Source organism: Perca flavescens, chromosome 3 (genome assembly GCF_004354835.1).
Source record: "Perca flavescens isolate YP-PL-M2 chromosome 3, PFLA_1.0, whole genome shotgun sequence".
NCBI classification, from domain to species: Eukaryota; Metazoa; Chordata; class Actinopteri; order Perciformes; family Percidae; genus Perca; species Perca flavescens.
Genome location: NC_041333.1, coordinates 5,870,908 through 6,159,265, shown reverse-complemented (window position 1 = coordinate 6,159,265; position 288,358 = coordinate 5,870,908). Strand labels below are relative to the sequence as shown.

The following is a 288,358-nucleotide window of genomic DNA, read 5'->3' as shown; positions in this document are numbered from 1 at the left end:
TTTTAGGGTTAGGTGTTTTTTTTTCATATATGCAGCCGCCTAGCTGTCTTCACTCCCATCATCCTCAATCAGATGTTCTCCATCATCTTTCTCTATGAAGGACACATTTCATATTAACCTAGTATCCTAATTGTAACCTAATATAATAAAACACACTAAGATGTTAGTGTTACTTAACACCTTTCAGTCAAAATGGCTAAACATGGTTTGCTTTAATTTTGATATAAGCTCACCTTGTCTCAAATCCACAAAGGAGACTGAGGGGTCTGTTGCTCCCTGCTGTGACAGTTTCTGAAACTGAGAGCCATGTGTTTCACAATGTTAACATCTGCTTCTACTAAATCTGACATAACTATAATGTTGACATATGTATCTACCGATGAGCTACCAAGCTACCTATGACACTGATTAGCCTATTATGCTAATTATAGACATTATAGCCTATTAATTTAAAATTAAACATGTTTTAAATTAGGCTATTACAATGGTGTGTTATATGCAAACAGCATTGTTAGTGTAGTTTATTTATTTAGCCTTTACCTCAGATTACATGTATAACCAAATTATTATTTGAAAGTGTATGTTCTGCTCTTTATATGGGTTGTCTCAGTCCGTTTTTAGCACTAACAGTCACGAAGATATTCAAGCAGTTTAGTACCATGGATTTCGTTTTTTAGTTTGGGCTCACCTTTCTTTGAAAAGAAGTCAGTTACAAATTGTTTCCCCTCATTTTGTTTTCTCTCCTTCTCCTGTCTTTCCTTTCTTTTTTTTTCGTAGCATGATTTGGCTTTCTTTGAGAAAGACATTTCTACAGCAGACGTTTGCGCTCTACCAGACGCTCAACTGAACTAGCTAACGTAAACAAAATGCGTGCAGATGGACTAAACCATTTAGCGCATTAGCAAGGGGTGGGTGAGACCTTAGTCTTTTTTGTATACAAAATGTAGTCAGTCAATCAACCAAGTTATTCAGCCAATACACTAACTTTACATTTCATCTGACATGCATTATGAAATGTAATTAGGAAATGAAAATATCCAGGTGAAATAAAATATATTACAGACTTTTCAAGGGCCCTCTCTCCCCTTGGGCCCTGGTAATCAGAATCGGTTTTACCCCCAGTCAGACGCCCCTGCCGATGCGTATTTCCATCTGCAGATTTACGCCCCTCACAGGAAATATCTCAGATTTGCCTACAGAGCGGTGGTGTACGAGTACTTGGTTTTACCCTTCGGCCTGTCACTCAGCCCGTGTTTTTATCAAATGCACGGAGGCAGCGATGGGACCGCTCAGGGTGAATGGAATCCGTCTGGCAACGTACTCGGACGATGGCCTCCTGGCTGCGGGCTCGCAGCAGGAGGCAGCCGCACATACCGAACACCTAATGACACATCTGTCATTGCTGGGGTTTAAGTTCAACTTAAAGAAAAGTGTACTGACTCCTACACAATCAATACATTTTATCGGGCTGTCCCTAAACTCACAATGAGGGCTCGCATATCTCCAGACAGAACAGGGGGAATTGTGTGACATTACGGGATTGCCACAGACTTCTGGGTCTGATGGCATCAGCACTGGTCGCTCTTCCTCTGGGCAGGCTATATATGAGGGGATTTCAACGCTGGGTAAAGAAACTCTGTTTAGACCCTCGAGTTCACTCGCGCCGCCGTATCTTTATATCAGCGGACTGCGCGATGACGCTGTGTCCATGGAAACGGCCACAATTCCTGACGCAGGGGGTGCCGCTGGGCACGATATGCGCCAGGAAGGTGATTACCACAGACGCGTCTCTCTGGGGATGGGGTGCCACCCATGAAGGGAGATCTGTGAATGGCCAATGGAATGTAAACCTACGCTCAGCTCATATCAATGTCCTCGAGCTTATGGCAGTTTTTCTGGCCCTGAGACATTTTCTGCCATATGTGGAAAATACTCATGTCCTGGTCAGAACGGACAACACGACGGTAGTGGCTTACATCAACAAGCAAGGGGGCTTACGCTCCCCACAACTACACAGGCTAGCACACAAACTGATCATTTGGAGCGGTGCCAACCTTCTTTCTCTCAGGGCAACGCATGTGCCCGGAGTGATGAATCAGGGGGCGGATTTGCTATCTCGGGGTCACCCTCGCTACGGGGAATGGAAACTCCACCCGGAGACAGTGAAACAGATCTGGTCGCGCTACGGGCGCCCGTTAGTGGACCTGTTTGCCTCCAGAGAAATCACACAATGTCCTCTATATTCAACCCGGTCTCACGCCAGGTCGTTATATAGTTACGTTATTTTGATTTATTAATTTGTGTACAGGTTACGATTTTGACGTTTTTTTCGTGTACATGCAACGATTTTTGAACGTGTACAGGTCACGCTTTTCGAACCTTCTCTGGGGGACGCAACAACGGGACGGGGACGCCTACTCGGCCTACAACAACGGGGAAATGAAACGTCACAACGGGGAAATAAAACGCCACAATAACGGGACGGTTATGGGGCGCGGGACGCAATCCCTGGTCTCCCGGGTGAAAGTCCTGTGTTTAAGTGCTAAGTGGCGTGTGTTTGAAGACTGGTGCACGTCTATTGGGGAAGTGTCCTTTCAGTGTTCAGTAGGGATTGTGTTGACCAGACGCGGATTAATGCACAGGCTACGTAGGCTGCAGCCTAGGGGCCTCACGTGTGCAGGGGCCCCGGATTGGCCAGACAATTTATTATTATTATTATACTATATATATCAATTGACTCTGGGCTGGCCAAAAAAACACTTTAGTCAAAAATATCACATAGACTATTTTTTTCCATACACCCCCTACTTTCACATTGAAATGGACTAGTCCATAACGGTGCGCGGCGCGAAAGATAAACACACAGTGACAGGAGAACTCAAACAGAGACGAAGCAAGACGAGTGTAAACGCGAAAATTAAACAAAGTTACCCGAATCAAAATAAAAGAAAAAAGATGCCGATAAGTACTTGGCAACGCTGGCAAGAATGACAAACTTTCTTTACGACTACTGTTGGGGATACAGACATGATGAACAACAGTCCAAAGCGATGAACATGCCGCTACAGCAGCAGCTGTGAAGTGGCGCGAGGTGAGGATAGCGTTAACCAAGACAAGCATATCTTTAAACAGCACCCTCTTTGGGATTTCTGCCTGCATGCAGTTTCGTGTGTGCATCTGCCAGGCTAGAACAGTGATAGAGATCATGGAGAAGAAACGCAAAGGAGGTGCAAAGAAGCTGCGTGAGAAAAAGAAACGCTGCCAAATGTGTCAAATGGACAGACATGTTCTATTTCGTATAGGCTTCGCCCTCTAAGCCACGCTATGGGTTTATCCCTTCGCGCATGCGCAGTCGTGAAGATTTTCTTTCCCGCCCTTGCGTGCCGCACGGGCTTCAGCTACGTCCGCAATTACTGTATAAAAACAGGGCGGACCCGTTGCTCTGCTCCCACTTTTTCTTCAAGCAAGAGCAGTTATGAAGAAGGTAATGAAAACTACCAGCTCCAGCGGAGTCCGCCTCTGCCCCTCCTGCGAGGCCGGCTACATCTTCTCGCCGGACCTCCACCCCCGCTGCGAGACCTGCCTCGGCGCCTCTCATGCCGGCAAGGCTCTCACCTCCGACGCCTCCTGCCCGTTCTGCGCCCGCCTGCCTTCTAAAGAGCTTCAACGGCGGGCGGACGCTTTTCTTGCCTTTGAGGTCGACGGAGAGGGGGACGGCAGCTGGGCGGACCGACGCGACAGCGTCGACGCCCTGGAACCGCTGGAAGAGGGCGTCTTCGACGGGCACGAGTCCGATGACTCGTCTCCCCCGAACGACGACTCTCTCACCGGGTTTCCTTCCTCCCCACTGGGAGGACTGGATCTGGAGACAGGGATCGATGCCTTTCCGCTACGGCTCTCCCCGTCTCCAGAACGGCCAGGGGCACCGCCTCAGCGGTCTTCCCCTCTGCCGCAGGTGGCTCCACTCTCCACCACCAAGGCTCTTTTTATGGACCTGCCGGAGATCATAAAAAGGGCGGCGGACCAGAGGGGCATAGCGCTCCCAGCGGAGCCTCCAGCCCCCTCTCGCGGCCTCCTGAGTGGTGACATCTACTCTCAGGAGCCGCCGTCCAAACGGGCCCCACTCTGGCCGCGCTTCACGGAGCTTCGGCCGTTCGTGGAGGAGGCTCTCTCTCAGCCAGGGAAACTGAGGGCGCCAGTCTCGCGCTATGCCCCGTTCACACGGGTTCATGGCGACACAGAGGCAGGCTTTCCTTCGGTCCCCCCTCTGGAGCAGAGCCTGGCGTCGATCCTGCTTCCGAAGGCTACCTTCTTCGGTAACCGGAAGCCGACCCCCCCGTCCCCCCAGAACCAGGTTTGCGTCCAAGTCACTGACCGGTCTCACCAGTGTGCGGCCCAGGGCTTAGCGGCGCAAAACAACATAGCCTTGCTAGCCTCCGCTGTCTCCGCCATGGCCACCAACCCGGAGGCGCTTCCTCCGGAGCTAGCTACGGAGATCGGCAAGGCTATGACCACCATCCTCACCCTCAGCACGGCGACCACGGTGGCGTTGTCGAGGATTCAGGTGTGGCAGACTGTGGCCCAGCGAAATATCTGGCTCCACATGTCACAGTTACCCACGGAGGTCAGGCGCGAGCTTCTGTACGGTCCCATAGCTCCCGATGGACTATTCGGACCTCGTCTACAGACAGCCACATCCCACCTCCACCAGGCAGCCGAAGAGGCGGAGCGGCTACGGCGGCTTGGCTCCTGGAAGGCGGCACCTCAACAACAGCGCCACCGCTCCACCAGCCGCCATAAGAGGAAACGCCCCACAGCCTCTGCTGCGGCTGCTACCTCCCAGGCTCCGATCTCCGCCCCTCCGCCTGCCCCACCGCAGCGACAGCCGGCCCCCGACCGGCAGGCTTCACGGGGTCGACGGATCAGGAAGGCGGCCCCCACCTGGTCTAACCCGCCCCCGGAGCCACCCACCAAGCAGCGGCGACGGTGGCAATGACGGGGCGCGGGGAACGTCTGTCCCTCCACGGTTGAGAATCGGAAACACAACGGCCCTTTTAAGGGCCACTCAAGTCTTTCTAAAGAGCAGTTTCCCCTCAACCTAGCAGCCCTTGTTCCCACTGAACATTACGCTGATAATATGACAGATGTTCCCCACACAAGCACAAGCACACACCAGGTCACCGCTGCTCGCGGAGCTGCACCGCTCTCTCACTATGCAGACAGCGGGAGCAGACGCCATGCCGCTACTCTTAGCGCTGCTCAGTTCTCCTCCTCCCCCTGGCTATGCCAGCGGGATGAGGACGACTATAACCCGCCACCCTTTCTACAGGGCCCTACCATGGGCTGGGCGACACGTTCTACCCACGTCTCACCCAGCGGCGGACGGGCTCTGCGCTTCTTGCTAGCTATGTCTGTGAACAACACACAGACATGCGCGCGCCCGCTCTCAGAGCACAGCGCAGCATGGATCAGACTGACACACATGGACTCGTGGATGTCAAAACTGATATCACGGGGCTACACACTCCAGTTCGCCTCCCCCCCGCCTCGCTTTGCGGGCGTGTTGGAGACAACTGTGTCGTCCCAGGCGGAATCAGACGCCATGACGTCAGAATTACGGGAACTGCTGTCAAAGGGAGCAATTTCCCGAGTTCCTCCGGGGGAGGAGAACGAGGGCTTTTACTCCCGATACTTTCTCACGGCAAAAAAAGTCAGGCGGGTTTCGTCCCATCCTCGACCTGTCCCAGTTCAACCGGTGCGTCATGGTACGTCCATTCCACATGTTGACTACCAAACATGTGTTGGAATGCGTGCGCCACCAGGAGTGGTTTACATCCGTGGATCTGAAAGACGCTTACTTTCACATCCAAGTCATCCCCAGACACAGGAAATTCCTGCGCTTCTTTTTCCAAGGGGCTCCTTTTCAGTACAACCGACTGCCATTCGGTTACTCACTGGCCCCTCGCACTTTTTCCAAGTGCATGGAGACGGCACTTCAGCCGTTGCGGAAAAAAGGCGTCAGAGTCCTGTTTTATCTGGACGATTTGCTCATCCTGGCTCCCTCTCGGGAAACGGCGGCGCTACACACCGTGTCAGTCCTGCAGCACCTGCAGACACTCGGTTTCGCCATAAACTGGCAGAAAAGCGCATTGGTTCCCTCACAATCGATAGTTTATCTGGGCGTAGTGCTAAACTCGATTGTTATGAGGGCCAGGCTGTCAACGCCGAGGCAAGATGCGCTGCTTTCTCTCCTGTCGCGCACCACGCCCCGCGCAAAGGTGTCAGCGCTGTCTATCATGCGCCTTCTGGGCATGATGTCCGCGGGCTACATAGTAGTACCCCTGGGGCTTCTCCACATGAGGAAAATCCAGAGGTGGTTCCTTCGTCAGCACATCGACCCCATACGCCACAAGTGGCGGATGCTGACTATCCCTCCCTCTCTGCAGTCAGACCTGTCATACTGGGGAAACCTCCAGACCCTGTCAGCTGGGGTTCCCCTGGGCAGAGTGACGTCATACGTGACGGTGTACACAGATGCGTCCCTCACTGGCTGGGGAGGAATGTGCGAATCACAGGTGGTGGGAGGGGAATGGCCTCCTCCTCCCCTCCCACACATAAACTGCCTGGAGCTGTCCACGGTGCTGAAGGTCTTGAAGCACTTTGCCCCGAAGGTAGCAGGGAGACATGTTGTGGTGCAGACAGACAATGTCACAGCAGCGGCGTTCATAAATCGCCAGGGCGGGGTACGCTCGGCCCGGCTATTGGAAATAGCCAGGAGCCTCCTGCTGTGGTCGCACAGTCACCTGCTGTCCCTCAGGGCCGTCCACATCCCCGGGATACTAAACCGGGCGGCAGACCTAATGTCGAGGGGGGGACCCTCTCACAACGAGTGGAAATTGAATCCCACTATCGCTCGGAAGCTGTGGAGCAGGTTCGGGAAGCGGAGGTGGACCTGTTCGCCTCACGAGAAAACACACAGTGCGCTCTGTGGTTTTCCTTGAGCTCACGGGACAACCCACCCCTGGGCGCGGACGCTTTCTCCCACCATCCCTGGCCCAGAACCCTCCTATACGCTTTTCCCCCGGTCCCTCTGATCCCTCGCCTCCTGGAACGCATCCAGGAGGAAGGCCTGTCGGTCATCCTGGTGGCACCGGAGCGCACGAACGCATCCTGGTTCCCGACGCTGGTCCAGCTGCTGGCGGCTCCCCCCTGGCAATTGCCGTGGCACGAGGACGCCCTGTCACAGCTGGACGGCGTGATAACCCACCCCCCGGTGATAACCCAGCGACTGTGGGGCTGGCTGCTGAGCGGGAACGCTTGCAGAGGTTAGGCTTGCCACCTGCCGTGGTGCGCACCATTCAGAGCGCGAGAGCCCCCTCTACAACAGCGTGTTATGCAGCGCGTTGGTCCGCTTTCCAGCGCTGGTGCACGGAGAAGGAGTCAGACCCCATATCGTGCCCCCTACCCGTCGTACTGACTTATCTCCAAACACTGGTAGATAACGACTTGGCCCCATCCACGGTCAAAGCCTACGCGGCGGCCATTTCATCTTGCCACGAAGGCTATGGAGAGAGAACGGTTTTTGCGCACCCCCTAGTTAAACGTTTTTTGAAAGGGGCCCGACGGCAGAAACCTGCCGTGCGTTCTCTCACGCCCCAATGGGATCTGACCCTGGTACTCCGAGCTCTGGGGAAGCCCCCTTTTGAGCCCCTGGCACAAGCCCCTCTCAGGTTGCTGTCTCTAAAAACGGCGTTCCTCCTTGCACTGACATCAGCCAAGCGAGTGAGCGACTTATGTGCGCTGTCAGTCTCGCCGTCCTGTCTCTCAATCAGAGGGGACGGGAGCGCAGCCACCCTACAGCCCAACCCTTCCTTCACACCGAAAAGTTTAACAAATTCCTTTCGGTCGAGAGTTTTTTCCCTCCAGGGTTTTTTCCCCCCGCCTCATAACAACGACGCGGAGGAGGCCTCTCACAGATTGTGCCCGGTGCGTGCGTTATCACAGTATGTTTTACGCACGGCGGACATAAGGCGGACACAGCAGCTGTTTGTTCACTACAGGGAACACTCCCAAGGGGCGGCCCTGTCGAAACAACGCCTGTCCCACTGGCTGTGCGAGGCTATCACCCAGGCCTATAACGCGGAGGGGGCGGTGCCCCCCCAGGGCATTCGGGCACATTCTATACGGGCTCTGTCTACATCGACAGCTCTGTTCAGAGGCATGTCAGTGGCCGAAATCTGTGCTGCGGCCTCTTGGGCATCTCCATGCCCTTTCATCCGCTTCTATTTGCGGGATGTGTCTGAGCCCTCCCTGACTCACTCGGTCCTCCCTTCTCACAACGACGAATGAGGCCCCGTCGTATACATAATTGTATATATTATGTACATATGTATATGTTTTTGTCACTATTATACAATCACGACATGTGCTTTTATGTTTTTTCTGCCCCTCCCCTCCCCCTACTCTGGGTGTCTGGGAGGAACTTGGGCGCCCCATAATTATCAATCATGTATTCCCTCATCAATCATGCACGCCTGTATTCTCGGCTTGGGCTTTCAGACAGCTAACAGGTCGTTGCCATGGCGGCACATAAAGTGACAGTAAGGGAAAACAGTTAGTCTATGTTCCACTTGTGGGATCTGTCGCAGGTGGCATTGACTACATCAGCTTCGCCCTAACCCATAGCGTGGCTTAGAGGGCGAAGCCTATACGAAATAGAACGTTAGTTACGTTATGGTAACTTCAGATTCTATGAGTATAGGCGTAGCCCTCTAAGATTCGGGCCACCTGCTCCTATTGCATTAGCTGAAGAAAAAGCTGATGTTGGGAGCAGAGCAACGGGTCCACCCTGTTTTTATACAGTAATTGCGGACGTAGCTGAAGCCCGTGCGGCACGCAAGGGCGGGAAAGAAAATCTTCACGACTGCGCATGCGCGAAGGGATAAACCCATAGCGTGGCTTAGAGGGCTACGCCTATACTCATAGAATCTGAAGTTACCATAACGTAACTAACGTTTTCGCCAGTAGCAGGACCTCCATCAGCTCCCGTGGCAGACGATAGCGGTGCTGGTGTCGGCTACAGTGACATGTACAGTGAGGCGGAGACTCAGGAGGAGAGGGACAGAGATGAGGGAGTGGGGCTACAACCTGCGGTAAACACAACTCCCCTTTAAACACTTAACCCCTTGATAAAACTGAGCCAAAAAAAGTGGTGGACAAACTGTTGATGATAACACTACAACAATAAAAGAAATAGGCATGCTATACTGTATAATTGCATTAGTTTGGCTAAGTGCACGGGTATCTGAGTGTTGACTGATCATTTTCTCACCGTTTTATTATTAATAGGCTATATTAGCCTGCCTTTCATTCAACAAAGTAGCCTACATCTTAATAATAAGCAAAACACCACCTTAAGGTTCATCAAACTTTAAGCTTGTGCTTGTGCATTTGTACATAGAAGCTAAAAATCCCATTGACACCCCTTTACTATGAAAATCTCATATTTTGAAACTGCCGCAGGTAGTCTTCTGAATCTAGGTTGCGCAGATCTCTGCTATTCCATTACAAAATTTATATCTGAAACTTTTTTATGCGAGATATCAACTATGTAGAGGTCAAATATGGGCCGTTTTACGAAAATGTATGTCTAATTGCAATTTTTGTTCGACTGTGTGTCGGAGTTCAGCGGCCAATGCTGCCTGTGTAGCTGCCTCGCCGCCTGGCCTGCCTTCCTTCACAGACCCCGGCCTGCTGTGAGGTAGATTGAGCTCCATCAGGGCTGGCAGCCCACGGCACTCCATACCCACGCAAAGTCACCGTTTTGTGGGTTAATGGACTAACAAACGCCGCTGCCTGGATAGAGCTCCAGGGGCTGCAGCTCCCCTCTTCCTGCTAAATGCCCCATGTGTTTGAGTGAGAGTGCGGTCAGCGAGCTTGTTACGCCAGAAATCTCTTACCACAGGTTCCAGTTAATCTTAAAATGTGTGTAATTATAATGTATTGAGTTATTTAAACAAACGATCGGTGAAATAAACACCTCTTGTCTGCGAGTCTCATTGATAGAGCCTGCGGCTGGATGGAGCTAGCTCTCTCTTTAGAATTCCTCTGAAATTCACAAAAATTTATAAAATTGAAATCAGACACCATTGTTAGCTTTATAAGACCTTGGGGTAGAGGTTATATAAGTGGCGTGATGAAATTCAAACTGTAAATCATGCGCGGAGTTTGCGGGGGGGCAGGGGGAGCATGAAACGGGTAATTGCATTGTTAAAAAAAAAAAGAGTGGAATAATTAATTGCATTGTTTAAAAAATATATATATTATAACTATTTTCAATAATACAAAGCAACTAAATGGTGGTAGGTAATAAATCTGATTTCATATACTGCTTTAGTAAAAAAATATTATTTCAGGGCTTTGGGTGACAAGTGACAGGCTGACGTAAGTCCAGCGATTCTCAGCTAGCATGTAATAGCGTTGTAGCTAGTTATCTGGTCGGACTCCTTACACGAAAATATGGACAGAAGAAGATTTTTAAAACGTCGAGCTCCAAACGACACAAATAGTCCGCCATCGGGATCAAACAAGGAGGATACAACACAAACAACAGTAACCGATGATGACGATAGGCAAACGGACACCGCAGTGAACTTGGAGGGAACACCGAGCAGCTCTGGATCAGCAGCAACCGCTAGCAGTCCTGACGTTCACCACACAGATGCACTAGCCGCACTAGGTAACACCAACGCAGATGATCTTGGAGAAAAACACGGCTGTCCTAAACAACCTGCTCTGCCCCAATTCCCCTCAAAATGTTTTGGAAGTACAAAACGATCGTTTTCCACTTACTTCTACAAGAATTACCCTTGGCTTGAGTATTCCGTTAGAAAGGATTCAGTCTACTGTTTTGCTCGTCGCCATTTCCAGACTGAAAGCTGCGTTGAGGAAACATTTAGAAAGGGCATGAGTGACTGGAAAAAATTTAGCAGTAAACTAGAGAAACATGGAAAAAGCCAAGCCCATCTAAACTGTATGATTAAGTGGAATAACTTCCAAGCAGCCAGCTCATCAAATGGATCTATTGCAGCTAAACTTTCTGAAAGCCATAAAACTACAGTAGAAAAGAACAGAGGTTATCTATGCAAAGTAGTTGATGTTGTGAGGCTACTGTCTAAACTTGCATTGCCCTTTCGTGGACACAAGGAGGGAGAAGAGTCAGAATCGCGTGGCAATTTCCTGGAGGTTTGCAGTTTTTTATCGAAATATGATGCTGATTTTGAAAACATGAAATCCAATTATTTTAATGCCACAAGCCCAGATGTTCAAAATGAAATAATTGACATCTGCGCACAGATGCTTTACAACAAAGTTGCTGAAAAGGTGCAGGAAACTGGATTTTTCTCCATAATTGCGGACGAGGCTAGGTCCTCCAAAACTGAGCAGCTGTCAGTGTGCATACGATATGCCGAGGAATTGGAAATCAAGGAGCGCTTTTTGTGTTTTATGGACTGTTCAGCATCTCGTAACACGGCTGGGATTGTGGAGGCCATCTACAAAGGGCTTGATATGTGTGGTCTTAAAAACATCCCAATTGTGGCACAGAGTTACGACGGTGCGTCTGTGATGGCAGGTCATGTGTGTGGTGTGCAGCAGCGCATCAAAGAGACTCACCCGTACGCAGCCTACATACACTGCTTGGCGCACAAATTAAATTTAGTGCTTGTGGAGTGCTGTTCCGTGAACCGATGTGTGAAATCATTCCTGAGCATTATTGACAATGTGTATTCACTGTTTTCGGAACCGTCAAACCACCAGAGATTTATTGAACTCCAAAAATCCTTGAACGTGAAAGTAACTGAAGTCGTTCAGCCCAGTGACACGAGATGGGCATGCAAGTGGAGATCAGTGAAAAGTCACTACTCTGCGATTACGGAGTGTTTGAGAGAAATTAGTGAAGAGGGAGAGAAGTGGTCAGCGCAAGCCAGTGGTATCCATGACTTCATGTCGAAAATGTCATTCATTACAATAACCCCCTTCTTGTTGCAGCCGAGATGAAGCTTGTCAAAGCCTCTGCTAACGCACCAATTTCAATGGAGCATCTTAAAAAAGCTGTAAAAAAAACAACCTACCCAAATCTCTATAAACTTTTACAGCTAGCGCTCACTCTGCCGATTGGGTCATCTACCTCTGAGAGAAGCTTCTCTGCGATGAGGAGGATAAGGAGCTGGCTGCGGTTGACGATGGGAGCAGCCAGGTTTTCTTCTCTTACGGTCCTTCACATCGAAAGCGACATTACGGCCAAGCTTTCACCTGAGACCATTATCGACGCATATGCAGGACGCAAAAAAAGAAAATTACTGTTGCACTAGTCTGGACAATGTCTAGGTCTGTAAGTTTTATTTCTCTGCTAAATAACTGCTTTAAGCTGGAGAAACTCAACACACTGCTTTCAATATGCTGTTTTTTGGGGGATGGGGGACCCACTGATATAAAAATCAAAAGTGGGGAGTGTTGTTTGAGTGTGTGACTGTCAGTTGTGTTCAATGTTCCGTCTTGTCAGACTTATAAACCAAGAGAGGGCAATTCTGTATCTGTGCATACTGTAGCCTCTCACATGGCCTCTTTTTTCCGTGTCTCACAAAATGTTTTAAATGTTTCATGAATTACAACAAAATGCGAAATATTACTTGTTTTTTTAATCGCTCTCATTGCCACAAATGTGTTTAGAAAAAAGGAAAGAAAAACTTTAAAAATCTTTTCATTTTGGTTGAAGATAATATTTTAACAGTGCAAAAGTTGTCCAAATTTCATTGCCTTGATGATCCTAATTATGTCCGAAGATGCGACAAGTCAAGTGGCTTCTACCGGTTTACAAATAGAATATGATTGTATTGTTGTACTGTTTTTTCTTCTTCTTTGGGTTAAAAATAAACATATGTGTTTATTTAACAAGTTTGGTTTGTACATGTGTGCTCCTGCTGTGTTCCCCAATTGGTAGGCCTGTACTACGAAGCAGGATCAACATGTCCTGGATCTCTTTCAGTTACCCGGCTTCACCTAACCTAACAACTGCGGTCCTGCATAACCTGTATCACGACGCTGGTTATCAACTAGTTCAGTCAACCATCAGGGTTCACATAAAAGAGGCGGTGTTTGCGCACCACGACCAATCGCCGACAAATAGCCTATATGTAATTACCTCCTCTTAAGATCTATATCTTTAATAAATATAGCCATCAGTGAATGCCATCAGGGATTGTCGGTCTCTACATGTTTTAACTTTTATGAGCGCACCTCTCTCTCCCCATCTCTCTCTCTCTCTCTCTCTCTCTCTCTCGCTCTCCTTGCACCGAGCTCCGCCCGCAGTCTTCTTACGGTGACGCCTTTATCAACCGAGTATTGATCGGTCAGTAGGCGGTGCTTTTACACCGGTTGATCTCTGATCTCCAACTTAACCTGCTCCCGACAAGGTTAGGTGATAAGTATGAGTTACCACGGCGATTGAACCCAATAACAACTGATCCACCTTCGTAATACAGAAAATCCTGGGTTGAGCCTTAAGTTAGCTCGTTAACGCCAAATCCTGCTTCTTAGGACAGGCCTCAGGTCTCAGCTGCTACAATGATTTTTTTTTTTTTTTTTTTTTGCCCCCCCTGGCTCAAATGTCAAATTCCGCCTATGCTGTAAATATACTTGAATTACACCAAAAATGAAGCTAACTATCCGTGATTTGTAGCTACACATAGCTAGGATTGAAGGGACAGTCGCAGCTAACAAAACCCTTAATGTTCACAAATATTCATTAACTTGAAATCGGACACCGTTGTTAGCTTTATAAAACCTTTAGGTAGATGTTGTATAAGTGGCATGACAAAATTCAAACTGTAATTATACTTGAATTACGCCGAAAATGAAGCTAACCAGCCGCAATCTGTACACATAGGATTGAAGGGACAGTCGCAGCTAACAAAACCCCTAGCTAGTGTTCACAAAAATTCATTAATTTGAAATCTGACACCATTGTTAGCTTTGTAAGACCTTGGGATAGCTGTGATATAAATGCCGTGACGAAATTCAAACTGTAAATATTAGGGCTGTCAATCGATTAAAAAATGTAATCGAATTAATTACATACTCTGTGATTAGTTAATCGAAATTAATCGCATACATAATTAACGGTGCCTGAACCGATACTTTTTAAGAAAGTAAAAAAAGAAAAGAAAAAAGAAGGGTACTAAACAACAGTTGGTGACATTAAAGGGCTTGTTTATTGCCAAGGCCATATGGTCAAAATTAAATAATTTGATAATAATCTATAACAATAACAATAACTTATTTCACTAGTAAATTGCTGTTGAACGACAAAAACGACCACCAGATGGGAAAAGGACATTTACAATAACTTCAGTGCACCACAAGGCTATAGTTTACCAGTTTCATTGAACGCATCGTCTGTGTTGTTTTTCCGACGGCAGCTGCAGATTGTTAGTCTAGAAATCTAGACGCACCCTAGTGGCAGCTGGCTTGTCAGGCTAGCAGCTTGTTACATACCGGTGTTGAATCCTCTACAGTAAAACACAGTCAAACTTTACACCGTTTAGCGTTAGCTGTCAGCATTTTAACAGTGTTTAATCCAGCTACTAGCTAGCGGTAGGCTAACGTTAGCTGCTGTCGAGTATAGTGTTAACTAGCTTCACGTGCAGCGGTGTTTGTGTTGCCTGTATTGTCCATCTCAGAGCATCAGAGAGAAGAGCAGACATATCAGGGGCACCAGATTTTGGTAGCCAGGGTTGGCAGGAAGAAGTAACAAGTAGCTAAATGTTCCAATCTATGATCCAGGCAGCACATTCTCGTCTCCCTCCTTCATTTTACACTCGAATAGTGGCTAGAACGGCTCCTGGTCGTTTGACCCGGAGCCGTTCTAGCCAGACGTTTGTCGTTTGACGTTTGTCAATATGGAATGGATTAATCTGCGTTATTTTTTTTTATTTATTTATTTTGACAGCCCTAGTAAATATAGCTTCTATAGTTATGCCGAAAGTGTAGCTAGCTAGCAGCGATCTTTTCCCATTGTATTGAATGGGACATACAGCTAGCTAGCTAGCTAGCTGCTCCTCCTAACAAAACGAGTGACGTTAAAAAAAAGATAAAAATGCCTTACATTGAAAACGAAGACAACGTTAGCTTTGTAAGACATTGGGGTAGATGTTATATAAGTGGCGTGACGAAATTCAAACTGTAAATCTATTATAGTTATGCTGGCAGCGGGCCACGGAGCCCCGGTAGTGCAGTATCCACAAAGGATGACTTTGCCCTGGGTATGGAGCCCAGCAGGCTGCCGCTTTCTCGTCAGAATGTGTGGAGCTCCTAAAGTCCGACACGTCTTACCAAATTTGCAATTAGCCATCAATTTTCATAAAACGGCCCATATTTGAGCTTTATATAGTTGATTTCTCGCATAAAAAAAGTCTCATAATGAATTTGGTAATTAAACATTGCAGTGTTTGGAATATGAGATTCTATCGCTTCTCTAATGTGTGTGTATGGGGGATTTGCTCAACCAATCAGTGCGCGTCTCTAATGTGTGTGTATGGGGGATTCGCTCAACCAATCAGCGCGCATCTCTAATGTGTCTGTATGGGGGATTTGCTCAACTAATCAGCGCGCAGCTCATCTAAATATTCAGGACCATACCATATTTGGAAGAAAAGTTACAAACAACTTGTTACAAATAGGGCCAAAACACAGGGATGCTATTAACAAGGGCTAATAAAATATCAACCAGGGCCATTTTCAGCCCAACCAATGTTACATACCCCATTAGGAGACCATAAGGAACAGTGTGAAATACCCTATACAATCATTCTATCACCCCTTTAAACGCTTCAGATGTAAAGGTATTCGCTGTCATAGTGATGTCAAAATGAATGGCAGTCAATGGAATGCTAACAGGAGGTGATCGTTTTGTAGCATCAAAATGGCGCCATAGGAGGTTCGAGTTCTGAAGTGAAGCTTAACCCCTTGCAGATTACACGTGCTGAATCATGTACACTTCACTCATACAGTCAACTGTATGAACTTCAAACTTTGATCTTTTAAAAACTGTAAATATAACTTTTACCTTTTAAACGTTTTATTAATGTTAACCATTTTAACATATGGCATTAACTTATATTTTCCTCACCATATTTATATTTGTATTGCATTTAAATAATTTCAATAAATATGTTAATGAAATTTAGCCAAGGCTACATATTATTTAGAACAATTCTTTACTTTGCAGTTTGTATGCACAAACACTTAATATAGCTACATATTGTGAACACAAAAACCACCTTACATATATGACTAAAGAGGGACCAGTTAACTAACTTTGTAGAAAGTTCACACAGACTATGAGCAAATATCCAGAAGAGCTGCAAAACAGGTAGCCTAATGAAAAAATAAACAAGTTAGTGTAGCACTGTACACTCACTGACAGCTAGGCCCAGAGAACTCAGGAATAATAAGGACTTACTGTAATTTGAACTTCCCACTTATTTAAGAAGACGGTGGTAGTAGTATTAGACAAACTCATCAATTTGATACCAAACCACACAGACATTTAAAACACACACACACAAACACACACACACACACACAGTAATTTCACATCTTTGAGTTGTAATTATAGACTGTTAATATTAATATACAGTCTATGGTTGTAATCAGCCCCTTGTTAAATCCTTTAAAAGTACCATTAAATTCCACTGCGTGTTGAAGCAAAATACTGAAGGTTCAGTCCTCCTCCTCATCTTCATTACCCCAGCTTCGGTTGTGCAAACACCAAACGATCCTCACACTACAACTGGCCTGTTTACAGTTTTTTACAGTTGCTGGGATACATTTCTCAATACTTAGGTCACTTTTTCGAAACTCTTAACACAGTTCTCTTAACCAACTTTGAGCTCGGCACAGCAGTTCATTTCACATTCAAAATGCACTAAAACTACCAAATCACTTCATACATGTGTTAAATCAACTTCTTCTCCCATAACACTAGCAAAGGTTGACAGCCAACAAACGCACTTTGTCACCCACAAAACAATGACCTAAAATACACTAACAACAGGTATCATTATACAATGTTTTCTTATAAAACAAGGACACCTCTCTACTGTTTAGAATTCACTGCAATATATGTTACTGGAATGAATCAGACACGATGCAGTACGCTTCAATATATTGTATGTCTTTTATTTGCACTGAGTAATTCCAAAATACAAGAATTTGTATACACACCATCCACTGATACAGATACAATAGGAATGCTAATCTACTCCGTGTTCTGCATTTGGCCACAGGTTTTCATCTACATCACATCTTATAACATCTAGGGCAATACTACTAGGAAAGAATCTTCTGGCATGTCTGATTCATCCCTGGCAATCTTCTGCTGATATATCCAGGCATCCAGTATTCATTGCTTCCAGGAGGGACATTTGATTATGTGGATGGTGGTCATAAACCTTCCACCTCCCTGAGGAAAATAATTCCTTAATGGGGTTGAGGAATGGAGTATGGTGGGAGGAAAAGTGACACCATTCTGGGATGGGCTGCAAACTACTCGGTGACTGCACGGGAGTGGTGAAATGCCACATTGTCCCATACAATTATAAATGTTGGCTGATTTCTTCTCTCTGCATCCCTTTCCTCAACTAGCATAACCCTTTCATAGAGATCATGCAGGAATGCAAGGAGATGCTCAGTGTTGTATGGCTCAATTAGTGGTTTTTGTAACAGCAGTCCATCAGTGGATATTGCTGCGCACATTGTGATGTTGGCACCCCTCTGGCCCGGGACATCCACTGTGGCTCTCTTCCCAATCACATTCCTTCCTCGTCGCCGTGTTTTGGCCAAGTTGAAACCCGCCTCATCCACAAAGATGAAAATGTGGGGTGTTTGCCTGCCTTCAATCTCCATGACTCTCTAAAATAAATCCACAAGGCAACATACGAGTTAGGCTATTGCAGTAGTATACATTACCTAAAATGTACAGTGGGGGAAATAAGTATTTGACCCCTTGCTGATTTTGCAGGTTTGCCCACTTACAAAGAATGCAAAAATCTACAATTTTAATCATATGTACATTCTAACAGTGAAAGACAGAATCCCAAAGAAAATTCCAGAAAATCACATCATATGAATTTATTAAAATTGATAACCATCTGATGAGGAAAAACAAGTATTTGACCCCCTGGACAAACAGCATGTTAATATTTTGTAGAAAAGCCATTATTGGCCAGCACAGATGTCAAACGTTTTTTATAGTTGGTGACAAGGTTTGTGCACATTTCGGCAGGGATGTTGGCCCACTCCTCCCTGCAGACAGCCTCCAAATCATTCAGGTTCCGAGGTTGTTGCCTGGCAACTCGAATTTTAAGCTCCCTCCAAAGATTTTCAATCGGATTCAGGTCTGGAGACTGGCTAGGCCACTCCAGAACCTTGATGTGCTTTTTCTTCAGCCACTCTTTTGTTGCTTTGGCGGTGTGCTTAGGGTCGTTGTCGTGCTGAAACACCCATCCTCAGCTCTCTCACTGAGGGAAGGAGATGTCGGTCCAGAATTCCACGATACATGGCCCCGTCCATCCTCCCCTCAATACGATGGAGTTGTCCCGTCCCTTTGGCTGAAAAGCACCCCCAAAGCATGATGTTGCCACCACCATGCTTGACGGTGGGGATGGTGTTCTTTGGGTTGTACTCTGTGTTCTTTGCCCTCCAAACACGACGAGTTGAGTTGAGGCCAAAAAGTTCTATTTTGGTCTCATCTGACCACATCACCTTCTTCCAGGCCTCTTCTGAGTCATCCAGGTGGTGAATGGCGAACTTCATGCGGGCCTGTACATGTTTCTTCTTGAGCAGGGGGACCTTGCGTGCGCTGCAGGATTTCAATCCATGGCGTAGTGTGTTACCAACTGTTTCTTTTGTAACTGTGGTCCCAGCTGCCTTCAGTTGATTCATCAGTTCCCCCCCTTGTGGTTTTGGGATGATTCCTCACTGTTCGCATGATCAGGGACACCCCACGAGGCAAGATCTTGTGTGGAGGCCCAGACCGAGGGGAGGTTGGCGGTGGTGTGGTGCTTCTTCCATTTCCTGATAACTGCACCGACAGTTGATCTTTTTCTCCAAGTTGCTTTCCGATTCTCTTGTAGCCCATCCCAGCCTTGTGCAGATCAACAATCTTGTCCCTGATGTCCGTAGAAAGCTCTTTGGTCTTGCCCATGGTGGTGATGTTGGATGCTGGTTGTTTGGGTGTTGACAGGTGTCTTTTTATACAGGTAACGAGGTGAGGCAGGTGTATTTGATGTAGATAATTGGTTTGGATTGGGGCTGTGTCTTAAAGAAAGACTAACTGGCTTGTAGGAGCTAGAATACTTGCCGTTTGTCCAGGGGGTCAAATACTTGTTTTTCCTCATCAGATGGTTATCAATTTTAATAAATTCATATGATGTGATTTTCTGGAATTTTCTTTGGGATTCTGTCTTTCACTGTTAGAATGTACATATGATTAAAATTGTAGATTTTTGCATTCTTTGTAAGTGGGCAAACCTGCAAAATCAGCAAGGGGTCAAATACTTATTTCCCCCACTTGTATGTCTTTGTGTGTGTTTGGTTTTGTTCAAAAACAGTTCTGTATTTTACAGTATTGTGATCTTACCTGCACATATTGGTTCCTGAGTTGCTTGACACGTTCAGAGTTCCTATCAAAAGGCACAGTATACAACTGCTTCATCCTGACCTGATGTTTTTTCAGGACCTAGAAATAGTTGTTATGCTTACACTGTGAATATTTTCAAAAGTAACGTCTCATCGCGAATCTCAGTGAATTTTATGCCGTTGTTTCTGATGACCATATCAACAATGGCAGTTTCCTGCACATCAGTGAACATCCTACGTCTACCACCTGTGTGAGGTAGCCGTTGAGTCCTAAGCAGAAAGGCAAAAGCAATTACACACAAGTGGGTTTGCAGGCTTTGCTCTATTTACTTCTGTAATGTGCAGCTCAGTCAGATGCCATGCTGAATACAAGTTACCTGTTGGTTTGCCGGAAACCTCTAACAATATTCAACAATAATTCTCCATCTCTGGCTGGGTCCATGTTTACGTCACAATACAAAACTATTCTGAGGTTGTCTCCTTTTGTAATGAAATTGAAAGAGTAACACCTGTGTAGGTGTTCAGCCATAATGAGAATCAGCTGTGGTTGGTCCAATTGTCCAATTGTTTTCATAGAATTTCATTTTTTTAATTCAAAATATATTTTATTATGTTATTGCTTTAAACTTAAGTTTAACAGTTTTGAAAACAGTATGTTAGCATGTGCAAATTGGCCTGTAGGTACATAGAGTTTGGGCGGTTGTTGTGTTAAAGTGAGAAAAGAATGAATGTCATTTGAAAGATGTCAATGAATGAATTTTGTGCCAAAGCAATGATACATGATCCACAGTTTAGCCCACATATACTTCTGTTGTGCTCACTGTGAAAAGTTTTGAAAAAGTGACCCAAATATTGAGAAATGTGTCCTAGCAACTGTAAAAAACTGTAACAGTGCAATATACAAATATTTTAGTCTTAAATATTTAGAATCAAAATGAAATACTTGGAGAAATAACATCTAAATACAGGTTTAATGCTAAATTTAACGAGGATAAACTTGACAATGCATGCATGCTTCTCCATTGACTTATACAACGAAAAAACACAACGTAAAAACGTATTACAGTTTTTTTCGATTGCTAAATGACAGTGGGCACAACTGGAGTGACATGTGCAAACATCTAACTACAGTCTGCACAGCAGCATTTCATGTGGACCAAACTCTAGTTTACAGGGATTAAAGTGAAAAAAAATCTTTTGACTGAACTTTTTTCAGGACAAGTCATAAGCTGTTCTTTTCTACTGCAGCAATCATATTGTAGAAAGGCTTTACCTTACACTCTAATTACTTCAGGCCAAAAGTGTTTAAAGGGAGATTTTTTTTATTGTTAATATGCAATTCAACACCAAGTCAAATCTATAAAATCAAGTTTATATAACATATATAACTTTTCAGTGAAAGCTTTTTTTATTATTTAAATTCAAACAAAAAAATGGTTGTACAATAACAAATAAACACTTTTTTATCTATCTCAGACACGTCTGTGCCTTCTGTGGCCTAGCCAAATAGTGGTTACCATTAGACGCACACAAATCATGACGCTAATATGAGAGTTTTCCGGGGTGTTTCTCACCCCGGTGATCAGCACGTCTGGGTGACACCGTCAAATGTGCGTTAGCATGTTGGTTGCGTTTCAAACATATCCTACCAAAGGTGGAGCACTGCCGACACCGTCATCGTCTTATTCAAAACCTTCTCTCCGTTGCTAGCTGATCAGAAACCGGCAGGCGGCGCGTTTCATTAGCGCTAGACTGACTTGCACGCCAATCCGCTTGTTGTGCTAACCTCAGCCGCATTGCTCTCTGCCTCATCCGCCAACTGGTCCACATCTCTGGCCAGACTTTCAGACACTTGCCCGTTCTTACCGACGAGCTAACGTTAGCTTGTTAGTAGCACGGTGCCAGACGTTTTGTTTGCTTTCCTGACAGCTGATTGATTTGCGCACAAGCTTGGATGTTTAGGGCCAGAGCTTTCTCACCATGTCCACGGATTTAAGATAACACACCATGTTACGCCGTTATTATTGTTATAGCCTAGCTACATCCATGTGTCATGCACCCCGCGTCCGCGCACACTCCAAGAGCGTAAAGAAAAACACTGACGTAAATAGTACCTATACGCTCATATTACATCCCAGTCAGACAGAGTAAATTGTACACACACACACAGCAGTGTGTTAGCATTTGAACAAAGTGCTGTAAATCTATGGTGTGTCCCAAATCGCACACTTCTGTACTTATACTAACTATTTGAGCGCACTCAAAATTTTACTCGTCGAAGTGTGGTAAATGCAGTGCACTACAAGTACCCGGATGGTGCACTCATAACGGTGAAAAAGTTGAGTGTGGATCGATGGACACTTTCCACACTCAACTGTCGCCATCTTGGCTACGTAGCGGAAGGGGCGGAGCTAACAAAAGGTGAAAAACTTTCGATAATGGCGGCCGAATACGCGACAGCGAGACCCAAATGTAAGTTCAACATTAGTCTTTTTGCTATACTTTTTTAACATATACGCAACCTGTTTATGTATGTGTGGTTAATTTTGCAGTCAGTGATGATTTTTTTACCGCGAATTATAATGTTTATTTGCATCGTAATTTGACGTGCTATTAAGCTAGCTTTAGCTAACCTTAGCTAGCTAACAGCGGCGAAGTTACTGGTACTTCTAGCTATGCTCTTTGGTTTAACCACTGGCAAATCAGTTATAACCTAGCTAACGTTACATGTGTTGTGGTATACGGTTGTTGTTTTTAAACTATCACTGCAGACGATTTTAGCGTTAGATGTGTGATCTGGTAAATACACATTAAGCTGCCAACGTTAGTAGTAATGTTACAGTACGTTAATGTATGCTATGTTATATCGTATTAACAGTGCAGTTTCTGTCCTGATCTGGCTTATGTAATCGTTAGGGACACGGACAGTGCCTCCAACTTGAGGGAAGTCCTCCTCTGCTGGAAGGAGAACGACCTGGGGGAGGAGAGAGAGGATTTCCCTGCTGGTCTTGTGGACAGCACGGTGCAAAGGCTCTGGCTAAACCACGATCAGATGTACCGCTGGCGAGCCAAAAGAGGAAGACAAGGGCCTCGATGACGGGTCCCACGCCGCACCGAGGATGTACCGTTAAAGGATCCTGCTATAGAGTCTGAAGTCCCCCCTCAAATCACTTTCCCCATCAAAATACAGGGCCAGCAATGAATAGAACAATAGGATCTATTTAAATGTCTATTGTGTTGCCTCTGCTTTCACTCTTGTATTTTCACTGTAATTAATAGCTATTGCAATAAACACCCTTTATGTAAACATATAATATGACTATTTTCTATGTTAACGTTATATGTCAGTTGGACACAATTTTAATTGCTCCAATTTTGCTAAATAACTCAAAATGGCCATTTTTGGTTATTTTTTTTTTTTACAATGAATTAAGAGCAAAAGCATGAATATCATCATACCTAGATGTTTACGGTTGCATAAAACAGAGGGCAACAATAAAAACAATCACAATCATTTTGATGAACAAGGCAGAAATGTATGGTGACAACAGGTGGTGAGAATGCTCTGCCCTGGGTATAATTCACAATTTCACAGAAGAAGGAGGAGGACTGAGATGTTTTGATCGTCACTTCCGGTAAGTACATAAGGCAGTGCGCGATTTGAGACAATACTCCCCCGTCAAATTTTACGCACTATGCAAGTAAGTACATAGTGTACGAAGTGCACTTCCCTTTAGTGCACTACGGGAAGTGCGCGATTTGAGACACACTACTAGCGTTGTGCACGTTGTAGTTAAAGTCATGGGATTAGTGTGTTGAGTTTTGAAAACTGTGTTCAAGCAATGAAAAATGAAATTGAGTTTGGTCCACATGAACTGTAGTTAGAGTTTTGCCCATGTGACTCCAGTTGTGCCCACTGTTTAGAAATCAAAAACTGTAACTCACCAAATCCTTGTTCAAAACTTAAAAACAAATTCAAACAGTGCTGACGGAAGGTAAAAATAAAATCATATAAACCTTACATTCATAAAGTTTACATTCCTCTATCTTTTTTCTTTACCGTTACTGTTTTTTCTCTCTATTCACTCGTTTGAAACTTCTCATTCTCTTATTTCCGACAATCTGCTAATGTCATTAGATTTTGATAAAGCAACAGTTTGTACGTTAATTAATCATCTGAAGATAACAGCTTCCTATGCTGACGGTCAGGTAATAGTGTAAAAAGTTTTTGGTTTAGCTAGGAGTTTATTTTCGGTAAAGTAAAAAAAAACATCTTCTTCTTGGGTTTTATTAGCGGACTACAAACCAAGATTTAAGGTACATGCCGCCCCCTACTGTACCGGTGTGTTTTTATATATCAATACGTCCTTATGTTAACTGAAAGGATTGAAAGCTCAGCCATCTTAAAAATTGAAACTCATACGTGTCTCGAGTCTCGAGATTTTGCTGACAAATCTGTAGCAAGGGTTGAACTGTTAGCTCTGAGCAAGGTGTGACAAAAACATAAAAAGTGAAATAAATCTCCTAATCCTCTGAGACCGCAGACCCCCTTCCCCTTATTTGTAAGATGCGTGACTACATCAAATGCAGTTCGCGCAAAACTCCAGCTCAAAACTACACCTCCTGTCTTAAGTCACAGGTTAATTGAAACAGGTCTAGTGAATTCTTATGTTAAACATGAACAATATTATAAACTAGGGTAACCAAACGTCCTCTTTTGCCCAGACATGTCCACTTTTTACCTACTGTCCGGGGGGGGCACTTTGACACTTTGTTTCTCTCACTATGACTCTAGAGTTGTACTCGCTCCCCATCACTCTTCTCCCTCGCTCTATCGCCCCACACACACACACACACACACACACACACACACACACACACACACACACACGGGACTGGACAAGTGGGAGGCGGACTGCACTGTGTGCAAAGCTCACACATATGTTTCAGTGTCTATTATTTATCTTATTACATTGAAAAGGTATTAAAGAGATATTTTGTTGAAGCTGGATTTTCTAACACAGAAGAGGTCATATTTAGAACATTATTTCATCTTATTTATTTAAAAAAAGAGCTATTTTGTTACAAGTTGTTATAGATTTCATTACAGAAGTTATTTTTGCACCATTGAGGCATAATAAAGCATGTTCATAACCTCTGAGAAGCCTGTCTGAATTTGTGTTTCGAGGCCGGACCGAGTGTCCTCTTTTTTGGAAATCAAAATGTGGTCACCCTATTATAAACACCTTCAAACAATTTCTGGACTAAGCTGTGTCAAAAACAGACCAATTTAGTTTTAGACTATGAGCTGAACAGACCGTATCCCTCATGTTCTTTCAGTCTAGCTTAACTGTTAAACGTAAACTGTAAACTGACCAGCCAGCATTTATCTTTATATGACTCTTTTAGTCAGATTTGTGACTAAAAGAGTATGTGTAGATTTAGAATAGCACATCTTTAGAGACTGCTCTAACAATTTACAATGCTCTTCCAACTCCGTAATTCTTGCTTCTCTTTTTCTTCAAATTTGCCACAAAGGAAGATGTAAAATCTCTAATAATTCCTTTAGTGTCTTGCCAGATGTAGGCCGGGTCCGAAACTGATTCAGTATTGATTGTTATAAACTCTGTCAGTTTGGTTCTAAACTCTGTATCAAAATCTGTGTTTTGGAGAAGGGAATTATTAAATTCCCACCTTTTAGATCTTTCTCCTAACATATCACAATGGAATGTGGTTATCACCGCATTGTGATCAGACAGGATTGCTGGTTCTATTGCTATTGTGTGGAACATTGCCTTAAGTTCACTGGAGCACAAAAAATAATCAATGCGGGAGTGGGTGAGATGACGTGTGGAGAAAAAATAATCTATAACAACCTGTAACAAAATAGCTCTCTTTTTAAATAAATGTTTGTCATGTATTTTCAGTCTGGTTAAGTGTCCCTTTAAAGTTTAGTTACAAAACTTACATAGCGCATCCTCAGGATTCATCATGTTCCTTTTTTTCCACCCGATTAAGTGTCCTCAAAAATATAGATTGTAGATTGAGTAGCCAGCATTCATCATTCCTTACAGTCTAGTTAGATGTCCTTCCAATGGTTGGTTTCAAAACTTACACACAGCGTCCTCCAGTCAAACTCGGTACAGTGGCCCAAATACCGTCCTCCAGTGTCGCAGCCCACGTTCCCTCTCTGGTTCCTTGCGGCGGGGGATAATCCATGCATGTAGCGCGTCCTCTTCCTCCAATTCCAGCCAGAAAATACCCGGTTCCACAGCCGGAGCAAAGGTGAACCTCCCCCCCAGGGCAGCGTAGCAAATGAACGAGTCAGAGTTGCTTTCAGCGTGCAGTGCCAGCTTGTGTTGTATCTCTTCAGGCAGCCGGAGGCGCTGGAACTTGAGTGTTACACAGTCAGACTGGTCCAGCTCACATATCACGCTTTCCTGCATCTCAGATTCTGCCCCGATATGGATACCACAGAGGGACCACAGATGTAAAGGGACCACAAATGTAAATTAGCTTTATAGCTAACTCTGGTACAGGGCCTGAACTGTGCATGGTCCCTGACAAATAGACTAATAAAATAATAAATAAATTCATTTCGGCCAGCACTCCCTTCACTGCGCTGTAGATCACTGATTTAAGCACACTTAGCTTCTTCTCCAAGACCCGGTCGATTAATTCCTCCATATTAGAGAGTGTGTTCACATTAGCTGCTCCGTTAGCCACCACTCCATTAGCCGCAGACATGCTAGCAAACTTCTCAGAACGAGTAGACAGCCCAGGCAACAACGAGACCCACTCTTTTGTGCCTGCAGGTGTTTCACAGAGTCACAACAGACAGAACGATTTGGCATCGAAGAAAAAGTAATAGACCTGGTTATTTAATGAAATACGGAGGCAAGTGTAGGCAACCATAGCGGCCGCGGTTTACATTCTGCCAGTCTGACATGCCGCCACTCCGACACGCTTCTATTCAGACATGCTGCTATTCCGACATGCTGCTATTCCCTAACCCTAATGGAAACAAAAATTGGCTGAGTGGTGGGATGTTTGAAAACAATGGAAGTGCCGCAACTCCGACAATTAGACGTCAATGTCGGAGTGGGGGTATGTCGGAATGTGGCATCAACCATTAGTGTTACAATACCAACCCAAAGCAAAATTACATTTTTGGGCATCGCCATACAGGCATCCCTACAGCCAGTTGTCCAGGACCACTATGAAACTATATTAAGTAGTGTTCAAAGGGATCTGGCCAATTGGTCTGCGCTGCCGGCGTCACTACGCTTCAGGATTGCTGTTGTTAAAATGAACACAGTTTCTTGTGTGAATTTCTTAAGTACAATGATCCCCTTACCCCCACTGATCAATTTTTGGAAGAAACTTGATACCTTAATTCGTCAATATATTTGGAATAATAAACAACCTAGGCTAAAATACTCAACCCTGCCCCTACCCCTTAAAGTGTACTACAGAGCCTTTCAGCTACGGGCCCTCAGAGTGTGGATGGACCCCTCATCTACAGTCCCATGGAGAGAAATATAGCAAAACCTCACTCTAAGACTGCAAGACCTTGCCTTTGCAGGTGTGTGTCCAAAAAAAAAGTGTATGCTAGCCTATGGCCCTATTATCACCAACACATTGACTAACTTTAAACAGGTGGAGGAGCAACTATGCTACATCAACAAGTGGCATTTGAACAAACCAATCTGGCACACGTAATACACACATAATGTCTGGTGACTAGGCAAGGTGTGATAATGTTATAAATATAAAAAAAAAAAAGAAACTGGAGCATACACAAATACAAAAATAAGTTTCACAATCTCATTCTGAACTTTGATTTTTAAAATATGCCCACACATGATCTCTTCCACATTAAAAGAGCAGGGACAAAAGCCCTTAGAAAAGAGCACTCCAACCCCGCCACTGGTGGACACTTTGTGACTGAGAATAACTTCCCCAGGCCACTGCTTCTTCCACTTACTTAAACACTGAGTTTCCTGTACAAAAAACACATATAGATCATTTCTATCTGTTTAAAATGAGCAGCTTTTTTTTAATTCACTATTTGCTCCGTTAATATTTAAAGAGCCAATTTTTAAATCCCCCATGGAAAATAAATAAGCTGTCACAACAACAAAAACACACAACTAGTATGTATAGAAACATTACAGACTTAGTCATCATCTTCAATAAGTTGAGCTCTGACCTTTGTTACGAGAGTCTTGAAAGGAAAAACCTCCCGATTATTGAACCCATCATTCTCCTTCCTCAGCCATGCCACAGACCTTACCTCTCAGATCAGGGAAAAACTGCTCCATCTTAACAGCCCTGAGCCCTTTGGTGTTCTGTAGAAACTTAATTTTCTCCAGAACTTTTTCAGTGGGAGACATCAGGTGACCATAGTGCGACAGCTCTTCGGCCAAATCCTCATTCAGCCAGCAGGAGAACAGGGGTGAAAGTATCGTGACTCACTTTCTCAACCACGGTCTCAACCTTTGCCACATCATCCAGAAATTTGACCACAGCACTGTTCATACAGGAGTCAGACTTTACACTCTTAAAACCAACCACCTCTCCAACAGCATAGCTGGCCTCCTCCACTGAACAGCTGACATGCGGGGAAATCCTCACTGCATGCCTGCGTGTTAGCTTCTCTAGCTCCACATGGCCACCAACCATGGGTATAATGCCCAACCCTACTATCTGAACAAAACCCACCACCAACTAATAACTAACAACTTCACCCAAAAATAAACACATATAAAAACCCAAATAAACAATCAAAGATAGAAAGTCACTCGTTCCGTATACTCACTCAACACTCGTGTACACTCACAGAGAGAGAGAGAGAGAGGCTTGCAATTTTTGGAGCACTTTCTCCAGTTGCTGTGCCCTCAGTGAGCTTACCAACCAGTGATCTAACATGACAAGGAAATGCCGGCTTTCTGCACCATTTACTGAAAATAATGATAGTAGAGACAAAATAATATGATTCAAAAGGTCACTTCATTTTACCCAGCAGCTCCATTTATAGATCAAGATCACTTACTGAGCTGTACATAAATCCTTATTGGAAAATGTTGGCAAGGATAATGGTCATAATAAAAAAAATCATGCAGAGTATGTGCTGTGCCTTTGTTATTAAAGTGCATGAAGAGGAATATGAAAGGAAAATGAGGGGCTCAGTCTTTTAACTAAATGGAATCCAGCTCTGTCTGAAGAGGCAACAAGGCCGGGGAATGGCCATGATTGTCAGTCTGTCTACAGCACATCAACAACTTCCACGACATCTTCTGTGAATATTTATTTGTTCTCAGAGGATGACCCCTGAGCCATCTTTGATTAAACACAGGTCCATTGACTTTCATGGAAATCACCACTTTTTAAAATCATTGTAAATCCTGTGTTTGTATAGGTCTTTAAGGCTACGTTCACAGCAGGCAAACATTTGATTTAACAGCACGAAACACATGGAATCTGATCTTTTCAATTCAGATTTGGGCCACTTTAATAAGTCTACAGACCCAAAAACACTTACACATAAAGACAAACAGCATACAGGAGAATGTCAGAGACAACACACGAGGGCCGGCCAATGAGTGGACATCGTTTAGTTCAAGTTAAGAACAATGATAGAATAAATAAGACAAATGGAAGACAAGCAGTACACACCTCAGGATAGTAAAATAAGAGGTTTCTTCCAAGAGACTGTTGTCCAGGTTTAAAGTTGGATAGCAGAGGGAATGACAGACTTTAAATAGGTTGTTCCTGAGTGGAGCCATACAGCGCCGGTCTGAAGGCAGTAATGTGAACTGTGTTTACAGGACGTAGATGTGTTGCTCAATCACACACAGACCATCCAACCAGCAGATAATGACAAGGGTTAAAAGACTTTCCATAAATGACTGCTAAAACATGCATAAACTTCCTCAGTAGAGACTCTGTTGACCACGCTTAGCTATAGAAGCTGTTTGCATCCAATCTTAACGGAGTCAAACAATGTTTCCAAATATTAAGTCTCAACCTCCTAACCATGAATAGAGCTAGCTTTAGTTAAATTTTTTTTTCCTAAAATCAATGATAAGCTCCTTTGTTTTTGACATGTTGAGATCAAGGAAGTTTTCCTCCTACCAGTTAACAAAAGTAGGAATGACCCGAGGTTGGACCCAAAAGCAGACATGACACACGGGAAATACGTTTAAGTGATTAGATAGATAGATAGATAGATAGATAGAGTTAATAGTGCAAGGGGCAAGGGGGCGTTGTGTCCAGGGGATCCAGTGGTGAGTGGTGGGTGCAGTGCGCTCTCCAGAGCATACCCAGTGAATCAGTGTCTCTTGTTTGTGGCGTCGACCATGTGGTAATGACATCCTCCAGAGTCCAACAAGCAATTCCAACACGTCACAAACTTCCTTGCATCCAGAGAGAAGCAGGCAGGCAAGCAAGCAGGCAGGGGTAACAGGAAGCATGAGCACAAGCAAAGCAAGGCAGACTGCAACAGGAGAAAACACAGGTAACATTTACAACACAAGCTAGAACACCAGGAAACAGACTTACACAGGGAACCAGGAGTTACAACTGTACCACACTAGTAGACTGAACAACCTGGCGACAAGTGGATCACAGAGCCGGCCTTAAGTACTGCTGGGGGATGATTAGGGAATGAGCTTCACCTGACGTAGCCTGCAAAATAAGCGACATCCACAACTCACAGACACAGAGCAGAGGCCTGTAAGATCAACAAGCCCTGGATCTCTTTCAGTTATCCGGCTTCACCTAACCTAACAACCGCGGCCCCGCATAAGCTGTATCACGACGCTGGTTATCAACTAGTTCTGTCAACTCAGGGTTTCCCAATCCAGCGGCGCGCGCGTTCACATAAAAGAGGCGGTGTTTGCACACCATAACCAATCGCAAAAATCTACCAGAGCCGCATGTTTTATATAAGAAGAGCATTCTACATAAATATGAAGAACACAAACACGTTTTACAGGCAAAATGCAGGAAGGAAAACTGGCAAAAAAAGCCGATGCTGTTTTACGTAAATCACAACGCTTATCCTATCAATATCACTTCCAGTGGTGTAGTCTACGTGATAGTAAGCTCCAGGATTTCTATATAGGTTAACCACTTAAAAATTCCCAATGACACGTAACAACATTATATTTTTGATACATTTTGAATTGTCATCCGTGCTTTTTTCTTAACATCTATAGGCTGAATAAAGGTATTTTTTTTACCGTAAATTGGTGCATTAAAGTGTATCGGAATGCAGGCAATGAAGTTGTTGAACTTCCCTGGGGGAGGACACCAAGGCCACCCCACTATGATATGCCCCCTTCTCCCCCCAAGGCAGATTCTGGCCAATATACAGTACAGTACACCCACTATAATATCCTACGTTAGACTACACTGGTCACTTCCCCATCAGTCAGGCACAAGATCTGACCATAATTACACTTTTGCTTTCCATGAACTGTCATTGCTTTAGCTATTTATTTCAGTTGAAACCCTGGCAGTGGTAAGCGATCGTTAGAGAAAATAAAAAAGAATATCAAAACATAATTCTAACCGATGTGCATATTGGCAACACACGGCTGAAGAAGCCGACAAATAGCCTACACTGTTAAATATTTCCCTGTTAAATAACAGGAAATTACTGGCAGCAGGGTTACCATTATTTTCCTGTTATTTTAACAGTTTATTCCTGTTAATGTTTTTTTACAGTGCACTCCCCGTAATGTTTTTTAACAGGACTTTACTGTAAATCATAGAAAAAAACAGGAAATTACTGGCAGCAGTGTTACCATTATTTTCCTGTTATTTTAACAGTTTATTCCTGTTTCCAGGAAATTGATGTTAAATCACCATTTATTTTGTTTCCATTAAATATTGCTTTTTAAATGTATTTTTAATTATTTTATGTGTACCACTGATTGCAATAGACACATTCTAGCTTGAGTTAATACAAAAATAAGCATAATACATTTGTTAAGTGAAAGAAAACTATCTAGTTCCGTGTTGAAATTAACTTTTTTTATTGTAATACAAACACTGAAAGGTAAATACTTACAAATGTAGGCACACATAGATTGGATCAATCACAGAAAAATATATAATGTTCATTGCTGACATCTACAACACTGTGGGCCCTATTTTAAGGATCTAAGTGCACGGCGTGAAGCGCCTGGCGCAGGTGTGTTTAGAGCATGTCCAAATCCACTTTTGCTAGGTCGACAGGCGCATGGTTCTAAAGGGTTGTACTTAGTGTCTTCATTAATCAGAGGTGTGTTTTGGGCGTTACATGCAATAAACCAATCAGAAATCATCTCCCATTCCCTTTAAAAGCCAGACGCGTTTGGAGCATTGCTATTATGATGGAGGATTGGCACCGCAATATTTTTATTTGTAATCTTCTGCATGTTTGTGTGTGTGTGTGTGTGTGTGTGTGTGTGTGTGTGTGTGTGTGTGTGTGTGTGTGTGTGTGTGTGTGTGTGCTATGTGTCCCTGTGTGTGTAACAAGCATAGTGTGCGCGCTGTGCACGAGCCTAGGAGCATTTTACTAATGCTCTGTTAAAATAACAATGAAATGCTGCGTTATTGACTTTAGACCAGGTTTTTGTTGGTCAATGGTGAGATCACTTCCCGCTGCCTCAAGATAGCAATACTCCTAGAATGCACCTGAACACACCTCGCTGTAAGACCAGCATGCCCAGAATGCACCTGAACACACCTCCCTTTAAGAAAAAAATAAAGTTTAATGTCGAAGTGGAAAGCAAGAGAATAGTGGCAGCACCGCACCAGTTACAGAACAACATACATCTCAGTGTCAGTCCAAATTACGCATAATAAGCAGTTTGAACTCACTGATGTAAGGCCATTTATTTTATTTATTAAGTGTTAGTAGCTCAGTGAAACTGAGTCAATCGCGAGGGAGACCTGACTCAGAGGAGGAGAGGTTAGTGAGGCCAGCATCTCCACGGCAGGTGACAGTGCGCACAGATCCGCTGTGCCACGCATGGATAAAATAATGAAATAGTAAATAGGACTACAGTAACAGAAATATGTGCAGAATTAAGACAGTCAAGACGTCCCATTGTTTAGTGGACCAGGTACACCTTGTTCACTTTATAGCCTACAAATCATCCACGGGATTAATGACGCATCACATGAGTTAGTCCCCCCGACACAGCATTTGTTCCTGGGGAGATGGATCCGTGCGTCCCGCCTCCTGTGCGACTTGGATGTCTGAGCCTCAGCAACTAAAGACTTTAGACACTACTGCATTTTCCGTGTAATTTTCCGCGAGTAAGATATTTCATCTATGGGAAATACAGAGGATGACTGAAAGTATTTTCTAAGTGGATTTATCAATCATTTTCTGTCCTCATGTTTAACAGAGATTACGTAACCTGCGAATTAAACAGTTGTGTGAAAGATGTGAAACATTGTCCACATAAATGATCAAACTTTTATGGAGTATCAGCGGATATAATTTTTTTTTTTCATAGACAATGTTACAGACGTATGCCAGTAACTGTAGTGGAAACTTTATTTTGTAATGTAGTGATTTTCTGCACTTTTCAGTTAGAATTTGCCACGTTACAGAGCCAGAAAAGACTTTGCGGACGGCCCGCACATTCTCACGTCAAGTTAATTTTTTATACATCACAAAGAGTCCGTGAAAACCAGCGTACGTAAGCTTCGTGCGTATGCAATGTTTATACATGAGGCCCCTGGTCACTCAAAAATGTTACACATAGGCTCAGATTAATCACAAACAAATCTCATGTTCATGGCTTAAAAATAGTTGTAGCAAATACATTTTTAAATACATTGTTGAATATAACAAAATTCTGAACCTCAACACTTAATGTTACCCAAACCACTGAAATTCAAAATGGATGAATACATTCAAGCCAAGACTTAACTTAAATTCATGGAACTCCTGGACAATACTGTAAAGAGCAATAAACAATAAAAACACTGTCACTGCTTAGACCACTAACCATTTTGTAAAACAAAGCACACAATGAGGATCCTTTGGAAAGTCTTGGGTCTGAGAGAGAGAGAGAGAGAGAGAGAGAGAGAGAGAGAGAGAGAGATCCATGAATTTCATTTAAATCACATGGCTTTACCAAAAGCTAATTTCAGGAACAGAGCACAAAACAGACAGAATAACATAAAATAATAGAAAGTGTGATGAGTAAAAGTAATTGAAAGAACAAAAAAAATAATGACAAAAGGAGCATGGAAGAGGAGTTCAGCATTCTAACTTTGAAAGGGAGTTGAGAATGAATTTCCCCAGTCTCCTGAATCATTGCTGTTTGAACATATGTGTAATGTATACATCTAACTCACCATTTTCAAATGAAATCCCACTGAAAGTCCATGAGCCTACGCAAGAGGATGGCGACGTGTGAATTGACCGTTCTTCGTTTTTTTCCCCTTTGCAACCTTTGTCCTTTTTTCTGGGTTTATACCCACAAAGCATCTGAAAAAATTATACACTAGTTAAAAATCTAGTAATTCACACAGACTAACAACACAACAAAATCAACAAATGTACATGAACTATACTTAACATGCACTATCTTCTTGCCTCTATGAATATTGTAAGTTGCACTCAAACTTTCTAAAGCAAAGTTAATTGCTAAATCCCATCACCAGACCTGTTGAAACCATGCTTGAGCCACAGCTAGGACAGACAATATCTTACCTCTGGATGAATTCAAGCGTGCAGGCTGCCTCTTGGTACTGTAAGTTAAAGATGTAAAAACAGGAAGAAAAAAAAGACGCCAGTTCTGTCACAAAGGTGGACTGGATCCCTTCTCACACAATTTGGCCCTCAATGCTGAGCATCCAGTGCTGGAAGCGGCTTCCCATTTCTCCTGAAACAAATGTTTTAACTGTCAAATTTCTGTGTTAGTTTTCATTTTGGATACAGAGTTTAGTTTGATAACATTGAATTCACTACATACAAGATATGAGAGATCATCTTGATCAGCAGTGTGATCAGGGATGGTACCCTCCATCTGCATCTGTAATTTAAAACAAAAACATATGTACGCATTTATCTACAAGTCAATGATAATCCAAACAGCAAAAAAACACAACACAGGGTGCACTATCCCAATGCAATTAAAAGAGAATAGCTGTTCACATAGATACTGCACTAGCCCAATCAGTAGTAGCTGTTTTTGCTGGATTTAACTTATTGCTAGGCTAAAACCTGCACATAAAATAGTCACACCAGCATGTCTTGTAGCCCAAACTGCTATAATCCATCAAAGACGAGCAGCTGACATGAAATCATCAAATACAGTCTTAGACCAACTATCTAGCATCATTAACAGCTATCAGTAAATGTATTTAGCCGTTTGATTTTCAGGATGAACCTGCTTTAACCAGACGTGACAATGAATGAAAGACATGGCAAGAATGGCACACAAACTTGACCACGGGAATGCTACTTAGGCAAAACGTTAGCCTATTATTTATAGATTTAGATCGTATACATGAATGGACATTAAAATAATTGTTTTCTAAGATTAATGGACAAACTATCGAAATCTTGCTAGCTGGAATCACCTTGGCTCATTAGCAGCTAGCTAGCCAAGTTAGTTCATTCCATGTCATGCAAGTCCGTGGCATTTAGTATACATCAACATCACTGATGTTAAAACTATGCATGACTTTAAAGAAATTCTAGTTTATCTCACCTGATTATTGAGATTTTGGTCGATATTACAACCGCTATCTTCCGACATGGATCTCCGTGTGTTCGTTGCAGGTTGAAATGCCTTCTTCTAAGCTCCTTCCCAGAATGCAAAAAATACTGTATGAACATGTTATTTCAGATAGATGTGCGGTTAAATAACACAAATGAGTGTTATTTAACAATGAGATGTAAAATAACACACATTTGGTGTTATTTAACATATATTCCCTAAAAATTGACAGTAAGGCGCAGTTATTAAATATAACAGGTTAATCATGTTGAAATTTGGGTGTAAATTTACAGAAACATTTAACAGTGTATATGTAATTCACTCCTCTTAAAATCTATATCTTTCATAAGGATACCCATCAGTGAATGTTAACGGGGTTGTCGGTCTCTAAATGTTTTAACTTTTATGAGCGCACCTCTCCTCTCTCTCTCTCTCTCTCTCTCTCTCTCTCTGCACCGAACTCCACCAGATCTTCCAAGAATGGTGACGCCGTTATCCGAGTATTGTTTGGTCAGTAGGCGGTGCTTTAACACCGGTTGATCTCTAATCTCCAACTTGCTCCCGACAAGGTTAGGTGTTCAGCATGAGTTACCATGGCGATTGAACCCGATAACAAGTGATCCACCTTCGTGATACAGAAAATCCTGGGTTGAACCTGAAGTTAGCTCGCTAATGCCAAATCCTGCTTCGTAGTACAGGCCTCAGGAGTGAGAAACATGAGGAATAACAAACAGGGAAACAAACAATGCACACAAACAGGGAGAGGCAGTGCTTAATTTGTAAAGTGGGAGGTCCCAGAGCGCAGAGGGGGGGTGGATCCGGCGACTCAAAACGGGGGTTGGAGGTAACGGAACAAAAAAAAAAATTAATTACACTACCTAGCTTCTCTGACTAAAAAAACCTAAACAACGCTGTGTGTATGTAATAAAGGGGGGTGGTGGGGTATGGCGCGTATAAAAAATATTCAATATATAAAAATGGTATAAAAGGGGGCCGACAGCGCCACCTAGGTTTTGTACTTGAGGCCTAGGACCTCTTTTAGACTACAGTAATTCCAATTAAAAGTAACTATTAAAAACAGGTTCTTTGTGCCGGAGGAGAGCAGTAAATTAGTGTGTTAAAAACAATGAGTAACCAAAACAAGCTAAGGAATAACACATTTATTTTAAAAGGATAAAACAATAATAATTCCTCCTTAAAAGAGATTTAAAAAACTAAAAACACAACCACTAAAAATAAAGTTAAAACAGTCCAACGGAACAGGAGTCTTGGCTTTAAAATGTCCACAGGGCTCGGCCAGGAAGCAGCCTCCTTTTCATCTGTCACCTTCCTTGGGGCATAACGCGGGAGGGAGAGGTTTTACGTTTTTTTTTCCACTAGCGGTCGGTGTTTGTGTTTTCTTCGTTGTAGCTTCAGGGCTCTAAGGTTCTTTTTCCGTGTCTCTTCGTCCGATCTCCTGGCTGCTTCTCCGCCTGTTCGTGCTTTCAGGTCTTCCCTGGTGTGCTCGCTCTCTGCTGCTATTCTGTCCTTTTTTTATATCCAACAACCAGCCAGTCCATTCTCTGGCTCCCAGGTGTCCGATGTCGGAAGTAAACATTAAAAACACACCACACATTTCAAAAAAAGCATGCAATAAAAAGAAAAAGATAAAACCACAGCAAACAATAAAACCACAGCAAATCCAACAAAAGCATGCTCAAAATAAAAAATCCACTTCCGCCCCGTGACACGTACATCAGGGCAATGTTTTTATTTCAGAACACGCACTGCATCGGTGCGAAATGTAAAAAAATAAATAAATAAAAAATACACTGCAACAATGATTTTCACAAGCAGCAATTATCCATCGCACTATTAAATTAACCAAAAAACCCACCGCAGTCTGGACATTCTTGATCGGCAGAAACGTTTTTTGCTTGTTTGGGATCCGACTGGCCAGCGTGTTTGAAAAAGTTAAGCAAAATTTTTCCCTTGACTGAAACAAGGCCTAACAGCAATCTCAAGCAGGATTTTACAGCACTTTCAAATTACGAGGAGAATAAGCATAAGTATGTCAAAAGCCATGGTGGGCCAAAGCAAAGGCCTTCGGGCCCCAAATGGGGCAGCCTTGCAAACAGATCTGACAATATTTGTTTTCCCTTCTAAGAACATTGCCTACTTGCATGAGAGTTTATACTGTCAACATACTTCCTGAAATAGATTGTATTAACAACTAAATGTTCAGGTTCCCATTGGAATAAATGATTGTCCTGATTTGGAGCTAAGTAAGTATGCTGATATTTCTTTCAGAGTCAGCCTCAGGCCATGTTGTTTGTTGTTGATGTCGAAGGCCTGCAGACGTTTCCCATGAGAGCAAGCTGATAGATGGAGGTCAGAGGTTTTTACATTTAACGGTCAATACTTTGGCGTAATAAGCATAATTGAGAGTCTATTATTTATTTAGACAAATCTGGGATGAAGTGTCCAGTTTCAGTCAATATTGTGTGATGGACAAAGGGCTACTTTAAACTGCCATAAGGTTAAATGCTAAATCACCTTCAAGTACAATGAATTTTCTTTTTTTTTTACAGAAGTAAACATCAGCTCAAGCTTTTCAGTTCAGTTCCAGTTCACACACAGTGTACGTATGGGATCACAAGAACCAGTGGTGGCCTTATGCATCTGGGGTTGGAAATTACACCGAAAAGAGATACAACAACATTATTTATTAATTTAATGATTAAATAAGGTAGTGTCTCCAAACTTACCTCAATTATAACTTGTCTCCTGCTAGGTGTACTACAGCAATTACTTATTATTAAAAAATAAGCATATTCATAATTTTGGGGAATTCTTTTGCCTAAAAAAATGTAATATATGTCACACACACACACACACCTTGCTAGTTGTCTGAATTTCTTTTCAAAGTGCACCAGATTGATTGCATTTAAACGTTAAAATAGATATTTTCTTACAGGGGAGGGGGGCTTGTGCCCCTGTGCAGCTCTAGGTCTAGTGACGCCCCTGGGGCAGTGTCCCCGTTTTAAGTTTACAAACATTACCTGTTTTGGAGGTATTTACGCTTCTGAGCTGAAAATGTCCCCAGATTTTCTCTCATAAATCTGGTCACCTTATTTTACAGGCAGCTTTTTTCTTCTGCCATCGCTCTGCAAAAGTTAACTCAGAGTCAACTTTGGAGAACGGGCAGGGGGATCTTCTATACTAATTTTGCGGTCAAAGTCAGACTCATCTGTCATGCAGACTGACATTGAATATACATCAGAGATGTTCATAAGTCATTTTTTGCAAGTCCAAGTCAAGTCTCAAGTCTTTGAGCTCAAGTCCAAGTCAAGTCTCAAGTCTTTGAGCTCGAGTCCAAGTCAAGTCTCAAGTCTTTGAGGGGCAAGGTCAAGTCAAGTCCAAGTCAAGTCTCAAGTCTTTTAGCTCAAGTCCAAGTCAAGTCTCAAGTCTTTTGCCACAAGTCCAAGTCAAGTCTCAAGTCTCTGGCCATCTGATCTGTCCCTTACACTATATTGTTAAATTTATGAATTCAAAGCATGTCCTGTAGCTACCATCCATACAGTACAGTATGGATAACTTTATGGGGTCTACTTAAAGGGGTGATAGAATGATTATATAGAGTATTTCACACTGTTCCTTATGGTGTCCTAATGGGGTATGTAACATTGGTTGGGCTGAAAATGCCCTGGTTGATATTTTATTGGCCCTTATGCATCCCTGTGTTTTGGCCCTATTTGTAACAAGAGCTTTTCTTCTAAATATGGTATGCTCGTGAATATTTAGATGAGCTGCGCGCTGATTGGTTGAGCGAATTGCCATAGGCAGACATTAGAGATGCGCGCTGATTGGTTGAGCGAATACCCAATACACACACATTAGAGAAGCGACAGAATCTCATATTCCAGACACTGCAATGTTTCATTACCAAATTCAATTCTGAGACTTTTTTATGTGAGAAATCAACTATATAAAGCTCAAATATGGGCAGTTTTACGAAAATTGATGGCTAATTGCAAATATGGTAAGACTGTGTGTCGGACTTCAGCGGCGGTGCTGCATGCCCATGGACCCCTGTAACTCCCCTCTTCCTGCTAGCTAAATGGCCCGTTGTGTGAGAGTGAGAGCGTGGTCAGCGAGCTTGTTACACCAGCAATCTCTTACCACATGTTACACACAATGTCACGCCACTTAGCTATACAACATATACCTAAATGTCTTATAAAGCTAACAACGGTGTCCGATTTCAAGTTAATTAATATTTGTGAAGTTTAGCTAGGTGTTTCGTTAGCTGCGACTGTCCCTTCAATCCTATCTATGTGTAGCTACAAATCACGGATAGTTAGCTTCATTTTTGGTCGTAATTCGAGTATATTTACAGTTTGAATTTCGTCACGCCAGTTATACAACATCTAACTAAATGTCTTATAAAGCTAACAACGGTGTCCAATTTCAAGTTAATGAATATTTGTGAACTGTAAGGGTTTCGTTAGCTGCGACTGTCCCTACAATCCTATCTGTACAAGATTGCGGCTAGTTAGCTAGCTTCATTTTTGGTCGTAATTCAAGTATATTTACAGTTTGAATTTCATCACGCCACTTATGCAACATCTAACTAAATGTTTTATAAAGCTAACAACGCTGTCCGATTTCAAGTTAATGAATATTTGTGAGCTGTAAGGGTTTCGTTAGCTATGACTGTCCCTTCAATCCTATGTGTACAGATTGCGGCTAGTTAGCTTCATTTTTGATCATAATTAGAGTATATTTACAGTTTGAATTTCGTCACGCCACTTATACAACATCTAACTAAATGTTTTATAAAGCTAACAACGGTGTCCGATTTCAAGTTAATGAATATTTGTGAGCTGTAAGGACAGTCCCTTCAATCCTAGCTGTGTGTAGCTACAAATCACGGATAGTAAAGTCATTTTCGGCGTAATTCCGAGTATATTTACAGTTTGAATTTCGTCAAGCCAGTTATACAACATCTAACTAAATGTTAAAGCTAACAACGGTGTCCGATTTCAAGTTAATGAATTTTTGTGAATTCCAGAGGAATTCTAAGAAGAGGCTAGCTATAGCTAGCCTCCTCTAGCTATAGCTCCATCCAGCCACAGGCTCTATCAATGAGACTCGCGGACAAGAGGCGTGTATTTCACCGATCGTTTGTTTAAATAACTCAACACATTATAATTACACACATTATAAGATTAACTGGAACCTAAGAGATTGCTGGCGTAACAAGCTCTCTGACCGCGCTCTCACTCACACCAGCCAGGTCTCATGGCTTCGTGGTTTGTTATATAGTTACGTTATGTAATCTATTAAGTCGTGGACAGGACACGTAAGTGGCGTTTTTTTCGTGTGGCGATTACGAAATTTAAAGCAATGCATTTTAATGGGAAGCATATTTTGTGATCCCAGAACGCTGACGGTAGCGAGTAGTATTGATAAGGCGAAAGGCCGCGCAAGGAGGTTGGTTGGGGTGGTGGATGGGTCAGTAAACACAGGACTTTCATCGCGTCCCGCAGTTCCTTTGTCGGCGTGTCCCGCGTGTGACGGTTCCTTTCCCCGTTCTTCTTTTTTCCTAACCACAACCGTCCCGTTATTGTGGCGTTTTATTTCCCCGTTGTGGCGTTTCATTTCCCCGTTGTTGTGTGCCCCTGCGCCCGTTGTTGCGTCCCGCGAGTAGGCGGCCCCGTCCCATTGTTGTGGCCGGCGTGCGGCGCCTCATTTCCCCGTTGTTGCGTCCCGCGAGTAGGCGGCCCCGTCCCGTTGTTGTGGCCGGCGTGCGGCGCCTCATTTCCCCGTTGTTGCGTCCCCCAGAGCAGGTTCGAAAAGCGTGACCTGTACACGTTCAAAAGTCGTTGCATGTACACGAAAAAAACGTCAAAATCATAACCTGTACACAAATTAATAAATCAAAATAACGTAACTATATAACGACCTGGCGTGAGACCGGGTTGCTCACACACACCTGGCATTAGGAAGAGGGGAACTGCAGGCCCTGGAGCTCTGTCAGAGCAGCAACGTTTAGTAGTCCATTAGCCAAAAACCGGTGACTTTGCGCGGGTATGGAGTGCTGTGGGCTGCCAGTCGTAACGGAGCTCAATCGAGCTCAGAGCAGGCCGGGGTCTGTGAAGGAAGGCAGGCTGGGCGGCGAGGCAGCAACACAGGCAGCACCGGCGCTGAACTCCGACACACAGTCGGACAAAATTTGCAATTAGCCATCCATTTTTGTAAAACGGCCCATATTTGAGCTTTACATAGTTGATTTCTTGCATAAAAAAGTTTCAGAAGTGAATTTTATAATAGAATAGCAGAGATCTGCGCAACCTAGATTCAGAAGACTACCTGATCTCAGGTCAGTTGTGTAGCCTATGTAAATGTTGGGGCGTGAGCTTACGTAAGCAACTAGCTTTGTTGAGATTCGCCTGTTTTCAGCGGCAGTTTCAAAATATGAGATTTTCATAGTAAAGGGGTGTCAATGGGACTTTGAGCTTCTATGTATGTCCTATTTACCCACTGAACTGTCGTTATTCAACTATGACAGGGTAAAATCGGTTTTGCATTCTATCACCCCTTTAACACATCTAGCCCTCGGACCTGGTGAACTATTAACCTCTCTGTCACATCATATGGATACAACTATAAAGATACAATGTGCCTGTTCCCAGCATTAGCACAACACTTTGTGATGGTTAATTTGTTACCTGTGATGTTATGCTAAATACAACGTCTCTTTCACTCAAAACAATGTCTAATGTCGAAGTGGAAATCAAGAGAAAAGTGGCAGCGCCACACCGGTTACAGAACAACATGCATCTCAGTGTCAGTCTAAATTACGCACAATAAGCAGTTTGAACTCACTGATGTAATGCCATTTATTTTCTAAGAGTTAGTACGCTCAGGGAAACTGAGTCCAGCGCGAGGGAGACCCGACTCAGAGGAGAGGTTAGGCCAGCGTCTCCATGGCAGGGGACGGATCCGCTGCACCACGCATGGATGAAATTATGAAATAGTAAATACAGTAACATAATTATGTGCAGAATTAAGACAGTCAAGACACTGTTTGGTGGACTGGCAACACCTTGTTCACTTAATAGCCTATAAATCATCCACGGGATCAATTACGCATCACATGAGTTTGCCCACCCGACACAGCGTTGTTCCTGGGGAGATGGTTCCGTGCGTCCCGCCTCCTGTGCGCCATGGATTTCTTAGCCTCAGCGACTACTAACTATAAGATACTATTTGCCTGTTCCCAGCATTAGCACAATACTTTGCAATGGTTAGCTTGTTACCTGTGACGATATATGCTAAATGCAACGTCTCTTTCACATTAGCGTGTGAGTGACCGACCTATTTAGGTGCGTTTTAAGATGCCTGATGAAGTCTGACATTGTTGATCCGGCATCTTGGTGCCACACACTTTGCATGCAGCTGTTAGCTTACTGCCGCTGTTTACAAAGTTATTGAAAGCAAAACGAATGACAAAAGGCACAACTCCGGGATGACTTGGTGTCGCCATCGGCAATGCATTTTTTGATATGTGAGTGTGCGCACATAGGTGGATGCGTTACGTTGCACATTATGGCAAAGGGCAGGGGACATACAGCTCGTAATACGTTTCCCCTAATATGCGCCAATAAAAGAAAATAGAAATACATGAATACATTTAGATTTAAAAAGCAATAATTGCATGAAAACAGGTTGTTGACGAGTCTCGAAGCTCGAGTCCGAGTCAAGTCTTAAGTCTTTTGGGTCGAGTCGCAAGTCAAGTCTGAAGTCTTTTGGGTCGAGTCCGAGTCAAGTCTGAAGTCAGCTGTTTGTGCAACTTAAGTGCAACTCGAGTCCGAGTCTCAGACTCAAGTCCCCATCTCTGATATACATACATGGTTTAACTAGCTGAGCAGTGTTTATGGCTTTGTGAAAGCATGTGGGAAAGTGGACAGTTGACATGTAGCTCAGTGGAGTTCTGATAAGAGGACCTCTGGCTAACTTCTGCACAGTGCAATTACCATAGTTTCCTATGGCATATAAACACTGATCACCTATGTCAAAAATGTTCCATCTTTTAAACAATAGAATTGTTTCTTTGTTTTGTTTTGCTGTAGGTATGACCATGAACAACTTCTCCATTTACAGCAATTCCCTTGTAGTAATTTACCACAGAGTTTGTGGGGACCTCTCTCACTGTGTGGAGAGCAGCTTGATCCCAAACAGACATCAATCTTACATTTGGTGGACCAAGGGCAGTCACCTCAGTGAACTTTGCAAACTTCTTGACATTATGCTTTTCAGTTCTCATTTCATTACAGAAATCTGTAACTTCTGCAGGTGCATTTGTTAGGAATTGCTTTGCTAAACGTGGAAAAGCACGAAATAACAGCACTCGTTTGCATATTTGTTGTGGTACAGTTTGACTACTTTTTACTTGTTTCAGGTGGTATCCATTGAAATCGTCAAACATAAAGTGTGAGTGGGCCCACAAAGGACCCCGCTACACAACACTTTTGCTCAAATGCAGAAGGGAATGAAAATTAAATGTCATGTGCTCCTTCCCATACAGCGACTTCACACCCCCAACAAAGTACACTAATGCCTCTGTTATCTGTTCTGTATTTATTTCAGACCCCAACAACATGCTTATGCCCTCTATCATTAATACCCAATGACAGTGATACTTCTGAGGAAGTATGCCTTTCAGAACTGGCAAGCTATAGTACAGAAGCCAGCGTTGCCACTCGTGGGCTTTACAGAATCTGCGTTCAGTGAGAGATTGTGGAACTTGATCAACAATACCTGGAGGTTTTATAGACAAGAGGTGTCTGTCCATGATTGCTGTTTGTGTGCCAATGTACCATGGCTCAGAATATCTTTTAGAATCAATCCATACAGTCACCATTTGTCCGCACACGCCAAGCAACACACATATATGCATATATTCAGGGACCATCCCATTGACTGATCAATGGCAGATGGGCCCTTTATGCCCAGTATAGTCGTCCCTTCTCTTTTAGCAATTTGTCCTATCTCTGCTGTGGTTTTATGATTACTGTCACTTGGTTTTTCATCTGCACATGTGTAAACCCTTGAGTTTACTTTTCCTTTCCTCATTTGCAGCCCAGGGTGAAAGCAGACTCCAAAGCCATATTCACCATTAAACTGCTCAATATTCTGTAGTAATGGCCTAGCTACTGCATCACACACACAGCACAATGGGTGCAGTTTCACGTGTCTCCTTCACTGATCATTAGGATGTTGCCACTCAAAACCAGCTTGTGAAAGATCAGTACATTCCCGTGTGGGGCTAGGCTCCAGCGGAATTAATATATTTCTACCTTTAGTATCTAAATCGAGCTATTTGTGACCCAAAATATTTGACAGGCCTAAGATACATTGCACTTGATGTCGAAAGGTCAAGGGAAAGGCCGACCTAAAGACGACATAAAGACAGACTTTGAAACTCTACACAAGGATGACAGGGAAGATCAGGCAATGGTCGAGATGCTAACTCAAGAGGAGACTAGCCGCAATGAGAACCAGATCTTAACAGCCATACAATCCCTGAGGAACTTTCCCCACACAGCTACATGAAGTAGTTTCATTCAACCCAGAGATAAAAGATGCCATAGGGACATTTTCTGAAAGACTTACAGAAGCAGAAACCCGCATTAGCACAGCGGAGGACCAGCTAACTTCACTAACGACCCTAGCTGATACCACACGGAAACTGGAAAAAGTCCAGAAACTTACCTCACAGATTGAAGAGTTGGAATACCGACAACGTCGTTCCAACCTGAGACTGGTTGGACTACCCAAAGGATCGGAGAATGGAGATGCACGTGCATTCTTAATGATATGGCTACCCAAGGCCCTTGACATGGAAGCAGCAGGACAACATTTAACCATCGAGCAAGCCTACAGGCTGGGGAAAATGCCACAGCTAACACAGGCTCAGTAGGGGTCGGATGGAACACAGCCACGGATTCTCATTGTGAAATTCCTGAAATATTGAGACAAAGACCGAGTTATGAAAGCAGTGTGTCTGAAAGGTGAAATCCTATTTGAGCGTAGCCATATCACGTTTTTCCCGGATCTCTCCACTGAAGTCCAAAGACAAAGAAAACATTTTGACAGATTGAAACAAAGCCTGCACCAAATGCATAAGGAGTATAGATTTATGTTCCCAGCTAAATTGCGAATTCTACACAACAGAACCTGGCACTACTTTACTTCCGCAAACCAAGTTGAAGAATTCATCCGAAAGATTAAGAAGGCGAAAGTCAATCATAACGCACCTCAGGGTCATCAGCTGAAGAGCGGCAAGTAGGCTTATCCAAGAACTTTGACTAAGTGGCAAGATCCTATGTTGTTATCTCAGAGATTGTTATGGTAAGCTTTAAAGGTCCCATGGCATGAAAATTTCACTTTATGAGGTTTTTTAACATTAATATGAGTTCCCCCAGCCTGTCTATGGTCCCCCAGTGGCTAGAAATGGCGATAGGTGTAAACCGAGCCCTGGGTATCCTGCTCTGCCTTTGAGAAAATTAAAGCTCAGATGAGCCGTTTTGGAATCTGTTATGAGGTCATAACAAGCAAGGTTACCTCCCCTTTCTCTGCTTTGCCCGCCCAGAGAATTTGGCCCACCCATGAGAGAGAGACATCGTGGCTTTCAAACGAGAAAAGTGGCAGTTGGTCAAGGTCCACCTTGCCCCTCCCACTCTCCTCCTCAATAGCTTCAGACACAGAAATGGCACATACTAAGGAAAGCTCATAGTGGGACTGGCTCTAGTGGCTGTAGTTCTGCACCAAAGCTGAATTTCGGGATAGAGACTTCAGATACAGTATTAGGGGACCACTAAGGTCTATATAAAAGCATCCAAAGAGCACCATGTCATGGGACCTTTAACTGAGGGAGAGTTTAAATTATGGATGACAAAGTCACTCTGTCTGGGCTACTGCCCACTCCTGTAGGCTACTGTAACTAACTAAAGATTGTAATCATACAGGGGTCACAAACCAACATATTTTTCATCCGCATTTATATGCATTTGTCGGGCCGTGTCTGACCTAATGTACTATACGTTTTTTTCATAGTGTTGGTTGCTATACTGCTCCTCTAGAGGATCAGGCTTCAGTCTAATCGGGATCCGGTCAATGGGAGGGAGGGGAGATGTGCGTGTTTATCCGCACAGGGTTTAGGCTAGGCCTATTTTGTTATTATCTCATCTGGGAGAGGCCTCTGTTACCTCCTGTTCTGTTTATTTGTTCTGAAGGCACACGGTTCATTTTATTACAAGGCATGGTTAAAAAGGTTGTTGCAAATAAGATTAGTCTTCATCATGAGCGGTGACACTAAAATAAATATATTATGGAACGTTAGGGGTCTGAGGAAGATAGTAAAATTAAAACAAGTAATTGTCACGTTACGTCCCTGTGTCAAGTTTCTGTTTTTATTTTGTTTCATGTTTTCTGTTAGTGTTGTCTTGTTTTACTTCCTGCCTTGTGTTTTCCCTCCTGTCTGATTGTCTGCCCCGCCCTGATGTGTTTCACCTGTTCCTGAGCCCTTGTGTCACCAGTCCCTTGTTTCAACCTCGTTACCCTGCTGACAGCTAAACGGTGTAAAAGTGTCTGTATTTCACTGTAGAGGATTCTAACACCAGACTGAAGCTGCCGTTGTCTGAAAAACACAGACTCAGCCTGAAATAAGTTATTGTTATTACATTTTTAAGAAATCATTTAATTTTGACCCTGTGGCCTTAGCAATACACAAGCAGTTCTTTAATGTCACCTTGTGCTCCTTTTTTTTTTTTTTTTTTTAAGATCAACTTTTTGTTTTATATTTTTGAACATACAGAACAATACAATTGAACAAGGTGCTTCCTTGTCGGCGTGTCCCGTGTGTGACGGTTCCTTTCCCCGTTCTTTTTTCCTAACAATAACCGTCCCATTATTGTGGCGTTTTATTTCCCCGTTGTGGCGCCTCATTTCCCCGTTGTGTGCCGCGTGTGGCGCCTCATTTCCCCGTTGTTGCGTCCCCCAGAGCAGGTTTGAAAAGCGTGGCCTGTACCCGTTCAAAAATCGTTGCATGTACACAAAAAAAACGTCCAAATCGTAACCTGTACACAAATTAATAAATCAAGGAAGGCAGGCTGGGTGGCGAGGCAGCAACACAGGCAGCTCCGGCCGCTGAACTCCGACACACAGTCGGACAAAATTTGCAATTAGACATCAATTTTCAGCCCATATTTGACCTCTACATAGTTCTCGCATAAAAAAGTCTCAGAAGTGAATGTAATGGTAAAATAGCAGATGAACAATATATACAATTTCTGAGATCTGCACGGCCTAGATTCAGAAGCCTACCTGATCTCAGGTCAGTTGTGTAGCCTATGTAAATGTTGGGGCGTGACAAAGAGAGAGACTAGAGCCAAATGAGGCGGCTCGTTGAGATTTGCCCGTTTTCAGAGGCAGTTTCAAATTGTGAGATTTACAGAAGAAAGAGGTGTCAATGGGATTTAGAGGTTCTATGTATGTCCTAGTTACCCACTAAACTGTCATTATTCAACTTAGACAAGGTAAAATCGGTTTTGCATTCTATCTCATCTGCCCTCGGTTGAGTGTGTGGCTACTCAGCCTATGCAGCGAGCTAAACATACAGTAAAAGGAGGTGGTTCCCGGAATGACAAGACACAGTTTTTTCTTCTTAGTGCCTTTACTGAAGACCTCATTTTTCTGATTTTGTAAAACTGTGAAACATACAAACAAATTGTATTAAAAATACATTATTTAACAAACCAAGACTCATAGCTGTGAATTTAAATGCTGGAAGTGGTCAGAAATTCAAGATATAAGAATCACAAACTACATTTTTAAATAATTCAGGTTGTATCATTGCCAGTATGTGGTCGCAGAATATACTGCAACTGATTACAGTGTACACTCAGTACACAGAGTTACAGGCAGTTCAAAATACTGTTCAACATATCTGTAATCCCAACATTATTTACTGCTGCTGTAGAAGAAAAGGTGCAGATTTGTTTCTCTCTTCACTAATCTGTAAAAGTATAACAGCTCTTTCCTCTTTAGTTAGATTTAGTAGAACGTGAACTCAGCAAGCCTTAGTCAAAGCTACAATGGAAAACAAAAACTTCTCGTTTTACTTTTACAACCTGTATGTACAACCTGACTACCTGGATTGTGAGAAAAACAGTGCTAACATTGATTTATATGATAATGTGCAACCACATACTAAACAGAAGCTAGCGACATGAGCTTGACTTAGAACACAAACAACCTTTTGCTAGTAAGAGTTAAAATAACCTCTTAAGTAATCAGAACTTTAGAAAACAAAATTGACCACTAATTACTTACAGATTATGGCATATCAAAGCTTCCCAAAGATATAAGGGGTCTGAGAGGAATGTAGAATGTCAACTCCTTTGGACATTTTCTCACCGCGTGTAACAAACTTTTTGCCTGCTGCCTCCACACATCACCACCGAGCGCCGTCTCACGCACGCAATATATAATAGAAGAAGAAGAACTCCATAAAAAAACACTAAAGGAGATACTGACCCTTAGTGGGAAAATAAAGAAATGCACCAGTGAATTAATACAATACAATTGAACATAGAGGGACAGAATACTATCACCACTTTAAGTAGTTTTGAAACCAGTACTTTTACACTTTTACTTGAGTAAAAAGCTTGAGTTGATACTTCAACTTCTACAGAAGTCTTTTCAAACCCTAGTATCTATACTTTTACTTGAGTAATGAATGTGAATACTTTTGACACTGTGCGTTTCAAAATCCACTAAGTAGGCAAGGAGAGGATTTAAAAGTTTAACAAGTATTTATTTAAGTAAAATCATAAGAGCATAAACGTGTACACGGGTCCGAGTCGAGCAGGCACACAGGCTTCTCTCATCAGACTGAATTTTCTGGCTTATACGTGAATTCATATATCAGTCTCTAAGAGCATTTTGATTTGTTTATTAAAAGTTGGAGGAGTACCGTGGTTTAGACTTAGCGTCCCCTGGTTGGTGCACAGACTGGTCCCAGTCTTTTGGCACATGCCCTCTTCATCAGCTGTTAGGCAGACTTTAGCTATGCTGATGGTCAGAAAGAACAATGCGCCGCTGTTGCCTGTCACAGGTTGAGGAGTAACTTATTCTCATGGTCAAACTGATATCAAACTGATATTAACTTTGTTGCTGCACTCTTGTTGCTTTCTGAACACCGTCATACAGTGCTGCTGTACAACAGTACAACAGTATCCTTTTCTCACTTTGCATGACTAAGCTGTCACAGTGCTCTTCCACTAAACACACAACTATAATTCAACTATGATTTGTATCCTCATAAAGCATAGCCAGCTTGACTGATTATTTTTATTTCTTACAGATCCCCCTTTTCACACCTCAGGTGTGAATACTACTAAGTTTAGGATTATATGGCCCTCAAACTGGTAAATAATTGTCCGCACTAGGGGAAGAAGAAGCAAGATTAATATAGCATAGCATTACATTGGTGATTCACTTCCTTCATTGTCCGAATCAGTCTCATCACCATCCTCCATCCCCAACAGGGGCATGGAGTAGGCTGGAGGAGCATTTTTCTGGGGATCTTTTTTGGTCAGAGCCACATCAATCCATCTGTTCACCAGAGTGCGACAACAAGGGATGCAACAGCATCCACAACACACCAATATGCCCACAAACACTGCCACGGACATAAGCATGGAGAGCACAATTGCTTTGTATTTGCCAAAAATGTCCTCCAGCCAACTGGTGATGAGGTTTTCAGCCACACCCGAGTTCTCTGCTAATTCATTGGCTAGAGAGGTCAACCCCTCCAAGGCTCTAGTGATGCTACCATCCGGGGCAGTATTATTGGGAATAAATGTACAACAAGCATCTCCAAACATGTGGCACACACCCCCTTTTTCTGCCAACAAGGCAAGGCAAGGCAGCTTTATTTATATAGCACATTTCAGCAACAGGGCAATTCAAAGTGCTTTACATAAAACATTAAAGAGCAGTTAGAAAACAATTAAAAAACAATAATAAACAACTTAAAAACATTAAAAGACAAGAATAAAATTGATAGTGCAGTATAATAATAAAAGTTACAGTGCAGTATAAGAAATTAAAGTTAATAAAATAGATTATTTAAAGAAAAGCAACATCAAAAAGATAGGTCTTTAGCTTAGATTTAAAAGAACTGAGAGTTGCAGCGGACCTACAGGTTTCTGGGAGTTTGTTCCATATATGTGGAGCATAAAAACTGAACGCTGCTTCCCCCTGTTTAGTTCTGACTCTGGGGACAGCAAGTAGACCTGTCCCAGACGACCTGAGAGGTCTGGGTGGGTCATAATGTAGTAACAGATCAGAAATGTATTTTGGCCCTAAACCGTTTAGTGATTTATAAACCAGTAAAAGTATTTTGAAATCAATTCTTTGAGGCACTGGAAGCCAGTGTAGAGACTTCAGTACTGGAGTGATGTGATCCACTTTCTTGGTTTTAGTGAGGACTCGAGCAGCAGCGTTTTGAATCAGCTGCAGCTGTCTGATTGATTTTTTAGGGAGACCTGTAAAGACACCGTTACAGTAGTCAAGTCTACTGAAGATAAAAGCATGGACAAGTTTTTCCAGATCCTGCTGAGACATAAGCCCTTTAACCCTTGATATATTTTTAAGGTGATAATAGGCTGATTTTTAATTATGTTAATGTAGCTTTTTAAAATTTAGGTCTGAGTCCATGACTACACCAAGATTTCTTGCTTTGTCTGTTGTTTTTAACATTGTCGTTTGAAGCTGAGCGCTGACTTTCAATCGTTCCTCTTTTGCTCCAAAAACAACCACCTCCGTTTTTTCTTCATTTAATTTAAGAAAGTTCTGGCACATCCAATCATTAATCTGTTCAATGCACATATTTAATTGTTGTATTGGGCTATAGTTCCCTGGCGATAAGGTTATGTAAATTTGTGTGTCATCCGCATAACTATGGTAACTTATTTTGTTGTTTTCCATAATCTGAGAGAGTGGAAGCATGTAGATGTTGAACAGAAGAGAACTGAGCCTTGGGGAACTCCGCACGTCATATTTGTATGCTCAGATGTATAATTACCTTTAGACACAAAGTAGTCCCTATTCTTTAAATAGGATTCAAACCACTTTAGTACTGAGCCAGAAAGACCAACCCAGTTTTCCAATCGGTCAAGCAATATGTCATAGTCTACCGTATCAAATGCAGCACTGAGATCAAGTAATACTAAGACTGAAATTTTGCCACTATCTGTGTTTAAGTGGATGTCATTAAAGACTTTAACAAGAGCTGTCTCAGTGCTGTGGTGTGGTCGAAAACCTGACTGGAAGGCATCAAAACTGCTGTTTAGTGATAAGAAAAGGTTGAGTGGTTGAAAAACCACTTTTTCTATGATTTTACTTAAAAATGGAAGGTTTGATATTGGCCTATAGTTGCTCATTAGTGTCATGTCTAGATTGTTCTTTTTTAGGAGTGGCTTGATGACTGCCGTTTTCAGGGCCTGTGGGAAGATACCTGAGAGCAGAGATGTGTTTACAATCTGTAGAAGATCAGAAGCCAAACAATTCGAAACATTTTTGAAAACACCCGTTGGTAGAATATCAAGGCAACAGGAGGAGGTTTTCAGATGTTGTATTATGTCCTCCAGGTTTTTAAGGTTGATCGTATGAAATTGTGTCATGTTGGAATTTGTTTTGCGTGCACACTGTGACAACACATATCCTGTACTTGATATGGAAGCACTGACTGTTTGTCTAATTTTCTGAATTTTGTCTGTGAAGAAGGAGGCAAAGTCATTGCAAGCCTTGGTAGACAACAGTTCAGATGCTATTGGCACTGGAGGGTTTGTTAATCTATCAACAGTAGCAACCAAAGCACGTGAATTATTATTGTTTCTGGCAATAATGTTAGAGAAAAAGGACTGCCTTGCATTCCTTAGTTCCAGATTATAAATGCAAAGTCTCTCTTTATAAGTGTTATAATGGACCTGGAGATTAGATTTTCGCCAACTGCGTTCAGCTTTTCGACACTCTCTTTTTTCTGTTCTCACAACTATAAAATTTCTCCATGGAGATCTTTCCTTACCAGAGACAGTTTTGACTTTAGTGGGAGCAATAGCATCAATAACATTCGTAATTTTAACGTTGAAATTATCTACAAGCTCAGTGACTGAGGCCCCAGTGAGAGTGGGTGTAGACAAGAAAAGCTGAACGAATAATAATCGTTTTCTGATTAATTTTGTTTGAGCACTTTTGGACACAGAGATAGTGCCGTTAAAGAAAACACAGGAATGATCAGAGAGAGCAACATCAGTCACCACAACCTTGGAAATGTTCAGACCCTTGGAGATAATCAAGTCAAGAGTATGCCCCTTATTGTGCGTGGGCTGTGTCACATGCTGAGTCAGTCCATAGCTCTCAAAAACACAACACAGTTCTTTGGTCCCTCGGTCCTGGGGGTTGTCAACATGAATGTTGAAATCACCAGCAATAATTACACGGTCAAAGTTAATACAGATTATAGACAACAGTTCAGTAAAGTCGTCAAAGAAGGTTGCACAGTATTTAGGTGGCCTGTAGATATTTAGAAGTAGAGCTTGAGGGGAGGATCTTAGCTGAAGAGCCACATATTCAAAAGAAGCAAAATTTCCGTAAGATATTTGCGTACATTGGAATGAGACATTAAACAAAATGGCGACTCCACCTCCTTTCTTATTCACTCTATTCTCACTCATAAAACTGAAGTTAGGGGGGGCTGACTCAATGAGAACAGCAGCACTGTTATTATGGTCCAACCAGGTTTCATTTAAAAACATAAAATCAAGATTGTGGTTGATAATAAAATCATTGATTAAAAATGATTTTCCGCCAAAGACCTAACGTTTAGTAGTGCTAGTGTTAGTGCGTTTTCATTTTTGGGACAGACTGTGGCTGACAAGGAATGGATGCTAAATTTGCAAGTTTTGCAGTTCCGTGCTTATTCACCATTTTTTTCTATTACCTATCACAACATAAATTGTGGAAGAATCTAATACGTAGGGCCCAGGCTTGTCTTGGAAAAAGTCATGAGTGCTACTACGCATGCAGCCTGGACCCGGCCCATATCAGTTAATGCTTGCTGCATTTTGCACACAAGCATCCTTATCAGTTTGGGAGAAGGAATTAACTGCCGTCCTTGAGGGGGCAGAGGTGCCTGGCGTTTTACAATGGGAGAAGGAAGGGGGGCATACTTGGTTCCAGCATTTACCAGCTGCTTCATCTGGTCAGTGAACTCCAACATGGGGATGGGGGAAAGAGGGGAGAGCGACGTATCCTTAAAGAGGTCCTCAAAGCTTTTGTGGTTGTCAAAGGGGTTTGAGGAGTGTTGGACGGGTGAGAAGGGGGGTTGAGATTTCTCATCTCCGCTCTGTGGTCTCCCATGGTCAAATCTTTGCTCAGGTGGGGGCTGTGGTGGCCCACTGCCGCACTTTGTTGTGTCTTCCTCTTGTTTTGGTTCATCTTGTCTCGTGTCCTTGGCCAAGGGAGCAGATGTGTGGTGCAGAAAGTAAAGTAGGCTAGAGGTGAACAGCTTTACTCCTGGCTTGTTAAGGAATAGTCCATCTGCTTTAAAAAGATGTCTGCAGCCACAGAAAATGTTAAAATTGTCAATGAACTGCATAGAATGGTTGTTGGTACATGCAGTTGAAAGCCATCTGTTCAGTGCCAACAGTCTGCCGAAACTCTCAGCTCCTCCTCTGACTGGCGGTATAGGGCCACTGACAAACACCTTTGCGTTTAGGGAGCTGACTGTGTTCAGCAGATTCATAAAGTCACGATTCAGCACTTCAGACTTTTGCTTTACAACATCATTTGACCTTATATGCAGTATAATGTTCTTCACAGTTGGGTGTGCTGCTACGATATCTGGGATTCTTTGGGCCAAGTCAGACACCATGTCTTTGGGAAAACAGAGTATTTTGGTGTTTTTACTGCTTTTTATATCTTTCACAGCAGAGTCACCCACAATCAGAGTTTGGGGCCCAGTCATTAGCTTTCCCTGTAGCTTTTTACTTTTAGAATTGCTCTCAGTCCTTACCCTGCTGTGTGACGATGAGACGTAATCCACGTCATGTCCAGGGTCCTGCAGCAGACTTAACATACAATTATAACCAATAAGGTCGTCCACAGGTGAGAGTGGGAATGGTACTGTCCCCAAATGAGGTCTTGCTTTAGCACAGATAACACAGTCAGACATTTTATGCGTTCTAGCAGTATATTTCATCATTTTGAGCCACGTGTTACCTGAGGGTGTGAAACCAGTTTCCATCTCCAACCTTTCCTCAATGGTAAAGTCCTCTAGGTTCAAATATTTCACTAATGGCCCTTTAGAGTCTTTCAGGACACCCATACCTGTGTTCATTGCGTCAACCTGGGAAGTAATGGATGTGGACGGTGTACTATTACTCCATGGGTCTGTGACTCGAATGATGAACTGTCCTAATGGATCTTTCCCTTCAGCATACAATCCCATAACATAAGTCCCTGCATCCTCTGGTTTTGGATCCTTCAACGTCACATATATAGGATTACATTTCTGTTCCTGGCATCGTCCTTCCTGCTTTCTACCTACACTCAGTCTGGATTTCAGGTCCCTATGTGTTATCGTAAGGTGCATTGTATCATATGGTTCACATCCCACATTTCCCCAATCTGAGCCTGTGTTAGCTATGGCACACTTCCAACTGCTACACCACTTGTCTGAGTTGGTCGTGACGCATGTGTATATGACTTCCTCTCTTCTGTCTTTGGTGGTGCATGGCACTATGTCGCATAGGTCTAATAGGGCTGTGCTTGTGTGTCCCCTAATAAATGACAATGTGATCTGTCCCTTTGTTCTAGTCACCTGAACCTCCCTTCTTCCTCTGTCATATTTGCTATCTATGAACCAAAATAACAACATAACGAGTATGGCTGTAGATATTAGCATTCCTACCCAGACCTTCCATGTGCATCCATAGTAGTATTTTTGTCTGGGTTCGCTCCCTTGGCCTGATTGCCTAAGTTTGAACGGGAGCGGCATTGTTGATCAAATCAGCTCTAACTTCCCTCAAATCACGGGAAGGTGTAGGTGCTGGGGCACAATGTGTCAGGTGGTGCCAAGCAGCTCCTGCCCGGCCTTTTACTTGGACAGAGTGTGAGGTAACCTCCCTCACTTCGTACAGTCCAAGCCACCTGGGCTCGGTCCACTTTCTCTTGTGGACTTTCACGCGCACCCAGTCACCTACCTTGACACTTCTCCGGGGCTCCTCTTCTCCCGGGGTCTGTGCTCTGGCGACCTGTCCAGATAAAACTGAAGTAAGACTGGTCAATGCCTTCATGTAGTCATCATATTCTTGTTTACACACATCCAGGGATGGCATATGACCTCCATCCCTGGGTGGGCCTGGCATTTTTCTTCCAGTCAGTAACTCATGAGGAGATAAGTGTGTGTCAGATCCTGGGGAACTGCGCATGGACATAAGAGCTAACGGCAGTGCTTCTACCCATGTTAGTTTTGTACCTTCACATGCTTTAGCGATTTTTCTTTTCAGTGTCTGGTTGGCCTTCTCCACTAATCCCTGTGATTGTGGATGATAAACTGACCCATATCTGTGTATGATCCCTAATGCCTCTTCTACTTTCTGTAGATGTTTGTTAGCAAAATAAGATCCATTGTCTGATCTTATTGTGCGTGGTACGCCATATCTGGGTACTAGTTCATTTTTCAGCCATTTTACAACTGTCTGTGCTGTTTCATCTTTACTTGGCATCGCTTCAACCCATTTTGTGAATCTGTCTACCATTACAAGGAGATACCTTTTTCCCCCTACTCTGTTCTCTGGCCCCATATCTGTGAAATCTATGGTGATGTCTTGAAAGGGGGCTGTAGGCACAGGGAATTTTCCTGCTGGGGCCTTGAATGGTTTCTTGTTATTGTGTTTGTTGCATGTGTCACATTCTTCCACAAAGTTGGTGATGTTGTCTGACATCCATGGGTGCCACCATAGTTCTTTCATGTTTGTAAGGGTTCTTCTGGTTCCCTCATGGGTGGGTCCGTGCATGGTTGGGAACAATAGTCGACATAGCTTTGCCGGAGCCACTATGTGTCCAGTGTGTGACCTCCAAATGCCGTCTTTATCCTTGCATGCTCCTTTTCTCTGCCATTCTGAATGTTCATATGGTCCGGCCTCTTCGTGGATGTCTTTTATGTTTTCTGTGGTTAGTTCTGTCGGTCCTCCCTCTGGTTGCAGTGTCATTTGTCTGGGAGTGTACCCTCCAACTTCTTTGGCTCTTTGGTCTGCTGCTTCATTTCCTTTTACCACCCTTGTGTCTGCTTTGTCATGTCCTTTGCACTTCATTATTGCCACTGCTGCTGGCGCTTTTACTGCTTCTAGTAGGGTTACCAGTTGATCCTTGTGCTTGACAGGAGTCTTGCTGGTGGTCAGGAAATTCCTCTTCTGCCATTGTGGTCCATCTATATGCACCGCTCCATGTGCGTATGCTGAGTCTGTGTAGATATTGACCCTTTTCCCTTCTGACCACTGCAGTGCTTTTGTGAGTGCCAATATTTCAGCCATTTGTGCTGATGCAGGTTGTGGTATTATTCCTGAGTCCACTTCGGTGTGTGTACCGTCTGCGTGTTGTTCCATCACCGCATAAGCAGCCACATTTCCATTTTCTCCTTTGTAGCAGCATCCATCTGTGTACAGCCAATGTTGTGCATCTGGCACGGGTTCGTTTTTCAGGTCTGGCCTGAGTTTCAGTTCTTGTGCTGCCACTTCTTCACAGCTGTGGGGTTTTCCGTGTCCCATTTTGTCTTCCAAATTGATGGCTGAGGTTACAAAAGTGATGTGGGGTTGTCTCAGCTCCTTCTGTATTTTCAGTTTTCGTTCAGTACTTAACGTGAATGCATTGCTCTGCAGGAATGCGGTCACTCCGTGGTCCGTGTGGATCTGCAATGGGTGATGCATGACCAGGTGGGTAGTTTTTTGGACAGCTTTCGATAGTGCAGCCAGATGTTGAGCAAAGGATGTTTGTCCTTGTTCAATAGTGTCCAATTTCGAGCTGTGGTAGGTTAGCACTAACCTGTCTTCCCCTTTTTTCTGGAAAAGAGCGGCATGAACATGTCCGTTCTTGACAGAAACATCAAGATGAAATGGAATGGTGTAGTCAGGTGCAGCCAATATGGTGGCTTGGGAGAGTGCTTCCTTAGTGAGGGAGAAGGCAGTTTCAGCTTCAGGAGACCATTGGAGGAGAGCATTTAGGTTTCTGTTTCCAGCTTCAGCCACTAGGTCTCTGAGTGGTTGGATGAGGAACTTCTTCAGTGGCTTTCGAGATCTGTAGCTTCAGCTGTTTTGGTCAATTGCTGCATCTCTTCATCATCTTTGGCTGTTTGTTGGCAATGTAGGTCGGTGTGATGGGAGATGTGCGCCAACCATTGTTCTTCTGGCAGGTGAGCTAGGCCAACGGTGAGTTTCAGTTGTTTTTGTACTGGCTCAGGCAGACCAGCTATGCATCTCTCTCTCCACAGCAGGATGGAGGCCTTGGAGTGGTCATAATTCTCTCCCCAAGCTGACCTCCATAGAGATTTAGCCCTGTTAAGATAATCAATGGGGTTTTCACCTGGTTTCAGGGTTAGGCCTGTCATGGCTTCTGGGTTGGTCTTGGTGGGATATTTATCACGAAGCCCATCCCAGACAACTCCTCTATAGTTCCCGAAATTGTCTCCATCATGGTCTTGTCTGGAGATGTGGAGGCTCTTGAGCAGGCGTTTGGCTTCATCACCACCCATGGCTCTGGTGAGGAGGGCTCTCATATCTCCTAGGGCCAGGGTTTGGCCCTGGCAAAGTTCTTCCAACTTTCGTATCCATGGTCCAGCTCCCTGGGTGATTGGCGGGAGGTCATCCAGTAACCCCTCCAGATCTCTGTGTTTGAATGGCAAATACACTCCAAAGTTGGTTGAGTGGTGTTCCATAATAGGGAAAGCTCCAGCCCCCCTTTTTTGGGGTCTGTCTCTAAGGTCATATACTCTTCTTGCTTCATCCATGACCGTCGCTTCTCCTTCAAACACACCTTGCAGCTGCAGTTTCTGCATGCCTCCATCGTGTGGGGGACCCCTTTTGGTGAAGTGTTTTATAATTCTGTGCTGCTTTTACGTCAGTTCCTGATTCCTTCAAGCTAACCGCTGAGGTGTGGCTGGAGAAGGTGTAGTCAGAGTGTTTGGAGACTTTATCTGAGGGGGCATACTCATTTACAAATGGATCAAAAGGAGGTGGTCTCACTTGCAGACCCCCTCTAGGAGTGCTCTGGGACCGAGGTTGGGGCAGGAGTTGAGGCATTGATTGTGATGGTGGCAGTTGGATTGATGCAGTGGATGGTCCTGGGGGTCCTTGGCCTGATGGTGACTGTGTCCCAACCATGGATTCCCCCTTGAGCTGGCTCATTTCTGCTCTGGTGTTTTGCATTTGATTTTCTAGTTTGTCAACTGTGTCAGTCAGGTCGGCTGTGCATTTCACCAGATTTGCCAGGTCGTTGTGTTGGGGGATGTCCAGATCCAGAACTCCTCCATTCACTTCCAGTACACCTCTCTTTACTGGCACCACAGGAGCTTGAACCACTGTTATAGCCTCGTAGGATGGAGGTGCTGTTGGTTGTGGCAGGGAAGGGTACATGCTGGCAGTGGCTGTGGTTGGGTTATTATTAGTCTTTTCTGGTACTACTTCAGTTGTGCCACCAGATGTTGCCAACTTATCATTTTTCCTTTTCAGTTTACCCAGCAGTTCAGTCAGCCCCCTTGTGACATCTTTCTCCATGGCTTTCTTTTGTTTACGCCCCCATGCAGGCCCCCACCTACTACTCCCTTTTTCTTTCCATTCTGTGTCTGCCACTCGTGCCTGACTCTCTGCTCTGATATTCAAAGTTCTCAATACACTCTCATCTCTCCCTATGTCTGCCAACAGTCCTTCCTTTTCCCACTTACAGAGTATCTTTTTCCCTGTCTCAACCCATTGTTTCTGCTGCCCCCCCGGTGCCTTCTTCCCCAGTTTCACCAACAGAAAAGCTTTCAGTTCTTCCATTTCAGCACTGTATGCACAATCTTTCACTTCTTTATGCCATGATACAGTTCCCAACAGCACCTGAAACACACTATATATAAGAAACCGTATATATTTTCAACGAACAATTGTCTCTGCTTTTCAAAGTGTCAATTTGGCTCTGTAACGTCAGTCTGTCTCTTGTCCTGCTGTATGTTGCTCTCAAAATCTGAGTCTAGCTCTAAACTCACTTCGTCACCACTACCTGTTACTGTTTCACTCTTTTCCTAAAGTATTCTCTCCTGTCCGTTCGGACACTTCACACAATGAACCTTCACTAGTAATTGTTTCTACTTCAAGCTGTGCCTTATTAATTTTATCCTCTTCACAGTATACCTCAAAATCAAACAGTGCTCTAGTAATTTTATTCTCTTCACAATATACTTCAAAATCTGCCTCCGTATCGAAATGTAAAACGTTTTCTGTCATTGCATTGAATTCACAATCATTGGCTTTTTACAGTATCTACCAACCAACCGATTGAATAACCAACCATTGGCTTTTTACAGTATCTACCAACCAACCGACTGAGATTCCTCTAATTAAGTCAAATTAAACCAACTCTCCGATTTTTCTAACCAAGAGTTTTTTACGGTGAATTCACAATCATTGGCTTTTTACAGTATCTACCAACCAACCGATTGAATAACCAACCATTGGCTTTTTACAGTATCTACCAACCAACCGACTGAGATTCCTCTAATTAAGTCAAATTAAACCAACTCTCCGATTTTTCTAACCAAGAGTTTTTTACGGTGAATTCACAATCATTGGCTTTTTACAGTATCTACCAACCAACCGATTGAATAACCAACCATTGGCTTTTTACAGTATCTACCAACCAACCGACTGAGATTCCTCTAATTAAGTCAAATTAAACCAACTCTCCGATTTTTCTAACCAAGAGCTTTTTACGGTTTTATTTCACCCAATGTACTCAACTTTCTGACCAGTTGTAGATCAAAAGCTTTTTACGAGTCTCTTATAGCCAATTTATAGGTCTCGTCAGACCATTGAACCTTCGAAGGTTTACCTCTTTGATTTTAGTTTTGCCCAACTCTCCGATTTCAATGAACCAAGAGCTTTTTACAGGTCTAATTTAGATTTAATTTTTGTCGCCCAACTCCCCGGTCACGGCGGACCAGAAGCTTTTTACAGGCTAATTTAGATTTATTTTTTGTTGCCCAACTCCCCGGTCATGGCGAACCAGGAGCTTTTTACAGGCTAATTTAGATTTATTTTTTGTTGCCCAACTCCCAGGTCACAGTAGACCAGGAGCTTTTTACAGGCTTTCTTTAGATTTATTTTTTGTTGCCCAACTCCCAGGTCACAGTAGACCAGGAGCTTTTTACAGGCTTTCTTTAGATTTATTTTTTGTTGCCCAACTCCCAGGTCACAGTAGACCAGGAGCTTTTTACAGGCTTTCTTTTCACTCTGTTAACAGTTCTTATTTTGCAATTTCGTTTTACTGTTTAGTTTTCTTTTATACTCTTAAGATTTCATTCAATTTACCAACGGCACTCTTGTTCTTCTTCACTCAAAAATTTGGTTATGCTCAATGTGCAGAAGTTAGATATTAACAGGTCTCTGCTTACCTTATTTTTGACAGCGCGCTGTTTTGAGTGAAGGAAAAACTGGAGTCCGTCCTGTCTGCTCAATTCAGGGGAAAGTCCTCTGGCGCCACCTAGTGGATCACGTCGGGGTCACCACTTTGTGCGTTTCAAAATCCACTAAGTAGGCAAGGAGAGGATTTAAAAGTTTAACAAGTATTTATTTAAGTAAAATCATAAGAGCATAAACGTGTACACGGGTCCGAGTCGAGCAGGCACACAGGCTTCTCTCATCAGACTGAATTTTCTGGCTTATACATGAATTCATATATCAGTCTCTAAGAGCATTTTGATTTGTTTATTAAAAGTTGGAGAAGTACCGTGGTTTAGACTTAGCGTCCCCTGGTTGGTGCACAGACTGGTCCCAGTCTTTTGGCACACGCCCTCTTCATCAGCTGTTAGGCAGACTTTAGCTATGCTGATGGTCAGAAAGAACAATGCGCCGCTGTTGCCTGTCACAGGTTGAGGAGTAACTTATTCTCATGGTCAAACTGATTTCAAACTGATATTAACTTTGTTGCTGCACTCTTGTTGCTTTCTGACCACCGTCATACAGTGCTGCTGTACAAAAGTACAACAGTATCCTTTTCTCACTTTGCATGACTAAGCTGTCACAGTGCTCTTCCACTAAACACACAACTATAATTCAACTATGATTTGTGTCCTCATAAAGCATAGCCAGCTTGACTGATTATTTTTATTTCTTAAAACACCTCTGGACAGCATTGTAGCTCTGCTCGGGTCCTGCAGGTTCTACAGAAAGAAGATGATAATTAATACAGCTCCATTGAGTAAGGCAAAGTTGATCCGTGCAGGACTTCACTGTGAGCGGACTGGTTAGAGACGAGCTGATCGGTAGGTAACGTTAACTGGTCCCTATAAGCAAACAACGTCATATCATAAATGATAGGGAACCCAGCGACGGCGATTATGAGCTTTTCCTCCATTTTTCGCAAAAGTAATGTTTTGGTAGTGTGGCAGCACGAGAGCGGACAAAACCAAACACCGACAACGCCACCCTGGGAATTTCACCCAGAGAATGATATCACTTACTAATGAATGATTTTTCTTCCAATTGCAAGATTATTGATATATTTAAGGTCACACAGGTCAGTATACAAAGACGAGGTTCAACTTACAAAAAGGATACAATTTTATTTCAATAAAAATCAATAAAGTTAAAAATAATCAATTTAAAACACATTCACACCAAAAAAGGGGGGAAAAATAATTATTCTGAGGCTTACCAGTGGCGGAGAAGGGGGTACGAGGGGGTAAGGGGGATCCCAGGGAAAGTCACCCGTGAACACACAAAAAAAACAGAACAGTGAACACAGCAAATGAAAACGGGGAAACACAGCACACCGCCAAGGAGATACCACCACCCGGACACCAACACCACCACCTTCAGCTCTCAGTCAACTAAAAATGGGGAGAGAAATGGGAAACGCACACACAAAATTAAAGGGTTTCACTCCACAAAAGAAATATCAAAATCAGATTATAAAGAAACAAATTGAAAGGAATCGAACAAAATATAAATACGATATAATGGCCCGAACCACTAGTGGTTCCAGAAAGCCATACAAAGCAAGAAACAAAAACAAAACACTTATAATTGACACCACATAACCAAGAAAAATAAATGTTTAAATAAAAAAAAGACTAACTAAAGAAAACTAAACAAAATATAAGTACAACTTTTAATTAAATTGAAAACAAAATAGAAAGAAAATAAAGAAAGAAACAACTAAATCAACCAAATTAAAGTAGGGAGTCAAACCCCTCAACTATAAAACAATAGCTCGATAAAACAGGTGACTCATTTTGGCCCACTAGCCATGAAGGCAAGACAGGCGTGCAGCAAATCGCTACAATATTCAATTTTCAATAAAAGAAATATCAAAATCAGATTATAAAGAAACAAATTGAAAGGAATCGAACAAAATATAAATACGATATAATGGCCCGAACCACTAGTGGTTCCAGAAAGCCATACAAAGCAAGAAACAAAAACAAAACACTTATAATTGACACCACATAACCAAGAAAAATAAATGTTTAAATAAAAAAAAGACTAACTAAAGAAAACTAAACAACTTTTAATTAAATTGAAAACAAAATAGAAAGAAAATAAAGAAAGAAACAACTAAATCAACCAAATTAAAGTAGGGAGTCAAACCCCTCAACTATAAAACAATAGCTCGATAAAACAGGTGACTCATTTTGGCCCACTAGCCATGAAGGCAAGACAGGCGTGCAGCAAATCGCTACAATATTCAATTTTCAATAACAGCAGCAGTCGCGGCAAAAGCCGTCTGAAGCAAGCAGCAGTGTCAGCAAAACAGCAGCGTCTCGGCAAAACAGCAGCCAGTAGTGGAAGTACTAAGCAGCTACAAGGATCTCCGGTGGCTTCAGCCCAGTTCCTAGCATTTACAGAAAATAATAATTAACACCAAATAAATTTAAAGAATAAATCCGACCCCATTTAGCCCACATACCGCTCAAACAGAGTTTTGGTAAGCCCAGAGGGAGAAGCTCCGAGCATGCAAACGTAGCAGCTGTCAGTGTTACTCGCTCCTCATTTACGCGTTCAACCAGCAAGGTGAACGACAGCCCGCCAACCGAAGATCTAAAAGCGTTCAGTACAAAATAAATAACGAATTTACAGCAAAAATGAATGAGTGTGGAGGCAACCAAGCCGCTACCCTACCTGTAGCACAGCAGAGCACCTACACGGAGTGAGCGACGCAGAAGTATGATGCACTTCCGTCACCAGCAGGCAAGAGAGGGCGGAAGGGGGAAACTAGCAGTTTTTATACGGGGCCCTGAGGCAGTGATTGGTCAACAGAGCACCAGGTAGTTAGGAGTTCAACTCATACTGCTACAGTAGGAATGAAAGTTTACATAGTATGTCTCTCCGGAATCAGCCAGCGCGAAGGACGTCTATATTCCGATTGGTTGCTGGCGTTTGCCGCTGAACTGCGTCATAGCTCATTACCATAAAGTTGACATTCTTTCAACTTCCAGATTGACGCTCTGGTCGCACAAAACGCGACACCGACAGATTTGCCGCTCCTTGCAGCTGAGAGAAGCCAGCTTCCATTGAAAATGAATGACTTCCGGTAACTTTAGAAGCTCAAGTCGCGGTGTGTACGTACAGTTTGGAAGCGCAAACGAGAAAGCTGGGAGCAAAACTGCAAACATGATGGAGAGAGCAAAAGACTGATCAATGAGAAAGAAGCAGAGGGAACTGTAATCAAAAGGACATAATATCAAACAATAAATGGGTTTTGTCAGAAAACTGACATTTAATGTTAGCTAGCTAGCTGTTAACAATTTCTGTCTTCCAGTAATTTATTGAATGCCAAGCGGTTGTGGTGGTGCGGTGGGGTGGAGTGAAGGGGAGGATTTTGGGAAGCTCAGCGACATAAAAACTGATGCCATACGTATGCCGTATGATGATTCCAAGATGGACCAGTATGGGAATCCCATTTCCACCTACTCAGCTGTGGGAGGAAACAACGAGGAGGGTGGCCTCACTACAGAGGCACTTTTGTTAGTGGTTAGTTAATGTTACTATGGCTTCAAGTGCCAATTGCCCTCTTTAATTTATTTCCAAAAAACATGTTAGTGTCCATAGTTTGTAATGTTCTTGATGGAATGTGTTCACTGCAATAAAACTGTTAAAGTAGTAAGATGAGTTCCATTTAAACAAGTCAACTCTTGATTTAAAATGTAAATCGTATAAACAGAACACATACTTTTGTTGTAACAGTTTTGTCACAATTTTGTCCGGTATACTGCACTAGAAATGCTGGAAAATTGTTAGCTGGCAGTGAAACGGTGTTGTTTCAGAAAACATGTACCCATCTACACAAGTTAACTTGACTCAAAGTTAATGCATTAGCACCATTAAGACACCCTTAATCCCTTAGTTATACCCAGTGTACTCTATCAAACACAAGTAAGTTGTTTTGCTGCTTAAAGTGTCATAATCAGTATGTAAAGTGACAGTTGTCAGCCTCTGAAAGTGACATAATAACACTGACACTTGACACTGATGGAACAACACTTTTTGAATGGTTATGTATGTTTGTGTCAGATGTCATGTATACCTTATGCATAAACCCTTCAAGACTTACATAGAGTATACATAGGGTCTACAAGTATGTGAGCAAGGAACACCTGTTAAATTTCACGTTAATGAAATTATCTAATCAAACAATCACATGGCAGCTGCTTCAATGCTTGTAGTGGTGTGGTCCAGGTCTAGACAATCTCCTGAACTCCAAACTGAATGTCAGAATGGGAAAGAAAGGTGATCTAAGCAACTTTGAGAGTGGCATGGTTGTTGGTGCCCGACAGGCTGGTCTGGGTATTTCACAATCTGCTCAGTTACTGGGATTTTCACGCACAACCATTTCTAGGGTTTATAAAGAATGGTCTGAAAAATGAAAAACATCCAGTATGCTGCAGTCCTGGGGGGCAAAAATGCCTTGTTGATGCCAGAGGTCAGAGGAGAATGGGCCGAGTGATTCAAGCTGATAGATCAACTTTGACTCAAATAACCCCTCGTTACAACCGAGGTATGCAGCAAAGCATTTGTGAAGCCACAACATGCACAACCTTGAAGCGGATGGGCTACACCAGCAGAAGACCCCACCAGGTACCACTCATCTCCACTAAAAATAGGAAAATGACAGTTGAAGACCGGAAAAATGTTGCGTGGTCTGATGAGTCTCGATTTCTGTTGAGACATTCAGATGGTAGAATCAGAATTTGGCGTAAACAGAATGAGAACATGGATCCCTCATTCCTTTTTACCACTGGGCAGGCTGGTGGTGGTGGTTTAACTGACAAAGACGGCATGTTTTTTTACTATAGAATATTGTATGAGGTGGTATAATTTCATACATAAAAACTATATATTTTTTATATGGTAATTTTCATTGGCTGACATATAAGAATCTTATTAAAAAACATAAAGAAAGCATAGTTTACTATGACAAAATACACTTCACATACAAAAAACGTATATAGAATGGTATATATTCCTATATAAGAAGTATATGATTTTTATACCAATATGGTCATTTTAATTGGCTGACATATACAAGTCTGTAGGCTCTTTGCTGCGTGTCATCCCCTCTCTCTCTCCCCTTTCGTGTCTTCAAGCTATCCTATCAATTAAAATCAAAATCATCTTTAAAAATGAATACATAAAATATGAAACTGTTATTCAATGTCCACCCATGCTTTACACATGACAGTATAGTTGTTCTTTTTTACATTTTAGTGGCACAGCTTAATCAAGTAGACAGGTTTGCCTGAACAGATCCTCTCAGCAGGACTAGGTAAGCTAGTTCTGCAGTGAATATCTGAGTGCTTATTGTTATGGGTGCCTTTGTCAGCAGTAACTGATCTATGTAAATGTAATGGTGTTTTCCAGATCCAGAGTGTTGATGTTGCTCTTCCCGTTGCCCCCTTAGGCTACATGTGAGAAAAATGGAGAAAAAATAAATAAATAAAATGATCTATTGATCTTTCTAGCCTTAATTGATGATGCCAGATTGGTTTGGGAGAAGTATCAGCCCTTCTCTGCCCGGTAAAGGCAGGCTACATGTGTTTAACATCAATTCAACATTAGAATACATTTATTTAATTAGCCTGAGAGCGAGAAATCAAATCTGCGGATTCTCCAGTAGGCGGCGCTGTTCCCGCGCACCCAAGCGCGCAAAACAGCCCCATCGTGTGCGCGCGGCTCCAGCAGCAGCCGTTGGGGATCGGAGCGGCAGTGTGTCAGTGTCGGAGCGGCTCTGCTGCTGTGGATGCTACTGAGGAGGACGCACTTTTTCACCGGGAGATTCAGCAGCATGGCCGGGTGAGTCCCGCAGTCGAGCCGCAGTCCTAGCTCACATACGGAGCCCAGTTGGAGGTGTGCGGACAGACGTGCGCTGTGAACGCGGGGAACGGGCTTCCACAGCCCGTGATGCGTTTCTGTTTTATATCTGCAAGACAACGTGAGACGAGGTGGGTGTCCAGAGTCATGTAATGTAACATCTGGTGTGATGCGAGTATTGTGATGTGCTGCAGCTGTGTGGAACCACGCAGATGAGCGGGGACTGTCAATGAACGGCGGGCTGCGGGGCTCGGGCTCTCGGGCTGCGGGACTCGGGCTCGGGCTGCGGGGCTCGGGCTCCAGCTGCATGGGACAGCGGAGAGTCCGGTCCCAGCGGCTGCCGGACCTGATCGCTGTACAGTTGTCATTGCTTTCTCCTTGCTGTACAGCCTGCATTAGTAAACGGACTGTGATATCCAGTAGTGATAAAAACGTTTAGCTTTATGCATGCCATCCATCTTCTATGGAGGCAGGTGCATCTCTGCGTTATCTGTTAAGATTCCAGCAACTTCACTATCAGCTTTTAACAAAAAAAGACTCATAACGTGGCCTAACCTGTTAATTACCTTCATGCCATTGTAGCCTGGAGCATGGCAAATCTTATAACGCTACCACGGCTGGACGGCTCCAGGAGGGAAAGAAGAAATCAGTTGGTGGGCCATTTCATCATCTAGAAGCCTGAAAGATCCCTTCTTTGTCACAGTGAGGGAGTCCTGCAGGCTGGATGTGATGGCACTGCAGACATGTTGGAGTTCAGATGTGTGTTTTTGTGTGTGTGTGTGTGTGTGTGCGTGTGTGTGTGTGCAGGGTTTCCCCTGGGGGGGGGGGGGGGTACATTTAACAATTATTTATTAAACACTAAATATTAAATTTAAATAATAATATATAATTAATAAATTATATCTATCTATATCTATATCTATATATATATATATATATATATATATATATATATATATATATATATATATATGTAATATATATTTATTACAGCATAATATATTAGCATTTGGTACAGATCCGCTAAACGGACCTGGGCCGGTCTAATTCTTTCCAACGGCCCAATACCGGAACAGGTTGGAATTACGGATCAGAGACAGATCTGGGCCAGAACTGGCCCAATACAGTTATTAATGCCAAGACGTGTGGCCTTGATCCGCAATTCATATTTAGGCTATCAGACAATTAAGGTACAACCAAATACACACACAATTTTACATTTTCAAAAAAAAAATAGTTTTTTATTTTAAAAAGGCAAAAGAGAACACTACAGCATAAACAACCATCTGTAGACGTGAATCCAGATGAAAAAAATAAATAAATACAAACCAATGCAATCAAGTGACAAAAATCATATGGTTAAAGATCAATGTTAATTATTCAAATTACAAATGAATACAAAACCAAGTAAAACCTAATATGAACACTGCGCATATATTTACTGCTCATTAGTTCACCCCTGCGGTCGCAAGTCAGATTAAACCATCTGATGGCGTGTTGATTTATCTCGGTGTCGGTGGCTTTGTCAGACATGCGATTCTTCCTCACTGCTCCTGTAAGACGTACAAAAAGCACACAAAGCAAAGAAACAAAGAGTAAATATTAGATTCAATATTAAAATATTCTTTATTACATGACATTATAGTAAAATGCTTGACTAAAGTGGTGTGGAGTGAGTAGTGAGTGAATGAATGAGAGAGTGGTGATTAAGTAAAGACTGAGTGAAAGGCATCTATACTTACGAGCCATAAGGCTCATGGCTTACTAAAAAACATATGCAATACCTGCAGAGTGGGTAGTGGGTAGCGTTAACATGGCTACGATTTTGCAGAGCAACACACAATGGACACGATATTCAGCAATTTTGGTGAATAATAAGCAAAGATCACCGATTCAGCCTTAAAGCCTATGTTCACATTAGTTGTGGATGAAGAACCTACACTACCAGCTAAACGTAGCCTATGGCTATACTACCCAGCTTGTCTGATACGTCTCAGGTTGTCAGAATGTCAGTGTAAACTAAGTTTGTAAACTTTGTTAAATATGAAAATTTAACAGACTAACATGACATCAACACCAGTATACTTTTAAAGTTTTACTTGTATAATGCACTTACCAATAATCACAAAGACGGTGCAGCCTGCAGTCTTCCACTCTGCATAAGTCAGATAGAGTTGCGGTTTTATTCGGGGAAATAGCGTTCCGTTAGTTGGCCCACACCCGCCAGGCGGACTCAATTCAGTTGTGGCGCGTCTAGTCTGCGCAGCTGCCCCGGATCGGCTCTGCACCCGCCGGATGGACTGTCACAGTCAGAAGCTACAGACAAGTCTAGCACAAAGTTTGTGCAGATCTGCATAGTGAGTGTGAATGCTGTGCGAATCTACTGATTCGAAAACGGATCTGGCCCAGACGTAAATGCTGTCTGGGAATGTTTGTACCAAAATAGCTGTAGGCTTGTACCGGTTAATGTTCTGTGCATTGTCAGACACTTTCCTGTAACCGCTTGCAAGACAAGTCCACAGTAGCCCGTGGCGTTTATGTCCGAGCCTGTCTCCACCGCCTCCACCTGCAGGTTGTCAACTGTGTGGTTTGGAATGAAAGGGAGAAAACAGGACAGAGTAACACGGCGGATATCGCTGATATACATTTTTTTTTTTACGACATAGTGAAGGCAGCAGGGATGTGTTGCTGTAGCTGCAAAGTGCTGCGGGAAACCCTGGTGTGTGTGTTGCTACAGATAGACAGACAGATTGAGGCAACAACTGGGGCTGGTCAGAAGTGTCCCATGGGCATTCAGGAAAAACAAGTGTGCATGTAGCTTGTGTGTGTGTGTGTGTGTGTGTGTGTGTGTGTGTAAAGGGAGGCTGCGTCATAGAGGATAGCAGTAATCAGTGCGAGGCTGCTCTGTCAGGGTGGAGCTGCATTAACAGTGACAGTGTTATAGTGGAGGGTGGAGGAACCAGTGGTTTGGGATGGCCTGACTGTGTGTGTTTACCACATGCACACACATACCTGTGCACATCCATCTGATTCTGAGAGAGTGTGTGAGTGTGTGGGTGCTTCCTCCTTTCACCTTTCTCCGGCAGGCCGGCGGCCAAACAAGCATCTAGCACTCTCACACTCCTCCGTCTCCCCCCCCCTCCCCGCTCCCAACACCTCCTCATCTCCTTGACCGGCGCCTGATTGGAACTGGGCCTGGCTGGCTCTACACTGCCATGTTGTTGTGGAACCCTGTAGCCCTTCTAGCGGTTGGTAATTGTAGTGTGTGACTAAAATGGAAGATACTCCTAACCTTTAGTGTTTGTTATTAACAGCTTGGCAAATTTGTATGACAAATAAAATTGATTGATTTGGAAGTGAGGTTTTTTGCATTTAGAATATTCCATGTGTGGAAATGGTGCAGCCATAAAGAACATGTCCATTTAATGTGAGTGAAACGGAGCTGAAGGCAAACTGAAACCTTCACCACAACATAATGATGCAAATCACTGAAATACAGCTTTGGAACATAACCGTGTTAAAGACCATTTCATGTTGTTTTCTCCATAAGGATTGTAAATGTTAAAAAAAAAGTCAAATATAATTGTTCATATAGTATTTGGGAGCTTAGCAGCCTTTAACACTAGCTAGTAGCACAGAGGCTAACCTGTAAATGATGTCAGGACTCTATTATCATGCTAATTAAAGAAAAGCTTCTGTTATTTTGGTGTTTTTTTATTCCTTAAGATTAATATTAGTTTCATGTCTTTGTGTCCAGAGATAAATGTCCAGGAGATAGGGCTGTTTGAGCGAATTACGAAGTCGAATATAATCCGAATACTGAAAAAAATCTATACTATTCAAATGCTGAAATTACTATTTAAATGTGATTTTTTTTTTATAAATATGTTAGCTAATCTCACTCTTCTCACCTTGGCCTACCCGCACGTGAAAACGAAATGCTTTTGTCATGTCACGTGTGATGAACAATAAGTTCAGCAGGAGTGAGAACCACAAGGCATTGTGAGGTTTTAAGATCACGGAGCTATAACGTTAGTCCGGGGGGGGCTAGCGTTATCTTAGCTGGGAGCTTCATGGAGACAGCTAAAGTGAATCCTTACAGCTGTCAGAGTTAGCTTCGACTTCATATATTAACGTTACCTTTCTAACAGCTGTATTCTCAGTAACGTGACAATCTGCAAGAAACAGGTTGCTTATAAATCACTAAAATAGTAGTGACAGCACTGTTTGCTTAGTTATTAATGCCGTTAATATTGTGGCTAACACTATTGTTAATTAGTTTATGACAAATCATTTCGGCTGTGCTTTCTAACATGATGTCATTGTGCTAACCGGGCACCATTAGCCTTAACAACAGAGCCGTTTCAATACACTTGTTAGATAATGTAGCATTACAGAGTTCTCTGTTGATTTTGGTTTGTCGCTGTGTGTTCGTGGTGGAAAATGTAAACAGAGCGGCGTGCCAGAAATGCAATGCACCATGACGTAGATCCCCTTCAAGGCCAGCCTAATGTTGGAAGTCCCTCTAGTGAACAGAACGTGTAACAACAACCACATGCTGATAATGGCATTGAGTAGTGCAGGGCTTGACATTAACTTTTTGAGGCACTTGTCCTTCGGACAAGTACATTTACGTTTCACTTGTCCATGAACAAAAGTCACTTGTCCGGGTAAAGATTCATCATTTTATAATTTCTTTTGTGTTTTCCTAATGCAGAATTTGAAGAAACCATTGAAAGCATCCAAACACTATCAACATTAATACAATTCAGTTTAAACAGTAGAAACAAATGTGTCCCAAGAATAGATTTCCCCTTCAACAAGAAAAAAGGATCTCCAGACTCATAATACAAAATTATACTTTGCACGCCGGTGTGCAGAAGTTAATATATTGAGATTCTAAGTGAATATTTTAAAGTTTCTCATTACTTTCAGATTCCTAGTCAATATTCTAAGTTACTAAGTCAATATATTGAGATACTGAACCAATATGTTGAGTTACTAAGTCAATATATTACGATACTAAGCCAATATATTGAGATTAAGTCAATATTTTATAGTTTCTCATTACTTTGATATTCTTTGTTTATATTCTGAGATACTGAGTCAATATATTGAGATACTAATTCAATATTTTGACCAGAGGTAGTGGTGACTTGAACTTATACTATATCTAAAATAATTTTGTAGACATAACAATGGATTTTGCCACTAAATGTTGGTGTCAACGTGTTTTTTTTTTTTTTCTTTCTACAATTTCACTTACCAAGGGATCCTTTAAAAAGGTGTAGCTACTTTACAGTTGATTATTACCTGATATTTAATCCGCTACAAACGAGTAGCGGAGCAGCTAGTAACGTTACGAGACAGAGAGCCAGCCGTCAAGAGTCAAATTAACTTCATCCGCACAAAGCACACTTCTATCGCCACGAGTGACAGCTTTATTCGGCTCGTTTTCTGTGAACGATGTGGGGACGGGGTAACGTTAAAGTGTAGTTAGCATGCTAACGTTAGCTAACTAACACCGGCTGCCTGGCTTGCTGGTTCCGCGGTGCTTTCATGCTGTATCGCTTACAGAGAATGAGCTGAACAGTGGGCTGGGTTTAACGTCAGCGGTCCGCTCTCCCGCTGCTGCTGGGTCTAACGTTAGTTAATGTATTTGTTTCAAATTGGTAAAGTAAAATCTGTAACATAAACGGAATGAGTGGCACATAATAACGTATATAATGCTTCATCCACTCAAAGCACATTGCTATCGCCACGAGTGACTTCTGTTTTCAGCTTGTTTTCTGTGAACGATGTGGCGAGGAGGTAACGTTAAGGTGGAGTTAGCAAGCTAACACCGGCTAGCTCGCCGTGCTTTCATGCTGCTTCGCTTTCGGAGAATGCGCTGAACAGCGGTCTGGGTCTAACGTTAGCGGCCCGCCGACCCGCTGCCCGGGATTGTGGGGTAAAATATGTATTTGTTTCAATTCTGTAACATTGACGAAATGAGTGGCATTTTGTTTTGTTTGAGTTTTAACTTGTCCAGTGGGGCAAGTAAATTTCTCTTCCACTTGTCCTACAAAAAATCCACTTGTCCCGGACAAGCGGACAAGCCTTAATGTCGAGCCCTGGTAGTGTAGTACATATTAATAACAGGCTGCATTTGAGTATTAAATATTCAAATATTATTTAAAAAAAATAACAAATGAAATGTATAAAGGAAGCTTGACAGCTCTAGTGGAGACAGGGGAAAACTGCTGGCTTAAATATTGACCTATTGTATGTTCTTTATTAGATGTGTAGGATGGAAATATAATATTTATAGCTTTTGCTGTTAGCTCATTTAGCTCGTTTATTTGGTGTGACTACAATGCTAGCAAAGGGGCTAAGCATCTTGGAATAATGTGTGAAATGCGAGCAGGTTTGTCTGTTCATCCCTCTCTGCTGACAGAATGCAGCTTAATGTTATTTTATTGGATTTATTTTCACATTTGTTCCTACTTTTAATGGAGCAAGGCTTTGCTATGCTTCCCGTCTTTGTGAAATATTCAAATTGTAGACACCATGTTTATCTGGCTGCAGCATTTCATCAAACATGTCTTGATTTCTCCAAAATTCAGCCTGACATATCTGATATCTTTGGAAGGATTTGGCATTTGGATTTAGAATGAAGTTGTGTGGGTTTGACCAGAGCTTGGCATGAGCTCCAGCGTGGAGATCCGGGCGCAGAGTACTTGGATCTATTCTATCCATGATAGATGTGTGTGATGGATGTCTCAGTGTGTGATGAAGTAAGTGATAGAGACCAGTAGTCTGGACTCTGACTGCAGCGCTGCAGATAACCTGCACCAGGGCTGCAGAGGAGCTTCCAGCGGTGGCTGACCTCCCTGCCAAGCACACTGACCTCCACAGGGAAGAGGGAGATGGAGGCCCTCCCTCCGTTGGTTTTGTTCTCCCTCTCCCAGAGTGCCTTGCTCCACAGGCTGCTTGCTTTAAAATGGCATCGCTGCAACCCCTCCTCCTCAACCCTCCCCCTCACTTTTCCTTCATCTCTGGGCTCCCGAGGGCTTTGTGAGCGTCTGTTCGTGCCAAATGCCAGCACTCTGCAGCCCCCCCCCCCCCATCCTTGCTTCTCCCTGTGAGTGTGAGAGACAGAGGGAGAGGGGCAGAGTTGGGGAATTTCTTTGGTTCCCCGTTCTTCAACCAAGGTGGGGGGTTGGGTAGTGTGCTGTTGCTGAGTCCCCACTGTTTGTGCAATTGGCTGGTGTGTGTGTGTACGTGCGTTCGTGTGTTCCTGTGTGTGTGTGTGTGTGTGCGTGCGTTCGTGCGTGTGTGCCTGTGTGTATACGGACCTGCTATTGTATTCAGCGAATCCTGGAATGCGGTTGAATGACGGTTGTGTCGGCCCAGAAGTATTGTCGTCTTTGTCCTTCTCATCTGTGTATGGTCGTTCTTTTGCTCCTGTGTGTGTGTGTGTGTGTGTGTGTGTGTGTGTGTGTGTGTGTGTGTGTGTGTGTGTGTGTGTGTGTGTGTGTGTGTGTGTGTGTGTGACAGCCTGGTCTCACCGTCAACCTGCCAACCCGCGCTCTGAACACTGTCTGCCAGTGGACAAAGAGCCAAACACAATGTTTGCATCTGGACATTTAACCCTCTGGTTTCTGAGCATGTTTTCAGACACAGATGATTTTAGCATGCTCAGATATTGTTGTCAATTTGAACAATTCTAAGCAGAATTTTCAAAGTACCATGACTTTTTTCTATTTATTGAAAGTTCAGCTACAATAATATCTAAGTAGAATGTATTTCATGATTGTAGTATGAGTTGGCACTGGGAGGGGTAATGGCTCTTTTCACTAAATATGCAAAAGGCTGGTTCACAGTTTAGCGCAGGTTGAATGGGACTGGTAGCAGGGCTACTCTACTATTCTGTTCATGCAGAAGGACAAAGAAAGCTCAGTGCCTGGGGCTGGACATTTTCCAGTCCCTCCAGGATTTTACGATGCAACAATTCACGCGAATTCAACCAATCACGTGAATTTGGTGCGACTTGCAATTTTGACCAATCACCGCAACTCTTCCGCAAATTTGACCAATAGCCGGAGTTTCCCTCGACTTCAACCAATCCCAGCAGTCCCACGTGCCAGACTTTGTATCAGTATGTGACTCTTGAGAGCCTCTGACCAAGCGGGAGTGAGAACGGGTTGACGTAACACACGCTAGGGCTGCAGCTATCGATTATTTTAGTAATCGAATATTAATACTACCGATTATTCCATCGATTAATCAAGTAATCGGATAAGAAACACTTAGTAAGAAATACTTAGTAAGCAGCAATAGTAAATATTTATTATTGCTGTTTACTAAAAATAAAAGGAAACCTGTAGCTTGTATATATACAAAAGACAGGTTTCCTTTTTTAGAAAAAGCAAAACATTTTATTGCCAAATTCCAAGACCCTTAAAAAAGAAAGTACATAGTACACAATAGTACATTTTTGGTGGCCCAAATGTTAATATTTTTCACCCCATTCCCCTTCTTGCCTCTGGCTCTTTGCACTGGATATGCAAAAGAGTGACCACAGGGTAAATGTGACTGTATAAAGCTTACAGCAGGGCTATTCAACTACACTGTTCTGGGGGACACATTTTCAGAAGCCTAATACACAGTGAGGAGCATAGTTATATCTATGGTGAGGAGGAAGAATAAAGAATGCATCATGACGTCATTCACGTGCATATTAAGTAGCCATGCTGGGGGGAGGAACCGGTTTGTCTCCGCAGCTAAGTTTCCAAAGATTAGTAGCAAACTAATAAACAGTTAGACTACAAACCGACAGCTTTTGTTTTAGCTTGTTGGTAAAATATCGCTATTAGCAGAGTAGCATGCTATAGGCTAGTTGTGTAAAACATCGCTATTAGCAGAGTAGCATGCTGTAGGCTAGTTGTGTAAAACATTGCTATTAGCAGAGTAGCATGTTGTAGGCTAGTTGTGTAAACAGCGCGGTGGACAAGAGCAGCAGACGTTAGCTACCTTGTGTCGGGTTGGCTCCGTGGAATGGATGTGTACACTGGATGTTTGTTACAGAGGTGATGTAGCAGCATGTTTGCAGCTTAAAATGATCCCAAACGTTCTGTCGTTTTCTCTCGCCTGTCTCATCTCTTAGACCCTCGCTATTTTCGTCTTCCTTCATTTGTAATCTGGGCTGTCAGTCTTGTGTTTATACTGTCTGTGTTTGTGTTGTGTCCAAGGGGGTAAGGTTCGCTTCAGAATGAGAACCTCCCATGGCGCCATTTTGTTGCTACAAAGCAATCACCTCTTGATAGCATTCCACTGACCGCCATTTTTTTTTTACGTCACTTGACTGCGAATAACTTTACATCTGAAGCGTTTAAAGACTCTATTTGTCCGTTGTTTATTTCTAAAGAAACACGACAATGTATAAAAGGCTCCATTACCTTGTACCTCACGTTATGGCTCCGTAGCCATTTTTGTAAAAATAGGCTAACGATTGTGTCATAACCAAGTGACTTACTGTCGCACAGTAGAGGAATTACTGTATAGTACAGGAGAAACTTGCAGGCAGTTTAGACTTACTTTAGCTGTTTAGGTTTAATTACTAATGTTAACTAGCATGTTAGTTAGCAATAATTAGCCTGTGCTTATGTTATCTCCTTACATTTACCTACACTCTCCGTCTCTGTAAGATTGGGAATGATTGAGATTTCTCTTGACACAGCTACCAGAAGACTTACAACTTTCAGACACGTTGCTCACGTCACATTTACGTTGTCTCTGTCAGTTGGAGGCTGCGCAGTAAAGCAAGAGATCACCGGAAAAGTGCTTCTAATAGCCTTCACTGGTCTCCGTCCAGAGCAACGGGGTCTATTGGTCCATTATATATATGTCAATGGTTGTGTCCGCAGAAGCGCAAACCTCTTGTGCGCTAGTAATAATCCTCCGTGCGGAAACACAGTGAGCCGTACAACCTTAATTACATTGATTTAACGAAGCTTTGAGGCAAAGAATTAAGCTTCGAGCATTTTTTGTAATCGAATTATTTGAGTTATTCGAGGAATCCTGTCGGCTCTCTGCAGCAGGCGGGGCTTCTGCTCAATTCCCCCCGTGACTGATGCGCGCACACACACAAACACAAAAAAACGGAGATGAGACGTACAGGATGACCAAAATTGAGGACAGCTGTGCTCGTTATTGTAAGTGCAATGATAAGTCCAATAAATACTTATCAAACCATATGAATGTGTGTCCCAGGCCAGGATAGGAAATTAACTAACAATGAAAAGATCAACAAGCCACTGACACGTGACAATGTTCAAATTTGATTAATTCAATTAATTAATTAATTAAAACAATCTAAAAAAAAAAGGCCGCGAAATCCTGGAGGGACTGATTTCTATTGTCAATAAAATAAAACAAAACGAGATATCAGAATGCAAAAATATACAAAAATGCCTGTATTTTACTTTTTTCAGTGCCAATACATGTTTCAGTGCTTTTTTAAGTGTTTTCCTTTTGTAGTTCAGTTCATCTTTTCAATGTCAAATGTAATTTTCAAGACCAAGATTTAGAGTCACTGTCCTGGCTTTATACATCAATCCTTGAAGTCCTGTTTGGATACCAGGGTCATACCTGGCTCAGAATGGGACTTTGGGTGGACACATATGAAGCAGGGGTTTGGGGGTTCTCCCCCAGGAAATTAGAAAAAGACTTCATATCCATCCATCCATCCATCCATCCATCTTCGTCCGCTTATCCGGTGTCGGGTCGCGGGGGGAGCAGTTCCAGCAGGGGACCCCAAACTTCCCTTTCCCGAGCAACATTAACCAGCTCCGACTGGGGGATCCCGAGGCGTTCCCAGGCCAGGTTGGAGATATAATCCCTCCACCTAGTCCTGGGTCTTCCCCGAGGCCTCCTCCCAGCTGGACGTGCCTGGAACACCTCCCTAGGGAGGCGCCCAGGGGGCATCCTTACCAGATGCCCGAACCACCTCAACTGGCTCCTTTCGACGCAAAGGAGCAGCGGCTCTACTCCGAGCTCCTCACGGATGACTGAGCTTCTCACCCTATCTCTAAGGGAGACGCCAGCCACCCTCCTGAGGAAACCCATTTCGGCTGCTTGTACCCTGGATCTCGTTCTTTCGGTCATGACCCAGCCTTCATGACCATAGGTGAGGGTAGGAACGAAAACTGACCGGTAGATCGAGAGCTTTGCCTTCTGGCTAAGCTCTCTTTTCGTCACAACGGTGCGATAGATTGAATGCAATACCGCACCCGCTGCGCCGATTCTCCGACCAATCTCCCGCTCCATTGTCCCCTCACTCGCGAACACAACCCCAAGGTACTTGAACTCCTTCACTTGGGGGGACTTCATATCCTGCATTCTAAAACATTTTTAGGCACAAATTTATGGTGAAAACGCCTTCATTAATGTCAAGGAAAATGCAAAATTCTGGTGGCATGTAACAATCCAAAATGTTGAATATTATGGAATGTAATGCAGTAAGGGAAGGGGGCTTTTGCATCCGATTACACATGACCACAAATATTATTATTATTAATATGATTAGTATGGATTCGGCATAACAGTATTAGAGCCTGACCGATAAAGAATTTTTAAGGCCAATATCGATACAAATATTTGGTGATTAAAAAATCCGATATTCCGATATATGGGTCAATATATATTTAAAAAACGCGTAACAAAACATAAACAGATTTCCCTAACATTAGTTATTTGTAGTTATTTATGAGTCCTCACTAAAATAATATGATAATGCAGTTTAAAAATAAACTTGTTTTATTGTCACAACAGAGGAACATCAAAATATATTAAAGTTTTGATAAATAAAATGTATAAAAATACAAACTTAAAGGTTCCATGGCATGAAAATTTCACTTCAGTGGCTAGAAATGGTGATAGGTGTAAACCGAGTCCTGGGTATCCTGCTCTGCCTTTGAGAAAATGAAAGCTCAGATGGGCCGATCTAGAGGGGAAAGGTTACCTCCCCTTTCTCTGCTTTGCTCGCCGCCCACAGTTGCCCAGAGAACCGTGGCCGCAAGCTGGTCAAGGCCACACCCCCACCCTCCACCTTGCCCCCCCCCTCATCAGTAGCATTTAAAGCTACAGACACAGAAATGGCATGTTGTGGGACTGGCTCGTAGTGACTGGCTCGTATTGACTGGCTCGTAGTGGCTGTAATTCTGCACCAAGGCTGAATTTCGGGAAAGAGACTTCAAATCCAGTATTAGGGGACCACTAAGGCCTATATAAAAGCATCCAAAAAGCAGCATGTCATAGAACCTTTAAGCAGTGTTCAAACTATACCGTGGCCTTCGGGGGAGCCCACTTTTTTTTTTGGGGGGGATTTGTGCGCTTGCGACTTACAATGACTTACAAAGATACATAACAGCTACAAGTGTATGCACTATACAGGATTTATCCTATTATACTTTATCGATAGGAATAGATATGTCAAACCCACAAATAGTCTATAAACCAAGCATCAGGCTGTCTTTGAGATTTCACATGAACAATGGTTAAAGTTACTCAGGTTACCGAAGAATACCATAATTCCTCCGTCCAATTAGAATTTAGCGACGCACCCCAAGCTTCCATCCTTAACGAACAGCCATGTATATCGGCTCTTCCAGTCTCTCCACTGCTGGCTGTTCCAATTGAACGGGAGAGAGGAGCAAGAGGGGTTAGGATGGTGACTGGCCTCTGACGAGCTGTAACAACCTCCAGCTTCAGCCAGAGAGGACGTTATTTCTTCAGCATCTTCTTGCGTTGTAGTTAGGTGTGCTAACAGGGCTTGCAGCAGGTGAATCGGTCGTGCTATTATTTCTTAGTAAAACCTATTTATTTATTAAACTGCCTTGTTTTCTTTTTGCCATGGCTATATGATGCTTACTGCAGAATGGATTTCAAGGACTTTGTGCGCCGATTAATGGCCTCCAACTTTTATATTTTTTCTACGAATCTTTGAGTTAACATGTACTAAACATGAGTTTAATTTGCACCGCAGCGCCGCCACGCCTTGATGCTCATAACAAGAATAGCATGTATAGTTATCTTTATTGAAATGAATTAGGTTTAAATCGCTGTCATGCATGAATGAATGATATTTTTTGTAGAGGTCGACCGATAGTAGATTTTACCGATACCAATAGCTAGGTTGGGCTGTATTTGCCGATAACCGATTAATCGACCGATAGTGACTTGGTGAGTGATGCCGTCCAGTCACTGTTCCAGTTGCTCACCTTCAAAGGGAAGAGAGTGTGGATGACGGTTCACTTGAGTTCAGTGGAGCAGACGGCTCTGCAGAGTCGTGTAATTACGACTTCATATAATTTCAATAAATACTGAACCAGCGGCGACAATAATTTAGTAATGGCGGACCGCCGCTAAGAAATGTATAGTGGAAACACTGCACCTCCCAGCCTTCACACACACACACAAACACACACACACACACACACACACACACACACACACACACACACACACACACACACACAGATCTGATGTGTATAAAAGAGCTTGGTGCCCTCGGCCATCACTGCCCTAAACACACTGAAGCAATAGTACTCAATGGACTCATGTTGTTGTGAAAGTATTGTGTTAGTTCCATGTTTTTGTGATTAACTGTTCTTGTGGGCGTACAGACTGTGAAAATATTTATCTAATATCTATCTAAGACAGCCCTGCCGTTTTTAAAATTTGCTGTAGCAATAAACAAGCCGTTCTTTAATGTCGCTGACCGTCGTTTTGTGCTGTTTTTTTTTGGTTCAGGCAGCGTTTTACCACCAGTAGAGGAAAAAAAAACAAACGATACTCATCATCTCCTGCTGTTATGCTTTATTTCACATACGTGGAATTACAGGGCTGAAATTGCGACCATATTACAGAGTTGCCCTTTAAAAGCTGTTTGCTTTGGCAGCACTGTCTCTCCTGTCCTATACTGTGGCTCACCTGACCACCAGCCAAACCTGCAGATGAAGCTCTCAATCCACCAGGTTCAAATTAATTACTGCATCGGCCTTCAAAAGGAGCCCCATTTCTATGGCAGCTGTCTAATCAGCCAGCAGAATAATTCACAGTAAGCTCTTTGTCATGTTAAATCATGTCCACTGCTATTCATTTGCTGTGTCAGAGTAGCTGACGCCGTGCCCAAAAAGAGAGAGATGAAGTTCTTGCCAGTGTGTGCAGAAAACATCAATTAAACATTCCTTTCCCCCAGCCACAGTGCCTGCTGACACAAGACATTAATGCAGAATAATTGTACTTGTGCTGATATAATTGGAGAATCCTTATTTAAGCAGGCCTGTGTGTGGCGACCGTAAGGTCGTCTCTGTGTGTGTGTGTGTGTGTGTGTGTGTGTGTGTGTGTGTGTGTGTGTGTGTGGGACAGTACAGGGTGATGGCGCTGGCCTCAGGTGTGTGTGATGCAGCTACAAGAGGAGGCTCCATGCTCAGTGTGAACACCAGTGGGCTCATACTGTCAATTACTTAACCCTCATTACTGCACTTACCCATGGTATTATTATTCACATCCTACCAGTTTCAACAGTGTTGAAATCCCTCCATTTGTTTTCTTCATTCTTTCGTTTGGTCACCATTGCAGCAGCCCCCTTTTTTAATTTGTGAAATGTAAGACACATAGACACACACTTCATCCCTGCAGTGTGTGCCTGACAATCAGTGTGGGTTGTAGAGCAGATGTGTGCTGGGTTAGAGTTGGCATGTGGGCCAGCTGAGGACAGAGCCACACGTGTCTGTCACAAAACCAAAGGAAACATGCAAACACACAACTGGTTTGTCAGTTTTAGCAAAATATTGTTTCCTGTCTCTAGCAGCACACAAAACACGAATGGTTTTTGCCCATTGGGTTCTGTTAAGTGCCAGATAAACTGCAGTTCTGTTTATTCTACAACTGGTATCTGCATAGATGCACTTGTCCACACTTGTCAGCCAGAGTTATTGTTTTCACAGAAATTTGATAACACATTTTTGATAAATATCTCTTAATTGTGTTTCTTATAGAATATTGACCTAGATAAGTAGTAAGTGGGAGATTTTACAGTGCTAATAGCAAAACACAAATACACCTCTTACCTATCAGCCAACATATAATGATATTATGGTTTTAGCTGGTTCATTTATTTGTAAGGCTCTTAATAAAGAATGTAAATGGACTGTTCTTATATAGTGCTTTTCTGGTCTGAATGACTGCTCAAAGCGCTTTTACGTGGTACAGGAACCATTCACACACATTCATACACTGTGGCTGAGGCTGCCGTACAAGGTGCCACCTGCTCATCAGTTAATCATTCACACACATTTACACTCTGATGCACAGCATCGGGGGCAACTTGGGGTTCAGTGTCTTGCCCAGGGACACTTTGACATGGCACTGCAGGACCAAGGATCGAACCCCCAACCTTCTGATTGGCAGGCAACTGCTCTACCACTGAGCCACAGCCACCCCCATAAACTAAAAAAATTACGTTCTTACAATATGACATAAGCAGACTGCCATGGATTGTGCTGAGCATTTACACTGGATCCTTCCCGTTTCATTTACCAGTCCCTCCAGAAAAACGCCATTATGCAATCGCATAATTCAATGCATAATCAGCCAAAGTCTACATATTTATGAGGGGGCCACATTTTTTCAAATACGCCGCATAAATTGCCAATTTTCGCGCAAAATATGCGGGGCTTGCATGATTTCATAATCCCTGCATTTTCGTTGCAAAAAAGTCACATATATCTTAGCAGAAAGTTGAAAAATGTTGCGTTTACTTCACACAAGAGCAGCCATTTTCCCCTGTTGCCATGGGAACGTTATGAAGTGACGTAATTACACGACATGAACATCATCGAAAAGCAGGGTGTTGTTGGGGGAATCACTTTTTTTTCTCTTTTTCATCAAACTGCAGTTTTTGCAAGTTCCTGCAATTTTTGCAAGTTCCTGCAATTTCATTGCATAAAATTGCATAAATATCCCGCATAGTCCATTGCATTTTTTAAGAAAACGTGCCGCATAATCAAGGATTTTTGCCCACAACAATCACAAAAAAACTCTGATTTACGGGATTGTTCCGGTGCTGCCGGATGTCCGTCCCCTTCCTCTATCTTTGTGTGGGCATTCTAAACTCCGGTGGATTTCTGAGGACTATGGTTAACTGTTCCTCAGATCTCTGCATGGTAAATCCAGACAGCTAGCTAGACTATCTGTCCAATCTGAGTTTTCTGTTACACGACTAAAACAACTTTTGAACGTACACACGTTCCACCATAACAAGTTCCTTTCCGAGGCTATTTTGCAGAGGAACCATTGCTCTGTCTGGCCAAGATGATTATTGGTTTTAAGAAATGCCAATAAACCAGAGCATGTTTTTCTACTATCCAGAAATGCTGTGTGGACTAGCCAGACCCTCCTTTGCAGCGCTGTGGAGGAAGGTCTGGGAGACTAGGATCAAACCAATCAGAGAGCACTAGGTCACACCCAACATCAGCTGCATTTCGGTTTTTCTGATCCTCAGCCTTTCCTATCATATGAGAGAAATTTATTACTGTGATAAGTTCGGTGTGCTGATAGGCCAGTAAAATGGAAAAATGTCGGTGAGGCATCATTTACTGCCAGCAGCCTGTGATCAGCAGCTCATTGAGATGCATGGACCCAGAGAGAAGTTCAGCCCAGTGCAGAACTGCTGCTGACTGGAACAGGACTGGGAGACATGGTGGCTGGGCCTGGTGATACACTGCGGGCCAAACTGGTGGTGACTTTGCCTCTTTTTCTTCAAATCACTTTCTGTTTTGTTGCTGAGAGTATTGAGTGATCGGCCGGTCCTCCTGCCTTTGATAGATGTTGTTCAGAGCGTGAGACCTTGTCGGCAGGAAATGGGAACTTTCTGTGTGTGTGAAGCCGAGCATGGTGGTGCTTTTGGGGATCGATAGCTCATTATGGGAGCACTTGATGAGCTTTGGTGTGGAAGGTAATTCAGCTACGAAGTGATATAACTTCCGTCACTCCCTTAGTCTTTCATTTCTTGACAAAATCAGGAAAAACAATCACAGTTGTTGCTGAACATGTTTTCTCCTCACTTAACCACAGCTATCCACAAAGATGGCAGAAGAGTTAATTGCCAATTACCAAACTTGTGTGATGTCAGCTTGTTAAATGTGAATATTTTCTAGTTTTTTCACTCCTCTGTGACAGTAAACCGAACAGACATTTTAGGACCTCATCCTGTGCTTTGGGAAGCACTGATCCACATTTTAGAGACCAAACAACTAATGGACTAATGTATTTATTGAGGCGCTCTTCTAGTCTTAATGAGTACTCAAAGCGCTTTAACATAGTACAGGAACCATTCACACACATTCATACACTGTGGCTGAGGCTGCCGTACCAGGTAACACTTGCCCATCAGATAAACATTCACACACTTTTACACTCCGATGGCACAGCATCGGGAGCAATTTGGGGTTCAGTTTCCTGCCCAAGGACACTTCGACATGGGACTGCAAGCCAGGGATCGAACACCAACTTTCCGATTGGTAGACGATCCCTCTACCACCTGAGCCACAGCCTACCCAATCCAGAAAATAATCAACAATGAAAATAAACGTTAGTTGCAGCCCTAGGGGGTGTGTGTGTGTGTGTGTGTGTGTGTGATATTTAGATAAGCAGCAGAAAATACAAAGTACTACTTAGTTTTTACACCTACTTTTCATGAGGTACGTGTTACAAATGCTGGAGGTCCAGACTGAGAACTATTTAGTTCTTCTCGTTAGTGTTTTGCCACACCATGGGTACGTCCCATAGCACTTAAATTGCCTCCTCGAAGCCTCCACTTGCCTCCCTTCCTTGCGTCTTAATCCCTCCCACGAGGAGCCACGGGAGAGACGCGAGGAAATCGTTGGAGGAGAGAGGAAACGAGCAAATGTGTTTAGAGGGATGAGGCATCCTTTCCTCTGAAGCGTCACATAAATTCGTCAGCTGTTTGGGCGGAGTTAGCAACTCCTTCAGCTGCACAACTTCCGGGAAGGCTGCTCTCGTGTATCCTCGCCTATAGCTCCTCGATGATCCCTCCTCGATGCTCGGTCCTTAGGGCAGAAATAAGAGCTTTGAGACAGCCTTCACCGAGGAGGCACAGAACAACTTTGGGTTCAGCCCAAGACCGAGGAGTCGAGGAGCTATCAAATAAGGGTGATGAGATTCAGCCTCTATATCTTGTTCAGCCAGAGTCATTGTATTCTGTGAGCTTTGGTTAGAGCAGTGGGCGGTGTAGTAAGTGCTCCAGGCTCTGTGCCTCTGTACCGCATTCACACCTCTTCACTCCCCAGCTAGTCTGGATCAACAGAAGTACATTTCCAGGATAGTATCCTGTCCCTTCCCTTCCTCTCTCTGTGTGTTAGCGTTGTCCTGCGGAGGAGGGTCTGGCTAGTCCACACAGCATTGGATGGGAGAAAAACGTGCTCTGGTTTATTGCTATTTCTTTAAACCAATCACAATCGTCTTGGGCAACACTAAGCGCCGGACAGAGCCACGGTGCCTCTGCTAAATAGCCTTGGGAAGGAACTTGTTTTGGTGGAACGTGTACGTTAAAAAATTGTTTTAGTCGTGCAACAGAAAACTCAGATTGGACAGATAGTCTAGCTAGCTGTCTGGATTTCCCCTACAGAGATCTAAGGAGCAGTTAACCATAGTCCTTATAAATCCACCGGAGTTTGGAACGCCAACACAAAGAGAGGAAGGTGACAGACATCCGGCCTAAAAGAGTGACATCCGGCGGAATTTCCGGCAGCAACGGAGCAATCCCGGAAGATGGAATGTCGTGGATATAGACTACCGTTGCCCAACTCCGTTCTCTTCGGGAAACAACAACAAACTTTAAGCTACAAGCTGAAAATGTCAAGTTTTGAAGAACATTGGGATGGCATAACATGGCAGAGAAGAATCACCACTCTTTGTCTATTTGAACTACAAAAGAGGCTCCATGCAGTCACAGAGTGGTGATTCTTTCAGTCTGACGTAGGCCTTCACACAGCACATTAACCAGCAAACAGACACCTTTCATTGTAGCCTTTGGTCAGATTACCAAAGAAATTAATGTTTATTATCTACATCTGATTTAATGTGCCACTGGTCAGGTCTGGCATTTCAGTCAGAAAAGGGTCAGCTCTAAATAAGAATCGTGCTACCTGGGTTTTCCGTGAACCATCACCTTATCGTGGTGGAGAGGTTTGTGTGTCTCTGTGAACCTGAGGGCTGTGTTGTCTGGAGCTTTGTGCTCCTGGTAGGGTCTCCCAAGGCAAAGTGGTCTCAGGTGAGGGGCCAGACAAAGAATGGTTCAAAAACCCCAATGAAAAAGCTAAGCAGAGATGGAGTGACCCTGCCCGGAGGAAGCCGGGGCCCCGTCTGGAGCCAGGCCCAGACGGTGGGCTCGCCGGCGAAGCGCCTGGTGGCGGGTTTGCCACGGAGCCCGCCGGGCACAGCCCGAACAAGCTACGTGGCAACTCCCTCTCCATCCCATGGGCCCACCACCTGTGGGAGGAACCGTTGGGGTCGGGTGCGATGCCACATGGGTGGCAGTGAAGGTCAGGGGCCTCGACGGACCAGACCCGGGCAGCAGACGCTGGCTCTGGGGACGTGGAACGTCACCTCTCTGTGGGGAAGGGAGCGGAACTGGTGCGGGAGGTGGAGCGCTACCGGTTAGATCTGGTGGGGCTTACCTCTACGCACAGTCTTGGTTCTGGAACCATACTCCTGGATAGGGGTTGGACTCTTTTCTTCTCCGGAGTTGCCCAGGGTGTGAGGCGCCGGGCGGGTGTGGGGATACTCACAAGTCCCCGGCTGAGCGCCGCTGTGTTGGAGTTTACCCCAGTGGACGAGAGGGTCGCCTCCCTACGCCTGCGGGTTGTGGGGGGGAAAACTCTGACTGTTGTTTGTGCATATGCACCAAACGGGAGTTCGGAGTATTCGGCCTTCTTGAGACCTTGACTGGAGTCCTGCATGGGGCTCCAGTGGGGACTCCATTGTTCTGCTGGGGGACTTCAACGCACACGTGGGCAATGATGGAGACACCTGGAGAGGCGTGATTGGGAGGAACGGCCTCCCTGATCTAAACCAGAGTGGTTGTTTGTTGTTGGACTTCTGTGCTAGTCATGGATTGTCTATAACGAACACCATGTTCGAACATAGGGATGCTCATAAGTGTACCTGGTACCAGAGCACCCTAGGCCGAAGGTCAATGATCGATTTCATAATCGTTTCATCTGATCTGAGGCCGTATGTTTTGGACACTCGGGTGAAGAGAGGGGCAGAGCTGTCAACCGATCACCATCTGGTGGTGAGTTGGGTCAGAGGGTGGGGAAGACTCTGGACAGACCTGGTAAGCCCAAACGTGTAGTGCGGGTAAATTGGGAACGTCTGGAGGAGGCCCTGTCCAACAGACTTTCAACTCACACCTCCGGGCGGAGCTTTTCGTGCATCCCTGTGGAGGCTGGGGGCATTGAACCCGAGTGGACAATGTTCAAAGTTTCCATTGCTGAAGCTGCAGCGAGGAGCTGTGGTCTTAGGGTCTTAGGTGCCTCAAGGGGCGGTAACCCACGAACACCGTGGTGGACAACGGTGGTCAGGGAAGCCGTCCGACTGAAGAAGGAGTCTTTCCGGGATATGTTATCCCGGAGGACTCGGAGGCAGTTGCAGGGTACCGAAGGGGCCGAAGGGCTGCAGCCTCTGCCGTGAAAGAGGCAAAGCAGCGGGTGTGGGAGAAGTTTGAGAAGACATGGAGAAGGACTTTCGGTCGGCACCAAAGTGCTTCTGGAAAACTGTTCGCCACCTCAGGAGGGGGGGGAACCATCCAAGCTGTGTACAGTAAGGATGGGACACTGTTGACCTCAACTGAGGAGGTAATAGGGCGGTGGAAGGAGCACTTTGCAGAACTCCTGAATCCGACTAATACGCCCTCTATGTTAGAGGCAGAGCTGGAGGATAATGGGGGATTGTCGCCGATTTCCCAGGCGGAAGTCACTGATGTAGTCAAACAACTACACAGTGGCAAAGCCCCGGGATTGATGAGATCCGTCCAGAAATGCTCAAGGCTCTGGGTGTGGAGGGGCTGTCCTGGTTGACACGCCTTTTCAACATTGCGTGGAAGTCTGGGACGGTGCCAAAGGAGTGGCAGACTGGGGTGGTGGTTCCCCTTTAAAAAGGGGGACCAGAGGGTGTGTGCCAATTATAGGGGTATCACACTTCTCAGCCTCCCTGGTAAAGTCTACTCCAAGGTGCTGGAAAGGAGGGTTCGCCAATAGTCGAACCTCGGGTTGAGGAGGAACAATGCGGATTCCGTCCTGGTCGTGGAACAACGGACCAGCTCTTCACTCGCAAGGATCCTGGAGGGAGCCTGGGAGTATGCCCAACCGGTCTACATGTGTTTTGTGGATTTGGAGAAGGCGTATGACCGGGTCCTCCGGGAGATACTGTGGGAGGTGCTGCGGGAGTATGGGGTGTGGGGGTCTCTTCTCAGGGCCATCCAATCTCTGTACAACCAAAGCGAGAGCTGTGTCCGGGTTCTCGGTAGTAAGTCGGACTCTTTTCAGGTGAGGGTTGGCCTCCGCCAGGGCTGCGCTTTGTCACCAATCCTGTTTGTAGTATTTATGGACAGGATATCGAGGCGTAGTCGGGGTGGGGAGGGGTTGCAGTTTGGTGGGCTGGGGATCTCATCGCTGCTCTTTGCAGATGATGTGGTCCTGATGGCATCATCGGCCTGCGACCTTCAGCACTCACTGGATGGGTTCGCAAACCGAGTGTGAAGCGGTTGGGATGAGGATCAGCACCTCTAAATCTGAGGCCATGGTTCTCAGCAGGAAACCGATGGAATGCCTTCTCCAGGTAGGGAATGAGTCCTTACCCCAAGTGAAGGAGTTCAAGTATCTTGGGGTTGTGTTCGCGAGTGAGGGACAATGGAGCGGGAGATTGGTCGGAGAATCGGCGCAGCGGGTGCGGTATTGCATTCAATCTATCGCACCGTTAGACGAAAAGAGAGCTTAGCCAGAAGGCAAAGCTCTCGATCTACCGGGTCAGTTTTCGTTCCTACCCTCACCTATGGTCATGAAGGCTGGGTCATGACCGAAAGAACGAGATCCAGGGTACAAGCGGCTGAAATGGGTTTCCTCAGGAGGGTGGCTGGCGTCTCCCTTAGAGATAGGGTGAGAAGCTCACTCATCCGTGAGGAGCTCGGAGTAGAGCCGCTGCTCCTTTGCGTCGAAAGGAGCCAGTTGAGGTGGTTCGGGCATCTGGTAAGGATGCCCCTGGGCGCCTCCCTAGGGAGGTGTTCCAGGCACGCCCAGCTGGGAGGAGGCCTCGGGAAGACCCAGGACTAGGTGGAGGGATTATATCTCCAACCTGGCCTGGGAACGCCGGGATCCCCAGTCGGAGCTGGTTAATGTTGCTCGGGAAAGGGAAGTTTGGGGTCCCCTGCTGGAGCTGCTCCCCCCGCGACCCGACACCGGATAAGCGGACGAAGATGGATGGATGGATGGATGGATGGATGGCTACCTGGGTTTTGCTAAAGACAGATAAAAACCGATAAGAGATTTGTTTCTGCTATAGACCCTTTGCACGTGACGTCACACTCTACTCCCGCGAATTCTGAATGCCATGACGGACGGCAGAAGAGCTATTCTGTAGACGGACGGCAAGTCAAACGAGAGCGTGTTCGCTGCTTATATACTGTATATGTATATGGTTCGCTGTTCTTGTTCTCACATACACAATCTGCAGAGTAATCCTCACCAACACAAGCATGTGTATGTATTGCCTGTTTTAAATGACTGATAAATAATAATAATAAAACGTCCTCACCCAGCTAGCTGCAGTGCTAACCAGCTGTTCCTGCTAACAGGTCCCACATAACTATCATCGGTTATTCACTGACCTACATATCCCAAAAAGTAAGCCGTTCCCTTGATCATTTAACTTAACACGCATACAAAAAATATTGGTTAAATTAAAGATGACATGGCACGGAAACTAGCTTCAAAAAGGCCAAACAACTGAATTGAATGCGGGTCTGCGGAGCTCCTACCCCGGTTAGCCGACCAGCTAGCTGTCGAAATATCCACCGGTCAACAACGAATATAATCACAGATAAGACGATGGCTAGATGTTACATTATGTGTGGTTAATATTGATCATAGACACTCCGTGATTTACTGCATGGATTAACATGTGATTAATTATTCCCCAGAGCTGGGATGTGTTCAGGCATCCATTAGAAAGTTGCATCGGCTCAGCCAGTGAACAACGGTACGTGCCTGTAGCTAGCTTGCCCTGCTAGCTGATAGCCGTTAGCTGCTAGCTGCCGTCCTGTGAGTGTATTCAGACAGGCTTCTGTGATAATCATCCCAATAACAATCCACGGTGGTGTGGCTATGTCCTCCAGAGGACAGGTCATGTCACGTCTTGAAGTGTATTGCCCCCTAAAAAAAACGTAGTGCGGTAGTAGCTGCTATTTGTAGCAAGAAAAGGTAAACAGTGTGCCGATCGGAGCGTAGTGTGTGAAGAGTGAAGGGCAGATTTGTTTACAGGGAAGAAGCTTGGAGTAACGTAACTATGGCGAATATAGCAGAAATACAACACACGGAAGAGCCTTTTGGCCTTTATATGGTCGTCCTTATTTATTCGAATCCGAGTATACAGACGAAGAACTAGCCTCACAAGAGTTGGAAAGAACGAGACGGACAGAGAGGGGCAACAGGCAGATGAACTTGCTGCTCCAAGCGCAAGCTAAAGCTAGCCTTCAGTAACTGGAAGACATAGCCACACCACCACCGCTCCATGGATTGTTATTGGGATGATTATCACAGAAGCCTGGCTGAATACACTCACCGGACGGCAGCTAGCTAACGGCTAGCGGGGCAAGCTAGCTAGCTACCGGCAGGATCGAGACAGGGACCAGGGTAGATGAATTTAAACCATGTCTGAAGAAGCCATAAAGAAGAAGATAGTATTATTATTATTACATTTTATTTAGTGTTATTTATTTGAAACTAATGAAACTTTTGACGCTCGTCTACTACACTGTTTAGCTTGTGCTTCGGGTGTTTCTGCCGTCCGTCATGGCGTCGTCACGTGGTCGTGGTCACGTGTTTGCAAAGGGTCTATACTGATGATTCCCTTATTTTGACCAACTCCTGTATTGCTCGAACTCGTATGGAGTTCAACATCAGTCTAACTTACACACACACACACACACACACACACACACACACACACACACACACACACAGCACAAGGAATGGGACTATAAGGTTTCTCTTGATGTCCGATGGCCGTTATTGTTCAGTGGGCTGTCAGTGTTTTGCCTTCTCCTTCTCTGTTTTTCGGTACAACTTAACCTCCTTTTTCTCTTTCTACCGCTGCTCTCTTCTGTTGTTCTCTTCTCTCCAAACTCCCTTTCTCTCAGCTTCACTCATGTTTTCCTCCAGCACTGTTCCAGTTGCTGTATTATATTGAAAGCATACATTTGTGTGTTGAGTCTGAGTTTGTTCTTCTTAGACTGTTAGCCTGTATTTGTTCTTTTGTATTATTTGACTTTGCTCTGGTTATTGTTCTCTCCAGTGATGTGATTTGTTCTGAGAAGTCCATATATGTCTCCTCTGTCCTTTAAGCAAACCAAAATGCTTCACTACAAACAACCCAAGAAGGTTCCCTCCTGTAATTGGTCAGATGTGTGTGAGGCGGGAAGAAGAAGGTAAACAGGAAGAAGGTCCTGGCTTCTCTTATGAATGTGATATCTCAGCCCCTGTTAACTGTTAACCTTAATAAAGAAATATTTTTCTACGCCGAAAAGTATTATATCTGTATTGATATGGTGACAATGAATTCAACCATATCACTCAGCCCTACTCATGTTTTCTTTTTAGCCGGAAAATAGGAACAAGCCATATTCCCAGTATTGATTAGCTCAGCACCTCTATATAGCTTTCCATTGAGATGACATTCTGTGTCTCATCTTCATTTTCATTTAGTCTGCAGTGTGAGGAGAGCCAGACATCTTTATCACTGCACATGTCTGACCTGTTCAAAAGAGGACAGGTTTGGTCCCAGTATTGCCTGTAGTTACAGTACACTGCTGAGTTATGAGCTTTTTCCACAGACATCCAGCGTCCGAGCTGTGCTTTATTTGAGCAGTTTACACATGCTTTTATAATCCTGATGACATTGGTTCTTTGGAGCTTTTGGGAGTTCTTTGAGTGAGTCATACATGTGTGCAGCCCTGCAACCTGCCTCTGTGGCTGTTTAGCCTGAGGGCTGTGATGTCCTTTCTGTTCTCTGGGGATGTGATGGTGTGGGACAGCAGCGGCCCAGACATCAGAGAGACCAAGACCTGCCATTTCCTCTGTGTGTGTAGAACTGTGTGAATGTGAAGCAGGGAGTTGGTGATGTTAAAAGGCCTGCTGGTAGTCTGTCTCAGCTTTCAGCTACCTCGCATCACTGCTCCTCTCGTTTCCTCATCCCTCTGCATACGGAGCAGCACCAGGGCTGCTGCTGCTGCACTACAGCACTAGGTGTGATGGATTACTACAGGGTGTGTGCGTATGTGTGTATGTGTGTGTGTGAGACCTGATTGCAGCTCTAACCAGGCTCTAGGGACTGGAGCTGTGACTTCGGTGTGGCTGGGCTCTGATAACGGTAATTACCCATTGTTGGCTTCTGTATGTCCTCTACTATGTGATCCACTTAGCTATTGGCTGCCTCTGGACAACACACACACAATTTATTTTTTGACCTTTTCTCCATTTACCACTCTGGCAAAAAAAAGGTCCAGCCAGCCAATCCTTCAGATTTGTGTAAAGGCATTGGTCCACAATAACTGGGCCTCTCACAAAAATTAATGTGTAATTCACAAGTCTGTTGAAGAGTGACACTTCCCCATGTAGTTTCTTGCCTTAAATAGTAAACTGACACTGTTCCCTTCCACAGGGTCCTTTCATCTATTAGACCTGATGCTGTGAACAGGTCATAATATTAGCACTCTTTACCTCTGTTGCTTTCTTCAGACAGTTTTGCCCGACGTATGGCCACATTATCTTGTTAGAGGACCTCAGGGCAGCATCTTGCATCTTGTAGCTTCCGTGAGTGATTAGCTGCATTTATTGCCGGCGTTGCCCATCAGACGGTGCGAAAACGCAAGTCTTTCCATTCATTTTTAATGTGGGGAGGACTGTGTGGGGGCGGAGGATGCCATGGGGGGGAGCTGGAAAAAAAGGCAGAAGTTGAGGCCAAGTCAACCCTGTGTCACGCTGGTGGCCAGGTAGGCCCGTTTAACAGGTGTCATGCTAGTTATGAAGCGGTGAATGAGTCCTATACAGGAAACATCACTGACTCTATCGCTGCCAAAAGAACGTTGTAAAAAGTAAAAGAAACAGACACAGAGAACTGCCCAGGAGTTTGTGTCCAGCTAAATGTTTGCCAAACAACAAAGCACAGTCTCTTTCTCTTTTCTTTCTCCGTGAATGAAGTGCTGTCGGGACAGACAGTACAGTAATGTTATTCCCCTTTTCATGGAAGATGAATCACCTTAGATATGATTGTTATTTCAGTGTAAACAAAAAGGAGACAGAGAGGAGGGAGGGAGAGCCTGTATGAGGCAGAGACAATAATACAGTACATTGACAATAATACTTTACATTTCTGAATGTGCATTTGTTAAGCACCACTCAATTAAAATGTGACTAAAATAAGATTCTGTATTTATCTCCAAAGCGTTTATCAGTATTACAGTTAAAGTTGGGGAAATGTAAAAAATTGTGGTGTGCAACCCTAGATTTTCTGCCTGTGCCCCTAAACAATTTCAGTTAGGGGCTACAGTGCTCCTACTAAAAAAAGTTAGTCTGGAGCCCTGTATTGCCATTACTAGTATTTCCTTTCCCCCCCTGTGAAAAACTGGAGCCAGAGTGATAAATCAGGGGAATGCAGGGTAAAGCTTAAAGAAAAATTATTTTCATTGTTCTAGCCATCTTTTCTATCTATAATAAAAACATTGTACTCACCAAAATGACAGCCCGGGAGATGGACAGTGTGGTTAGCCATCTCTCTGTGTACGCTGGAGTCCCGGCAGGGGGTGAAGCAGAGGGACGTAGGCTGCTGCTTTGTTGTATGTATCATAGCAACGGTGTATATATCCAGTTTCCCTTTTTGAATGACGAATAGATAACGACCGCCTGCTGGCATGGAGAGTTATTTCCTCTCACGCAGGCGCAGAACCTCTGTGGTATTGGCCATAAACTGCAGTCTTTGCATCGTGTTCAAGTGCAACCCTTTGGCCCAGACACAGAAGAAGTGAGGAGATGCCACAATCAGCTTACATCACCACTAGTTCTCTGCCATCTGCTTGGTCTGTCAGCACATTAGCACAACAGTGCAGGGAAGCCGGACTGGAAACAGGAATGAGGAGAGTGGAGGAGCTTAAATTACATCCTGTACAGAGACCCTACACACTCTGCTGAGAAATGGGCCTCATTTCAACATTTGTACCCCTTCCCAACACACATATGGACAGAAGCCATAAAGTTCCAGAAGCAACACACTTACCTGATATCTACACTGTTCATTTCCTCGCCGAGTTTGGACAGTGGATTGGTTGGAAACTGAAGGATGAACAGACAAGAAAGTGGAAGGGAAGCAGGAAAAGAGAAAATGATGAGTCTGATCATTTAATGACAGTTACTGTTTGAAGGGAGAATGTGCTGATATTTACCTACCTATAACAATGAGTATTTTTGAATTTTTTCAGTACTAATTTCAGTAGTTTCAGAGCGTTAACATAACCTACATAGACGTTTAGACAGGACTGTGTATTGTACTGATGTATTTATCCTTTTAGAGATACCTAGCCAGAGATATTTGTACTTAGCCTGGGGGAGAAACATTCAGAAGCCAAAGATGTCGAAAATAATATATAATCAACATTTGCAGCATTGGAGAAAATCACGGCTGAGCTAGAATGTCTGAAAGTAAATTTGCCGCTCCATAGTTTTGATGGAGTTAATCCAGCCTGGTCACCACAATGGATGAAGTTGAGAGTCGCATTGAAAGTTTTGAGGCGGCTGAGAAGGAAAGATGGGATAGTCCAGCTGCTAGCAAGAGATAGGTGGATATGCTTTGGGAAATAATTTAAGATTTTGAAAAATCAATCCAGACGCAATAACGTCTGTTTTGTGGGCATTCCCGAGGGTAAAGAAGGAGGGGATTTTGGGTGAGTTGATTCAAAGCACTGGCTACCTCTGCTATAGGATGTGTGATAGTAAATATCCTAATCTCTGATCATGCGTGGGTGTGCCTAGACCTGCTGCCTCAAACTAAGAGAAGATGCTCTTATAGGTGTTGTCTTAACTCCTCCCTTTTACAGGAGCCAGAAAATATAGAATGGCTTAGGTCTGAGCTAAAAGATTACCTGGTGATCAATTAGTCCTCAGTGTTATCTTCAGGGGTGGCATGGGAGGCCTTGAAGGCTTATCAGGGGGCGCATTATACAATATGCTTCATTTCATAAGAGGAATAGTGCTAAAGCACTTATAGAACTAGAAAGTAAAATCAAACATGCTGAAACAGAGATTACACAAAGAATGTCACAGGATGGCCTGAGAAACCTGACTTGAAACCTGTCAAAAACATGTACTAGGTTCTCCAGTCAGTGCCCTTGATCATGGCACTAGCTCAGATCTGGAGTTGGTCCCCGGGCACTGTGATTGGTTGCAGACTATTCCCTTGAGGGATGGGTTAAATGCAGAGAATGAATTTCGCTACATGTATGTGTATGTGACAATAAAGTACCTTTACCTTTACCTTTAATTAAATTACCAATATAATAATATTCTATCTCAGAAGGTTGAATTCAATTTATTCAGGGCAAGACAAAATTATCGGGAGACAAAGCAGGAAAATGACTCACTAAATACATAAAACATTTCGCCACAGTGCTAAAAAGGCATTTTATACGGTTGAATGGGGCTATATGTTAAACATATTGGAAATGTAAGGTAAGGTGTGGTATATAAGGAGCTGTATTAGCACCCAGAGGCTGTGGTACAAACTTACGGGTTAATTTCTGAATATTTTGCTCTTGGAAGGGGAACAAGACAGGGCTCACCTCTTTCTCCTTTGTTGTTGTTTTAACTTCCCAGGTGTTATGGTAGGAGGGGTAGTGCACAAACTTATGCTTTATGCAGATAATATATATTATGAATCTTTCTTAAAATTTTCCGGTTATAAGGTATTACCTTTAACAGCTCAGTGACCCGTAACAGCCATCCGATCAGGGGCATTTCATCAGTGGCCAAAGCAAGGTATCGTATATCTCCTCCCCAGTTAAAAGACCTAGTTAAAGTTCCTTTGGATCCATTATTGAATAAAATCTCTTGTGATGTTAATAGATGGGTGACTCTCAATCTCTAAATAGCAGCGAGGGTCAATGGTATAAAAATGGTTTGGGTTCCCAAGCTGAACTACCTTACCCAATCTCTTCCTCTGGAGGTTCCTCTGTCATATTTTAAATGTTTTGACAGGATAACAAAGACATGGATTGGTAAAAGAACTTGGTTACATTTTAATAAATTACAAAGACCGATTGATAGAGGAGGTTTGGGTCTACCAAAGATGTTATGTATATGTATGTATGTGTATTATTAATATGCTTTTAACTTAAGACTTGCCCACTGGTCACTTCGTCCTGAAAGAGCCCGACCCTGGTTAATTTCTGAATATCTGTTCTTGCGCCATTATCACCCTTACAAAGTCTGTCTGTCAAATTGTATGATGAGGCAAAAACACATCCAATAATCTCTCACTTAAATGTCGTTTGGACCAAAGTGGCCCAGCTGTTTAAACTAGATCCATATCTTAATGTTTAGATAAGGTGTTGTTGAAATATGGAAAAGGTCATGAGGCTTCTGGGTAGGCCTGCAAGATATTGGAAAAAAACATTGCGATATTCTTTTCTCCTGCGATATATACTGCGATATGAAAAAAAGACAAAATGACAATTGAACAGACAATTAAATAAATAGCCCTATTTAGAAATACTAAATCATTCTCAACTACTGGGGTGATTTTGTAGGGGAGTGCATCTACATAGAAAATAAAAATTAAAAAGGAAATTTTCTTATGTGAACCAGTTTTTGTTAAACTTTAATGCTTTACAAAAACCAAAGCAAGTTAACGCTGTGACTACTCTTCTGAAGTGATTTTGAGAGGGAAAGTAGGTAGAAATACACTGGTTGACTGACATGACACCATTGTATTCATATAATACTATCAATCCAGGCTAAAGTGAATGATATTAATAATGCATGCATGTTGCTTCCTCTAAAAGTCAGGTTGTGGTCGACCAGCAGGGCCTACTTTGGTTGTTAGATGAATTGATCAACATTAATTGATTGTTGGTTGGCTGTGCATGCAGAGCCTGCGTGTCACACACTTGCAACAAATTGTGTATCCAAAAGCACTTAAATCAGTGTAAATTACGTTATATCAGAAACAGACTTCTGTTGTAGATTAGTGTTTCCAGCGTCGCGGCTTCGAACCGTATCGTGGTAGCAGCTTTCTGCAGTGAAAAATGGCCGGGAGATGTCGTGATTACCTTGCATTAATCAGGTGATTTAGTTCGTCTTTGCAGCATACATAAAACACTGACTACTGTAGCTTCACTACCCATGGAAAAGTATGTGCAGCTGCCGGTTACGGTACTTTTCTACACACGGGAGAGCCTCACTTCCCATAACAATAAACCCCGTCGGACTAACGTAACATCACATACACACGCTTCCCACATGGCTACCTGTCTTAAAGGTGAAGGGTCGGCTGGTAGCAATCATGTAAAAGGAGAACGGTGGGGGCGGCCTCTGGCTCACCTAGTGGGGGTGTTCGCCCCATGTTGGCTGAGTCCTGCAGCGGCGCAGGGTTCGGGTCCGACCTGCTGCCCTTTGCTGCGTGTCATCCCCCGTGTCTCTCCCCCTTTCATGTCTATCCACTTACAAATAAAGCGAAAAGCCCCCAAAAAATAATCTTTGAAAAGGAGAACGGTTTACTTTTCGATCAAGCAGTAAAAACGTTTTAGCGTCAACATCACAACGTCCCGCAACGTGACTATCGCGAATGCGCACAGCGCGATGTAGACGATGAAACAAAATATAGTGTAGCCATACTTCTTGGTATTATTCCATGCTTATTCAGGAGCCTGCATGGTCAGCCCTCAAGAAGACATGGGAAAGGGATCTGAGTATTGTGGGTGGGACAGAATCTGTAGGAATATTAAAACTACATCACGCGCCTCATTCAGTTAAAGATTATGCATCGCTTCTATTGGACTCCCTCCAGATTGTTTAGGATTGGTCTGAAAGACACACCAAATTGTTGGAAATGTAAGACAGAGCATGGCCAATTACTTAATGTCCTGTAGTCCTGTGATAAGGTCCAGGAATTTTGGACCGGGATACATGATAACCTGTGTCTGATTGCAAGGACCCAGGTTCCATTCAGCCCAAGATTATTTGTTCTGGGAGATAAGTCAATCCTAAACGGGATAGATTAGCACATAAGACGCTGGGTCCAGACTAGTTTAATGATAGCCAGACAGATTCTTTTAAGAGGATGGAGGAATGACGGGAGAAGCTTACAGTATGTGCTTATGGTGTTATTACCAGTGTTGGGCAAGTTACTTCCAAAATGTAATACATTACAATACATTATAGATTACTAGTTACTTTCCTTTGAGCGTAATTAGTTATATTAAAATATTACTGTCTCTGAATTGTAATGCTTTACACTATTTTTGCATTACTTTTGAGTTACTTTTTACTGCAGCACCCCCTAGCGAAAGGACAAACTACTATAACCACAATTATAAAAAAAACATTTATTTTTAATACATTGATTATTAATATAAACCTAATCCTTTCATTACAAATTCAGTGTAATACATTTTAAAATTTGGTAAGTAAGAGATAAACACATAATGTGATTCGAATGAATCTGTGCGCCTCTGACGCTCATTCATGAATGTTGAAGATAGTTGTGGAAACCTTCCCGGCTGGTCAACAGAACAGAAGTTAGCTAGCCATGGCACAAAAGCGCATTTTGGATTTCTTTGTAAATCAACCACAGGCTAAGAAGCCTAAAAGACCGGAGGCAGAAAACTCAGCAACTGTAACCGAATGAAGTAGCAGCAGCACCTCTACACCATTTTTGAGCTTGTAGTAGGCATATTCTGTACCATTGTCGTAGCTTTGTGCCTATCCTGCATTACCCGTGCCTAGGGCTGTGATGATAATCGCATCACCGCAATACCGGCGGTGACGTGCCACTACCGCGGTGATGACATCACTACCGCCATCACCGCATTTTTTTATTTTATTTTTTTTACTTTTTGCTGCCGAAGGTTACAGGAGAACACATGTCGTGTGATATTAAATATTATGAAAGCAACAATCATTGTTTAGTTATCCTCATCAACAGTGTAGGAGCCACATAGTGTATGTTGTTTATGGTCTCATTTATATTATTTATTGATTATTGTGTTGTGCACTTGTATTGTAGGTGGTGGGCGTTTTCATCGCGGTTTGAGCAGAAGTTATAACATATTTGTTTGCTTCACCTGATCACCTGGTGAGCCTGGGAGCGAACACTTTCTGTTGACCAATGTTGCGGCTGTAAGAAGTACAACATAGTGCTGCCGCGAGGGACTAAACACTGAGAGACGCATAAACACACTGATGCGCTCAAGGATTGTATTGCAAGGATTTATTCTGCCACACTAACACGCAAATTTCGACTCACAAAGTAACTTTACATTTGGTAACTGCAGTGCTAGTTGTATTTTACGTGTGGAGGAATAAATCATTGCAATACAATCGTCAGCGCGTCACAGTGTGTTGAGTATCTCTCGGTGTACTTTGTTGTATTCTCTCCTATTTGAAGAGGTTATGGAGAGAAAAAAAAACTTGTATTATTGATTTTTATTTGATTATTATTATTATTATTACTACTACTACAGGTAACGTTTAATATAATACACAGTTGGGAAGGCAAAGACGTTTCTCTGTTCCCAGCAGAGGTGGACATTACCGCTGCAGTGTTTACCATTGCACTTTAGCCTAGCAGCTAGCGGAGTTTCCTTCTGTTTATAGATTAATCCTGACAAAACCGCACGGTTAAATATCAGCCTGCATGCACGTTTTGTAGCCTAAACAGAGCAGCTCATGTTGGTAGTGAGAGCAACAAGTTAGCGGAGTGACGAGTTGCCCTCTCTGCTCTCTGTCTGCTTAGCTGCTAGACCGCTGTGCTGCCAAGTGTCTGCACTCGCCATTTGTCGGCTAACAATTACTTTATTTTTAACTTTATCGACAATAGAGCTTTCTGAACTGTCTGTGGAATAGATCAACGGAGAGGAGAAAAGACAACGCGGCCTTAAATGATAGCAAGACACAGTAAAGACTCTGACATTGAGCTGAAATGGAAACACTGCAATCTTTTTATACAGTCTATGACTGCAACATATGTTGTATGGTTTAAGCCAATGCTTTTTCGGGGGTAACGCTATTCACTCTACTGGCAGTATTGACAACAGATAAAGCGAGCGTGTCTTGAGAAGCTTGTCGTTTTATTGTTCACGTTTAACTCACTTTACATCATCTTTGTTATCTCTTTTTCCTCTCACTTTTCTTCACAGCTGCACTCGTACACTACTCTCCGTTACCGCTCGCTCTCCTTGCGCGACCACACGAGCACTGACATCACTCACTTAAGGCACCCTGCTATTCTTGCTCTAACGGTGCGTTCTTTTTGTCTTGTAATCGCGACTAGTAGCTCGAGTGTGACGTCACATCCATGTCGGAAAACGAGTAACCGCGGGGTTGTTGCGTTTTTGTTGCGTTTTTGTCACACAATACTACGAGTCGGAGAAAAGATGGATTTTTGTAACATTTTTAGTAACATTTAGAATTCTATTCACCCAGTTATTGACATATTACACACATATATTTCACAGTTTGAGACATGAAAATTACGTTTTGATTAACATTAACGTTCGGCTACTGCTCTGCTTTCTGCTCAAGGCTCGGCTTAAGCCGTTGTTGTCATATAGCAACCGAGCGTCTCTAGCCAATTTCAGCTGCACAAGCTACAAAATAACTAATCAGGCGGTATTTAACTCCTAATAAGACTGTAGCAACATGCCTATAGGTAGCAGTATACAGTGCTATGTGTACCACTTCTTCATTTGGTTACAACAAAGACAAAAGTGCTTAAAATTGTAGAAAACCACAATGTTTACTACATGTGATGCACGACGTAGCCATCTTTGAAAGTGAACTCGGGGTCCTCTGAGTTCAGACGACTTGACGAGTTGTATATACGACCTTGGTGGCATTCTTTTTGCAACTTCCGGTTCGTAACTCCGGAAAACAACTCGTAAATCGACTTCGGTGGACAAAAAGAACGCACCATTACTTACGCTACTCTCTTAAGGGGGTTGCGGTTAACCGCTATACCGCGGTGATACGTTGCTTCTTAAAAAAAAAAACTATACCGTTACAGCCCTACCTGTGCCTTGTTTGTGCTGTCTTGGATTTTGGACTTTATTCTTGTTTTTGTTTTTTCGTTTGTGTTCCAGTTTTATTAGCGAAGCCTTAGTACCGTTTTGACACCACAAAGTGCCTTTGTTTTAATAAACAGAGATATTCTGTCTTCATCTTGACAGTATGGGTATTAAAGAAATTTAACTTGGTTGAATAGCGATAACGGTCTATTATTTTTCGGTGTTTTGGGATCAGTAGCCTACGGCAGACTAATTACTGTCTTGGATAGGCTATTTATATGAATTGAATCTCTATATAGTTCAATAAATTGTGATGGATGCAGTATGGTGTGTGGTGGTTGACTTTGGCTGAAAACTTCACTCTGGAAAATTTGTCAACACCCCCAATTCAAAATATGTTCCCGCGGCTCTGCTTTCACCAAAATAACAGCGGAAGTTTGACTTGGCAGGTAGCTTGTGAATTTCACCACTGGATCAATAAAGTCTCATCTTTATCCACTTTAATACATCATTGATTATTTATAATTTGTATGATACAAATGAATATGCAAATTAACTAAAGCTAAAAAATACAGAAGTAAAAGAAAATGAAAATACTCAATTAAAAGTACCTTACAGTTGTATTGAAGTACGGCATATAGAAATTCAGAGCCTATAACAGACGTAATTTTACCAAGTCGATTATTTCGGTCTTTTAATCCTATTAATATTTCCGCGGCCGCCCACTGTGTGTTAATGTACTTTCCCCTTAAAACATATTACGGCCGCCGCGTGTGTAGTCACGTGACTTCGCCTCGTTTACATTAAAACTTAAATTACTTTTTTATTTTTTTTCATTGTAAAATCCACAGTTGTAGGTTGTAGTTGTAAGTTCAGTAGTTTGAAATATTTAATAAATAAGCATTAATTGCTATCTGTGTGTTGTTTCCTTATTTTAGAATCACAAAGATAGGATCATGCACTCTTTCATTAGAAAAAATAACCGTGAACATATTTACAGTATAAGAAAAGATTTTTTTTTTTAAATAATTGTTCAATAATTGTAATCAAGGTAACTTCTTTGATTAATCGTGATTATGATTTTAGCCAAAATCATCCAGCCCTAACGGCATAGTTACTTTCCACCGCTGATAAAATGCAATGATATTTATGTGTAGCAAGCCTAAACATAATTCCAGACATGACAGCTCAGACACACTACTGTCCGCGCTGACGTACTGCCACCTGTTGGGACACAGACAGTTGTCCGTACCGTCTCTGTTTCTGGCTCTGACCACGGCAACAGTGACGGGACAGCTCGCTTCAACGCAGCGTAATAACTCCTGAAAATAATGTCCATCTCGCAAATGTATCTGTCTCTGCAGTCATCTCAACTCAAATACAGCAACAGGAAATAATACTCACAGCTTTTTTCATTTCTGTGAAGAAATGTTTTGCGGTGTTGGTGAATTCTTAAAAAAACAAAACACCACTAAAGATTGCGTTAAAATGCATTGTAACTTGCGTTACTGAGATTGTAACTCGCGTTACTGAGATTGTAACGGGTATAATATTACCGAAATTGAATTAGTAATGCGTTATATTACTTCCCATGGTCCTACAGCCCAATAGTGCAAACCCCATTTGTAAAGGTCCTATCCTCTGACCAATCGACTATCCTAACCTTAAACACTCAAGGTCAAATGCCTAACCCCAACCAATCAAGCTGCTTCGTAGGGCGGGTCTTGCCGAGGCCATAGTGGGATTCGTAATTTTGCCACCAGCAGGATGTCGGACTAGTGGGCTGTAGGACCAAAGGGAATTTTTCAGGTTATTGAGAGATCGGAACAATGGAACGTTGGAGAAATGGGCAGTTCCCACTCTGAGAGCCAATGACCAAGCGGGAGTGAGAACAGGTTGACATAACACACATACGTCGCCGAATTCATTTATGAAGACGAGATGTGTGTGACTCTTACATTAACCAACAAAACATACAGTGAAAGACCGTGCAAAACATTTATGAGCTGTATACATTTTAACATCAATGTTCGCTATAAAGTTTTTCACTCCAAAGTCACTGAAAGCTGCTTCTGTTTCCTGTCGGCTCTCTGCAGCGAGTGGGGCTGCTGCTCAGTACCCCCCACGACTGACACATGCACACACACAAACACACATGGATGCAGGAAAAACCGGAGATGAGACGTACAGGATGACCTAAATTGAGGACAGTTATGCTCGTTATTGTAAGTGCAATGATAAGTTAAAGTCCAATAAGTACTTTATCAAACCGTATGAATGTGTGTCCCAGGCCAGGATAGGAAATTAACTAACAATGTAAAGATCAACAAGCCATTGACAGATATGTTCAAATTTAATTAATTCAATAAATTTTTTGTCTTAAATGCACGAGCCATTTTCATATTATACCAACATTTGCAGCATCCTGAGCCTTTTTTGTAAGGTTAGGTAAGGTAGGAAAACTTAGCCCAGAGTAGTTTTATTCTCCCCAAAACAAGTTTCCTTTTTATTTTTAAAGAACTATCCAACAAAAATCGCAACTTTTTTTTGCAACTTCATTGCAACAAAATTACAAAAGACAACTTTTATCGCAATTTTTTACAAAAGCTCCTGCGAAAAAAAACCCGCAAACTCCTGAAGGGACTGGATAACATCCCGTATGTAGGAGATAACATACTTATATGGATAGAAATACAACACTTATAGTCTATTCTAAAACTAACAGGGAGCGATGATACCACTGTCAATTCAGTAAAAAAAGATTTAATTTTCTGGAAGTGGAGGAGAGAATAAATTAGCAACGTATCTGCTCTGCCTGCAATTCTGCCTACATGTGTAGTGCAGTTGTGGTGCTTTTTCAAAAATCTGAAGGATTTTTCCAATTTCTGGTCTTTTCAGCTGTAATTAAAGGCTCCTTTTCATGATATTAGCACAATATATTTAAAAAGACCCTACTCCAAGAAGAGAAGCCAGGTTCAAGTTCCCACTCTACTAAAGTGTCCTTAAGAGGACAATGAAAGCTTTCCCGCTCTCGGCTTGGCTTGTATCTGTCCCTGACCTCGGACCAGGAGGATTTTCTATTTATATTCATCCATTTCTTTCAGTGGTTTGGTGATTTTTAATGTCTTTGGTGAACAGAGATAAGGGCTGTTGTACAGTCAAGGAAATGGAAATGAAAATAATGTGGGGACAATGACAGGCCACAGAGACAAATGGTTTCTCTGAGCTGTTGACATTTCAGTCTCACTGCACCTTCAGATAGTAAGATTTCACACAGAGAGTATTTGAAAAGGTGCAGACATATCATCTCTGTGCTTTTAGTAGGAGAGAGGGAGTGTGTGTGTGTGTGTGTGGCTGTATTTATGAAAGGACTGACAAGTGAGCACAGAGGTATCAAAACCTGTAAAGACGAACAGTCTGTAATCTTTAAATACAGAAAAGAGGAGTTAAAGCTTAAAGGGTTGAGTTCTAAACAGCAGCTGAACCCTGACAGGATGTAAAGGATAGTGAGCCCAGCTCTGAGGTTACTTACAATTCTTATCGTTATTAAACTTCCTTTTTTTATGAGTAGAGTTGGTAAAGCCTCTTGGATGAGTAGCAAAATATCTTTAAAGCGGAACAGCAGATCCAGCTAGCCCAGCAAGCGGTGAAGACACAGAACACTCTGTTATAATTAGGCAGGGACGTTTCTAGGACTTGAGGAACTGAATGCAATGCAAAACGGCGATTGACTTGCCCAGCTTGTTAATAGCCAGTGTATGTTCATTTTAGCTTCCAGTTTGTAGATGTAAGTTAGATGGCACCAACATTTGGCCTAATAATAACTGGCCTGGCAACCCAAAGGCCAAGGTTTTGTTTCCAGCTTTATGTTGTGACTTATGATGTCAGGGGTCTGGGGGTCCACCTCCTGAAAATTTTGCCCATTAAACACTTAATTTCCTGCATTCTGGGAAAGTAAGGCTCTCAGGCATTCTGTATTGCTTTCAACTATTTATTCTCCTTTGGATCGACTTTTCTAATTATATTTACTCTTCCCTTCTCTTTTGCATCTTTTGTTGGGGGAGTAACATCCTTAAAGGTGCAATATGTAATACTGACAATTGCAGTATAAATTCAAAATACTGGAGAGAGTGGTCTCCCCAGAGACCGCAGCATCCACAACAATGTTGCTAGACGCTTGTCTCACATAGCCAGACATTACTTCACAGCACAGCGGAGTAGCTAACGTTAGAGGCTGGCTATATTGACAGTCATAAAAGCCTGTGCTCACACAGAGCTCTCTACCCAAGTGACAGAGACACTTTTCGGCTTAGAATTATGGTAGGAGCCGCTAAAAACACAACCACCTCGCCGTCCTCTCCACCCGACAGACAGACACACTTCCTCGGCTTAGAATTAGCTACGATAGGAACTGCTAAAAATAACACTACCTTGCCGTCCTCTTCACCTCACTGAACACACTTTATTGGCTTAGAATTACGGCAACAATCGCTAAACACACTGCAAACTCACGGTCCTCCCGATTTACAGCCTCCCTCTCTTGGCTTAAAACTCACCGTTGACGTCTATAGCCGCTGAACAGGCTACACGTTGTAAACAGCTGTGGCCCGCTTGCCTGGTCCTGCGGTAATGTTAGCAGTTAGCAGGGTTAGCATAGCGGCTTTAGCCAGGACCATTTGGGATCACATTACTGGCTATGTCTCAATTGTTTTTGTAAGTAACCAACTCGGGTACTCTAGCTATATAATTCAATGTGAGTACACAAATGTTGAAATGACATAACATTCCAGTCCCTTGTAACCGTGATAAATTAGCCTGAAGCTAATGCTTATCTGTTAGCCTGAAGCTAATGCTTATCTGTTAAGGAGGAAATTAGCCAACTCTGCGTCCTTTCGGGATCTAAGCTGTCTCCATCTTTCAAATACATCTCCAATATTTACCCGGGGTTTGTAACGTCTCTGGTCATGCAACTGTTGCATGCCGTTTTTTTAGGTCCGGTAGAATATATCTCCATTGATCCTGTTCGTTTGTTTGCTGCTTTCTAGGGGTGTCACAATACCAAAAATTAGTAGTCAGTGCCAATACCAGTAAAATAACACGATTCTTGATGCCAATTTCGATACCACGGTAAAAAAATGATTTTCAAACTGTCTCTAACAAGACATACAAAACATGTGCAATAGGGCATAGAATAACATAATAAATGGACTGTATTTATATAGCGCTTTTCTAGTCTTAACACTACTCAAATTGCTTTAACATAGTACAGGAACCATTCACACACATTCATACACTGTTGCCAAGGCTGCTGTATAAGGTGCCACCTGCTCATTCACACACATTTACACTCCAATGCGCAGCATCGGGGGCAACTCTGGGGTCAGTGTCTTGCTCAAGGACACTACAACATGGAACTGCAGGGCCAGGGATCAAACCACCAACCTTCTGATTGGCAGGCGACCGCTCTACCACTGAGCCACAGCCACCACAATAAAATGCACTTAATGGTCATAGTGCAACTAGTGTCCCCAGTCACATTCCAGACTTCCAGCCATTTTTTCAAAAGGTACTGTGCAAAAACAAAACAGTGGATAGAACAACATAATAAAGTGCAATTAATGGTCATAGTGCAACAATTAGTGTCCCCAGACACATTCCAGTGAATAGGGGAGAGGCAAATTATTTTTTTATCCCATTTGAATTGAGCCATGGATTACAAATATGATGTTCATCAATTTAAAAGATAATTTTTCAACCGAAGAAAGTCTCAGTTAGAGAGAGAGAGAGATCCGGGGCTATTCATAAAACATTCAGGGCTGTAGCCGGGGATGCCCAGGCCTAACAATGCCTCTGTAATTAGGAATAAACTACACTAGAATTGTCTTCCAGGAGAGACTGTCTCTGGTATCGCATATTAAAACAAGTACAACTATAAACATTTCTGCCCTCCAACATGGTCAGACCATTCCGAGGAACTAGTTCTTTTCCAGCAAAACCGGCCTGACGCTCTGCTCAGTGTGCATCTCCAGCAGTCTCAGTAGGACCTCGGCCAGTGGCATTATGGAACGGCTAGGATGGAGAAATTTAAGATTAGTCTCTGGTGTCCAAATCCTGTGCTTTCAGTCGTCTACCCTGACTTCCTCCCAATGACTTTGCATTGAAAATGTTGCCAGTGAACATAAAACAGGCAGCATTTACGTTTCCTCCAAATATTTTTGGCAAAGCCAATTAGTAGCATATGAAGATATTTAGTAGAAGACATTTGACCTTTAACCACACGGCACAACACGGTCAGTAACGGCGGGATGTTTCTGGCACAACTCTTCTCCCCTGTAGTCTTACTGAGACAGTCTTTACCTTTGACTTCTTTTAAAGAGACAGCTTTTTGCCAGCAGAGTGGAGGACTGTTCCTACTGATGAGTCAACCAAGAGAGCTTGTATGTCCATCCACATGCTATAAATCCTCTACAAGACAGGTGTCTGTCATTGCTTTGGGACTAAATGAATCTAGACTGATAGTGTAGGAAGCGTGGCTGCCTGATGAAGGCCATACTGCACCAGCTCATTGTTACCTGACTCATCAATGTTTTTTTTCCGATACCGGTGCTAAGGCGAAACTTTTAAAACGGTGCCGGTGTCTAAATGGTGCCTGAACCAATGCTTTCTAATAAAGTAAAAAAAAAAAAAAAAAAAAAAAGAAGGGTACTAAACAACAGTCGGCGACATTAAAGAACTGCGTGTTTCTTGCTAAGGCCATATGGTCAAAATTAAAGATTTAATAATAATGTAATAACTATAACTTATAACAATAACTTATTTCACCAGTAAATTGCTATTGAACAACAAAAACAACCACCAGATGGGAAAAGGGTATTTTACAATAACTTTGAATGCACCACGAGGCTATCTGTTTCAAGTGAACGCACCATCTGTGTTGTTTTTCCGACAACAGCAGCTGCAGAGCAGACTGTTACGTCCCGGTGTTGGAATCCTCTACAGTAAAATACAGTCACACTTTACACTTTTTAACATTAGCTGTCAGCATTTTAACTGTGTATAATCCAGCTGCTAGCTAAAGGTAGGCTAATGTTACCTGCTGTCGAGCGTAGTGTAAAGTCAGGCACCAAAACTCATCAACAACAACCGAGCTCACTCTGTAACGTGTGTGATGTTCTGTTGAGGAAGTTTGAGGTTATGTTGCTGCTGCTGATTTTTTGGGTTGCAATCACTGTTCACATCTTCCTCTGGTCAGCTCAAACTAACTGCGCGCCAAAGGACAAAGAGCTTGCAGGCTCGCTATCTGCTTCCTGTGTGATGAACCAGGGGAGGAAGGAGCATAACACACACACACACACACACACACACACACACACACACACACACACACACACACACACACACACACACACACAGGTTCATTTATATTCAGATTGGAGTGTTTGACCCCTGAAGCAGCCCTCTCTCTGTGTCTCTGTCTCCGTCTTTGTCTGAATGGATTCATCAGGCTGGAAGCTGTTTGTTCACATCCCACTGCCCTCATTAACATTTCACTGCCCCTCGCTCACTCCCTCTCACACACACACACACACACACACACACACACACACACACACACACACACACACACACACACACACACACACACACATGCAGCCTGATGGTAACCATGGGCTCTGAGTGTCTGACAGTTGAACAACCCTGCAGGAAGAGTTCCTGTCCTCCTCCTTTCTCTCTGTCTCTCTCTTTCTTTCTCCCTCTCTCTTTTTTCACTCACTCACACACACACACACACACACACACACACACACACACACACACACTAATATCCACTGTAGCTGCTGTACACTGCCCTGTAGTCTAGGTTTTGCTAGTTATCTGTGACACTGGGATGCAGTGTGAATGTTCCCAGTTGGGAACTCAATTTTCCCATTATTACTGCACCACATAAATGCAGCAGAAACGCTCTATCTCACAATGTTAACAAAATGAGAAATAATGAGTGTATCCGCCCCGAGATTCAGATCTGCTCCAATATGTAATGGCTTCTTCCCCGGCCCATCATCCACCATTCCCCCAAGTTTCATTTAGGTTTTTCTGTAATCCTGTTGACAGACAAACAGACAGACAGACAGACAGGCAGGCAGGCAGGCAGGCAGACAGACAGACAAACAAACAGAAAGACAGACAGATAGACAGGCAGACAGATAGACACACACACACACACACACACACACACACACACACATAAACACACACAGACAGACAGACACACACACACACACACACACACACACACACATACAGACAGACAAACAGACAGACACTTTATATTTTACCAACTTAAACGGGGGAATATCAAACACCATTCAAAAGCTGCATGTGTGTGGGTGTGAATGCCTGGAGCACCCAGTGGAGGGTCACAACCCAAACTTAATATGTGGACATCCAAACACTAAACCACATATGTGATGGCTCAACATCTCGTTTTAAAACCACAGGCATTTATGTTCTGGCCTAAAGAATGTGGACACCAGGGCAGATTTGCCTTTATTGAAAGTAAGGGGCCTATCCCACACAAAAGAGCCAAAGGCACACAAATGGACACTGGCCACAGACATTTAGCCATTTACAGTAATGTTACAATAGGATGTGTTTAAGATGCTCAGACTGTTAGTTCACCTGTGACTTAGTTTGTGGGGAGTGACCAGCTCTGAAAAGGTTCACCGCTAGTTCTTAGAAGCACAGGTGTTATCTTTTTTTATCCAGGTATAACCTCAGTGTAGGAGGAATGGAATGAGAAATCCTCACTTCACTGGCTGGAATCTACTTCAGGACTTTGTGTCCAGTCTACCATAGGCGATCACATCAGTGTGTTTCAGCAGGCTGCTGCTTATTGCCTCTGAAGGCATGGAACACGCTGGGATGTGATTTAGTGGGCTGATCTGCAGCTATGGGTTAGAACCTTTTTGCCTTGTTACTGTGTATGTGTGTGTGTGTGTGTGTGTGTGTGTGTGTGTGTGTGTGTGTGTGTGTGTGTGTGTGTGTGTGTGTGTGTGTGTGTGTGTGTGTGTGTGTCTGTGTGTTAGGATGGGAGGTGGCGGGGGGCAGATGTGATGCACATTCAAGAGGAAGACAAGACAAAAGAGCAAGAGTGGGACTTGGTAAATTGGATAAATTGGCAATTTGTCAGCAGAGCTTCCTGGGGAATGACATTGGTACATGCAGATAATAGCAATCTGTTACTGGCTGCACTCTACTCCACAGTCCCAGCAGATGAACAGTGGTCTTGGCCACCATCTCCGGAGGAAACTTTGATTTGCAGATTGAGGCAGTCACTGGAAGAGGAGGGGACAATGATAGGCCTGTGATGAGTTTAAGACTCAATATAGAGTGTGTCACTACAAATGCCCGTAGAAATTGAAAGTGTAGCTCGTTGGCCGAACAGTTCCACTGCTTCGGTAATAGATAATAAAGCACAAACCTTAAAGCGTATGTTTTCCTGACAGGAACATTTGTGTTCCAGCAAATAGTGACTCTCAGAAGCAAAGTGGAAGTAGTGTGCTGCTGTTGGAGCGCCTGGAAAGAGGGTGGATGACCTGATGGGAGACCACCATCAACAGCCAACATTTGTTTCTTTTAACCATGATAACCTCAACAAGCTGTTTGAGTTGCTTAATGCTGACCAAACCTTAAGTTTAAGGAATCAGTTTCACTGAGTAGGGCTGTGTAATGTACCATGTGCTCGGAGTATATGATTCCCGATTCCAACGCCATCATGATCTCTGAGTTTTAGCACTGACTACTTCTTGTTTTCAGTAGCTTTGTTTGAGGAATATTGAGATGTTTTAGATCCGGAAATATCGGATTAAAGAGTCAAGACCAAAACCAAGATATACTGTTTGGACACTAATACTAAACCTGCTTTTTCTTTGGTGCAGATAGTCAACTGAACTACACATGTAAAACTGGCCAAACTTTAAGTTAGATTAGGAAGGATCTAATCAAAGAAGAAGCAAGATCATGAATGTGACCAGGCATTTGACGTTGACTGTCTTGTACTTGACCGTTTTCAATACTCCATTCTACGGCTGCAGTTTGGTCTGTACTGTGCTTATGCTTCTGTTTTACATTTGTTTCTGGATCCTTCTGCTCACAGTTGTTTTTCCTCCTCAGTGTTTTAGGCGGTCAAAATAAACCCTTTAGTTTTGGATAGGCAGGGAGAGCGCCGCTTATGTCCTCTCTATCTTGGTCTGCCTCTACCCTTATCTCCCTCCTTCACTCCCTCTGGCAGCCCCCCTCCCCTCTCCTCCCTGTGTGGCGTTGTGCATGTGATGCTATGTTGCCCTTCTGGGACGCCTGGCTGGCCAGCACCACTATCAGGAGAGGAGGAGCAGGTCTGACAGGAGGAAGGAGTGAACTAACCCGAGAAGCTGATGCTGACAGGCAGGGGTTAAATTGGTATTTGTTATGTGGGGGGGGGGCTCTCCCTAGTTGGGTCCTGGGGAATGCCCTCCCACCGGGAAAAAAAATTGAAAAATAAAGCGTTAAACAGCACTTTCTGGAGAGTTTTGTGCCAAGAAATGGAGAAATCGAGTCTTACACATGATATGTGCAAAACTGCAAGGTTAAGGGCCTATACTTTGCATTGTTGTAGTATCAACAGGTATTAGGGCATTTAGCATTTACATTACTGTTAATCAGTCATCACTTGATTACACATTGTATTACCTTGTTATGATATAAGAAGTGACCCATACAATGTGCCAAACATAATGTGCCACATGAAGAGACAGTGCAGCATATGACAGTAGCAACAGCTGAGAAGATTTGGGTCTGTGGTGAGCAGGTCCACCTCACACAAACTTCCTTCTTCCATTCTCTCTCTTTACTACCACACACACTCACGCACGCACGTGCGCATGCACGGCACCGAGTGGGGCTCTCCAAAGCTCGGAGGCGAGCCGGGCCCTGCTGCTGGAGGAGATGAGACAGCGAGGACCGGTTCAACGGCTTGGAGCTTCCGAGCACCGGGCTTCCACCGCTGCGAACGGGGTTTTTAGCTTTAGGAGAAGGCATTTTATCGGTTAATCCTACCGACGGAGACACTTTGGCGTTATGTAGTGGACCCGCAGTGGTGAATTGCGCGGGTTGTTGCCGTGTTCTGATTGTTCTCATCTCAGCTCCGCCAAGACGAAATAGACATGCCATTTCAAAAATCTTTCATTTATTGTCAGAAATATCATGTTTTCAAAAGCATCACTTTCATAAAATTGTATGTGACATATTTAGACTGCAAGCAGGCACATCCGGACAAACGAGCAGGCTTATGTGCCCAGGCTGCCCAGCATATACTGTACACCACATATTTAACAAACAGGACACATTGGAGCAAACAGCCAGTGGTGGGCCCTGCTCACTCCATACAAGCTGTTTCCAATCCATGGCCAGTAGCCTTCTGTGTGCATGAGTGTGTGTGTGTGTGTGTGTGTGTGTGTGTGTGTGTGTGTGTGTGTGTTTACTCTGCTGTGTATTACCTGACAGTGCTTTTATGTTTGGCCACATTGTAAATGTCAGCTCACTCGGCGCTGCATGAATATTGACATGGTGCTGCGGTGCTTGTCGTGGATGTTAAAACAGCCACTTAGCAGCTGAGAGGCTCCCAACAGAGCAGGGGAGCGGGCCGACAGACAGGCAGCCTGGCTGGGCCTGCCTCGCTCTTTAAAATGCTTCACTAAGCCACCAAATACGAATGTGTAAGTACCAGGGCCATGAATTATGCAGAGCAGAGACAGAGGCCAAGTGGATTGGAGAAAGTGATTTTTTTCTGAGTGAGAGGAATGTGATTTCAGGCATAGTGATGCCTGCTCCATGACGGAGGGCAGTGTGATAGATGCTTTTAAAGTTTATTCAGGAGCAAGGTTTTTAGTGTTCTATGCATGAACAGGGCCTCCCGCCTCTGGGGGGCCTCGCACCTGCCTGGTTTGTAATCTCTCTTTTAATTCTTTGCTTTATATATTGTTTGTGATGTTCTTGACTCGATGTGCTTTAAAATGAAATTCCGGTTGTTTATATATTTTTTCATTTATTATGTTATGCCGTTACCATGGTTACGTTAGCCGAGAGTGCGAGCGAAGAAAATTGTGACGGTAGAAATAATGTCAGGTACACGAGAGCGCGACCGATTTTGCAAACCCTGGACTACAAAGACTTTATTGCGTTTGAGTTTGCGGGCAAGGAAAGTGACTTTCACTTTATCCAGTATGGTAAGTCGGACGCTATGTAAAGCTTTTAAAAGAATATAAAGACGTGCTTGGCATGCTGAGCTGAGCTGAGATGCAGTGATTCTTACACGTGCATCACGGTGTAGCTATGTCAGTGAGTAGGGCCTTGCATGTTAAGTTGGCACAGGGCCATGCGATGGCTCTCGTTCAGGGTGTTTATGGCCATCAGCAAAGAGCCTTTGGGCCTCATGTGGGTGTGTAACCTCCAGCCAATAACAGCATGCAAGGTGTGCAGCCCGTTGTCATTCCCAACCGCTTGTTCTTCAGAACATAGCTGCCATGAAAATAAAGTTTTATTCCTCTGATTCACTTCTCATTTGCTGTCCTTACTGAAAGTTGAACAATGATATGATGTGGATAAAAGGGAAAATAAACTGAAATTCTGATGACCATGGACTACTTAGCGAGATGCTAGCTACCTGTCTGATTAAAATGAACTGTTGTATTCGCTATATAGCTTTCTCTGGAGAAAGACTTCAATAGCAAACTCACAGGACACATGGTAATGACCGTCTTTGGCATAGTTAAAGCAAGCTTTCAGAGAGCATCATTTTAACTAGAATTTATATTCCAGCTTTTTTTTTTTAAGATTACTGTATTTCTTTGGGCTTTGTATTGCCTTTAACTAATAGGATAGCTTGGAGACAGAAAAAGGGAGAGGGATCGGATTCGAACCCGGGCCGCTGCCAAGGACTCTACTACTACATGGGGCGTATACTCTACATACTGCTAGAGGTTGCCCCATATCAGGATTTTGATAAAAACGAGGGATAGTCCAGCCGTCCTCTGTCTGTCAGTGTGGATGGGTATGTCTGTTCAGCCCAACAAACAGCTTTATAGGATAGCAAACAGTCTGTCTGTGGTTGTAATCTGATTGTGTGTGTATAATTTAATCTCAAATCGGCTTTGAGATTGGAATGAAAGTTGCTGAGAATATCATGAATATAATGGAAAAAGCAGCAGAGTTAAATAGTAGACCTGATCAAATGTGGGTTCATCTGCAGAGTAATCAGAATATTTAACCCTGAGAGGCTGACTGGACAGTGGACATGCAAACTGAATTTAACCTTTGTGTGTGTGTGTGTGTGTGTGTGTGTGTGTGTGTGTGTGTGTGTGTGTGTGTGTGTGTGTGCGTGTGAGTGACATGTCAGCTTACAGCTAGTAACACCTGCCCATCATGTGTCAGAGTAGTTGTTGGCTAGTCAAGCCTGGAGCTTTGTTCCACTGAGGAGCGTTCTTAATGTTCTAAATGTTCTGGGTAGTGTGTGTCAGAGGTGAATGCAAACAATTTGAGTCCTCCGAGTTCTCTGAGACCTCTGAGTCCTCCGAGTTGTCCGAGTCCATAGCAGCTCAGCATCACATACACGTGTTGATGTGGTTAGCCTGCAGTCTCTATGGATCACACAGGATGTTTGCACTTCCCATTATGTCTGAAAGCCACTAATGACTATGAGCTAATGCAGATTTGATTCAGTAATTCACAGGTGAAACTACATCAAAGTGGGCCAAATTTCGTTGGAAAATGGAAGTTCTTCAAATAGTTTAATTTCATATCACCATTGTTTAACAGCATTTAAATGACTACACTTTACTGTGAAGCAGGTCCTAACTGCACATCTAAAAATCTCTAACGTTTTAACCAAATTGAGGTTACGATTGACTTGTCTCATCAGTCTAACACTGGAATTTCTGAAATAGTTACTATTTCCTTTTGTGTCTTCTATAAGAGACAGGCCTTTATTTCTATCTGAATCTTTAATTAGCTGTTGCTGATGCAAACTCATTCTTCCATGTTTACCTGTTGTCTTGATAAATTCAGTAACATGTACATTTCCACAGCACTAATTCCACCAATAAATTACAGAGCCGTGCCATGTATGCTGCTTTGAGTTTCCCTATTGAACAAAGTGCTGTTTTTAGTCTCAAATGAAGTGAAGCTATCATCAATGAAATGCAACACTTCCTGTGCAGATGTTTCATATTAAAAGCCTTCCAGCTGCTAAAAAGGCATAACCCTTATCTTTCCTGTGAGCCAGAGTGTGAAATTGCATTAAGTGTAACTTGCGGAATAGAGAAGTGATTGGAGTAAATCAGTGAACATGACTCTGTTGTTGTAGTGATCGAATCAGAGCTGTGAAAATGTTCTTGAGTTTATCATATGAACTATGATCCCTCTGTGATTTTACCTGGCCTTTATTTGAGACTTCTATCAAAAGTGGGTTTCATCTTGGAATATGATGGCACGTTTACTGGGTGAGCTGACTGACTAGCAGTAGCTTACCTTAGCTTGCTAACATACATAGAGATGAGCTCTGTTTTCACCTCTCCATTGCTGTCCTTCTGACAACACAGGCAGACAGCCATCTCATCACTATCAGAACTGTCCCTGGGTCGGCTCTTCTTCTACCTCTCCCATTCCGGTAAAAGCTCAGCTGCTCTTTGTTGTGACTCGCCATCTATAGAAACAGCTGACATCCTGTTACTCTAAACTGCAGTCGCTCTGCCTAGACACGTGCTGGGCACAGCATATTTCTTATCCATATTTCTTATCTCAATCCATTGACTTTCATGTCAGAAACACTGGCATTTTGAAAAAAATAACAATATCAGACAATATGAAGTTAGCTTGAGCTTTCAGACAAGCAGCACAGTCGCAGTGTAAGAGAGCAAGTGAAAGGGACTCTGTCCAAACAAAAAGAGCAAACATGAGTGGGTGGGGTGGTAGTGAAATATGAGCTTCGCTTCACCCAAGTACAACTACACTGAGCTGAAGCTGAAGAAGTGTTCAATCGTTGAGCAGAGATCAGGCTCTGCAGTTGTGAATAAGTGAGTGAACTGAGCTCAGCAGCAAGCTTTGATCTGAATCACCACTCTGCTGCCGTGCCACAGCCAGGAGCGTGGCCATGCATACTAAACCCCAGCAGAGACTGCTTCCCTCACACTTTGATCGCTCACTGCTGTCTCTTCTCAGAGGCTGCAGGCTCCAGTTAGGCCCGGCCTCTTCACACATCTGGGTTTTCACTCACATAGGAGCTGTCTGCACACACACATTTGAAAATTCACTTGTCTATTGTTCTTTTTTAATGTTGGTGTTTCAGTTTGAACGGACCTTTTCTATCTGATATTATGGATTGAAACAGACTGTGACAGTGTTTTCAGGTGTGATTGCATTAGTGCAGACATGATTCTATCAACATTAGGAGAAATGCACTCCAGCAAACGGTGATACCAATATTGTTGTACTTGCACTCAAAAATAAAAATGCAAAGTAGACTCTTTTATGTTCTTCATCTTTTACCCAGAACTGCTTTGTGTCATGAAGTGTTAGAGATGCATCAATTTGACTTTTTCTCTTCCAATGCTGGTTTAGATACCTAAAGATAAATAAGGCAATACTATGTGCCAGAGATAGTGTAGTACTAAACATCGGATTGTCAACCTGCCATTACTGAATGTCATTCAAAGTGGAAACACTGAAGTGTATGACATTAACAATTTGAAGTGGGTTAGTCCCATCCGGCTCATAGCTGATCAGGTCAGGATTGGCGTTGATATGGATCAATGGATTGGACTGGTGCACTTATTTTTTTAAGTGCTTCTTCAGGTTCTGGAAGAACTGGGAATCTAATTGAGGATTCCAACTACAGCTCCTAGCTGTTCCTCCATTTTGTTTGAAATACGGTTTTATGTAATTGAGTGGAGTAGAAACAACTGGCATTGTGTCTCTTGAGTAGTGGTGGCCAGAGGTTTAGTTCACACTGAATGGGATTCTGTTCCATCTCTATAAGTGTGAACAGGGTGTTAGGTTCCAAACATAGCCATTCATCAGAGTTACAGGGAGAACCTTAGCAAGTAAAAGGGTTACAGCAAACAGTGTGCTAGAGGTGTATGATAGAAAAGTTACATAGAGGTCTAATTCAAGGCATTTATTTTTCCTAAGCTTTGTTTTTGAACGTGTTTATAGGATGTTACTTCTGTTTCATGTTCCTATTATTATTAGGTCGTACACTTTCCAGTGACCCCTGTGTTTAGGGGATCAATTCACAACAGCCCAAAATGCAGCCCGAGGGTCAGTATGATCAGCGCAGACTGGATCAGTGCATCCAGACACTAAAGCTCCTGGGAAGTTACAGACAACCAATTCCCCTATAATGTTTAAGCCAAGAAATACACAAAATGGTTTGTAGATCTAATTTTTAGGTCAGTTTTTTTTTCAAATTCCAAAGGTTAAAGAAAATGAATTCTTACAAATTAGGTTATTTTGTTCTTTATAGTCAGTACGTTTGTGATAACCCTTTCCAGAAGCTTGCCAGTAGCTGGTGTCATAGATGACCTGTCTCTTCGGGGAGAACCCCCTGTGGAAGCAGTGCTTCAGGGAATGTACTTAGATGATGTAATGTGCAGTGGCATTGTTTTTTGCATTCTGTTTTTTCCTTGTTGTACAGGGTCCGCCTGGCTCTGTGTAATAAAGGGACATAAGTGGTGTGCTTAATGAGCAGGTCAAGCTAAAATCACTGGAACTCTACATTTACCACACTTGGTTTTACAAATGTGTCTTCCTGCTGAGACAGAGGCCAGCAGCAGCTCTAACAAGGTTTACATAAGTGGTGTATATTAGTCCATTACATTATGAGAGCACTCCAACCCTGTCAGCACTATGTGATTTAGAGAAAGATCAAGCCAAGCTATGGAAAACCTCATTGCTCCTGAGCCTGATGTGTTCCTGCTCAGCCCCAAACAGACAGCTAGAAGGTGTCCATACCACAAACATGACAGCTTCATGTTTTTCATCAGACCCGTTGCCATGGAGCCACCTGGTAAATGTCTCCCTAGGTTTAAGGTCCGTTATGAGCCGCTGTGCTAGGAGAACTGAGCCCCCGCCACAGGAAATGTGTTTTAGTCATAAAGGACACACTGTAATGTATAGTCTACAGCAGCTGCAGCAGGCCCAATGGTTCAGCTCCTCTTTTAATCTTTTTGGAAACCTGGAAGATTTAAATCAACCATTTCAAGTTTCATGCTGTATATTGCTTTGCTAAATGTAGCCTTTTTGTCTTTTTTTACATATGCGAGTCATGAACGTGAGTTATTATAGTTTGCATTACTTCTAAGCATTTTCCAAACTACTACCTGTTTCATTTATAAATGTGTTCTCTGCGTAATCAGTTAATTTCACAACACTATGGAAATCCACTTGCTCAGACTTGAAAGTTAATTTACCCACAGATGATTTTTTTTCCATAGTCACCCAGCATGGATCATAATGAGCTGTTATGTGGATGACGGACCACGTCTGTAGGTTGGCAATCAGTGGGAGATCTATGTGCTAAATCATTGGTGTGGCTGAGACGCGGCAGAAGGCCTGCTGGGTTTCACTGTGTCCACCTGCTCCATGTCAGTCAGCTCCGTCAACACAGAGCTGCCTCCATCAATTCAACAGGGAAATAGGATCCGCTCCGTTAGCCTCTGGGCTAACGTGTAGCTGAACATTCAGCCACAGATTCAGTGATTAAAAGCAACAAACTCCAGGAAACGAGAGAATGAGAATATGTGACTTTTCGTTTGCTTACCTGCATGTCAATGCTTTAGCAGCATTCTGAGCTACAGTTTGCACTAAGTGTACCTATGTCCACAGTGTCTCTGTGTTACCACAATGTAAATAAGTTATATATTTAAAGGACAATTCTGGCGCAAAATGAACCTAGGAGTTAATAACATATGGGTACAGAGTCGACCGTTCTCTGGGATATGTTTTCATGCTAATCGAATGTGACCAGTCGAACCACGAACGCCGTGCTTGAGCTATGTTACTGGTCAATTTTGCGCCGAAATTGTCCTTTAATTTATTGTGTATACGTGTTTATAATGTAACACCTTTTGTAACACCTTTTATATATTTGTTTTAAAATGTCAAATACATCAAATCTAAAAAACTCTAAACTGAAGCTGAACTGAAAGTCAGACTCCAAAGGGCTCACATTCCAACTGGCTAACACGCACGCACGCACACACACACAGTTCAGACTGCTGTGTACTAGATGTGGAATGATGATGTCATTGCTGACCGTTAACATGGTAAACTGTTTGTGTGTGTGTGTGTGTGTGTGTGTGTGTGTGGTGGGGGAGGCAGTGGGCTTTTGTCTGTTACTGGCTGTTATTGCAGTTGGCAAGAGGCGTTGTGTTTAGATGTTGGAATGCTAAGGCAGTGGGCATTGGCCAGGAGAGTCCCTGGCATCCGCTGCCATGGCAACCCCCCCAAACCCCCACTCCCTCAGAGCTCCATTTGTAGCTGTAGATAGAAGAGAAGGTGGAAAGAAAAGACAAAAGTCTGATGGACAAGCTGAACAACTGATCGAGACAGAGGTAAAATAACGGTCAGTTCCTCAGTCCCTCCCACACTGAACTGAGGCAGAGGTGTGTGTGTGTGTGTGTGTGTGTGTGTGTGTGTGTCCTCACATGGGAAAATGCATGCAGTGCGAAGCTGTGTGGTAGCCCTAAATCTCAGGCTCAGTCTTTTTCTCAGCCACTGAACTGCCATTAATCTTGGATGTTTGCCTGTTTGTTTGTAACGGATTATAAGGCGCTGGAACTAATGAGTTTTAGACCTGAACCCTGAGCTCACTCTAGCAAGGGCAGGGTGGAAGTGGAGTGGTGGAGGAGGAGGGGGAGATGGAGAGTGAGAAAGTGTATTAGGTGTGTAGTCGTCTGTGCTACTGTGGCACTACACAATACAGAGAGCGGAGTGGAGGTCACTGTGGTGTTTGGCTGCAGATATTCAGACAGGATAGGAAGTAGCACACACATGAGACGATGAGGAGGAGGAGGCGAAGGAGGAGGAGGAGGAGGAGGAGGAGGAGGAGGAGGAATTCCACTGGTTGGGGGCATCGTATGAGCCAGCACAAGCCTGGCTGAACAGGATTACACTCCATTTACTGTGTCCACACCAGACAGCCATTGTTTTCAATCAGAGCGTGACAGTAAAGTTGCTGCGAAGGCTCAGTCCCACCAACATTTATAACAGCCAAATCTCAATTTAATTTCAGTCACAGCAGTCAAGGAATTTGAATGGAGGGGAAGTGAAATCATGCAGTGCTTTCGAGTTCAACTTCTAAAATTGATCATACAATCGCTGTAGCAAGCCCAGACGTCTCATTTCTGCCTGCTCTGCATGGACGATCCTTATGTGTTCCCACGCCAGATGGGATATGTAAAACCTGCAGTGCTTTCTGGGTCTGCCCCAAGGTGTCGCAGCCGTTGGGCGTGCTCAGAAAACCTATAAAGGAATGCGTCCAGGAGGTATTCTTATCAGATGCACAACCACTTCAACTGGCTCCTTTAAACGTGGCGGAGCAACAGGTCTAGCTCTTTCTGAATGGCTAAGCTCAGACACCCAGTGATAAAAAACATTTTGGCTGCTTATATTTGCGATGCCATTCTTTCAGTCAGTACTTCTTGACCAGAGGTGGCAGTTAGAATATAGCTGGCCTGGTAAATTGAGTTTTCTTTCACATCAGCTCCCTCTTCACCACAATTTGCCATTGATCAGTTGCCAGTAGGGTTGGCCCGGTGTGAAATATTTCACACTGGTTTGATATTAAGCCAAACACCGGACTGCTATACCAAATTTTACCAGTAGGTGTAGGTGACTCAGCAGCTGCTCCCGAGTGGACAACAATGGGACTGAGAGAGCCCATAAATGAGAGTGTACCTACTTAAGTCCACTTGGTGGCGGTAATACACCTCTAAGTTGTTTTCGCAACTGCTTCGCGTGACCATAAAACATGACTGTAACACGTGAACATATCATGTGATCGTAACACGTGACTAACGCATTTTCACATTTGCATCGCAGCTACTCGTCTTTTCTGCATATTCGAGCTGTCTAAGTTAGTGTAAAATACATGGACAAGTAGTAGATTAGGGAAGTCAACTGGCAAGCATATATATAAAGTTACTCATACATTATACAAGAAATTAACATACATTTGTAATTTGCTGGTTGTAGAGGTTCCCAGTGCCCAAAGCCCCCTTTAGCTTGTTTGGCTCACCAGTGATAGGCCTGCTGACATGTAGGATTAATTGAGGAAACAATGTCCACAATTAATCAGAAACAATCAGAATATATATTGATAATGAAAATAATCACACTTTGCAACTGCATTGCTTTAGAATTCTCCTATGCCTATTCAAAGTTCTAAGGCTTGGCTGGATTTTAGTGCGACAACTGGAAAGAAAAAGGCACCCCATGGAGCTCTAACCAGTAGCCAATGCTCAACAGTCTGTGCTTAACGAGGCATCCAAATTAGTTTATAAACCAGCTACATTTTTAATGCTACTGCTTGTGCTGTATAGAACATGAATAAGTTATGGGCTAAGGATGAATAGACCATGTGTTTATAAGAGCTGTAAGCAATCTCAAAAAGCAAAGGTCAAAACTGCAGAGCAACATTTCCATTAATGAGTTTATTGGCTCAGAGCTCTAAAATCCACTCCTCGCCCACTCATCCATGCAGAGGCTCTTCTGCTTGTTTCCTATTCACTCTCTTCTTAAGTGCTGCTCTGCAGCAAGAGCAGGAAGTAGGCTGGAAATGACCCCCCAGTTCCCCAAGTCTCCCCTGGAGGAAGACTATGGTCACGAGCCATGAAACCATGATAGATGAACAGACATCCTACTGCCTCACTGGTTCATTATAGTGGGCATGTATGAGTCATGTAATACTGAGGGTATGAAAACCCTCCAAGAAGACAGTGATCGAGACAGATGGAAGCAGAGGAAACCAGGGCTTTCACTTAAACATCGACACTGACATGATCCTGGAATATGAAAGTGTGATTTGCAGCTGGTTGTGGGTCTATAATAATAAAGGCTACAGCCACTGTTGTTATATCAGTGTCATGTCATGTGGTAGTGAGTAATGAATAACTCAACAGGAACAGGAAAATAACTTAGACATGTCATGTACATGTAGCTAATATGCCAATTTATTTAAAAAAAAAAGAAAGAAAATATGAAGCATATGTGACTTGCTTATGATAAACATATTGACTGTAATGAACAATCAATACGGTTTTAACCTCAGTGTTTGGGAGAGAAAAGTGATATTAGCTCACTAAGATAACATAGCATCAGTTACTATAGTATTGGACCTAAGCTTGGTTTGCTGTCCAGATCTCTTCACTTTTTCCAAGAAAACATTTGGAGATTTTAAATAAGGGTTAGTATTAGTGTGTTCATGAAAACAAATAATATGAAAACCCCATTCTTTTTTAGCATCCATGACTTCACAAGTGAATTTTTATAGCTTAGCAAAGTACAGTGATGTGATTGATATCGCAAAAAGCTCATTGCAGTTAGTTCCATTTGTCCTCAGGTGGTAGAGCCTGCCTTGCCTGTCCATGTGTTAAAATGTCCTGGAGCAAGACATGAATCCCAAATGTCTAAATCCTATGTGGGGAACAATGTAAGTCCCTTTGCCATATAATGTAATGTCATGTAGCTTGGAAAATGGGCTTGTTTTAATTTGATTTCCTTGACTTGTTCAACCCTGCTGGACACACTGGTGGATCCATTATCATGACCTCATTCTAAACAGCTTAGCTTTGATCAGCTCCCAGAGAAGCTATAAATGACATCTGCTTTATTTCCACAAATTGTTTATTAACACTAGAAAGCTATAGCACATATTTTTCCTCACTGTTTGACAGATAAACATGTGTGTTCTGTGTGATGCTTACATTGAGAGGAATATTCAAATCCAAGATGCCATTTTTGTTATGGCTGCACTATTACAAACTCGCTTGCACATCAGTTTGTTCACATTCCCCAACCATAAGCCTGACATATTTGCTTTCTCTGGAAACTTTGATTCTAAACTACCAGTGTTTGCCGTTGTGTGGATGGAGCCCACTGGTGGATCTGGCATGGTTGGAAGAGGTTACACAGAGAACATCATGGTTCAGGGGTTGATGTTACATCCAATGCAACATTCTCTACAGTTTTCCACCGGCCATACTCTGTCAATTTCTTCAACAGTTTGAACATAGGCTCTCCTATCAGATGCTACATGTTTGCTTTGCCACCATGCCTCCCTTTCCTTTAGCTCCAACCTGCTGGCACTCTGCTCACATGGCTGTGAGATGGTAAACAGCAGGGACTTATTGTGTGGTGGTTTCGTTGTGCTTGTGGTTGAGCGACTGAGGATTACCAATGAGCCAGTTCAAGACTTTTTGATGATGTGTTGCATGTGTTGGCATTACTTACTTGTATTTTGTGGTGATTTGTGGTTGAGATACTCCCAGACTGCATACAGGTTTGAGAACACAGGTCAGTGTGATCTGGAATCTGTTTGTGTCATGTTACCTGGTTGCGTAGTGGGAAACATGATCTAGAGAGATGGAGGAGATGAACACACACACACACACACACACACACGCACACACACACACACACATGCACACACACACACACACACACACACACACACACACATGCACGCATGCACCCCCACACACACACACACACACACACACACACACACACACACAGTTAAGTTCCTGTCCAGATGTTCCTGCTCAATTATCCTCAAAGAAAACAGCTGTTTTTACATTTACCGTGTGTGAATGTAGTCTGTGTGCATACTTGTATTATATCTGTACAACCCCAGGCGATTACTAAGAAACAGGAGCTTTCTCCTCACAATAGCAGCTCCTTCAGGTCAGAGCAAGAGCACCATGTGCTAAAAATACCTGCCTGATTCTGCTTGTCTTTTCTCCCTCAGAAGCCTTCAGCCTGGGTTCAACCCCTCTGGGACAAGCCCTTGTTACTGCCGAGCCAGCAGTTCTGTTGATGGCTCTAATTTACACCCAGGAGGATCTCAAACCCTCAGATCTGCTCTAAATGCCTCATGGTTGGCTTTAACAGTTTTTAATCAAGAACCAGGCTCAAGAGTATCTTGTTTTCTCCCAATATCATTTTCTTCTGCCCCCCCCTCCTGGCTTCTCACTCACTCACTCCATCTTGCATCCAGTCAGCTGTCAGCCAGTCCCGGTTGGCCCCATTTGTCTTGTCTCACCTTAACACAGTGTGGCTGATATGGCTGCAGACTTCTCTTCTGCACCAAACAGCCCAGTCACAAATCCACCCACACTCTGGACTAAAATAGGCATTCTATTGCTTTGCTCACTCTCCAGACCTCATACTGTGAAGGATGGTTGCAGTTTCTTAGTGAAGTCTAAAAGGATGACTCAAAATATTCTTTTACTCCTGCACTTGTTTGGACGAGGGCAACTTAAGACAATGAAAGAAGAACCATGGAGAGCACTTCTTGGACAAACAAAGATGTCTTCTGCTACAGGAAGAACATTCAGAGGAAGATAGAGTCAGCAGATTGAACCAAACTAAAAAGCTACTGGTGAATTCCCAGCCTGCTATCTAGCAGTGTGACACTTTTGTGGGATACTTGTTATCAGCGCAAGCATGTAGGTTAGGTGTGTCTGTGTTTGTGTGTGTGTGTTTGTATGTATGTGTGTGTGTGTGTGTGTGTGTGTGTGTGTGTGTGTGTGTGTGTGTGTGTGTGTGTGTGTGTGTGTATTAGAGGATGGATACCCGAACCGAGCCCGTCGGGCCGGGCCGGGCCGGGTTCGGACAGATATTTAGAAATGATGTTCAGGTTCGGGTCGGGCTCGGTCACATCAGTGCGATAAGTGCATTGAACATTTTAAATTTAAAAAAGCTCATTAGGCGCACGCCTGTGTTAACGTGCGCTTGTTGCCCCGTGTGCGCTGATGCTAAAAGTGGGCTTTCCACATAAACAAACGTATGTGTCATTAGTATGAGCAAAAAAACAAGATTTTAACTGTGTCGGGCTTGGGTTGGGCTCGGACATAAATATCTTAATGCCTGTCGGGCTCGGGCCGGGTTCGGTTACTACTCTGTCGGACGTGGGCCGGGCTTGGACATAAAAATGCGGCCCGATCCGCACTCTAGTGTGTATGTGTGTGAGAATCCCAAGCCTATAAATAAGTCAGGTCTGCAGGGTGTTTCTGACTGCTGTTAGAACACTAGCTAGGCAGAAATCACTGCGACTGGTAGCATGCTAATCTGCTCGCTTCCATTTATATTCATGCTGCCTTTCTATTCCCATGAGAGTGTGTGTGTGTGTGTGTGTGTGTGTGTGTCTGTGTGTCTGTGTGTCTGTGTGTGTCGATGAATACAGAAATACAGTGAGTTATGGAAAGAAAGAAATCTATTTTAAGATTAGCATAGGAAATCCATGAGTGGGTGTGATCTGGTTTGTTGCTCTGTATGTGTCACTCACATCTGTTTATGTTTGCGTGTAGTCTCCAATGCCTAAATTGATATCCATAGTGTTTGTGTGGCGTCTCAACAGCAGAGCGGCAGACTCCCAGAATGCATTATTCATGGCATTAGATGACATGAAGATGCAAATAGAGTCATGGAGCAATGAATCGTCTACCTCCTTTAGCTAACGCTCAACACGTTTCTCTGCTCAATAACATTAGCCCTTCCATTTTTCATAGTCCACTGGGCGTCATAGAGCGATGCTGGTTGGAGTTGTGACTGTTCCCCCGCCCTCACTGTAACAGAGTCACAGCTAGACCAGATAGATCAACTACAAGACAAAAACAGAGCTCCAGTCCGTGAAGACAATAGACATGGCATGACATGCACTTGAAATGGTTTCAGATACACATAAAGAATTGATAGGTCTGGATGGTAAAAACTCACTTAAAGGTCCCATAACATGGTGCTCTTTGGATGCTTTTATATAGACCTTAGTGGTCCCCTAATACTGTATCTGAAGTCTCTATCCCGAAATTCAGCTTTGGTGCAGAACTACAGCCACTAGAGCCAGTCCCACAATGAGCTTTCCTTAGGATGTGCCATTTCTGTGTCTGAAGCTATTGAGGAGGAGAGAGGGGGAAGCAAGGTGGAGGGTGGGGGTGTGGCCTTGACCAACTGCCACTTTTCTCGTTTGAAAGCCATGATGTCTCTCTCTCATGGGTTGGCCAAATTCTCTGGGCGGGCAAAGCAGAGAAAGGGGAGGTAACCTTGCTTGTTATGACCTCATAACAAGCAGATTCCAAAACGGCTCATCTGAGCTTTCATTTTCTCAAAGGCAGAGCAGGATACCCAGGGCTCGGTTTACACCTATCACCATTTCTAGCCACTGGGGGACCATAGGCAGGCTGGGGGAACTCATATTAATGTTAAAAAACCTCATAAAGTGAAATTTTCATGCCATGACAATCAATGGTCTGTCACCTCAGAGGAAATCAATTTGAATGGAATGAATATGGAATGAGTGTGTGGCACATGAAGGTGTGGATGTAAGCCTGGTTGTTTTCTTTCAGACTTCTGGAAAGTGCTGAAGTACTCCAGTCCAGTCCAGACATTTTGTTGTATTATCTTGGACCTGTCTCGGTTCTTGTAGGTGGGGGAGAGAGGAGGGATTCTGCCACGGACTCCTGATGTGGCAACAGCAGCCAGCGTCCTGTAGGCTGTCTCACATTCAGGGTGGTGTGCAGCTTGTCTCAGCCAGCCTCTTTGTGGCTTTTCTTGTTTCTTTTTTAAAATCGTCGGTGTTTTTTATCAGCTGTGGTTAGTTAGTTTTCCATGAGTTGGTCAGACTGTATTGGAATCATAATTCATTTTAAGGAATTTGGTAAAACAGCTGTTTACTGCACTCACCCTGAGGAAATCGTGACTTTGTTTGGGACTATTTTTGTGTGTCGGATATAGTGAAAAAAAAAAAAAGTGTGGGTTCATGGTAAAGAAGCAACATTGTGGCCCACTGATGACTTTTAACAACAATGGAGCTCTTTTTGGCACAGAGGAAGAGGAGATATCAGGTTACACTTATATTCATCATAGATCATAGAAATATATAATCGGAATCACAATACTTTGTTGATCCCCTCAGGGAAATTGTTCATTTGCAGCTGCTCACAGTCAAATTCAAGGAAAAAAGAAGAGTAAGAATAGAACGAGTCAATAAGTGTATAAAGTAACATAAGGTAACATAGCCACAGTAACAAATAAGAACATTGTACATGTTGTTCTATTCTGTTAAGTAGAAGTAAAGTGAGATTAGGTCAAAAAGATTGTTGTGCCATTGTAGTGCAGTGTGAACATAAATAAGTACAATGTGAATAATTATATAATTATATGAAATATTATTTCACCAAGTAATTATTGTACATAATTATCCAAGAATATTGAGATGTGATATGGAAATACGTGCTGTGAGTCCAGTGTTGACACTCTAAGCACTCAGAGGAAGGGATATAATGTATAATTCTAGAGGCCTTCTGATGTTGAGCTTTCTCCTTTAAAAATGAGAACTCTGAATACTGTCCTGTAAGTGTGCCCTTCTCCTCTCTGAACCACGGGACTGACTGATTAACAGTCAGATCAGTGTGTGTGTGTTTGTGTGTGTATGTGTGTGTGTGTGTGTGTGCGTGCGTGTGTGTATCTTGTTAGTATGCGGCTCCGCTGCCATGCGGTTGCTATAGACAGCAGTTGTGTTCCAGTGGCCGGTCTCTGTGCTGTACACTACCACTAGCATCAGTGTAATTTGTGGTTGTCCCCCGTGGGCCCAGTCAGCACTTCATGGCTCGTCTCTTCCATATGAACGTTTAATAACAGCTCAAAGAGGCGCAGAAAGGCATTGAGCTGAACTGATTTCAGTAAACATCAAACAGCAGTACAATAATACAATCCACTTCAGAAGCACACTGTCATTATCAGAACATGTCCGGTTGCACTTCAAACTGAATACTAGGAATAGTATAATCATTTTCAATCTTCAATTGTGGGGCTGCACTAGTCTGGCTATCACCAGACCATGCTCAAGCTTTTAATATTGAACATTAGTTTGGGGAGTCTGCTCTGTATTTTCTACTGTGTTTGCTGTAGGGTGATTTAACGTCACTGTTCATTTTACACACAGTTTTTGAGCTGAATGAACCCCCACTAACCTGGAAAACGGTTATAAAACAGTAACGTTAATACAGCGTGTCGGAGGAAAACAGCGTCTCCTGCAGAGGGGGCCTCACCGCAGCGTTCGCTAACGTTAGCGTCTTGTCTCATCTGGTCTTATAAACAGTAAATTCATCAAATTCAGTGTCCACAATGCTATTTTCCAATAAACTGTAGCTGTCATATTTCACGGGACCAGCGTGAGTGCAGATTTCATGTCACGTCTTTCGTTGCCGTTTGTCACTTTGCCTAAGATTGAGTGACAAGTAGTACTCGCCCTGTTGTTTATTTGGTTGACATGACTTTGCGAGTGATGATGTCCTGACCTTAAGGGGAGAGAGAGTGGATGACAGTTTGCTTGAGTTCAGTAGAGGTAATTATGACTTTATGACTTTTCATAAGGAGTGGCGGTGCGCAGTGTACATAGCGGAAACCCTGTTGTGCATCTGCCCTATTTCTGATACTGTGGCAGATAGGGCTACCCAGTCTAGGGCTGCACTGTAATCACGTCACTGTGACAGAGAATGTTGAAATTGCTCGTTGCCTCTGTCTTTAAATTTCTTTTAATGTATAGCAATATTTTGTATTCATATGCCCTATGTTGCTTCACATAAGTGTGTGCAGAGTAGAATACCCCAAGCACCAATGTGCTTCTTTCCCAGGGTGAAGTCTTCCATGCTGGAACCTGCTGTCTGCACATGGACACATGTACCTGTTGCCACGTAACGCGTTACTGGTAATTCGTTACTCTAATCTGAGCACTTTTTTCAGTAACGAGTAATCTAACGCGTTACTATTTCCAAACCAGTAATCAGATTAAAGTTACTTATCCAAGTCACTGTGCGTTACTATTTGTCATTTTCCTTAGTAAAAATATATATTTTTGCTTTCTTCTTGCGTCTCGGGGAGTGAAGTCACGTATGCGACAAGTCACGTTTTCAGCATGTGTACAGTTGACGTGTACCACACAGCGACACAAACGTAAACAACAATGGAGGGAGGAGAGAGATGCGCGTTTTATACCTGGAAATACAGTCACTATTTAGAGTTTGTGTCAGCTAAAGACGGCAATATTAAGGTTGGTTGTACACTCTGTGCTGGTGGCGACTACGTCAAATTTGAAGAACCATTTGGAGTCGCAGCGCTGCAGTCAAACTTACAGAGCAAGTCCCAGCAGGTGGTGCGAAGCAGAGAGAAGGAGGTCCCCCACCACCCAAACAACAAAAGCTGGACTTCGGTGCAAAACCAGTAAGTGGGGGACAGTTGAAGAAGTTGGTCGGGCAGTAGGCCTATGTTGTAGCGGAAATGCTGCCCTTAAACCAGGGTTAACTCGCTCTATTTCGTGCCATAATAAACCAGATCCTACTACTGGCAACGCCGAGCTGCCTCACAGTAAACCGGTTGTCATTTTTATGTTGAGGCTGTAGGGGTGTTGTCGGCAGCTGCTGCATGTAACTAATAAAGTAACTTGTAATCTAACTTTGTTACTTTTAAAATCAAGTAATCTGTAAAGTAACTAAACTACTTTTAAAATCAAGTAATCTGTAAAGTAACTAAGTTACTTTTTCAAAGTAACTGTGGCAACACTGCTGTGGACTGATTTGTTACAGCATCACAGCCGTGCAAGGTACAGTCACCAAACCTTACAGGTGTGTAGTAGTGATCAAAATGAAGGCAGAGTTTTAAAATGGGTGTGCTCCGAGAAAGGGCGCCGGAAGTAGGGGGGTAGAAAGTAGGGAAAACAATAAACCCCATGTACTGCTTTGTAGCGTGTATTTCAGGATACGTATAACACTTGGGGGAGTTAGGGACACTCTTTTTGAGGACACTAAAAATTGTGTCGTGTCAATCTTTTTTTCAGGATCAGTTTTTTTTAGTTTCAACTTTCTGTCACTGTTTTGGCATTGAGGGAAGGGGTTTGATTGGAGGGGGAAGGAGAGTGAGATTTAGGCTATATAAGATCTGGAGAGGCTCTGAAGCCCAGCATTAGCACACAGCTAGCGTACGCTAACATCTTCATGAGTTCGCCTGCAGTGCCAGAAAGCAGATGTGTTCAGTTAGTCTGATTTTCTCTGCTGTTGTTGTTTTCACACTTAACTGCACTTTATGTTATAGAAGTTATAGAGGTCCGCTAAGGCCGTCAATGTGTACCCCTGATATTTACCCATGCCCATATGATCTGTATAAAACACTTTTCTACGATAATCACATTTTGTACATAATGAAAAGTGTGAAGAGCAAAATAGGCCGAACGCATTGCTCCAAATGCAATCTCAGAACCCATCGCTATCAATTTAGCTTTTTATTAGCCTTTTCTATTTCTCTGCATTCAGATGCAGAGATCTGTTTAAATAGACATTGTCTTGGCCCTAGTATAGGCTGGCTACACCTGAACCCCTGAAATATTGCCCTTTGTCCCAAAAGGCTAAATCGCCGTCAGACTGATCATCGATGGGTTTTGAAATTGCATCTAGGTAACTAATGGAAAACACTTGAATTATCCATCAGCACTTACAAAGTTTAGACTTTTTTTTAAAAGTTCATTATCCCTGTCACTGCTTAATATTTTCAAAATGTATTGCAGTTTGAGAGTGAACACACACACTCACCCATACCTGCAGCCCAGCCTGGGTGTCTGTCATGATTTAATAAGTTTGCTGCCATTTTGGAATGTCAGCAAGAAGAATTTATTGCTAATTATGTTGGAGCTGAACTTTTGACCTTTTACCCTCACCGTGTGTGTGTATGCACAGCCAAAATGTCAGCTATACACAGGAGGTGGGAGCACATGGGCCTATAAAGCAAATGCACACACACACACACACACACACACACACACACACACACACACACACACACACACACACACACACACACACACACACACACACACACGCACACACTCAGTACATCGACTCTGCAGACAGAGTGTGTGTGCCGTGGAGGAGTGTATGATGCAGGCTGAAGGTTCCTGCCCACTGCAGCTCAGCCTGGGTCTGGGTCTGCCAGCCTTACTTACAAACTCCTGTAATGGCCCCTTCCTCCTGTAAGATCTCCCATACTGCTTATTGTGAGGAGAGCTGCCATCTTAAACAGCTTTAATCAGCTCCTGCTTTCTACAGACACATCCTAGAGCTGGGCAATATATTGATATTATATCGATATCGTGATATGAGTATAGATATGGTCTTAGATTTTGGATATCGTAATATTGTAATATGGCATAAGTGTTGTCTTTTCCTGGTTTTAAAGGCTGCATTACAGTAAAGTTATGTCATTTTCTGAACTTACCAGACTGTTGTAACTGTTATATTATTTGCCTTTACCCACTTAGTCATTATATCCACATTACAGATGATTATTTATCAAAAATCTCATTGTGTAAATATTTTGTGAAAGCACCAATAGTCAAAACTACAATATCGTTGCGGTATCGATATTGAGGTATTTGGTCAAAAATATTGTGATATTTGATTTTCTCCATATCGCCTAGCCCTAACACATCCCCTGTTGTGTTAGGTGCTCTCTCTCATTTTGTGCTTCTCTACCATTATTTTATCTACTGTTTGTTTATTATATGGACTAAAAGAGAGAGCGTGTGGAACGTAGCAAACTCGCTGCTCAAACACATCTCCCAGCTGAAACTATGTAATCATTTCCAAACTTCCAAACATGTAATTATCCTATTAAATATTCAGCTTCAGTCTATATTTGTTGGCCTGTCAGAAACAGCCCTGTCACAGCTGTTTGCTGTCCAGCTTGCTGCTCACAGAGGGAGGCACAGTAATAACTGTATCAACGTAGCAGCAATCTAACACCATAAATTAAATTTTTACAACAACCATAACAAACAATCTATTTCGAGTTAGGGCAGTCTATTAGCTTAACTGGAATATATTAACTAATAACTAATTTCATTAGTGTATAATCACCTGAAAATAAGAATTGTGTGTTTTTGTGTAGGCCTCCTGAGTTCTCATAGTACCTCACCACTTTAATTCTACATACTGAACCTTTAAAAACAGAAAACTAATGTGGACTAGTCTGGTGACATGAATGCTCCCAGGTAGTAAAGACTGGAATCTGTCCCGCCTCTACATCCACATGTCCTGACAACACGGTGTGTGTCAGGACAGGACCTGGACTCCTGATTAGAAACTTCGCTATGCGGTACAGGGCCTATTTGAGGATATGCAGTAACTTCACCGCTCAATCTGAAACCATTCTTTTGTTCTGGAACTAAATGCTTTATCAGATATCCCTCCTCCTCCTCCTCCTCCTCCTCCTCCTCCTCCTCCTCCTCCTCCTCCTCCTCCTCCTCACGTTTCACCTCCCCCTCTTCTTCTCTGTGTCTGCTGCCCGAGACCTCTGGGACACTTGGAGGGACACGGTGGGGATAACGTTACCGCACACACACACACACACACACACACACACACACACACACACACACACACACACACACACACACACACACACACACACACACACACACACACACACACACACACACACACAAGCCTTAAATGGATCATAGCTTCCAGAGCAGAACAAATGGACCCGGTAGGAACAGAAGCAGAGGCAAGGGGGGGGTCTGGACCGAGCTGGGGCTCTCACGCTTATAGTGTACACAGCTCTGCAGGGACATGCACAAACACACACACACACACTATGAAAAAGAGCCTTGATTGGATTTATATTTCCTATCATGTGGGGTGGAGCAGAGAAACACACAACTGTTATACTGCTTTAGGGTTTACACACACACACACACACACACACACACACACACACATACACACATCCTCAAGCTGTCCTGCTGCCTTTCTTCTGAGCCACTAAAGTTGGAAGTAAATGGGGTGTCGAAGTCAGTCTTATGCAATTCTTTCTGCTTCTCTGCAATGCACCCACTCTGAAGTGTGTGTGTGTGTGTGTGTGTGTGTGTGTGTGTGTGTGTGTGTGTGTGTGTGTGTGTGTGTGTGTGTGTGTGTGATAAAGGGTATCTTCTGGCATCACAGCAGCACCCACGCCTCTCTGGTGAGAAATTAATGCTTTCTACTGAGACATGGACAGTGTGAAGCACCCCATGCACACATCCAGAAGAACAGCCAATATTAGTTAGAGCGATGTGCACAGCATGAATATGTATGATTCTGAGCCACATTCTCTCAGATTCAACACATGTATGGATGAGAGTGAGTGGGGGTGCTGCAGATCCAGCTGCCACATGACCGTGAGCTTCCTCAGGCGGCTGCAAGGTCAAAGCTGTGTGTGTGTGTGTGTGTGTGTGTGTGTGTGTGTGTGTGTGTGTGCATTAGTTATATCACATGTGTGAGAGAGAGGTAACCACTCATCTTATTGAAAAATTAAGGAGATAGTAGCGGTTGTCCTTGGTGCAAGTGCCTTCTCTCATAGAGTGAAGCCTTGGAGACACAGATATGGCTGCTCATTATCTGTGTGTGTGTGGGCGTGTGTGTGTTTGATGAAAAAAGACAGGAGGTGATTTATAAGCCGTTATCAGTGATGGTCTCTGTCTGTCAAATAGTATTTTCTTTTGCTTCTTTTTGTCTGTAAGCGTAATGTGTCACAATGAGCTTTACATGGCGATCACATGAAAGAAGTCAGTTGACCTTTGTTTTCAAATTGATAGGGAGGTTGGAAAAAATCTATTCATGTAAGAATTGTAATTTAATTTTATTCCCAACTTCTAAAAATCAAACTTTTATTCCCTACAAAATAACATAGATATTGCCTGATATCAGACTGAATTGTCAAGGTACATTAATAAACTAGTTCCAGAAGGTGGCAGCAATGCAACACTGTGGATGTCGGCTGCCGTAAAACTCCGATGAAGAAGAAGGCAGGTTCTGAATGAGACCGGAGGAGGCGTCCCTTTAGCTCAATAGCGCAATCAGGAATGCCGCTCTTCTTACCGTGTTGTTTCTATGAAAATCATGATGTTGCAGTCCATAATCCATTTATGAGTGGTGATACGCAGCCGCAATTTATCTTTCTTCTTTCTTTCCACCAGATACTTTACATTGGCGAGGAAAATGCCGTATAAGCCAATAAGGTAACGTTAGTAAGCGTGTCTGGTGTTGCATTTGCACATTGCTCCGCCGTCGTTTCGTTTTTATAGAATATATCTAGAATACATATGACCTGCTTTGCCTGACCATAAGCACACGACATGTTACTTTAAGCATGCTCATTTGGAGTTTGAATACTCGGTTGCAGATCAACTTTAACTTTTTAAACATGAATAAATGTTACATTTGTCTTAGATTTGCCTTTGCCTGTTTACATTATTGCAATCAGTTGATAAAGTTGTGTTAAATATAAAAATGTATACATACTTTACTTTCATGACGTAGTTTCTTTGCCACACCACCTTTATTAATGCACAGTGGACTGGAGTTGAATTATTAATATTTTATTTGTTGACATTTTATGTCAGAACGGCGGTCAGTGGCGAGCTAAATTAATTTCACCTCTCCTACCTGCCAATCAGGCCGGGTTAAATCAGCGTCACACAAACATGCTAAATGTCACATGTCATTCACTGAAAGACCTGTTGTAACACTAGTGATTATATGGCAAGCAGTTTTAACATTTAATAAAACCACATTCCCACCTGTAATTACATTTTAGATGTCCATAATAGCATTTCTACTGGATGAAATTGTATTCTCACCAGTTAGAATGGTAATTAAAGAACTCCACAATAACATTTTTAATAGTACAAATTGTATTTCAAGATATCTACAACTTTGATTGTACTGGTCAAAACTAAATAAAAGATTGTTTTCAAATTTTAATTGGCAGTTTAAACATTTAATAGCTAGACTGGATATTTATTGCAAAAATCCATAATTCAACTCTTCCTAGTCAAAAAGAACAATTCAGATATCCACAACATCATTCTGCCTATCCAGAATGAACATTCCAGATATCTGCAATAGAATAATTACTAGGAAGAACTCCCACTTCAGATATCTAAAATACAATTCTTACTAGTCAAAACTCTAATTTCAGATTTCCAAAATGAAACAAACATTCCAGATACGTATCTATGTTGTAATGTTGACTATCCACAATACATTCTGACTAATAAAAATGTAATTACAACTGCAATATTACTAGGAAAAATACAATTGTGGATATCTATAATAGTAATGCTTCCCATCCAGAATTTAATTTTATATATCTGAAAAAGTAACTGATGCAGTGTTTGACGTTAAGCAAAAAGATAATATCGAATGCCAAAATGGCTCACTTTAGTTTTGACTAGTAACAGTTGGATTGTAGATATCTGAAATGGGAGTTCTGTCTAGTAACAATTCTATTGCAGATATCTGGAATGTTCATTCTGGATAGGAAGAATGATGTTGTGGATATCTGAAATTGAAAGCCCCATACACATGAATGGGAAACGTGACGTCATTTGTACTAGTAAGAATGACGTTGTGGATATCTGAAATGACAATTGTAGATAGGGAGAATGCCCTTGTGGATATCTGAATTGTTCTCTTGACTAGGAAGAGTTGCATTATGGATATCTGCAATGAATATCCAGACTAGCTATTAAATGTTAAAATGGCATGCCATAGTGATTACCAAACTAACTTCTCGGCCTGGTGTTTGACTAGCAGCAATGCTTCCTCACATATCTTCACCTTAATTGATTGATTGATCAGTTATTGTCACAAACTCAGCTGCATCAGATGATGATGATGATGATGATGACGACAACAGTTTCCTCATTTAAATACGTGGCCTGTGATGTAGTGTCTTCACAGTGGAGCCAATAGCAAAGTTACTTTCACTCTCAGCCCTGTGTGTGGCTGCTCAACATTGTTGTGATAATTACGTGTTGATAATCTGCAAAAGTAATCCAACTGCAGCTGTTTCCCATTTAAAGCTAGTTTCTGCCTAAGATTCCCAGCAATAGCAGTCATAACGTAAGCAGTCAGCTAACATGAACTAGTCCGCCTGTGAAAACCAAAGAAAGGTAACACTATGTCATGTGATACAATCCTACAGACCTGTAAAATAAAACCTAATGAAAACTTGCAGCGTATAATTAGTTTGCAGTCATATCTATGAATGGAGCCTGAGCAGGTAACCAGAGAAGACTCCACCCTTTCACCCCCCCCACCCCATCCTGTTGTTCTGTTGAGCTATAGGGCAGCTGAGTGATCCAGCAGACATGCACTCTGTCACTACACTACACTATCCATTCTCCCTCTCTCTCTCTCCTTTCTCTCTCTCTCTTTCTGTCCTTTCTCTCTCCGTCTCTTCTCTCTGTCTCTCTCTCTCTCTCGCTTTCTCTCTCTTTCTGTCTCTCTCTCCCTCTCTTTTTCTCTCTCTCTGTCTCTCCTCTCTCTTTCTTTCTCTCTCTCTGTCTCTCACCTCTCTCTTTGCTGTGCTGGGTGAAGAGGGGCGGGGGTTCTCATGTTCCACAGCAGCTGCAGGGGGGAGGAGAGACAGTGTGTGAAACACTGCTTCATTCTCTGCTGCCATTTTGTCCTTGTAGCAGCGTGCTATTAATACTGTGTGTGTGTGTGTGTGTGTGTGTGTGTGTGTGTGTGTGTGTGTGTGTGGCTCCCTGATCTGTGGTTAAACTAAATACTGGTTCCTCGTTAGCCCACAGTAGTTTTAAAAATGAAGGATGGTTTTTGACTTTCCTCTTTGGTTTTCTTCAGTAAGTGACAGTAAGTAACAATATATAATTAAATCATTAAAGCACTTAATCACTTAGTGAATAAATGCTGACTTTGACTTCTCTTTCTCATGTCATGCATTTTGAAAACACGTTGCTTCTTTATGAGACTCTTAGTTGCACAGATATGGTGATACATCATTGATGCTTGTCTTGCAATACCTTGTGTTTTGCATTCTATTATTTTATTGTACTGGATAACATATGCTACGTTGTATCTTATTATTTTTCAGTATAGTGATTTAGTATTTAGTCTTTAACATTTCAGAAAATATCAAAACAAAGCTTACCACAGTTTCCCTGAGCCCGTGGAAACATCTTCAAATTGTTGAAAACCCAAAGATATTATGTTTAGAGATCTAACAGAGAAACGCTGAAGCTGAAATAAGTTTAGCAATTCTGATTGATAAATGACTTAAAGCGATACTTTGTTGATTTGAATCCAGCTCTGTGTCATCTTAGTGTGGGTAGTGTGTGCAGATGAACACTGCCATGACACAGCTGGATTTCAGCCAAAAAAGGATCGCTTTAAACAGCAAATCTTAAACTTGTAGATTGTTCATTTTCAGATGAACTCAGTGGTTGGAGCTCCTCTCTGTGTCTTTTCCTGGCTCCCTGCTCATCATCATGTTGATCCTACCTTTGATCATCATCTGTGATATCAAAAAATCAGGTGCACACAGTCACAGAAATAAAGTGTGTCCCTGTTCTTGGTTCAGTGATAAAATGCTGCGTGGTTGGAGGAGACGTGGTGCCATCTGTGTTAGTCAGAGTAATGAGCAGACATTTCCATTATTGTTACAGTGAAGTCAGGATCCTGGTAGGGGACCAGCATTCCTTTGAGTTCAAATCCACACAATGTTAAACCTCCAAGACCTCACAGTTTTACTCTCAAAGTGTACATACATTATCTGTCAACATAACTATTATGGAAATATGAAGAAGGGTGTTTTTTTTTTTTTTTTTTTTAAGAAATAAGGAGAGAGCATTGTGACACAGAGCTGCAAACTGGCTAATCACATTTGACTTGGAAATGTGTGGTTCGGATACAGCCCCGCACAATGTTCTCACTACTTATATGTTATATATGTGATATGAAATAATGAGCAAAACTATTATAATAACTTGGAATGCCAGGAAACAGAAAGACTCATTTAAGTCCAGATTTCTCTACAGGATTGGAGAATGGGTTAATATCTGTTCTCACGCACACTGAAAGTTCATTAACACCCACACACACAGGGAGGAGGGAGAGAGGAGAATGATTGAGCAGAGGGGGTGAAACAGGAGAAAGCGAAAGGAAAATGAGGTGATGATAAAAGGTAGAGGTAGATAAGAGGAAAGAATAAGGACAAAAAGAGCGCGGAAGAGGGGAAAGAAATAGTGAGTGCTGCAGGGAAGGAGACTAAGGGAGGGGGAAAAGGATGGAAGGAAGAAAGGAAGGAAGGAGGGAATAATTGATGGGGTGGGAGGAGGAGGTGGAGCTTTGAGGGAAAAAAGGTAGGAGGAAGGATAGAGGAAGAAGAAAGGAACGTGTGAGAAGCAGGGAGGAGGGATGTGACACATCCAACAAAGCTGACAATACCAGTGTGTGTGTGTGTGTGTGTGTGTGTGTGTGTGTGTGTGTGTGTGGGGGGGGGTGTGATTGGTGGGCGGGATCCAGCCCTCTCCCAGAGACTCCACATCTTCTCACATCTCAACAGCCTGAGTGAATGATCATGCTGCTCTGCTTGCCTCACTGTTAACTGCTCTTCCATTACTCTGAGGTAGTTAACATACACCAAGGACACTGGATAGCATTAACACCTTAAATGTGTGTGTGTGTGTGTGTGTGTGTGTGTGTGTGTGTGTGTGTGTGTGTGTGTGTGTGTGTGTGTGTGTGTGTGTGTGTGTGCGTGTGTGCGTGTGTGTATGTGTGAGAAAATTGGAGCGAGTTAAGGAGTGTGACATTAATAATCACGGTGCAGGGCTGCACTCTGCTCTCTCATTCATTACATCCAGTCTCTTGTTTGTGTCCCCGTCACTGCAGGGCTGCATCCACCTGATGGCACATTAGGCTGATCTGTGTGTGTGTGTGTGTGTGTGTGTGTGTGTGTGTGTGTGTGTGTGTTGCCCACTGGCAGGCTAATTAAGAAGGTGTCATTTACATTAAACCACAGAGGCCACAGGCCATTAAAACACCTCATATTACATGCCCAAACACACACAGCATTAGTACAGCGGCTGATATGTCCTTACTCTGCTAAAATGGAGGCTCACTTCTCACCCCTGTCTCTCTGCTACCAACCTAGTTCAAAAAGCATTAGCAAGATACTGAAATGTAAGGGTGATGCTAATATTAATATTTAAGACACAGACAAAACAGGCAACTTAACCCCCAGATGGCGGGTCGTGGAGCTGGTTGCAGCCACACGTGGCTATGGGCTAGCCGTTAGCTTGTTCAAGCACATGTGACAGACAAAAGGGGCGCAGCACCACGTGACTAGCCGTTAGCTGGTCCGTGGATGTGACTGTGGTAGCTAGCAAGGCCAGCTGTTCCCAGCACGTGTATGCGTGTGTGTCTGTGTGTGGGTTAGGTTTGTGTGTAGAAGAGGAAAAGAGAGCACATTTTAGAGAGAGAAAAGACACTTGGGATGTTGGTTTTCGAGGAGATGATCATAACCAAGCCTCTCGTTCACTCCAGATTCTTGCCTAATGTGAAGTTAGGGCAGGGTCTGAGAATCTCTTCTAAACAAGGGATGCTTATTATACAAACTCTGGTGTGCTAACAGCTGATTTTCTGCAGAGATAACACAGCCTACACAGGACCGCGAGGTGGCGGTCTCGTCACTTCGCGGGCTGGATCAGGATCCCAGATGCTTCTAGAACACATCAATTTTGTCCGGAAAATTAAGCTATTTAAAGCAAACGTCTGCGTGCATCCTTTTAGCTACTCACGTTGCAATGGAAGATCAAGAGAGAGGTGTGTTGGAAAACTTTATAGAGTCAAGCCCTGGATACAGACTCAGGGTCCGCTGACCATTGGGAATTCAAGACTTCCTGGTCCCTCGCCATTTTGTGAACTTTCTTTGTAGAAGTTTGGCGTTAAGGCTCCCACGATTACGTGTAGCCCCAATTCCTTTGTTCAGGAAGACCACATGTTCTTTGGTCTCTCAGAGGCAGATGCTGTGAGGCCTTTGTCCACAAGATAGTGTCTATCCATACTGTTTTGTTCCAACAGGGCGATTTCCAGTCATTGGTTAAGACTCATGGGAAGGCTTATACGTTTTTTAGCAACAAAGCTAACGCTGCAATTAACGTTAATTGACGGTCATTAATTGATAGAATATGGACAACAAGACTATCAATAGTGGATCTGTGTATGGATTTATTGTTCACAAGTCCCCCAAAAGAAGCACAAGTTCCAGAATGAGGTAGAAGAGCTTTTGTAAGGGCTAGGATCTCCCTGGTGACAGGACAGCATGGGAACGGCACCGCTTTTAGCTTTCAGAGGACAGGGAGGTTGTTAAACCATCAATAAACTTTGCATTTTGTTATCATATATGACAAGCTCAGTCTCAGAGGGTTTAAGTGCATTTACCGCCCAATATATCATTTAATAGGCCTATTCGATGTTCTTAACTATTAAGGGGACAATTTCAGTTTAATGTAAGTATAAGTAAGTACAGTATGTTTGTGGGGCGATAGATTGTATAAAAAAGGGCGATCAAGAAAAGAGAGCAAGTGGCAATTGAGACGTCAACTCTGTTACCAGTTTTGAGCCTGAACGCGATCATTGAACGAAACATATTCATATTCATATTTTGGGCGAACGTGTACTGAACGTACTGTATTACTGCCTGATGAACGTTACTGTGAACTCGTCCTGGTGTCTGTGAACAGCACGCTCTCTCAGTTTAACTTCGTTCAATAGGTGCCAGATTTCTATAGAGTCTTCCAGGCGAAAACCCAGCTAAAACACACCGTAAACAGGCCTTAATATGTAGCGGAAAAAACACCCAATCTGGCAACACCAGCCACTAGTGTCATCAAAACAAAAAGCAGCATGGAGGCGACAGCAGCACGTAGGCGATGAAGCAGCAAGGAGGCTTTGTATGATTATTTGTAGGGCTGCAACTAACGATTATTTTAATAATCGATTAATCTGACGATTATTTTTTCGATTAATCAATGAATCGGATAAAAAAAAACTAAAAAGCATTAATTTACATAAACTCAATACATACTTGTTGTTTTAGTTAGTAGTTGTGTAAAGGTAAGTAACCCAAATAGCAGATACAGACAAGACACACACAGACAGACAGACAGAACACACACACACACACACACACATTGTGAGGCTGCTCCTCTCTGCGCTCAACTCAATTTTTTTTTATCTCCGCGACTGAGTGGCGTAATAGTTGCGTGACACAACGAATCGATAATGAAATTCGTTGCCAACTTTTTTAGAAATCAAATTTTATCAATTCGTTGTTGCAGCCCTAATCATTTGAAAATCACATCCACAGCAAACCTTTAACAGCACATTGAACTGAAGCAACATATGGAAAAAAAGAACTATGAACTAGTTCATTTTAAAATTTGTGAACTGAACTTTGAACTAGTTCATGTAGAAAGTGAACTTTCCCAACACTGTCTGTTACCCAGTGTTCCCTGGCAACACTTTACTCTAAATAGCAAGGCTTGCTAATTGTTGTTAAAGGATATTTTTCAACCCTATTTTTTTATGTTTTTGTGTCTAAGTGACTGATGGGAACAACAATCTTTGACATTCGTCCAGTATTAAGCAAGATTGCTGCAGTCGGCAGAGGCGAAACAAGCTACAATGTAAGTTATGGGGCAATTGTGCAGCTTGTATTTACACTGACAAACGTGATCGTTTTGCCACTGACAGACTCAGATTAATATTATATAAGTGTCTGGCAACATTATGGAAAGGATTTCTAAGGAGATCGACCTTTCTGTTAAAGAGTAAGATCCTATTTTAAAACATAAAAACATCCACAAAATTGCGTTCACTAAACCCACAAGACTCCATGTAAATAATTTTAATTTTAATATAGTAAAATACACTATTCAAAATCGACAGAAACAAAATAAAACTATTTACATATACATTTTGGGTCATCTTTCCACTTTTCCAAACATCACAACTCTAGTTTTGGTTGAAATAAACACAGTTTACAGATTTACATGTGAAAATAGGTTGGCTCTATACACGCTAAAAGTATAGCTTTTTTAAATGGAGTCTGGTGGGTTTAGCGCTAGCAACTTCAGAGCTGTTTCTTAAGGTCTTAAAGGGATATTTTACTGTTGGAAAGATGAATATATCTTTAAATTGGGTCACTTATGTAGTAGAAATGTGAATTTTGTTTTAGAAATTGGTGGCTTCTAGGCTGAGAAAAGCCAGAAAATGTGTTTTTGGCTCATTTGGATGAAAGACACCAAATCCCAGAATGCACTTGCTTCGCTGCTTTAGAGTCCACTCCCAAGCCACGCCTACTGTTTACAGACAGACAGACAGTGAGACAGTCAACTCAAGTGTGTTTTATTGTCATTTCAACCATATACACAAACAGCGTTTCACCGTGGCTTAAGTTGTGTTACACATTTAAAATATATAAAAACAACATAATATAAAAACAACATACGAAACTGGCTACATTTAGTGCACACACATTATAGGCTCCTTAAAGTTCAGCTAACGCATACTAGCATTAGTGCTTGGTGGGCTGTAAACACTGAGTATAAACACAGCCGTATATTTGTGTGGAATGTAGAATGGTCGGCATTGGTCACAAACTCCACCAGCAGTTAACAGTTAGTTGGATACAAGCACCCCATTTCTGCACCAGTCCGTGTTAACACAGCCCACCTCCACTAGTCTTACCCGGCGACAGAACAGCAGGCCTGGGGTCCGTTCCAGGTAGGAGGTTTAACAAACTCTGAGTCTAACCCTGATGTCTGAGTTGATTTACCCCGAGATGGGAAACTCCGAGTTTTCGGTTCCAGAACAGCTGATTTGAGTTGGTTCAATCAACTCGGAGTATGTTCACTCAGGGTTACGCGCGTGCACAAAAACGGGTTGCCAGAAATACTCATGCGCAAACGGGTTGCCAGAAATACTCATGCGCACAAACAGCGAGTTTGAACATGTATTTCGTTAAAAAAGCAAGACAGCGGCTGCTGCTGCAAAAGAGAGAGAATTGGTGTGGGAGAAAATTGCTGCTCGAGTCAATGCGTACGCATTCACAGTGTATTAATTTCATATTTAATCACAGTTAACTTATAATATTACTGGTGAAAACTGGAATTGTTTACACCTATAATTTCATTTAGGTGCAATCCTGCTAGGCTACTGTCCAGGGAACACTACAAAAACGTTTAAAAAACGTTTCAGAGCGAGTCACACTTTTCTGATGGCTCTGCATACAGTGGCTTTACTATTACAGTAGGCTATGATCCGCTATCACTGTTATAAAGAAAACTGCCGTTGGCAAAAAACGTAATGCGATACAAAGAGTCTGCTGGGATGTTAAAGCCTGTCCACGATGGTTGATGTTAGTGATATGAGGACGGATAATGTATCTACATATCTAATGGACTGTGATAAAAAATACCTCTCAAATCGGTTATGTGGAAATGAAAATAGGCTACATCTATAGTCGGGACTCAATACCGACGTAAACTCTCTGTGAATTAATACAGCTTTTTCATCAATGGGATCGTCGACAAAATGACATGACATGTTTGAGAAAAAAACGTTTTTTATTCATGCAGATAAAACTGCATTAAAATGCGCCTGATACAGACTGAATGAATGAATGAGGAAATGAGTTTCTCCTCCCTCTCAGAGGGAGGAGACTGAGAGTAACTCAAGTTTTTTCCCCCGTTTCTCTCAATCTCCTCCCTCTCAGAGGGAGGAGACTAAGGAAACTCGAGCTTTCTTGAAGAAAACTTGCTCCCGACCAGGTTAGGTTCACAGGCTCAGTTACTATAGTAACTGACTCCGATGTTAAGTTACCTCTCTTTCTGGAACGGAAAACCCAGAGTTTCCCTCATCTCAGAGTTAACAAACTCAGAGTTTTCACTAAACCTGCTTTCTGGAACGGGCCTCAGGTAGCTGGATAGTCCGGTACACTGTTGTTCAGCCATGTTTCCACAACAACAAAACACAGCAGTTTCTGAACTTGCATTGGGAGTTTCATTGAAGTTGGATTTAGTTCAGTTGTTGTCTAATGAGCGGACACTTGCAAGCAGGATTGATGGAACAGGTGGCCCGGCTAGCGTTAACTTTCCACTTAGCTAGGTCATACTCCAGCACTAGTTCCGCGTTTCACCTTTGAAACACTAGCAGGTAAGGGACACCCTTACCAGCTAGCGGCATTGAGCAACACCGCTGGCTGAGGTGCTGGTCTCCGTAGCAGGCAAAGCTCGCGTAGTGTGTTGAGTATTCCGTCTGTAATAAAGTGTCCTGCATATTCTCCGATGTGTACCACCATCCCGATGGTACACATGTGCGGTAGTTTGAATGCACATAAATGTTGTAAAAGTTTTCTGCTGAAAAGACGGAGCCTGTTTATTGAAGTTTCAAGATGGCTGACACTCGTTTTGCTTCAGCAAGTTTTGGGTAAAGACGACAGTCCAACCCCCTATGGGCGGGTTGAAAACATGCGGAAGTAGCTGCTACTACTGGCTTTAGTCCATTGCCTCTGGGCAAAAAATCTTCCAATGATGCAAAAATCGTCGTTTTTCAAATAGTCAAAACAAAAATCCTTTCCATAATGTTCTCAGACACTTAGAAAATTAATCCAATCTGTCAGTGGCAAAACGTAAACGTGAACGTAAATGCAAGCTGGACAATTGCCAATTAACTTACATTGTAGCTTGTTTCGCAGACTGCCGATTGCAGCGATCTCGCTTAATACTGGACCAATGTCAAAGATTGTTGTTCCCATCTGTCACATAGACACAAAAACATAGGAGAAAAGGCTGAAAAGGTTGAAAAAAACCCGATAGTTACCCTTGATATCAAACCTGTCAAAAATGACCTTGGCCCAAGCCTAGTCTGAAGTGGTTATACTTTGAGTTGTCTGATGCATTTTTGAGCAATGTATTGGTAGCAGAAAGACAAAGGATGGATTATGTGTAATTGAGTTTTTCTGGCCCAATGGATGCCTTTCTGCTGATTAATGTGTTCACCAGAGTTGACAGTGGTGAGTTGTAGGCACCATTGTGCTGTATTCCTCTGGATGGATGAGATAATATACACTCCCCTTCCCTGCTCGTTTTCCTCTTTCTGTCTTGTAGTGCTGTTTGTTTTCTCCTCCACCTCTCATGCTCTCTATTTCCTCTCGTCTGCCAGTCTGTCTTTCTGTTTGTCTTCCAACACTCCTGGCAGACATAGAGGCTGCAATTATCACAGTAGGATAGAAAGCAGTGTTTGCTGTGTTTGTTGCATGGAAGGATTTGGCAGTGAGGCCTCTTAAATCAAATTAAAATAACTTAATTTATCCGTTCGGAACTTCATTTGTGTAAAAACGTCATACACACGTGCATACACAACACGTAAACATACAAGTGACAAACAAAGAGTTGGCAGCTTAAAACAAAGCTCTTAACTGACAAAACACCATTTCTGCTCAGATAGTGTATGTTTGTGTGTCTGGTGGTAGTGATCCACATTTTACATCAAACTCATCAACAGCAGTCCAGATTTAGACCTGTTCAAAACCTGACCGACTTGACAAAAGTGCAGATTTACATCACAGTGTTCGACATAAACTATGGCCCGGGGCCAGTAAAACAGCACGTTGGGCAGGTTGATTGGCCGTCATTAGTCACTGGCCCATTCAAGCCAGTGAAATTGTTTGTGCCAATCAAAGTCACGAGTCAGTTCTTTTTAATGTGATGCTAACGTTAGCTTAGAAATTGAGTCCGCTAACGTCAACAAATGACCACCCACCACAAAGAGTCCATATGCTGTGGACCTTCAGCAGCAGCTGCAGCAATTCAAACCCAGCCAGACCGGAGCTGCTGCCCGGCTCTCCCCCTTTGCAAGTAATATTAGCATAACATTACTACGCAGTGCCTCCGCTGAACCGCAGCTCCGTCTGGCTGGGTTGTAGTTGCTGCAGCCACAACTCAAACCCAGTTGCAACTGCAGCAACTGCTGTTTGCTGCTGTCCGTTCTATCTGCTGGGAATAAGGCGGAGGGACAGCGTGGTGCGCTAATAATTACTAGCTAACGTTAGCTAACTGCAAAGTAAGCGTCCCCAGTGCTGAGTTCATATGCTGTTGGAAATTTTACAATCATTTTGAAATGACTTTAAAAATAGCACAGTAAACAGAGCTGGGAAATATTCAGGTTACTAATATAAACATGAAGAGGAAACACACGTGTTACCAGGTGTCTGTTGTTATAATAAATAATATGTAATGAAATACTTTTACTTTAAATAGGCTATCTGATATTTGCCTCACAAGCACACCTTCTCCTTTTCATAACAGTGTGGCAAATTACCTATGTTGCATAATTTAAGAACATATATACCAAAACCATATCACAAAAGTTATCACTGATTGCTCTTTTTTAACCAAAATACACAATATTGGTTAATGATGACAATCATCGACATTGGAAGTTTACAAAGACTGAATGAAGGCAGGAATGTTATTGCCTTGACACAATGAAACTATAGCCTCACTCTGGCCTTTCTACGTAAATTTAAAAAAAGCATTATGCATTACTATATAAAAACTGTGAATTATTAGAATGCATATCCAACTTAATTGACTGAACTCATATTTGTTGAAGAATAGGCTTTTTGTGTGTTGTTTGGATATATAATTACAATGTATATTCAATTAGTACATTTTTTTTTTTCTCCTCTTTTTTTCCGGGCCAGTAAAAATATACAAGGGGCCAGTAAAACCCTGATCTAGTGGCCCGGGGGCAAGTGGGGAATTTTTTTTGTATGTTTGACACTGCATCAGATATGCATCTCTATGTGTTAGGTGTATGTAATGAAGGAGGCTGTGATAACGTGGACTTGCTTTTTAAAGTCAAATAAAGTAACTAGTTGGTCCTATGGTGCATTAAAGAATCACAGGAAAAAATATAATTTGCATCCAAGCAAGCCTTTTACTGCCGATAAAGCTCATCAATTTTTTCTTTCTTTTTTATAAAGATTAATTTTGGGCATTTTAGGCCTTTATTTATATAGGACAGAGAGAGGGAATGACATGCAGCAAAGGTCCAAAGGGCGGAGTCGAACCTGCGGCCGCTCTGTCGAGGAGTAAACCTCTATATATGGGCGCCTGCTCAACAAGGAGAGCAACCAATGCTCCCTAAAGATTAACTTTACACTAAAATCCAGTGTTGTGAGTTAACAAGTTAGTTATGGCACTACCCAGTGATCCTGGTCCCAGTCTGTAGGGTTCATTGATATGAAAACAGAAAGAGTTATTGTGTCCTGTAGACCGTAAAAAACAGAACAGCCAACAGAACCCCCACCACTACCATTATGCTTTCTGTCCTACTGTGATAATTACAGCCTCCTCTATCTTTAGGCATTAGGCAGTGCTAAAACACTACTACTACTAGTACGCTAGTGTTGATCTGAGAACAACTCAGTGTTTGTGTCCTCCCTTCCACTTTGCACTCTACTACCTCAGCTGATGCCTTGCTAAGCTAAGACTGCAGTTTGAACCACTGAAGACCAGCTGGAGACTAGTGGGGGACTGGAGTCAAAATCACTGCTTCAAACAAGAAGCCTTGGGTTACAGACTGAAACTCCAGCCTATTCAGTGGCTGGATATGTATTAAACATATGTAATTCATATGTAGCTTTGTTTCAATGTATTCTGGATGACTGCCAATCATCATATATTAACATTGTAATTATTATGGCTGACACTGAGAAGATAGGGTGGCAGGGTTAGTGCTTGTGGGGATACCACTGGGGATGGCAGTCTTGGTTTTAAATGTTTTTTTTAAATATGTACAGGGATTGTGAAGCTTAAATGGGTTGTTCAATTTAACAGTAGTTAGAGTTAGAAGAATTTAGGAAGGACCTTTCACAACACCATTGTATTCATAGATTTGTGATTTTCTGATGCTGTTCTTAGGCCGTTTACCAAAGTCACCAGCAATGAGTGCCATGTTGGATCATTACCTTGCACAGCACATAAATAAAAAAATATCTAAAATCCATCTTGTCAGGCTTTAAGTAATGCGTTTGTGTCTGCCGAAACACTTATTTCTGAACTTTAATATCCAATGGAAAATAATCTCAAAATCTCAACGTGGTGTTAACATAAAACACAGTGCTTTCAGAATTGAACAGAGTAGTTTTGGTGCCTAAACTTAACTGTCAGCGCTGCATGACGCTCAATTTTTCTGGCTAAACTCCAATACCACCATCTGGCGGTGCCTGTAGTTGTCTCACAGTCACCTATTGACGGCTAAACAACTGCCGCTGGTAGCCGGCGTCCCGGAGCTCTGTAGCAGCTAAACACAACCAGCAACTGCTGTTCAGATTTTATCGTTCCATGGCACTATAGACCGTTCACGTTACAGTGCTTCACTTATTTTAAAATACTTCTATTTTAGGTATATAATATGGTCTGTTGGTGAAGTAGCATTGGTCACTTTGAGGGGGGGAATATAAAAATAATTCAGCAGAGGCAGGGATATGTAGACCAGAAAGTACCGTACAGTGCCGCAGAGTAAGGTCTAGCTAGTCCACATAGCATTCCTGGATGGGAGAAAAAAGTGCTCTGGTTTATTGGCATTTCTTAAAACCAATCACAATCGTCTTGGGCGATGCTAAGCTCTGGACGGAGCCCCGGTGCCTCTGCAACATAGCCTCGGGAGGGAACTTGTTTTGGTGGAATGTGTGCACGTAGGGAAGTGAGCTCTAGCTGTTGTGATGACAATTTTACTAAAAAAAAATATATATATATATAATTTCATTGTCGGTTCTAGCTCGGAGGATGTTTCCCCAATCGACATGAGTTTAGAATGTCAACACAAAGAAAGAGAAGGGTGAGGGACATTCGGCGGAACCTCCGGCGGCACTGGAACTATCCCGAAAAATTCATCGTTGTCGATATAGACTATGGATATTGTGACCAGCGGCTGATTGGAGCATCCCTATAGAGGACATGGTAACGGTTTTCTGGTTGTCAGTGTGCTGTGAGTGTTGCTTTGGGTGGGTAAAGAACCATTTTCAGCCACACTGTGTGTGTGTGTGTGTGTGTGTGTGTGTGTGCGCGCGCGCACGTGTGTGTGTGTGTGTGTGTGTGTGTGTGTGTGTGTGTGTGTGTGTGCATGTGTGTGTGTGTGTGCGTGCGCGTGTGTGTGTTTGTGTGTGTGTGTGTGTGTGTGTGTGCGTGTGCTGCCTTGTCAGCATGTGAGCTGGTAGCTAAGGCGGAATAGCTGTGTATTAGCAGGGCCGGTGTGTCCGGGGGTGTGGAGGCTGCTGGCTGTTGTTTGACACACAATTCAAGGCCAATTAGCCTGCAATGAAAAGCTAATGAGAGGCTGTTTAAAGCTGACAGTAAGTGGGGCTTCTCTGTGGAGAATGATAGTGTTTTTCTCTGTCCCTATCCCTTGTGGTGTGGGTGTGTGTGTGTGTGGTAAGCATTTTGCAGACACAGGCTTGTGGGGTTTCCTTGTATAGAAACAACATGGCAATTATGCACTTAAGAAAAAGCAGATGAATTTAAATTATTTCAATTTCCAGGGTGTCTGCAGTTTCAAAGGAATTGGGAAGAATTATTTAGCGATTTAACTATGCTGGAACCACAAGTGTGTCCATCATTACACATGCGTTGGGTACAGGCAAGCATTGCTCAATCGAACAGAACTTGATTCTAAAGTCTTGTAGGCATCTTAGTTTATCTAAGTTTCCAATGATTCTACTTGACAGAATAATCCCAACTCTAGCTCCACTAACTTGGTTTTTCCAGAACTTACTGTATCACACCTTCATTAGCCAATGGAGTTTGTATGTCAGGCTGAACCATATTGCCATATTCTTTTCTTTTGGGCATTTTTAGACTTTTATTCTCACAGGAGAGATGAAGACATGAAAGGGGAGAGAGACGGGGAATGACATGCAACAAAGGGCTGCAGGTCGGAGTCAAACCCGCGGCCGCTGCGTCGCGTAGCAAATCTCTATACATGTGCGCCCGCTCTACCAACTGAGCTAACCCGGCCACCATATTGCCATATTCTGTAGTATGCCTTAAAAATCACTTGAAAGCTGCTTTAGCAGGAACATTTAAAAATCCGGATTCAAAAGGAACAATTCAACACCATGAATGTTGATCCCATGAAGTCGTAATATACTTTAAAGGGGCTGTACTCGAAATACTGAAAAGAAAGGCTGGGACTGCCTCCACATGACTCTCACAGACCACTCCCCAACTCGTCAATTACCAACGCTTTGTCACAGCCCGTGGCGTGTGATACTGATGCACACAGCACTGCACTCACATGCACTCATATGCAAATCGTGGCTGGACCAGCTATCAAGAGAGAAGCTGAGAATACAACACATACAGAGGGAGTGTGACATCATTCATTACTCCACTATATCTTTACATAGCAACTATTTGTTTACTGCTATATTAATGTGCTAAATATAGAGTATATATAACAATAAAGGATGTATTTTGAATCTATTTGGTCTGTGATTGTCTGGCTATGTGTGTTTGTCTTTCTCCCTGAGGCCTGTACTATGAAGCAGGATTTAGCGTTAACGAGCTAATTTAAGGTTCAACCCAGGATTTTCTGTACCACAACGTTGGATTAGTTGTTGCCGGGTTCAAACGCTGTGGTAATTTAGGATTGGAACTAAGATTGCCACCGTTTGGATTTCATTTGGATTCAAAAGGTCCAATGTCTTGGAAACTATAAGTGTCTTTATATGTTTTAGCTTACATGTTTTTTTTTATTTCATTGTGTTGCAAGTATAAAAAGTAATGCAATACACAGGAATAACAGAGTGAACTGAACTGCTGAAAGTGGATAGGGAAGCAGTTTAATAGTCTCATACTTGTAGATTGTTTTCCCTGTTTCAGGAAAATAAAATTTGAGAACATGGGCTGAATGAATTCATTTGACTTTATTTTTGTACAGTGAAGTATAAACCACACATATCTTACATTCCTGTTGAATGAATGTGTTTCTAGGCCTCCGTTGGTTTCCACCATTTTACAAACAACTTGTACACACGTTTGACACATTAATGTAACCCATCAAAGTACACACACACACACACACACACACACACACACACACACACACACAGCCACAGAAAACACAAGCCTAAGCACAATTTTGCCACAGGGTGTGTCGTGGCAGCTGCAGCCTGACCATGGCTTCTCTCTGGTAGATAGTCCTTGAGAACACTGTTGTCACAGGTACATGTGCTCCATGTCAACCCACTGCACACTGCCCTCCAACCAGCCCTTAAGGCAAAGCACTACATATGGGGGACAGGAATGAGCTGTCATGGCCAAAAGTGTGTCAGTGTGTGTGTGTGTGTGTGTGTGTGTATGTGTGTGTGTGTGTGCAGAGAACAGATGTGTGTTTATTGTACTTCCATATTTGGCTGCCTCTTGGGTATTGTTGGATTGTATCAATTGAAAATAACAGCAGGCTCTGCCGTTGTAACAGCAGCGGTGCCACAGGCTGCTACAGTCTAATGAGCTTTTTTAAGACGCATGCCATTTCTTCCAGCATGCATGTTATAATAAATGGACTAGACAAAGAGTGCCTTGCTCAAAGACCTTTAAAAGATTTTATAAGTGAGCACACAGTTGGCCCGGTTCTAGTCATGGGCACGGCCAGTAGCCTCCCTTCACCACAAATTTAAAAATATGATTATTTTATTTTGTCCTTGTCGGTTCAACCAATCATAAAAATGCCACCCGGAAACAATGTTTTACTAATATATAAAACATGGAGGCACAACGAGTGATACTTTTCTAATCTGTAGGTTTTCCCTAAAGCAGAACTTTGGCCTGACTGCACACGTATAAACCCGAGCAGGTTCGCTACAAAGCTAGATTCATATTTCTGTTTCCCCGTTCGCAAATTTGCCGCATCTAATGACAGAGATATAGTGTTCACCAGGGAAAGATTTCATAATTGAAAAACAGCATTGGAGGAAGGTGGCAGCGAAGCCGATCTGCGAAGCACTGCCGTCTGATATAGCATCAGTATTAAATTGAGACAGTTTAGTTCTATAACTGGTTAAAAACATTAGCAGCCAACTTCCGTGTTTTTGGTCAGTTGGTTTTTACACCTAATCGAACCGTACGGGTTTATGGGATCAAATGTCCTCAAATCAGGGCCCATGTCCCTGCTTTAAACACCCCCTCCTGCATTATATTTCATTATATTTGTATACTTTGAATGGTCACCTGTATTTTACTACAAATAAATTAAGATTTTCCACCATAAATTGTTACATAGAAATGTATCAGAATGTAGCAAATTAATCGTTTGACACTCAAACATTTCCTGGGTGTGAGGACCCTCAGACCCCCCACTTTACGACGTATCTCTATCACTACAGCTTTGTAATCCCATATATTTTCTCACAAATGCATTGACATATGTATGTCAAATGAATGGTGCTAATTACCATTTACTTCCTGGTAACTGAATCAGTACCCTAGGTTAGAAATCAATGACCCAAAAGGAAATAAGGCTGCGCTAGAACTCAGAATGTACCATCAGCATGGTTCTTATATCCTTGGAACGCTCGTCTATCCATTCACATACACATATTTGCAGTGTAGATGTACTAGCCTGGATATACAGATAAATAACCCAAACGATTTCGGATTTCAGACACACAATGACTATGCCATAAGTTTGTAGGTGAAGAGTGAAAACTGAACTGAATCAGGCTGTATTCAGAGGTTTAATGCAGTGTGGAGGCATCATTACTGTGCCTCCCTGCTGGCACTAGTTTTCAAAGGAGAGATGTACTGACCCAGTAAAGCTGACTGAGACTGCTCACATACACTTCCAGCAGGAAAGGCCTCAACAACCCCCACACCTCCCTCCCCACCACCACCACCTCCCCCGACACTGAGATGACAGTTTAAGGTCAGACGAAAACTGAAGTGTTTTTTGGCATTGTCGTTTGAATTCTAGCCTTTCTACCCTGAATGACTGTTGAATTGTATTTAAATGCAGGCTAAGGCATTGGTGGTGTTTGGTCACACTCACAAAGCCAAATGATTTTCAGTTAGAAGTTAAGACCGTTTCTACAGTTTGTGTGTTGTTGCTGTGCACTTCAGCAGTGTGTTATTATCAGTGCGCTCAGACATCGTCTGTCTTTTCCCGCCCCATCTCTCCATTCCTTGTGGTGGAAAGTGCAGAGTCATCAAAATGCAGACCACTATGGCACTCCTATGGCCACAACATGGCTCTACGGCATCAGGCTTTTCTCCCAAAGCCCAGATTGGCACATATTTGTGGCTGCTTTCTTTCAGAACACATTTTTTTTTCTGAATAAGAAAACAAAATCTGAACACAACAGCTACTTGACTCTCAGTTTCAAAACCATAACTGGTTTGCGTCTGTAGAAATTACATGGTTTTGGGACACAGGGCTGCAGTTTTCATGTATTTCAGGGTTGGGTTATGATAGGGTCATGGTGTGGCAGCCCATCATTTCGCCCTATGCACTAATTTTTTTTAGAGTTTGTTTTGGTGATGTTACACTTCTCTTTCTAGCCATACAATTATTTTGTTCTTTGTCAAACCACCTCTGGTTTTTCTGAAACTTGCAATTGACTGTTGACACTGATCTCAGTGTCCAGAGACCACACAAGGATGATGTCAGCCTTCATTTTTGTTGCCTGGTAACTGTAAATGCCCCCTCCCCTCCACTCTTCCAATCAATCTCTGTTATCCAATGTACATACAAATAAGGATAAAATAAGTAACCTGTAAATAATGTAAATCCCTCCCCTGGTAGCTAACCCCTGCCTCTGTCTGTTTCTTTGTGTTTCAGGATGGAGTGATGATGGGATGGATGTGAATATGGGCCAGTGGGCAGGCATGCGAGCCCCTCTCCTCAGCCTGGCCCTGCTGCTGCCGTTGCTGCTCTTCAAGCCATCACCCTGCTGCGGCCAGAACACCCAGGGGGGCCTTCAGGATGGACCTCACTTTGGCTTCACTCAAGCTGTCTACCACGCTACAGTTTACGAAAATTCAGCAGCACGCACCTATGCCAACAGTAAAGTTAAAATGGGCATCCACCTTGCCCAGCGCTCCTGGGAGATCCGCTACAGAATCACTTCAGGTGATGACGAAGGGTTTTTTAAGGCAGAGGAATATGTGCTGGGCGATTTCTGCTTCTTGCGTATAAGGACTAAAGGTGGCAACGCAGCTATCTTGAACCGAGAGATTCAGGATAATTATGTATTGACAGTAAAAGCCTCTGTCAAGGGAGAGGCCCTCCTTGAGACCTGGACTAAAGTCAGCATCCAGGTCTTGGATATGAATGACCTGCGGCCCTTGTTCTCACCCACCACTTACTCTGTTACCATAATGGAGAGCACCCCTCTCAGGACTAGCATAGCACAAGTCACCGCCACAGATGCAGATATTGGCTCCAACGGGGAGTTTTACTATTTTTTCAAGGAGAAAATGGAGATGTTTGCTGTACACCCAACAAGTGGAGTGGTTTCTCTCAGTGGAAAGCTCAATGTTGATGAGCAGAACCGGTACGACTTAGAAATCCTGGCAGTGGACCGCGGCATGAAGCTCTATGGAAATAATGGGGTCAGCAGTACAGCCAAGCTTTTTGTCCATGTAGAGCGCGTGAATGAGCATGCCCCAGTCATGAATGTGGTCATCCACAGCCCCTCATGGCTTGATAAAAACCCTGTGTATGCCATGGTCACTGTTGAGGACCTAGATGAAGGCTTAAATGGAGAAATAGATGCAGTGGTCATTGTAGGTGGAGACCCTTCAGAGCAGTTTTTTGTAGAAAGATCTGTGGACGGTGAGTTTGCCATAAAGGCGACTGAGTTACATTGGGAGACTTACCCTTATGGATGTAACCTCACTTTGCAGGCTAAAGACAGGGGATCCCCACAGAAGTTTTCTGCTGTCAAGGTTGTCCACATTATGGTCAAGAAACGGCAGACAGCGGAAGCAACGTTTGAGCGGGAGTTGTATGATGTTAGTCTGAATGAAATTTCACCACCAGGCACGATTGTAGAGGCTGTTAAAATCCAGCCAGAGCCAGATGATGCAGAATATATTCTGACACCTTCTGCAGATTCAGCTTTTTTTCAAATGAACACCTTAACAGGTGTAATCTCAACCACTCACTGGTTCACTCAGTTGACCCAGAATGTCTTTAATCTTGAGGTATTGGAAATAGATAGTGACCTTAAAGTTAAAGTGCGGGTAACCATTAAGGATGCCAATGACAACACACCAACATTTGATCAGTCGTCTTATGAGGTTTTGGTCAATGAAAGTGTACTAGTTGGGACCAATGTATTAACAGTTTCTGCAGTTGATGAGGATAAAGGAGAAAATGGATACATAACTTACAGCATTTCCAGCCTTCAGCCATTACCCTTCCAGATTAATCAGTTTTCTGGTATCATCAGCACCACTAAAGAGTTGGACTTTGAATCCTCATCAGAGAGCTTTGTGTTTGTTGTCAGAGCTTCTGACTGGGGGTCACCTTACAGGCGAGAGAGTGAAGTCAATGTAACAATCCACCTAGAAAATGTAAATGACAACCAGCCATTGTTTGAGAAGGTAGCATGCCAGGGGGTGATCTCCAGAGATTTCCCAGTGGATGAAGTGATTACCACAATGTCTGCAATTGATATAGATGAGCTGGAGCTAGTAAAATATAAGATAATTTCAGGGAACGATTGGGGGTACTTCAACCTTAACCCGGATTCAGGGGTCCTTTCACTGCAACATTCCCTTGACACAGCCACTCCAAAGAACGGTGTCTTTAGTCTCAAAATAACTGCCACAGATGGTGAGAACTTTTCTGATCCTATGTTTGTTAACATCTCAGTTGCCCAAGGGAAATCTCCTCCCAAAAGTTTCAACTGTAAAGAGACAAGGGTAGCCCAAAAGTTAGCTGAAAAGTTACTCAAAAAGTCCAAAGCTAGCACCAAGCCCAAAATTGAAGAAGGTTTTATTGACCTTTTCTCTGTCAATCGGCAAACGCCCCAGTTTGACAAAGCTTTTCCAACAGATATTGCTGTGCTAGAAGACCTAAAGATTGGTTCGAGTGTTTTCAAGGTTAATGCCTACGATGGTGACACAGGTTTCAATGGTCAGATTCTATACTCTATTTCAGATGGAAACATTGACAGCTGTTTTACTATTGACATGGACACTGGCCTTATCAGTGTCTTCCTGCCTATGGACAGAGAAAAGAGGGATCGTTATCTCCTCAACCTAACTATCTATGACCTTGGTCTGCCACAGAAAACTGCCTGGCGTTTGCTTACTGTCTACATAGAGGATGCTAATGATAATGCTCCCCAGTTTTTGCAGGAAGGAGGCTATAGAATTGTCATACCTGAAAACACTGCCATAGGTACAGATGTCATCCAGGTAGAGGCCACTGACAAAGATCTAGGACCCAATGGGGAGATTGTGTACTCTGTTTTGACCAGCACCACCCAGTTTGGAATCAACAGCACTAATGGGATAGTGTATGTTGCTGGCCAACTAGACAGGGAGTTTGTTTTGGCTTTTAACCTGAAAATTGAGGCCCGCGACAAGGCAGAGAAAGGGTGCCAGAGGTTTTCTGTAACTACTTTGAAAATCATATTAGGGGATGTAAATGACTGTCCTCCACTATTTATCCCCAATGTGTACAAAGCCAGGGCTCTGGAGGATCTTCCCGTAGGAACTGTTGTGGCCTGGTTAGAAACCCAGGACCCAGATTTGGGGTTGGGAGGCCAGGTGCGGTACTCTCTAGCCAACGACTACAATGGATGGTTTGAGGTAGACAGGGCCAGCGGGGCTATTCGGCTGACAAAGGAGCTGGACTACGAGACCCAGCAGTTCTACAACCTCACTGTGAAGGCAAAAGACAAAGGAAGGCCTGTTTCCCTTCTCTCGGTCACCTATGTGGAGGTGGAGGTTGTAGATGTGAACGAAAACCTCTACGCTCCATACTTTTCCAACTTTGCCTTGACAGGATTAGTTAAAGAGAATGCCCGGATTGGAACTACCCTACTCCAAGTCATTGCTAATGATGATGACGCTGGCAGAGATGGAGAAATCCAGTACTCCATTCGTGATGGGAGTGGGCTTGGACGATTTTCCATTGACGAAGAGACAGGTGAGTTTTTTTTTTAATTGTCTATGTTTATCATGCTTTTGAATTATTGCCCAGGAGTAGAAGTTACAAATTGTCGTTACTCTCTTTACTGTAACACAGTCATATTTTGTATATTGTACTTTTTGGGCATTGTATTGTTGCGATTTAGTTATAGAGTAAGAACAAAAGTAACATGAAAAAGTCATGATGAACATTGTGAGAATGGAACAAAAGAAGGTGGCAGAGCAGCAGCAGAGAAAGAGCTGCTGGTGGTGTCTGTGGCCACAGGAGGGCAGACCTCCATGTCCAGAGAGGTGACACTGCAGTTAGCCATGGGCGGATCAACAGGGGGGCAGCTGACCCCCCCACTGTAGGCCTGGCCACGCCCCCTCTCACACTGAGTGAGCAGTGAGCAGAGACAAAAAAAAAAAAAGGAGCACAAGAGAGAGAGCAGCGCAGCTTTGGCAGCTAAAATGTGACATACACTTCAGACCCACAAAAATGTGCAAAGTAAAAAAATGTGTGGTACAAATGTATTGCTACTTTGGGCTTGAATAAACAAACGACAATTCCAGAATGTAAGGATGTTTCAGAATCCCACACATGCAAAGCACAACCAGCTACAGACAACAAGAGGCAGACAGAGCGTGATGTCACTTATAGGCAGGCTATCTATTTTATAAAGCGAGAGTATATGTGTCCGTGTTTGGGGGGGGGGGCAGTTACCTGCACATCAGCGCCTCTGACTCTTTTCCTGCTAATGTATTAAATTGCTATGAGCTGGCAGAACATAACGTAGCCTAATTTTGATGATTATTCCTTCAGAGCGCTGTGCAATGCAAGAAAATCTCAGAGCTGAACCGGGCAGATAGCCTACATCAGATTTCATCAGACTCACCCTGGGTCGGGTTAATTAAGTTGCCAAAATACCCCCGCAAATCAAATACCCTACTTCATCATCCAAGAGACGCTGTGATTGGTGGATAGGATATGGAGCAGGGGACTGACAGCGACATAACCAATCACATTATGACAGACGCTCCACTTAGCACCAATTGCAATGTTTAATTTTAAATCAATGTAGCCTACTGGCAGTCTGGCACACGTGGGTGCTCAGTGGATGCTCTGTATTTTCCGTGGATGCTCGAACTCCGGAGCACCCACGGTATCGGCGCCTATGTCTTCCTCTGATGTAGACGTAGCCTACACTAAGTCAATAGATAGTAGGCTATACAGTGGAGTTGCATATTAGTTGGTTCAGGGTCCTTCTGTAAGTCATTTTGGGGTACACTTTGGTTTTGATAAATTCTACAAGCAGCAACACAACAGGCCAAGTAATCAGCCCGTTTTCAACAGGCACAGCACTAGTTCTATTATTAAAACGCCGTTTTTATGATTTCTTATATTATTGTAAAAGTCTATTGCTCACTGTCTTTTATTTTGAAAAAGTCTGTGCTGACTGCTGCCGCGCTTACAGGAACCGGAAAAGGAAATAAAAGGTGGATGAACAAACCAACAAACATGGAGTTGGGTACAGAACTTTTGCATGGCCATTTTCAATTTAATGTTCTTCCAGATGGCGCAGTAGACAGAACCAAAGTTATTTATAACCACTGCAAAGTTGAATTTTCTTATCACCAGAGTATTTCTAGTCTAAAATATCACCTAAATGCAATACACACCATTTAAAATAAAATTGCACTATACACTATTTTTGAATTCATTATTGGATTTTGCATATGCAATTAATCGCGATTAAAACTTTGAATCGTTGCCCAGCCCTAATTTAAAGTTAAATTTGTAATACATGTAATATATGCTAAAGGCGAGTCAGCATCAACAACAGCGCGTCTATTACGTTAGCCAAAAGTCAAATCGATCCCTCGTGATTTGTAAGAGCATTTTGCCCTTTGATTAGTTTTGATTTTAGTTAAAACAAGAACGGCATAATACAATTCCATTCTGTTGTATTTTTTACAGGGTTAGATATGTAAAGATTTAAATATATACATAGATTATCTAATGAGGTTTCAAAGTTTCTCTATCATAGCATTTGTTAGACCTTTTATTTGATCATAATTACTGATAAAATAAGACACATTCTGTTCTATTTGTCTGTATCAGTAAATATGATCAAGCCATTTAATTCAATTTCAGCTAAATTCAATTTTATTTATAGTATCAAATCGTAACAAGAGTTCAGTCTTCTCAAGACACTTTACAGACAATTTACAAAGACCCAACAATTCCCCCAAGAGCAAGCATTTGGTGCAACAGTGGCAAGGAAAATCTTCCTCTTGGGCAGAAACCTCAGACAGACCCGGACTCTTGGTGGGCAGCCATCTGAGCGGCTCTCTTTTTGCTTTAATGTGCGTTTGTGGTAGGATTGGATATTGTTCGCTAAAACGATACTTCTAAAACGGTGCTGGTGCCTGAACTGATATTTTTAGACGAAAGAGGAGCAGAAAAAGACAGTTGGTGACATTGAAGAACAGCTTTTTTATTGCTAAAGCCATATGATTGTGTTCATTCAATTCTGTAAAGTGTCCTTGGGTTTCGTGAATGATGCTATATAGATATATATAAATTGTTATTGTCAAATTTAAATGATTTATATAAAATGTTATAGCTTATTTCAGCAGTCAGTTGCTGTTAAACAACAAAAAGAAAAACCACTAGATGGCAGAAAGGAACTTTACACCAACAGATGGAGTTTATTCAGGTGTACCTGAATGCACCATAAGCTTAAGAGATGCACTTGATCGCGGCATTGCATCCTATCAGTGTTGTTTCTCTAACAGTGTCCATTGTGTCTCAGAGTGCAGCTAGTCTCCTCTGTGTCTAGCTGCAGACTGTTGGAATCCTTTCCAGTGAAATACAGTCACTGTATTGTACTGTATGTAGCTGTCAGCTTTTTTGACTGTGTTTAAGGCAGCTATAGGTAACAGTAAGCTAACGTTACCTGCTGCCAAGTGTAGTGTTAACTAGCGTCACATGCAGTGAGGTTTCAGTTGCCTGTAATGTCTGTTTCAGAGCACCAGAGGGCAGCTCAGTTATTTCTGCAATTGACACCAAAATGAGGCCCCGTAATCTGTCTGGAAGATACCGGTCGTTTAGGAACGGCTTCAGGTTTTAGGACCCAACCCTAGTTTGTGGGCTGCTAATAATGTTGAGTTTCTATTGTCCTTACATCTCTGTGTTGGCTGTGTTGGTGATGCTTTATGTTAAAGTGGCAGAGGATTTCTATAGCTCAATAATGCTTGTCCATGGCTCATTTTCTTTGTTCTTGGTCATTTCAAGGTTTAAGGTTCTTTACTTGTCATGTGCACAACAATAACAGAAGTGGTCGTTGGCCTCAGGCTCCTCCAATAATGCTCATTAAATAAGAAAAAACACAAAAGTAACGAAGTAAAAGCAAAACCTGAATCTAGACAAAAAAAATCATTTTTGTGTAATGAGTTTTGTCATGTTTTCTGGTTAATTCGTGTACAGCGACAGTGAGGAAGGTGGGTGAATATTTATAATGGATAATCAGTTGTTTGTACAGGCTGCAAACACATCCATTTGAAATATGAAAGTTATTTTTTTGAATGTCTTTAATGCTGGTGTGTTCAAGTAATACCAAACAACATCTGACTTTTCTGAGAGCCAGTTGAGGGAAAAAAAGCACTTAATCAAGGTATGTTGCGGGACAATTGAACCCAGAAGAACAAAACTGCTCCACCATGGCTTTTATGTTTCTTTCACTGGCTTTGTACAAAGAGTCATGTGCATAACAACCTGCTCACAACAGTGCATCACTGGTGGGAAAACATGACACTGCATGACATTGCAATGTCTCTTACAGGTCTGTACGGTGGCACATGAACACACCATTCCACTAAAACATTAGAATCTATAGGACAGACATAAGTTTAACTTTTTATCAAATTATGTAGAATAATACCTACTAATATTACTACAAAGAAAGTGCAGATTATTTGTGAAACACTAGCAGCATCCCACTACAGCCTGTTGCATCAACCCAACAAGTGACTGTGGCTGGTTCAGTGCATGGCCAGTCCCCCAATCCACCAGCCATGCTGAATACATCAGCAGTTCCTGACTAAAGGTGGCCAGGAGGGGTGGGGGGATTTATGGCCTTGTTAGCTGAGCCTTGGCAAGTACCATAAATCAGCCCCGAGCTGCTGAGAAACACTACAAACACAATTACAACTTAAAGTGAATTATTCTGGCCTACACACACACACACACACACACACACACACACACACACACACACACACACACACACACACACACACACACACACACACACACACACACACACACACACACACACACACACACACACACACACACACACACACACACACACACACACACACACACACACACACACACACACACACACACACACACACACACACACACACACACACACACACGCTCTGTAAACCATAATGTTATCAAGTCTTAATTTGGTCATAGGGGCGGGGCATGGGTGGACATCTTAAATTGTTTTTGCCTGAAATAATGGTCCTGACTGTTCCAGTCCCATCACCACAGTATTGTGGATAGTGATGGACATGTCTCAGTAGGAGCATATTTCCCTTTGAAGGAACACAATCTCAGTCTGGTCCAGGTTGAGCTGAAGGTTGTGCCTGGACATCCAGTCTGAGCTATGTGGCAGCCAGTGGCTGTCATCAGCATAGCAGTGGTAGTACCAAGACTAGTACCAAGTTCAAGATTATGTGAGTCACCTGCAGTGACATGGTCGAAAATACTCAACATTATTTGCAGCAGTAGAAACATATTTCAGTGTCAGCCTTCAAAAGACTGTTTAACTGCATGGATGCTCTTGCTGTGGATGCACCTGGTTTGGTCTCTGGGCTGTAAAGGCTCTTTATTTGCCGTGTAAGTGTGTATTTAGCACTCTCCCAGTGTGTAGTATCAGTGTAGGTGGGTTTTTTTTTCTCTGATATTTCGCAACCTAAAATAATGAGGTGGTGGGTGGCGTAATGCTGTTGTTGTTGAGTTTGTCAATATAGATGTGTTGTAGTCTGCCAGTAGTCCGCCTTTACTTCCCACACATACACACACTTACCTTGAAAGCCTAACCTTTCCATGTTTCATCCTCCCGCCCACTCTGTTCAGCAGGAAGCTCTTCACAGCAAGACTCTTAATCACAGTGTCACTTTTCCCTGGGAACCGCTGCGTTTTGGGAGAGAAAGAAAGAAAGAAAAGAGGAGGAGGTGAAGGAGAATTCATGGCTCCCAATTCTACAGTGATTCATTTCTAACAGGCGGGGAGGCCCACGGCTTTGTTTCCCAACAAAACCAGCATTGTACACACACACACACACACACACACACACACACACACAGCTTGTAAGGTAAATCCAAATATAAAAATATATAAACCTTCACTTCAGCTGAGCATTTCTTGAGAAGCAGTGTCTGGGAAAAGTTGTCTTTTTTGTCATTGTTGCATTATGAGGTGTTACAAACTAAAGCATTACGTTTTGCTTTCTGCATGGTAACGTAACAGCATTATAATAATTATATACACTACTGGTCAAAAGTTTTAGAACACCCCAATTTTTCTAGTTTTTTATTGAAATTTTAGCAGTTCAAGTTCAATGAATAGCTTGAAATGGTACAAAAGGTAAGTGGTGAACTGCCTGAGGTTATAAAAAAAAAGTAAGGTTACCCAAAACTGAAAAATAATTTCAGAATTTTACAAAAAGGCCTTTTTCAGGGAACAAGAAATGGTTAACAACATAAAGCTGTTCTGCAGCAATGGAGGTTGATCAAGCTTTGAAAGTTGGTGCTACCAATTCCCACAGGTGTTCCAACTTGTCTGGATTACTTACAAACCCTTCTGTTTGTATAAAAGTATTGTTGGAACACACTGTGGTACCATACCCTCGTGAGCATTATTTGAACTACTGTACTGCAGAAAGTAGTGTGTTGCCATAAAAATGGTGGGAAAAAGGCAATTAATGGAAGAGAGACAGACCATCATAACACTTGAATGTTGGTCTTTCCTACAGAGAAATTGCGAAGAAAGTCAAGGTGTCAGTGAGTACAGTGTTCTTCACCATCAAAAAGCACTTAGAAACTGGGGGAAACTGACAGGAAGAGGTATGGCAGCTTAATAGTGGTCGTAATAAGCAAGTCTCAGTTTCAACTGTAAAGAGAAGACTTTGAGCTGCAGGTTTGATCGGTTGAGTTGCGGCAAGAAAGCCATTGCCAAGATGTCAGAATAAGAAAAAGAGGCTTGCCTGGGCCAAGAAACATCGTCAATGGACAACTGAAGACTGGAAAAAGGTGTTATGGACTGCCTTATGGGGGGGGAATCACTTACAGATGTGATGCATATATGCATGTTACAACACCAGTCCATTGTTGTGAAGGATTTAGATGTTTGAAAACTCTGAAAACTATTGGAGAACCAAACCTTTGGAGAACCAAACCATTTTATAACCAACATTATAAAATGGCCTAAGCTTACAGGTGCTGGCACATTTTGGCTTGCAGACCAGTCAAGTCAGTCAGTCCCAGACAAAGGCAGGTAACTTTAAAGAAGATTTTCTGTCAATGTGATCCTACTGGGAGCTGCATTTTGCCAGAGCCTAGTTTATGAATGTCCGCTGCATTGAGCAGACTTTCACTGACTTTTCTTTAAAGAGCACACAGCGGCATGTTGGACCATCAGCACACCCTAATCACTTTAGTTTATATCATACTCTGCTTACACCGGGAAATGTAAACTACAAAAAATCAATGTCTTAACCCATGAAAAATACCAGTGATGTTACTAGGTACTCTGATGCGTTAAAACAAGAAAGGACACAGTAAACTCACTATCAATGCATCCAGGGGATGCATAATGCTACATTGTGAACAACAAATCAGAGTTGAAATCATAGAAATACAAACAACAAAAGAAACCTCAAAACCACAAAAGATTGTACACACAGTTCTAATTAAACCTCCTTGACAAAACACACATGAAAGGTCCCCAAGAGGTAACACAAATGTGCCTCCGGACACACCCAACCGCTCTCCATCTTCCAGCTGCAGCCTCGTTCTGCACTCAGCACAGAGCAGCATGTTGGTGTGCTGCAGTGTCCAGTCTGGAATCCTCCCACAGCCTGTCATCTACACAAAGTAAATACACAGGTGTGCATAGAGGAATTTTTGGCAACCCCAAAGAGGTTTTAGCCAACGTCAAGGAAAAATCATCCGCAAAAACGTCTGGTTTTTGTTCTCCTGTAACCGTGCTGCCGTGTGTGGCCGCTGTCAGGCGCCGAGCTCTCAGCCTCCTGCTGGATCTGAGTCTGTCTGCAGGGGGCTGCACTGCCATCTGATATAGAGGCATCAGTATTAAATTGAGACAGTTTCATAACCAATTTAAAACTCCATATAGACGCATTAAATACATGTAAATGGACTGTATTTATATAGCGCTTTTCTAGTCTTAACGACTACTCAAAGCGCTTTAACATAGTAAAGGAACCATTCACCATTCACACACTGGCCAAGGCTGCCGTACAAGGTGCCACCTGCTCATCAGATAAACATTCACACACATTTACACTCCGATGGCGCAGCATCGGGAGTAATTCAGGGTTCAGTGTCACTTTGACATAAGACTGCAGGGCCAGGGATCAAACCACCAACCTTCCGATGGGTAGGTGATCGCTCTACCACTTGAGTCCACGTGCATATTTTGGTACGGTTGGTTTTCATATCTGATGCAAACCGTACAAGAGAAACATGAACTGTACTAAGACCACCTTTTCAAGAAGACTTACACTAAAAAAACAAAAACTGGACTTTGGGGTCAAATGTACTCAGATCAGGGCCCAGGTCCCTGATGTGAAAGCCACATCCTGCATTACATTCCATTCTATTTTTATATTGTGAATTGCCTCCTGAATTTTGTTTTCCCTTACATAAATAAAGATGTTTGCTCATGTAAAGATACTGGCTAAGGCCCTGGCTCAGTGCTTAGATACCATCCTCTCTTAAATATATTTTCTCCAGACCAGCCTGGATTTGTTAAAAATCAACAATATTTTTTCAATCTTTGTCATGTTCTTTTTATTCCGTATTCAAATCCTTCATCAGAAGGCATCAGACCACTTAACTCTCTTCCATCCAAGGTCTCATCTAAAAAGTTAACTTTTTTGGGCGTTGTTTCATCCATCTATCCATCCATCCATCTTCATCTGCTTATCTGGGCAGCAGCTCCAGCAGGGGACACCAAACTTCCCTTTTTGGAGCCTCGAAATCTAGATGCATCCTAGCGGCAGCAAAATTATTTTGCAGCCAAGGGGGGGTCTAGGCACTCTCTGTTGACTTGCAAGCTGGAAAAACCAAACTCTGGTCAGGCCAATCACATCGTGTATAGAGTCGGTGGGCGGGCTTATGGCTGCTGCTGCTGGGAACAGCGGTCTTCTGGAGGAGTTAAGCTTTTATTTGAGAAAAGAACAAAGAACAGCACAGAAATCTTTCTTAAAAAAGGAAGATGTGTTCAGAGTTTTGCTGACCGGATACGGCAAAAGTTTAATCTATCAACTAGCTTCGCTACCTTCTTGCGAGTGGCCTGGTTATAGCGCTATCCTATTGCGTGCAGAGGGAATTTGAAAGACAATCATTTATCCTGCCCCTCGGATTGAGCCCTGTCAATGGTGAGTTCCCAGACCTAACATCTTGATGTGGGTCTGGCTTGTCAGGCTAACATTATCCAGCTCTGACTGGGGGATCCCAACGCGTTCCCAGCCCATTGTGGTGATATAATAACAAGTCAAATCAAGTAGTACTTTATGGGCCCTATCTTGCACCCGGCGCAGCACAGCGCAAAGCCAGACGCAAGTGTCTTTGCTAGTTTAAGACGGACGCAGTTGTCAATTTCCCGTCCAGCACCCACGCCATTTAAATAGCAAATGCACCTGCACTCGTCTGTGCCCCCATGGGCGTGCTGGTCTTTCAGGTGCATTCTTGGCGTATTGCTATCTTGAGGCAGCGGAAAGTCATTGCGCCATTGACCAACAAAAACCTGGTCTAAAGTCAATAATGCAGCATTTCATTGTTATTTTAGTTTAGGTTTTAGTAAAATGTGCCTAGGCTCGTGCACAGGTTGCACACACTATGCTTGTTACACACACACACACACACACAGGGACGTGCAAAAGCAAACAAACATGTAAAAGATTAAAAATAAAAATATTACAATCAGTGTTTCCCACACCGGCTGCGCACATTGCGTTTTGTTTTTTTAAACGCTATTTAAAATACGTTCTTCTGCATTTCCTTTCCCTGCTCTCCTCCATCTCTGTCACTTGTGTCTCGCTCACACAGACACACACAGCTCCTCCCACCGTGAGGTGTTGGGTTTTTTTAAGCCCCCAACGCCACCTTCCAGGCACCGCAGCAATGGTTATGTTTAAGGTTACGGTGAGGGTTAGAGCCTGTAAGGTGACGTTGGAGGCTTAAAACACCTTCGATCCCACTGTGCACACAGCGTCTGTCTCCATCAAGGAGAGAAGACGGCTAGCGAAATTCACAAGTTCACGAAAGGTTGGTATCTCATGAACAACTTTACACAATCATACATTCACAATCACCGACCCAACTCTTAGCAAACAAGCGATTGCGCCCGCTTTAGAAAGTTAACTAGTCGCAAGTTTGCGGTAAAATGTAGTTGGGTTGTCGAGGTCAAAACACTATATGTAGCAGCTGTGAATCAAATAACAGTATTATAAATACTGTTATGTCATTTTTTACTCTTACGCTGAATGTTTGCTGCTTAAATCCACGAGTATTGAAAAGTATTTTCCGCAACTGAAAAAGGCACGTGTTGATGATGAGGACCAGCCTGAACCGGAGGTATCAGTTTGAAACAGAGCTGAACAGTCCGACCAGTGTAATGAGTTATGTTTTTAATTTGTTCACAATATTTTCAGGCTTCAACCAGTGAAAGACAGGGGAGAGAAAGACAGATTCGTTAGGCATTTAAGTAGGAGAGGAGGACAGCATCCAACTGCGTGTCCTCCTCAGTTTTTCATATACCCCCCCGTGACACAGGGCGACACCCACCCTCCGCCACAAGTTGCTTCCTAATCTGTGGGAAACACTGACAATGTCAAATAGTATTAAGATACGATGTGCTCGAACACTTTTACTTTACGCGCTAGCAGCTTCTACTCCTGAAAATCTCTCCTTCCTGCTTAGCAAATCCACCATCATAATAGCAATGCGCCATGGGTACAAACGCAACAAGCTTTTATTTATTTTTTGGGCATTTTGGGGCCTTTATTTATATAGGACAGCAGAAGACATTAAATGGGAGAGAGAGGGGGAATGACATGCAGCTAAGGGCAGCAGGGCAGAGTTGAACCCGCGGCCGCTGCGTCAAGGACCAAACCTCTCTATATGGGCACCTGCTCTACCAGGTGAGCTACCCAGGCACCCAGCGACTTGCTTTTAAAGGGAATGGGAGATGACACTATGATTGGTTTATTGCACGTTCTGCCCAAAACACACCTATGATTAATTAAGACACTAAGTACAACCCTTTTGAACCATGCGCCTTGCGAACGGACCCTTTTTTCTGGCATTAAACTAGCAAGTGGATTCGTACATGCCCTAAATGCACCTGCGCCAGGCGCTTCACGCTGTGCGCTTAGATTGTTAAAATAGAGCCCAAAGTGTCCTCAGAGGGGCAGTTGGTTTTGCAGCAGTGACAACAGTAATCGCACTAGAACATTTTAAACATATAATATATAGTCAAAAACATAATAAAAAAGCTGTATTTACCAAGTGTGGTTGGGTGGTCGAGCAGATCTTACCTTATCCTATTTGAGTTTAGCAGCGACATGGCTGAGAGTATGAAGGAGTGTTTATCTTTTGGTTTTGACTAGTGGGTATTTGAAGCGGGAACCAGAAGGCTGGGTCTGACACTCTAGATGCTATCAGACAGGATGGATTCTGTTTTCTTTGAGGACTCAAATGCACGACTCGGCAGCAGTGGTTCAGATGTAAAAAGTACAAAGAGGTGAAATTCCAATTGTTTCAATTTCCAAATGTCAAGGCAGAGTCAAAGTCAAAACACAGGTAATGGTCAGAACTACTGGGCACAAAGGCTGGAACTCTAGACTTAGAGTTACAAAGACGAACTGGCAAATGACAGCCAAAACAGCGTGAGTATAAATATACACTGGGACGGGGAAGACAGTTAGACACAGGTGGGATAAATTAGGGCGGGGCAAGTAATTACACAGGCGGGATGGCAGACAAAGACCGGAAGACAATGCAACAGAGACATACAGTGAGTTTCAAAATAAAACAGGAAGTGTACACTGAATGTGACCAACAAAACAAAAACATGACCTATGCACGGGAGCTGAATGTGACAGGCGCTGCTGACTTTTTTTTGTGGCAATTTGGTGTTACATTCAAAGCTCAGTTTATTATCAATTATAGTGTCCAAGTACTTCATTCAACAATTTTTACATCCTGACTATTGATTGTAGTGTTAAAGGGTTAGAGTGATGATGTACTATGTCCAGAAAATACGCCAACCACTGTTTTATACAAAGCAAGTGGTGGTGGTGGTGGGGGGGGAGCCAGCGCTGAACTATCATTTTCTTGCTCGCAGTTTATCCAGCTAGCCCAATTTTCTTCTGTCTTCCAAGTAGGTGTAATTTAGTGTCATCATTAAGTTACAAAACAATCAGGTCAGTAGGAATTCGACATCCTATCACATCAGATATTATTGATGTTGTTTTATTCCAAAAACCTGTTCACACTCCCAGACGTGCAGGAAAGTTCCAGTTTGTTCAGGTTGGCAGAATGTGCAATAGGGAGTAGGAATGTCTTTAGAGATGTATCTCTTCTGAGGGGTACAATATGTCCTATGGCATATGTTGAAGTGGATCTGCTGGTGATTTGGGTTCTTGGAACAGTGGGAAATGTCCCAAACTGTCTCCCAATTAATTACGTTCCCCTCCGGGCTCAGCTCTCGCTCCCATTTCTTTACTATTGGGAGTTCTCCTACAGATACTTGCATCAGTTTAGCACACTAATCCTCTCACAGGAGAATCAACAAGCAATTTAATGATTGGGTGCAACTCAAGACTGTTCCCCCATGGTACTCCATAACATTTTAGGGCTGATCTTAAGCAAAGATAAAGTCAGAAGGATGTCCTAAGGACCTCAAAGCTAGCTCTCAGGTCTTCAAAACTTAACATACCTTCATCAATGAATAGCTGGTCTAGAGTATAAATACCTCTGTCACTCCACTTGTTATAAACAAAAGGTTTGTTACCAGACATTAAGTGTATGTTGTGCCAAATTGGGGTGTTTAAATGCCACGTATTGGTGTAGCTCCTCCACCTGTTTAAAGTTGGTCAATGTGTTAGTGATAATAGGGCCATAGGCTAGCGTACACTTTTTTGGACACACACCTGTGAAGGCAAGGTCCTGCAGTCTTAGACTTCCAGTGAGGTTTTGCTCTATTTCTCTCCATGGGTCTGTAGATGAGGGGTCCATCCACACTCTGAGGGCCCATAGCTAAAAAGCTTTGTGGTACTACACTTTAAGGTTAAGGAGAGCCAGGCCTCCCATGTTTGTGGTACGTTGCAGGGTAGAGTATTTTAGCCTAGGTTGTTTATTATTCCAAATATACTGCTGAATTACGGTATAAAGTTTCTTCCAGAAATTTATCAGTGGGGATAAGGGGACCATTGTACTTAAAAAATTCACACGAGGAACTATGTTCATTTTAACCACAGCAATCCTGGACCATAGCGATGCCGGCAGCGCAGACCAATTGGCCAGATCCCTTTGAACATTACTTAGTATAGTTTCATAATTGTCAGGGCCAACTCGCTGTAGCAATGCGTGAATGGTGATGCCCAAATATGTAATTTTGCTTTGGTTTGGTATTGTATCACTAATAGTTGATGTCACCTGTCTGTTGTTATCATTTTCATATTTAAACATCATTTCAGAAAACAGAAGTTGATCTAAGATGGTGGATAGTGGTTTGTTGGGAAAGGGAGTGTAGCCCTTCCTCACAAAATCCCTGATCTGTAGATAGCGAAAAAAGTTAGAGTGGGTAAGAGCAAATATTTCCGATAACTGATTAAATGAGGGAAACAGTCCATCAATAAATAAATTCTGATGAAACAAATTCCATTTGAATGACAGGCTCGGAAAGCCAGATCAAGTTTAGCTGGAGTAAAGAGGGGGTTGGTTAAGACGGGTGCCATCAGGGATGGGCTCTGCAGGCCAAATTTATTCTCAAAAGCCTTCTAAATCCACCCCTTTGTCATTTAACCCAACCATGTTCCTTACACTGTCCCAGGCTAAGCCTGTTTGTATTCAACTCTTTGTAGCCCAATTTAGCCTTCTTAATTTCATGTTTAATCTTTCTGTTGTTTAATCTCAGAGATGTTGCCTTGCTTAAATGCAAACTTGTTCTTGTTTTATAACACTTTAGGTGTTTGCTCACCCAGGGTTTACTGTTAGGGATAACAGGGTCCTCACAATATGTTACCCATGAGCTGATCACTTCTATGAGTTTGTTGATGTCCCGAGATGATTCTATAAACTCCTCCCACGCTGGGCAGTCCAGACAGCCTTGCAGCATCAGTGTTGCCTCCCCCGACCAGAGTTTTACTTTTCTGGTGAACAATTTCCCACTCTGTGGGCATGTACGTTAAGCTGGAATGTGTTGTGCACACAGTTGTGTTCAGCCGTCCCCATGGAGGGGAGTGGGATGGATTTGTAAGCTCCTTTAATGGAGCAATAACATTGATCCAGCCATTTCTGGTGGGGCAAGACACATATTTGTAAAGTTGCCCATAATTAGATTAGGAGCATCAGGAGACAGCAGCTGTACTGTAGTTTCTGTAGGATCAATTCTGAGGCGATGCTCTCGCTAGCCTTCGGGTTAATATAAACCACAGTCACAACAATCTGTGGAAATTCCTGAGGCAGGTAGAATAGACGCATGGAAACAGAAAGCAGTTCAATATCCTTGGTGCATAGGCCCTCTCTTACAAGGGCACATCTAGTTATTTTGGTCATGACACAGCCTTAATGACCATATATAGGTGAGTGTAGAAACAAAAATTGACCGGTAGATCGAAAGCTTTGCCTTCCGGCTTGGTGCAGTAGACCGAATGTAATACCGTCTCTCTCTCCATTGAGGGAACAAGACCCTGAGTTACTTGAACTTCACTTGGGGTAAGAGTTAATTCCCTATTCCCCAGTAGGCACTCCATCTGTTTCCTGTTATTTTCAACTTCTTCTGGGTTGAACCCAATTAGATCCAGAACGCTGGTCTGGGCTCCCCTTATTTATTTATTTTTTTTAACAATGTTTTCATAGATTTTTCATTGCAATTACAACCTTTAACAACCCCCCCTCCCCGTCCCTGTCCCTGTCCCAGCCCACAACAAAATGTCTCTCTTAACCTCTGTTGTACTCTTAACAGCTAAAAAACAAAAAGCAAATGATATGACAATATCACATGTACAGAACGATGGCACCTCCAGCAAAGCCATGATATGCACAAATACAAAAACAAACAATAATTGCACCTCTGTTGTCACCCTCCAAGACATGCCTCAGTCCTTTCCCCTTCTGGGGTTCAACACTTTTAGGTATCCTGTCCCGCATTATCCCTCTGTAGAAGCTCCCCTATGTCTCTTTTATAAACTGGTCAAATGGTTTCCAGATTTTCTCATATACCCCCAATTTGTTTTTTAATATATATGTAAATCTCTCCATTGTCATACATTGCGCCATATTCATGATCCAAGCACCAATTGTTGGTGCCTCCATTTTCTTCCAGAAGAGAGCTGTAGTCATTTTTGCCTGTTTATAGCAAAATCAATACATTTATATTCTTGGGGTTTCAGATTCAGATGTGTTGTATACAGGTGCAACAATATAATCGTAGGGTCAAGTGTAATGTTCAAAGACAAGATGGACATAGTTTTATTGATTACCCCCCTCCATAATGTTTTAATTTTGTCACACTCCCAGACAGTGCTTAAATGTTACTTTAGCCTCATTGCATTTAAAATAAAGGTCAGGTATATTACTGTATATTTATTTAACAGGAGTTGTGTATGTCTGCATCAGCCAATTATATTGGAGTAGCTTTAAATTAGAGTTTGCGGTTTGTTTCTTAGATGCGTCACAGGTTTTTTTTTCCAATCGTTTTCTGAAATGCCCTCTTTTAAATCCGCCCTCCATGTCTCAAGTCTGGTTATCGATGTTTCTTTAGAGCCAGATGCAAGCCAGTTATATATTGATGAGATAAAACCCCTAACTGTTAGAAAAGTCTGTAGAAATAATAATAATATACTGTGTTAATATGAAGAAGTTTTCTGAAACAATTTTTCACTGGTGTTTTTCCGTATTTTGATTTTTTTTGGATTAACAGAAATGCCTGTTAAGGTACAGAGGATATACTGTAAATCTACAGAATTTACCGTTTCTGGATTTACAGAAATGTCCGTAAACTTAATGGAAAAGGTGCTGGTAATATTCTGCCAGGACATTATCTGTTTTTCTACTTATTCCTTTCTTTGCCCATATCTGGAATCCTGCATCTAGCTTGCCTGGTTTAAATGAAACATTGCCCCACACTGGGCTGAATTGTGACAGAGTCCAATATGTTCATGTATTCTTTTACCTCATACCATACATTAACCATATTATGAACTATAAGATGAGCAGTATGTCTTCTTAAGTACTTTAGCTTAGCTGAATACAGGTACAAATGCAGTGGTACCTTAAAGGAGCATGATTGCATGTCGATCCATGACAGAGGATCTCCAGGAGAAAAATAAAACATTATAGTTCTCAATTGTGTTTCTAAATAGTAAAGATTTGGACATTTCACCCCCCTGTATCAAATGGAAGATAGAGCAGAGATAAGCGGATTCCAGGACATTTCTTATTCCGTATAAATTTCCTGAAGAGCGCTGTGAGTTTCTTAAACATTCCTGTGGGGGGATATTTTCAAATAAATACATGACTTTAGACAATATGTTCATTTTTTTAATATATTTATTCTCCATATCATAGATATATGTAAGTGCATCCACCTTTTTATAGATTTTATTTATTTAGTTCATTATTACTTTATAGTTTGCTGGTGCTATAGTTTCTAAATGAAGTGTTATTTTGAGACCTAAATATGTAAAATTAGATGGGAGCTTAAAAAGTAAATAAGTATTGGTTTATATTTTGTCTTTCATTTCCGTTAAGCAGCATTAGTAATGATTTAGAAGCATTTACTATATATCTGGAGAGACTACCAAACAGGCCGATTAGATCTAAAAGTTCTGGTATGGTATAATATGGTATTTAATTGTTTTAAGAATACAATTACGTCGTCAACAAAAAGAGCTTTTCTATGATCTTGGTTGCCAATTGTTATGCCCTGTATTTGCCTACTAGATCTAACTGCTATTGCTATTGGTTCAATAGCTAGTATGAACATACAGTAAGTGGTGATAGAAGTGAACCTTGGGGGCAACCTCTTGTAATACAGAAGGACTCCGACACTGAGACACCACTTAATTTGTCAGAACCTCAGCTATAGGGTGGAGATGTAATAGTTTGATCCAGTTAAGGAAAGTATTTCCAAAATCAAATCAAGCTATAACGTCAAAAGCTGTCTTTTTCTTCTTTTTGGCAGTACAATACATTGAGAACGCGCCTTACATTATGGAATCCTTGCCTTCCCTTTACAAATCCATTTTGGTCATCCACCACAATACTTCACGCCCTCTAGCCTTTTGACCAAAATTTTATTGAGGATATTTTTTATCAGTGTTTATTAAACTTATAGGTGGCATATTCTCACATTTAGTGTTATGTTTTCCTGATTTTGGAAGCAGGATGATTAAGGCCTCTCTCACTGAGGCAGATAGGTAGCCATTGTTGTTGGATTCTAGCTACATCTCATAAAGCGGAGTTGCCAAGTTATCTTTAAAGTAAAGTATTAAGTCAATTGGGAGGCCATCTGGCCCTGCTGCTTTCCCAGCCTTCATTGCACCTATAGCTTCTGATATCTAAACCATGCTTTGTTGTTTATCCAGGCCTTTTTTACTTTCCTCAAAGATTTTGGGGATATTGAGTTTGTTAAAAAATTCAGTCTGGACATCTGCATTAGTAATGTACTATTATTTGTAGAGATTTTCATAAACATTTTTAAAAGCTGTATTCATTTCCAGCGGGTCAACAATAGTATATCCATTTGCATCCTCAATGACATTTATTGCCCTTTTGGTTTCCTGTTGTTTACCCGCCATGCAAGAACTCTACCCGGCTTTTCTCCCAGATCATAAAAGTTGAGTCTGAGCCTCAATAAGTTTGCAGCAGCCTTATTGTATGTTATTGCATTATATTGAGTTCTAAGAAGTAGTAACTGTTAGGATATTTCATTTTCATTTTGCAGTCTTTTGTTTTCAAGCATTTTCATTTCGGATTCCAGATCTCTAATTATATCCTGTGCTTCTTTTGTTTTCCTGCTTGTGTAGCTTATAATTTGACTTCTAATAAATGCCTTAAAGGCCATCTAAATGTGGTCGTTGTCTGGGATGTGTTGAACTCAAAGTTATCAAATAATTTTGTTTTCCCACGAACTGCAGAAATTATTTGTCCTGCATCCATTTTGTTTTAAATTTCCATTTAGGAGATTTACGTATCAGCTTTGGCTCCACATAGATCAGTGATACAGCTGCATGATCCGATATGGCTGTACTGTTATAATGGCAGCATCTGATATAAGAAAGAAGTTCTGCTGACATCAAAAAGTAATCTATTCTAGAGTGGCTTTTGTTGGCTCCCCTTATCTTATCGTAATCTAATTTTAATATATTTTTCAGTCCATACCAATTAACATTAAAAAACCCTTCTTTTCTTTGTTAGACCAATTTATTTCATCATTCATTTGGAATGGTATTGGTCCTGCAATATAAGGTCACTGTCCACCTGCCAGTCCAAGCCCACAGACACTGAAACTCCATGTTGGCTAGCCTAGAGGCATCATCCGTCTCTTCTACTTCTCTACATTCCATTCTTTGCTCAGCACTTCCTTACTCTGGATTTCCACAGGATGCAGAACGACGAATTCACGTAGAATAGAACCACAAAACCAACAACAGTTTGTTTCTATCCAGAGGACTAGAGGGGAAACAACCCTGTGCTGTGTTTTCAAGGTGTAGTGCAGGAAATTATGATCTGCCGTGAGTATGGTGTATTTTATTTTGAAAATTAACCGGATGTTTTATTTTGCTTCTGTGCTCGACTTCCTGTCCCGCACTATCTGCCGTGTGCTGAATTGCTGCGCAGCTCTCCGGCGTCCGGCAAAAATAGAAGCTCTGCGTATCTGCTCCGTAGGGCTGCAGATCGCCGGAGCTGGGATGAAGTCGGAACGCAGCTGTTATGCAGTCAGTGAAAATACACACATTGACTTTAATGGAAACCTAATGACTCCGCTACCGTTTCGGAGCCGTTCCGCAGCCGTTCCGAAGCCGTTCCGCAGCTGGTGGAAATTGGGGGTCAGGCCCACTTATATCAAATCCAGTCATTTCCGGTTCTATTAAAATTTGTAAACAATTCAGGCTATCAAATGTAAGATCTCTCAATTGGTATCCCTATTGTGAAAAAAATCAGGCTCCTCCACCCACTCCATTACTGATGGAACTTTTAAAATTTGGAGACTCAAGGAGATAGTTACCTTAGAAGACTTATTTATTGGCGATACTTTGTGTCTTTTAATCAGCTCTCCAACAAGTTCAATTTAGCTCAAACTCCCTTCTGTAGGTATCTGCAGATTCTGGATTTTTCACGCTCTAAATTAAGTCACTTTCTAGCTCTTTCCCCTAAAAACCCAATTGTAACTTATTCAAGATTATATCCCTGTCAGTAAAGGGTACATTAGTATAATTAGAACAGAGCTGGGCCTCTGGCTACACACACACACACACACACACACACACCCACACACGGAGTGCAGAGTGCAGAGTGCAGGCTAAATTTCCTGCGCTAAGGAGAAAAATAACAATGGTAATGATAGCCTGTGGTTGCCCTCACTGCGGGAAGCCAAAACACACACGCACACACACACACACACACACACACACACACACACACACACACACACACACACACACACACACACACACACACACACACACACACACACACACACACGGTGCTACCAGCAGTGTATAATTTCAGTGACAGAGCAGTGTGGCTTGGAAAGCAATTAGGATTAAACCTGAATGGCATACACACAAAACACACACACACACACACACACACACACACACACACACATATTGTATCATTGTGACCAGGGATTGAGTGGGACCAAAAAAATCTACCGGGAAATTTCGTAAACCACCGGCTCTCGGGCTGTGTGGTGGGGGGTTATCCACACTAGCCCAACTACCAAGCTATCTTATGTCACAGTCGGCCAAATTGAGAAAAGGAAAGCCACTGACCTACCTTACAGGTTCCAGATAAGATGAGTGGAGGGTTTGAGTTTTAAACTGATTAGCTGTAATGTTTTCATAACCCAATGTGTACTTCTAGCTTTGGTTGCTCAAGACAGTAGGCTACATACAGTGGTTAAATTGGCTTTTGTAGGGAGGGGGAGCCCTTATTTACGGAGAATGGTCGTCATTCAAAATTGGGCCATAAAATGACTTAATGTGTTTTTACACCAAATGGGCTCTTTTTCCAGTATTAATGTGTAAGGTAGGGTTGATTAGTTATTCAAACAAAGAGAAATACTTCACAATTCACTTACTTTATTATTATTATTTATATATATTATTGTATAACAGGCAGCCAATGGATTTCACCCTTGGAAAATGTATGGAATTGAACATGTTTGAAAATATTGGTTGGCAAATACTGTATGTAAACATCTTTTTAAACAAGAAAATTATGTTGATTTAAGAGAATCAGAAACCACTATTATAGCCTTTTTAACAGTGATTGGCTGGCCCAGCTTGTTAATAGCCAGTGTATGTTCATTTTAGCTTCCAGTTTGTTAGATGGCACCAACATTTGGTCTAATAATAACTGGCCTGGCAAGTCAAAGGCCAAGGTTTTGCTTCCAGATTTGTTTGGTGACTTATGATGTGGGGGTCTGGGGGAATTTTTTTTAGCATTAAACACTTCATTTTCTGCATTTTGGTGAATTTGTATGCACCTATTTCTACCTTTATCTTTATGTAAAGGGAAACCTTAGGCTACAATCCAAATATAACAACATAATGGAAAATATTGCAGTAAGGCTGTCAGGAACTCTCTATTGCTTTCATCTATTTATTCTCCTTTAGATTGACTTTTCTAATTATATCTGAGTCAGCACACATGTAGCTTATGCATCATTTATTCTTCCCTTTTTTGCATCTTTTGTTGGGGAAGTAACCTCCGTAAATGTGCATATGACAATTATTCACCTCAGTGATACATTATTCATTTAATGTATTAATAAACCTCTTGATTGTAATATTTCAGATGATTGAGCAAGATTTCTGCTCACGTCCAAAACTTTGTGCACATTCAAAATATAACTCATCCCATCTGTGCTCTCTGAGATTTGAAGGAGTCGTGATATTTTGTGAAAAAAATAAAGTTATAATATAGGCTATTACGAGAATAAAGTCACTATATTTTAGAAAATAATCTATAGGCTACCTGCACCGTAGTCTGCTGTACATTACGTGATTGCTCTGCTGATACGGTAGATCTCAGACCTTCTGACAGACACCGAGCCCCGTTTGAAACACAGAGCCCCGTTTGAGACGTTTAGGGAAGTGGCTGTACGCTGCTAAACATCGGAGGTGGAAACCCGAAACTTATGGCAGAAATACACGGAGCTCAAACGCGACACATCTGCCGCAGCATGTCCACAGCAGAGCGCATCCATAAACCTGAAGCTGCGCAGCTTTTTACAGCGAGAGTGGACACTAAGCGACGTCCGGTTTCATATTTGTCAGTCAACTTTTCAAAATACATTTGGGGTTACACTCAAAACATTCGGGGCTGAACCCCCGGCAAAATGTTTAATGCTGAAGGAGACGGAGCCCAATTTAACCTCTGGCTACACACCCTTCCACTTCCTGTTAATACGTCTTTTTATTTTGGAATTTTGAATAGAGTTCCGAAACGGCAGTTTCATAGGATTGTGGCATGTGGCATCATTTCTAGCTACCTAGTACATTGTGTTTTAATAACATGTTTTACCTGCTAGGCAGCAGCTTAGCCACATATATAAAAAATATACTAACGTCATAGAACCGACCAGGGCTATGCCATTTGGAGGAGGGGCTGCTCACTGATCCCCCTATATTTCTGAGAATCCTGGACATGGTTGTGATTGTGAACACAGCCTGTGTTTGAATTGAAATAAGAGGCTGCTGCGGCCCGCTGTACGGGGTTGAGCGGAGGCCGCACACCAGGCCGCCGAATGGTGTTGCTAAGAACTTGCAATGTATAACTATTATAAGACCGGCCCTCGCTGCCTCAAAACACTACCGGCCCACCAGGAAAGTCCAGACTCTCCCGATTGTCACTACGTTACTGATTGTGACTTGAACGCATTGATACAATGTGTTCCTGCCATCAGGCCCAGTTTCCGTTGGACTCTGTGGACATGTGAACTCATGATGTGTGAGATCTAATGAAGCAAGTATGATTAGAGTAACAGGAAGCTCCACAACACTACAGGACACGTCTTTGACACAACTGTAGAGATCAGGAAACATATCTTTTCAATTCTCCTTCTTATACATTTAGTGTGTGTCAGCCTGCAAGAGTGCAGCATTATACACACACACATCAGCTCCTTAGGACACAATATGTGTGTTTGACATACTCAGAGAAAAGCTTCTAACATCTGAAATGAATTACGTAGATCTTATTGCTTAGTTTGACGAAAAGAAAGCAGGTACAGTGACTTTGATGTGACCCACTTCCTGCATGGTGAGCCCTCTTCTTCAGGCTCCAGTATGTCAGCCTGTCTTCTCCTGCCAGACTCAACACGTGATGAGCTGAGACAATGCACATATCACTTTACACTATGCCAAAAGCTATGGATAATAAAAATCGTGATCAAGACAAAGTGATCTATAAGGAATGTGCTTGCACATTTTTCACATATTTTACCGATGCTGCGTCTTGTTGTTGTGTTGCAGCCAACTGGCAATTTTCGGTTCTGAAAAGTGAAGCCAAAGCTTTAGCTCCTTAAAGCTGCATTCTCTCTAATGTCCAGCAGGAGGCGACTCCACCGGCTCGAAAAAAGAAGTCTGTTCCTATAGAAGTCTATGAGAAAATGAGCCTACTTCTCTCTTGATTTATATCCCCAGTAAACATTTTCATAGTGAGTTTATGGTCTATGAAATCTCTGTCCATCTGTGTCTCTGTGTTTTTCCATCCGTCCGTTAGGAATCTCACTACCCAGTCCCAGAGGGGAGCTGATAGACACACATGGAGGTGGTGGAGGGTGCGGTGCTGCAGTGAGGGGGAAGTGGAAGGTGGAGGCAGGTCTGTTCCCTTAGGTGCAGATGAGAGGAGAAACAGAACACTAAAACTGAAATGACTCTGGTCTTCTTGAATTACAAGGATGAATAATTCTGGTTTCTTACAATGTTTTGAGGTTTGGCCACCACTCATAATGGCATATTGTTTGGTTCGCAGCAATTCTGGGTTATCGGAGCCCAAAGGAACACCTCCACAATGTTTTGTTTTGTTCAACCAAATTCAAAATTTTTGTTTTGGGGTTTGTTCAGGACACCCCCTTCTGTCGCTAGCAATGATGACGCAGTGATTAGTGACGATTCTCTCTGACCAATAAATAGTCTACAGCTTTTCATGTCACCTTTTGGTACCGCCTCAGCTCACTTGGTACTAAAAAAAGTACCAGGGACTTTTTTTCATAATGGAAAAACAAAAAAGGCAAGTAGAGTCGAGGCGAGTCAAGCAGGTCCCATGTAATGGAAAAACGCCATTAGACACAGATCAGACCTATCTGCAGAAGCACCTCTCTAAATCATCATGGCAACATTCTTGCAGATCAAGCCTTCTCATTACCCGGTGCACCCTTTTTTTTTGTTGTTGTTGCCCCTCTGAAGAAGGCACCCTACATTTTGGCAGAGCACTAGGAGAAGAGGAAGTCATTTTCATGTGCTAACCTTTCACTTCCTTCTCCTGCTGTGTTCCTCTCTCCTCACACTGTGGCCCAGCACCTTATCACTCTAATGCTGGCTGACTAATGGGGCTTTTTACCTACTGGCTCTCAGGTGCTAATCCCTGCTAATAGCTGATGGACTAGCTGAGGGCTCATTCTAACCCTCAGACAGAGTCTGATAAAGGCTTCCTGCTGCTCAGTTCTCACTAATAGCCTCCTCACAATCTGACATGACTGACGTCATGACCTCATACACCTACAGCCCTCCCTTTCCATGCATTCATTCCTTATTCCTCCATTACCTTGCCAAACTCCAGAGAAGGATGTTCTGAAGGTCTGCATGTTTGTTGAAGTGTGATGCTGTCTTTCTCCTTCTTTTCTTTTCTCTCTATCTTTTTGGCTCCTCTGGCCTCCTCTGAATGATGAGCGAGGTAGCAGGTGTAAAGAGCTGACTGTGGTGAAAACAGAGAAACACAGGCTGAACCAATACCTCTACAACCTGAATGTTTGTCCTGAATGACTTTTCTGTTCTTTAGCACTACTCAGCGTCCTGAGTATCCACAACACAAAATAGCAATATATTGTGTATTACTGTAGCACTTCTGACTTCCAAGGTAAATGGACTTGCAAGGTAAATGGAACACGGCATTATACACCAGAGATCTAAAGCGAGATAAGTTTACAGGCCATAGAATCATGGATATTCATGGTCTCCAAAGAATGAGTTTAATTCTTTTCGACATCATAATAATAATAATAATAATAATAATACAATAATTGTAGTTGTTGTATGGGGGTTTAAACAACTTCAGACCTAAAGAAGTCTTACATTATAATTATTATAACCTGATTAAACTGTACTGCTTGCTGGTAGGTAATCTAAGCTCTGCAATGGCTTCTTCCTAATGCTGGTATTCTTGCCGGTGGTGTTTCTGCATTCTACTTTACTCCAGCTTGTATTTGGTACATCTGTGGCAGTGGGCACTTGATATCAAATGTAAATGAGACACTGATTGAATCTGACTGGATTCTGTCACGTTGTTTACAAGGGTACTGGGCATTTCAAAGAGGCAGGAAGCAAGCCTTCACATCTGATCAGCAGTTAGCCAGTACTTGTCTGCAGTTACCAAGAATAGAGGCCTGTCTGCATTAGACAAGTATGCATGTCCCTATGTGCGTACAAAATCATAATGATTAAGATAATAACACATCCCGAGGACACACTCATCAAAACAGTGCTCCATAGTGTCAATAGGGCTCAATTGAGAAACCAGTGAAAAGTATAATACAGTAATGACCACTAGAAAGCTGATTGTGTTGTAGTCAAAGGGCAGACTCCAAGTTTCTCCTGAAAGATATAAAGTGAGTTTGTTTCCCTCTAAAAGCCTCGCCATGGCGTCCTCCGGGTTACACATAAGTGCAGGCTTCGCTTATCCTGTGCGAATAAGCCACACGAAACTCAGATGTGGGGAGGTAATTTCTAAATCACACAAGGTCCCCAGATGATACTTATCCTGTGCAAATAATGCTTAGGTTTATTACTGTAAGGCTCAAAATAAATATAAAATAGCTTGGTTTAGGGTGTGCTTGTTTTATTGGCAGCCTAAACCTGTCACTGTCTTCATGGTGGTTGGGGATTGCTTGTTTAACGGATCACACTTTCTCTGCCCCTTTTCCGAAATGAGGATTTACTGGCTCCGCTGACCAAGATGGACTTTTCATCAAGTGCCATCATCAGGTCAACATTTAATTTGGTCTAATTCTTGGGTTTATGACCATTACCTACAGAACTAATGGCACTCCCATAAGCCTCATCTGCACTTTGTGATGAATCCAAATATATGCTAACATTCAAAGTGATGATAATGAGAATGTTAAGTATTATACCGGCTAAACATCAGCAATATGCGGTCTAAGTACAGCCTCACAGGGCCACTAGCATGGCTGTAGACTCTTAGCTGTGTGGGTCACTCTTGGTGTAGGCACAGCTGTAGGCTCTGTGAGTGAAAACATTTTCTTACATAGCCACACCTTCTGTTTGAAGCTGCTCTCTGGGTTTGTAGGATTTTCAATGGGTATATTCTTCTTCCATTGTCATTTTCAAGTGTGTACATATGTAGGTGTGTTTGCAGTTGGATCAGTCACGTCTCTGACTTTGTGGTGCATTGTTCCACTCAGAGTTTCTCAGCCTCTCAGTTTCCCAACCTGTGGACTAAAGCAGTAATCTTTGGAGTTGAATACTCTGACTTCAAACCAAGCCCATGACCTCTTTATTCTGCCTCACTCTTCCATTTGCCACTTTCACTGTACTTTTTATACTTACTCTTTATTTTCTAGTCTCTACTGGGGATTGCTTTTTGCTGACAGGGAAATAATGTGGTAAGGTTGAAATTTTCAGTTGAAAAGGCTTAGTTTGACCTGGTCAGCAGAGTGAGGAAAGAAGTCCTGTGGCGAAGGACAGTAATCTTACAACTCTGCCGAATCGCTCAAGGTTCTAAAAGTGTGAAACCAAGGATGGAGGATCAGCTGGGCCAGTAGAAGCCACACTAGGGCTATGGCTGAACAGAGGTGGATATTTCAAATATGAACGTAGTTAAATATAAAACACTTGAATATGAGTGAATAAATGGTAAAATAAGGGATGTTATCAGGGTCTTTGGCTACTAGATGTTCTAAAAAACAGAGAAGCCTGTTTTTTGTTCAAAGCTGACTGATGAGTTACACTCTTGCCATGAGGTTTAATGATCTATGTTATTATTCACTTAAAACTACAACTGATACTTCCTTGCTTGATTACGAGAATCAAAGGGGCATTCTTCACCTTGAATTCTGCAGGAAAACTGCTGGTGTAGGTGGTGTGCCCCCCAATTTGAAAAAGAAACTCAGTAAAAGTCCCCTCTTGGATGCCCTTATGGTAAATAAAACAAAGTGCCCTTCAAGTGTAGAAAACTTGATGTAGTGCCATATAGTTCGCCCTCCATGCTAGAAACTTTACTGTGCGCACATACAGCTGGTGGGTGAATGAAAAAAACTAGGTTCATCTGAATAGTCACATACACGCATTTCATTGTCCCAACAAATATAGATATAGTGATGTGTTTTTGGCATGCAGGCTTTATCACTATACCAGTGTCAGGTAGATGGAAACATGCACAGCTTTGAAGGGACAGTGAAGCAACAGAGACACGTGCAGTAGCAGTAGTGGTTGGCTGCTACACACCACACGGACTTCATTAAAGGCTGATTACGGAAACAATTGTAATGGTGTATGCATTCCTAACGCACGCACGCACACGCACGCACGCACACGCGCGCACACACACACACACACACACACACGGCTCAGTGGTAGAGCGGTCGCCTGGTTCAATCCCTGACCCCCCCATGTCGAAGTGTCCTTGGGCGTGTGAATGGGTAGCTGATGAGCAGGTGGCACCTTGTATGGCAGCCTTGGCCACAGTGTATGAATGTGTGTGAATGGTTCCTATACTATGTAAAAGCGCTTTGAGTAGTTGTTCGGACTAGAAAAGCGCTATATAAATACAGTCCATTCACACGCTAGTCCGTGTTTACATAAAGCAATACTGCAAATTGGATGCATTTGCCTCTGCTTCAGTAGGCATGCAGGCTTTGGAGTAGGCAGCAGTAAGAGACAGTGAGTGGCTGCCTTGTGAATTACGAGGGGCTTCCACTCCCTTGGATTAGTGCAAATGCTAATCACTGCCCTAATTAATCTTCTCCTAATTCCCAATTAAGCCTGAGACTCACTTTGTCTGGCTGGTTGAAATGCACTTCCCCAGAGCCTAGCAGCCCTGGGGCCAGGCAGGCTCCAAGCCTCACACCTGACTACAGCCAGAACCAGGGCTAAACACTTTATGACCTTATCTTTGTCCTCTCAATGCAGCTGGTCTTAATGTACAGAACAGCTGCTCTAGAAGATAGCAGTGTCAGTTGGAAGGACTTGTTCCTGATGTTTCCAGAGCTGGTCATCTCTTGTTTCTTAAATAAAGTGAGTGTTGGGGTGGGTTTAGTTTGGTGGCAGGACCAGAAGTTGGCTTTGATTGTAGGATGAAGACACAGTAAGGATGTGAGTTCCAGCTGGATGAAAGGGACAGTGCTGGCTGCAGCAGCAGCTATGATGGGATGGAGACGGAGTGCTGTTTAATGTCTCTGATAGGGCTTATGGGGAATAGATGAGGAATGTTAAGGAGCATTGGATTTCATAATAGGGCTATTTCACAAAACCAAGATAAGGGATTAAGCCAGGATTTCCCAGTTATCCTGGCTCAATTTAACCTTGACTCGGTTTCACAAAAGCAAAGGCACCTAAGTTACCATGGAGATTTATTCTGTACAGCTAGCCTGGTCCAGACCAGGCTAACAGCCAGGATTTAGTAATCCTGCTGCCTTTTCTGTTCACTCAGCAGTGCTTTTACCTTCAGCCTGCATTAAAATACAACAGGTGCATATTGCTGTTCAGTTAACTACTGTATATTATTAAAGTTGTGACCATTCTTTTTTCATGTGACATTGTTACTGTTATATTGCTGAATGAAGATTGCTGTTCATATTGTTGTTAGAAGTTTGATGAATATATTACTGCAGTTGTTGAGATAAATATAGAGGATCATGTTTGTTCCTCTTCTATGTGCATTGGCATTCTTAGCACACAATTTGTGTTGTCCAATAAACTGGGACTATAATTTGGGAGGATTGTACAATTTTAAGAACATATCCTAATTGTCCTCCCAAAATATAGACTTAGTTCACTGGACCAGTAACGATCTAGTGTTGTAGGCTACTGTGCATTCATGAGACAACAGGGAGAGAACACCCCAATGGTTTTTTACCTTATATTTAACTTGGGGGAAATAACTGATAAATGTACTCTGTTACATTCATGTTTACAGTATATATGACATTTATCACTTAATTATCTTTATAGTTTCTAGATTTTAGAGTCCAATTTCTTCAGTGTCTGTCTTTTCTATGTCCATATATACAAGGGAGCAAGAAGGAAACTCTGTGAAAAAAAAAAAAACTTGAACGACTGAATGATAAAATTAGCCTATACATTTACGAACTACTGCTCTTTACTGAAAGCATTCAATGAGTCACTTGTCATTTGCAAAAATGAACAGTTGTACACTTTGCATTAACAGCGAGCAGTGGAAGTTAATAAATAATTAGGAAATTTATATTTTAGCCCATGAGAGAGAGAGGCGGAAACAGAGTGAGAGAGATATATACGTATCATATTCTAGCATTGGTGGCAGTGAAGGTCAGGGGCCTCGACGGACCAGACCCGGGCGGCAGACGCTGGCTCTGGGGACGTGGAACGTCACCTCTCTGTGGGGGAAGGAGCCGGAACTAGTGCGGGAGGTGGAGCGCTACCGGTTAGATCTGGTGGGCCTTGCCTCTACGCACAGTCTCGGTTCTGGAACCGTACTCCTGGATATGGGTTGGACTCTTTTCTTCTCCGGAGTTGCCCCGGGTGTGAGGCGCCGGGCGGGTGTGGGGATACTCACAAGCCCCCGGCTGAGCGCCGCTGTGTTGGAGTTTACCCGGTGGACGAGAGGGTCGCCTCCCCACGCCTGCGGGTTGTGGGGGAAAACTCTGACTGTTGTTTGTGCATATGCACCAAACAGGAGTTCGGAGTATTCGGCCTTCTTGGAGACCTTGACTGGAGTCCTGCATGGGGCTCCAGTGGGGGACTCCATTGTTATGCTGGGGACTTCAACGCACACGTGGGCAATGATGGAGACACCTGAGAGGCGTGATTGGGAGGAACGGCCTCCTGATCTAAACCAGAGTGGTTGTTTGTTGTTGGACTTCTGTGCTAGTCATGGATTGTCTATAACGAACACCATGTTCGAACATAGGGATGCTCATAAGTGTACCTGGTACCAGAGCACCCTAGGCCGAAGGTCAATGATCGATTTCATAATCGTTTCATCTGATCTGAGGCCGTATGTTTTGGACACTCGGGTGAAGAGAGGGGCAGAGCTGTCAACCGATCACCATCTGGTGGTGAGTTGGGTCAGGGGTGGGGAAGACTCTGGACAGACCTGGTAAGCCCAAACGTGTAGTGCGGGTAAATTGGGAACGTCTGGAGGAGGCCCCTGTCCGACAGACTTTCAACTCACACCTCCGGGCGGAGCTTTCGTGCATCCCTGTGGAGGCTGGGGGCATTGAACCCGAGTGGACAATGTTCAAAGTTTCCATTGCTGAAGCTGCGGCGAGGAGCTGTGGTCTTAGGATCTTAGGTGCCTCAAGGGGCGGTAACCCACGAACACCGTGGTGGACACCAGTGGTCAGGGAAGCCGTCCGACTGAAGAAGGAGTCCTTCCGGGATATGTTATCTCGGAGGACTCCGGAGGCAGTTGCAGGGTACCGAAGGGCCCGAAGGGCTGCAGCCTCTGCCGTGAAAGAGGCAAAGCAGCGGGTGTGGGAGAAGTTTGGAGAAGACATGGAGAAGGACTTTTCGGTCGGCACCAAAGTGTTTCTGGAAAACTGTTTGCCACCTCAGGAGGGGGAAGCGGGGAACCATCCAAGCTGTGTACAGTAAGGATGGGACACTGTTGACCTCCACTGAGGAGGTAATAGGGCGGTGGAGGGAGCACTTTGAGGAACTCCTGAATCCGACTAATACGCCCTCTATGTTAGAGGCATAGCTGGAGGATAACGGGGATTGTCGCCGATTTCCCAGGCGGAAGTCACTGATGTAGTCAAACAACTACACAGTGGCAAAGCCCCGGGATTGATGAGATCCGTCCAGAAATGCTCAAGGCTCTGGGTGTGGAGGGGCTGTCCTGGTTGACACGCCTCTTCAACATTGCGTGGAAGTCTGGGACGGTGCCAAAGGAGTGGCAGACTGGGGTGGTGGTTCCTCTTTTTTAAAAAGGGGGACCAGAGGGTGTGTGCCAATTATAGGGGTATCACACTTCTCAGCCTCCCTGGTAAAGTCTACTCCAAGGTGCTGGAAAGGAGGGTTCGGCCGATAGTCGAACCTCGGGTTGAGGAGGAGCAATGCGGATTCCGTCCTGGTCGTGGAACAACGGACCAGCTCTTCACTCGCAAGGATCCTGGAGGGAGCCTGGGAGTATGCCCAACCGGTCTACATGTGTTTTGTGGATTTGGAGAAGGCGTATGACCGGGTCCCCGGGAGATACTGTGGGAGGTGCTGCTTGGGAGTATGGGGTGTGGGGGTCTCTACTCAGGGCCATCCAATCTCTGTATGACCAAAGTGAGAGCTGTGTCCGGGTTCTCGGTAGTAAGTCGGACTCGTTTCAGGTGAGGGTTGGCCTCCGCCAGGGCTGCGCTTTGTCACCAATCCTGTTTGTAATATTTATGGACAGGATATCGAGGCGTAGTCGGGGGGGAGGGGTTGCAGTTTGGTGGGCTGGGGATCTCATCGCTGCTCTTTGCAGATGATGTGGTCCTGATGGCATCATCGGCCTGCGACCTTCAGCACTCACTGGATCGGTTCGCAACCGAGTGTCAAGCGGTTGGGATGAGGATCAGCACCTCTAAATCGGAGGCCATGGTTCTCAGCAGGAAACCGATGGAATGCCTTCTCCAGGTAGGGAATGAGTCCTTACCCCAAGTGAAGGAGTTCAAGTACCTTGGGGTTTTGTTCGCGAGTGAGGGACAATGGAGCGGGAGATTGGTCGGAGAATCGGGCGCAGCGGGTGCGGTATTGCATTCAATCTATCGCACCGTTGTGACGAAAAAGAGAGCTGAGCCAGAAGGCAAAGCTCTCGATCTACCGGTCAGTTTTCGTTCCTACCCTCACCTATGGTCATGAAGGCTGGGTCATGACCGAAAGAACGAGATCCAGGGTACAAGCGGTCGAAAATGGGTTTCCTCAGGAGGGTGGCTGGCGTCTCCCTTAGAGATAGGGTGAGAAGCTCAGTCATCCGTGAGGAGCTCGGAGTAGAGCCGCTGCTCCTTTGCGTCGAAAGGAGCCAGTTGAGGTGGTTCGGGCATCTGGTAAGGATGCCCCCTGGGCGCCTCCCTAGGGAGGTGTTCCAGGCACGTCCAGCTGGGAGGAGGCCTCGGGGAAGACCCAGGACTAGGTGGAGGGATTATATCTCCAACCTGGCCTGGGAACACCTCGGGATCCCCCAGTCGGAGCTGGTTAATGTTGCTCGGGAAAGGGAAGTTTGGGGTCCCCTGCTGGAGCTGCTCCCCCCGCGACCCGACACCGGATAAGCGGACGAAGATGGATGGATGGATGGATTCTAGCATTGTAGAAAATTGATCTTCATGGTAAATTTCCTGAGGAACATTATCTTCTGCTTAGTTTTAAGGCAAAGAGTACAACTGTTAATCTGTGCAAATGATTATTAGCCTAATCCTTGAATAGTATGATTATGACGGTTTCAATTCAGAGCAGTGGTCAGTTAATGTGTTATGCTACTTACGCATTTATTGTTGCAATGAGCTGCTGCTCACTCTGTGTAAAGTATGAGCAATGCGTATTCTCCATTTTATCATCAGTAAATCTGTTATCAACCTCGCGGTCTGTTAAGGAAAGCCGTGAACGCGCATTTATCCAAATTACTTCAGCCTGGCTCGACCTAGTCGCTCCTCCTCAGATTGCACAGATTAGACTAGGTCAAACCTCAATTTGTCGGTTATCCTGGATTTATAAATTCTGCTTTTGTGAAACAGCCCCCAGGTGTCCTTATCAGACGAAACGATATGTGTTTATGTAAATATTGATATCAGCATCAGAAATTGAGTTTGTTGTGGTCGGTCCAGTCAATTATTACCATGAAACAAAGACAGTTCAGCCTGTGTGTGTGTGTGTGTGTTGAATTTTCAGCTGTTAAAAAGGCCCTAACTTAGTGAACCTTTCAAAGTTCCAGTGTTTTTGGTTTCTCGGTACACTTTCAATCCAACTCTGGAGCGGTTCGTTTGTGGTGAGAATGTGATCAGACCTCCTGTAGTCAGGTGTGCTAAGCAACATGCGATGCGGCAGAGCAGCAAACTGTAGCAGCTTGCAGTTTTTCTCTCACAGAAATAGACAGCAGTCAAGCTCGCCATCCGTCACTCACATCTCCATGGTAACACCGCTAAAGTTGGAGACAGACGCTGGCAGAGCAGAGTGAAGTCTCTTTGGGCAGAGCAGACGTAGTAACGTTGCTTGCAAAACAATGTTGGATTATTTAAATTAAATGAGCTGGTTTGACCATGGAGATGTCCAGAACACAGGACCTTCTTCCTGCATTTACTTTCTTGCTTCCTCTCCCAAGACACTTCTGACCAATAAGAGGAATGAATGTGATTTGTAATGACGCATTTTGGTACGCTTGGATTTTTCCAGGTGTGAAACTAAACTAAATAAAGGGGGAAACTGGTCCAAGTTTACAAACTCCCCAACTGATTCAGACCAGAGCAGCAAACTATAGGTATGAAAACGCCCTTAGTCACCAGCGACTATGTAAAGTATATGCACTCAGCCACGACCACGGACATGTCCAGGGGAGGACATGTCCGTGGTGCTTCCACCTGTTGAACTCACACCTGTTTCGCAAACATTTTTCACTTGTCTGACTTCATAAATTCTGTCTATGCCAACGGCATCTCTTTTCAAACTGCAACTCCAAATCATACTTACATATACTTTTGGCTCTGAGTATCTGCTAAAGAAAGCATCTGTATGAATATCGATTTAACCCTAATTCCGGAATGACCCCTTGAGGTATTTTTTTCCACTATTATTTATTTCTGTGTCGTGATTTCTTTTATTTGTTATTGATATCGCTTGATCGGTTATTTTGTCCGTTTGTTGTATTCTCTTGAATATGCTTTTTTGATTGTGGATTATAAAATAGAAAACTCACTCATTCTTTGAATACTCAATGCAGCAAGTCACACTAATGGGCTTGTCCACTAAAGCTTGGGAGAGCTCTACACTAACATGCTAAATATAGGGCTGTGTGTGTGTGCGTCAGCCAGCAGCACTCATGTGAAAGCCACCTGGAAAGAAGGGCTTTTTGAAGAGAGTAATCAGCCACTTAGACAAAACGGCAAGTAAATATTGCTGCCGAAGTTGGCTAATCAAGAGCACTCAACACAGTCACACACACACACACACACACACACACACACACTGCTGCCACGCACATCGACTCAGACAATCCACAGAAGAGCAGACAAACAAACACTGAGGTCAGAGGTCGCAGGAGTTTTGCTTTGGCTTTCCACGGACAAGGTCTCATGGGAATATATATCAAATGTTTAACAGATAGCCTTTGGCCACACAGTTGTACAGTCTGGCCAGTTCTAGCACTATATAGCAGAACAATTTATGGGATTGGCTCCCAGCATTGGGTGGGCTCAGAGCCTCCACATTCTTTTGCCACTACTTTATTAGTTATCGCCCATAACAAGGCAACCAATTTGACTTATGTCAGGAAGTTAGCTGCCATCTCTACAGCGGTTATGTACGCAGCCTCCCCTGCTTCTCTGTAGTCTGGATTAATTGATGACACAAGGAGTTAACCAGAATGGATACACATGACACTTACTTGTCATTTACAGTCACGGAAACACTAAGCAGTGTGTCAGACTGTATCATCTTCCCCACAGTCGCTGTGTTTACATGCCCTCATTGACTATGTGAACTGTTGCAGATGGTAAAGACCACAGTGATAATAATAGTGAAAACTGTGGATACACTACAGGCCATATAATGTGTGTGTGTGTGTGTGTGTGTGTGTGTGTGTGTGTGTGTGTGTGTGTGTGTGTGTGTGTGTGTGTGTGTGTGCCGGAACATCCTCAGGCCATTCTCTCTCTCTCCTGACTATTTCAATCCTTGTTGTGTTGAGGACTTTGACATGAGAATGAAATGACCCAGTCCAATGTCTTGATTGTGGCTGTAAAGAGAAGGACATGGCTGTGCTGCTGCAGTGGAAACACTGGACTTCCTTTGCATTACGTGTACAGTACAGCCAGCTCTGGACAATGAGAAATAAAACAGATTTGCTCTCTTTGTCTCTTCCTCCACCAGGGGTGATCTATACCACCGATATGTTGGACCGCGAGACCAAGGACTCCTATTGGCTGACAGTGTATGCCAGCGACCACGGCGTGGTTCCCCAGTTCGACACTATCGAGGTGTTCATCCAGGTGGAGGATGTGAACGATAACGCCCCGCTGACCTCCGAGCCGCTGTACCGGCCCTCAGTGGCCGAGAACTCTCCGCGGGATGTTTCTGTGCTCCAGATCCAGGCCCAGGACCCTGACGCCACGCCGCCTGCCGCTGCTGACAGGCTCAGCTACCGCATCGTCAGCGGAAACCCACAGAACTTCTTCGCCATCAACAGCCGCACTGGTGAGTAATGGCTGAAAAAGGCTGTTGTGTTTCTCGGGTAGAAGGCAGACTGAAACAATGAGTAGGTCTGAACCTTTTCCATGAATGCTCCTGCTTTCAGTTTGAGTAGCTAACCTGACAGGTGACAATTTGAAGGAGTATGCTTCAGGCTGTCTCAATTTGTGCCAATGATGAAAACAAGGTTTAAACTACATAGAAAAGTAACCTTTTGAAAATGTTAGATACTGTTTTAATGCAAAGTCATCAACTCTATTCACGCTGAGTCACTTCAGGCGTTTTAGATGGATTGGATAGCAAGTGTAATGCATTCAAGTCCGATTGAAATCCAGTTTCGTCAGTTTCTAGCAAGATGTTGAAAAGGCGCAAATGCATACATATAACACATCTGTTCCCTCTGCTCCATGGATAGTGTAACCGTGTCAATGAGCAGTCTGACATTCTCGCTGTCTGATAGTGTTGAAGCTAACTGCTAACTTGCAGAAGGTCTTCTTCCACAAAGCAACATGAAGTGTGTTGCTTCAGTGCTCCATGTCATAGATCATAGAGTGTGGGCATTTCAAAAGATATTCTCTCATTTAGTGTTTTGATGATGGTGATGCGATCTCATATGCACATGTCATGCAAACAGTTCTCAGTGCAGGACTGTTAATAGTTTCCGTTCTCTGGGCTTTCATACACTTGGGATGATAACACTACAGTACTTAGTAGGGTTTCAGGATATTGACAAAATGTGATTTTGTCCTTAGTACTTAGATCTAATTGTAGGAACTTGGTGCAGCGCCAGATGTTTCAATAATCATCACGTCTATAGTGTGTGTGGGATGAAGAGAACATGAACACACACAGCCCTCTGCACGCTGCCTCACACACACACTCCGTTCTGCAGATAAGGCTTGTGCTGGAGACAGGGCCAAATATAATTGGCTGTTGCTATATTTAGCTGTCCTTTAGTCAAGATCCCTTTGCTTTGAATTTGATTCTATTCCACCCATTCGTCTCAAGCAACTACTCCTCTCTCTTTCTCTCTCTCTCTCTGTCTTTTCTCTCTCTCTCTCTCTCTCTCTCTCTCTCTCTCTCTGCCTTTATTAAAGAGATTCTTGCACTTAGCTTCTTTGTATTGTCATCTTTATCTCCTCATGTTTTCTCCTTCTGCCATCCTCTAGTACACTCTGATTTAACTCCAACTATGTCCTTTCTTCTCTTGCTAACAGTTTTCCAACGTTTTAGTCGATGGCAGATGTTGAATATTTGATATTGTCGTTATAAAAATTTGATGAGGGACTGCAGATCATCAATAAGCCTGAAGCACTCTTCCTCTGTCCAATCTTTATCATTTCTCCTCTGGTTCTCGCTGGTATCACAGCAGAGTCCATTGGGATATTATGTCATTGTAACTACAGCAGTACTGGACTGCAGGGCCTTTCTAGGATTTCAGGACATTTGGCACTTAGCCCGGACCTTCAGTATGCACCCTGTACACATGCTAACCACTGTGGCTTACTTTCCAGATGAATAATGAATCTTGATGTTAAAAAAAGGAGTGGTTAGTAATTAGTATTGAAAAGAAACAGAATACATCCCAACTGCTTTGACATTTAAATGTATCTATGTAAACATTAGTTTATGTTACGGTTAGCTTCTAGGGTGGACCCCAAGTAGCAGATTCAGACACTGACTCGATGGTTTAGTTTTAAGCAATTTATTTTATCTCTGTTCTTGCAAGACAGGGAGAGGAAAGGGTGATGAGTTGACAATCCTGATGTGAGAGACACAGGTGAGGTTAGATTCAGCGGAGTACAACAATGATCCAAAGTTAAAGGAATACGCCACTGTTTGTTGAAATAGGGTTATTCACCGTCTCCTCTATATTTATATAGGTGGGCAAACGCATTTTTGTCTCAGTGCATGCATTGTCTTAGTCCGGCGGCGCTGCCGCTAGCTTAGCTTAAGTTCTTCACTAGAGGATTAGACACTGGAGAATAAGGCCTGAGGAGTTACCACATGAGAGCGGAAAAACAATCTGGCGATGAGTAATAGAAGAGCAGGGTTTCTTGTACTGTGCTTGATTGTGAATGGATTTCAGGTGTGCCTGGTTAAGCCTGAAGAGCCACGCCTCTGCTGATGAGTACACCCACACACACACACACACACACACACACACACACACACACACACACACGCACACAGACACACACAGGGGAGGAGAATGGGAAAAACAGACAGGGAAGAAAACACAGAGAAATCTAGAAGGCACAGACCAGGCTGTGACAGTTTATTCGAATATTGAAAGGGTTTAGTACAGGGTACAGTAATATGAATAAGTCGTTACCGTTTTAGTCAACACATTCTCACTGTGTGAGTGTCAGAAACCGACGCTTGGTCAGGTGTCTTTGCTGTTAGTTACTGACACATAAAGTCTCCTTTAGTCTTAGTCAGACGTACTAGATAGTACGTCTTTTCTGGTCTCGCACGTCCGAAAAAAATAGATTTTTCACCTTGCTTTTCAGGGCTTCAGTCTGTGTGGACCAACTTGCAAATAATTTTTCATTGCTTTCACACAAACTGCATCAATGACCACATTCACCAAAATCCATGAACTATTATATTATTGTATTATACTATTACATTAAGACTACTATATATCTGCAGCACTTTGTTTAAATGCTCACCAACTGTTGGATATAACTCATCAGATTAAGTTATATTCAGGCTTAAAGTTCTGCATAATTAAGGGCGTGGTCACTTTGAGTGATTAAGCTTGTGTGGAAATGAACACCTTTGCTGAAGTGTTGAATTCATTAATGATATACGATGAGACAGCGGCGTTGTCATTAGACGCTGACTGTAGCGATATCAACATGCAATATCGTTGACGAAATAGACATCGCTAAAATGTAGAGGGAAAAAAACCTCCTTATTCCGCTGTCTTTAACCCTCCTTCCTAGCCTGGGAAAACTTCGGACAAATTTGAGATTTGCTCTGCAAGTCTGTCTGGCCAAGAACACATTCAAGCCCATTTCCAATTTTTCCAAATCGAGGCACCAATCACAACGGTTGAGGCGGGCTTTACATGATGACGATAGCGCAGCAACAGCAAGCAGCTTCTTGTTTACATTCAACATGACGGCCACAGAAACGCAACAACCCGTTGATGCCGCTGTCGCTGCTATGTCACCCGGATCGTTGGTCTGATTGGTTGAAGGACTATCCAATTGCGCCCAGAAGCATTTGAGCGGCATCCGTTGGTGCCGCCCCTTTGGAAATGGGCTGTGAATGAACCTCCCCCAGAGCCACCCTCAGTTACAACTGAGAAGGGTCTGGTGTCAACCAGCCTACCTCCTTCCTAATGATTTTACTTACTTTAACCGACCAGTGTGATAATGCACAGGAGAACAGAAGTTTTTGTGGTTATTGTGCATTAGCCTGGTGCTTGTTGTCTAAGATTAAATCAAAGTAACCACAGTGCATCTGGTGTGTGGAATTGCACTTTGACAAAATGTGTCAGTCAGATTTTAGTGCAGCCTTCAGATGGCTGTCAAGGCTCAAGGGTCTTAATCAGCTGAATGTAAAGGCTTTCATGCAGCATGCCAACTGCTGGGATAACAGATGGCAACAATTCTATATTAATGTACTCCACCTTCCTTGATTTGTTCTTTACATTTTGTGTCTACTGGTTGAAGAATGTAAAATGAAAGTGAAGCAAGTATATCATGAATTGTATGGGTTTCATAGAGGATTATGTAAGTGTGTCTCAACCAATTAAATTGATCCAAATAGCACATGGATCCCAGTAACTCAAGGACTTACGTCCACATTGGGTGATTCCACACCTCAGGGTTTACATCTAATGCCAATGCAGGAAGTAGTATGTATATGTGGAGGTTGGAGCGGTGGGAATGAAGAACGTTTGACTTTCATGCAATATATTCCAGTTTGTGTTCTGTCATAGATCGTAGAACAAAAATACTTTATTTTTCTCATACTGCCCATGGCTGCTGTACCTGTATTCCCTCTCTGTCTGAGATGCTCTGTTTGAACGCCTTTCTCTTTAAAAAGCCCAGTCTGCTCTGATTGGTCAGCATTTCCGCAACCTGTTACAAAGCTAGTGTATTTGTAGTTCTTCCGGGGTGGGTGGATGGACTTGTTCGGCTCCTGTTTTTCTGCTGTCTGCCGTGAATGGGCTTCATTCCATTTCAGATTGCCACTGACCGCCTGAGCAAACAATACATGAGACAAATAAATGAAACTGTATTTTATTATTATTATCTTTATTGTTTAAATCCTCAAGACAAAAACAAAAACATCAAAATTATAAAATAAAATATTATGTATTTTTATCTTTCCTATCCACCAAGCGGTAATTATTACGTCACTTCCAGAGTATTCCGCTGATTTTTTTTCAACGTTATTACGGTGCGTAACTTACTGGAACAAAACTGAGCAACGTGTTGTTGCTGGTAACAAAACCACTGATTAACTATGTACATAGAAGAAGAAGCAGCGATAAAGACCTGCTGATCGCTGTCCGATTCTCTGATATGAATGCCTGCATTGCATTGTGGGATATCAGCTTTGAATGCGCCCGCTCTGCCCATATCGTAGTGTTCTGTCCTACAGCATTTCACCCGTAATAAGACCGAAATAATATTATTAATATAATGAAATGAATACCATGATAACATCTAAATAAATGTTGATAGATGTAGCGTTATAGTTTTAAAATTATCAATAAACAACAACACAATCCAGCTTCCCCGGCAATAAGACCAAAATAATAACATTAAAAGAAATACATATAAACCATGATAAGATCTCGTGAATAAATGTTGATTAAAACAGTGGTTATAGGGCTAAAAATACCAATAATAGCAAAATTGTATACAGCTTCTCTGCTGCAGCCCGACTGGCAGAAAGAATTGTGCTGTGATGATGAAAGATGCTTCCCATTGAAATACATTAGTTTAAAAAACATGCTGACCATCACAAAGAAAACAAGATAAACGAGTCCGTGTACCATATCAATAGACTCAATTACGTGAACATTTCACGAGCTGCCGTGAGACTGGGTTGATATATATATATATATATATATAGGGGGTTCCTGCTGCCACCAGCACAGCGCAGGTACAATCTGCCACCATGCAGAACTCATAGGTTCAAGAGGAGATTTATTTCTGCTGCCATCAGCATTGTAAATGACATGATTTCTTGAAATGTCATTTTTGTAATTATTTATTTTTTGGCTGTGTTTGTTGTTTATGTATTACTGGTGACTGTAAACCAAATTGCCCACACAGGGGTAATAAAGATAACTTGAACCTTGAACTTGGGTTGACTTATCGCAGGTTTTATTGTCGGGTTTTGCATGTGTGTATTGTAGGGATGCTAATTTAGATTTTTCCTCTGACCGATAGCCAACCCTTTAACCGATCATTAACTGTTAACTGACAAGCAAGCAGCGGAGTCCCTGTTCACCCATAGGGACACTCAGACACACTTTGCGCACTCCTTTGACAGCTGATGACTTGTAGCATATACCTGGAGGCTGTCTGCTGTGTGTATGCCTGGTATACTCTGTGACATAACAGCTGTAAACATCCAAAGAGACAGAATAGACTGTGTGTGTGTGTGTGTGTGTGTGTGTGTGTGTGTGTGTGTGTGTGCGTGCGTGTGTGTCATGTAGTTGTTGAGTGCTGCCACATTCCCCTCCTTGTTAAAACTAATAAACTGGCACAGCTGCTCCTGGCTTGTTAGCATGTGATGCTGCGTGGCTAATGTAGCATAAAGTTAGCAGCTGTGATCTCATTAATCAATAGCATATGTCTCTGATTGTTAAGATTGCATTTATAACTAGAAAAGATCACAGCTACGTAGTAAGTTCCGAGGGTGTTGGTATTGATCGATTGTTATGAACAGGTTGGCGCTGATGCTCGGCCTCACACTTTTACAGACATTAGGGCCTTTTTGGGGCCCAAAGCAAAAAATGGATTCGGGTCCTCGGTGCTGAAGGCCAGGTTCCTAGACCCTGCTGATTTTGATCAAAGTGCATCATTAATCATTTTCAAGAGTATAATGTTGTGGATAGTTGGACTAGAGATGATATTGAACAAAATGGAATAGCATTGAATAACACATCATCACTTGGATCTTCCCTAGCTGTAGGCTACTCTGTAGTTTCAACTGCTTCTTCATCTCATCTCCCATTGACTTCATTTAGTCAATCCAGAAATCTGCTGCAAGGCTACACTAGGTCCATTAGACGCTCTCACATCTTCCTGTTCCCAAGTCTCTTTACTGGTTCCCTGTCCATACAGGACCCAGTTTAAAATGATCCCTCTTACATACAGAGCATTGCACAGTCAGACTCCTGTACATGTGGATGAGCTACTTCAGCCATATTCCTCAGCTCGCTGCCTTGGGTCTAATATGTTGAAGTCATGTTAAAGACATGCACTGCATGTGTTATTATGTAATGTTTCTCCCACTTAAATCTGCATTGACAATAAACAGTCACAAACAAAGCAATGAGAAATGTGCTTGGGATTGCCTTCATCATTTTTACAACCTTGGAAAGTAATGTTTCTATTAACTATTGTTCTAGTCCAGCGTCATCATTGTGAGTCTTGTATAGAGATTATTTTGTCATTTTAATTGTGTGTTGTGTTTTATGTCGTATTGTGTTCTCTCATATTTTGTTTAATACCCGTGTGAAGCACTTTGGGATTTATGTCTGTGAAAAGCACTCTACAAATACATTTACCTTACTTACTCGTCTATAGTCTATAGGTAGATTAAAAACAATGTCCAAATACAAAAGAACATTGAGTGTGTAAAGTAAAGTCAGTGATCCACAGCCGCTGTATGTGTGTGGTGGATGAAAGTAGGCCAGGGAACAGTACTATCCTGCAGCTCCTTTCAGTATGCACTCCCTCCACTCTTCTTATCATCTTTTCTCTTGTCATTCTCTCCATTCTTTGTCTTTCTGTGTCTTATCCACCCCTCCTGTCAAGGTTTTCAAACTGAAAGTTTTTATTTTTCTGAAGATGTTCTGAGAGGTCATTTGCTGTCCTCAGAGGAAGGAAGCTGGAGAGATGATTTTTTTTTTTTTTAAATAAATCTTTTATGAAAGAAGCTTTTAAATGCAGTTAATATCAATAGCAAGTGAGCTAAACACATTTTATGAAACAGCTAAATCTCCTCACAACCCAGCACAGTGGACCCATTACAGTTTGTCTACAGTCCCAACCGATCAACGGAATCTGACACTAAATTTAAGGACCTGGGATTAAACACTTACTGCGCATGTGGATCCTTGACTTCCTGACAGGCAGACCCCAGGTGGTGAGGGTGAGCGGACACACCTTTTCCACCCTCATCCTTAAGACCGGAGCACCCCAGGGCTGTGTTCTGAGACCCCTGCTGTACTCCCTGTACACCCACAACTGGGTAGCCACTTTCAACTACAACAGCATCATCAGGTTTGCTGACAACACAGCTGTGGTGGACCTGATTACAGACACCAATGAAAAGGCCTACCTGAAGGAAGTAGAGGACCTGATCCGCTGGTGTCAGGACAAAAACCTACTCATATAAATATGACTGATAGTGGACTTTGGGAAGAAACAGGGAAGGAACTACCGCCCCCCCCCCTCCCCTTCACCTTGGCGTCCACATGACCGAGGGTCTGACCTGCATACTGACTCAATGGTGAAGAAGTCAGAGACTGTTTAACCTCAGATACCTGGAGGATCCTGGTATCCCCTCAAATACTGGGCAATTTCTACTCCTGCATCGTTGAGAGCGTCCTGCAGGGAACATTACTGCCTGGTACTGAAACAGCACCAAACAGGACCACAAGGCTCTGCAGAGAGTGGTTTGATCGGCTGAACAGATAAGCCCTACCCTGCCTAAAGGATATTTAGACCAGGCGCTGCAAGAAATGGGCCAGGATAATCATTGAAGATCAAACCACCCGGGCAACAGCTGTTTCTCTCGGACGATTGGTCTGCCTGAAACTACACTGTTCCGAAGGAGGATTAACGTTACAGAAAAAATATTACTTTGTCACCATTTTATTTTTGATCTTATTCTGCATTAAATATGTCTGTTCATGTGAAGCACTCTGTGCATTTAATTTCCTTATAAGCACTGAGCTGTAGGCTGTTTCTTGTATGAAAGGTGTTTAAAGTTTATTACATGATATAAGTATGTGTTCTTTGAAAATAATTGTTAAGTTTTGCAAGATAAGCAAATGTGTTAAGCCTACTAATCTACTGTACATATTCTATGTTATAAGAGTCAGATGGCTGTCGGTGGGTCAAAGAAATGCATCATGAATGAGGACAATATTCTCTATACTGTAAACAGAGCAGAGCTGTCTGCTGCTGACAGCAGTCAGCATCATAACTCCTTTGATTATTTCAGAAGCTAAAGGTTTAGTTTGTTTCCTCTGTCAAGATTATAACTACTACTAGTTTTGCTGTTTAAATATTGCATGATATCAGCTGCAGAGACATTACTGCGTGCTTGGAAAGGTTTACAGTTACTGAAAGCAGCCTCTCTTAATCATTCAAGTGCTTCTTTAAGGAAAACACTCATACATCACTACAATACATACATACAAACATACATACATTTTTAAAAGCTATAGCCTACAGATACTGTAGAGGGGGAGTGCCGTCAGAGCTGATCTGCACGTTGTCAGACAATATGACAGTATTCCTACTTTCACACATGGTCAAAATAATGTAGTCATATATGTAGTGACTTTCAACAAAAACAGTTTTTTAAGCAGGAACAGGATTACATTTCACTGGAACAGTACCCTATATGTTTTTCACGTGACGATTGATTGATTGGTTGATTGATTGATATTAAATGTTATGAAGGTAGGCCCTCCCACACCGAACAGCCAGTCAGGGCAGTAACAACATGAATCAAATGACTAAATAATCACTTTGCATGATAACTAATAACTGTATCTGTGTCTCCTTCTTCCTCTTCCCTTCTCTCATTCCATGCAATTACATCCAGCCATTGTGTCTGACAGCAACAACTTATTACCATGTCACTTGTTTCCTCTTCTGTCTCAGGTCTGATCACCACAACCTCCAGGAAACTGGACCGTGAACAACAAACAGAACACGTTTTAGAGGTGAGGACATAGTGTGAGCGTGTGTGTGTGTGTGTGTGTGTGTGTGTGTGTGTGTGTGTGTGTGTGTGTGTGTGTGTGTGTGTGTGTGCGTGCGTGCGTGCGTGCGTATGTGCATGCATGCATGTGTATGTGCACAAAGTCATGTGCTTAACACACGGTAGATGATACCTGGCTGAAATCCAGAATGAAAGCGTCAGTGCCGGGGCAGCAGAGGAAGATGATGGACACAGCTCTGAGGGTTTTTGCTTCTATCGTATTATACAGATATAGATAATTTTACTGATAATACTTGAGTTCTACCAAATACAATACATACTGTATGTCCTGTACAACAGTACAGGCCAAAAGTGTGGACACACCTTCTCATTCAATGCGTTTCGTTTTTATTTTCATGACTATTTACATTGTAGATTCTCACTGAAGGCATCAAAACTATGAATGAACATATATGGAATTATGTACTTAACAAAAAAGTGTGAAATAACTGAAAAAATGTCTTATATTTTAGATTCCTCAAAGTAGCCACCTTTTGCTTTTTTATTAATAAGGGGAAAAATTCCATTAATTAACCCTGACAAGGCACACCAGTGAAGTGAAAACCATTTCAGGTGACTACCTCATGAAGCTCATTGTGAGAACACCAAGGGTTTGCAGCGCTATCAAAAAAGCAAAGGGTGGCTACTTTGAAAAATCTAAAATATAAGACATGTTTTCAGTTATTTCACACTTTTTTGTTAAGTACATAATTCCATATGTGTTCATTCATAGTTGTGATGCCTTTAGTGAGAATCAACAATGTAAATAGTCATGAAAATAAAGAAACACATTGAATGAGAAGGTGTGTCCAAACTTTTGGCCTGTACTGTATGTCTGTACTGAAAGTTGGTATGAGATGGCCAGTCAGATTTGCAGTTTTCTTTACTCATTCTTTGATAATGTAGTTGCTGAATTCTACTTTACCAAATTAATTCAGTTATTTATATTCTCATACAGTTGCTTGTGTTTAGACAGCATTAAACATCTGAGATTTTGTACATGCAAGTTCAACAATGACCATTGAAACAGTAGATTGACAAAATGGTGTTAAGTTGATCGTCACTCACTAGCTTTTTTCCTGAACTTTCCACTGCATCTTACATTCAGGGTTTAAAGTGGGAACCTTTGATTATTAAGTAAATTAATCTGATTTGCAGTGTCATACATCAGTGGTTCATTCTGCAGCAGCGGTGAACTGCAGCGATGCGAAGCCATGTCAGTGGTTAGTTCACACGTCTGTTATAAAAGCAGGACAGCAGTGTCTGTTATCTAAACTGCTAAAGTCAGTTTAGTGAAGTGATGATACCATTGTCAGTAGTCTACCGGTTACTAACAGTGAACGACACGCTAACATGTTGACCGATTTGGTGTTTTCATCTGAGCTGGACCAGAGACTATTCAGTTACAACAGATCAGTGATGCTGTTCTGCCCTTGGTGCTCCACCGGGAAGTTAAGTGATGTAATTTAGCGTTTTATGTAGATGGGTCTGCCTGGGTCTGCCTGGCTCTGCGTGGGTCTACCTTGGTCTGCCTGGGTCTGCCTGGGTCTGCATGGGTCTGCCTGGGTCTGCCTCGAGTAGGTCAGCAGTGGCTGATGGTGGCTGGTAGCAGCTGAGATGTGAGTGACGGCCAGCTTGACCGCAGTCTTTTTCTTTGTCAGCCGAGCTAGTTTTAATCGAGTCCTCTGCGCTTTTTGGGGGGGTCCAGAGGCAGCGTCTGATGTTTCTGCATCAAGCTCGCCGTCACTCGCACCTCCGCGGTCAAACCAGCTGCCATTAAAATGAATTCTGACCTTTACTGTAAATGCATTGAAATAGCCATGGATACACATGTGACTATGTCCACTTTTCAATATAAGATGTTAATACAGAGTATAGATATAGAAACAAGATGAATTGGATTATATTCATAGGTATTATAAAACATGTTAAACAAAGGCGTGTTCTGTATGAATTGAGAAATCCCACTAAATTGTTAGGGAAATTACTTTATTCTATTATGGGTTGCTGGAAAACAAATCCTGACAATGACTGAACTTCAATTAAAGGTCCTATGACATGCTGCTTTTTGGATGCTTTCATATAGGCCTTAGTGGTCCCCTAATACTGTATCTGAAGTTTCTTTCCTGAAATTCAGCCTTGGTGCAGAATTACAGCCACTAAGCAGGGGTCACCAACACGGTGCCCGCGGGCACCAGGTAGCCCCCAAGGACCACATGAGTAGCCCTCAGGCCTGTTCTAAAAATGAAAATTGAATATTGATATCCGTTTCCCATCTTGTTAAGTCATTGTTGATAATTATTGTGAGAAATCATTAACATGATCAGGGTCTTCACATAGATGAGTGTCATTAATCATTAATAATCATATATAACTAATGGCAAACTGAGCACATTTGTCATTTCAGAAGAGTGTATCAAACTGGTAGCCCTTCGTATGACTCAATACCCATAAAGTAGCTCTCAGTTTCAAAAAGGTTGGTGACCATTGCACTAGAGCCAGTCCCACAATGAGCTTTCCTTAGGATGTACCATTTCTGTGTCTGTAGCTATTGAGGAGGAGAGATAGGGGGGCAAGGTGGAGGGTGGGGGTGTGGCCTTGACCAACTGCCACTTTACTCGTTTGAAAGCCATGATGTCTCGCTCTCTCATGGGTGGGCCAAATTCTCTGGGCGGGCAAAGCAGAGAAAGGGGAAGTAACCTTGCTCCATATGAGCTCATAAGGAGCAAGATTCCAGATCGGCCCATCTGAGCTTTCATTTTCTGAAAGGCAGAGCAGGATACCCAGGGCTCGGTTTACACCTATTGCCATTTCTAGCCACTGGGGGACCATAGGCAGGCTGGGGGAACTCATATTAATGTTAAAAAACCTCATAAAGTGACATTTTCATGCCATGGGACCTTTAAGGGTTTTACAACCAAGCATTTCTACTGTATCAAAATCAGAATCAGAAGATTTATTATCATTGCACAAAAATGAACAACAAAATTCTTAGCAGCAGTTCACCCAGTAAACATAAATCTAAATCTAAAAGCTTTCAAATGAATTCCCACATAATAAAGTACATACACATTTGTACCTTGGAATAGATACATTAATAAAAAACATAAGATGCTGTAAACTTTGGTGAGCATCTGATAGTGGCCAGGAGGCGAGTGCCATAGACTGAGCTGTTTCCTGGGAGGGATGGAAGCCATGAGTGCAGCCTTTAGAGGACTAATGCTAGTATGTTGAAGCCACAGTCCTTCCCAAATGAGACTAACTGTCTACAGATAAGCATAGAGTCAGCACTAGTTCCCAGCACAAGGATAGTGCACTGGAACGCCCAAATAAATCAGAATCTGTCTGAGTGGTGCTCTGCCAATAACCTCATCCTAAACACCACAAAAACAAAAGAACTCATAATAGACTTTAGAAAACATAACACACACCCCCAACCCCTCTTCATAAATGGTGAGTGCAAGTCCTTCAAATTCCTCGGCATCCATATCATGGACTGTTTCTCATGGTCAACTAACACCACAACAGTTGTCAAAAAAAACACAGCAACGCTCAGGAAAAACAACATGAATGCGAAGCTGCTGGTGTCCTTTTACAGATCCACCATTGAGAGCATCCTTTTATACTGCATCTCTGTGTAGTTTGCTGTGTACCGCTGCAGACAAAAAGGCTCTGCAGAGAATTATCAAGATTGCAGAAAAAAATCATTGGCTGCAGAAAGAAATCATTGGTTGCCTCCTCACCTCCCTGTCAAATATTGCACTCAGTTGCATTCTCTCAAGAGCCAAAAACATCCTCAAGGACAATACTCATCCTGGCCACCACCTGTTTCAATTGCTACCCTCAGATAGGCATTATAGTTCTATACAATCCAGCCACACCAGATTTAAAAATAGCTTCTTCCCAACTGCAAGTTTCCCTAAACAAATGTAGTTAGACAAACCCAGTCACCCACTGTCACCTCCTGCACTTCGATACTGGCACCTATCTGATCATTGCTCTTTTACTGCTTTTATTCAGTTTAATATGTCCTGTAAGGATTATTTATTGTATTTATTGTATGCACCAGTGGAGTTGCGCTCCTAATTCCACTGTATTGTAAAGTACAATGACAATAAAGGCATTCAAAAAAGGGTTATATTTTAGTTGTCAGGTCAATGGTACACTTCAACTTCTATTTATATTGTGTGTCAATGGTCTGACTCCTGTTATCGGACATAATGAGCTTACAAGTGGCCAACATGCCAAGGCTTTAGGAATGCTAAAGTGTGTTCTCTAAATCTGGTCAAATGTCTGACAAGAGTGCTTCAGGTATGGCTGCTTTAGCTCTACAACAAAATGTAGCCTATATAGAGACAGCTACTATGTAAACTGTAAATCTCTCCCTTATGAACACATTCTCTACAGACATTTTTTTTTTACTTTTCATTATGCTCTCTCCTCCTCTCATAGTCAGTTGCTCATGTCTGGCATTTTGTAAAATGACAGATGGTGTTGTTGAATGAAGCCAGCCATGAGCACAGGGGAAATGAACTGCTGCTGTGTCGTGAATCGGTGACAAGCTATAAAGTGATTGCACTTTGAGCAAAATTAATATAAATGTAGGACAAAGAAAAAAAAGCCTGCTTCTTAGCGCTCATTGGCTAGCTCCACCTCGCAGTGATCACCTTCTTTATCATTTTACAAGTCCAGAAGCGTCTCCAGAAGTAGCTGTCAAAACATAGGAAGACAGATTGTTTCCTCTTCATCATATTGTCAGAGACTGAAGGAGAATAGCAGCAAATAGAATGAAAACAGACAGGTGCAGTGGTTACTGTTGAATAGTCAGGGTTTTAAAGTCATTACATTCTATAGCCCTCCCTACTACCCTCTTTTTTCTTTTTTGAAAAATCTCACAGTGGCATAGGTCTTCAGAAACTCAAAGATATTCAGTTTACAATTAGATAAAACAGACAAAAGCAGCCAGAAAGTGGTTAATTTAATGCTTGAAAAACTAGAAATGTCAAACTCAGTTGACTATTGATTGATTTAATAATTGTTTCAGCTTAGCATGATAATATAAGACACATCTAAAAGAAAAGGGCTTTCTATCCGTGTGTTCTGAATGGCCACACGTCATTATAGCCTGGCCAAATCAATGCCCACCGTAAATAGTACTTCACTTGGACATTGTTCACAAAAGCTCAATTAAATTTTTAAATTCAATTTTATTAATAATATCAAATCATAACAAGAATTATCTCAAGACACTTTAAAGACCCAACATATCCAGTAATTCCCCCAAGAGGAAGCATTTAGTGTGACAGTGGTGAGGAAAAACTTCCTTTTAGGCAGAAATCTGGAGTGGTGAGGAAAACTTCCTTTTAGGGAGAAACCTGGGACAGACCCAGGCTCTTGGTAGGCGGTGTCTGACGGTGCTGGTTGGGGGTGTGATGAACAGTGGCAATTATAGTCACAATAAAGATAATGGAACTATGACTAGAAAGAGTAGTTGTAGCAGTGCATAGCAGGGCACAACACAGCATAGCAGGGCATAGCAGGGCGTAGCAGGGTGTAGTGGGCTGTAGCAGGGCAGAGCAAGGCGTAGCAGGGCGCCGAGCAGGACTACGGCTACAGCTGCAACCATGATTTAGGTGCCACCCTAATCCAAAGAAAACTGCGGGGCGAGAAAACATAAGGGCTCCTTATTTTTGCAGAAACCTGTCAGCACTCAAATGTGCGTAAGAGTGCTATTGAGTGTGCATAGATTCTGTTCTTACCTCAGAACAAATCCCAAATAAGAAAATATTGGTGAATATCAGAATCTTGGGGAAAGGAAGACATTTCTTCTAAAGAATGGTTGGTGAATGAGGCCTAATGCTTTCAAGTGATTCTCATCAACTTGCAAAGTCTGGAAATGTCATGTCACCATGTCAGACTTACCCAGTTTTACCTTCAGATGGTCAAAATTCAAGATCATTTGCAACATTACAAGTTAAAGAAAAACACCTGAAAGCACCATTATGGTCACCTTGTGTCTTTGAATCCAGGGTTCAGTCCCTGAATTGTAACCCATTCTCTGCATATGTATTTGTATTCAATGTCTCACTGCCCCTGCAGGTGTTGGTGTCAGATGGTGGTCCTAGTCCCAGACAGAGTACAGTGTGGGTGATGGTTCAGGTCCTGGATGAAAACGACAACAAGCCCACCTTTCCTGAGAAGGTCTACCAGGTCAAACTGGCAGAGAGAGAGCGCAGAAAGAAGGGCGAGCCCATCTATCGGGTGTTCGCCTACGACCGCGATGAAGGGCCCAACAGCGACCTCTCTTACAGCATTGTGGACGGAAACGAAGACGGCAAGTTCTTCATCGACCCCAAGACTGCAGTTGTATCTTCACGCAAGGCCTTCACTGCAGGGAGCTACGACATCCTGACTGTATGCCCACCTTCATCAATTATTAAGCATGTCTGCTTACAGGTTTAAGGACATTTTGACTATCAGTTGGATTGTCTTTGCTCAAAGTCTTAGACATGCATGGGTTTTGAATTTGAGTCTTAAATTTGGAATTAAAAACAGTTGAGTTCAGAAAAAAAACCCGCCTGATCCCAATGATATGCATTCTGGTTTCAGATTGGGGTGGGGTGGAGGGTCTGATTTAAAACTATTTAAATTTGCTATCAGGCTAAGTAAACCGGGCCCCAGAACTTACTGTGTTAGTGACAACTGCTTTGTCACAATTTAACAAAAGTTTTGTTTGGGAGTACACATTTTCAGTTCGATAGTGCCCGTTTGCCTCAGAGTGTGCCCCTACAAGTGAATGTGTATCTGTTTGCATATGTCTACAGCTTGATGTTTCATTTCAGGCAACTTCTGAACTCCCATTCTAACTCCTGTGCTTCTCAGATCAAAGCAACAGACAACGGGCGTCCTCAGAAATCCTCCACAGCTCGCCTGCACATCGAGTGGATTCGTCGCCCTCCTCCCTCCACTCTCCCAGTGCTCTTCGATGAGCCATTCTACAATTTCACTGTCATGGAGAATGACAAGGTGGCAGAGATCGTGGGTGTGGTGTCACTGCAGCAGAGCTCCACCCCCTGGTGGTTTGACATCACAGGTAAAATGTCCCTATAGATGTGCAGTGTGTGGCCAGGCTCAGTGCATGCTGTGTGTTGCTGTGTGTATGAGGTGCAGCTCAGATACTGTGGCCTTGCTGCATGATCTGTTATGCCCTGCCCATCCCAGTCACCATGGTGACAGCTTCTCCAGCTGTCAGGTCTGGAGGTTATAAAAGCAAAGGCAAAAATTGGCTGTCTATAAAGAACTGGTATAGATGGGTTTTCCTGTAGATTTATTCCTGACTTATCCTGAGCCTTTCATAATGTCTCTGTTTAGAGGAGGCACTGGCTTGCTCTTAATGAAGAACATGCAGAGAGATTTTAAAGCCACTGTGACATTCCTCTACAAACGGTATAATGCCCAACGTGGCACACTTAAATCCCTTTGATCTGTCAAATTTCACTTTCACCCACTTAAAAGGCTTAACAAGATTATGTCATGCCCAGTGCACTAAGCTCAATTTTTACGCATTATGTATGGTGACGATTCTGGTGTGGTGAAAGTGATTTAATAATTTTAATAATCAGTACATTGGATTCTAATTCCATTAGTTTGTAATGCCATGTAATACTGTATGTACACTGACAGTTCCCCAGTCGTGATGCATGCTAGATGGACAACAGCAACCAGGAAGGACTGCACTTCCCTTAATGCACCATCCATCTTTCCTTTGGTTGTCTCTGAGCAGTGACAGTCAGTGTGTATCCAGCTGGAGATACCTTCTGGCTCTCTCTTTCTCTTTCTCTCTCTCTCTGTCTCTCTCTCTCTCTGTAATAAATTAAATGATAGGTCTATATTAATGATTTTAGGAGCTTAGAAAGTCATTTTTATGATAATAAAGCCGCTGTGACCTAATGCACACATATTATTGGCTAACATGGCGATAGGTCCCGTGTCATGTCTCTGCTGCTTGGTCCTGGTCCGGCCTCATCTGTCTCTAGCTGACACTGGGATTAACCTCCGCCTTTCTACTACACAGAAGCTGCTTCATTGGGTACCTGGGTAGCTCACCTGGTAGAGCGTGTGCCCATATACAGAGGCTTAGTCCTCGACGTAGCGGCTGCGGGTTTGACTCCGACCTGCGCCCCTTTGCTACATGTCATTCCCCCTCTCTCTCCCCTTTCATGTCTAAACTGTCTTGTCATAATAAAGGCCTAACAATAAAAATGCCCAAAAGCTGTTTCACTTTGCAGCATCTTGCTCTAACTTTACTTCTTTTTTAACCTCAACTTCTCTGTGCCGCACATATCTCTTTGATCTTCACAACCTTATTTTCTTTTTCTACATTTTCGGGTTTCTCTGTGATCATAACTTCAGGGAAGTAAGTTTCCTGGCCGAGGGTCAGGCTGAGCCAATCAGATTTAACAAAACACGGAACAGCCTAAACCGACAGTATTAAACTGGTGTGAACTTAGCCATTTTGCGCTGTGTGCAGATGCGAGAGCCAGGCCAGCCCATGTCACAGCTGAGGGGGTATCCTCGGCACCATCATGATCACGTGTTAGAGTACAGTCTTTTAGCTGCATTCGACCAATAATGTTGTGTTTTAGTAAAGATAGTCTTCCAGATGTGAAGACTGTAGATGAAAGCTGCCTATCCACAGGTCTTTGTTCTAGCCTGGAACATTTTCATTTTATAAATAATCCTTCATAGCACACAGGCATCGTTGGAGCTGTGATCATTAGAATCAGCTGTGACAGGTTGTTATTTTGCAACACATTCTCAGAGTGAGTAAGTGATGAATGGGTTTGTATGATGTCATATGGAGATTTATGCACACCAATTCCTATGATATCCTATGAAATTAGGGTTTAGATTAGAACTCCGTGAGCTGTCTGCCGTTGCTAGTTGAGTTTAGCCGACAAAAGGTGACTGTGAGCTGGTAAAGGGCACCGCAAGCTGTCGGCCGTTTCAGTGGACATTACAGTCAAGTTTAGTCCGCAAAAAGTGAGCGCTATACGGCAATAAAAGTTAAGTTTAGGTACAAAAACGACTAGTTAAGTTAAGGAAAAATGGAAGGAAAAGATGGTGGTTTGGATTAAAACACTCCCGGGAAGCAAACACACGTTTTCTTGGTGAAAGTCTTTTTTTTTCTCCGTGAAGCGAACTCCTCTCCCCAACTTTAAAGCACTGTGTTTTATGGAACCATCCAGCCCATGTCCAGATAATGAGATGTAGGTTCAGCTGCTGTCTCTGTCCTGTCCTCCTCCCTTGGGCCTGTCGGTCCTTCCTGTCTCACCTTCTCTCTCCTCTCTCTCCTCAATGCTTCATGCCTGGAAGGTCCCAGGTCTTTCCGTGAGATCTTCTATATTCTGCAGAGCGCTTGTGGCAGGAACTGTTCCACAGAAGGTATCTCCTTTCCAACTCTCACTATCGCTGTTAGCTGTCTTCTCTCTACCTACTTTCCTTGTTTCCTTTCCTTATCCTTTTCCTTGTCTTTTTTAATTGATGCTGATCCTCCACCCGGAGGTTCAGCCTGAGTGTGTCTGTGTTAGTGTTTAGCCTGTGTGTGTGTGTGTGTGTGTGTGTGTGTGTGTGTGTGTGTGTGTGTGTGGGGGTGGGTGTGGGTGTGTTTTACATTAATGGTTCATTGAAGGGATGAAGGTTTGGTAAAAAGTTTTTACAAAACACTCCTTAACTCCTTTGGAATTAAGGCATGCCTTCATGCAGCCCTTTCTAAAGGCAGGTTCGCACATGCTGACCCATTAGCCAAACTAATGGCTGCAGTGACTGCTGGCAGTCTGAAGAAGCACAACACACTAATGTCCATCCTGCAACAGATTGGGGATGATGACCACCGGCAGGAATGGTGGAACACATTGGGGTGGAGTGTTCAAAAGATGCAACCTCAGATCAGTCGATACAATCACTAAATGGAGAATCGACCTTTGGCCTAGGGTGCTCTGGTACCACGTACACTTCTTAGCATCTTTATGTTCAAACATGGTGTATGCATACGCACAGACAGCTCTTACATACATCTTACAAAACCCTCCCTATACCATCAATCCTGTTCATGAAAGGTGCATATCAAAATTATGACAAAACACGGTTGTGTTTTGTTGTACCTCGGGTAGGGGTATCTGAAAACTTAAAGCCCTTTTGAGGATCTGTAGACAATATTTATTTAGGATAACAAAACAATATTTCAATATTTTGGAGGTGTCGCCAGAATTCTGCGGGCGGTGCCTCCGTGTGGGTCTGTCATAACTCAGTTCTAAACAGACAGACCCCATACAAAAAGTGCTGGAGTCAGCAGAACCTACTCCAAAGTCCACAGAGAAAAACAAGTATGATTAAAAATACAACAGATGATTAGTACAACTTCAGACCTCGCCTCATAATCATCATGTTTAGACCTTTTCTTCAAAGCTCTGGCTAAAGTATGATAAAGCACTCTCAGCTGAAAGAGAAACAAGCACGGCCTTGCTTCATGTCTTGGCGTTTTTTAGCATCTGCCTCTTCTAATATGTTCTTGTATCAGGACACTTCATTGTTCATTATCATTTAACTACATGACAGTCACAGAGAATACTTAATTCTGATTGGCTGGACAAGAAAGGTTGGAAGAAGTTAGAAAATATTGTCACTTAAATGACTCATCACCAAAGGTATGAAGTATTTCTCCTTGTGTCTCAGCCCATGGTTGACAGGACAGCGGCGTGTTCCGGGGTTAGCTCTGTGATCACATCTCTGTCTCTCTGCAGAGAACAGCAGGGGGAAGTTCTGTGGTCACACAACTGTCCAGTTGAGCCAATGAGTATAAACTGGCTGTCAGACAGGCAGTGGAAACCAATTTTAGAACAGAGCAGAGGGTTTTTTGCCTCCCCCATTTTGCGGAGAGTGAAATTTTCTCTCTCTGTAATTTGGCGTCGGCAGACGGAAGGCTTTTTCTGGACTCAGTAGGATTCTTGCCAAACCCTCTTCTTCTTAATGTCCTGCTGAGGATGATTAGCTTGGATGGCAGACATGGCTGTTTGAAGCTGCCCGTCATCAGTGGCGGCACCAGAGATTTTATTTTGCTGGTGCTATGGGATAGCTCTGCGTTTCAGTGAGGGTGCTCTGTTAGAAATAATTTGTTTTATTAATTAATTTATTCATTTTTTAAATATGAATTCTAGTATTCACATATTAACAAAAATGTTTTATAAATAAACCACAGCAATTTCTTGGGGATGCTAAGGGGGTGCTATGGGAATTCTAGGGGTAGCTGCAGAACCCCCAAGCCCTTCCCTGGCGCCACCTATGCCCGTAATCGATATTTTGCCGTGCACACAGCAAACGGCCCACGTTACAGTACATACTGCAGTCCAACGTAAAAACTATCTATTATTTGCCACATGTACTCTTCTGTATGTGTCTGTTTGAATATAGTCTGGCTCATTGGATGTCCATTGCTGGGATAAAGCTGACATACTTTATCTCCGCTATCTGCCTGCCTTGCCGAGGCCCCGTGGCTGCATCCGGCACTTAGCGCCACCCAGGACGCTTGTGATTGGTTTAAAGAAATAAAAACAAGCCAGTGTTTTTTTTTTCTCCTATCCCAGAACAGATAAGCAGTGTAGCCAGACCATACTGCAGCACTGTCAGAGTATGGTCTCACAATGTGAAACTAGTTTGAATACTGTTGTGCTCACTCGGGCAAAGCAATCACTGTCTGTCTGACCGTACAGATTTCTGGTGTTAAAGCTCTGGTCATCTGCCTGGGATTCTTATGGATTTCTGTCATGTCTTAGGTTTCATTTTAAACAGATGGGACCCTGTTTATAGGTTTACATTTAGCTTTTCAATTCGTCATACATTCTCTGTAGGTCAGCTATGATCTATTTGCCATGCATCGCAATAAAGGATAATTGAGATTAGTTGCATTGCATGTGAGCAAGGATGCATGTGTATAAACTATTATATTTTATGATATGTGTTTTAAAAGCCAGCTTTGCAAAAGTTTTGTTCGCGGTATAGGTATAGGTATAGGTGGAGGCAGGCTGTCTCTGGTCTCTCCCCAGCCTGAGGCCCGCTGCTGCGACTGAGCATTCCTCATGCTTTCTTTATACTGGTGCACAACAGAGTCCTTCATTTCCCATCTCATGTCTTTCCACACATCGCCTTTCTTATTAAAATCATGCTGGCTCGCACTGGTTTCCCCTTTAGCATTTCATCACACACACACACACACACACACACACACACACACACACACACACACACACACACACACACACCCATGCAGCTTGCATGGCCAGTGCTCATGCTTCAGTGTGTTGCTGTGATCTTGTGTGTGCTTTTGACTGTCAGTCTGCAGGAGTGTGTGTACGTTTGTTAGTGTGTGTGTGTGTGTGTGTGTGTGTGTGTGTGTGTGTGTTTGTGTGTGGGGAAACCAATGAGTAGCGTGTGTGAAGCAATGGTCTCCAGTCATGTGCTGTCCACTTAGAGTGTACAGGTTGGGTTACTTTACATTTAATACGTATTAGGACATTGCAGCACATGAATGAAAACCATTGGTCCATAAATCCAACTGTCTGCTTTGTGTGTGTGTGTGTGTGTGTGTGTGTGTGTGTGTGTGTGTGTGTGTGTCTGTATGACTGACCCTGTCTCCCCCCCACCAGCTGGGAACAGCGACAGCGTGTTTGACGTAGAGAAGGCTGTGGGCACCATCCTCATCGCCAAGCCTCTGGATGCTGAGCAGCGCTCCTTCTACAACCTGACGGTGCAGGCCACAGATGGCACCAACACCGCCTACACACAGGTACAGCAGCAGCTTCATTTCATGCTCGGTGCTTTACAGTTAGACCTTGTAACCGTTTTTGGAGCAGCTTAAAATGCTAATGCACCAGAAGACACAGAGGAAGAACATGTGTCCATGTAACTGATCCAGTGGTTCAGTACAGCCCAGGAATGAGAAGAAATGTTAACAATTTGTTATTTGAGCCATATGTTAATTAACCAACAGACATATTAACCCAATGTTGCTCCCCTCATTCACTAATGCTGTCCATGAGTCAAAATGACTGGATCACATTAGATACAAAAATCAAAGAGTCGTTGTGCTATGGAGATGATACACCGTCTCATCTTGTCTCATTGGTGTGAACTGGCAGCTTCAGAACGCTGCAGACCGGTGCGTTGCAAGTAGCTGCAAGTTTACACTCGTCTCGTCCAGAACCTTTGGTCACTCTGAACTGGACTTCATGGCGCTGTGAAGATTCGACTGTGAGAATGGCAGTCAAATCAGGCTCTTTTCTATCAAAGCATTGAATATTCAATGTCACCCCTATTAGGTGCACGTACAATCCCCCAAGTGTTACACTCTTTGACACAGTGTCAATATTTACTTAAAGCTATAGTAAGTAACTTTTATTAAAATAGCTTTTTGTCATATTTGCTGAAACTGTCACTATGTCCTGACAGTAGCACATGAGACAGAACTGCAGTCAAACTAGGCAGCGCTGATCAAAAATAAATAAATTTCTGTTTCTGCATTGGCTATTTATTACCTCAAATGCTTCCAGACACATACTATAGTGTACTGTTTGGCTGTAAAATTAGAAAGTTTGCTCCGAAAACATTTCAACTGGGATTGGTTGTTAATTTTGGGGCATGGTGGAAACTTGCAAATGCCATTAGGAATACTAGGAGGAGGCAGACAAAACATGATTTCTTGTCTCATGTGCTACTGTCAGGATATACTGACGGTTTCAGCAAATATGACAAAGGGTTATTTTAATAAAAGTTACCTGCTCAACCTTTAGGTAAAATATTTCAATAGATAAGGTTCCAACTGGTGTCTCAGGTTATTAAGCTGCCTGCTAATTGTCATTGTGCCTTTCATCATCCTGCCTAAACAGAACACATATTGGTTTCAATATTTTTACACAGTGTCACACACACATACTCCCTATTCACACACAAATACAGATAAAGACACACACACACACACACACACACACACACACACACACACACACACACACACACACACACACACACACACCTGTAAGATGAGAGGAAGGCTCCCAGATGGAGAGTCAGCATGGCGTCATTTCACCAGGGAATCTCTCCATAGTTGAGCAACAGAAGGCCGCCTGCTGCAGGCGGATTTAAATTTAGACTCTTCGCCTGGCAGCACTCAACTCCTGTCTCAGTTTGCCTCCACTTCTCTTAATGTTTTCTCTGGATAGGAGTCAGTAAAGATCTCCGATTCCTTTTTCTGGATGTGTGTAAAGTGCATGTTTTCACCAGTCCTAATTCCTGGTCCTGCTGCTGTTTTATACTTGGTAATCCTCACAGAGTTCAGTTGGTATATTTTGGCAGGGGTATAGTCAGCACTGTGGCTCAGTGGTTAACACTGTCCCCTCACAGCAACAAGCTCCTGGGGTTCAATGTACCCCTTGATCTTTTTCTCTCTAAGGATTTAAAACCTTTATTTCTGTCGCTTTTCTCCCACACCAAAAGACTTGCAGGTTATATGGTATGTAAAGCTCAAACTAAACTTCATGTCTACATAGCTGCAAGGGTCCCCTTGAAATGATGTTATCTTCCCATGTCTGTGTCGTTCACCCAGACATCTTGCCAGACAGCGGACTGTACGTGCAGCATGGACATGTGTGAACATGTCCACCTATGTAACACCTGATGTACTGTAGTGTAAACGGTGTCCTCTGTCTGCCCTGCTGTAGGCTGCTCTTGGCTGCATCACACAGCACAGCCTCCCTGACCTCTCCCCAAGAAGTCTGTCTTTCTGTCTTTGTGTTTGCGTTGACTCAATGAACTGAACAAATGCAGATAATGGTGCACAGTTTCAGACAGTCTCTCTCAGGGGCATTTAGATAGTGTAGTTGTGTGAAGAACAAAAAAACTGCTGATGAAAGAGTCGTTCAAACCCTACTTTCACACGTCTGTACCAAGTCGGTGTCTACATTCTTAAAACATGATGGTTAGGGTTAACCCTAATTCAACCCTAACCCTAACCCTAACCTCAGAACTATGCCCAGAGCCAGGAGTACAGCTGCCCACTGCTCCCAGATACCATGGTTCTAAAAGCCAGAATTGTCAACACTTTTGAGACATGCCTTCCTTTGTCAGATTTCTAATGCTTTTTTTATGAGAAGGTTTTTGAGTCATGCAGAAAAGGACTGTGGTTAATGTAAGCCTGTGATATAAATCACACCTCATCAGCTTTAGTTTGCTAAAAAGTCTATTTTCTTGATTTATCCAAAAAGCAGTCCAGAAACTCATTTGGACATCTGTTTTAGCAACCCTTGGACGAGGAATCTTAGAAACAGTAATACCCCTTTTACACCTGAGGGCTCAACCAGGGTTGAACAATGGTTCACTGAACATGACATGTAAACTGCCCCGCTCGTTTCTAGCACATAAAGTAATTGGTATGCATCGCTCTCAGGTTGTGACCCAGGTCATATCTGAATCTGAATATTTCCCATCATCTCTATCAGTGATATTAATATTGTACTCGTGAAGTTAATTGCTGAGAACTTGAAACATGGCAACACGGCTAAAGTCAGATGGGTTAAGACACTAGTCATTCAGACCGGTTCACTAACCTCCAGGCTAATCAAACCGAGAGGACCTGGGACAAGGGGCAACCCACCACGTAGTTAAGAAAAATCACTTTTTCATAATTGTCTATTTATAGAAGATTTTCATGTTACACTGTTTTGACAGTAGATCTTCAGCTTTTAGAATCCATGCACCAATGATATGTTGTTGAAACAATTTTTTATTACGTAAGTATTTTAACAAGAAAGTGAAGTAAAAAATATAAACTTTGTAAGTTTAAGAAAACGTGATCAAAACATGACATGACGTGCTTGGTATGGCTAAAACACTAGCGATTGTTATTTTCTTGAGAAAACTTTTTATAGTCTTTTTATAACACAAGTCCTGAAAGACTTACTAACATTACAGGCGGTTAGAGAAAGCGCTTTACACTTTCACCCATTCACACACACATTCATACACCCATCGTGCATGGCACTGGGCTGCTGTCGGGACCAACTTGGGCTTCAATATCTTGCTCAAGGGCACTTTGACTGTCAACCTTGTTGTTAAAGGACAACCCGATCACATCCTGAGCTACAGCCGCCCAATAAGCAAGCAGAATTGATTTGATAATAAAGCACTGACACAGCCTCTGAAAAGAGCGCAGAGTGGAAAGGCCGATGTACTGATTGTTCCACCCTCATTTAATTGCACTAAATGCTATATATATATATATATATAGTAATCAATGGCTAAATTTGTGCATTTACTGTTTTCTCATACTGCTACAGCCCAGTTTCACCTCAGGAACTGATCAAATGATCACGTTGATTTCCAGCCTTTCTGCCTCTCCTCCTGTCTTTTCCTGACTCCAGCTGAGCTTCATCACCAGTCATCTGTGACTCAGGAACTTTCCATGAGTCATGACACAAACCAACCACAAACACGCTGCATGACTTCTCTGCAGTCTGTACCATGGCACACATTCAACTGGGTTCATTATTTCAATATGTACCTAATTCCAATGACACAAAACATAGTCATGTACAGTGTTATGAGTAGTGTTGTCAGACATCTTGCATTTCTTAACACCATTCATTCACTGTATGTGTCAAAGTTGACCTGCACATGAAAGCATCATAGGAATTGACATTGCCTCTGCAGCGAATACACTAATGCTGCAATCCCATTGCATAAATTGATTTTGATCAGAAATGTGAACTTTTCAAAAAGGATAAATAAGTAAAACTAGGCTTTATGTCCCTCTGGAGATAATATAGCTCAGCCCTCAAGGGCTTATACAGCAAGGAACTGGTCAAACTGGGCTGTTTTAACAGTATGACGGACCAAACAAAAGCACCAACCTGATAAACCGGCTTCATCCGGTTGTTTCCTGCTACTCTACAGACATATAAGCACCCACTTTGCCACATCTGACCTCAGCCATTGTTGCTGCAATAATAATGGCTAGGAGATTCATAGACTACACTCAACACGTCCCTTCACTTATGTACTCCTGGAAAGTTTTCAGTCAGATGACAGAAAAATTAAGTTCCTGAGAACTGATTCTCCAACCCTATCTCCTATAAAATACTTTCATATAATCTGCATTAGCAAAAGTGTTTTATAAGAAATGCAAAATGAGGAGGAAATGTTTATATTCAACATATCTGCAAAATGTTCACTGCCAACATAACATGTTCATACTAAAAAGCTCACCTGGTAGAGTGTTGCTCCATGTAGGCTGAGTCCTTTGCAGCAGCCTGGGTTCCAATCTGACCTGCGGCCCTTTGCTGCGTGTTAAAAAAGAAATTCCTCAAAATATCTGCAACTCTGCTTGACAAACTACTCTGTGCATCCAGGGCAGGGTAATAGAACTAATTTAATGATGTCCCTCCTGTGTTCCAGGTTCACATCATTGTTATGGACAACAACGACAATGCTCCCATCTTCTCCCAACCAACCTATGATGTCACTATTTCTGAAGACACACCATCTGACACTGAGGTGGTCCAGGTTCTGGCGTTGGACCGTGATGAGCACCACCGGTTGACCTACTCTCTGCAGAGCTCCATTGACCCCAGCAGCATGCGTCTGTTCCGCATCCACCCCACCCTGGGCACCATCTACACCACCCAGAGGCTGGACCATGAGGCCTGTGCCCAGCACATCCTCACCGTCATTGTAAGTATATGTCACAGTCTCTGCCAATTATTCCATTTAGGATCTTGTGCTAACAGCTGGGTTTTCACTGAGGGGGCCAGTTTTGTCTGCATTGTTGTGTTAAATGACTTATAGTCTTATCATTTAGTACCTTTTTATTCATCTTTCTGACGGTTTCCAGACTCGTAATAGCAACAGGCAATTATAGCTGCCAGCTATAATTACTTGTAATACTGCAGAATAAGGGTATGATGGCACACAAAATCTTCAACGAGCACGAGCGGTGTCATCACTCTGCTGCTGCAACTCTGTTGTGTAAGTTTTCCATACTAACTTAGAACACTAATAACGTTACCGCTGGCAAAATACCTTCACTAATTAAATCCATACTTTAACATGACTTTAGATGCGATTTAACGTGTCAAGCATCTACGCCTGTTTGGAAATGTACAGTATACATCTGCTGCAGTGTTAAATAACTCTTCTTTACACACACACCACTAGCTTGAGTTGGTCTTTGTACTTGGTCCGGTTCAGATGGTTGATTAAAGCTATAGTGTGTAGTTTCTGTAATTAATTAAATAATGACAATGAAACTGTCGGCGCGTACACATGATAGAAGCCTTTCATTACTGCACACCGCACCCCCCTCCTCCACACAGTTGCTAATAGCCTAGGAGGACACGGAGGATTAAAAAAAAACATGATGGACTCTTCAGAAGAGGTGATTATTTTCACTCAAGTTTCTGCGCAGGAAAGTGACCGGACACCACAATCTTCTGGACATAGCCATACTGAGAAATACAGAGTTTTGTGGAGCTGATAGCCTTAATTAGCTTTGTAGCAATTCATTTGGCAATGGCTTGAATGTAACGGACATTCATTAATATCAAAAAGTTATGCACTAAAGCTTTAACGCAGATTTTTTTATGGCTGGAGCGATCCAGAGCTGGTTCCGACACCTTTGATTAATACATTAATCAATCTAATTGGCAGTTTCATACATCAGTGTTACATTCTGCAGCGCTATGAGTCCGTGAATGAGGCAAATATCTGTGGTTCATGACTAGATTAACTGAAATGTTCAATATAAAAATAGAATGATTTGGGCCCCAGGCAAACAGCGTCTTGCTTTACTTTCAACCCTTTGTCTTAGTGGGAATGTTGGTAGTGGCAGAAGAAGGACAAAAAATTTTTTTTTCTGAAGTAAAACTATTAAATAACGCACACTGTAAGTCCTACATACAAATGTTTACTTCAAGTAAAAGAGGGGCATTATCAGCACAGTGTATTCAGTGGCGTTTTTATATCAAAAAAATTGGTGATGCACAATTTCAAAAGATGGGCTACATACCAGTAAAACTAGAATACTTTTTATCTCCCTCTGTTAACGTATCAACAAACCGCACGGCTCCACAAAACAGACAGCGTTGTAACGTGAACACATAGCGGCAGTTGTTTAGCTGTCAATAGGTGACTGCAAGCCCGGCTACGGGCACCGCCAGACGGCGGTGCTTTTTCCTATGAGAAAAAATATAGATCTCTTAAGAGGCTCTCACTAAGTTACCCAGAGCCCCGAATGTTTTTGGTCGAACTATAAGAGGCTATCTTAGAGCTTTAGTGCGTAACTTTTTGATATTAATGAACGTCTGTTACATTCAAGCCATTGCCAAATGAGTTGATACAAAGCTAATTAAGACTATCAGCTCCACACAACTCTCTCTGGATTTCTCAGTATGTTCAGAAAATGGTGTTGTCCGGTGACTTTCCCGCGCAGAAACTCAAGTGAAGAAAATACCTTTTCTGAAGAGTTGGGATCACGGAAGGCTTGTATCATGTGGACGCGCTGACAGTTTTGTTGTCATTACTAAGAATTCCTCATGGGGGAGACAGAAACTACGCACTATAGCTTTAAAATCAAGAAACTTCATTTACCAAGGACACAGGTCAAATAGGTCTGTGGTTCTTATACTTTTAAGTGGTCAGAACAAGGTCTTTTTATTAATTTTTCATTGCAATTATAATTTCCAACAACTCCACATCTCCAGAAGAAAAATAGAACATTAAAGTTCTCAATTGTGTTTCTAAATAGTACTTTTAATTGTTTCATCAGGTTTTGAGACAGCCATGGAGGATAAAACACAAAGACATAAAGGTTAATGAATAAAGGTGGTACCATAATAAACAGAGACAGAATTCCCCTTACCCCAAACATGAACATGCCCAACTGGAACACATGGGCTGCCCTGAAACCATTCAGTATCTTCCTTTTACTGTTTAAAACAGGTCTACACCATAATGAGGAAGCGCTATTCTGCATTTTCTTAAAACTCCTTTTGTAGCTATTTTAAACTTTAATTAATGTTTAAAATCTTTCATTTTGCAGTATGGTGCAAACATAAAATACATTAAGTAGCACCAGACACTAAACAGAGCACCCATCCCAGAGTACATACATCCAAAGGGGCTCAGATCTGAGCCCAATTATGGAGCTGCGCTGGTCCACCTGAACAGCCATCGTGGAAGGAACAGCATGCCTGACAGTCCACGTGGAGTCCTCTCAGTCTGTAGCCCATCAATCGCATTTAGGATTTGAATGGCAGATAAGATTTGGTTTGGGCCAGGTCATATACAGTCATGTGAAAAAAATTAAGACACCCCATTAAATATTCAGTTATTCATTAAGAAATGTTCACATATCGATGTCTAATCTTGTTTTATTTATCTCTGGAAAAGAAAGTAATCTAATTGCAGATAAACAGCAAAAAAATAACATTGTTTTACTCATTACACAAAAGACATCAACATAAATGCATATTCTAATTGAGGAAAAAGTTAGGACACCCTACCCCCTAATACCTAGTGTTACCCCCTTTGGCTGAAATAACTTCTGTGAGACACTTCTTGTAACCCTCTACCAGTCTCTGACATCGGTCTGAGGCTGAATGCTTTAACCTGTGTGAGGTTTGAGGGGTTTCTTGCATGTACAGCCCGTTTCCAATCACCCCACAGCATCTCAACGGGATTAAGATCTGGGCTTTGACTGGACCATTCCAGGACTCTCCATTTCTTAGTTTTCAGCCAGTCCTTGGTGGATTTACTGGTATGTTTAGGGTCATTGTCATGTTGCAGGATCCAGTTCCACTTCTGCTTTAATTTTCTTACAGATGGTCTCACATTGCTCAAGCACCCTCTGATACACTGTAGAATTCATGATGCATTCTATGATGGTGAGCTGGCCAGGTCCTGCTGCAGCAAAGCATCCCCAAACCATGACACTTCCACCTCCATGCTTCACAGTTGGTATGAAGTTCTTTTCCCTGGAACGCTGTATTTGGTGTGCGCCAAACATGTCCTCTGTTCTGGTGTCCAAATAATTAAATTTTAGACCCATCTGTCCAAAGAACATTATTCCAGAAGTCCTGTTCTTTGTCTACGTTCTCTCTGGCAAACTTCAGTCTGGCCTTAGTGTTACTCTTTGAGAGTAAAGGTTTCCTCCTTGCACACCTCCCGTGAAGATTAAACTTGTGCAGTCTCTTTCTGATTGTAGAGGCATGCACTTTGACATCAACAGTCGCCAGAGCCTGCTGTAGGTTCCGTGATGACATTTTAGGGGTTTCGGAGACTTCTTTTAGCATCTTGCGGTCTGCTCTCGGGGTGAACGGCTAGACCTGGGCATGTTGGCAGTTGTTTTGAATGTCCTCCACTTGTACACTATTTTCCGGACAGTGGAATGGCTGATTTCAAACTCTTTTGAGATCTTTTTAAATCCTTTACCAGACTCATAAGCTGCAACAATCTTCTTTCTGAAGGCCTCAGACAGGTCTTTCGATCTCAGCATGGTGTTCACTCTCACGTCAACAGTCAGGAGCACACCAAACTGAATTTCTGAGGGCAAGTCTCCTTCAAAATGCCGAGTAACAATGTTCTAATCAGGTGCACCTGATCTGATACACCTGTGTGTGATTTCAGCCATTTTAAGTGGGACAAAATGTGGGGGTGTCCTAATTTATTCCTCACCAGAAATTGCATTGTTATTTTATTACCTTTTACAGAAAGTTTTAAAAAGTATTTTCTTGAGTTTTACTTGTTTAGTTATATTACTTGAATCTCTCAGTATTGTTAAAATTGATATTAAATATCCATATGTCTAAATATGTTAAAAAACACACGTTTTCATAGGGGGTCCTAATTTTTTCACATGGCTGTAGCTCCCTACGCTTCTTTGCTAGTGTTGTTAGCCGGGTCACCATCAGTTCAATGTGACCATGAAAGATTACTTTTTAGGGCTTGAGCGCTGACAGCGGCGAAGGCCCTATTGAAACTGAAGGAATTCTTCTTTTTCTGCAAATGAATCACCTTTTTGAGGGGCTTAACATACTCAAAAACTCACCAAAATTGGCGGTCGTATCAAGCCTGGTGAAAATTTACATATTTTAAGGGTTTCGAGAATAGGTGCACAAAAATGGCCTGCTAGCGCCCCCTACAAAATAAAATAAATTGAGCCCCTGCAGTACGTTTAACGTAGACTAACGCAACGTGGTACACATATGTAGCATGTCAAGACATACAAAAAAGCACATTGGACCCTTAACGCAACAGCAAGTCCGCCATTTAGAATTGAAAGTTCGAAATTTGTGCAATTTTGGCCATTTCCATATGTCGTACTTTAAGAAACTCCTCCTAGAGATTTCATCCGATCAACTTCAGATTTGGTCTGTGCCATCTAAAGACGTTAAAGATGAAAAGTTATTAAAAGAAAAACTTTTCGTCATAGGGCCTTGAACAGGAAAACAGGAAGTGGGTGTAACTTGTGTGTACATTATCCAATTGGCTGGAAACTTTTCAGGATTCATAAGAGTCCAACCTTGATGACATCTACAGGCTGATATTGGCTCAAAGTTATAGCGCCCCCTAGTGGCAACAGGAAGTAGGCCTAAAATATACTTTAACAAACTCCTCCTACAGATCTCATCCGATCAACTTAATTTGGTGTGTGCCATCTCTCAACACCTTAAAGAAAGGTGAAAAGTTATTAAAAGCAAGACTTTTCGTCAAACGGTGTGGGCGTGGCATGGCAGCCATTTTGAGTGTTTAGCGATGAATCAGAAAGTGGCTGTAACTACAGTGTACATTGTCCATTCTGAACTTTCCCATGATCAACAAGAGTCCAGGCAAGAGGACATCTAGCCAATATTGAAACAGGAAATCAGCCTTAAATCAGCCTTAAATGACATACATCATCCGATTTACATGAAAATTATAATGTGTGTTCTACCTATGATACTGAGTGGCCCCATATACTTTAACCACACATGTACTCAGGCCACGCCCACTTTCTGACTTTTGAACTGTGTAAGGTACAGTCTTGTGTGAGGTATCAATGAACTCAGCAGAGAGTTCCTTTTTGATTGGTGACGGTTTGACCCGCCCCCTATGCTTAAGCCACGCCTCTTGCTGACAGTTTGCGATGTCCGACTGTCGCGCAAATATACAGGCGCATGGAGCGGTGTAACCCCGACGTGCAAGGAGGTGCGAGGGCCCATCCAATGCTGCTTACTTTTTTTTTTTTTTTTTTCACAGGTGAAGGACCAAGAGTTTCCATACAGAAAGAACCTGGCTCGTGTGCTAATAGAAGTGGAAGATATAAACGACCATGTACCCATCTTTACCAGTGCGCTGTATGAAGGCTCAGTGTATGAATCAGCAGCAGTGGGATCAGCTGTGGTCCACGTGACTGCCCTGGACAAAGACAAAGGCGCAAATGCCGAGCTACACTATTCCATTGAAGCAGGTAGGCACCTCTGCCAACTAAATACTTGCTCTTATATGTTATAATACTGTTGTATACTCTGTAAATAATTGCCCTTAAAATAACTACCACATTGATAACATTGTTTTTGTATTTTCAGGGAACACTGGAAATGCATTCCATATTGAACCAGTTCTGGGTATCATCACTGTTGCACATGACCTGGACTTGTCCAGCATAGGCCATTATGTTCTGACTGTCAGAGTCACTGACAATGGCTCCCCACCGCTGTCTACCACCACTATAGTGCGCATTGCGGTCACCCTCTCTGACAATGCCGGCCCAAAGTTCCCTCAGCCTGAATACCAGGCTGAAATCACAGAGAATGCTGTGGTTGGGACCTCGGTCACCATAATCAGTGCAGTCAGCCAGTCCACCCTCACTTATGACATTAAGCAGGGCAATACAGATCGTGTTTTTCAGATAAATCAGTACAGTGGAGTGATTAGTACTCAAAAGCATTTAGACTACGAGACTACAGCATCATACACCTTGATAGTCCAGGCTACCAACATGGCTGGCATGGCCTCCAATGCTACTCTGTTAATCCAGTTAGTAGATGAGAATGATAACCCACCAGTTTTCCAGCAACTTCAATATCATGGCAGCATCAGCGAGGCAGCACCAGTCAACAGCGTGGTCTTAAACTCAGATGACTCACCACTCGTAATCAAGGCCACTGATGCTGACCGCAACCAAAATGCTCTGTTGGTCTACCAAATTGTTGAAGACACTGCAAAAATGTTCTTCACAGTGGACTCAGGAACTGGCTCCATCAGAACCATTACTAATCTAGACCATGAGACATTTGCCACCTTCCAGTTCCATGTTCATGTGAGGGACAGTGGCAGGCCACAGATGACGGCAGATAGTCCAACAGAAGTCACAATACAAGTGATTGACACAAATGATTCACCACCTCGTTTCACTCAGAATGCCTATGAAACAGTTCTGCTACTCCCCACCTATGTAGGAGTAGAAGCTTTGCAGGTTTCAGCCATAGACCCTGACAAAGATGTCCCTACAGAGCTTACCTACTCTCTGACTGATGGAGTACTGGAGCATTTTGCCATCAAACCTTCCAGTGGAGTCATCACAGTCAAACACAACAACTTCTCCAAAGAACGTTTCCGCTTCAGTGTTAAAGTTTCAGATGGAAAATTTTCGAGCACAGCTTTGGTGACTATTCTTGTTCGAGAAGCTCTGGACTCCGGTCTAAGCTTCACACAAACTATTTACTCTTCATCTATTCAAGAGAATGTATTAAATATTACCAAAGTGGCTGTGGTCAATGCTGTGGGAAACCGTCTCAATGAACCATTGAAATACACCTTGTTGAATGCCGGCACAAGCTTCAGAATCCGTCCAACTTCCGGTGTGATCCAAACCACAGGTATACCCTTTGACCGCGAAGAGCGCGAGTTCTATGAACTGGTTGTCGAGGCGAAAAGGGAACATGATCGTCTGCATGTGGCCAGAGTTATGGTTAGGGTCCAAGTTGAGGACATAAATGATAACACCCCTGTGTTTGTTGGACTTCCTTATTATGCAGCTGTGCAAGTAGAAGCTGAGCCAGGATCACCCATTTTCAGGGTCATGGCAGTAGATAGTGACAAAGGGATAAATGGAGAGGTTTCTTACTATCTCAAGGATGACCATGGTCACTTTGAGATCAACCGGCAGTCAGGTGGTCTCAGCCTCAAGAGGGCTTTTGAGTCTGACTTGTCCAATGTGGAATACCAGATGGTGATTTATGCCAGAGATGGTGGCTATCCACCTCTTTCATCTACTGTAGAGTTCCCCATCACAGTAGTCAACAAAGCCATGCCTGTCTTTGACAAACCATTTTATTCTGTTTCTGTGAATGAAGATGTGGCTGTGCACACACCTATCCTCGGCATCAATGCCACTAGTCCTGAAGGTCAAAACATAATCTACACTATAGTTGATGGAGACCCGTCTCTTCAGTTTGACATTGGATTTGATACTGGAGTCATAAGTGTCATCCACTCTTTGGACTACGAAGCAGCATCATCTTACCACCTGACCATCAGAGCCACAGACTATCTAACTGGTGCCCGTGCTGAGGTAGATGTAGATGTGGTTGTCCAGGATGTAAATGATAACCAGCCTATATTCCAGAAAATGTCCTACAGGGTTGTTTTGTCTGAAACAGCCATGATTGGAACTCCAGCACTTCAAGTTATTGCCACTGACAAAGACTCTGAGAAGAACAACGTTGTCCGCTACCAGATCTTCTCAGATGTGCATAACAGCACAGAATACTTTCACATTGACAGCAGCAGTGGATTAATCCTGACAGCACGTATGCTAGACCATGAACTTGTCCAGAAGTATAACTTCATCGTCAGGGCCACCGATAATGGCTTCCCACCATTGAGTAGTGAAGTATCAGTCATAGTTGTGGTGAATGACATTAACGACAATCCACCAGTTTTTAATCAGCTACTCTATGAGGCATATGTGAATGAATTAGCACCTAGGGGTCACTTCTTAACCTGTGTCCAGGCCTCAGATGCTGACAGTTCAGATTTTGACAATTTGGAATACAGTATTTTGTCAGGAAATGAAAGAATGAACTTTGTGATGGACAAAACGACAGGAATCATCACATTGTCCAGCCACCGTAAGCAAAGAATGGAGCCTGCCTACAGCCTTAATGTTTCAGTGTCTGATACGGTGTTTACCAGCACTGCACAGGTTCATGTTAAAGTGTTGGGGGCCAACCTGTATAGTCCAGTGTTTGCACAGAATATGTACGAAGCAGAGTTCAGAGAGAGTTCTGCTGTGGGAACCAAAGTAATACAAGTAAGTGCTATTGAAATTCATTAAAATAATGTTTTGCTCCCTTAAATAATTTCTCAGAAGAAAAATTGATAATATAATACTGGAATTATATAATACACGTCTGTATTGACCAATTATTTATTTTTTATTCCAGGTAAAGGCTACAGATGCAGATCCTGGAGTGTTCGGTCACATCACATATTCCTTTGTTAATGATGTGGGCAAGGACCAATTTAGCATTGATGCAAATGGTCAGATCACCACTGTAGAAAAGCTTGATCGTGAGGACCCAGCCAATAAGGACATTGTTCTGACAGTGGCAGCCCAGGACTCAGGTGGACGTGTCTCTTACTGTACAGTACAAGTTACTCTTTTGGATGATAATGATAATGTACCTTGCTTCCATGCCATAGAGTACCGAGCTTCAGTCAAATCTGATGTGGCTAAAGGTTTTTTGGTGACACAGATTCAGGCTTATGATCCTGATGATGGCATTAATGCCAAAGTGACATATTCACTGTACAGTGAGGCACATGTTCCTGTGGTAGATATTTTGGAGATAGACCCAGACAACGGTTGGATGGTGACTAAAGGCAGCTTCAGCCACTTGAGGAACTCCATATTATCCTTTTTTGTGAAGGCTATGGATGGAGGAAGTCCAGTCCGGCACTCTTTAGTGTCTGTCTACATCCATGTTCTTTCTCCAGATGCCTTCATTCCTTCCTTCAGCCAACATCAATACTTATTTAGCATGCCAGAGGACACCCCCATAGGTTCAGTCATAGGGACGGTGCGCCTCAGCACTTCTCCTGAATATGCCTCGGTGTCTGCTTCCTTTGCCCTGGTTAATGGAGAGACTGGAGAAAACAACCAAGATGGGGTGTTTGTGGTGGAAAAGGATACAGGTGTGATCAAGCTTGATAAGTCCTTGGACCATGAGGTGATAAAAGGATACCACTTCAAAGTCACTGCCACTATACAACAGGCTAAACTGGATTATGTGACTTCTGTTGATGTTGAAGTCAAAGTATTGGATCTGAATGACAACAAACCAGCGTTTGAGGCCAATTCCTATGAGGCCACAGTTATGGAGGGAACGTCAGTTGGAACCAGAATCATTCAAGTCCAAGCTCTAGACCCAGACTCAGGGGGGAATGGCCAGGTAACATACAGTCTTGGGACATTAATCCAGTCAGAAGCGGATTCAGACACGTTGGTTGGCACCTTTAGCATGGACAGCAACACAGGCTGGATCTCTACATGCAAATACCTGGACCATGAGACCAATCCATCCTACACATTCACAGTGGTGGCCTCAGACTTTGGGGAGAGTCTGTCTCTTTCCAGTACCACCACTGTGACCGTAGTGGTGTCAGACATCAATGACAACCCGCCCAGGTTCCTGGAGCAACACTATTTTGGTTCAGTTCAGGAGAGCGACCCGCCAGGTGAGGTGGTGGCTGTGCTGAACACCAGAGATGATGACAGCTCTGCCGTTAATCGTCAAGTCAGCTACCACATCACTGGTGAGTATTGCTACCGTATAGGCAGAAATGAATGCTGATATTGTATAACTCTACTACTACTGGATTTTGTCCAATTATGATTGTATTACATTCAATGCCATGTTATTCTGTTTTTTGCTTTCCAAAATATTTGTGCATGATCACTTTAGTAAAGTTAAATTTAGGGAAAGATTGTTTTTAATGCCAAGTAAACTATAGTTAATGGCTGGTTAAGGGTGGGCAACTAAAACAGTTGGTTAAGATTAGGGAAAGATCGTAAAAGGTAAATGTTAATTTCTGATTTTGACCTCCACACCCTTAAATGAGACATATTATGCAAATTTTCAGGTTCATACTTGTATATTGGGTTTCTACTAGGACATGCTTTAATTTTCTAAAAACACATTGTTTCTCATACTGTCTGTCCGTCTGAGTATACCTGCTACCCTCTGTTTGAAATGCTTGCATTCATAATTTGGACAATGGTCAGAGAACTGACTTTGCTGATTTGCTACCTGGCAAAAAGTAATAATGACTTTTGGACTTCCCAGGAGACTAAGACAGAGGACTACCATGCCAACAGTAGATAGAGAGCTAATTACGGATTTTTAATAGGAAGGAAATCCTGCCCCTAATGGCATTGTAATGAGTATCAGCCAGACAGCTAGAGTGAATGACAGACATGTGAGTGTTGTGACCTTATAGCTGACAGCTAAAGAGGAAGGAGGCAAGTATGAATGAGCTGCTGCTACAGTGTGGGAAGAGAAAGACTAAAAGATAGCGATATAGATATAGACAACATAAATGTCTGCGAAACCAAGCAAATGAGCTGTCGAGCATACTGATAAATGTGACCTTTCTCACTTCAAAGACAGAAGCACTCTATGGTACTTCACATAAAAGTGCCAAAGCAAATCACAACAGAACATAATCATTCATTCTGCTGTGACAAAAGATTGTCTCGTTTTTATTTAAAGCGATACTGATGTTGCCTGACAGAAGGGAAGATATTTGATTTTTTTAAAGAATTTTTACTTTACATTTAATTATTATCTTTGTTATCTGGGGGTGTGCACAATTTCTTCATATATTATTTTATTAACCCACTAGTCATGTCCAGTCGTTTAGCTCCAATGCCCTGATATTGTTTTTGGCGTTGTCCATGGTGACACAGACAAGATTGTTTTCAGGAAGTACTTATTTGAGACTTTTGGCCATCAGCTCTCCAGTGTGGTCCTCTGGGAAATATGACCACATAATGACTAATGACTAGCTCCCTAAACCTCTTCTTCTCTACGGTGTAAATGTAGAACATGTCTTTGCAGAAGTACCTCGTGATGGCAGACCAGATTTCCTGTTGCCTGGAATTTTTATCTTAATTATTTATATAATTCTATATTAAGGAGTGCCTCGGGCAAATATCTAATTTAATGTCTGAGGCTGTGGTTTGCCATGACTCAACTTCACTGTTCTGTTATTCTCCATCTTCTGGCTGTCCCTATACTGGCTCTCGTGGGATTTTCCCAGGTGGTAGGTTGTGTTTGAGCCTGTAGTGGGCACCAGCGTGTGGCAAACTTTGCAGAGGATGGTTTTCTGGTCCGTATCTGACTTTTTGTAGCCAAACCACAATTTAGCTACAAGCTCTTCTTGTTTTTTGTTTCAGCAGCTCTATGGTTCAGTCCAGCTTCACTTGAAAGCTTCCCACTTGAAAGGCTCAGAATGTTAAGTGGCATCGAGAGGTTTTTTGACATTACAATAGAAAGAATATAGAAAATTCATAAGACAGACATTTCTATAGTGTTTTTAAAATATATACCATTACAGAGCAAAGGCCTATTGCCAGGGTAACTAACACCACAGACCAATTCATATTGCAATCACAAGAGTGCATTTCATTTATTTTTCATAAGAAATGTTAGTATTCCATTACTTAACTGATCTAGAGTACTTGAATGAAAGGATATTGAAGCCTTATATTCACTTCATTTATTTAACATATTGCTTTTAGTATTATTACTTGTTATTTATATTACCATTTGTTTATATTAGATATCCCACAGGATATTTGAAAAATGCCGCACTTAATCTGTTAAACTTGATGTTTTTTATGAAAGCTTCAGTAATAGCGGATTTGGAAAATCCACAGAATCCTTTTTGAGACAGCTTATCCAGGAGAGAACTGGTAAACTCTGCAAGGCTCTTTCAGTCCAATCCACTTGCCAAGTCACGTTTGTGACTAATTCTTTATTTCTATTGTGGATTCATATTAATTAAAATTCACATGTATGTACATATGTTTTGATTTTCAAACTAGTTTTGAATTTGACTGTCAGTTGATGTTCCTTTGTAATTGCCACTGTTATGTAATGGTGATGTACAGCCAATCACACAATCACAAAGAGGGAGGTCACATTCAAATATAGAGACTTTTCTGTGGTCATCAAAATCAGATGGCAACATGCAAAACATTCATCTCAGAAACTGGAACAGGAATAGCACACCAAGCCACACCTGATGAGTTAGATTGTTAAAGTTTTCAAGTTTATATAAAAGTAATAAATGACTATAGTAGCTGTAACTCATTTACATTTTTTAAATGGAAATAACTGTTGTGAGGGATGCATAATGGCTTGTTTAGGACTGGAAACACTAAGTTTAGGACTTGGACTTGTTGGTCTTCATTAGGGACTCAGGACTTAAAGGTGCCGTAGGTACGATTGCGAAGATCCCGGACTTAGCCAAAATATTTGAACATCGACAACTTCTCAGTCCCTCCCCCCTTTCCTCTAAAGCCCAAAACGGTCTCCTATGCCCCTCCCCCCACAAGGGAGAATGAATATGTGTGCATAAGCAGTGATTGACACACAGTTAGACACCCCCCCTGGCCCTGATTGGTGTAAATGAACAGGGAGCTGTGGATTTTTGCAAATCACACTAGAGGCTGTAGGTGGTGCCAGAGGAGCCGTATTTCTTTTATAATTACCTGCTTCATGTAGTTCTACTCGAATATAGGGTCAGTTTCAGCAAATATGACAGAAAGTTAGTTTTATAAGGCTTACCTACTGCGCCTTTAATAGCAAAGACTTGAGGCTTCACTTTGTCCCACCTCTGCAAATAAATGGAGTACTTGTTATTTTAACACTACTGTAAATTACAATTTAGATTGTGCAAACTAAAGGTACTTTATTGTCACATACACATAGTGAAATTCATTCTCTGCATTTAACCCATCCCTCATGGGAGCAGCGGGCAGCCAATCACAGCGCCAAGGGACCAACTCCAGATCTGAACCAGTGCCTTGATCAAGTGCACTGACTGGAGAACCTAGTACATGTTTTTGATGATGCTGGAAACCGGAGCACCTGGAGAAAACCCACACAAACACAGGGAGAACATACAAACTCCACACAGAAAGGCCCAGAACGACCTGGATTTGAACCTAGAACCTTCTTGCTGTGAGGCCACAGTCCTAACCATTGGGCCACCATGCTACCAACTACAGACCCCTATTATGATAAAGCCATGCACTTCATGATCTGAGGAGTACTGGTCTTATTTAAGTGTTTGGTGTGACTTTCTGTTTAAATGTATGTAATATACAGTGCTCAGCAATTTCTGGGAAAATGAGTCCCAAACTCCATGTAAGCCTCCATGTCTAAAATGTTCTTCACTGATCCTGTCTCTCACGGCCCCGTCTCTCTAGGTGGGAATTATCGTGGTGTGTTTGCACTGGGTCTGGTTCAGGGTGAATGGAAGATGTATGTGAAGTGGCCGCTGGACAGGGAGGAACGCAACCTCTACATCATCAATGTCACTGCCAGCGATGGACTCTTTGTTTCCCAGGCAACAGTGGAGGTGACAGTGATAGACACCAATGACAACAGCCCCATCTGTGACCAGGTAAGGAAAGAAACTGCTTGTTGTGCTTTTTAAATGACAGATGCAACCACAGTGACTCTTAAAGTCATTTAATTTCATGTGTAATTTCATTCTCAATTTACTTTCTGTGTGTGTGTGTTCATGTGTGTCTGCAGGGTGTGTACACTGCCTCAGTTCCAGAGAACGTTCCAGTCAACAGTCTGCTGCTGAGGGTTGGAGCTTCAGATGCAGATGTGGGCGTCAATGCCTGGATCCAGTACTCCTTACACGGTCCTGGATCCCAGGACTTCAGCATGGACCCAGACACTGGTATGATTGCAATGTGGCTTTGAAAACACACCCATGGCAAACAATGAATGAAGCAACCTTAATATGCAGAATCAGACAAATCGGCAGCAGCTTTAACTCTAAGGGAGAGTAACACCTACGAAGGCCCTATTCACCCTGCCTTCCCTGCACAACCCAGAGCATCAACCCAGTTTACAGGCAAACAGAGTTTTGACCTACTCAGATAGATGAATGGATGGATAGATGGATAGATGACGACACTTGGAACTCGGTTTCCTCAGCTGGTTATTTCCCTCGCAGTGTCTTGAGTTTGCTAATCCCTCCCATCACATTTATTGACCCTCAATTTAATCTGAACTAAACTTTCTCTTTTTGATATTAAATATTCTAGTCTCACTAATCTAAATCACCCATGATGGAAATCTAGAGAAATGTAGCTGCAAGTAGAATACAAACATTATTATTATTCAGCATGTTCAGCAACAACATCATAAAAATATTGTAACATCAAACTGATTTAAAAGCATTACCTTATAGGGCTGAGGTTACCTAACAAAACATCAAGGCATTCCTATTTCTGTACATATAGCTTACAGTATATATATATATATATATATATATATATATATATATATATATATATATATATATATATGAGTATGAACATCTGTTCATACAGAAAATAAATGATTACTCTTTGATGAAATCAAATGCTTGCTTGGGTGCTTGGTAAATGTTCCACCCTCCTTCTCCTCTCCTGAGGGGGGTTTAAGATGCCAAGGGTTGAAGCACCCTCTGTTTACAGAAGGCTTGCTGTGAGACAAAGCTTTCCTGTTGTTTGTGTGCTTTTGACCAGGTACTAGAAATGTAAACACCAGTGTCCTAGATTCAAATCTCCAGTCCTATGATGCAGTCTTTACTCTTCTGAAATTTAAAATCAATTAGAAGGTCTCAGGGCGTTGGGTGTTAAATAGGTTGCAAATCCTGTAATCCTGGAGTCTTCAACAAAATTGCTAAATTCTGGATGAGTTTAGGAATTCACCAAAAGGCCATTCACGCTACAATGGAGTGAAATGCAGCAGTGAAATGGGGTAAGGTAACCAGCCATCACATTGCTTACACAATTGGACACACATTTATGCCTTTGGATACTTTAGAACCAGTTTGACACACTGTCATTGCACTGTATGGCTCCATCTCTTAATGTTTTTTCCAACCTCTCCAGGTGAGATCAAGTCATCTATGACTCTGGACCATGAGATGACACCCTACTACCGACTCGTATCCCAGGCAACTGATGGTGGTGGGCGATGGTGCCGTGCTGAGGTGCAGCTGGCAGTTACTGATGTGAATGACAACCCTCCCATCTTCACCCTGTCACAGTACACGGCCAGCGTCTACGAAGACACCGCTACCAAAGCCCTGCTCACCCGCATCCAGGCCATAGACCCTGATGAAGGTGAGACTGCTACTACTACTGGTGGTACCACTGCTGCTAGTAGTGCTTCAAAATGCTGCTGTACTCTGTTTATCCATAAGAAACCCTTCATATATAACATTCAAGGTGCATTAATTTAGAAGAACAACAGATACAATTCAAAAGTAGTTTAAATGGAAGCAGAGGCAGATCAGTCTATTTTCATGAACCATTCATTCAAAAAACAAAAAAAGTTAAGCACTGTAATTCGTAAGCATGCCACGTTTTTTGTTGTTGCTATATTCACTACATTAACAGCAGTTGTATAAGAACGTGGCTGGCTGCGTAGGGAGGAGGTTGGGGGGGGGCTCTCAGGACCAGGGGCGATTCTAGGATCTGACCTTGGGGGGGGGGCTCAGCCCCTAATGAAAAGTTGGTTGATAGCAGTTAAGCTAAGGAGGTTCGGGGGCCCGTAAGATTTTTTTTTTTTTAAACCCTTAAATCATGACTTCTGATGAGTTTTGTTGAAAGAAATAGACAGATTAAGACATGCAATTCTGACAAACTATCAACAGATTCAAGGCATCTGCTGTGAAAAAAGATGGAAACTACAAAGCATGATTATTGCAGCACCAATACCCAGGGGCGTCGGACTGGGGGGAAAACGGAGACTGAGTACTTAGGGCCCTTTATTTTTCATTGGCAGGGGCGTAGCACCAGACCCTGGGTCCTATGCATAAAAAAGAAAAATAATCGGGCCTCTGTACACATGAATCTGTAGGCCTAGATGTTTATAGGGTAATAACTATTAACTGTAATGCTTAGAGTAGCCTGATAACACACATTTCAAACCTCCTTTCTCAACATTCTCTAGCCTACTTTACTGTGGTTACTACTACATTTTGTTTGTTTTCTCTGTACCTTTACTTGCCAACCTGCATACTATGGTGTCTCTCTGATCATCTGTAAATTTATCTGGCCATCCTCAAAAACTGGTCTGCACTGCTCTGTCTACTTTCCAGTTCCTCATCTCTCATTTCCACACTGTGCTCAGAGCAACACTCATGCTCCCTGCTGTCTTCCCTCCCATCATCCTCAATCACATCTTCTCTATCATCTTTCTCTATGAAGGATACCTTTGAAATTAACCTCTTATCCTAATTGTAACCTAATATAATAAAACACACTACGATATTAGTGTTACTTAATAACTTTCAGTCAAAATGGCTAAACATGGTTTGCTTTAATTTTGATATAAGCTCACCTTGTCTCAAATCCAAAGAGGATGATGAGGGGTCTGTTGCTCCCTGGTGTGACAGTTTCTGAAACTGAGGGCCATGTGTTTCACAATGTTTCTACCAAATCTGACATAACTATAATGTTGACATGATATACATCTACCGATGAGCTACCAAGCCTGACACTGATTAGCCTATTATTGCTAATTATAGACATTATAGCCTATTCATTTAAAATTAAACATGTTTTAAATTAGGCTATTACAAGGGTGTGTTGTATGCAAACGCATTGTTATTGTAGTTTATTTATTTGGCCTTTACCTCAGATTACATGTATAACCAAATTATCATTTTAAAGTTTATGTTCTGCTCTTTCAATGGGTTGTCTCAGTTTGTTTTTAGCACTGACGGATATTCAAGCAGTTTAGCACCATGGATTTCATTTTTTGGTTTGGGCTCACCTCTCTTTGAAAAGAAGTCAGTTACCAATTGTTTCCCCTCATTTTGTTTTTTCTCCTCCTGTCTTTCCTTTCTTTTTTGGTAGCCTGATTTGGCTTTCTTTGAGAAAGACATTTCTACAGCAGAAGTTTGCGCTTCACCAGATGCTCAACTGAACTAGCTAACATACACAAAATGCTTGCAGATGGACTAAACTATTTGGCGCATTAGCAAGGGGTGGGTGAGACCTTAGATAACTCTTTTTTTGTGTACAAAATGTAGTCAGTCAATCAACTAAGTTATTCAGCCAATACACTAACTTTTATTTAAATTTTAAATTGAAATAGGAAATGAAAATATCCAGGTAAAATAAAATATATTCCAGACTTTTCAAGGGCCCTCTCTCCCCTTGGGCCCTGGTAATCAGTATTGGTTTTACCCTTAGTCCGACGCCCCTGTTCATTGGCATTGAGAGTTAAAAATGAGAAAGTGTCTGGTAGGGAGGTAACGACAGCATAGGCGGGGCTATATGCTATTTTTAGCGGTGCTCAAGCCGTTACAGCAGGCTATTAATAGCACACTTTAAAAACTTGTTGTAGGCTAGCTACTCCTAAGCTACACATGCCTACAGTTAGCAATTTTGTCTAACGTTGCACAACAAAATTGGACTCTGTGGTGAATAAGCTAGGCTAATTCAGATATAATTGCCATCATTGTTATCAGGGATCACAGATTGGTTCCAGAAATACTACACCTGTAGCCTACTTAACATGTTCATTCGATTAGATTTAATTTTCACTCCATCAGCCATACCTTTTCAGTGGTTGAAAGTAGCCATACTCTGACGACCGAATTCCCCAAAGTTATCTGCGCAGACTGAACAGTAGGCTGAGGCACCCTCGTTCAGGGTATCGCAGATAGGCTGTTGACTTTAGGCTACAACTGAGCTGAGCATGTCGTCATTTATCCTATTCCATCGCTAAAATCAGGTTTGCAAAAGTAATAAGGTTTGAGCACTAAACAATTTCACAGAATAACAGTGATGAGGACTTTATTTTCAGGGGTGCTGAGATGATTTTTAAAATAAGGCTAAAAATAGCCCAGCGCCGCCTACGCTCAGGACTTACTCTGTGTATTCATAGTCTTGACTCATTTAAATTTACAAATGGGCACAACGGAGCACACTTACTCTCTGAAGACATTCATGGTGTCCCACGAGGTTGTTCACATGATAAGTGACAGAAGTAGTTTTGTGACAAAGGAAAAAAGAGCTTAACAGAGAAGTGCCTATACTTTCACACCTCCACACACCTGGTTAATCACTACACAATTGGGTGGGATTGTCAGATTGTCTGTCAGAAGCAGCAATCCTTGAAAGACACAGTTAGATGATTCGGCAAGCACTTTGTTTCAGGCACACGGTTCAACCTCTATTGTGTAGCTGACACTCCTCTTGTGGCTTTGCAGCAGGTCTGGACCGTATGGTGGTCTACTCCCTGGCCGACTCTGCAGGAGGTTCCTTCTCTATTGATAGGACCTCAGGCATTGTGGTCCTGGAGCGCATTCTGGACCGCGAGGTCCAGTCGGCGTATCAGATAACTGTCCATGCATCTGACCAGGGTTCACCGCTGCCCCTCTCTTCATTGGTCAACGTCACTATAACTGTGCTGGACATCAACGACAACCCACCTGTGTTTGAGCGCCGTGATCAGCTAGCTACAGTGCCGGAGAATGTGGGAGTGGGCACTGAGGTTTTGAGAGTGTATGCTGCCAGCAAGGACATCGGGACCAACGCTGAGATCACTTACAGTATCCGCTCAGGCAACGAGCACGGGAAGTTCCACATCCACCCGCTGACCGGTGAGTGTGCTAGCCACATCCCGGCACGTGCCGTGGTGTTGGTTAGTATAGAAGTATAGTGTGTGTGTGTGTGTGTGTGTGTGTGTGTGTGTCTGTGTAGTCGTATGACCTGTTTACAAGATGTCTCTCAATGTAAAGCACTTGATGAAATTCTATATACAGTAAATAAAATGGCCACTTCACCACAACTTTTATGAGTGAACGACCAATTGAGGAGGGAAGATGTTGAGAAAAGCTATTTGCAGCCAACCAATTCCACAAAGTGCTGCTTTACCACAGCCATTGTTACTGTCACATACATAATGTTTTGTCTTCTCAGCAATAAAATATGTTTATTTCTCACTCAATTACATTCCAGATATATGTATCTCCACAGCCTTAATGGGCAAAAGAAAGCTGGAGGTCGGCAGCATCATGTACACTATGTTTTAAAACACTGTGAAGCAGAGAAATAAACCCTCTATCATGGTTTAACATGGTTATATTTGTATGAGCAATCTATGAAATTTTTTGGGGGGGTTTTCAAAGTCCCATTATTGGATTATTTCAAAGAAGAAACAATCATGAAAAGCAAAGCATGTCAGGAAAACAAAAACCACAGTAACACCTGTCAAACAAATAAAAATGTACTTTCTTAATAAAACATTATCCACCAACTCTCCATCCTTCCCCTCAAAACATAACAGCCCACGAGCTGCTATAGTCCAGCAGATTGTCCATTGTCTGGTAATAGGAATGTTCCACCCTCAATCTGGCCTTGACCAGTCCTTCCAGAACCGGCACTGACTTTACACTGCCAACACCCTGAGCCCTGTCCCTGAATGTTAGCCAGATGGCCAATTTTGCAGACGCAGACAAAAAGTTAGTGTTAACAGTCTCTTTTTACTGTATTTTTGACCAAAAATAAACATATCCAAAGAAGAAACCTCCCTGAGACATTGAACCCACCTTTTAGGAAGCTCTAGCAGAGCTGACAGCCGAGGACACTAAACAAATAAATGTGCTACTGTTTCCACCTGAAAACAAAAAATACATCCCTCCGCTACCTCTGGATCCATGTGCGCTCTATCTGTACGTAGCTATTGCCCCACTCACAATCCTTCATTGAAGGTCGGCTGCCTGCTTTTCAACCGGCAGCTTGTACAGGGAATGCCAACTGCCTTTCGGGGAAACGTCTGGACTAAAACACTCAGTCCAACTTGACTCCTTCCCAGCCAAAGACCTCAGGTTCAGAACATTGAAGCAGGTGTGATAAGAGTGCCTTCTTCCCTGCAGCCTGAAACTTGTCCAGGTCAGGGGTTAAGAAAGACATTAGCTGGCCTCTTCCACCCCGCCATTCCCCCACAACTGAGGTGATGGTCAGAGAGGGGAAGCTGTACTCCCATCCCTCACTCCACTGATCACACAGAATCCCGTTCTCTGCAAAAGTTCTGTGAGGTTGCTCCAGGGCAGCACAGGCTTCCTTTACCACTCTGTTGATCAACCAGATGGAGGTGATGCTGCTGTTCACTTCCAGGACCTCGACAGATGCCAAGAGTGTCTGGCTGCAGACCTCCACTGCGGAGTCTATTCTGGTGAAGGCTCCACTGTCAGGACACCTTCACTGTGAGGACAGTTAGGAAACACTAGGTACCATATCAATGTGCAAATTTACTTAATTTATACCAAGTCTTAGGTCAGGGGTTATGAGGGCCAAAATACAACCAGCATCATCATCGAGAATGAAGACGTGAACATTAAAATTGCGTCATTCACATGCATATTAAGTAGCCACGTTGGTTTGTTTTGGTCTTATAATACATCCATAAATGCTCCAGCAGAGGATGGTTAGTTTGGCCAGCAGTTAAGTTTACAAGAATTTTTCCAAATTTCAAGATTTGAGGCAAACAGATAAACAGTTAGACTACAAACCAACAGCTTTTGTTTTAGCTTGTTTGCCAAAATTCGCTATTTAGAGTAGAGTAGAGCTGTGTTTGTGTAAACAGCGCGGTGGATGAGAGTGGACTGCCCAGACAGATCAGATTGAAATATATTGCTTCCTACATGTGTATGCCTGTAGACAGGTGAGTGGGTATTAATACGTATTTACTTTTAGGTTTTATTGTAGCCTACTTACAGTAACGAGCGTAGCGGTATCTTTCCCAGTCAGCTGCATGTGCTGCTAACACATCGCTGTTCAGAATCACGTCTATCTTCCAAAATGTAACACTTGTATCCATACAAATTGTGCTTGAAGCTGCAGGCCATCCAATTATAATGACCTCATCCACATTGTCGAAATCATTTAGATATTGAGCCATTACATTAAAAATCTTTTAGATAACAGGAGCCTATGATTTACTGTAGCCATCCTAACAACACACTACCTGCCTGTTTATGTTTCTTGTAATGTTAGCCATAGTTATTTATTTCTTACCTTGATTTTGGTGTCTGCGTTTCAAAGCCATCTCCCGCGGTGAAGTTTTGACAATAAACTACATCAACACAACATATGTGGAGTTAAACTGGACGGGCCCAATAACCTCTAAATAGTTCTACTTGTTGTTAAATTGCAATGTGAGCGGCAGCATTATGTGGGTGCATTATGTTGCCAGGGTAATTTAAAAGGCAACCGCGATTTTGTTATTGTGCATCTGCCCTATTTCTGATACCGTGGCGGAAGAAATTTTGCCATGGCGCACCGCCACAATAAAATCAACATAAAGGAAACACTGGAACCTCACAAGGTCTCGTCCAAGAATATTGCAGAACCGTTTGTAGAAGTCTGTGGAGAGACGATCAATCCCTGGCGCCCATCCTGTGGCCATCTGATTGACAGCAGCTGTCAGCTCCTCCAGAGTTAGCTCACAGTCCATAGCTTAAACTTCTGGGCTGAGCTGAGGAAGCCCCTTCAGGAGCTCATCACGACACTTGCTGCACTGCTGAGCCCTAAAGAGGTAGAAGCCTGTCGCATGGCTACTCATCTTCATCTGGACTGGTGGTTACTCTGCCTCCTGGAAGCTGAAGGCAGGTCATTTGCTTCCTCTGTGCTATTGATCTCTCCAGATTAAAAAAGAATCCTAAACCTCCTCAATACTCCTGATGTTGGCTTCAGAAACAAGCAGAGAACAATATAAAGAGTGTGTGTGTGTGTGTGTGTGTGTGTGTGTGTGTGTGTGTGTGTGTGTGTGTTTGTGCAAGCGAGCATGCTTGCGTGCATGTGTTTGTGTGTTCATGGTGATGAAGGAACAGTGCAGCAGTATGGCCCCCTGATGAGTTTAGGACAAAAATGGAGCTGTATATATCAGGTTTTGGATAAACACAGACAACACTTGTTAGTAGGTCAATTCTTACTTGGTTTGGCTCTTTTAATGGGATTTGTCGACTGCAATAAAACCGACGTTTTTTTTTTTCAATTGACGGAAGAACTTTAGAAAATCTTTTCTCTCACACATGCTATTTTGATTTAAATTCTGCTCTTTACAATTATTAAATTCATATTTCTGTTGCCTCTCTCCTCACCTTGCTCAGGTGCCATTTTAGTTGCCCAGCCTCTGGACTATGAGACGTGCAGGGACTACTTCCTGACAGTGGAAGCTCGTGATGGCGGCACACCACCACTGAGTGCTATTACAACAGTGAACATAAACCTGACAGATGTCAATGACAACGCACCCATGTTTAGCCGTGACCTGTACACTGCTGTGGTGTCAGAGGATGCTACCACTGGAGAGTCTGTAGTCCAGGTAGGTTTCCCTGCATGCATGTTACTGGCCAGATGTTCATTAAATATGTTCTGATGGATGTTTACGGTCCAATGAGAGGATGATTACTTAATATTTTTGGTGAACCCCTGACTTTTTCAGTAGCACCATGATCTTGTGTCAAGACTTGAAAGGGAATGTATGTGTGTTTGGGTGTGAGAGAGAGAGAGAGAGACTGATGCTTTTTTAGTAGATAGTGGTATACAGTGCCGAGAGTAAAATAATGGCTTTGTGTTGTGTGATGCTATTATAATCATATAATAATAATAATAATATGTTTATTTGATATAGCACCTCTTACAGACAAAGTCAAAAAGTGCTTTACATGATAAAAATTGTTGAATAAGGAAGGGCGTTTCACAATGTCGAAGCCACCACTTCAAAGGCACAATCACCTTTTGTTTTTAGTCGAGTGTGAGGGACAAGCAGTAATCCTGTTCAGAAGACCTACTGGTAATATAAGGACGGAGCAGGTTAGAAATGTACACAGGTGCCTGACCATGCAGGGCTCTATAAGTGAGAGCAAGAACTTTAAAATGAATCCTGAACTTGATAGGAAGCCAATGTAACGTGGATAAAATGGGAGTGATGTGAGACGTTCTGCTGGACCTGGTCAACATCCTTGCAGCAGTGTTTTGGACCAGTTGGGAACGGTCCAGGGACGACTTGGTGAGGCAGGTGAAAAGGGAGTTGCAATAGTCAAAATATATATAAATCGTGAATGATCATCTCAAGCTCATATTGAGATACAAAAGCTCTGAGTTTGGCAGTTTGTTATTTGAAAGAAACATATATGGGTTAATGATTTGATATGTTGATCAAAATACATATGATCAAATATAAAACCAAGATGTCTAAATTTACACTGTACAGCTCAAGAAAGGGTCCCCAATTACCAAGCAACTTGGAAGCAGTGCTATCTGGAGCAATAATACGTCTTACCTGCATTGAACTGTAAAATGTTTTTTGTCCATTTAGTCCTTAATGGCAGGCAGACAATTGTGTCTCATCAGGCATAACATTGACATACAACTGGATATCATTAATGTAACAGTGATAAGAGATACCTTTTAAATTGGATAATTAAATGACATAGAGGAAGCATATACAATGCAAATAAAATAGGACCTAACACAGAACCCTGAGGCATCTCAAAGGAAAGGGTTGTGATTTATAAAAAACTAACTCTGACCCATGCGTAAGCACATTTTGGAGACAATGGGAATTGGCGACGCAGATGGTGAGGTGGTGAACTGAAGTCAGACTACAGAAAGTAAATGTGGGAATAACGGTCACTCTTAATATTTTCAAGTATTGATGCCTCACACACATTTTTTCACTCCGTATCATCCACCTTATCATGAAGATTAAATCCAGCAGTGTTATTTGCACTTGTACTGAGTGATAATTGCTCCATAAACACCTTGTAAAATCCAACTCAAATCTTAAATAAAAATTTGTTCTTAATATTTAATCAGCACTGTCTCACCGTCACTTTGTCCGCTACAGAGCGCAGGAGGAGGAGATGGCCAAACTGCATGGAATACGTGATAGCATCAAATAGGTACCCTAGCATTAGATAATGGCAGAACACAGTGTAAATAACTAAATATCTAAATATACTAAGATTAAGTCATAAAAATCAACATTCTGATTAGTAGATTGGTTGTGGGTGAAATCAAGTATAATAAATGAGGAAAATATAACTGTGAACAGAGCAGAGTTTAGTTTCTATATTATATCTGCTTTATTTTACGTTTTATGTTCGCTTAGGAGTTGTCTGCTCATGAAACCCAACATTTCCTGATTTGGCTGCATCATAATAAAAGCATTTAAATAAAAGAATAACGGAGGACTTTTATTGTGAAAAATGTATAGGAAATGAAACAGCCGCTTCTTTGACCACTCAGCTCAAGGTTGTTTTATGCTTCTGCGTCAACTCCCCGGCGTAGCTACGGCGTCGCAGACGTAGAACTCCTACGGCGGAGTTCTACGTCTGTGTTGATTTGCATCGCGGTGCATTTCACCGCCATAACGCTAGGGGGTGATAAGTCTGAGGTTATTTGCGAGGTGTCTGCCAGAGTTTATATTATGTTAGCAAGCAAACTTTAGCACAACTGCCCAAGAACTGCTTGCTGGCGAAGTGCTAATTTCAAAACGTTACTGACATATAGACCCTTTACAAACAGATAACCCCGTCATATATGTCTGAGTTTATTTGCAAAGCTTATGTCAGTAAACTAGCATGTTGCTACTCCCCACAGTAGGCTGCTTCAAACATCGACTATCAAACACAGGACGAGTTGACCAATCACAGTCCTTGCGGTCTGCGTCGCCTCGACTCAAAGTTACAAATTCTTTGAGGTGCACGTCGAGCTACGGTTCCCGGCTGCTTGCGGCGTTTCCGTGTGTGGTGTGTTTTTCGGTGTAAGAGGAGAACCTCAGCTGAAGAGCCACATATTCAAAAGAAGCAAAATTTCGATAACATTTCTGCTTAAATTAGTTACTTAGGAGGAGCTGACTCAATAAGAAGAGATGCATTGCTAATTTTGTCTAGCCAAGTTTCAGTAAAAAACAAGATTGTGCTTAATAATAAAATCATTGATTAAAAAAGATTTTCCCTGCCAAAGACCTGACATTTAGTAAGGCTAATGCTAGTGTGTTAAAAGCATTTTCTGCTTAATAATTTGGGACAGGCTGTGGCTGACGAGGAATGGATGCTAAATGTGCTAAATTTGCAGTTGAGTGCTTCTTGTTAACGCATTCACCATTCTGTTTCTATTACCTATCACAACATAAATTGAGGAAGCTTTCAATACATAGTCATGAGTGCCACTAGGCGTGCAGTAGGGTTTAATCCCAGGAAACAGGATTCCCGGGAATCTGATCAAAACCATTTCCCGTTTCCCGGGAAATGTTATGACGGGAAACGGGAAATAAAATAAAATAAAAAGGCAAGGAGTACGTGTCTATTATTATCATACGGTAACGTTGATACAGGCTCAATACATTCATTCATTAAAGAAGAAGAAGAAGTTCGTTACGCAGCACACACTACGCAGCTGGGTTACCTAACTCCGTTAATGATGTCTGCGGCCAGCTTTTTTTGGGAGCATTTTGAAAGACTGGACAATAAAACAGCTCAGTGCAAGTTGTGTGACCGGTTTATAAGGTGTATTTGTATTTGGTTAACTTTGAGTGATTATTCCCGTTTGCAGCCTCTTACACATCCTCAACAGGCACAGAATGGATTTCGATAACGTAATGGTTTAGAAATCATTCAATGGTTTACTTAAGCATATTTTGTTAGTTTGTATGATAGATTTCCATAAAACATTGATTATATAAGGGTTGCCTAGATTTTCAGAAGACAAGTCCCAGACATTCCACCTGGCATTTCATAATTAGCGCTGCTCACTTGATCACGCAGCAGAATTGATCATTGCAAACTGTGTTGATGATGGATGTCAGTACCCGATCCGTTCCACCTGCACAATGCGCAAGATGTTCACGCATGGGCAGATAATAATACCGTTTTACGACCTGCCCAATCTGTTCCACGCTAGCCTCCACCCAAGCTAACGTTTGTTTAGCTAACAGCTAATTCGGCTAACCGCTAGCTGACAAATAACGCATGCGCAGAAAGGATCGTGCAGGCAGAACGGACAGCTAGATTCAGTCTAAAATAACGTTAAGTCAAACATAATGGGAAAAGCAGGCTACAGCAAAATTAAGACTTTACAGTAACAATAAAGACAAGTATTGAGTGATTGTATTTTAAATGAGCACAAGTAAAGTAGAACTGACTAACAGCTGTTATATATGTTAACGTTTGTTTTGAAGTTTTATTTTGAGGGTCTTTTAAAAGTTTGCTTGCTGTCTCAGCTAGCGGTTAGCTGAATTAGCTGTTAGCTAAACTAACGTTAGCTTAACTGTGGAGGCTGACGGACGGCAGACCGCTACAATCAACTAGCGGTTAGCCAAATGAACTGTTAGCTAAAGTAATGTTAGCTTCCTAGTGGAGGCAAACGGCAGACCGCTATAATCACATAGCGGTCCGCCCGAATTAGCTATTAGCTAAACTAACGTGAATTAGCTAATAGCTAAACTAACGTTAGCTTCCCGGTGAAGGCTAGTGTGGGAACAGATCGGGTAGTGTCATAAATCATCGTACCACAGCGCATGCGCGAACATCTTGCGCATGCGCAGAACGGATTGTGCAGTTGGAATGGATCGGGTACTGACAATGGACATAAACTGTGTTCTTTAGTCCTAAAAATGATACAAATAATATAAAAAATGTCAGTTTGGGATTTTGGAAACGCATATTTGAATGATATCGATACAGTACAGCTAAAAACAAACCAAAAAAACAGCCATTTCTCGGCCATTTCCCGGGATTCCCGGAATATGGGCTGTCTATTTCCGGGGATCTGATTCATCTCATTTTCGGGAAAAATATTAAACCCTAGCGTGCAGCCTGGACCCGGCACATATCAGTTAGTTATAAAAGCCAGATTACCTAATTTATTGTTTAGGCTAATACGTCAAAACAGTAAACGTTACGCACAAGTGGGGCACACACGCACGGTCAGTATCCAGAAATTTCCAATCAGGATGACATATCGTATAGGCTACTACTCTCACAGTCTCTCTCTCTCTCTCTCTCTCTCTCTCTCTCTCACACACACACACACACACACACACACACACACACACACACACACACACACACACACACACACACACGCACGCACAGTAGCCAATTTCCAGCATCAGAATGCAACCAGGCATTAAATCAACCACACTTATCAATTTAATATTAAACCCAAAATAGTTTCAGACCTACCAATTGGTAGATTATTTGTACATAAAATCCATCCTCTCTCCTTGTGAAGACGTTGATCACAGCGTTGAAAAACTTGTCTTATACAGTAGATGTACGGAGATGTCTAGCCAACCTCTTGTCTTTCAGAATCAGAATCAGAAATACTAACAAATAAAAACAACATATATTATCAAGACTTTTAACATATATAATAAAAACAAATATACAGTAATAATATATGAAAATGTACAGTGTTAATGTGCAATAAAAAAGAAAAGTGATTGTCTATGTTTGAGATGAGATGATTACAGAGAGGGGGTGTGTGACTCTCTGAGGGAGGTGTTGTAAAGTTTAATGACCACAGGCAGGAAAGATCTCAGCTAGCACATCCAGCAACTCAATGTAATTGCCACTATTGCTAGAGATAGCGCTTTCATCATTGCCACGAAGAGCAAGCTCTTGCTTTGCAAGGAAGCAGGTCGCATTTATCAGATCCTTCAATACCTCTCGGTTTTCCTTTACCTTTTCATTGTTGTATGTTATATTTAGCCTCTTTTGCTCGTCAAGTGCAAGGTCAATCCAAGATTTACTGAAAGTTTTCAGCGTGATTTGACACTGGATGTGAGCTGACGACTTTTCATGCTTGGTTAAAGCTGCGGATAGGTTGTTCAAATCACAGTATCCTGTTGAAGTCCAAACAGTCTGACTCGTTGAAAAAAGCAGGCAGGGATAGCAGTACAGCCACTGACTGTTAGCGCAGCCACATAGCCAATCTTTTCTTCCATACCAGTCAGTTTGAAACGATCTGACAATTTTTTTGTCCCTTTTGCTGCAGTAGTCCCTCTAAGACTGGCATAGACCTCCCTCTCGCTATTACCTCCTTTTTTTTAAATTGAGCTTGGAGAAATTCCTCAACTCTGTGATATCGGCGGACACCGCTGCTGTCATTTTGACTTTGAATGTCCGCGCAAATGTCCAGTAATATCTCGATTTTGATTGGTCCATGTTTGATATATAACGGAGATTATTACTGGCATAACACATTTATGTGCAAAGGCACAGCAGAGTTGTGCTTTTTGCCGTACATGTTGAAGAATACAGTATCGAAGTGCGCATGCGTAACATGGGTTTTTCGCTTGCCATCCGCAATGAATGGACAGTAAAAGCACTGCTTATTCTACCATTTCTTTGTATTTGATAATGCATAACTGATACATTTCTCATCGTAACGTCTAAACAATTGGAATAACATACATATTGCATATATAAATAACAAGAACAAACAGTAAAAATACAAATACAAGTTTATTAAATAAAATGATTTAATAAACATTTGTATGTTTTTTTGGCAGGGTAGGCAGTGCATAGCTTGCCTACCCAGACTGCACGTCTCTGCAGTTAGAGCTTGGTGATTGTGTCAAAACTGGGGCAGGTGGACGCCGGGGGGGGAATGATGGGAAAAGGGAGGGGAGTAAATTTGGTTCCAGCAGTAACCAGCTCCTTCATCTGGTCAGTGAACTCCAACAGGGGGCAGGGGGAAAGAGGGTGAGTAGAGAGAGCGGTGGCATGGGTGGGGTATGGGGACCCCCTCAAAAATGAGATAATTCATCTCAAGGAGTTCATCCTAATAAACAAACAAATTTGAATATATGGGACGGTAAAGGAGATGACTCTTCAAAGGTGTTGGTGTTGGTGAGGGGGATAGAAGGGGGTTTGAAGGAGGCTAGAGGGTTGTTTAGATTTCTCCTCTCAGCTCTGTGGTCTCCCATGGGCAAACATCTCCTCATGTGGGGGCTTTGGTGGATCTTTGCCGTGGTTTGTTATGTCTTCCTTTTGTTTAGATTCCTCTTGTGTCCTTGGTCGAGGGAGCAGATAGGTGACGCAGGAAGTAAAGTAGGTTAGAGGTGAACTTCTTTACTCCTGACTTGTTAAGATGTCTTTGGTCCCAGAAAATGTTGAAATTGTCAAAGAATGCAGTGAATGGACGGTACCTGCAGTTGAAAGCCATGTGTTCAGTGCCAACAATCTGCCGAATCTCTCAACTCCTCTTCTGACTGGTGGTAGATAGCCACTGATAAACACCTCAGCATTCAGAGAGCTGGCTGTGTTCAGCAGATCAATAAAGTCCAGTTTCAGCACTTTAGACTGTTGCTTTATAACATCATTTGACCCTATATGCAGTATAATGTTCTTCACTGTTACAGTAGGTGCTGCCACGATATGCAGGACAGGATGTATCAGATACCTTGTCTTTGGGAAAGCAGAGAATTTTGATGCATGCTTTTTACATCTCTTACAGCAGAGTCACCTACAATTAGAGTTTGAGGTCCAGTCGTTAGCTTTCCCTGTAGCTTTTTACTTTTTGAGTTACTCTCAGTCCTTACACTGCTGTGTGACGATGAGACATAATCCAGGTCATCACATTGAGATCCAGGGTCCTGCTGCAGTGGAGCAAATCTGTTATTCAGTTTACACTCGGTTGTTGGGGAGGTTTTTTTGTTGGTAGTTCTCACTTCCGCAGCTGTATACAGCTGTGTCCTACTAAGTACAGGGGTTGAAGAGGCACTCTCCGTGCAGAATTTGGTGACCGCCGTGGTAAATGGATATCATGCTCCGGCTGTGTCAGGCAGTGGCACATTGGCTCAATAGCCTACTCTAGTGACCAGGTTTACATTTTCAGCACTGTTTTCTCAGTGTTAAGCTGGCTATGTGTTTACACAGAGGAAGGTGCTGGTATGCTGTAGGAAGTAAGGGTATTCAGTAATGGTAAGTTCCGGCCTATTTCAGGCAATGTTTTCACCTGAGCATAGGGGTGTAAGAAAGAATCTATACACTTGAATATCGCAATCTTTTATTTTGCAATACTGTATAGTTTTCACAAAGGCAATATTGATTTTTTTTTTTTTTTTACGTGAACAGTGTTTAAACCCCCTACCGCTAGATGGCTATGCTGAGACGCACCACTAGTGTTCTTGTCTAACAGTGCCTACAACGTAGCTATGGCTGAACTTTGGTCTACTTTAGCATATAAAAAAATTATTTTCTGTGTACTGAATTGTTTACCTAAAGTAAACTTCTTTGACTTATGAACATCATGTCTTTTTTTAAATTAGTTTTTCTAAAATTATACTTTAAAAAAATCCCAATATATCGCCTTATGCACAGTATTGGAATATATTGCAATATATTGAATCGTGACCCATGTATTGTGATACGTATCGTATCGCCACATTCTTGCAAATACACAGCCCTACCTGAGCACACAGACTATTGTGATCACATGAAAAATTGTTTGGGTTGGATCGAGTCGCTACATAATGAGCTTCATAATGGACTCCATGTAACCCATATACTGTATACCTGTGTGCTGACAGGTTGGCAGAGGAGACATTTGGCTCATATTTGTACAGATTATTAGGAATTGGTGATATATGGATGAAAAATATCCATATAGAAAGGATAGGACAGGGACAGATGTGCGACTGTAAAATAGTCACTCCCCCTGCCTCTGTGTGTTTGTGTTGTGTTTTCAGCTGGTAGCAGAGGACGTTGACAGTCAGCTGAATGGAGCCGTCCTCTACTCCATCATCAGTGGAGACCGAGACGAGCACTTCTTCATGGACCCACTCCGGGGGGTCATCAAGGTCAACAAGCCACTGGACCGGGAGACAGTGAGGACACACACACACACACACACACACACACTCTCACACGTGAAAAGATATTATCAGGATATTAGAGGAGCAGCAGAGGACAGTACTGTTAGCATTAAATATAGGGAAATATGTATATTCAATTAAAATGACAGCTGTAGCTTATGTTTCACAAGCTACTTTCTCCACATAGTGAATATCCTGATTCAAGACATTTAGGATTTAGGTTATCTTATTCAGTAAGACTCTGACAAACTAAACTGGCTCTCAAAATCCACATTAACTAGATTACAGCACAGTTTGGCCTTTTTGCAAGTTTCCTACAGCTTTGACATTCATTAGTTACAGCTGATACAATCAGCCGCGGCGACAACCTGAATGCTAAGCACATTCCCCTGTGATAACAGAAGAAGAGCAACAAGAGGTTAAACAAATATGTATACATACAGTATATGATAAGAGCTTGGTTAGCATGCTAGCTCAGGGAATATGTATATTTACCAACCTGGAAGTGAAACCATCAGAACCCAACTCTAAAGTCTCGGATTAATGAGCACTATTCTCATGAAATAATTCTGCTTGCAGCAGCCAAGCTGTGCATGGTCAGCTAAAAATCTAGCTTCTTCCTTTGTGTTTCATTCAACTGATATGAGCTCCATCCTCATGTTAGCAGTCCTGGTAAAGCCAGATGTGATGACCATAGGTATCAGTGGCCCTGGTACAGCCCAGACAGATGTGATGACTGTAGGTATCAGCTGAGCGTCTGCCTGCAGCATCAACAGCCAGTGAACTGAGCTGCTGTAGTGAGTGTAGGCCATGTCTGATGGGATGAAGGAGCCCGTTGGCCGAGATGAGAGCCCTGGGAGGTGGATCCCTGACCACATGGCAACTAATCACACTTGAATAGTAAAACACGTGCACAAAGCAGCTCTGCATATCAGCTCTTTCATTTTCAGCAGGAATAAAAATGGAAGGCATGAACAACCCCTGCCTGCTTCCCCCCTACTCAGCCTTTTTCTTTCTTCCTCATCTTCTGCTTCTTCCTCATCTCCTTCTCCTCCGCACTGCTTGAAAACTTCAGAAATGTTCATATTCCCATCATAAAGTATTCAAGAGTGCAGTCGATGAGCCGTCTGAGCGTGCTCAGAAAGAGTGCAGGGACGTGTGGGGGATCAAAGCTTTTGGGTGATGAAAGTGAGTTTGGGGTTATCACACAGAGAGCAGCAGCTTTCTCTGTGTGTGTGTGTGTGTGTGTGTGTGTGTGTGTGTGTGTAGGGTTAGTGTGTGTTTTTACATATGTTTCCTTCTCTCATTTCAATACTGGTTCCCCCTCCCCCCTTTCTCTCTGCTAAGCAGGTCATAGCTGTTTACTACTGAGGTTTGTTTTTCATATGTGCCAGGCAGCAGAATATTGTTTGTTGCTTTTGCATTTCTTCTCGGCACGCTTCATTAGCTGCTTGTTATAAAGCAATATGGAGAAACAGACAAAATATCCAAGGGAACAAGAAGTATTTGTATGTATGTATGTATGTATGTGTGTGTGTGTGTGTGTGGGGGGGGGGGGGGACTTAAACTCTCCTTCAGAAAACCACATATACAAGCACTTGATTTTATAATCTGAAACTGTGATCCAGTGAGTTTGGAGGAAGCCTTGTCTCTGCTACTCGGGGCCAGTAAGGACTAGCTGTGGACACAACATGGACATATCGTCACCTTTTAATATATACCGTAGCTAATGATAAAGTTCATAATGTAACCATGAGATGAAGAAGACATACTTTATAGATCCCCCAAGGGGAAATTACACGTTTTTCACTCTGTTGTTACTTTGTTTTAACATATTACACACAGGCCTGAAATACACACACATGCACATGCAGCTATCCATGCACTAATGCAGAGATGTCAGAGTGAGGGGGCTGCCCATTGACAGGCGCCCCGAGCAGTTGGGGGTTTGGTGCCTTGCTCTAGGGCAGGGGTCACCAACACGGTGCCCGCGGCACCAGGTTGCCCCCAAGGACCACATGAGTAGCCCTCAGGCCTGTTCTAAAAATTTAAATTGGATATTGATATTATCTGTTTCCCACCTTGTTAAGTCATTGTTGATAATTATTGTGAGAAATCATTAACATGATCAGTGTCTTCACATAGATGAGTATCATTAATCATTAATAATCATATATAACTAAAGGCAAACTGAGCACATTTGTTATTTCAGAAGAGTGTATCAAACTGGTAGCCCTTCGTATGACTCAATACCCATGAAGTAGCTCTCAGTTTCAAAAAGGTTGGTGACTCCTGCTCTAGGGCAACTAAGGCAGCCTCTGCAGTGCCCAGGACTGGAACTGGTCTACGTACTTGGTCCGCACTGGGACTTGAACTGGAAGCCCTCCGGTTCCCAAGCCAAGTCCCCACAGACTGAGCTACTGCTAATCCCCCCCAAAAAATGGACATAAGTGGTAGGCCGTACACAAATGCATTGGCCTGTGACTGAAAAGGTTAAAAGAAAATTCATAGTTTTGTCCATTATTCTATACATAATAACACTGTACTCTCCCTGCTGAGATATTGAAAGTCAGTAGTAGTGTAGTGTTGGGAGTCAGAAGATCAGCTAGGTGAGAAACAAATCTCCAGGTTAGACAAACTAGTTTCTTCAACAGGGGCCACCAAACCGTTTAATACTTTTTTTTAAAATGTTTTTCTTTAAAAAACAATAAAATGAATCCAACATATTATTAGACAAGATATATCGGCCTAATTTTGGAAAAGATTTTTTTAGTTAACACTACATTGATGATAGCTGGCCTACAGGTACACAGCCAGTCCTCTACTGCCACCATCAGGACACAGATTACATGTTCCTGTTGTCCAGCATTGTTTTAAATGTGATAAACATGACATCCTCTCCAGCCATAATCCATTCAATTCAATTTAATTCCACTAAAAATCTGTTTTACCAACCTGACCAAGAAATCTGTATTTTCTGGCCAAGCTGCTGAACATGCCTTCAGATACTTAAGGGTGACATCACAGGTGTTATATCCATTATATATGTTTTGGTTTTATTTTTTAATGGTTTATATTATATTGTTCCATTGTGTCGGTCCTTGTAGGTTCCCAGCTACTCGTTGGTTGTCAGAGCTCTGGATAGTGGAGTCCCAGCCATGTCCTCCACTGTGATGGTCAACATTGATATCTCTGACATCAATGACAACCCGCCCACCTTCTCCCCTGCCAACCTCACCACTGTCATACAGGTAAACCTAACCATTGACATGTTATCAAGCTATAAATCCAGGACTCTGTGTGTGCGTATGTGTGTGTGTATGCAAAAGACAATGTCACACGCAGCACACTGTTGCAAGGCTCTGTACAGCGGCGGGGGCGGGGAGTTGCTACATCGCTTGACGGCTCATTGATTGCAGTTCATGGCTGTGCTACCAACAGAGAGCCTACGAGCCTCTGTACAGCAGAGCGCTTATTTCAATTCAATTCAATTTTATTTATAGTATCAAATCATAACATAGGTTATCTCGAGACACTTTACAGATAGAGTAGGTCTAGACCACACTCTATAATTTACAAAGCCCCAACAATTCCAACAATTACAGTAATTCCCTCAAGAGCAAGCAGTGCGACAGTGGCGAGGAAAAACTCCCTCTTGGGAAGAAACCTCGGAAAGACTTAAAAAAGTGACTAGCGACAAATCTAGTGACTTTCTGTAGAAGACACTGCAGTATTGTATGGCGAGCCAGAGCTCTCTTCTCTCTCTTGCGGCCGCCACCGTCACCTCTCTCTGTCTCTGCTGTTCAGTGACTGAGCAGCAGCAGCAAGCTTATGGCGCGCCGTTAAGGCAAGGCAAGGCAAAGCAAGGCAAGGCAATTTTATTTGTATAGCACAGTTCAAGCAGCAGTGCAATTCAAAGTGCTTTACACAAGACATAAAGACCCAGTCAAAAATTCATACAAATTGGTAACAGATAAAAAGCAGAAAATACGAAGAAGAAGAAAAAAAAAAAGGAAAATGAATTAAGAAAATGAATTAAGAAAAGGCAGTTTTAAAAAGAAAGGTCTTCAGCCTTGATTAAAAGAGCTGAGATTAGGTGCCAACCTACAGTTTAGCGGTAGTTTGTTCCAGATGTACGGACCATAGAAGCTGAACGCAGCTTCCCCCTTTTTTGTTCTGGCAAGCAGACCTGTCCCTGATGATCTCAAAGATCTCTGCGGTTCATAGTGTAGTAGCAGATTCGAAAGGTAAATTGGTCCTAAACCGTTTAGTGACTTATAAACTAACATGAGTATTTTGAAATCTATTCTTTGGTGCACAGGAAGCCAGTGTATAGACTTCAGAACTGGAGTGATGTGATCTATTTTCTTGGTCTTGGTAAGGACTCGTGCAGCAACGTTCTGAATCAGCTGCATATAATGTTTAATAGACTTTTTGGGAATACCTGTAAAGATACTGTTGCAGTAGTCAAGTTTACTGAAGATAAAAGCATGGATAAGTTTTTCCAAATCCTGTTGGCACATAAGTCCTTTTACCCTTGCTATATATTTAGTTACTGACCTAATGTGGCTGTTAAAATTCAGGTCAGAGTCCATAATTATGCCAAGATTTCTTGTTTTGTCTGTTGTTTTTAACATTGTTGATTGAAGATGAGCGTTGACTTTTAATCGTTCATTTTTTGGTCCAAAAATGATCACCTCTCTTTTATCTTCATTTAATTTTAGGAAATTCTGGCACATCAGAGCAACGGTAGTTGATAGATTAAACTTCTGCCGTATCCGGTCGGCAAAACTCCGAACACATCTTCCTTTTCTAAGAATGACTTCAGTGCTTAACTCCACTTCTCACTGATGGTCTTGTTTGATTATGAAGGCCATATAGAGGCATAAGTATTAAATTGAGACAGTTTCATAACCAGTTAAAACTCCTTGCTGCTTTAATAGAGCCCTTTATAAAGCCAAATCAGTGTAAGTGATGGGGGACGAACTCAACAGTCCTCATTCTGTGCTAATCTTTTGCACAGAATGTAGTATGCAATATTCCAAAGTTTATTTGAAGCTAATATGAGGCTTCAGTCATCTGAGTTAGACAAATCAAGTGGCTATCATCCAAAGTTACTTCCCTATAGTGTTCACAGTATGTGCGGAGCTGTAGTGGAGGGTGCAAAGTGCAAGGGAATTGCAAATGGAAATGGCAAGGACTTAGCAAACTTTAATGAAGCAGGGATTCGTTTAAGTCAAACAATTTACCATCTTGCCATCAGGATGTTGTGGAGGGACTGACTACAATGATATATCCCCTAGGGATGTTAACCGATGACCGTTTGACCGGTGGTCAAAATTATTGTTAGTCGGTTAAAAAAATAAAAAATGATCTCTAAATTAGGCAATTATAGATATTGGAATAAACGCTACTACAGTTAGCCATCTCATTCCAATTTTTTTTTTTCTGTGAAGTGAAATAATCCTTCACGCAAAATTTTTCATAAGGCATAAAAAAATAATAAAAAGATTCGTTGCAAACTAAGAAACAGACTACAAACTGACATCTTTCATTTTAGCTTGTTTGTAAAGTCGCTATTTGCAGAGTAGAGCTTTGTTTGCACAGCGCGGTGAACAAGAGTGGACAGCGCATGAAGAGCAGACTGAAATATCGGTTTCTACATGTTTAAATTTGCCTGTAGAACAGATAGGTGGGTATTGATAAATATTGACTCTTTAATCATGCAGGGTTTATTGTAGGCTTCTTACAGTTAACGATTGTACCGTTAGTTCATCTGCGCCAGCGGAAGTAAATAATGTATAAGCTGTAGCTATCGTTTCCAGCCAGTTACCGGTACATGTGCTGCGTGAAGTAACGCACACACCTCGGCTCTGCTGTGCGTGTGTGTGTGTGTGCGCGCACATTGCTGTTCAGAATCCCGTCTATCTTCCATAATGCAACGCTTGTATCAAAATGAATTGTGTTGTGAAGTTGTCATTAGCTTCACTGCTGTTAGCCACCTCCAATGAGCCCCAGGGACTTGCTGTAACGTTAGAGCACTCTAAAGGGGGTTTACCTTTCATTTGATCGTGTTTGCTTGCTACGTTGCCATCCTCTTGAACGACATTAAACACAACATATAGTTCATGAGTGGTTTCATCTGCCCTGTTTAACGTGTTGAAGCTCCCCGGCGGCGCAGTAGCGCTGTAGCTGGCCGCCGTGGCCGGTGAGGGCTGGTTGAAGGCGCCGTCCTCACGCTGCTGCTGCCGTAAAACTAGACACGGCAAAGTTAAGTGCCGCTGCGGCGACATCGGGTCCTCTTCCAGCATTGCTGGAGGAAAACGGGCATCTTGCATCGCAAGAGTGCTGTACAAAAATGTAATTATAGTTCGCCTTAAACTTTTTATTTGTGTATTTATTTAATTAGTATCATTTCTTCCCCAAATAAATTTGGGTCGCACATTAATTGACAGGGTCGGTTGGAAACCGGAACCAAACAATTAATTTTGTTAGGCCTAATCGCCTGTTTTACACATTCTGAAGGTGCCTGTTTTATCCATAGGTTGTATCCTGTTGCAGTCTATTAGGCAATATTCCGCATAAGATGGGCTTATATTTGGAAACACATTACATCTGCATTTCAGTGGTAACAGATAAGGTGATGATGATCATCATCTTTCTTTATTATTGTTAGCACTACACTCAAACTAAAGCAGCGTCTCTTCGGAGCTGTCATTTTCTCAAATGAGCCGCGGCAATTTTTCTAATGAGCTTCTAACGCCAGACAAACGACTATTTTAAACGCGATCACCTGGCTTGTACCCAAACTATTTCGAAACTAAGGAGCCATTTGTCCTCCGATTACATACAAGCTCCTCTGCGCCGCATTGGCGGGACTTGTTTCGCGCTGTAGGGGATTTAAAAAACGTGACGTGAGTGGAAGGGCGGTGCCGGGGCTGTGTGTGTGTGTGTGTGTGTGTGTGTGTGTGTGTGTGTGTGTGTGTGTGTGTGTGTGTGTGTGTGTGTGTGTGTGTGTGTGTGTGTGTGTGTGTGTGTGTGTGTGTGTGTGTGTGTGATGCGACGCGACAGAGTTGAGAAATTGCAGGCGCGGCTCGAAATGGCTGTTATTTCAAATAGCGTAGCATATTTTAAACTAAACGGTTAACCGGTTTCAACCAGGCTCGGTGACGGTCAAGAACATTTTTAGTTTTCGCCATCCCTAATATCTCCACAGGAAGTGGCAGGCTTAGTCAATACCAATGACTCAATTATACGAGCAGGTGCATCATTTCTGGCTTTGTATTTCTAAGGTACTAAACATTAAATGACTATTCAGTTCTCTTTGAATACATCATGCCAAAACAAACTTCATATAATGTATCCCCAAATATGTTGGTCTTTCTAATGGTGAGTTCCCTCCCCAGGAAAACAAGCCAATCGGCACCAGCATCCTGCAGTTGTCCGTCATCGATCAGGACTCGTCCCACAACGGCCAGCCCTTTGACTTCCGCATCCTGACAGGAAACGAAGGCGGAGAGTTTGTGCTGGAGAAAGATGGAACACTGGTGGCCAATCAAGTGTTCAGGAGGGACCTGGCAACTCAATATGTTATTGTGATACAGGTAGAGTATTTAACGTTCACATGTAGAGCCGCTGTAGTCACTCTTCCCTCCATCACATTAGTTTCACCAATGTTGTTGAATCCGTAGACCCATTTTCGTTTTTGTTTCTTTTATTGCGGGGGATGTTTAGGGGTAGATAGCAGCTCAACAGTATATACCACATAGAATAGAACCTGAGCATGGTGGGAGTTTTCGAGTCATAAATCTGTAATAAACATTGTGCTTTGGTTAGGCGCCTATTCAAAATTTGAAAGTTGTTTGAGACTGACAATATGACCACAAACACTGATATACTGAATATCTTGTAAAACACCTTGATTCTGCTGGAAAATATTCACACAAAGTTAGATCTCCTTTATTTAAAAATATGTATTTTAAGTAATTCCCTCTCCCATACTTTTACAATATACTTTTAAAGGACATCCGTCTATCAGTTATTACATAATTTATCTTAATTATTTTACATCCTAATTTAAATGATATGCTTTTATCAGCAGGCTATTTGTGGCAATCATGTTCTCATATGTATTGTAATATAAAAAAAGTGTAAACAGACGCACACGGGTTATGTCACGCCTGGCCTCCCTCCCTCCTCCTGAGGCATGAACCAAACACTAAACCATATTAAAAGTATTTAACATAAACATGCAGTTGTAGTCAAGGGGGTAAGCCTCTCCCCACAACGCGTACCTCCTATGGCACCATTTTGATGCTAACAAGCAGTCACCCGCCATTAGCATTCCATTGACTGCCATACATTTTGACGTCACTTTGACAGTCAAGCGTTTAAAGACTTTATTTGTCCATTGTTTATTTCTAAAGAAACACGACAATGTATAAAAGGCTCCATTACCTTGTATCTCACGTTATGGCTCCGTAGCAGACGTTTTTGTAAAAATAGGCTAATGATTGTGTCATAACCACGCAACTTACTGTCGAATAGTAGAGGAATTACTGTATAGTACAGGAGAAGCTCGCAGGCAGTTTTGACTTACATTAGCTGTTTAAGTTTAATTACTAATGTTAAACGTACAATATGTAACTTTCTGCCGCTAGGGGTCTCTCAACCAAAACAATGGACGGTAAAACGGGATTTTTGATGACGTTGGGAAGTTGCGTGGAATTATGGGAGTTATTAGTGTTAAACACCTTCGCTGCCGGTTAGAATGCATCAGTTCACGGACAAGTTTACCCATTGAAGTGTATTCACGTTATGTTTATTCATGTTATTGTAATAAAATAGCTGCAGTTTCCCCAACATAATTACGTTTTTCTTGATTAGATTTTTATTTGTTGCTGACAAGTTAGCTAGTGAGCCAGCAAGCTAACAGTAGCCAGCAGCTAAAGCACAACATATTTCACATATCAATGTCACCTTTTGGATGGTTTCAACACCGGGGCGGATGGGGTTTGTTGTAACGCTAGCTAGCTACTAAACGAGGCTGAGAGACGGGTGTGGGTGGGGATTGTCGGGGAAATCTCCGCGATAGCGAGCCAGGACGTTCGATGCCTGTTGTGCAGCAGCAGAACATCTCCCAGCTGACCCGAATTATCTCCCCTTCACTTTTCAGTAATCTTAACTTTTCGTTTTGGTGCTTAACCCACCTTTTGTCGGGTTAATTTAGCTAACCGTAAAGACAGCTAAACGCGAAGGGGGGAGAAATTTGGCAGGGACGAGATTTTCGGCACATACACCGGTAGCGCTACGGAGATGTAGCTAGCTACCGCTATGGATGGCCGCTGTTGTGACTCGGTGCTGGGTCTGATATAGTCTGTTTCCCAACGTTTAATTAAACTGCCGTTAGCGTCGTAAGCGCCAGGCACTGGAGATAAATTCTGGCCGGGGGTTGCTGTAATGAAAGTAGCTGGCTGATAGCTGACTGGGGGCTAACGGTAACTAGCTAGCTATATGTCCCGGGGCTGTTGTCAGCTGTCATCCCGACTGAGTCTCTCTGCGCCGGGGGGGTGAGGCAGACAGACCGGGGTGTGCTACTTTGGCTAAATTAGCATTAGATTAATCGTCTATCTATACAGCTAACGTTAACGTTACTATTGAAGTTATTCGTGGGTTAGCTAGCTCAGTCCTGTTAGCTGTGGTCGAAACAGTCATACTAAAAATAACTTTATTAGCGTGTTGAACGATGTTGTAACCTCATAATGTTACCCACAAAGCTTTAGCATCAACGTTAGCTAGCACATTGTAGCAACGTCAAGCTGGTATCGATATTGAACTTTCAAAATAGATAAGGTCTCTGTTGTATTACTGTGATAAAAAGTGGGATGTAATTAATCACAAAATGATGCTGTATGGCAAAAAAAAGCAGTATTGCGGTTACAAGTATTTTTTTTCTGTGAAATTGTATGATTTACAATTACTCCTGAACGTATCATCTTGGTGCCAGTGTTCTGACGGAAGTTAGAGTAACTGGAGGGTGAAAGGTTATATGACGCCACTGACAGGCGACTAAAGGAAACGTGCCGTGTCTGAAAATAAAATAACAGATTTCTCTGGGTTTGACATTTGGTGGAAACATTTGGGATAGTGTAAGAACACAACTCATAAAAATATATAACATAGGTATGGTCATTTTTAGACATTTTAAAGCAGAAATGTTACATATTGTACCTTTAACTAGCAATTTAGTTAGCAATAATTAGCCTGTGCCTATGTTATCTCCTTACATGTACCTACGCTGTCTGCAAGATTGGGAATGATTGAGATTTCTCTTGGCACAGCTACCAGAAGACTTCCAACTTTCAGACAGGTTGCTCACGTCACATCTACGTCTTCAAGCTCAGTCGGAGGCTGCGCAGTAACACTCAGCCCTCACTGGAAAACTGCTTTTAATAGCCTTCATTGGTCTGTCCAGAGCAATGGGATCTGTTGGTCCATTTATTTTACTGCCTATGGCTGTAGTCCTATTTATTATTTTGTTACTAATAATGCTTTGGTTTCGAAATCCTCCCTATTATTGAGGTCTCATGCCTGGCAAAGTCTGCCAGCAAGGGTGGTGGTCGGAGCACAGATGTAACCAAGGAAACGATTGCTAGCTAGCCAGTCTATGGTCCTACACTACATCTAATGAACGTCCCGTGTTCTCCGGGTCCAAACACATGCGGGTTAGAGTCATTTTTGACTCTAAATCTAGTCACCATGAATAGTATAGGATAGATGGATGTTAAGTGAAAAAAGTAAATATGTCACCAAATAGAGATGTTACCAAGTCATTTCCACTGTCCTCTTCTCCTGTTCTTTGACATGGCTCTTCTCCGTCTTTTCTCATGATGTGCTGTCTCAGGTGACGGACTCGGGGAAGCCTCGGCTGTCCTCCTCCTCCGTGCTGACCGTCAGGGTGATTGAGGAGAGCCTTCACCGGCCAGTGGCGTTGCCACTGGAAGTTCATATCGTCACTATGGAGGACGAGTTTCCTGGTGGTGTGATTGGCCAGCTGCATGCCACCGACGCAGACCCCTATGATGTGCTGACCTTTGGCCATGCCCCTCCAGCTCAGCGCAGTCTCTTCAAGATCAGTCCTCGGGACGGCAAGATCATCGCCCTGGGCGGGTTGGATGCAGGCAGGTACTCCCTCAACGCCAGCGTAAGTGATGGCCGCTTCGCCGTGCCTGTGCCCGTGAGTGTGCATGTGGAGCAGGCGACCCTAGAGATGCTGCGTGAGGCGGTGACGGTGCGCTTTGAGAGTGTAGCACCACAAGACTTTGTGGCGTTGCACCTGAAAAGTGTGTTGAGGGTTCTGCAGCAGGCGGCCGCATCGCAGCAGCAGGACACGCTGCACCTGCTCAGTCTGCAGCCAGTCGGCGGAACGCAACAACTGGACATGCTCGTTGCCGTGGAAACAGCAGGGGGCGGGTACTACAAGGCGGCCTACCTCACCCAGAAACTGAGTGCGTCCCGGCGGCAGCTGGAGGAGGTCGTCCGTGTGTCAGCCATCCTGGATAAGAACTGCTCAGGGCTGGAGTGTCGAGGCGCGCAGTGCGAGCAGAGCATCAGCCTGGACTCCCACAGCCTGGCTACATACAGCACGCCACGGCTTAGCTTCGTTTCTCCACGCTTCCACCGGACCTCGCGCTGCACATGCACTGGTCAGTAAAGTTCATTTGGTGTGTTCCAGAAGAGAGAGCCTAAGTGAAAAGTGGAGCTTCTGTATTTTGTTCCAAAAGAGCAGAGCCTCAGCAGTATGTTGTGTGGCTCGCTTCATACGTCTAGATAAGCACGATAGTTTTTTGAAAAGACAAATAAATATTACTGTTAATTTATTAATTTTTTTTCGGCCTTATCAAACCTGGCCTGATAGAAATACTGTAGGTGGAAGAAATACTTCACAGTTTTAATCTGTGTGCACAGTTTATTAATGCATTCACTCTGTTCATTTGTTAGTGCTGATTTTCAGATTAATATTACATTTTGATCATTTAGCAAATAGTTTTTTAAAGATATAAACTTTATATTTCCTCTCTTGTGTGTGTGTGTGTGTGTGTGTGTGTGTGTGTGTGTGTGTGTGTGTGTGTGTGTGTGTGTGTCCAGATGCCAGCTGTGCGGTCCTGTCAGAACAGTGTGAGGACCAGCCTTGTCCCGCAGACATGCAGTGTGTTGCAGTTGAGGCCAGCAGAGGGCGCTACGCATGCCAGTGTCCACCAGGCAAACTGGGAGAGTGTGCAGGTGTGTGAGCGAGAAAAAGACAGGAAACACACAAAATATACATACAGTATATACTGTACCTGCATTACTCTGGAATATGATTCATTAACCCATACCTCTGTGTGTGTGTGTGTGTGTGTGTGTGTGTGTGTGTGTGTGTGTGTGTGTGTGTGTGTGTGGCAACAGGCCATTCGTCTCTGAGTTTTTCAGGTAACAGCTACATCAAGTACAGAGTGTCTGAGATGCTGCAGACGGAGCTAAAACTCAGCCTCCGAATCCGAACACTGCAAAGCAGAGGGATCATTATGTACACACACACTGAACCCTGCACCATGCTCAAGGTACAAAAACACACACACACACACACACACACACATACACACACACACACACAGGTGCTGGTCTATGCTCCGGCACTTCTTTGCTCTGTGGGCCAGATCCTTCAAAGGATAAAACCAGTGTATATCATAAATCTTTTTTATTGGAGTTAAAGTTATTATAGGCATTAGGATATCATAATTCTTTACATGTAACTTCATGTATAAATATAACAGATATTTCAGACTAGACAAGTCCTTCAGTGCAGTTATACACAACCATAGATGCTAATTGAGTCTGGAAACGCCTGTTTATGCTGGTCAACATTAAAGTTATAAAGTTTTTTTTAATCCATTCATTTGTTAGTGCTGATTTTCAGATCAATATTACATTTTGATCTTTTTGCAAATAGCTTTTTAAAGAGATAAACCTTATATTTCCTGTCTTGCTGTCAGTTGATGTTCTTCATGGTAGTATGGTAGTGAAATAAGTGTGTTTCCTTTCTGTCCTGTGTGTGTGTGTGTGTGTGTGTGTGTGTGTGTGTGTGTGTGTGTGTGTGTGTGACCAGTTGGAGGAGGGGAAGCTGTGGTTCCAGCTAGCCTGTGGCAGCGGTGACAGTCCTGACATGTTGGGCATCTCTGGCCGTCGTATCAATGATGGCAGCTGGCACACAGTGGCACTGGAGCTGAATCACAACTTCAGCAGCCTGGCGCTGGATGACAGCTACGTTGAGCGTCGCCGTGGACCACCATTCCTCCAACCCCTTCCTCCGGACAGAAGCATCTACTTCGGAGCACTGGTCAGTCCATGAGATGCCTCACAGTGCCAGACCTATGTCCACAGTGCCGTGTCAAAGTTTCTATCTGGTAGACGCTAGAATGCTAGTCAAATATTGAATTTAGTTTTTTTACCATGCCAATTATTTTGACATCCATGTCTGTAAATTGCTGCACTGCCAGTTGTTGTTCATGTGAGGCACACACCCTACACACATGGATTGTCATTGACATTCGTCTATGTTTTCGCATCCCAAATAGGTTGTTGTATATTAGAACGTGGTTAACATGTGGAACTGGTCTGTGGTTGTAAAGTCTACAGAAATGATAACCAAAACTGAAAATAAGAAAAATATACTTTACACAGAAGTCCCTGTTCGGATCATACCCTGGTTTAGGAATGGTGGTTCGATGTGAGCTCGGTACAGCGGAACGCATCCAAATGCAGAAGGATGTGTTTCTTTTCATTTATTTTAAAATGGCAGTAGTGCAAGTGTCAAATACAGACACAATCCTCTCGATGGGGACTGAGGTAGTTTCGCCCACTGGCAACTTTGGTACACTTTTTTTTCCCCCCGCTTATCCGGTGTCGGGTCGCGGGGGGAGCAGCTCCAGCAGGGGACCCCAAACTTCCCTTTCCCGAGCAACATTAACCAGCTCCGACTGGGGGATCCCGAGGCGTTCCCAGGCCAGGTTGGAGATATAATCCCTCCACCTAGTCCTGGGTCTTCCCCGAGGCCTCCTCCCAGCTGGACGTGCCTGGAACACCTCCCTAGGGAGGCGCCCAGGGGGCATCCTTACCAGATGCCCGAACCACCTCAACTGGCTCCTTTCGACGCAAAGGAGCAGCGGCTCTACTCCGAGCTCCTCACGGATGACTGAGCTTCTCACCCTATCTCTAAGGGAGACGCCAGCCACCCTCCTGAGGAAACCCATTTCGCCGCTTGTACCCTGGATCTCGTTCTTTCGGTCATGACCCAGCCTTCATGACCATAGGTGAGGGTAGGAACGAAAACTGACCGGTAGATCGAGAGCTTTGCCTTCTGGCTCAGCTCTCTTTTCGTCCACAACGGTGCGATAGATTGAATGCAATACCGCACCCGCTGCGCCCGATTCTCCGACCAATCTCCCGCTCCATTGTCCCTCACTCGCGAACAAAACCCCAAGGTACTTGAACTCCTTCACTTGGGGTAAGGACTCATTCCCTACCTGGAGAAGGCATTCCATCGGTTTCCTGCTGAGAACCATGGCCTCCGATTTAGAGGTGCTGATCCTCATCCCAACCGCTTCACACTCGGTTGCGAACCGATCCAGTGAGTGCTGAAGGTCGCAGGCCGATGATGCCATCAGGACCACATCATCTGCAAAGAGCAGCGATGAGATCCCCAGCCCACCAAACTGCAACCCTCCCCACCCCGACCACGCCTCGATATCCTGTCCATAAATATTACAAACAGGATTGGTGACAAAGCGCAGCCCTGGCGGAGGCCAACCTCACCTGAAACGAGTCCGACTTACTACCGAGAACCCGGACACAGCTCTCACTTTGGTCATACAGAGATTGGATGGCCCTGAGTAGAGACCCCTCACCCCATACTCCCGCAGCACCTCCCACAGTATCTCCCGGGGGACCCGGTCATACGCCTTCTCCAAATCCACAAAACACATGTAGACCGGTTGGGCATACTCCCAGGCTCCCTCCAGGATCCTTGCGAGAGTGAAGAGCTGGTCCGTTGTTCCACGACCAGGACGGAATCCGCATTGTTCCTCCTCAACCCGAGGTTCGACTATCGGCCGAACCCTCCTTTCCAGCACCTTGGAGTAGACTTTACCAGGGAGGCTGAGAAGTGTGATACCCTATAATTGGCACACACCCTCTGGTCCCCTTTTAAAAAGAGGAACCACCACCCCAGTCTGCCACTCCTTTGGCACCGTCCCAGACTTCCACGCAATGTTGAAGAGGCGTGTCAACCAGGACAGCCCCTCCACACCCAGAGCCTTGAGCATTTCTGGACGGATCTCATCAATCCCCGGGGCTTTGCCACTGTGTAGTTGTTTGACTACATCAGTGACTTCCGCCTGGGAAATCGACGACAATCCCCCCGTTATCCTCCAGCTCTGCCTCTAACATAGAGGGCGTATTAGTCGGATTCAGGAGTTCCTCAAAGTGCTCCCTCCACCGCCCTATTACCTCCTCAGTGGAGGTCAACAGTGTCCCATCCTTACTGTACACAGCTTGGATGGTTCCCCTTCCCCCTCCTGAGGTGGCGAACAGTTTTCCAGAAACACTTTGGTGCCGACCGAAAGTCCTTCTCCATGTCTTCTCCAAACTTCTCCCACACCCGCTGCTTTGCCTCTTTCACGGCAGAGGCTGCAGCCCTTCGGGCCCGCCGGTACCCTGCAACTGCCTCCGGAGTCCTCCGAGATAACATATCCCGGAAGGACTCCTTCTTCAGTCGGACGGCTTCCCTGACCACTGGTGTCCACCACGGTGTTCGTGGGTTACCGCCCCTTGAGGCACCTAAGATCCTAAGACCACAGCTCCCTCGCCGCAGCTTCAGCAATGGAAACTTTGAACATTGTCCACTCGGGTTCAATGCCCCCAGCCTCCACAGGGATGCACGAAAAGCTCCGCCCGGAGGTGTGAGTTGAAAGTCTGTCGGACAGGGGCCTCCTCCAGACGTTCCCAATTTACCCGCACTACACGTTTGGGCTTACCAGGTCTGTCCAGAGTCTTCCCCACCCCTGACCCAACTCACCACCAGATGGTGATCGGTTGACAGCTCTGCCCCTCTCTTCACCCAGTGTCCAAAACATACGGCCTCAGATCAGATGAAACGATTATGAAATCGATCATTGACCTTGGCCTAGGGTGCTCTGGTACCAGGTACACTTATGAGCATCCCTATGTTCGAACATGGTGTTCGTTATAGACAATCCATGACTAGCACAGAAGTCCAACAACAAACAACCACTCTGGTTTAGATCAGGAGGCCGTTCCTCCCAATCACGCCTCCAGGTGTCTCCATCATTGCCCACGTGTGCGCTGAAGTCCCCCAGCAGAACAATGGAGTCCCCCACTGGAGCCCCATGCAGGACTCCAGTCAAGGTCTCCAAGAAGGCCGAATACTCCGAACTCCTGTTTGGTGCATATGCACAAACAACAGTCAGAGTTTTCCCCCACAACCCGCAGGCGAGGGAGGCGACCCTCTCGTCCACGGGGTAAACTCCACCACAGCGGGCGCTCAGCCGGGGCTTGTGAGTATCCCCACACCCGCCCGGCGCCTCACACCCTGGGCAACTCCGGAGAAGAAAAGAGTCCAACCCCTATCCAGGAGTATGGTTCCAGAACCGAGACTGTGCGTAGAGGTAAGCCCCACCAGATCTAACCGGTAGCGCTCCACCTCCCGCACCAGTTCCGGCTCCTTCCCCACAGAGAGGTGACGTTCCACGCCCCCAGAGCCAGCGTCTGCCGCCCGGGTCTGGTCCGCCGAGGCCCCTGACCTTCACTGCCACCCATGTGGCATCGCACCCGACCCCAACGGTTCCTCCCACAGGTGGTGGGCCCATGGGCTGGAGAGATGGGAGCCACGTCGCTTGTTCGGGCTGTGCCCGGCCGGGCTCCGTGGCAAACCCGGCCACCAGGCGCTCGCCGACGAGCCCGCCTTCTGGGCCTGGCTCCAGACGGGGGCCCCGGGCTTCCTCCGGGCAGGGTCACTCCATCTCTACCTTGCTTCTTCATTGGGGTTTTTGATGTAAATAGTCATGAAAATAAAAGGAAACGCATTTCAATGAGAAGGTGTCTCCAAACTTTTGGCCTGTACTGTATATCATAACCTAATATAGGGGTTTAAGGCGATGACTGACAGGGGAGCGTCACTGTCCTGTAGGGCCGCCGAGTGCAACGCACCAGGTTCACCAAATTCAGATCAAACTAGGCTTCTGATTACAAATCAATGACTTCTCTGTTCCTGCGGTGCCATCTGACTAGACCCACATTTTTTCTGGCTTGAAAACGGACCAAGCACCACCCCAACTCGCATGTGTCACTCAGCACTACGTCACAGGTTACATTGCTCTGATTGGTTGTTGGTCTATTCAGTTGTGTCCAGGCAATTTCATCTGGAAATCTAAACTGACTAATACGCATTTACGAATTATTTTGGTAATGCCAGGCTGTAGATGTAGCCTGACATGAACGAATAATTACTCTTAGTAAAACTACTGCCTCTACCTCCGTCACTGACACACATGTAGTAACAGAACATGTTGATGGAAACTAAACAAATTAAGTTCCAAGCAATCTACTGTGTGTGTGTGTGTGTGTGTGTGTGTGTGTGTGTGACAGGGTATCTGTGTAATTCATGTGTTCATTTCGGATCCTTCCCTCCCCAGGTGCAGCACCCCAACTCTCGTAGCCTCCTGGACCCCCAGAAGGACCCGCGGGTGCTGGAGGGTTTCCAGGGCTGCCTGGACTCCATCATGCTGAACAATAACGAGCTGCCGCTGCAGAACAAACGCTCGCGCTACGCAGAGGTTGTGGGCCTGACGGAGCTGAAGCTGGGCTGCATCCTCCACCCTGACGCCTGCCTGCAGCAGCCCTGCCGCAATGGGGCCAGCTGCAGCAGCCTGCCCTCTGGTGGTGAGCCCCAGGGAGCACAGCCACTTCACACTGAACAACAGCACTTGGTTATTAGATTGAAAATATTTCAGGAATTTTACTTTAACAATTTAATTCAATTGTTTGAAAGTATTGAAAGTATGAATTACTATTTACCAAATATTGATTAAAGCCTACTTTAAATACTGACAAACACTGAGCATTGAATAGATAATTATATTGGTACTTGGTATCGGCGAGTACCCAAATGTAAGTAATTAGACTTGTACTTGGTCTTAAAAAAAGTGATATTAGTGCATCCCTAGTTAAAATAAACAAAATATGTAATTAAAAAGTGTATGTAGCAGATACAATGTGAGCATACAGGGAACACGCCACATGCTCCTCACTTACACTGTAATGAGCAGAGTATCCCACTTCTGTCGTCACACAGCACTGTGTCCCTGATGTATGCTGTTCACACAATCAAACAAGCTTGTTCCCTAGCCTTTTCTTGGCTGTATTTGACCTTCATTTCAACCTGGTTTTAACATCTGTCCTGAGTGATCCAATCACAGGGTTTCCACGGGGTCTTATAAAGTCTTACATTTGAAATCAAAATTTAAGGCCTTAAAAAGTCTTTGCTAAAATGTTGTGTCTAGGTCTTAAATTAATGTTAAATAGGTCTTAGTATTCCTACATTCATGTAATGCCACCTCTAATGCTCATTGAAATGATCTCACAGCGCTTAAGAATGTTGTTTTTTTTATTACGTGGTGTTTTTTTTTAGCAGTAGCGCCAAGATTGAAAAGTGGCTGATGGTCAGTCCCTGGCAGCACATGCCGCTCATTACAGCGGCATTTGCCGGTGGCTGATGGCATATGCCATTTTGACAGCGCCATAAACCGATCCACTGGCGGCACTGGCCACTCACTACACCGACCTGTGCCGGTTGTGTTCCACCAGCACACCGTTTAACAGCATGTGAACGTGGTAACATTAGGCAACAGTCAGTGAAAAACTGTTAAGTAATTTAATATATGCTTGCAGATGTTCCTAAAGTACTAGAGCTAACATGATCTAACATGGCTATTGTTAGCCTCGCTACCGTAGTGGCTTATTCCCACAGACAGTATGCCACAAACTGTTTACGTTACTCATTAAAAGTGGCCTTATGGGGAATAATAAATTACGTTATGCCTGGTTAATGCTCCAAAATGTGGAGTTTTGTGTGATGGAATGTGTGATCGCGTTCTACTATTTAACATACCAAAGGCGAGCAAAGAAATACAAATATATGTATAATTATACAGTCTACTGGAGGTATCGGCACAAGCCAATCGACATGCAACCAACAGCCAGTTCTGCCGAGCATCAGGCGGCTCCAGTCCCGGCAGTATCTCCACACTGCCTAGGCGAGACCCACACAGCAGCCCGCAACTCCATGTTGCTTTTGGATCAGAGACAACAGAGCAGAGGTGCCCTGGGTTGGGTACCGAAACCAATTGGGTGCCAATATGTATCTACCAGACCGAATAGCAATGCGGATTTCGGTACCACTAAAATACCTGTGCTGCTCTCTGGTGCTCTAAAACAGACATCAGAGGCATCAGAAGCATTGCTGCATGTTTTTTGTTTTTAATGTTGTGACGTCTTAAATTTCATTCATAATGGTCTTAAAAAGGTCTTAAAAAGTCTTAAATTTGACTTGATGAAACATGCAGAAACCCCCGAATCACAAGTGGGCATCTCTAAATATGTGTGTTTCCACCTGGCAGAAGAATGTGTCTTCAAATGCGTCCTCAGTGACGCAGTGTGTCAGAGCCATAACCTTGTGAGCCTATGTGTGTGTGTGTATGTGTGTGTGTTAGGGGTGTGCCTCTCCCTTATAAGACGATCCGATACGTATCTATCATGGGCTACGATACGGTTCAGGGACGATACATTTTAATCTGGAACGATTCAGTGCGATTTGATTCGATGTTGAAAATGATTTGGTGCGATACGATGAGATACGGTGAGATACGATGAGATACGATGAGATACGGTGAGATACGATGAGATACGGTGAGATACGATGAGATACGATGAGATACGGTGAGATACGGTGAAATACGATGAGATAGGGTGAGATACGATGAGATACGATGAGATACGATGCGATATGATGAGATACGGTGAGATACGGTGAGATAGGGTGAGATACGATAAGATACGGTGAGATACGATGAAATACGTTGAGATACGATGAGATACGGTGAGATACGGTGAGATACGATGAGATACGGTGAGATAGGGTGAGATACGATAAGATACGGTGAGATACGATGCGATACGATGAGATACGATTCAATCTGATTCAATCTGATAGATACAGTTAATATTTGTTTAATGTAAACACATTAATTTTAAATTAAAATAGCCAATTCTATAAAAGAAGCATTGCCTACCTTTAAATAAATATATAATTTATAAAAGGGTCCAGGGAATATTAAAGCTAGGACATGCTAGCAGTATAACTTCAACTTAATTAGCTAGCCTTTTATAACCAAATAACATCCATATCAGCTCCATGTTAAATGAAACAGCCTCCTTGCTGCTGTAATCTGAGAGAGTAACTCAAACACAGGTCCACGTTACACAGCCAATGTGAGCACTCCAATAATAATCATATTACAGTTATTATACACATATAATAACTGTTGTGAGCATTAGCATGTGGATAGTGGAATTTAATGCTAATGTAACTGAACATCTTAGAACATATAAACATCAATAAAAAATTTAACACACCCAAATACATATCTATATATATATTCATACCAGTCCAATTTACAATATCCACCATGTATTGCTCTGTCCACTAACTCCAAAAACCAAACCTAGCAGTCAGCATGTTTTTTCTGCAAACCCAAAAAAAGGCACTGATTGGCTGATACCTGCCACCACGAACATGAATAACTAAGTTTCACACATGCCCACACACCGCAGCAGCTTCGTTGGATTGACAGCAAAGCTATAGTCAACCGATCGTCAGCGTCGTTGTTGTGTGTGTGTGTGTGTGTGTGTGTGTGTGTGTGTGTGTGTGTGTGTGTATATGTGTGCCACTGACTGCTCTGAGTTCTTGATGAAGTGTCTCTCCCCTCCTGTGTGTGTCTGCAGGGTTCTCATGCAGCTGTAACCCCCAGTACACCGGAGGGCGCTGTGAGATGGAGATAACGGCGTGTTTTCCCAACCCGTGTCAGAACGCTGGCACATGTAAGCCCATCGGCAACGCCTTCCTTTGCAGCTGCAGGAGAGGCTTCAAGGGCCTGACGTGAGTTCCAGTCCAAACACACAAACTGAACTCAAAGTCCTTCAGGGGTCCAGTCACACACATTTTGTTTGGTTACACACCTCTGGCAGTATCTAGACACTTTGGTTATTTGTTCAGGTTTGGAGACATCTGCCTCCACCCCAATACAACAGAGGTGAATGATCACATTTATAAGAAATGAAAGAAAGAAAGAAAACATCAATGGCTTCAGTCCAATACTTTTAGACCCACGTCAATAAACATCTGCTGTGGCTTAAATACGTAGCCGAGTATAAGGGCAGTTGGATTCTCCTCTCACAGCTGTTGTCTTTTCCTAATTCCTTTTAAATTCTCCTTCACATCTTTCCTTGACCTCATGATGTTTACCATTGGGGTTAAGGAAAAGTGGGTAGGAAAGGACATAGGATGTTATTTTTTTTTGACAATTCGACTGCAGCCAATGTGTGTGAAGATTATACTAAGAAATGTGTGTGTGTGGGATTGTGTGCGTGCGTGCGTACATGTGCGTGCATGTGCGTGCATGTGTGCAATACCAGCACATATGGTCCGATCTAACAAATCGGAATTGGCCTTGAATTATTTACTTTGCCTAAAGAGCTGGGTGTTTCACAAGGAAATGCAACTTTTATACTTTTATTACGTGTACATGACAACTCAAGAACTGTGTACATTTTGACCCTTTTAGTTTACAAAACGTTTTCAGTCAATATATATAAAAGCCCACATAGAGAAGAACAATTAAAAATAACAAATTAAAAAGTCTTTCATTGACGGCACTTGCTGTTCATGACCACAAGGTGGCAATACTCATTTACAGTCAAACATGCTGCCATTAATTAATTATAATTATTTCCTCTCTAGCCTCCACCTGTCACTTTAACATCACTTTGAATGTGTTAAAAGCTAAATGGCACTCCTAACAGCAGCATTATCATATTAAGACAAAGGGATTATGTTGTGAGCCCACTCAGGGACTACTTCTTCTGCAATCTATCCACAGTGCATTTCATCTTACTCTCTGGCTGTGTGGCTTTGGGAAAGCAATCCATCTGGGAGCAGGTCATTGAGCAGTGAGAAGTTATTCATACACTATCATCTCACTCCAGTCTCTTGTCCTCTTTCCTCCATCCCTCCATCCTGCAGCTGTGAGGAAGATGTGAACGAATGTGACCGCAGCAATCCAGAGGGGGAGTGTGAGAACGGCGGCGTCTGCGTCAACACGTACGGTTCCTTCTACTGTAACTGCACAGCGGGCTTCGTGGGCCAGCGCTGCGGCCTGCGGCCCGTGGTGGTCCCCGACATGCAGGCCGGTCACACTGTGGTCGGGAAAGAGGAGCTGATTGGAATTGCTGTTGTGCTTTTTGTCATCATCACTCTCATCATCCTCTTCATCGCTTTCCGTAAGAAGGTTTTCCAGAAGAACTACTCGCGGAACAACCTATCTCTGGTCCAGGACCCAGCCACTGCAGCGCTGCTCAACAAGGCCAACGGGCTTCAATTCAAGAGCCTGCACTGCACACCAGGAGACCCTCTGAACCTGTACTCAGAGCCGGGGTTGCTGGGACCTCCACAAGTCCCTGTCAGGCCCATGACATACACACCCTGTTTCCAAGGAGACCCGCGCTCCACGCTGGGGAAGATGGTGGATGGGTGTGCTGTGGAGCATACAGAAATGAGCACCTTTCACCCCGAGTCACCAAGGATCCTGTCAGGAACCACCAGGAGGGGGGTGGTGGTGTGCAGCGTGGCCCCCAACCTGCCGCCGGTGTCGCCCTGTCGCTCAGACTGTGACTCCATACGCAAGAGCCCATGGGACAGTGATGAAGGTGAGTGTGTGTGTGTGTGTGCTAAAGTCAGAATAAACACTTATATGTTAGAGAGTGTGTTTGTGTGAGTACCCTAAAGTCCCGTACATGCATTTTGTGCCAATGTCCTCCTGCAAACACATGTATTCCACCATCCAGAGAACTGTGATTTGTGATTACAAACTGGTGCCCCCTCCTGTAGTAGGAACCCAAGGTACAGTTGGTTGTGGCCTCTCGGCCGGAGCGTTAGCAGCAGTCCAGCACCTCTGTTTTGGATGGCAACAAATGCATTAATTTAAATGTAATATTGATTGACATCAATTGTTACCACATTCATGTGATATGTCTTTGGACTCTTGACATTGTCAGCAAAGCTGGCCACCAGCTTTGTTCATTAAATGCCAGGATACCACTGTGTAGCTTGATGCAGTTGTCAAGCCATGGACAGTGTCATCTAAAGTAGCTGCTTGGATCTAATGCAGTTTTACAAAGAGTAATACATTTCCTGTTAAATGGAACGGTGTGTTATCTTTGAAATACCTTTTGATATAGGTTAAAATGTTAATATTTTGAGCATGGAAGTCTTTTACTATCAGATATCTGCTCATAGCGAGTTCAATCTGATTTATATTGAGATAAATGACAGAGCTGACCAGAGCTCACTCAATGTGATAAGATAGAACTAAACTATTCCCTAAAAGAGTTATTCTGCCAAAGATGCATACAACATGACAATCACTGACATTTTACTTTGATAGTCTTCAGATAATTTCATATTCGGGTGTCAATATGGTGTAAGTAAATCAATTAGCATACCTAATATATTTGATGCTCTACAGGACAGAATCTGATATGGACTGAGATAAGATATAACCCTCCCGGCACTAGTATAGAATACCAAGCATGTGGTTTGGTTAGCTCAGTTGGTAGAGCAGGTGTACATAGATGTTTATTCCTCGACTCAGAAGGTCCAGGCTTCAGATCTTACCTGTGACAGTTTCTTGCATGTCTTCCCCCCTCTCTGTTCACTTTCTCATCTAGCTGTCCTATCCATTAAAGGCAGAATACCGTGCATGCATAAATACAGTTTTCCATGACATACAAGTTTAAAAGTCACTGTGTATAAAGTAAACTGTCCCAGCAGGTAAGATGGTTGACATGGCAGAAGAAGTGACATGTTTCTCAGGAAGCAACAAAGGCAGTAACTCAGAGGTCCAATCACTGAGCTCCTTCCAGTCTGACTCCTGTGATGATAATGGTAAGACAGAATAGCCCAGTTCCTTAGCCTTTCACTTCTTCATAAATGCTTTGTTTGCTTGTTTATCTTGTTATACTGGGTGTTTCTTATCAATATTAATCCAAAAAGTATTTGGATTCCGATTTAAATTCCTGTATTGTTTTCTTCTAACATTCTGCATTAGTTAAACCCTGTGATAAAAAGATCTCTAGCATGATCATTAGGACAAATCTTCCCTTAGCAGACAAAATATGTGGACAGATTGCATTTTGCTGAGCAAATTCATATTCATTAGGACATAAACTTCTGATTGTAATGAGCCCATGGTCATTCCTCGGGTCAAATAAAGTGTTAGGAGCGATTGTAGCCAAGGACCTTTGTTGTGGTTTATACACTTGACTCTCTCCTACACTGTCAATTATGAAGTAAACTATTTTAAAAATCATAAGAATTGTTTTTATTGTTCATGCCACAACTGGTAGGGCTTGGAGATTAGCGAAATCAACAATAAGTTGTCGAAGCGTAACATATTATCAGGTTTCAGGTGTTTAGTCCCGTATGTGTGTATGTTTTCATTTGCTATTATTGCTGCAGAATAACTCACTATGAATGTTTCCTCACAACTGTACATGATAATTATTTCTCCACACTGTAAGCATTGTTGAAGAAGCTAAGGGGTTGTGACTGCTTCGCAGCGTGCTGTTGTGCTGGAGTGTGTTTTTGGTTTAGTGTCTTTGGTTTAGTGTTTTATTGTATCATCCTGTTCTCACTCGTTTTTATTTGCAATCCATGAGATTAATTTCTTTCATTTTCAGAATGAATTTTTTGCCCCTTATCATCAATTCATTACATCTGAATTACACATATATATATATATATATATATATATATATATATATATATATATATATATATATATATATATATACACACTCACCTTTGCCTCAGCCATAGTAATACTCAATTTTTTTTTCATTGCCTGTGTTTGTTAAAGTCTGACTGGTGTCTTGAAAAAGCAGTTTTTGCGTTCATATTGTTTTGGCTTTGCATTTGTAATGTTAATTTTCTTTGTTTGGCAACGTTTCCTTTGCTAATTTAAAAAAAAAAAAAATTCTAAACAGAAATCAGACAGAAGTCTTGAGGGTCTTGAGCCAGGAGTGCACCCACCCCGCCCCCCCCAAGCTTTTTCTCACTTTGGATGGTTGATTTCAAAACCTGTCTCCTCCTTTTTTCCCTCCACAAGCCTCCATAGTGACGGTCATTCGACTGGTCAATGATGCAGTCGACACAATCGAAAGTGAAGGTACCATGTCTCATCCCCCATATGTCTCTCCTCTCTCTGTTCTCCTCTCTCAGTCTGCTCATCCCAGGAGCTGTCTTCAGTTACATAGCCAAGCTAACTCCACTCTCTGTGTGTTACGTGCTGTATCTTTCAGGAAACCCTCCTGGGATCTGTACATAGATTAGCTTCCAATATGTTTACACATGATTTATTTTCTCCTTTCTCACACATTTTCACAGTCAGCAGTTAATCAGTCCAATCCACTCCCATGTTAGCTCTCAGTATACTGTTCCATAGAGAGACAACAATCCTCAGGTTTTGATTCCAACTTATCACCTCAGTAGGTGATTTCACTGATGACTTCCTCCCTTTTCCTCCACTCCACTTTATAGTATCAATCATCACAAGAGTTATCTCAAGACACTTTACACATAGAGAAAGTCTAGACCACACTCTATAAATTACAAAGACCCAACAATTTCCCACGAGCAAGCATTTGGTGCAACAGTGGTGAGGAAACACTTCCTTTAGGCAGAAACCTCGGACAGACACAGGCTCTTTGTGGGCGGCTGTGCTGCTGGTGTGGACACAAACACTGATATAGATATACAGATATAGAGAAATATGATTCATAATAATTATAGCAGTTGGAATGATGAACAATGGCAGTTATAGTAACAATAAAGATAGTGGAACTGTGACTAGAAATAATAGTTGTAGAAGTTCAGGGCATAGTGGGGCGTCACATGGAATAAGCTCCCCAGAGCTAAGTTAGTAACAAGCATTTCTGGGAAATGAATGCACACAGATGGAAACACACTGACCTCCTCTGGTCAGTGTGTCAAAGGAAGTCCCCCCGGACTCTTTCTTTGTGAAAAGCTTTAACATGTCAATTATGTTTGTTAATTCGTCATCTACCACTGTACTGGAAAGTAAAACTTATTTTATGAATTGACTTCATAAACATACAGACAAAAGAGAAAAAGACAGAATCCAGAGGAGAATAATAGAAAGAACTGGAGTTCTACACACCCACACACTTACTCTACAACAACTATAGTTTCCATGAGATCATGAGAGTTGTAGTTGTTGAATGGTAGTTGTTAACACTTTTACTTCTGAGTTACAACTCATCAACAGATACCTGTGAACTATAATAAAATCAGAACCTTGATGATCAGGATTTCATTTTTTAGAAAACCCAACTTATATATCAAGAACTTTTCATTAGTAACATTACAAAAACACATTAGAGACACATTAATTGCCCCAGCACCTCTGACTAAATCATCTTCTATCCTGTAAAATTACATTTAGAGCAGCAGACAAACTCATGATCCAATGTTAAATGTTGTTCTTTCGTCTGACAGTGTCAGTTATGGACCATGGTCAAACCTACAACAGAGGTGACTACCAGAGCCCCTTCTTTTACCCCAACCCACCCCTACCCATCTATCTATCTATCTATCTATCTATCTATCTATATCTATCTATCTATCTATCTATCTATCTATCTATCTATCTATCTACTGTATCAGTGAGTAGACAAAGTAACAATCAGCCAATGAAAATAGCTTCACTAGCGCGGGACCAAAATGTACTTTGCCATTGGGAGCAACGCTACGCTTGGCCATTGCTCATACAGCCCAGATGATTGAGCCTCTCTGGAGCTCATTTAGTTTTTCTGGATTACTTTGAACTGTAGTCTGTATTCAAATAGTTTAGTTTTTTTTTTGTTTCATACCAAGTAAGCTAAGTAACCAGTCTGAAGCTTAGCAGTACAGATAAATGTGGGCTCACTATTTGGCAACCCAAAGGGGACTCTTGCCCTTTTTAATCTGATGAGTTATAACATCTTATTAATGATTTATAAAGGGTTCATAACCTAATTAATACACAAATTTAAACCATTCTTAAACCCTTTATAAGGTAGCCTTATTGTAAAGTGATACCGCAAACGGTCTTGGCAGTGCTGGCATTTTCTGGCTAGCTAGTTAGCAACATTAGTTCACCAACCAGCACTATTTTTGTGAGCCAATTGCAGGCTTGACCAGGTTTTTGTGAACGATACTGTGAGAAATATAGTTGCACCAGCAAAAGGCAGAGAAGAAGAACACCTGTAGCAGGCAAACATGGATGTAAGCAATGCCGGTTTCAATATTTCAAAAAATCTTTGCAAACTTTTGCAAATGTTTTATGAGGAAGGAAAATCATTTGCTAGACCTCAAAGATACATACAATGCATTTAGATTAGAGATGCACCGATTGACTGGCTGGTGACCGGAATTGGCTGATTTTCACTTGATCGGCCATGACCTGCGACCAGCCGGTCAGTCTGACATATGGCAGTTTTATGCCGGTCAAATACTGTAAATACATACAGTGTTTCCTCTGTTGATTTTACCGATTTAGAGCCCGGCCGAGGATTTTTAAGGCCGATATCGATACAAATATTTGGTGATTTAGAAATCCGATATTACGATATATCGGCCGATATAAACGCGTCACAAAACATAAACCAATTTCCCTCACATTAGTTATTTGTAGTTATTTATGAGTCCTCACTAAAATAATGATAATGCAGTTTAAAAATGAACTTAACTTAAAGTCCTTTGAACAAAAACAATAACAACAAAAAAAAGTCAAAGAACAGAGACGTTGTAGAGTGCCCTCTGGTGGACAAACTATGCAACACAAACACTCATAACATGGTTGAAGGGTGTTTCGTCCGTTTCTATTTTATTTTTTAAATATTAATTTATCGACCATTATAAAGGTCGATACCAATAGTTTAGAAAATGCCTAATATTGGCTCTAATGAAAAACGTAGCACATTCACTTAGCATTTTGTTTAGTTGTTAAATTGTGTGTAAAATGAGTGGTAACGTTAAATCCCCGATTTCAGGTAACGGTACCGTCTATTTGCTGGATGGTTTCAAGGTAACGGTCGGTAGCTAACATTAGCAGATAAGCCTGTTGACAGCGACGTTATTGTTCATATTTTGGCCCAATGTTTCTGACCGTAGTAGTGGTCATAGTGATTGAAAGTGTAATGTGAGATGCTAAAAATAAACTACACGTTGTTTTCAGGTAACGCTACTTTTTGACGTTCAACACCCCCTAACCTAACTCTTCTATTAAAGAAAAGATAGAAAATAAATATTTGTGTGTGCTGTAAAGTGGTTAGAAAAAATGAAATTAGAATTGGCTAAAATCAGTATCGGCAGGTCAAACTCAATGAAAATGGAATCAGCCTAGAAAATTGTAATTGGTGCATCTCTTATTTCTTATGCATAACAGAGAAGCTTGGATGTTGTATATAGCACCTTTAATAGCAAATGAGCTGCACCTACAGGGTGCTACTCCGAGTCCCTGAACCAGAAGCCAACATCTAACCTCCAACCTCCGTGAAAATCACATCTCAAATTGACAGTTTTCGTTTCTTAGCTAGTTCATCCTGACTGAAATTGTTTTGTCTACTCCCTGTATCTTCCTACATCTGTGTATACCCAGCTGCACTTCATATTGACGTACTTTGTCATTGGTAAACTCTTCTGCTCCTCCCCTTTCCGAGTCGGACTTTTGTGTGCGTACGTGTGATTTGATGTGATTTCTGACCCTTCCCAATGCTTGTTTGCCACTCTTTGTGCTGTGCTGAATTGGCAGTACCCCTCTCCTCAAGTACTTTTTGCCTGCCACTATCACCTCACCGCATCCCACCACTTTGTTTGGAGTTGTATCTCCAGCCCAGTGATGGTACTGTAACAGTTGGTGCATGATGACGTTTTCACAGCCTTCACAACCTTCCCATGGTTTGTGTTCTGCTTTGATGCATGAAAGTTTTTTTGTTTGATTTGTCATTGATTCACTTACAATTTGCTCTTAAATGAACTGTTCCTTAAGTTGCATTATTTCTGTTTTTGGTAGATTGTCCTTTTGGTCAGACAAACCTTTGTGATGAGAATCTTCATTCATGCTATGTCAGGTGATTGTTGGCTCCAGTGCTCAATGCTAACACGGGAGCATAACTAAATGGGCTCCCATGTCCCCACCCCTTTAGTTTCTAATGGGTTAACAAGTCTCTCTCAATCCAAAGGTTCTGCTAAATGTGGTCAAGAAATGCAGCCTGGTTTTGCTTAAATTTGGAGGATACAATAAATGCTTCCCATTGTCTGGCACTTCTTTAGCTGCATTGGGTCAGTCTTCATCAACTTTAGTCTCACATTGCCAGACCTATCTCCACAGCGCTGCAGAGTAAGGTCTGGCCCCTCCACACATACATTCCAGGATAGGAGGAAATGTAGAAAAATCCTCTGGGTTGTTTGCATTTCTAGTGACGTGGCTCTGCAAAAAGTCTCGGGAAGAAACTTGTTTTAATGGAGCATTTGCACCCTGCAAAAGAAAATGCCACATACAATATTAAATGAAGTTAACTGTTCACACAATACAGTAACGTGAGCTATTTAAATTAGCTGGATACATGGTTAAACCTCATTAACGCTTACCAGGGTATCTCCGTGTGTACTTCGTCCACAGCGATCCCACCAATCGTTCTCAAAACGTCCCAGTTATAGAGGAAATGCTGTAAACATATTATTTGTAAATCTTTACAATCATTCCCCGAAAGAACCAAGTAGGCCTGACTTGTTGCACGATCCAAATTTCTTTAAAGTTTTAAATTTTTAGCGTGTAGCTTGCTAGCTCGAAGTTTGTTGTAGGGCTGTGCAATTAATCACAATGTAATCCTGATTATGATTTTGGCTCCCAGTGATAATAATGATAATTGACAATTATTTAGCTCATTACGTTTTGCAAGTAAACTTATTTTCTTTTGTGTTGTGAATGAAAAAATAAAGTTTAAATAGGAAAAGTATTAAGGCAAATTTCACAGTTGTGTTTTTTTTACTGTTGATTTATTTGACCTTTTTAAGTTCAATTATTGCAACATCTTTCCAGAAGTTAACGAGTTATCGTGTTAAATTATTGTGATTTCAATATTAACCGAAATAATTGTGATTATATTTTTTTCCATAATCTAGCAGCCCTAGTTTGTTGTTGTTTCCCCGAAGGGAACGGAGTTAGACAACGGCAACACAAATATCCAGTCACCCCTCAATGATCTCTCAAGTTTTAATTAATGAATATCCTCCACATATTTCCATTATTCTGGAAATGAACTTTCGTCAATGCAGACAATATCAACTTGCAAAGTCAGACAATTATCACTTCATATTTAGCAATTTTTTAAAGTAAATTCTTCACAATAGAGGGACCAATTAGATGTACGCCAAGCATAATTGGCTGGTGTTTGTAGTTTGGATATGTACATGTTGGAATTTCTTATACGTTATAATAATAAAATAGTGGTTATATATGTCATTTGAGTGAAGATTCCTGGGGGCAAATTTAGACAGCACAACATTAGTACTAGTTTGTTTCCTTCCAAAACAAGCCATGTGAACATTTTCTGATCTGGTGCCTCTATCTGCAGAATGACAGCCATAAACTCCTAGCTCCGAGGTTTTTTGGCACAATAACATTATCACACTACTTCTGCTTTTGCTTTTGAGAGTGAACAGTCATTATCTGCATGACCACAATAGATCACTTCTCAGGAAAATGTAGACATATTTTGACATTAGAAGGATGAAGTTTTCTGCCGAGGATAGTCTTGCTGTGGTTGCTGAAATGTGACACAAGTACTAGGCTGATTAATTATAGGCTTAATCTTTGTATTCATACAGAATGTTTAAGTGTTTGCATGGAGTACTTAAGTGGTAACAGGGTGTATTGGAGCCAACAACACAATGATGATATATGTTTTATTAATCACTTTGCTACATTGACCAATAGGAAAATGTACCAGATAGTTGATGTATCCCCCTAACATCCAGAATCCAATGTTGCTGTGTTTTTTGAGCCCGTTAACATAGCTTGGGTGCTGCAAATCTTCATGAAGCTCAGCATGCTGTGACACCTGTGACCCCGACCCTCAAAGGCTCCTGTTATGCATGTCACATACCCATTAAGACGTAACATGTTTTTTGTACAGGTTGTGCCTTGGCATGTACCTGACCTGCTGCACAGCTCTACTTTGTGGAGACTAGTTTGTTGTTATCTTCTTTCATAGTCCAGATTGTTTTTAACCATCTCCCCATCTACTGTCCAGCATATCACTGGGACACATCAGACTGGATGCCCAGCACCAGGTTGTCAGACATCGAAGAAGTGCCGGGCTATGAGGCAGGTCCTAGCAGCGACGTAGCAGGCTCAGCCCCCCGCCATAGAGGAAGCACCCGTGAACTGGAGTCAGACTACTACCTGGGGGGCTATGACATTGACAGCGACTACCCCCCTCCCCACGAAGAGTTTTTGAGTCAAGACCAGCTGCCACCTCTGCTGCCCACAGCAGAGGACTATCCTGAGACCTACACTCCACTGCAAACCAACCCACCAGTCTCCACGGAGAGCACCCTGAGCTCTGGCAGCACCGGGCGTCAGCATGCCAGGCCACACTTCCACCCCAGCCAATACCTGCCTCCCCACCAGCTGCCCCTCGGGGAGGCACCCCACGGGGACTTCAGCGCTTCAACGAGTGGGGTAACCCCAGGAAATGGGGACACTGATGACTCTGTGTCGCTAAATATGCGACTGTCTGTTGGTGCATCATCTGCCTCAGACATGTCGGCCCCCTGTGGGCTGGATGACTCTGAACATGGCAGCGACTTTGACAGTATGGATGAGCTTCGTCGAGGGGTGACCATCATCACTGACTCGCAGCAACAAACTGAGGTGTGATTGATTGACCAGCACAGGGATGCTATGGGATGTATAATGGACCAGAAGGAGCATAACATTGGAGCAGATGGAAGGACATGCAAGTGGATGTTATCACAAATAAATGCTTCATCAGCAATGCCAGGTACTGCTACAACCACAGACTTTAACAATGACCTTAAACAAATTTCACCTGTTTAAGTACTATCCTACCATGAAACTCTATCCAGATATGGGAGCGTTGAGTTTTACCATGAACAAACTCAGTGTGTTGTCAGTCTTGACCCCGCTGTATACAACAATCTGAAGTGTCCTTCCTGTTCCAATAGGGAGTCATTTGTAATGTGAAAAGAATGGGGTAGAGAATGTGAGTGAGAAAGAATAATCCAAAAGAGATTTACAGATGCGGTAGAGAAAATTAAAAAAAGGAAAGAGACAATCATGTAAGTGAAAGGGTTGTTTGGTTTCCCTGCTCCTTCACAGAAGTCCATCGGACCACTTCTTTCTAAAATAAATTACACAAATCCCCATGTTCATTTTTCCTCCTTGGATTTGTAACTTTGTAGTGTTCCAAGCTTGTACAGACTTTGTAAAGTAGTATGACCTTACTGGTGAATAAGTATGAAACAATGTTCTGGCCACATTTACAAAAGCCATTTATTTGTTTGATGTGGAATGTGCTTGCTTCTTTCCCAAACAAATCAATGCAAACATTTCAGCCATCGTTTCCCATAGCCCAGAATGTTCAATGTGTCATTGACCTACCAGCTTTACTTTGCGAAAACTACTAGATGCTAATGCATTTTAAGGAATGGTATTTTAAGATCAGAAACGAATTATCTTATCTGCAAATACGACACAATACTTATATTTAGTCTTTAATCCTGGGATAAATATTTAACTATAATATTGCCCAGAAACTGTTTTAAGGTGATCCGGACTTAAGGTTTAATATGAAGATTAACTTATTGTCTTATTTCATTACCAAATGTTATCAGATTCTGATGGAAAGTACCTTCACATGTTATGTATATAAACACACTCACCCACCCACCCACCCACCCACACACACTCACACACACACACACACATACAAACATACAATGTATATTGACCATTAATAGCAAATTATTACAGTGATGATGATTACAACAGTTGGATTTGGCAGGAAAGGCTCTGCTCATTGGAGGAGCTCTCCCAAAATCTGCCCCTTAATAACCAACAACACAGAATGTTAGTGGAATCAAACGTACAAAAGCCTCAGCACAGGAGGAGGAGATTGGCGTGGTGGAGGGAGTTGCAGCAGCAGCAGTGTTGGCATGAGGCTATCAGCAGAGAAAGAGCTTCTAATGGCCACACTGTGCACCTGTATGAACATGGTTGTATGTTACTAGTCAACTGTTAGCCACGCATCTAAGGAATGTGAAGCGTGAATGAAGCAGCTGATGCCAACCAACTACTGGAGCATTTTTATATGGTCATGTTTTTACTTAAAGTGCTCATATTATGCTTTTTTGGCTTCTTCCCTTTCCTTTATTGTGTTATATTCCTTATTTGTGCATGTTATAGGTTTACGAAGTGAAAAAGCTCAAAGTCCACCCCAAAGGGACTTTCCATCTCCAACAGAAAACACTGTTCACAAACTGCTCCAAACAGCTCTATTGTAGTCCAGCCGTTACTTCCGTGACAAACGTGCGTCACTTTGTAACACACGTTGTAATGCTCGCCTAGCTGCTAGCGTGGCATGCCCTCAAACCAAGCTAGCTTGCTTGTCAGGGCCCGCCCTACTCTGCTTCTGACTGGCAAATTGTCCTTACCTAGGTACTGTGCATGTGCCACTCCCAACAAAGATGGAACAGAAGTGAGATGCCTCACTTAGTAGCTAAAACAGAGAGCTCAACACACAGGGTAAAAGAGGAGCTGCAGCAATGTGCAGTACAACAAAAATATGTTTTTATTTTTATTAAACCATGTAAACCTATTCTGGTACAACCTCTAAATACAACTATGAGCCTGAAAATGAGCATAATATGAGCACTTTAAGTAAAGAATCTGCATACCTCATCTACAACTGGATAAAATAATAATGATAAGATGTGATCATAACAAAATGTATCTTCAGATAACAAGACAGCTAAGTAGTATTATTATAGAAATCCTAAAAATGTATTTTAGCAACCACAGCCACTCCTAGCATCAGTCATTTTGTCTGCCACAGCACAGCACCAGCTATCAACACTCCTTTCCAGCACTGCATTCCAGTGTTTTCTGTCACGTTGTAGCATCTTTTCCATGTCTGCAGACAGAAGTCCAACCCTTATCCAGGTCACTGAGGACTTAGTTTCCATCTGGCCTCCAGGACCAACAGCCCAGCCGCCTGCTTCAGATCCTCTCTGTATCATACTCTAACCTGCCTGATCCACTCGGGCTGGCAGCTCCTTCTCTCTTTGTAACAGATGTATGTGTTTAAATCTCTGTACAGTGTACATAGCTAGGTTGTTAAAATGCAGATTTTGTAGATATGAAATTGCAATCCTAAACTTCCTTTTAAGTTTTTTCTTGGCCTGTTTGATGTGAATGTGGACACTAAGACTGTGGAATATCAATTCATTTCCCATCATTCCTCCTCTGCCACTGAATGCCATTTCAATATTATAGATGAGTTTTGCACAGTATTAAATCCAAACATAATCCCCATATTTTTTTGTGTGTATTTTTAACAGTTTTGTGGTATGAGGAAATCTGTTTTTACATTTCTTTCATCTGGAATGTTTTGATGAATTTCTAATGTTCAAATACATTAGGCAGTGTCAACAATATGTCCCCTATCTACAGAAACTGAGTGTACAAAGTGAGTGCTTTTTTTTAACTCTTTTTTTTTTTTTTTTTTTTATTCAGTGCAGAAAATAAAAAAGTTATTGCGCAGCATGTCACATGTCTTCAATTCTGAGATAAATGCATCCTGACAGATCATCACAGCTAATTATTCTTTCTGTGGGAAATTTTATTTATGCAAAAGTCGCTTGTTTCAAGACAAGCGACTTTATAATAACTACTGTGGTGGGTTTTCCTGGTTGCCATTTCACTCTTTACTAATTAATTAAACTACTAGGGTCTATCTATGAAATTAGAAGTTATTTACTTGCTGACTGCGTGAACCCCACAGCGGCCTCAGTACAGAAGAAATGACATGCAGCAAAGGGCTGCAGGTCAGAGTTGAACCCGCAGCCACTGCGTCAAGGACTAAGCCTCTTTATATGGGCGCACGCTCTACCAGGTGAGCTACCTAGGCGCCCTAGAATGGCCTAATTAGTGAAGTGGAAGACTTCTCTATCATTTCTGTGTTATCGATCATATTACCTTGGAACCTAGTAATGCACAAGTGAGTTTTTATAGTTTAATATCTATCATCATTTTCAATCTCAGCTTTGTCTGAAAGAGAAATTCCTCCGCTCATTGAAAGGATACACCTTGTTAGGCTAACTTTAGCTCACTCACATCTCCCTAACTTTATCATTGTTCAAAATAAAGAGAGCTCTCAACCTGCACTTCCTGTCTCCCTGACACAGAGAGAGGAGTCTCCTCTCTGAGACTGCTGGGCCTAAATCGTGTTTAAACATGAAACACTAAATTAAAACATGAACCCGATGTGCATTGAATACATATTGATAGTGAATCCTGCTTAAAGGTGCAATATGTAATATTGTATGTAATACTGGCAGCTAGCGGTTAAAATAGTTACTGCACTACCTATACTCGAAGTTCACGGAGGTTGCCAGGCTGAGACCGCAGCATTCACAACAATGTTGCTAGACGCTTTTCTCACATAGCCAGACATTACTCCACAGCACAGCCGAGTAGCTAACGGTAGATGCTGGCTATATTGACAGTGATAAAAGCCCGTGCACACGCGGAGCTCTGTAACCAACTGACAGACACACTTTTTCGGCTTAAAATTACAGTATGAACCGCTAAAAACACAACAACCTCACTGTCCTCTCCACACGCCAGTCAGGCACACTTCCTCGGCTTAGAATTACAATACGAAACGCTAAAAATACCACTACCTTACCGACGGAACACACTTCATTGGCTTAGAATTACGGCAACAAACACACTGCAAACTCACGGACCTTTCTTTCCGATTTACAGCCCCCCTCTCGTGGCTTGAAATAACTCACCGTTGTCGGCTCCAGCCGCTGAACTACACGTTGTAAACAGCCATGGGCTGCTTGCCTGGTCCTCCCGGTAACGTTAGCAGTTAGCAGGGTTAGCATGGCGGCGTTAGCCAGGACCAGTCGGGATCACTTTACTGGCTATGTCTCAATTGTTTTTGCGAGTAACCAACTCGGGTACTCTAGCTATATAATTCAATGTGAGTACACAAATGTTGAAATGACAAAAAATGCCCATCCCTAGTAGCTGTGATAAATTAGCCTGAAGCTAATGCTTACCTGTTCAGGAGAAAATAAGACAACTCTGCGTCCTTTTGGGCTCTAAGCTGTCTCCATCTTTCAAATACATCTTCAATATTTACCAGGGGGTTGTTACGTCTCTGGTCACGCAACTGTTAGAAACATGCTGTTTTTTTTTTTTTTATGTCATGTAGAATCTATCTCCGTTGATCCTGTTCGTTTGTTTGCTGCTTTCATGGCTGTACTACCGTTACAGCTGTAGCGCGCTGGGTTTACGTTTTTACAGGTATATCTGGCAACCCGGCCTGCCTGTCAAACTGGGCCGTTGATAACCACACACAGATCAAAACATAAACATAAATTCCGTCACGGAATGTAAATTTCAAAAAGAAAAAATACTGACATTAGCATTGTTGTCAGAAAAGATAGTATTTCAGTTTAACATGTTTCCTTAATATCTGATGAGGCATTGGTGCCATTTT

At 42.8% G+C, this 288,358-nt stretch overlaps 1 protein-coding gene across 1 annotated transcript; it reads left to right on the top strand.

Annotated features, from left to right (window-relative positions):
* The first annotated feature begins 67,005 nt into the window (after nucleotides 1-67,005).
* fat3a (FAT atypical cadherin 3a) lies at nucleotides 67,006-284,494 on the top strand. Its single transcript, XM_028573344.1, has 28 exons — nucleotides 67,006-67,245; nucleotides 154,775-158,098; nucleotides 192,345-192,668; nucleotides 201,761-201,822; nucleotides 207,957-208,271; nucleotides 208,740-208,950; nucleotides 214,559-214,698; nucleotides 219,360-219,635; nucleotides 225,198-225,408; nucleotides 225,527-228,255; nucleotides 228,389-229,760; nucleotides 233,443-233,639; nucleotides 233,774-233,927; nucleotides 235,132-235,365; nucleotides 238,470-238,859; nucleotides 242,370-242,584; nucleotides 250,964-251,101; nucleotides 254,197-254,340; nucleotides 258,496-258,693; nucleotides 261,993-262,794; nucleotides 263,237-263,371; nucleotides 263,537-263,691; nucleotides 264,237-264,467; nucleotides 268,840-269,086; nucleotides 272,207-272,360; nucleotides 273,504-274,186; nucleotides 275,310-275,423; nucleotides 282,854-284,494. The coding sequence occupies exons 2-28, from the start codon at nucleotides 154,792-154,794 to the stop codon at nucleotides 283,480-283,482; spliced, it is 13,767 nt and encodes a 4,588-aa protein (XP_028429145.1). The 5' UTR covers nucleotides 67,006-67,245; nucleotides 154,775-154,791; the 3' UTR covers nucleotides 283,483-284,494.
* The last annotated feature ends 3,864 nt before the right edge of the window (nucleotides 284,495-288,358 follow it).

Excerpts from the sequence above, each read along its gene's own strand:
- fat3a (XM_028573344.1), top strand. The coding sequence starts at position 154,792 with ATGGATGTGAATATGGGCCAGTGGGCAGGCATGCGAGCCCCTCTCCTC. Across the intron at positions 225,409-225,526 it reads ACACTATTCCATTGAAGCAG|GGAACACTGGAAATGCATTC; the intron begins GTAGGCACCTCT and ends TTGTATTTTCAG. Across the intron at positions 258,694-261,992 it reads AATATGTTATTGTGATACAG|GTGACGGACTCGGGGAAGCC; the intron begins GTAGAGTATTTA and ends GTGCTGTCTCAG.